This window comes from Brachionichthys hirsutus, chromosome 17, assembly GCF_040956055.1.
Source record: "Brachionichthys hirsutus isolate HB-005 chromosome 17, CSIRO-AGI_Bhir_v1, whole genome shotgun sequence".
NCBI classification, from domain to species: domain Eukaryota; kingdom Metazoa; phylum Chordata; class Actinopteri; order Lophiiformes; family Brachionichthyidae; genus Brachionichthys; species Brachionichthys hirsutus.
Genome location: NC_090913.1, coordinates 6,759,409 through 6,989,536, shown reverse-complemented (window position 1 = coordinate 6,989,536; position 230,128 = coordinate 6,759,409). Strand labels below are relative to the sequence as shown.

At 41.0% G+C, this 230,128-nt stretch overlaps 10 protein-coding genes across 12 annotated transcripts; 8 read left to right on the top strand and 2 right to left on the bottom strand.

The window, feature by feature from the left end:
- The first annotated feature begins 25,657 nt into the window (after positions 1–25,657).
- On the top strand, positions 25,658–76,765 carry LOC137906601 (alpha-1,6-mannosylglycoprotein 6-beta-N-acetylglucosaminyltransferase B-like). The gene is made up of 19 exons (XM_068750890.1): positions 25,658–25,695; positions 29,855–29,967; positions 43,506–43,653; positions 49,323–49,432; positions 51,337–51,342; positions 51,935–52,002; positions 52,167–52,346; positions 53,625–53,789; positions 60,551–60,720; positions 64,600–64,731; positions 67,600–67,733; positions 69,270–69,400; positions 69,809–69,814; positions 71,313–71,468; positions 71,671–71,817; positions 72,108–72,224; positions 74,092–74,166; positions 75,769–76,052; positions 76,567–76,765. Exons 1-19 carry the CDS (start codon positions 25,658–25,660, stop codon positions 76,763–76,765), a joined length of 2,379 nt encoding a protein of 792 aa, XP_068606991.1.
- Positions 76,766–91,429: 14,664 nt separating this feature from the next.
- Positions 91,430–96,221, bottom strand: LOC137906409 (ATP-dependent RNA helicase DDX39A). The gene is made up of 10 exons (XM_068750670.1): positions 96,161–96,221; positions 94,731–94,938; positions 94,495–94,622; positions 93,878–94,154; positions 93,680–93,798; positions 93,426–93,557; positions 93,201–93,310; positions 92,516–92,660; positions 92,080–92,227; positions 91,430–91,667 (listed from the first exon to the last, which is right to left on the bottom strand). The coding sequence occupies exons 2-10, from the start codon at positions 94,936–94,938 to the stop codon at positions 91,651–91,653; spliced, it is 1,284 nt and encodes a 427-aa protein (XP_068606771.1). The 5' UTR covers positions 96,161–96,221; the 3' UTR covers positions 91,430–91,650.
- Positions 96,222–96,846: 625 nt separating this feature from the next.
- Positions 96,847–104,774, top strand: cfap52 (cilia and flagella associated protein 52). Its single transcript, XM_068751388.1, has 14 exons — positions 96,847–96,907; positions 97,061–97,260; positions 97,349–97,485; positions 97,815–97,943; positions 98,104–98,203; positions 98,399–98,515; positions 98,854–98,954; positions 99,121–99,291; positions 99,397–99,545; positions 99,778–99,923; positions 101,242–101,393; positions 101,995–102,097; positions 104,342–104,453; positions 104,593–104,774. The coding sequence occupies exons 1-14, from the start codon at positions 96,847–96,849 to the stop codon at positions 104,772–104,774; spliced, it is 1,860 nt and encodes a 619-aa protein (XP_068607489.1).
- Positions 104,775–106,247: 1,473 nt separating this feature from the next.
- usp43a (ubiquitin specific peptidase 43a) lies at positions 106,248–138,159 on the top strand. The gene is made up of 16 exons (XM_068750835.1): positions 106,248–106,838; positions 112,191–112,340; positions 121,837–121,934; positions 125,209–125,301; positions 126,566–126,701; positions 127,462–127,609; positions 130,684–130,846; positions 131,491–131,602; positions 132,816–132,919; positions 133,293–133,370; positions 133,565–133,694; positions 134,364–134,483; positions 134,981–135,230; positions 135,775–135,933; positions 136,233–136,394; positions 136,678–138,159. Exons 1-16 carry the CDS (start codon positions 106,248–106,250, stop codon positions 137,808–137,810), a joined length of 3,627 nt encoding a protein of 1,208 aa, XP_068606936.1. The 3' UTR covers positions 137,811–138,159.
- Positions 138,160–142,331: 4,172 nt separating this feature from the next.
- Positions 142,332–144,628, bottom strand: mchr1a (melanin-concentrating hormone receptor 1a). Its single transcript, XM_068751379.1, has 2 exons — positions 144,574–144,628; positions 142,332–143,350 (listed from the first exon to the last, which is right to left on the bottom strand). Exons 1-2 carry the CDS (start codon positions 144,626–144,628, stop codon positions 142,332–142,334), a joined length of 1,074 nt encoding a protein of 357 aa, XP_068607480.1.
- A 4,126-nt stretch (positions 144,629–148,754) lies between these two features.
- Positions 148,755–158,903, top strand: gga3a (golgi associated, gamma adaptin ear containing, ARF binding protein 3a). Its single transcript, XM_068750874.1, is given in 16 exon segments — positions 148,755–148,791; positions 149,946–150,030; positions 150,201–150,276; positions 150,380–150,478; positions 150,592–150,715; positions 150,879–150,982; positions 152,387–152,467; positions 152,782–152,919; positions 154,091–154,172; positions 154,427–154,552; positions 155,353–155,499; positions 155,590–156,142; positions 156,647–156,846; positions 157,294–157,463; positions 157,668–157,778; positions 157,994–158,903. Coding segments are annotated over 16 exon segments (2,232 nt in total). The 3' UTR covers positions 158,093–158,903.
- A 994-nt stretch (positions 158,904–159,897) lies between these two features.
- Positions 159,898–163,181, top strand: sumo2a (small ubiquitin like modifier 2a). The gene is made up of 4 exons (XM_068750675.1): positions 159,898–160,021; positions 161,546–161,677; positions 161,890–161,961; positions 163,116–163,181. The coding sequence occupies exons 1-4, from the start codon at positions 160,001–160,003 to the stop codon at positions 163,179–163,181; spliced, it is 291 nt and encodes a 96-aa protein (XP_068606776.1). The 5' UTR covers positions 159,898–160,000.
- A 1,179-nt stretch (positions 163,182–164,360) lies between these two features.
- Positions 164,361–169,376, top strand: jpt1a (Jupiter microtubule associated homolog 1a). The gene is made up of 5 exons (XM_068751252.1): positions 164,361–164,509; positions 165,580–165,722; positions 167,323–167,420; positions 167,635–167,665; positions 168,113–169,376. Exons 1-5 carry the CDS (start codon positions 164,454–164,456, stop codon positions 168,244–168,246), a joined length of 462 nt encoding a protein of 153 aa, XP_068607353.1. The 5' UTR covers positions 164,361–164,453; the 3' UTR covers positions 168,247–169,376.
- Positions 169,377–170,041: 665 nt separating this feature from the next.
- Positions 170,042–177,898, top strand: zgc:174863 (uncharacterized protein LOC100136852 homolog). Of its 2 annotated transcripts, none has more exons than XM_068751095.1 (8): positions 170,042–170,167; positions 171,292–171,359; positions 171,471–171,815; positions 172,173–172,484; positions 173,444–173,563; positions 175,151–175,192; positions 175,327–175,358; positions 175,506–177,898. In XM_068751095.1, the coding sequence occupies exons 2-8, from the start codon at positions 171,296–171,298 to the stop codon at positions 175,524–175,526; spliced, it is 936 nt and encodes a 311-aa protein (XP_068607196.1). In that variant the 5' UTR covers positions 170,042–170,167; positions 171,292–171,295; the 3' UTR covers positions 175,527–177,898. The 2 variants fall into 2 exon arrangements, with proteins under 2 accessions (XP_068607196.1, XP_068607195.1); XM_068751094.1 differs by having other exon boundaries at positions 170,061–170,163.
- Positions 177,899–191,555: 13,657 nt separating this feature from the next.
- Positions 191,556–222,182, top strand: septin9b (septin 9b). 2 transcript variants are annotated; one of them, XM_068751386.1, is made up of 11 exons: positions 191,556–191,610; positions 197,203–197,886; positions 212,723–212,908; positions 213,760–213,888; positions 214,046–214,127; positions 214,466–214,603; positions 216,865–216,982; positions 218,595–218,690; positions 218,793–218,889; positions 219,627–219,678; positions 220,384–222,182. In XM_068751386.1, exons 1-11 carry the CDS (start codon positions 191,556–191,558, stop codon positions 220,598–220,600), a joined length of 1,854 nt encoding a protein of 617 aa, XP_068607487.1. In that variant the 3' UTR covers positions 220,601–222,182. The 2 variants fall into 2 exon arrangements, with proteins under 2 accessions (XP_068607487.1, XP_068607488.1); XM_068751387.1 differs by lacking the exons at positions 191,556–191,610; positions 197,203–197,886 and adding an exon at positions 205,619–205,655.
- The last annotated feature ends 7,946 nt before the right edge of the window (positions 222,183–230,128 follow it).

Sequence of the window (230,128 nt, the reverse complement as noted above, 5' to 3'; positions counted from 1 at the left end):
TTTTGGTGAGCGAGCTTCCCCTCTCTCTCCTGCAGCAGCAACCAATCAGCAGAAGGCAGCCCGCTGAAGCATATCATCCAGCCAACCAATGATGACAGTGCATCTAAATCAGTGTACGGGAAGAAAGGAGGCAATATCTGAAAGTGACTAAAAAACAAGCAGAGCGTGGAGAATGTTTGTTTGTTTTTGATAAGGGACCTGATTATAATGTCAGACGGTCACAGAGTCCCTTGGAGGGAGCAAATCATGAGCCCTTCAAAATAGTGAAGTCTATTAGTATTTTGCGCGAGTTTGTGTAAGCGATGCACGATTCATCTTTTTATTCCATCATTTGTTAATATTAATGTAGCAACTAGTTTTTTAGCCAGCATGACTTCTGTTGAAAGGTCACTCTATTGTTTATCCATGACATGCAAGAGGAAACAAAAAATAAATGAAAGCTTAAACCACATGGTGTTTTCTTTGTGCAAGTTGTTAGAAAGAAAGCATAGAAAGCCTTTATTGTCATTGCATAGTGGCTACACAATGAGATTAGGAGCGCTGCTCTGTCTGGTGCCTAATAACAACATAATAATAATAATTGTTGCGAAGTCAGCTTGTATATCAGTCAGTCATCTAGAGGAAAATACGTAAGAATCTAATTAGATGTGATAGACTGCCTGTAACTATTTGAGAATGAGTTACTTCTAGACGAATAAGCCTGACTCGTGATCTTCCTGAGACAAGTCTTGCCTGATAGACTGCGCCTTTCCCTGCCTTTCCGATAAGCCACAGGGAATGCTGTAACCCCATGCACCCATGCACCGTGTCCCCAGAGGGGCTGTTCAAAGTGAGGGCGATGGAGCAACACTAAATAAGATGGAACGATTAGCTGCTGGCTTCCCGGTTCCGACACACAGCGTGAGGATCACTAATGATTGCAGACGGTGAGGAATTTAAATTCCTCATGGTTTCTGAGCTGAACTGAACTCGGTTAAATGAAAAGTTGGTACACAAAATCATGCCATATTTAAATAAACTCAGAAAATAAAATAAGACAAACAAAAGTTACAGCTAACACTTTATGGCAACATCTTGTTGAAGTAGCAGGCTCTTGGTTCTCTAAGGCCTCATGAAAATCAATGATCTCTATTAAGCTGGTTTAAACAGTTATGAATAGTTGTGATCCAGACTATTTTCTGGCTGTGTTTTTTAGTTGATATATATATATATATTTTTTATTTTGGACTTGACCTTGTTTCAGCTCTTGTTTTGACCCTGTATGAACTATGTTACAAATACTGAAAGCATTTCTATTTAAGGAACACGCCTGAATAAAAAGATTACAATAAAAGAAAATCATATATCACACCTTTAGTTTACTGTTGATTAAAGAATAAAATAAGAAACCTTTCATACACTAATCCTAGATGTGTGTTTCAAGCTAAGGTAATTCGCTTTCTGTATATCTGAAATAGAAGTCCCTGTGGCTGTGAGCCCCTTGTGTTTTCTTGAGATGACCTTTCCGCTGTGTATTGATGAAACGGAGCCTGCGTCATGGCCTCTGGACCTGAATGTCTGCATCTTCACGCTTACAGGGAAACATGTGCGCTGCATAGGCATCTTGTCAAGATGGTGCCACAGTATGATTGATGTTCAAATCTGACAGATGCCAAATATAAATGTCCCCCTATGTGTGAATGATCAACCTTTACTCCTGCTGGAGGAGTCTTTACATTTTATTCTTTTCCCATTGTCTTTTAAAACCTGAAAAAGATTTAGAATTAATTTTGGACATATGCATGTATGATAGATAATACATACATATCAGTATATATTTATGTTCCAATGGGAAGATGTATTCACAAGGACTCGAGAAATATATGTTTATTTTATTTTGTAATGAAAATGTGACACTCTCAGACCTCAGTTGTATATACGTGTATATATATATATATATATATATTTGAATTTTTCTTTTTTACTTTGACCTGTATTTGACTCCCATTAGCTACATAGTCAACATGCTAAACAGCTTAATTGTCAGCATCTCCCACGTCAGGATCAGTGGCCTTACCTGGGCGGAGTGAACTGGACTGGTCCACTCCACTCCGCCCAGGTGTGCCCTAGGTCTACCCTGCTGCCCCTGCTCCATCTCATTCCCGTAGTGGGATTTGAAACCAAGGCCTGTTTTGAACAATTCAACAATGCTACCTACCAACTATGCCACCGTGTTTGTGAGGAACCCCCCCCCAACTGTAGCAAAAACAAAAAAAGTTTGATCCTCAAGCATGTGCACTAAACAATATAACTACTGTGTTTTTGGACATAATGTGAAATTTGTAATGTGAAGGAAAATAATGTATTATAAATTCAGTGCAATACCGCCGCCTCCCCGACCTCATGTGCAATTACTAAATGCAAAGTATTGTATCGTGTTGTTTTTTTCTACTACTATTTGTATTTTATATATATTGTACCTAAGCACCAAACGGAGCAGCACTCCTAATCCACTATGTATATGTTGTATATCCACTATGCAATGACAATAAAGGCTTTCTATTCTATTCTAGTCTATTCAGCCTCAGCTGCCCTGTTTCACATTGCGAACATTCAAACGTATGCTTAACTTGTTTTCTCTCCAGCGTGCATCGGTCGTGTTTTTGGACATAACAATCTTTGCTTCAATGGGCATTTGTTGCATTTTTCTTTATAACCAAAAGGAGTTACTGAATTAACTGTCTGTGCATTTTGATAACATGCAGGGATAATTCAGGTTATGGTATTCATGCTTGTCCTTAAAAAATGTGCATAAGAATGCAGTGTTTGCTTAATCAGGTGACTGAGGGCTAATTAAAGTGTCACTGATGAGAAATATTTGTTTACTGAGCTAAGTGTTTTAATACTTCACCGGGTAAATGTATATGCATTCTTGATGGATCCCGACGAGCATGTTCCTGACTAAGCTGTGTACACCCCACTTAAGTGTGAAAATAGGATTATATATTGTGAGAAATACGCCTTTAATCTTGTTCATGCATATGAAATTAATTGGTCCTTTTTTACCCAAAGAATTCTTCATTACTTAGTCCCTTTGTACTTTTAACATTTGGAGTCAGACTCCAAACTATTTGTTGCGTTTAAAAGGTGGACACACCACACTTGAGTAGGCAGCTCAGAACCACGGCTCACATCCAAATGTGTGGATGAAAGTTTCCCGCCGTCTGTGCACATTAAAATGACCACGGATCCTAAATATCCTCAACCATCAGTAGCTTGAAGATGAGAAGGTTGGATTTACAGACAAAGAGTTGCTCCACATGTCATAACATTTAAGAGGATTTCAGTAGATCCACGTGTCACAGCCTGGATTCCAGTTGTCTTCTTCTGTTTTCTTTAGTTTGCAACGGTCTGTGAGATTTCCTGCAGAATCTCTTTGCACTGTCAATCACACAACAGCTCTTTCCCATTTTAAAGGGATCTCATGCTGAACGCTGCCACTCAGTATAGGCGCTATATGCCACTGTGCCTGTAACTACACTGGGGGAAGAGCATTTGGATTGCAGGAGGCTCAGATTTTTACTTTCTGGGTGCAAGTCTACATGCATGTGTTCACGTGTGAGTCAGCCGTGGTCAGATGGCTTGTCAGTCTGTATTTGGGCTGTACTGGTTATTTTTGGTGTGACAGCTGTGTGATTGGTCACGCCACATCCTATTGGATTTATCACGGCGGCTGTTCCAGGACAAAGTTCAACACGATTAAATTGAAAATGTGTTAGGAAACTGAAAAATGGGAAATTATATAATGCATCATTTAAATCCCACAGGTTCACATCACTCACAAGAAGGGCCGCAGGGATTTAAACAGGCGGGGGGGGGGGGGGGGATTTTTATACCATATACCAGATAAGTGTCCAGACAGAGACCTTATTATGCTCTAATCTGACACAAAATTTCACTTGCCAGGTGTAAAAGATTTACGTGTTCAGTAGTGGGTATCTGGACTCCTAGACCTGAGTACATACATCAAAAAATATCAGAAGTACTACAGCATGATGTGCTTATTTAAGGAAATGGCTGCACGTTATATGCATCCATCCATCAATCTATTTTCTTAGCAGCTGTAGATGAGACGATTATCGCTCAGCTTTTCTGGTCACGGGTCTGCTGGACTCTATGGACAACTCACATGAGTCAAGGTTTTTGTTTCATAAATAATTATTTTGAAACTAAAACATTTCACAATAACAAGTGCTTCCCCTGTTCTCTGTGTACGAGGCGTCAGCTCTGCTCATAACAACTCAGTGGAAGCAAGAATACTGCAGATGACAACCAACTTGCACCAAAAGGACGTCCTGTTGCTTGCAGGCTTGTATTTCATTCTCCACATAATTCAGAAAGTTTGTTTTTCCTGCATCTGTCTTACCGTCTTTAATTTAACCTTAATTGCTATGCTGCCTGCAACCTCGACTCAACATGCGGAACTGCTCATGCATATGTCCAAGGTATAAAAATTAAAAGTGATTAATAAGCATTACCCAGCATAATAAAAGCCATGACCAGCTCCTTTTAATTGTAAAAGAACTTGTCTCCTCTCATTATGTGTTTGCGTATCATGTCCCCTGCTGTGCATGAGTACACAATTGTGTGTGTTTGTGAGTGTGTCTGCTGGAAAGTCCTTTTCAAAAGCAGGTCTGTGTTATAGTGAGAGTTCCCCAGCCATGAATCACTGACCTCCATGCTCTAATTGCTGTGTGGGGTGAGACAACAAGGTGAGAGGTTTAATCACTAACTAGGTCCTCCGTGTATTGCTCTGACTGGCCACAATGTTCCGAAATATAGTCGCCCTTTCAAGAAGACCTGATTGCATGAATTGGATTTCCCGACATATGTGTGGGGAAAGTCCATTTTTATTGAATTAAAATGCCTCTGTTGTTTAGCAACGCTAATCACTGCATTGTGGATGGTAACTGTTCTTAAGAGCATGTTCGCCTGGATGTTGGGGGGACAAAGCTAAAAAAAATAAATCAAAAACAGATGTAAAAGAACAGCTCATGTAAAGTAGCGAGCAGCACAAACTGATTAGCGGAACACGCTGCTTTGGGTTTTTATTGGAATCTGATATCTTGTTTTTTATTATTTTATTTCAACCATACCTTGGTTTGAAACGCTTCGCTAGAGCCTGTCCAGCTGACAGAGGAGACAGAATTCAACCTGGACAGATCACTACTCCATCACAGGCACCAGCATCTATAAGGAAAAACACTATTCACATTCATCTATGGAGTCACCAGTCGACAGTGCATGTTGTTGTACTTTGGGAGGAAACCGGAGAGTCTGGAGGGAATCCCAGCAGACATAAGGAGAACGTTCAAAGTCCACATAAAAAAGTCCTCGGTTGGATTTGATCAAAGAACCATGTTGTTGTAAAGCAGCAGCTACAAACTTCTACCAAGGCTAATAAATGAGCCAAAGATCCATCCATGCCTTTGTTTCTGCCTTCTCAGAAAGCAGGCTGAGTGTGTTAGACAAGTACTGTATGTGCATTTGTATCTGGATTGTCTCAGACGTAATCTTTTTTTTATTTTATATTAGTCCCTTTACATGTTGTTAACAAGCGAGCTGTCATTGGCAGTAGAGGGAGACGGCCTCCTGGGCATACATGCGCAAAAGAGTCATCTAACTTGTGACTCATCATCTTCTCATTTGCTCTCACTGTAAACAGAAAACGGGCAGCATCTGATAATTTGTTTTTTTTCTGATTCCATACTACTGCACATAAATCACATCCATATCCATCAAACCAAAAACCACATTTAGCTGCTTTAACTATGCATTTTGGAATATGAAAACGATTCACCTCTCATCCAAGAGGTTTCTTCAGTTCTAAATGACTGGTAGAGAGTCCAGTTGTTGGAGCAGAATACGGGAGGCGGCGCCTATATGTTATGCATATCAATGTGTGGACTCATAATTTCATGATGTGAACTGGTACTCATAATGTCGGGACGTCATTACATTTTGGAGGGGAGAGTGTGAGGATTGTGATTTTTGTGAAGCAAGACACCCCCACACTCTTACATATTATTATTGTTACTGGTTTAGGATAAAATGTTGTACTTGAGATATCGACACGCTATATGTTTGCCACGTTTGGACCGAGAAGCACCGCTAACGGGTTTGGAGTCCCGGGTCACGTGTATACTAATTTGTAAAGGGTTTGGTAAAACCCTACAAGTGTTACCAAGGTAACAGAGTCATCAGCAGGAGCTGTGATAATAAAATACAGCAGAGTCACGTGCATCCACATCGTTTAAGGCTTTCTTTTTTAGCTTTGTGTCGGGCAGATGATAAACAGAAAGGGAATGGTTTAAATAAATAAAGTAAAAGGGCTTTTACTTTATTTATTGTATGTGTGTTTCACCATGCATGTGTGTGAGATCATGATGACTATACTTCTGAGCTCTTGATCCATCTGAAAAGCTCTGCAGGGATGCCTGCGAACAGAAGTGACCTGATTGATAATGTCACAGAAACGTCTCTTTGGAGATCCAAGCTTCTCAAACGTCGCCTCGTTTGCCCTGTTCTTTTCAACCAGGCATTTCTCCTGGGTTTGCTGTGCTTGTGCTATTCAGAAGGATTATACGGTCTTCAGAACTTTTTACTCTCAAGGCTTGTTTCTGTAGCAATGATTTTAACTGCAACTCCATCTGACTCCAGGAATTATTCAGCTTCCTTTACTATTTCATAACAATTCATACAAAGAAATCAACAGAATTCATAGAATACAAGGCTACAGACGAGGCAACTTAATTTTCAGTTACGCTATCACACCTACAGGCATTCCATAATATGATTCAAGTTACCATGACAACCTACCACTGGAACTGGCAATCTTCAACTCCCATCTTCAGGTCCACTGCTAATACTTCTAAGTGGCTTCCTCATTTTTAGTGCAGCATAACTGAGAGCACTTTGAAGCTAATGAAGCTTGAGGCTTTATTCAAATACGCAAATGAGAATGCTCAGAGAGCGCAAACCTCTGCCAAATAGAGAATATGTGGAATTATTTGGGGAGGAGGATAAGGTGAGAGCGGCGAGGCCAGCCATGATGGACGGCTTAGAGACAGCGGCTCTGAGGAAAAGACAGGAGGCAGAGCTAGAAGTGGCGGAGATGAAGATGCTCATGAACAATTAATTTTCTGTCCCCGACTCTTGAACATTTTATAAACGATAACTTGCACTGTTCTCTTTGCATTGCGTGATTACACTAGTTTTACTGCTGCTAATATACATCTGTGTATCCACTCCTGGTGCTGCTGTTTTGTGATGTGTCTGTACTTGTATGTTTTTTGTATTTTTTCATTACTGTTACATGTAGCACGACTTCACCGAGAAACATTCCTAGTCTGTGAACCCTCATTGACAATGGCAATAAACACCTTCTGATTCTGATTCTGATTCTGATGCTGAGTAGTAGTAGATTTGAGAGGAGGATCATTTAAAAAAAATGCCCGGATCCTTATCCTGATCCAGATCATCACCAAAATGTATTCAACTAAAATGTGCTGGGGTCCATCTTCGGTCCAAATTTCATGTAAATCCGTCCAATGTATTTTATTTAGCCCTTCAAAAAAACAGACGAACAAAACAAACCAATCACATTCCTCCATTGCAGAGATGATAAATAAATACAGATGTTGCAGCCACTCGAGGTCGTGGCTTTCCTAACACAGAGTTGCCAGTGAACGCTCATCCATTACCCTCTCAGACTGCCAGTGTGTATCTGTAATTAATAGTGGCCATAAATTGTGCACATTGTTTGTGAAAATATTTAATCGTTATGTTCATTTCATGGACTTTGGACACACGTTTTCATAGTATATACTGCAATGCTACAACACGTTGCCAAAACCGTACTAAGATGCAAATTCTGTTATGAATTCTGAGCTAAAAGCAGTTTGGCTGCCTTCGTCCTGTTGAGACTGTGACTCATGAAGTGTCACAGGACGTGTACGTGATCCAAAAGCATCACTCTGCTCCGTGACCTAATTTGTTCCATGTAGAGAATTATCTGTAAAAAACAACAACAACAACAACATAGAAAGGATATTGCGTTACTCTATGGATAAATAATTCTCTGGCCACGTCGATATCCAATCAAAGATATGGTATCAAAAATAACACCTGATTGTCACAAATGAATATAATTGTATGGATTTGTTTGTATATATGTGTAGCTACTTTCTCTTTGTGTGATAGCTTTTACAAAACAAGATAAATGTGAAGTCTATTATTTGTGTATTGCACTGTGTGAACACACTTTGTCTAAAAATAGGACACATGGATGAAATCAGTCAGTTTGCTGATAATGAAACGACTTCACATATACAAATTTCCCTCTGCTAACGCAATGTCAACAGAAACGCTAAGTCTAATGTCGGTGATAGATATGTGTGTGGCTGATTGTTCGCTTTAACGGGTGTCTGTCTTTCCCGCATGCTTTGCTTGTGCCGTGTGTGTTTGTGTTTGCACTGCTGTCTTTGCTGTTTTGCATCAAATGGTTTCTGTTGACTTTTCCAGGACACCAAATGTGTTTTTATATCCAAAGACGGCTTTTCTATGTATGTGGTGTGTGATTCAATAAGAACCCACAATATTAACTGTTGACCATCCAATAAACACATTAGTTGATGTTATTACAGATAAACTTTTGGAAACATTTGCATTTTAGAAGGGATTCAACAATTCAAAAGCAAACGTTTATAAAATGTTCTTGGTATCTTTATACACCAACCATGAAAATTAAAAGTGAATCGGAGTTGCTTTTAAGCTGATTTTTGAATCCATAAATGGGGTTTTCAATGTTAAAGTTTAATATTTTTTCCTGACCTCTTTCTTTGACTTGTATTGAATGCATATATTACGAGATATAATTTGTAAAAAATTAAGTCTCCATTATAAGTAAATGGGAAAATACAGATTGCGACAGTATTCACAGTCAGTATCCGATCTGGATGAAATTTAGAGGTAAGATAGAGGTCCCCACGCTCCCCACCCCAGAGCAGGGTTTGCATGCATGGAGGTAAGGTTAGCCAAATGTTACATAAATTGTGGCTTGCATAACTACCGAGTTCTTCACTGCATTATCCTCAACACAGCCATTGGCTATAATCTTACATATTTACGTGTAAACGTACATCAATATGTATTGTCCCTGTTTTAAATAAACTCAAACTCGATGGTGATGTAGCTCCTCTACATATGAGAACAAATAGAGCACAGATACTTCCATGCATTTTCCATGTCGGCACTGATCAATTCATATTATGGCAGTGAAGAATAAGACAATTAGACAGCAAACACGCTGATAGTACTGAACAAATACACAGTGGAAAAAGGGAAGGCAGTGATGTACTCAGCGACTGAGGACAAATTAATGACCTTTTCAGCCTTTGGCTTTTTTTTTTCTCATGTTCTTTCTTGTTCTTGAATTATTTCTCTACTGCCTCCAATTCTGATGTTACTGCTCCATTTAATCAATTTGGTTTGTATTTGTTTTAGAAAATATTCCTAAATGAACACAGAGTGCAGCCTGAGGGTTCCATTGCTATCTGTCTTTAACATGGAGCATAAGTCGCTGCTTCAGGCAGTCTTTACTGCCACATTAAACCTACTGATGGTTTGCAGGCTGTCAGGACTGATCTGTCTAATCTGACATGCATTTGCATGCGTGCAGATTGAACCTTTGTGTGTGAAAATATCTTGATATTGATGTGGATAACATCGGCTTCCTGGTACATAGCTGTGTTTTTCATTTTATTGTAGTCACACTACAACCTAATAATTATACTCCATTATCAAATCGGCTTCACTGCATCACTTGGATTTTGTAAGGATTATGTAAATTAAAGTTACATTCAACTCAATCTCAGTGACGCCTCTCTTGTGAGGCTTTCTGCAAGGCAGTGTTAAAAAAAAAGTATTTTGTTGCAGGTCTAAATGAAGAATTTATGAAGTTAAGGAATTTAAAAATAATCAAACCGGGGACACCAATGATAAGTAGCACAAAGGATGTGTGAGATTGTATTGCCCCCAATGGTGGGATATAAATGAAAGAATATTAGACAGAGTCAACAAGAATACAAGTAGAGGTAAATACAAATTGTGCCACAGCTGTTTCAAATAGCACTAATTGTTGTGTATGTCAGTCTTGGGGCAAATGTTGGTGTCATGTCAGGCATGAACTGCTTTGCATAATTCACCTCTTCGTTGATAGAATCTTTTCTTTCCATTACTCCATCTGCCTGTCTTTCCTCCTGTCAGTCCTATTTACCCATCCAGTCTTGTGGCTTGTCAGTCTGTTTCTAATCTTGTCTCTTTCAATTTGTCCTCACCCCCCCCCCCCCCCCCCCCCCCATCCCTTGGCTGTTGTGTGCGATATAACCCTGGGTGGCTACTCACCTGACCAGTGGCCACGAGACTGTCAAGGGAAACAATGTAAACCTCTCTTGGGTGAGATAATGCAGCTTCCAGGGATAATTGGCCAGATACACACACACAAAAACAAGGGCACACATTCAAATGAGTCCCAGTTACCATGGGAACTTAACCTGTCCTGAAGCCCCTGTAAACACTCATCTTAGAGAACACCCCCTACTATGTACTTTGGACAGATGAGGCGCTTGCAGGAGAAGCAAACTTCATGCATTTAGGTGATTTGACAAGACAGCATGTCTGTTTACAGGATCAAGGTCTTTATTATCCTTTAATAACAGAGAATAAATCATGTGAATCAGTGGCTACAACAAATATTGTGTCCTATGATTAAGTGAAAAGAACAACCAACTTTTGTGTATTATTTACCCTAGCTTTATTGCAACACATTGTACTGTGTTCACACAAACGTTCATTATCCAGCAAAATACTGGTTATGCAGTACACCTATGGCTACGCTGCATGTTTTTGGTGGTGGGAGGAAGCCGGAGAACCCGGAGAGAACCCACGCAGACACGGGGAGAACACGCAAGCTCCTCACAGAAAGGCCGCAAGTCGGATTTGGACCTGTGACCTTCTTGCAGCAGCGCCAACAACACACCACCATGCTGCCTGAGAAGATGAGTACATGATGATACTGTATTACATGTGTACCTTCTTACCCCTGGTGGTCAGAAGTACATACTGCAAGTACAGAGAGCGGCAATGATAAACAACACTATAGTATAGATGAACATATTATTCAGTTGGAATATTTTGACCATGAGGTGAAATAAAACTGACTGGACACTAATCTCAGGTATCAAGCAGTAGCAACTGTCTATCTTAAAATTAGATTTATTTTATTTTATTTCCCACAACATCATGGTTTTCATTTTCGTGTTGGCTCAGAGAAAAGCCAAAATTATTTTCACTAAACAATCTATAAGACCACAATGCCAACTGCCTTGAAACAGCATCCTGTTCAATAACAGCATCCCTGTGACTTTAAATGAAGAAAGGCTTCTTAAACTTCATCAATGGTGCAGTTATCAGGATTTTACTGTAATAAATGTTTTTTTTAACCTTTGAATTGTAAACGTCATCTAATGTCATGTATCCAACAAGAAAGCGACGTTAGTATTGACAAAATGAAACCATGCTTACAAGCAAACATTTTACTTTGTATTATATATAAAATCATCTAATGTCTAATGTTTGTGTTAGTGTGTGTGTTTTTGGAAATGGCTATTTCTGGATGCTTCCCTGTCTGCTAGACAAGGTGACCTTAGATCTGTTTACCAAGATGGCTCAGAGGCATCTTGCTGAAAGTTCTACCTGACCCAGCGGGGTACCAGTGTGGCAACAGCTTCATCAGAGCTGCTTGATGTCACATCTAAAGCGGTTTCACTGAAGCATTAAAAAGGTAGAGTTTTGGCGTCAGAGCTTGGTTTATTTTCCAGGTTCGAGATAAACCTGCAAAGACTTGCAGATAGTAAAGGTTATTAGGGTCAGTTTTTCATTTACATTTATCCTTAATCACACAAATCTCACTTGAGATGATTTCCAGAAATCAACTAAATTTTGAAAGCAATGTGCCACTGGTAATACATTTAAAATCGTGGCAGTCAGAACACAAATGAATATTTATATTTATTTGACAGGAAAATTTGTTTCCAAGAGACTGTCCCTTTACCGCAGGCAGTTTTCATTGAAACTGATTTCCTTTTAATTGTTTGTAGATCTCACAATGTTCTGGGTCTTACAAATAGTCTCAAACCTTTACAACCACATATACCATTATAGGAAAGTGAATTTTATTGTAAGGAAGCCAACCCCTTAAATTCACCCTTTTTCCTATCAGCTGTCACAACTAGTCCACCAGAGGGTAGCATCCACCTGCAGAATACAGACACAACACAACAAGTCCCTGAGGCCGGCCAGCTGGTGTTTAGTACCACAAAGGATTATTTTTGTTTGAGAGGGAATTCTCTCTTTTCTTGAAAACGTAACTGCACATCACTAAAATATAATCTCCACATATGAGGTTTTTAGTCCAAGGCTGAATCAAACAAGGAGCCAAAACATGATTCATTGCAATTATTTAATGAAACCAATATGACATACACTCACCAATGACTGTCTACCAAAGCGGTAACAAACCTCATATATAGAGCGCCGTGCACTGGCTGTCAGCTACTCGCCAGTAATGTTCAAATTCATTTCAGTTAGGAGTTAAAGGAAGTAATAATAAATGTCTGAAACAGGAAGCCTGTTTTATTCTGACCTGCCTATGCATGATGTTGATCTTTCTTAAGTGCCTGTACTGTTCAGTGCTAATGAATGATTCACACATGCCTTATCACACACCTTGGATTATATGTATTTTTTCCACATTCTTTTTAATATCTAAAATCTTATTTTAAAATGTTTGCTTTATTTACTCTTGTAGTTTGCACTGCCTGGGGGGCAGTGCAATAACAAAAAAAGACTAGTTCTATTCTATTCCTATTTTATTCCATTTACATTGGCAAAATAATTATCTTAATGTAACAACAAGCAAAAATTGAAAGCCAATAAAATGTCTTGACAAGTCCCTGTGAACCAACTCCATTTCTGGCCAGGTGTGTACCCCTGACCTGGAATTCATTTTTCCGAGTCAAAGCGCTCCCAACGTATTTACCGGATCTGGTGATGATCAAAGAGCAGTTGTAGGGTCCGTCTGAACCTTTCAGATTCAAGTAGCTACGGACAGTCAGCCATCCATGTCTGTCCACATGTTTAGTCGTGCTAATGTAGCGTTGAAACGTTGCTGTGAGATTGTGGGAGCCGTAAAACCAGTGGACGTCTCCATCTGGGTAGACTCGGTTGAAGGTGCACATGTGACCATCACTTGTCTGGAGCCCCTCAGCGAACCCACAACAATCTGAGGGGAAGACCATAAAAAGCCTTGAAAATAGTTTCAATGATTTGCCAGACATTTGCTGTTTTCTTTTACTATTTGAGCCCATAAAAATACCAAACTTCACTGTTTTCAATCATCAAATTTATAATATAATATAAGTCTACTATCATAATAAATGTTTACACAGCGTAAACACTTTATTCAGTAGCGTGTGAATATTAATTTTACCTGCATTTTGTATAGTGTGGGGTAGTTTGATCAAATTAAATCCATCATACTTACATACTGATGGAACATATATTTGAATGCGAAACAATGATAGTTAAAGTAACCCTAAATTAAAGTTTCAAAATAGGCCTGGATGTAATGGAGTGTGAACTATTAATTGGAGTATATGTATAAAGTTGACAAGCAGAGTAGAAATACTTGAGATTATACAGCTCTATGTGACTGTTTCTTCACCACATTGTCAAATACAGACACTCTGTTTGATGGCTCAGACCAAAATGATCAGTCTTTTAGTGCTTTTACATGTGTGTACATTTACAGGTGTTACTCATTACATATCTGAAGGAAATTATATGGATTCTGATCTTCTATATTCTATGAACACTGAAATTTTATACAACCAACTGTGATAAAATATACTTCTATTTGATTGCCCAACAAATAAACATAAAATAAATACATTTTGTTCAACAAGGTTCTTGGACCAACTTCTCACATTAGATATTAAAAGACAGGTCATAAAGTAAGTTATTGTGCTTCCTCCTCCTCGCTCACCGTCCTTCTGCAAAATATATGGAGATAGGGTTATTTTTCTCCTCCTCATGCACCGGTCAAGGCAGACGGTTGCCCTCCAGCCTCTTACTGCAGTGAGGTTACCGCCTGTGAAAGTGCAGCTTTTCCTCAGCATTTTCACCAAGCGCTTGGCCATGGGGAACGACGGCTCGTTTTGAATTCAGAAATATGCAAATTGAGTCGTAAAAAGTCGTGAGATAAGTTTTGCAGTGAAGTACTGCAAAACTGATTTAACAGGCTAAGCAAGGCATACTATTTAAAGTGTTTAAAGTTAAATTCAACTTGTTTGACGGAACATTTTTGTGAGTAGTAATGGGTGTAACCATACATACAACACATCTTTTAATGTATTGTACATTCTTGAAATATATTGTAAAGAGTTGGACTCTGACCTTGTAATTCCACTGCAGTATATTTATGACCAGCTCCTTGTTTGGATTGCAGTTTGCACAAGTAGTTTGCGATGTCCAGTGGCTGCACTTTACGAAAGATGAGAGACAACTGGCCATGTTCATACTCACAATGGAAATCACTGAGAACATGTTTGCCATATTTGATTTGGCCTTGGTCACTCTCCACAGAGCATAAACGTGTTTTATTTATGGACCACTCCATAAGTTTGACTGAAATCCCATTTTGAGATGACAACACCTCACAGTTTAGGGTAACACGTTTGCCGCACTCTGCTGCAATCCTGGGACTCGTGCTTATTCTGGCCAACTCTGTGAACAAACGTACAAAATGTTCAAAATTGAAAATCACACATCTTCCATATAAATAATTGTTTGGAAATAGCTTCACATACCTTGCGTTGTAAGAAGGAACGAAGTCAGAAGCCATATAAATACATGCAATTCTCTAAACACCATTGTCAAGTCTGCATTACACTGTAACATAGAGGAGAGTCAAATCAAAGCTATTATCAATACATACAGGCAGAAACCTTAATCTTGATATTGCATCTTATGTTATTTGAGTGGAACTGACCTCAGGAGGGTCGGAGATTCTCCTCAGCTCTTCCGGGTCTCTGATTCTGAAGACGCTTTTTATGTCAAGCTATTGCCAGTGAAGACGTTAATGATTGCATTCGAAAGTGGAACTCCCAGGGTGGCTGCAGGCTTATCATGATGGCGTGGGCGTGTGCTGGAAACTGAACAAGTGGACGGGAAAGTTTGTTTGTGTGAGTGAGTGAGAGAGAGAGAGAGAGAGAGAGAGAGAGTGTTGAGGGCCCATTCATAAAACACTGAAAGCATATTTAGAGATTTGTATCTGTCTTTGATGTGTTCGCTTCACAGCATTCTACATTGAAAAAGGCTTTTTTCTCATGTGTTCATTATGTATATTCAATGTTGTTTAATATAATATATAATAATTTATATTTCCGAGCAATAAGTAATGGAACTTGCAGCAGTTCCTAATATATTCTAACCTAGATTTTTATTGAATGGCTTAAATTCCTTGACGTTTGTCTGATGGCGCATCAACAAGGCTTTTTGGGAGGTTTTAACAGCTCAACTCTTCAAGTTTATTGGCCCCCCGTTCTCATTGTCGACGACTAACTGCACATATATTCACAACACTTTATGCGTATGGACACATACAGCTTCATGCTGTCAGTGATTCCATGTCAGATCTTTGCACATATGATACAGAAATATACGAATCTCTTACCATTTCTTACCCCCCCCCCCCCACCCACCCACTCTGTGTCCTCTATTTGTGCCCTTCACCTGACATCTCCACCACACACAGTCAGGAATCACATTCGTGAGCAGACGTGGAATCTTTGCTACCCACATAAACACACATCCTGACTAACCTGACAGTTCAAATGGGTTTAAAGGATGTGATTTTTCGGCTGAGCTGAAATTAGGATCCAGTAAAATTTTAAGTCTGGTTTAGATGATATTTTGAGAAATTAGTTTGTACTTAATTTTTATGAAATACCACCACCGGGTTTCACGCGTGGCAATTAAATTGGGGCAATGAAAAAAAATCTTTTGTCACTTTGGGCAGTCACAGCCCCCCCCTCCCTGGGTTTTCTTTATATTCTTTTCATTACATTTAGATTTAAAATGTAGTTTTCATGACAGTCATTTCAGTGCCATAGAAAGACATGATAGTATCATAAATAATTCATTATGCCCCAGAATTTATAAATAATCATTTCAATGAATAGGAACAAAAATAAAAGCAGACTACTGGAAGACCAGGGGGAGAATGTAGACAGGAGGGTTTAACGTGGCTAATTGTTGATCATCTTGAGAGCATTGAACTGTTTTTGACACATTTTAACAAGCAAATCAACATTATATTAGGTCTCAGTGGGAAGATGCAAAAAGTCAGGAGCTCAATTATATATATCCATCTTTAAAGCCTTAATGAAAGTTATTTAAATGAAAGGTGATCTCTCATTAGCATGTTTGAAGGGTATCGTCATTCGCATTAGAAATGGCCCGTCATGTTAATGATGAACACAAAGCTACACTATACTGGAGCAGAAATCACCCTGAGAAAAAGCTGCAGCTTCCATATGAAGATTGAGACATTAGGGGGCTTTGTGCTTTGCCATTTGTGGCCTCATGACACATCAGCTTCAGCTCAATCCACACGCTTTTACAGACTTCAAAGGGATCCAATTGAATAATCTTGATTGCGGCGCAGCTTCCTGCTGCAGCTGGCAGGAACAGGATTTGGAAGGATTTAAGGCTAAAGTGAAAACCGTCTTAAACAACCAGGACTGTATTCTGAATCTTTACTTAAGAATACAGCCTCATCTTCCTTCCTCAAAGTGAGACATGTTCCTTTCTCGCTGAAATGGAAGTGAGTGAAATCAGAAATTCTTCTTAAGCATTTCATGAAAGAAAAAAATGAATGCCACAAAATGTATAATGAGGCCACGACTCGAAACTGCATGGGAACTTGAAAGTGCAGAAAAGATGATTGGAAATCCCCCTCTGAGCCACACTCACTAGGCCCTTTGTCTCAGACATAGAATCCATTATTGAAACTTTATCAAAGTTTGTGGATTTTTTTTCCTGAAAGATCTGCTTATATAATAGCTTCTTTTATGAAAGGCATGACTATGCTCGTCGATCTTGATAACTGCTTTAGACGCCTCGAATCAGGGGCCCCCAAACCTTTTACATTTGCAAGCTACTTTTAAAACGACCCAGCCAAGACAATCCACCTGCTTTCTTTTTTTTATATTCTTTTGTTATAGTGTCCTGTCGTCACTGTATGCCTGAGATTTAATGGGCTTCTGTCAACAATATTGTACCACAGTTTGTCTTACTGTGTGTTTATGAGGAGAGTTATACTAATGCAGCTTCGTTTACTTGCAGCAGCAATTGTAAGGAGCTGCTGATGCAGCCTTTTGCTGGTGTGTCTTCTATTTATTATGATGGAGGCAAAATAAACATGACCAAAAGTAGGTTATGGTGCAGCACTTTTATTTTGTTGTCAGCTTTGCCTGATTTTTTTTTTTTTTGCAGTTCTGATTTAGACTGCTTGCAATTTTTTTTTTTATAGGTGCATTCTCATTAGTTTATGATTGACAGCTCAGTGCTCCCCATGTTATTTAGTGTCATATACCCTAAGCCTTTAAATTTGTGTCGGGCAGGACGATACAAATTATCTTTCTAAATTATAGAGGTGAGAATACAAATTAAATGAGTACAATAATAATCAAAACATTAATTGAATAAATAGCAAATAAACATTTGGACATTTAGAAACACTAAAATTGGATCCACAGTATTAAGCCAGTCGAAAAGGGTGGCATTTGGGTGGGTGGAGCCTAAACGGAGAGCTGGTATGTTAGACCTGAAAACAATATGATTTAAAGTGACTTCCCTTCATTTCTTCTTTTTTACTTACACATTTTGTTTGATGATCTCAGCAGAAGTCAGATTCTATACTGTATACTGGCATTTTCTGTAGTTTATGTACAGACTGGAAATCATGGGAGGCTCTTTTCTGCAGGTCATCTACCATTCTTTGTTATGTATTATCCAGTTACCTTCTGGCTAAAGGCTCCCAGAGGCTTCCTGGCAATAATGAATGGATTTCACTGCTAGTGCGGGTTTCTGCCATCAATCCGTTCTGCAATACCGCAATATACTGCAATATACTCTCTCTCTCTCTTTCACTTAAGATAATGTGTACACCTAGTATTTCTAGGGATTTCAGCAACCATAATTATAGTTACTATTATAAAATATGTGCATTAGTGCTGCCCTGCCAAAAGATTCCAGAATTTTCCATTTGCCACCCACAATAATTTGCCTGTAGAGAGATTTTTCAGAACTGTAGTTAATAAAGCAACATTTAACCAGGCGAAGTTGCAATTGTTGGCTGCTCAGGGGAGCTTTTTCACATAACTTCATGTATTTCTCGTTGTAAGACGTCACTCAGCTTGTTCGAGTTTGCATTCATGTGCACACCGATCGCTTCATACGCCATCCATGACTGGAAGCCAGAAAATCAAGTTGTTTATTTGAGCAGTTTTACTGTGATGTGTCATGCTCATGCATCTGGTTGATCAATAATGCAATTCGTAACCAGTGGCTACAGCAAGCTTGAGTCATTAAATTCTCTATTATCTGACCGCACGTCTCATTATACTGTAATCTGCCTTCATTATGGCCTCAGGCTGAAAGGCATAGAGGGGACACAGATAATACACACACACAAACATAAACTAAAGTCTGATAAGTATGCATAAACATGCTCGTCATTGCATTATACTCAGGTGAGGACACAAACAGGTACCTTCCTGCGGTGACCATCTTCACTCTCTTTGCCCAGTCAATCAGAAAACCATTAGTGGATATTAGTCCCAAGGGCAAGTCGCTCACATTCTGGACATCTATGGGAGCATTTTCTAGCGAGGTGGATCTCCTTCTTTCTCCACTGTGATCGCCGTGCAGCCCAAGGGAAATAAAGACAGCCACAGCCAAATCAAATCCGCAGCACGGTGGAGGAGATGATGGTATAGGTCAGCATGTTAGTGGCCTTTTTACACTCCTTCTGTGGTGCTTCTTGAACCAGTCTGGGGGTACTTTGGTGGTTTAATATTGCCAAGGTGACAGACCTGATTTCCACTGTGTCTAACTAGCAGATATTGCCCTCAACGATTCTCAACGAAATAAAATGTATATTTACAATCTGACTATATTTAGAGTACACTTTTATCAAACTACTAGACTAAATAACACCAAAAAAATACTATTTCACATCCATTGCTTTGAAACTCGGTTCTTCTTCCTCCTCCTCCTCCTCTTTTGGCTTGTCCCATCTGGAATTGCCACAGAAAGTCAACTTTGTAGTCGATTGCATGCTTAATTCTGGTGAAGTTTTACACCGGAGGCCATTCCTGCTGCAACCCAACTCTGTTACGTTACACAATTTCATTATGATATACCGGTAATACTTTGATCTTCACTCGTTCAGGTAATTAAGGGAAATCTGACCTGACCTGTGAGAAATAAATCAGGGTTGTGTTGTTCATTATGGTTGTTGCTCTGTCTTATTATATGACAGCTATTAGGCTGGTGGCATTTGCTAATGGTGTCAGCGGACTTCACTCAGCTTTCCAGCGTGCGTCGATCGATGAGCTGTCCTTTCTGCGGAGAGGAGCCTTAAATTGTTTGGAACAACAGAGCCATTAAATACGAGCAGTTAATGGGTGTTTAAGTAGCACACGGTCACAGCAGCATCACAGAAGTGTGCAGTTTGTATTTTTTTGTTTACTCTTCCCCTCTCATAAGTGGAAGAAGGTGATAAAATATAATGAGTATAGTGGTGGTGGGGGGGTTAGGACTTAGGACACCGCCCATGTAGAGGAGGTCTAGACTGAACTCTTATATTGTTAACAGAGACCCAACAATTTTGCTCAATATTTTTTTTCATATTTTCAGTTCAGGAAAATAATATAACTTTCCTGTTGACTCACACTAAACTCGCTCTGTTTTCCAGCCTGCACGGCAACCTCTCCATCACAAATTGAGTGTGGCCTTTTGTGCACAGCCACTATCTGGGTTTATGAATATGAATTTACCTGCCAAATATGAGAATAAAACTGGACAATGTTGTTTAAACTATTGAGCGAAACAAACAAACAAACAAACAAACACACACAGACTTTGTTCTTTTTTAGTGGATTGCTCCGATGCCAGCAGCTGCGACCTCCCCACTCATGATTCATCATTTTAATCACTCTGGCTCTCCATCCTCTCACCGACCATGGCAGGGTTGGACACATCACTGCCTTCTCGAAACACTCGCGCCATTTGTCCTATTTAAGACCGTCTCTACCCTTGTTGACAATTAGATATTGGAGGTCCAGTTGTGTTAATGGGCCTGTGTCAGGGGCCAATGAAGGTGAGAACCCAAATGCACTACAGGAAAAGGGAAATCCAGAAACGGAGCTTTAATGTTTAATATCAGGCAGTCAGGCCAAATCAGCAGACAAATTAGAATCGGAGCAGGAAACAGGACATTTCCAATGCATCAGGCTGAGATCACAAAATGAGTAGTCAGAATAATCAGGCAGACAAATCCGAAGAGGCAGGCAAAATCCAAAAGCGAGCAGGGCAGGTAGGCATGAATCAATAACAAGAATGGAGCGCTGGAAAGAATGAACAAGTCACAAACAATCTGGCAGGAAGGTGTAGCAGCAGCAGAGAATATGGAGAGTGGGAGCGGATGAGGGACGAGTTGCAGGTGAGCCTAGGAGCAAAGGTGATGGGAATGAACTGATTGCAGGAGGAGGATCTGAGAAGACAGGGGAGGTTAATGCATGGAGAAATGCAGGTCCTCCTCAAGCTGTGACAGCCTGAGGGAATGTGGTTATCTCCAGTTCGCCTGTGATGGTGGTTTCCATGCAATCCTTTCACCCCATAGATCCTAGTTGATCTGCGAGGAAAATGTTGCAAGTACTAGTGTAATATTTATCTCTTTCAATTATTTGTATTTATCTGAAAACAAGCCAGTTTTTTTTGTTATGTCTTTTAATCAACTGCCTTTTTATCCACCTCTGTGGAATTATGTGGAAATACGAACATGATATCTTTAGTTCAACAGCAACTTTTATGAAGCTCCATCAATTTTGCAAATTGCAATTCATAGATGAAAGCCACTGCAATTAATCAGCCGTATTTCCAAGCACATCAGTGGAAAGAGAAATGCAGTTACATGGCAAAGTGCTTTTGGGAACTGGAGTGAATTTGTTCTCATTTCTTTGAGAATCGGAAATGGTTGTCAAAACCTAGGATCTAGGATAGTGTCTGACAGTACAGTAGCTGTGGTGCTACTATTTATTGAACGCTGTTAGATACTTGAGGGAAAGAGATTGCACAGATGGCTATGACTCACTTTCAGTGTGCATAAGACCACCAACATGCACTGTGTCTGGTAGGCAGGATGATTGGCTGGTTAACAAAGCCATCCTGGGACTCAGCTCTCACACAGAGATAAGAGGTTCATCTGAAGTCAGTCCCTAAAGGATGTGACTTTCTATTCACTCCCACTCCTGACGTTTCAAGTTTACTTTCCTCACTTCATGTGTTGCCTCAATGAATTTTACAATACTCTAGATGTCTCCTGTCTTTCCCATCAAAAGATGGGCAGCACATTAAACGCAGACATGATGGTGGTCTTTACATGCCGCAGGATGTTGTGTGTGAGAAGAAAAAAAGCAAAAGCTAATAGAATTCAGCTGCCAAAATGAGAAAGCCAAGTAATCACTGTGTTTAGCTACAACTAATGCAAAATATCACATATCAAACATATTTGCTGTTGTAATTAGTTGTGTATAAACATAATTTATAGGGAAGCCAGGCGATTCAGCCACATCGGCTGAAACAGGAAGGATATTTCCATCATGAGACTCAAGTTCACGCTCACACAGTTTTGCTCCATCCCACCCAAAAGGTGATTTTATATTTGGTAATAACAAGCAATCCAACAAGCTTTGATGCAGCAGCTGTTCACACACACAAACTGTACAAGCTTCCACAACGGCAGTTCCTTTTCGTCTCCAGACTCCGCTGTCGAGCTCCAGTAGGAGGCATAATGAGGTGAAGAGAGCAACCAATTCAACACAAAACACCTGAAATAATCATTTCTCTCTCCTCAGCCCCATTTCTACACACCGAATCTCTCTCTTTCTTGTTGAAGTACCCAAACCCTGCTGCTCCAATTACATACCTCAGGATCTCCCCAAGAGGAGCTGGGATACATTGTTGGAGAGAGGGACACCCGGAATACCCAACATAGCCTGTTGCCATCATTACCCTGCCAAAGATATGTGAAATAGAATGGAAGGATGGACAGATGGTTGATTATTTTGTGTGGGACCTTTCTTTTATGTGTTTAATATAGTTGTTATTTTTATTTTCATTTCACTTATTTATTTTTAAGCCAGACCCAAAAACATTCCATTGCATTGGTGTTCTAAATGTGGTTTGGGATCCAATATTATCCAAATAGTTTCTTACTGATTTTTTTGGTGCCATTAGTATTGGTATCTTTTCATCCCTCTGTCTGGGTTAAGAAATAATATTGTTTCCCTCTATGGCAGTTTCACCTCACTGCCAGAGGAAATTAAATTAGACCAACTGCATAGCATTTATATGCAATTTGTCAGTGTGATCAGAGTTGGGAGTTTGCTCATAGCCTGTTGCATTTATGTTAGCTCCTGTAGTGACACCTTACATTCATAATGACCACATAATGACTCACTTTTTTGTTTTAGCTGACTCTTCATACACTTAGCTTAGAAAAGAGTAAGTGGTTTTCACTTTTGCCGGCCCCAGAAAAATCAATTGAAGCTTCTGTTCTGGTAAATATCCAGCTGCTAAAGAAAATCATAAACCTTATTGAGGCATTGTTTATTACATTAAAATATAATTTTTCAGATAAATAGTTATTAAGCAGAATCATTTTCTATCTTACAATTTACTGGTAATGAAAACATCTCTCAGTGTAATTTATCATCATGCAATATGATGAAGGCGTTACTATTTTTCTGCAAGAAGCATTTAAGATAGTTTTTTTTTCTTTAAATAATGTGGTAATTAGGAAATGGACTAATTTAGATGAATGGAGGACGCATTTATTCCATTTATAAGATTGTTGAGTGATGATGAATTCCATTTTCACCCTTCCGATTGTTAAGATCTTTTCCTTTCTAAAATACAATCTTTATTTTATTATCCATTCATCCATCCATCCAGAATTGCTAACATAATTTAAGATATGAAATCAAACATGCTTGAAACCATCCTACATGTTTGTGCACTGACATTTACAGGCAAAATATATTCCTTAACCCTCAGTCACCACAGGATTATCAGTGCCAATCATGTCAGTTCATGTTTTCTCCGGCTGTGTTTGGTCTGCAAAGCAGTCTTGAAAATCAGCTGTCGGCTATGTAGCCAGCCTGCAGCAATAAATCCCTCTGATTTTACATGTATATGCATGTATCCAACCAAAATGCAATTAAATAGAAATGAATAGAAACAGAACTGTTTTCATGCAACAATGAATTAATACTACACAAGTATAATATTGCCACAGTTAAATTAGTTCACATCTATCTTCAGGTATTACTTTTCCATGTCTGAATCAGTTTTAGTTTGCGTACACCCATGGCCAGCTAACTACTCACATGTCATGTCAGTTATTGGGGGTCGCTGTCATTATTCCTCCTTGCTAAGAAACCTTGTTGGAGCAGACATCTGATAACAACTTAGTGTGGAGATAAAAGAGGTTCTTGTGAAACAGTAAAACAAATGTCCCTGTCTGGACCACTTTGTCCCTGAGGTCTGACACTTCAGGCATTAACTATAAAAAAAATGTACATTGTGAAAAGCAAATCGCATTCAATAAAAGCTGTCCATGTCTCGGTGTCTTGTTGTGGGTCTCTTTCCGACTGTTTGCCTTCATGGTTTCAGACCTTATGGTTCCTTTTGTCTTCACTAGTGCTGTTGCATTTGTTCCCTGCTCATTGCATGCATGGAGTCATCTTCAGGTGTCTGATAGATATCCCCCCTCCTGCATTCATTTTCTGCTCAAACACTCCACTGATCGCACGGACTTCATCACACTGAACCCTCACAATTTATTAAATAATGGCTCCAGGCTGATTGGCACAAGAAACAAATAAGCAAAACAAATAAAAACAAACAAAAACAAATGATAGAAAGACAGACATACATTTCTCCTGCAGCAGTGTAACGAAGCTTGCCGCTAGGTGCCGCTGTTCCGCCCTGATAACATTCGCTGTCCGTGGTGCTGAAATCTTTAACCGCACCAAGCAACGCTCCATGCATTTGCCCTTGTAGTTTTTTCTTTTCAATAAGTCATTCACATTTGTTTGCACATTTTAATGTGCCAAAGCAAAAAGGAAAAACAAAACTACTTAGACAGGAAGTCTGAATGAGCCAAGAATCAGCTCCTTAAGAAAAGATATCTAGATTTAAAAGCAGGCTGAAGCCCGGTAAGATAGATTCTTGAGTGCTGTTGCAAAGTGTGTCTTTTCACTGCTTAATAATCGTGCATGATGACATACACGGGGAATGTGGTTCAGAGGATCATCCCAGTCAGCTGCAAATGGATCAGCGTCAAGTCAACCTGAAGAAGCTACCTCAAAGGAAATGATGACGGTAGCATTCCAAAATAAAAGCACGCGTTTGTTTAAGGCAAGTGGGTAATTATCACACTGACACGGAGGGTTTCTTGAATATTTTCATGACAATCAGTAATTAATGCATCACCCACCAGCATTGATTGCAGCAGTAATCCCCATGGACGGCTGCGACCTCCAGTCAAACCTCCCCTGAGTTGCTTCTGAGTCTATGGAGGACGTCCACGGTGCCGCGCTCTCTCGCTCAACCAACCCAAAAGGATTTCACTGGGGTTTAGGTCCATGGGTTCATCGCTGATCTGCCTCGAGCAGCTGAGATCCCAAATGACACCTCATTATCGCAGATGTAATGGTGGATTGGTTCTGAAAAAAAAATAAAAAAGGACGTTATACCCTGGATTACACAAACATATGGCTGAAAGAACACCGGATATGGAAGACGTCACTGAAACGAACTTGCCTCCTGAGACGCGAACGAGGACGAGGCTGAACGGAGGACTTGTCGCAGTCGTCCCCAAAGCCAGCCCCGTCGTTTCCTTTACGCACCGCAGGTTCCACGGGACACACTCCCGCGCGTATTCCCGGTAAAGACCTCGGATCGCACTGAACCTCGCCTCGCCTCCGTTGCCCACTTGAAGACGGAATGAGACTCTGGATGTTATTTTCCGACGCGGACATCGAAAGTTGCTGAATGAAACTTTGTGCGTTTTCTCCCACGGAGCGCCCGCGGGCGCCGCGTTCTCTCCGACCACACAGCCGGACCGCCGCTGTGGACGCGACCCAGATAATGTTCCAGGTCGAGGGGTTAGGAAAATGATCCCTGCGGCAGCACCGACGGTAGAACAATGATCAGAAGATGCCTTGTGACGTTCAAGCCGTTCCGGTGAGAGAGAGGAGCCGGCTCTGGTTGTTTGTTTGTTTGTGTTTGTTCTTTTGTTTGCGGTGCTTGTTCGTTCTGTGCGCGCTCAGGGATGGGCTTTGTGTTCGCATCACCAAGGGCGCGTCGCTGAACTCACCTGAACACACCGGGTTGTGTCTCTCCAGGCTGTTTTAAAAGCTATTCCATCCAGCTGAGCGCTCTCCTCTTCACGCACGGATTGCGCAGTGGCGCTGGGAATATCGAGTCATTAAAGTTGAGGCATGCTGTACTATTCTATTATTTAATCTGTCCTGATGTGACTTTAATTCCCATCTCTCTTAACTCTTAGACTTCATTGGTCAACAATTTGCCCCCCTCCATCTCCCCACTCCCCAGTACACCCTAACAGTCCAAGTGGAATTTCGCACTGGTGCAGCAAACAGCAATCGGAGTGGGTCCCTCTGATTCACAAGCCATCTAGTGCAGTATAGCAAGCATCGCGTTCCCATGCCGTGACGCAGAATTGGATTTGGATGCCCCCACCATCATTACTATTCCCTATTGTCAATGTGTGGCCATTTGTTCTTTCTCACAAGCTACCTCAGTATTCCATGTTCTTTCTGCAATTTGTGTTTCTCAGCATTTTTTTTGGAATTATTAAAATTATTCTAATGATTATTTCAAAAACCTAAGAGGCCAACGGAGAGCGATAAGATGCTTTCAAGTTCACCTCTGTGTCTGGAAACGCCTTTTGATGATGAGCATCTTTTCACATGTGATTTATATTTGACATGAAAATAGCCAGGGCCTTGGATGTTCGTATGAAAATTGGATTATTTTAATTTATTTGTCTCTGCTGTTATCCGTCTTTGACAGTCCCAGTAGACAGATTATCAGGTAATAAAGATTAATAATTACCTTGTCATTGTTTGGGAACAGGAAATAAATTGACACATCTGATCTACGAACAAAGGTTGCAGTAGAAAAGTGTCAATAACGTAAATGCAGTCATCTGATGTGTGGGAAGGCCACAAGATCAACTTCCACAATTTAGCCTCGTTCAGGCGCCCGTAAAAGCCTCTTGAAAAACATCGCTGCTAACGTCTGCACCTCAGCTCCACCATGCTCGGCTTCCCTTGTTTCAAAATCATCTACCGAGAGGAAAAATCTGATAAGGCTATGTGTGCGAGGAAGCCAATTAGGTGATAGCAGGATCTCTCAGTCTGATCCAATTATAGGGAGCAAAGCATTTACTTTAAGCCTCATAATTAAAGACTCCTCAGGCAGGACAGGGGCCTAATCCTCTCATATCACCCACCTAAGACCAGTTTAGAAAACAGCTAAATGATAAGAGAGACAACGATCGCCCTCGGAAGCAGCAGGCTGCTCTGATCACCCTTGTGCTTTGAATATTGTTCTTTTGCCCTCATTTCTGTTTCCATCAGTCTTTTTTTTTTTTGCTCATGAATATTTCTGTACAGTCACCTGTGCTGCACATCTGCATAAACACACGCCAGTTTATTATTCCTTAAATCACAAAAAATGAAAATGTAGAAATGATAAGTAAATTCTAGAGGCATCCAATGTTTCCTCGTGTCATCTGTAGAACCGCTGTATTCTTTCAAACATCTCTGTGGACCTGTAGAGTTTTCGGTAATAACACAATACACAGAAGGTGAGGTCTGCCTTTCACGTATTTAGTTTCTATTTTTTTGTTTTGGTGCCCGTGCAATAGGAGGACATCCGTCATCTTGGGGTCACGGCATCATAATTATGACAACTATTCCTTTGATTAAAATAATTGCAAAGGAGTTGATTTATATCAGATTACAGCTCTGTGGTCCTCTGACAATGATTGAGCTATTCTAATTAATCCTGCAATATGCCTGGAACAGATGGGGGCAATATTTTATTATTTCATAATATTATAGTACTCTGCGGGGCAGAACGATCTTGTGTCAGGAACTTAAATAGTTGAACTTTAATGGAAAAGCGGCGTGATTATAATCCCAGAATGTTTTCAGTTTGATGTAAAGAAGAAGCAGCAAAAGAGTATTCTTTACATCCTTGATAATCACAGTGATTGTCTTTAATCCTAATAATCTGTTTCCAACCCTGGCAAATGAAGTTGACAATCAGAAGTTGAATTTCATTGCTTATTTATTAAGTTATTGATGAATGTGGCCCATATTAAGATATTATTCAGAATGACAATCCATTAGACCCATGAAGCTCAAAATGAAACATCACCACTTAAATTACAATGTGTGGAAAAACAAGGATCAATCGCCAATTTATTACGGTGCGTGTGATGATGCCAAATAATATTAGGTGACATAGTACATCTGATGCAACCCAGTAGAAACGAGCCTCGATGATGATGGTGATTGCTCGCTGTGAATATTCTCTTGTGTTGTCAAAGAGCCATGTCCCTTTGTCCGTCCTTGAAGGCAGGCCATTATGACTCAGGACGAGACGCATGGCTCTGCCTTGGAATATAGTCACTGTGGGAGCTTGCCAAACCGCCAGACTCTATACTTAACAGATTATTCATCATCATCTTGATCCCAGTAGATCAATCAGATCACTTTAGCAAATGCTCTTATAAGTGGCCATTCCTCCTGGCTGTGGATACGAACCCATTTCTTTTTTTTACAGCCTCATCAATATTAAGGAGTTGTGTTCAGAACTTTGCGTGACCTGAGCTGCTTGGGAAATGCTGTTAGATTTCACATCGGGCCATGCATTCAAGCAACAGCGCGCCCCTGGCTTTGAAGAGAAAGGAGTATTTATGAATAATTCATTCATTTGTTATGTTAAGATTTAGTTTTCCACCCACTGGCGCAGAAGAGTAACCTGTGCAAGGTTAGCCATAAATTCTGAAGTTATGTGATAGTTATATCATAAAATTCCACCAAAAAATTACATGCTACTGTAAGATGCTACTCTAAGATGGTATTGCTTTTTGTATTTGTATTTTATGTGCCCTAGATATATTTTTGCATTTTTACAATGCATTGGACATCAAAACAAATACATGAAGAGGACATTTGGGAAATGGCGTCTGCTGTTAAATACTATATGCAGTATTTGTAGTGGGCTGTTGGCCGTTCATATTCTCATAACTTTGATGTTCTACTTGCTGATTCTATAAAATCTGCCAAGAAAGTCCTGTTATTTTGGATTTGCTGAAGAGCAGCACACACTTTGGGAAGGACTTATTCATAAGGAAGTCTGAGTGATATTTTGTCCAGCGGATGAGAATCACAGACAGCTTTGCTTCCCTCGTTCCACAAAGAGCGCTGGCAACATAAGATAACATTTGATCCTTATGCTCTGAAGACAGTAGCTTAAATGGGGGCAGGATTTACAGATACGAAAGACCAGATTTTCAACTATTTTAAGTCAAAGAACTAATTCTCTCATGGCTATCTGTCAAGAGTGAAACCATGGGCAGAAACTAATTTCACTTTCCCTTCTGAGGTATGCTAGCATTTCAAAAATGAAATGACAACGGGGTATAGCCGAGGTTTGTCTTCCAAAGCTCAGAGCTACGAGGCGGAACATCGCGCTGGATTTCAAAATATAATCACAAATTGAAATAATTAATTCAGACTTTTTGTAGTCTCTCAGAACAATGCTCACTCACTCAACCATAAATCACTTGTGGATTGAAGGAGTCGGGAGCTAAAATGATGTCCTCTTGGCCTCTTGACTTGACAGTCTCCTTAAACATCATACTTTGTCAAATCGAAGATCCTGGATTTTTATCGCCACGTTGAATATCATAGCAGAGATCTGTGTGAAATCACTTTCTGTGTCCGGACGCTTAAGTTGGTATTTGAGCTACTTTGCCTTCTGAAGGGGCGACCTGCTATGTAGTGACTTCATTATGTATTTCTTCTGCTCTTTATTTTCTTAGATTCGCATGACAACTGATTTTTTTTCTCATAATCGATCATTCTGTTTTCCATCACTGTCAGCTGGTTTGCACATCTAACTTCTTGTTTTTTAACACTCTCTCCATCCACCTCATTTCCTGCCTCAAACTATCTCGCCATCTATCATTTTATCAACTTAATCTTTGCATTTCCAAATTAGTCCCCTCATAATTTCTATTAAGCTCCTCTTCCCGAGTGAATCTGTCTTAACTTCACTTTCATCTCTTGCTCTTGTCTTGCAGGATATTTGTGGTGGGAATAGGCTTTTTCAGCCTTTGCTTTCTGATGACTTCTCTGGGGGGGCAGTTCTCAGCCAAGAGACTAGGAGACTCCCCCTTCACCATCCGCACAGAAGGTAATGACGTGTGCTCTGAGCATCTGTGAGGATGCATGTTGTGTGTGTTTGTGTGCAGACAGTTCCCTTTACTGAGTTGAAATGCTGTGATGTCACTTCAATTTGATGTGCTATAACTCTCCACGGTCCTGCTGGCCCTTCACTGCCATGCGCCGCTTTGTCAAAGAGCCTCCACCCGTCACTGGGAACATAAAACGGCCTGCAATTTCTGGATGAGGTAGAGAAATCATGAAGCCATATAAACTCCTTTTCAGAACCAGTATGACCAGTGACTTTTAGAAACAGATAAAATGCATTTTCTGTATGTTCAGTCATATAATCAGAAAAGAAGCAGCATGTTTGTAAAAGAGGATTTATATAGTGGATAGGGTGTGAGGTAGCAAGATTAGCAACTACCTGGAGAGGTATTGGCTTGAATGAAATAGATCTATGTGTTTCAGTTCACTGTTAATACACGTGGGTACATTATATCCAGCCATCATTATAGATTTGCATAAATGTTAATCACGCAGCTGACAGTACTTTACAGCGGTGCACAATTGACAGTTGAATGTTGGTGGACTGATGGCTAATATCAGTCCTGCATTATCTTGCACGATCTTTAATGACTAATAGTTCAGCCTGAAATGCTTTTTAGAGCTCCCTTAAACCCCACCAGGATGCTCTCTAGGTCTCCTTACCATGTAAAAGTCCATTAAAGCAAGCGTATTGTACATTTATGTATTTGTATGTTATAACCACAAGTGGATTTTATGGTACAATGATGCACTGGATTTGAATTTGACAAGACTCAATGGCTTAGTTGAGCACAGGAGAACATTAGGACAAATTGTCTTTCATAAAGACCACAGCTAACGGTTCCAGTACCCACTTCCACACTGTTGGGTGGACTTTCAGGATTGAAAAGGTAAAAGGTGATCGGTGATGGAGGCATCATTGAACAATGATGGGGAGATACACATGTTGAGCTTCATCACACACCATGGGCCACATTCATCCAAGCTACACCTCACCACTGCAATATCATTAACACTTTACCCGACTGAGTCTATCACATGGCCCAGAGCAAAGGCTAGTGGTGAGGTGGAGGCGTTGGTGATGCACCATTGCAATCTCCTGCTGTATGACGTGCAGGGATTGAAAGGTCAGAGGTCATTTGTGGAGGCTGGACACTTTTCACTTCTGCTAGTGTGCCACCTCCACATGTGTAAAATGTGTGTAAACCATGTACCAACATGCGAGAGCAACAGAAAAAAAATTAAAATGCTACTTTTAGCGCATGTCAGTTGGGTGTTGATGAGCATTTAGCACATCCTGTGATCTGTGTGAGAGATTAACCAATAGGGCATAGAAACGGGGATCATGTGGGACGACTGTATTTATATTTTGAGATTACTCCTTATATTAGGATTAGTGTATACAGTTTTATTTGGTATACTTAAAAAAAAATCAAATACTAATGCGCTGCTCCCTGGGAAGACATCTGGAGGAAACTCATTAAAAAGTGTCTCGTGTCCAACCATGCTTCCCCATTGGAGTTTACTTTGGTGTGTGTCTACCCTTGTGCACATTAACAATTTTGTGCTCGTCTATGCACAAAAGATGTCCGTATCTCCCTCATGTACTGCATGCACCTGGATGCGTTTGTTAACGTGCATGTTCCACTGTTTCTCCATATTTTCCCCCTTTATGCGTGTCTCTGAGGACGAACAGCTAAAAATGTTTTGGCTGCTCTCTCCCTTTGTGTGTGTGTGAGTGTGTATGCGTGAGCTTATGTGTGTTTGTGATGAGCTGGCAGGAAATCGGCTGTTAAATGGACCGACAGGAGCAATGTGGGACAAGATTGTGACTAGAGAGACTGAGAGACCGATCCATCTGCTCTCTGCAAATCAGCCTTGCAAAAAAAACAACAACAACTGGCCCTTTCATTAAGCCTCCATTCACCACCTGCAGAGCAGCAGCAGCGCGCACACACACACACACACACACACATTCAATTTGTCTTGGAGACATGTTTCTTTGATAATAAACATCTTTTTGATAATTTGATAGAGGCAAAGGAAAATAATTATCCTGTCTCAAAGATAACCTCTAAATGGAGATTTGTTTCATTTGTGGTAAATAAAATAAAAAATCAAATAAATCAGATTAATCAGATCAATTTTCCTTAACAATGTTGACTAAATGAAATACTTTGGAGACTTTCTTCCCAAAACTGCAATATAAGCACAAAGAGACAACCAACTTAATCCCTTAACAATATTGTCTTTAATATCATCCGCATTAGTTCATCTTTATCCTGTGCTGACTATAGTCCATTTCCGTCCTCAGAATCTCCAGATCACCGTTTACTTGCCGTTGTCTAGCATGCTTTCGTACCGAAATGAGGAAGCCTGATTCAGCTGCTGTCAATTTTTTACACCAATGTAATCTTGCTTCTTTCACACAGTAATAGCTAAATTTGTGTGGGGCTTTGTCACCTTAGTGTGTGTCGCACCGATAGCAATTGTTTGGGTATTAGATGAATTTCATCGCCACCTCTCACTATGGATTATCAGCTCCCACCGGAGGCTCAGAAATCCCCATCTCTCCGAGAGCCGTGATTCACAGAGCGGCAGAGGCGAAATTGTGGAAATCCAAAAGCAGAGGAGGAAGAAGGAGGTGGAGGTGGTAAAATAGTGTGCTGAATGTGACTTCTAGAAAATTATTTTCTAGACTTGGGTGGAAAAAAAAGGGATAAAAATGCACATTTGCAGAATCCCCTCTCTCAATCCATTTCAACCTGAGGGAGATCTTGATCCGAGGCTCTCTCCCTCTCTCTGGAGCTTGTTTACATTATCAAGCGAATGGAACTGTAGCAATAAATGAAAGTACAGTAAATGCAGTGATTAATCTCATTTTAGAATAACATTCATGTTGTTGGACATTAGTAATTAGCCAAGAAGATGTTGAGTCAGTCGTTACCGCATTAAATCGGTGTTCTACCTGAGCTGAAGTTACACTTTTAATTTTGCATTGTGCTTTTTGTCACCAACACCTATCAATACAATACAATACAATACTCTACACGTCTTCTCAGCTGCTTTGGCCCTTGATCACCCACAATTACCTCTTTTATGCAGCAGTATGACCCACATTAATATCTGTCCTTTCGACCTTCCTTTCCCCTCTTCAAACTTCTGGCCATTCACTGTTATTCCTTCCTAAACCCAATCCCAACATAATACATATTAATGAGGAAGCAATCCAATTTGCAAGTAGAGAGAGCCATTGTTCTGAACTAAGTGCTATTACCCAGTCGCAAATGAGAATTTCCTCCACAGCACATTATATTATCCTTATGTCTCTGGGAAGGTTGCTCTGCAGCAATATGCTGTCTCAATTACGCCATCTTTGCCTACAGCTTGCTAGCTCATTATTTTCCCTGCCATAAACTGGTTATTTTCTCAATCCCTGATAGTGTCAGGTTCAGCTTCCTCTCTACAAATGTACGATAACGTCGTTTAGGAAACCGTGGCCTCTTTTTCCCGATATTTTTAGACAGACTACTGGTGCTATTATGTCTGCATTAACAAAACTACAGCTGTATTTAAAATGGTTTCTTTACTGGTTTCTGCTGATAATGTCATAAAAGCACACCAAGAATGGTTCGATTATTTCTTGAAGCCGTCTCTTTCCCCACCTTCTCCTCTTCCTGCTTCTCATTTCCCCCCTCAGAGATAAATATATTAAGTGCCTGGTAGGAGACTGAATAATCACAGGGTAGCTACAGATTTTTCCTCTGACTTTCAGCTTACTTCTGTTTATTCCTCCGCCTCCTTTTTCCCCCCCCACGCTCACATGCACCACTCGTGTTGAATGCAGTTCAACAGCTCTTCCACTCCACTTCTGCCTTTGTCTGAAAAGCGACAGTAATGATCGCTGCAGTGCAGAATAATTAATTTATTCATTAAGTGAATAGTGGACAAGTGATGAAACGATGAGGAAATGAAGGCTTCTGAACCGTCTTCAAAGTGACACATCCGGCTCCAAATAATGACAGATGGTGTGTCAACTTTTGAGACACTTTTCCAAGTTTTTGTTTTTTGGTTTGGAAGTCAGTGATGCAGCTTTTGAGTTTTTTGTCATTAAAAAAAAAGTTATAAAACAGACCTTTAAAGATGGATATACCGATTCTCACAAGCCCTGCACTACTGGCAGCACTGTAGGAGTTTAACATGGACAAATTGTCACTCAGCCAAATTAGTATTGCTATGTTTGTTAGAATGCCTGCTGGACATTGTTGTGCATTAAAGGTACGTCTTATCTAACAGCAGTTGATGTTGAAGTCTTCAAAATTAGACTGCCTCATTGCAAAAACACCCCAAATTAAGCAATAAGGAAACAGTAGCTTCTCAGCAATAAATATATTTCGGAAAAAGAAGGCATTTTTTGGCACGGCCCAAGGCAGGTAAGAACCCAAACGCACAATAGTAGCAGTGAAATCCAGAAACTGAGCTATATTGTATATCCCTACGCACGGGAGAGCAATTTGGAATGCTTAAATGTAGGAAACATCTCTACCAATCTGGCAAGGGTGTGGCGTCTGAGCTGAGTATATGTAGAGCCGGGGCTGATGAGAGATTAGCTGCAGGTGAGCATGGGAGCACAGGTGACCGGAATGAGCTGATTGCAGGAGGAGGCTCTGGAAGACGGGAGAAGTTAGCGCATAGAAAAGTACAGGCCCGCCTCAAGCTGTGACAGATTTATAGCATAATTATTTACAAAATATTTATTAACATCTGACAATTGATTTATGATATATAGTTGAACTCTAATGAAACGTTAAACAATGTTTTACTGACATAAAAGCCACCAAGAACACTGCTTGGATGCCTCAATGCATCTTCATGTTATGGTTGGAAGACGTAAACGGCGCCTTATCGACTGCTGTATAATTACATTGTGCAAAAATGCGGCATGCTGCTTTCAAGAGAAAAATTAAACGACCCATGCTAGAAATCACTCAGTAGAAGAACTAGGCTGAGACATGCGTAAGCTACCATAAAGCTACCAATACTGTTTGGCAACACATGGCAAAGTAAATCCCTTAAATTATGTGAATCTGAAGTGCTTTGTTGGCTATGGTGCTTAGGTAGCAGTGTAACGTTGATGAACGCACTGGTGCTTTTTCAGGAAATGCTGCAAGCAGGAAGTGACACATCTCTTAGGGCAGCCGAGATTCCATATAGACAACAATTAGATATTGCTCCAGAGTTTTCTGATCTAATTCATCATTTCACAATTCATTTGTGTTTGATTTGCTTTCTTTTGTGCATCTCTCATTTCCTTTTGGTCTATATGCTTCCCTTTTTTATCTCCCCTTGATTTTTTATTTCATCTTTTGATGTGTTTGTTGTATGACATTTATTAGTCCATATATAAAAGTTTTCAGCGGTGGAAGATGATAGTTTTCACCGTAGATTTTAAGTCAGAATAGCTAGCTGCAAATCTTAGACCCTTCTCTTTATTCTAAGGCACTATCGTCACAATGCATTTTTGAACTAGATGCCTATGAAACAAATTGAATGACAAACATCAGTGAATTTAAAGCAGCCTCATGCAAGGATGGTTATACTTCTTGTCTCTGTGGTCCCCCCCTTATAAGATGGAGACAGAAAGCAGCTCCTCTTGGGTAATGCCAGAAAAGGAGAGAAGTGATTTATATCCATTAGAAAAAAAAGGAGGAAAGAGAAATACATGGGAGCTGTAGGAACAGGTAGACGGAACCTAACACTTATCTTGATGTATGTGAATGTGAGACAGACAGCGAGTCCTTGTTTTCGGCTGCTGGGGAGATGAGGTGTCTCTGCTGGGCTGTAGGGCTGAGATAAACGTCGAGGAGAGTGATTGCTGAACATTTAAGAGAAGAGGCCAAATCTTGAGGGCAGATGAGATGTTGTCAGTGTATAACCGGGGTGCACATAGGCTTGAAGCTAAACGAAGATTCATGTGGGCTGAAAGACAAATCTATGAACACTATGTTTATGCACTCGTCACGTAGTCAGTTGAAATTCTATTCAATCTTTCTGGAAGAACCACACACACACACACACACACGTGCAAGCACAGCCCTTACTAGCATGAGTCCACACATTTTTGCTTCTAACATTAACGTCACGATGATGTCTGCTGCTGGTTTTGTCGATGTTTCAAACCACAGGCTGCACGTGTCAAATATTTGTAAGATATTGGTGTGGTACAAATGGCATTTCTATGGGAGCCGGGAACAAAAGGAAAGAATAACACATTGTACAGCATGCTCATCCTATATGTATTATAGTATATATGGGCTATACAATGTGCATAAAGAAAAGCATTTAACATTTTGCTAAGGCACATACAATATACTTTAAGTAAGCATTTCAATGCTTTACCGAGCTGTAACAATGGTTTACTGATGTTTTCTTCTGTCCAACATCTTACTGAACTGATCCGGCCGTGTGTCTGTGCTGTTCCGCCAGAGTCTGGGCTCTTCCTCTCACTGGGAACGTTTAAATGGCTTTACCTGTCAGCTCAGATGATAGCGCCCATCCATTTCCCACTAAATAAAAGACATGTCAAAACCCAACAGAAAGAAAAGACAATTTCTTCTAGGTTGTTTCTGTCATGTAACATTCAGCAGATTTGCCTGCTGAGAAATGGCGAGTGTTTGAATGGGAACAGCTTTAGTCAAGCCCAGTTTTCCCTGTCAGAAACACTCACATTACAATCGTTGTGTGTTGATGTTTCTATAATGACGGTGTGAGTTCAAATTCAAGTCCACATTCATTTGCAGTCACAGAGGCAGAACATGAAATATTTAGAAAGATGTACTGATAATAAGTGCAGCTTTTAACTTGTATGTACTTTTGTGAGAATGCATCTCAACAAGCTGCATTACCTCCTAAATTTCAATTGATTTAATTTTACAAGTCTTTAATTATAATGAAATCGCAGATTCTCATTGTTTACTCTGATCTGCTCTGTTCTCCACTTGTAGATAAAAAAGATCATTGAAATTAAGCCAATGTCCAATCATCGCACCAACCAGGGTGCTTCCACTTTCTCCCAATCGTCTTTCATCGTGCGTTTTTTTTAAATGACTTGTTATGAAAGAACAACATATAATTAAGTTAATTGTGATTTTTATTCTCATCTGTCTTGCTTTCAAATATTACACAGTACTTAAGCTGAGTTTCTCCAATTAAAAGCTTGTTCCAGGCCTGTGCTTTATCTCAAATAGTTTTACCACTGTCGTTTTCTCGTGAGTGCACAGTCAATACTGCAACTCCCTAATGGATAAGAAGGAAGTGAGATGACTCACTCATTAAGTGCTTCCATCATCAACTGAAGAAATAACAATTTGTTAAGTTCTTTTTTTACCACATGCCCAATCTTGTAAGTGAAGTGCTGGGCCGGAATGGCATTAAACTAACCCTGGGCAAGTGGGTAACCCTTCATGTTGAGTTCTGACATAACAGCCTTTGTTACTGATATAAAACTATGTCTGGAGTTTAACACAGGACCCCGACGGTGTTGTCACACAATCTGCATCAAAAAAGCTGACGAAGCTGCTCCGCTTCTTGGACTTGGGAAGCTACAGTGCTTATTTAGTGACATACTAATACTGTGGTGGTGTGCTGCAGCTTAGCCTGAGAATGAATGATGAAACAAGACACACGTTTATATTTACATTTTAAGATGACAAATGACATGGCATCCATATGTTAGAGAAGCATAAAAGCACATACAAGCCTGTTAAATATGCCATATTATGGACATCATATTAACCGTTCACTGTCACAATCAAAGCGAGAGCATAAACACACTTTTCATTGTCTAGTCTTGCTCATCAATATTTCACAACAACATCATCCTCAGCACAGGGGTATGAATGAATAATTAATTAGCCAATCCTGTGGGATTTAATGAGTGTTGTATCATCGTGCATGCGTATTTGTCTGTTGTTCACACCATCACCAAATAATCACACACAGAAAAGGTCGTGTCATATATGTTTTGCATCTAAATTACACGCACGCACACACACACACACATCATGTTCCATCATGTTTGCACATATTGACGTGGTTATGTTAAAATGAGTCCATGCAGCGCCGCCCAAGCTGTGAAAGTCGGCAGACATGTTTTCTGACTGACAGCAACTACAGCAGGTATTAGAAATGCTAATCAGGGTCACGGCTTGCGTCAGTCAAGCCTGCCAGGATGGTGAATGAGAGTGTCCGTCTTGCACGTTCTCACGTATATTGTATGCACGTGTGTCTGTTAGCTATCATATTATGTTAAAGGCTAGTCATCAGTCGGAAATTCAGCCTTTCAGGTCAGCAGATAAACATTGTGTTGATCATTTTTTAATTCCCATGAGAATAATTCTGATCTGATGAAGGAAGTCATTATATTGTTTTTAAAAATGTGGGTTGTTTTTCTCTTCAAATATATGTAATATTAATTGTGTTGGTTTGTCTCAGCCGCTTTGTGTTAGGGTCTGCTCGATTTTCTTTGCTAGATAAACTATCAAGATGACAGAGAGGGATGAATATTCAAGAGAGACGATGAATAAAAGAGAAAACAAAGAATATTGCTGATGCCCATGGGGGGAAAGATCATGTCCACTGTTGATACAAGATGTAGAATCTAGGAAAGGTTGGGGAGGAGGACGAGGGTTTAAATATCGAGAGACGAGGTACTGGATTACAACCACGTATTACAATCACATCGAGTCATTCTTCATCCTTTCCTTCACCACTTTGGAGGAACTCTCAAAGGAGAAGTGACGGAAACTGTCAGCATTAATAGGCATCATGTTGCTCTCTGTTGTTCCTCATGTCTTTTAATATCCTCTCATAATTCCCATATGCCTTTATAAAATCCAGTTTGCCGTGACATGTGCAGATAAATAGTGAGAGTATGCCAAACTAGATGAACAATAAATACTTTCAAGCCGAATCAAGAGGAAACATCAAGATTGGGCTATTGTATTCTAATGGTTTGCCCATTGATTTTGGATTGCATGTGGCCTTCATTATTATTATTATTATTAACAGAATAATGTAATATGCAGCAAATCCAGGAAGCACTGCCCATTTATGGATTCACAAATCTGTTAAAACCACACATCAATGCTGATTCACTGTTACGTTTCATGGTTGTGTGTAAAGATACCAAGAACAATCACCGTCAGGATGGCGTAAATCTAATTAGGGGAATGAGCTGCTCGGCAGAGGTCTGCGCTCTCTGAGTGCTTTTCTAGTTTTTATTATCATCATAATTAAACCGTCTGTAATTTTCTGGAATTAAATATGGGTATAGAAAGGAGGGAATGTGCTGAAGATTGGAGTGGTAGCAGGGCTTTAAGCACCAGTTTGTCTGTTCTGTCTGACTGCTGACAAAAGTGCCTTGTCAGTATGAAGAACTGGGTAAGAGAAGGGCATGTGGAGGATGACAAGACAAAAGCACAAAGAGGGCAAGTAAGAAGAAGGAAAGGCTGGCGATGAAGTGGAGCAGAATTAAGGATGAAGCGGGTGCTGTGATGAAGGACTATGAGTCCATAGACATGCATCATTTATAAGTGAATATGTGTGTGCATTAGTTGGAGGTCATGATGTATGTTTGCTTATTGTAAAGCCTCCAAGTCGCTCTTCATGAGGAGCTGAGACCGACTGCTGTGATGATGTGTTGAGACAAATCCTGCAGCGGACACTGAATTATGAGGCACAGCAGGGATGACACCATGTTAGCACCCTGGTTATTTTAGGAGGATGCATTTTCTGAATCACAGCTGGAAGTCATGCATTCAAATTAATCTCACTGTGATGGAATATTTAAAGCCAAACATTTATATTCCCATAATTATTAAGCCACGGTTTCGATTTTGCATTTAAAATGTTCTCTTTTTTTGGTTTGGAGGTGGATTGTTATGCAGTTGCCATTCTCTCTTTTTGTGTCTTTGTACTCCTGTGGCAAAATGATATCAGTCTCTAGTTAATTTAGCTGTGTCAACTCCTATGCAGCAGGTTCCTCTGTCAGCATTCATCAAACCACAAATGGATTTCTCTCATGCATATTCAATCAATGCTGCCCCCCTGCCAATCAAAATATGATCCCGGTCTGACACACATAATACTTCATGCACACAAATGTGTATTGAGTACTTCTGTGTTTATGTGCACTCACATACTCGTAAGTTGTTTAATACGTGCTGCTAACACGCACACACACACACACACACACACACATGATTGGCAGGTTCATCATAGGAAGGATAGAAACAGTTGCCTCACAACTCCACCACATTTCAAATGATTTAGCATTTGCTTCAAGACAGTTTCATTATCAAAGAGAGAGTTCAGATCTGCTTGATAAGAGGAGACGGGGACACATTTTCAAAGTGCCGTAACTCTGCTGCAGGTGAACAATTCTTTCAGCCGACTTGCCCCAGATCGGATGTCATTATTTTTAAAAAGCTATTTTTATGGGATAATACACTTTGTATTTCTAGATCACCATTTGTCAACTTTTAGCACATTTGTGTTTTATTATACAACATCTAAACATCCCTATAACATACTGAATTTCAGCTCTCATGCTGCTTATGGGAGGATGTTATATCACCATTGTAATATTTACAATATTAGTCTATCTATTTCAATTATTCCTGCAAAAACAGAGCAAAATTGCAGCCATTTAACTTTCTTCGTCTCTTGTAGGACCTCTGTCATTTTTACAAAAGGTAAACAAATGCTCAGATGGAGTGGTAGATCACCTTGGGCTGCAGTCGCATGCTTGGATTCCTGCTGTTTTTTTTTTTTTTAGCAATTTTGTTCAGTTACAATGGAGGACTCCATTATCTATTTAACCTTCCACACATGACATCCCTTTGTCACAGACACACTGTACATATATGCAATCCAAAGACACCTCTGCCTGCCCGTTCCCCCTTTTAATGTGGCACCATACTGTGCTGGGATATGGAAATTGTTTTTTTGGTGAGGCAGTCAACACAGATAGCCTGTGTGAAATATGTATTTTTTTTATTTAGCCACATGAAATGAATTTGTGAAGAGAAGTCATGGCTCTTTAATATTGTGCGACCCTTTCTGCCATTTCCGTCACTGTGGATTGGCGCAGGCGGTCACGCTGTGACTATTTCACGGTCAGATAGACTGAATGATTTCGTAAAGATGCATCTCACTAGCAGCTGGATATACAGACAGTTATGTTAATTGCTCCAACTTGCAAAATTCTCCTCCTCAGATGTTGAAATTATATGAGAGAAAAGAAATGCTGTGTAGGCCACAGCATTTCTTTTCTCTCAATTTTCTGTTTAGCGACACTAACAAGGATTCTGTTTACGCTTCATGCATTTCAGTCCCCAGGAGAAATATGATAAATATTCAGCCCAACACGGTGGCTAAAGCAGGACACCGGGAGTGTTCGTGTTTATATGTTTCACCCAGTGAGTGAAGCCAGACAAGCCATGAAATAATATGCCGACTGCTTGGCCCTATTCGCTCACTGCTATGTCTCTTGTTGAATCCTAAGCCTGCATTTACCATCCACAAACAGGTAGGCACTCAGGTAGGCAATAACAAAAAAATTTGATCCTCAAGCTTCCAGGAAGCATGTGTGGGACCAGGCTATTCAGCATTTGATTATGAAGGACTGCCAAGCCCTCAGAGTTTTGCCAACCATGAAGGTTCATATAGAGAATGTCTGGGGAAGTACAGTAGTTGATAAATCCCCTCCCTGCCTCCAGGACAACGACACAAGCATCCTCACAGTCACAACGCCTTCATCTTGATTTTCACATGGAGTGGCGGGCCCAACATGTTAAGACATTATTGTCATTGGTTATGACAAGTTTATATTTATTGATTGTGTATAAAGATATCAAATATATTGCAACTTTAATTAAGCTATGAAATGATACAATATAACATTCCTTAAATTATATTATTGTAGCCTATACTAGATTGTTAAGCCAGTATTGTGCGACTCTGTACTGACATATTAAGTAAGCCGTGAGTATTTTGGTTTTACTGAGGTGCATGTGCGCTGCAACAAAGATGAGGTTTTCAAAGGCAGACCTCATTTATAAATGCTGGTCATTTTCCAGCCATGGGAGTGCTGCCTCGCTGACTGCATTTTGACACGGACATTCATCAAGAAACACTGACTCACAGGGAACCATTGCCCCCCTCCCCCGACTCAAAATGAGAGTCCATAAATGTGATCTAGGAAACATATGAAAGGTCAACTTGTGAACAGTTTTCTTTTTATCTATCACATATAGTTTCTTATTTGGCATATGCAAAGGGATTCGTCCATGTTAAATGGTAATTTGAAGCGTCAAGTTTATCCTGCCATCAGAAAACAAACACACTCGGACACGGTGATCCATCAGAACCAAAGGATTAAGTGTGAGATGAATATGTCTATTGCTGAGAGAATAGAGCTCTAAACTGCTGACAGAGATTGCGGTAGACAGTGACCTTGCACCAGTGCTGTTAGGTGCTATTGCCCATTGGTGAAAATTGCCTGTCAAGCAGATGGCTTGTAGTTTGATAGAATGGCCAGACACGACAGCCCAGGTGTTTGTGTTGGTAAATACGGTCCTGTGACAGGAAGCGGGAAGAATACACATTCTAAGGGACTATGGTGTCCATTGCTGTTGCCAAGGCAGTTTATTGCATCACGTGGGGTTACTGAAGAGTCCACGATTCAAAGGATGACTGTTGATTAATAACAATTAAAATATTCATTCATTCTCCTAACGACTTTGTCCGTTACTTAATTTCAATTTCAATTACTATATATCTTAGTGACACATGATTAAATATGTCTTTAAGAGATAAAGTTGCAACAGTCAGTCCATTAGTATAAACTAGGTATTGCTATTCAGCATTTTCAGATGTGACCATGTCTTCTTCTCACTCCCATCTACAGGTGTTTAAACAAACAAAAAAAAAAATCATGAGTTGACAAAGAAGTCTTGAAGAGCACAGACTAATTCTCTATAGACATTACTGTATATGAAAGCGCTCAGTGGCATTCATCATGAAAAAGCATTATGAGATGAATTCACAGACACTCTGTCCCACTAATTATCTAAATGGGGTTCTTATTATCCAGTGAGATTATTATCTCCCTGTCCATCTATGAAGCTACCATTATAGCATTGTCTTTCCACCTTTGATTGCCAGTATATGTATTCCTTTCTCCGTTGAAACAACTGCTTGTATGTGTAGCAGAAAGAGGGTAGATTGTGAATGTATCCTCATGGGACGAAGACAAAATGGAATTTTGCTTTCTATATACTTTACAATGAAGTGCATAGACTCAGTTGTCCAAAACAATAGCACAGCCAAATGTATCTACAGTCTGTTGAGCCGGAATAGCTCCAGGCTTCGTGATTAACGTGCATGCTGCTCCACAAGTTTACGTGTTCCACTTTCCAGCTATACTCATTCCCCATGGCCTGTCTCGTCTCCATTCAGTGCTGGGCGTCGAGTCTCGTGGCGTACTGAGGAAGATCAGTGACATGCTGGAGGTGATTCTGAAGAGAATGGACAGCCTGTCCAAACTAGACAACACATCCAACTCAGAGGCTCGGCGCCTGGATGAGCTCAGCTCCGCTATCAACAGGTATCTTATGTTTTAATTTTTTTCTAGATTTGCATTCTGGTTTCCAACAATTTGATAAATTTATCACCACTCCCTAGATTTATGAAAAGAAATGTGCAAACAAAAAAAAGATCTGCAACCAAAAATAATGATGTTGATAGATAATAATGGTCTTGTTTGCAAATATTCTTTTAAATTGCAAATCCATTTTTTGTTTGATTGCATATAAAACCAAATTTATCTCCATATAGATGTGGCCTTACCATGAGGTCAAGTGTACAAAAACATCAAACTATACATCTTGTTTGCTGAAAATAATGCAACCATATATTTACTATTAGTTTTGGGTATATTTGCAGTCTGACTCTGCATGGTCAAGTTTAAAAAGGTTCAATTAAATGCAAAACAGTAGAGCTAGCATTTGTCAGGTGGAAAGAGTTAGCAGCATGTGAGTAATTAGCATGAGCCCATGGGATAGCTGATTAGCTGATTGCCTGATGCTGGTTCTCCCATTTAATTGTGAAGCACTAGAGATGAAAGCTTTGCTGCTTTGTTGGCTGTACTGTCTCATAGCCTCATTTTGATCAACATGCCTTGCTTTTTCTTTTCTTTTTTTAATTTGTAATAGAAAAAAACAAAAAAAACTTCCTTTATTCATATAATGGACCGTGAATGGAACCAAAACTTTCTCTTGTAAAATTGGGAATTGAGCCCTAAGAGAACTGTGTGGAAACAACTGCTATTAACAAGTTTATGTTGATTTATACATTCTGTGAACAAAACTTTGTGCCATTCCCAGTGTAACATTCTACATTCCCTGTTCCTGTTCATGACACTTCAATCCTTCTTGTCAAGAAAGGCGGTAAAATACTTTCAGGTTTTCTGTCAGTATACCGCTCTGACTGAAACAGCATGGCTAATCCACTCATTATTTAAGCTCCGAAGTCCACTCCTTCTGAAATTATCTGAGAAATGTGACTTGTATAGAATCTTTGCTGCAGTCTTCTTCTCCATCCACCATAATAAAGTGTTCCCCTTTAGAAATGGAAAAGTGATTTCTCTTCTGTTGCCACAGCTTCTAACATTAAATGCTATAATTGGATAATCTAATGTAAGCTGTGTTCACTGTACACTGTGCAACACTTCTAATTACAACAGCCGCTGACTTCTATGTTATCTTCTCTTGACTCACTCGCATCCTTGCTCTCATTTTTCAATCTTATGATTGCTTGGAAATTGGTGCAATTATCCCAAAATCACTGCTGCAAACAGACCAGTTTCGTACGACCTTACTGCAACTGCTTTTAGCAAACTGTTCTTCTCTTTGCCCCATCAGCACCATTTTTCTCTTCTCTCTAAAATCCTCCCGTCTGAGGCTTTCATTTTCAAGTGGTCTAACTAAACGCAGCCGGAGTGATGTGATGCACGCTGACAGAAAACCCCTCACGTCCACAAAATGTTAAATATCTGAGATAAGTGCTCAAATTCTCATCTGAGCAGATAGGATGGAGCAATTAATATGTTTTGACGTTGGTGTTTACAGCAATTAATATCTCATAATGGGCCATTTAATGTGTGTGTGTGTGTGTGTGTGTGTGGGGGGGGGGGGGGGGGGTAGATTAAATATGTTTAATCTACAGTTTTCCCCAAAATGCCTCACTACATTCACACAGGCAATGTGGGTGAAGTGTCTTGCCAAATGTAATTTCTGTAATTTCTCTCAGGTTGGATGAATATGTCGAGCCGCGTTTCTACCATGGGAGACGGAAAAGCTCAAAATTGTGGCTTTATATTCCCTGAATAATGCCTCTACTTTTCTTTTGTTGCCTTCTCCCTTTGTTATCATTATTTCCTACTGCTCTCTGTTTACCTTTTACTCTCAAATGTACAGTAGGCTATACACAGCATAATATAATGTAGTGCGTGAGAAAGATTGCAAGGTGTGAATGACATGGTAAAGTGGGATTTCTGCCAGCAGGGAGAGGACCAAATGGGAACTGAGGGCTTCATGAAAACATAACCCAAATCCAGCCCCGGCAGAAACACAAGAAAACACACACGCACACACACTCGCGTGCACACACGTACTGACGTCTCATCTCCATGTGAGATTCATTGATGCTGACACACTCCCATGTTGCAGTGAATGGGACTTGATGTCTGAGGCCCCAGCCTGCAATTCACCCAAGGGGGAGCCACTCGTTAGAGAAAAAAGAAGAAGAGGGAAAATAACAAGGGAGCAAGACAGGAAATAGCAAGAGAAAATGAGAGAGGGAGACGGAGAGGAACAGAATGTGCAGTTGATTCACTCTGTTTTACGGTGCAACGGATGAGCGGGGAGATTGGTAAGTCTCCCCCGAGGCATGTGCCCTCTGACGATCACCGCTGTAAGCTTCACCTATTTCTCCTTCCTTAAGCCCCGTCTAAGCTCCGTCAGTTACAACCTTTATCCCAGGAGACGTTCCTTTCCACAGTGCTCAAGCCAAAGTCAAACTGCACATCACTGTGAGAAACAAACAAAGCTGATCAATTGTAATTTTACCAGCATATGTGAAACAGTTAGTGTGTGTGTGTGTGTGTGCTGTCACGCATGTAGGATGGCATTTGTAATGAGGCGGTGGAGTAAATGCAGTTAAGTGTTAACATGCAGTTAACATGAGTCCACTGGTACTGTTGGTCTGTTTGTTGTGGCTGTTTAAGCTATTTTTTTGATCCATTTTCTGCCTGCTTTTATATCTAAAAAAATAAAAATAAATCACAACCACCCCCCTGTATATTTCTCTGCCTGTCTAATTTTTTTCCCTTGCCCTGTTTGGATCTGAAATTAGGCACTATAAAGTCATATCCTTCACTACCGTGTGCACATTTACTTTAGTAGTACAAACAAGAGGAATGAAATTATAATTAACTTTGTCATAAGCTTTAATTTATATTACTATTTAAGGATGTGTTCATGCCAATGGGGTTTGGAAAGTGTTTTTACACTGGAGATTTTACTTTTAGCATGTGATAAAAATGCCATCTGTCGTAGTAAATGTTAATCTGCGAAAAGAAATAAAACCATTCTCAAGTCATTTTTCTAGCAAATCTGTGGTGCATGAAAGATGTCCCCTCATAGCAGAAGTCAAAAGGTGCAACTAGGTCTTTTTACAATGTGAGATAATAGGAGGCCCCTTCGTGAACATAGTAGAGATTAGCCCTCACCTCTGGATATAGGCTTTGAATAAAGGCAAAATGAAAGAGGAAATTGATTCAAGTCCCCAAAATTGAGTGGATCACAAATCCAGAAAGAATTCAGTACTCAGAAAGAAGTACCGGTACACCACCAGCAGTCCTATTCCATAAACATGAGCTCGCTTTCTGAAGCTCCTCATCACCTCAGTGGCTAATTACCCCTCTAGTCTTCTTCCCTGCTAGTTCATTTAAATACAGATAAATACGTAGATATATGCACAGTTAATGGTTTGAAACAATGGGACAAGTAAGCATACATTAAAAAGCAAATGGATGCACACCAATCAGTGTTTTTGCTATATTCATTGATTCTGCAGCAGTCACTCACTGCACAATGTGCTGAGCGTGAACACGCGTTTATACATGGCATTACATCGATTCTAGAGCATGCCATCATAGACTTGGCTGACAGTCTGGCCTGGATAAGTCTGTATGCTACTGAATCAGCTGCAGAGGTTTCCAAATCAGCCTTCCCTAATAATGCCTCGTGGCGCAGGTCCGGTGCTCGCCCGAAAGCATAAACTCAAGACAGGACTTGAGTCAATCCCTGACATCAAGCAAGAAATGAAATAGGGACAGCGGCAATGCTTAATCCACCATTTGAAGTCACAGTTCAAAATAGATGAGATCAACTAACTGTGAACGGAAGTCTGACCGTGTTGAATCGCTCAAGATAATCCCACCGCTGGCATTAAGGCTGACCAAAATTCTAAAAGTAGCACCCAAAACCACTGGCAGACAGAGGATCAGACGGGATATTAACATTACATGCAATAACCTTGGGGGCCAATATAACTATTGATAACTCCGCTACAGATGAGTCAGACAGCTTTCTGTACTCACCATGTACTGAAAGCTACTGTAAAACACTATTGGCTGATTACAGTTATAGGATGACTGGACTAAACAAAAACCTGCACTGCTTTGCTTTCTAAGTCAGGAATGTATTCTAAATTTGTAGAACATTAATTTGTAGGCGCGACCAGGAACAGCTGGTCACTCAGTGTCAATCCCAGGTTGCATTCCAAGCGGGAGATGCCAGAAAGTCCTCAATGTTATTGGGGAGGTCATGCAAAGGAGATTCAAAAAATATTTGAAAGCTATTATTAGTCGTGCATGTTTTAGGAAATCTAGCGTTTTGATATTTCCTTTTACTTTGCCCTTAAAATAAACATGCATCAGTGAATTATGGCTTCTCTTTTTTTGAGAAAATATTCAAAAGATGGCGGGGGGGGGGGGGGGGGTCAATTTTCAACACTTCGTTGCATTCACACACACATATTCAGACATTATCAGTTATTGTGATCATTGGCTCTGATGTGCTATTGTGCTGCAATGAAGTCTCTGGCTTTAACGAGGGTTAATGCCTCATTGAAAAAGCAGGGAGAGGCACAGTCACACACTCAAACCACATGCAAAGCACACAAACACAAAACACAGAAAGCACACTGAAATCAAGTCATGCAAATGGATTTAAATAGACATAATCGGCACAGCAATATGAGTACACATGGTTATGCATGCTTGGCTTTGAGCATTGTGCAGTCATGTACAGTCAGATGCTTTTGTAAATATCCAGAACTAAGATGTGCACACAAAAGGATACACACACATTCTTACAGCAAAGAGCACACACACATTTGCACATCCTATTGGGGGAATGGGAAACCGCTCACCCTACAGAGGAAGTGGTATTAACAGCACAGGTCTTTTTCTATTTCACGCTCCAACCGAGTGTCTGACAATTTTCATTTCCCACTAACACTTCTACATCTGTTGATGTAAAATGGGAAGGAGGGGAAGCAGAGTAAATGGTTGATCACACAGTGTTGCTCAAATCATGTTGCCAGCACAACCAATGCTTGCTATGCTGGTGCACCTGGTGTGCAGTTCTCTCTTTGCTGCAGCAGTTTTAAATGCAAAGAAAAAAAACAACGTTATAGAATTATAGAATTCTCAACTTTTCACCGCAAGATACAGTTGCACGTTTTTGTTTTTTCTTTCATTAATTAACTTACTCACTTATTAATTAATTTACTTCAGACAGCTCCACCACATAGGTACGGCACCTTTTTTTTTTTATGCATTTGAAGTGACATGAGCTTTTGAGAATTGTCACTATGTGATTGGAGTCCAAATCAGGGAGTGTCAAGCAAGAATGAACTACAATAGATTGTAATAACTGAAGAGGGGAGAAACAAGCCTAGTACTGAAGTGAAAGAAGAATATTTTGCAGCAGGAAGACTGATGCCACCATGAGAGGTCGATTAGGTGATGAGAAATAGGTATTTCTATTTATAGCAGATTTGCGTGCCATGTCAGTTTAGATGCTCCTTTTGATGCAGAGCTTTTGTATAAATTAATTTTGCATTTCTGTGACAGCTGTGTGAAAATACTTCTCATTTCCTTGTGCCTTTATCTCTTTATCACTCAGCAATCTTGACTCATTTGTACAGGTTTCAACCAGCCGGCCTGGTGGAGAAGATCCAAGCTATAGCTCAGAATGTCTCCAACATGGCCATCAGGGTGGAGCAGATACTGCAGAGCAGTATGGCACAAGGAAGAGGTATTATAATATCATCATCATCATGTGTGTGAATTTCTTAATTTAATATACAGAATGCATAGATAGGTTAAAGTTTAGAAAGCACACAGAAAGCACACAGAAAAACATCTGTCCTATTTCTGGAGGCTGTCATCATTCAAGCCTTGTGTCACAGATGTTGCTTGGAGCCTATCTTTGCTGACTATGGGCGAGAGGCAGCGTACACCCCAGACGCGTCGCCAGCGTGTCACTGGGCATCATCGTAGATCTCGGTGTTTAATAAAGTCAAGCGTATTCTACAAGTCCCATCAAATAGAAATAAAATGTTAGATTGAGTGTAATTTTTCATGAATGCTGAACTGAAGCACAGCTGGACCTGTTCATATAGCTGTCTGTGTTGCTGTTCATGCGGAACAGACACAGACACACAGTCAGACTTGTTAAAATGGCAAAATCACAAGGGCTTAGATTATAAAACATATTTAAACGACAGCTTCGTGTGATTCCAATAATGTAAAAAAAAAAAAAAAAAATTTGAAGTCAACAAAGTCACAAACAGGATGAAGCTTACTGATGTTAATTTAAGAATGGAAGATAATACAGTTGTGAATGCTCCAGTCCACTGGGAACTCGTGTGGTCACCTCAATTTGTAGCATCATTGCTTTGCTGACTTCATCCAACCCTGTTGTTTTCTGCTGAATGATAGCCTGACAAACACACACACACTTTTCCTCTTTGGGGTAATTGCCCAATTATTTACAAAGGAATAAATAGGCATTACATTCCCTCCTGTTTTTTTTTCTCAGTGCATTACAGGACAGCACATGCAAAAATCTCAGTTGAATTGAAACCCAGTCAGCAGTTATTATCATCCAGCTCAGCGGCAGTTTATTTATCTCACGGTCAGACATGTGCCAGAGAGAGAGAGAGAGAATGCAGACGTGATAAGTCTTTCCTTCCCCTCAAGTACTGAGGTGGCTTTTATGATTTCTCTTGAAGGGACAAGGCTCAAGTTTTGATCTAGTTAGTCTGCAGTTGTTACTAGAGTGGTCACTGTTGTAATCATATTTGTAAGTGGGTGGGTGTCTCACCGTGTGTGTTATTTCAGTCAGTGGAAAGAAGCCAAAGGGAAAACACAGGTTGAAAAAATGTCTCTTTCAGCAGGCAAATGGAAACTCAAATTGCATTTGAGTTCTTGCTCTTATTTTTTTCCTTTCACTGTATCCATCACCCTCCCTTCTCTTCTTCACATCAGCAGCAGAGATGCAGTTAACTAAGTCAGTGGAAGCCTGAATGATTGGTGCTACTGCTAGTGTAACCCTGTAACGGTTGGCAGCTGTGTTGTGAAACCCGGTGTTTGATGCATTGCACACTGCAGCACAGCAGATAAAGTTGCGCTGCAAGTAAAGGGATGTCACAAGGATGTGTGGGCATTGACAGTACATACACTGAGTTTGTTGGAAATTGTGATGTTAGAAATCATGGCGGTAGTCCCTGTTGCTGCATAGCTTTTATAGTAATACCGTAATTTAGAGACTACAGACATGTCTGCATGAAATCACTTTGATTAAAGAAAACACAAATGAAAATTATAATCATTTAACATGCTGCTCTGGGTATTGCTAAAATAACCAAATGTGTTGTCCTATATTCTCAGTCATCCAGGTCATGCTACTCATTGAAAGATGAATCTGAAGTAGCTTAACTTCTGTTTTAAGTTTGAAGACATTTGGCCTCTCATTAAAGAGGCTTCTTCAGTTCCAGGTGACTAGTGGGGAGTACAGATGAACTTGAATTTAACTTGATCCGAGTGAGAATTGTGTTGGAATTTCCTGAGGACTGGGGGACTGTGGGTGAGTGGTGGTGTGGAGCCCTGCCCATGTTTAGAGCTGCTTGATCCATTCATTTTCTTTCACTTATCCAGGTCAAGGTTACAGGGGAGACAGTTCCCATGTCAGCCAAGAGATTAAACCCTCATGTGTGTCCTGGGTCTACCCCAGAGTCTCTTCCCAGTGGGACATGCCCAGAATACCTCCCCAAATAGGCATCTGGGGATCATCCTAACCAAATTGCTCCTTTGCTGAATAGTTCTGATGTTAAGGAGCAGCGGCTCCACTCTTTGCCACTTGTCTGTAGGATGTAAACTTTGTGCATGAGTTGTGGCCTGAATAACTGGCTCCGCTTTATTGTGTCATGTGTTTCTGGGTCAGCTGTTTGGTTCCTCAAATAGAGCCTACAGATCGGTGCCCCTTTTTTATGCATCAAACTGCATCTTCTGCATAGCTAAGCTTGCTTTTTTGTGTGAATAGTTATCTTCACTGGAGGTGAATTATTCTGAGACATACAGCAGCTCACATTAATATATTTATTTTTTCACATAAATATTTCATATTTCACTCAAAAGAGGCATATTTCAACTTAAATTATTGTTGATGTTGTTTGCCTTTTCCTGGTAAATGTCCAGCCGATTAAAATATATCATTATATACAATTTGTTCAAACTTTTATTCCAGCAATAAGAGATGGGACGTCAAACCAGTGTGAAGTACCCAGAGATCCCCGCTTCTCAGAGTGTCCAGGGAAGGTAGATGTGCGTGTCTCAATCTGTTGTTTTTAATGTAAGGTTATAGGAAGAATTTGGTTGTTTGGCGTTTACTTTCCATATTGTTTTCCTATATTTAATTTGCATTTGAACAATTTTTCTATGTTGATGTGAATGCAACGTTTCTCCTAATGTTTTTGTAAACCATTCAGTGGATGCGTGCGCGATGGACATCAGACCCTTGCTATGCCTTCTATGGTGTAGATGGTTCAGACTGCTCTTTCCTCATCTACCTGAGTGAGGTGGAGTGGTTTTGCCCCCCACTGGCATGGAGAAACCAAAGCAGTCGCCCAACTCAGCCTGCATTACGAGAAAAGGCCCCTACGAGACAGGTTAGCTACTCCACGCGAATATGGACAGTTACAATAGACGTGTCCAGATACACTCAGAAACACATGCACAGTGGATGAAGGCCATTGTTTGATTCAGACCATATACAAGGCCTCATAGCTTTCATTTTATCCCAAGTAAATTGTCCAAATATATTTGGATCACTAGGAGATTTTGCACATTTTTGTTTCATAAAAAATCATTTAAAAACTGTGTCAAAAGCACAGACTAGTTTAAACACTTTTGTATGTGTGAGAAGTTACAGTTTGTGGAACTATTGTCTACATAAGTCAGTCTGAGTATACAAATCAATTTACTGTATCTATTTCAACCATTCCAGCCTGGAAGAAGAACTGTAACACAGCTGAATGTGGATGTATAAAAAAGCTGCATCCTTTTATAGTCATACTACATTTCTTCAGGGTGAGGGTGGTCAGAATTTATCTTTACACTGTTGTATAGCTGCAGCTTATTGCAATGTTTGGTACAGAATGCTTGTTATAGTAACTGTTGTTAGGAAAAATGTTATGTTTCCATATAATCTGTTTTGAGGAGAGCTGTGGATGCGTTCCAGTTGTAGTTTCTTGCTAAGACTACTACGTCGTTTGTTTGGAAAGCAATTATGGGTGTTTAAATTAGTTTTTAAAGTCAATTGTTTGCATTCATCGCTTTGTGTGTGCAGTTTCGCTTTTTCACACTTTATTCGTGATGGTTGTGAAATTTTCAGGTAAGTATATAAGTGTGAAATGTGAATGCGAAGGTAAAATGAGCGCTAATATTGGCACCCATACTCATCATGCAAGTAACTGAACTAAGGGCATTTCAGTTCCCTTGTATCCTGAGGAAAGAGTGACTCATTGCCGGTCTTGATTGGTCAGAGCTTTAGTCAGAGATTAAATTTCAGTTCTTGCCTTTTGAGAGGGGAAATAAAACCAGCCTACAAACAGTCAAACAAAAGCACACTCACAGTTCTTAATACTTTTCTAAAATATACGTATATGAGCAAACAACAAGGTAATTATTGTATCATCTCGCAAAATGCTTACATTATTCTTTCCTACTCGATCACGGCTCAATGAGGTTTTCTCATTCATTGTAAACCAAGCTGTTTGATGTAAAGGGGCATGTTTACATTCTAGGCTGCTGGATGCATTTGATGAGCCATGAGAAGACCTATGTTGTCAAAAGCAAAATGAGAAATTACTGTTGCTGTTTCAGTTTATGTTCCACTCTTAATAATTTATTCTATTCCTTTACTGTAATACCCCTAAACCTCCCAGGCTGCCTTCCGTACAGATCTCTCTGTGCTTCTGGACCAGATTGGTGCGGGAAAGGAGTCCCTCAGCTTCATGAAGCGCCGAATCCGCCGCCTCGCACAGCAGTGGGCAACGGCCGCCAACCGCCTGGATGCCAAACTGGAGCAAAGATGGAGGGACCAAAAGAAAGTAAGAGAAAAAGGATGTTAAGAAAGCATTGTGTGGTTGAGCTGTCCATTCTTTTGAGTCACCGGAATAAATTGTTTAAGAGTGAATGCTAATAGATCAGGAGGCTACGTCGAAGATTGCAACTTAAATGGAACCATACATTTTTTTTCTCCAGTAAATTTCTATTCAACAATGTACTGGAGAGGTCAAAACGGAGGTCACAGTCACACAGCCGAACTGGACACACACAGATCACACTATCATCAGTATGACTTGAGTACGAACACGAGTCAGAGAGAGCTACACTATTATTCTACAGTCAAGTGGAGGATCCAAGATTAGACAAAACTCTTTGAATTCATAGACAGCACGGTTTGTTCACGTGAAAGTCTTGTTCAGAAGGTGTTACTGTATGATTTATGTACCATTCAAAAATCTTTTGAACTCCATAAGTGCTAATTTTTCTGTGGTATAACAGTGCTCGTTTTGGTGGGCACTGGGGGGGGGTGCCAGTGTGGACTACTGCACTGTGGTCTGCTCTGGCTACCTTCTGATTGAGTCATGCGTGCCGGGGTCTTTGAGTGAGAGAAAGGAAGAAAGAGATGCATGGATGAGTAAGGGAGAAAGAAGGTAAGAAATACTTTGGATGAATGAATTGGATTAAGATGAAATGTCAAGGCATGTGCCAAAGGTTGAAAAATGAGATGAGACAGATGAGATGAAGGAGGAAGTCACAGAAGAATATGAATTAAGAAAGGATTGATTGGGGTTGAGAGAGGAATTTAAGGGCGACTGCTGAGATGACCATGACGATGAAGAGGCAATGGGATAAGTCATTGCGACATGGAGACAGAGAACACTGTTTGATTTTAATTAACTCTGACTTAAATTCTGCAGTGTGAAGTGAGTTGACGAGAGCTTTGCATTTGCCTGAACTTTGTATTTGACAAAATCCCTTGTTTCCATTTGCAATTTCAGTATTCTGCCTGAGTGTGCAGTCTTGGGTTACTGTTGATTCAGTTCTGTTTCCCTATTGGGCTTTTTCTTTGATTGTAAGCATTGTGGATGTTTACTCAGAAAAAGAATAAATTAGCATAGCAGATGGGGAAATATAGAAAGACTGGGTGGAAAGGAAAAGAAAAATAAAGGGGAAAAAAGCTAGTTTAATTTTAACCGTCGCTGGCAGACCGGGAAATGGAACAGGAAGGTGTGTGTGTGTGTGTAACAGTGACAAAACTATAAAACACAATTCTAACATTGTTTTGTTTAAATTCTCAGCATGAGTGATCTACAGTAAAAATATTTAGAGATAAAACTTTGAGAGTTTCTGTATGTGTTTGTGCAGCGCCAGGTTAAAGTGAGCCTTTCGATATTCTAATATTTTTTTGTAGTCTGCCAATTTTCTCACTGCATTTAGAAAACAGTCCACCTTTCACTCCACTTCCATTTCAAAGTAGACGTTCAATAAAATGTACCTTTTTTTTCCTTGCTTTTGTCAATATTATTCTAAATAATAATAATGCATTCGATTTATATAGCGCTTTTTTTTGTAGAAACTCAAAGTGCTTTTATATTATGCATTATTCATTCACTCCATACTTGTTGGTGGTAATCAAAAGCTTAACAATTTCAGCCGTTTTAACATGGCCAACTGAATATTTTGTATATAACAGCAATAAAAAGAAAGAAACAAGATGGAACAATATGAAACATGGCTCCACAGACACTGACCTTATCCTTTAAACCTGCTGCAGTGAATTCACTGCCTGCCTGAAGTTAGTTGAGGTATCTCAGCTGCTGACTTCATGTACGTCTGTACCTAAGTGGTGTGTTTTATGCATGCACATCTGTGTTTGTCAGCGTATTTTCCTTCTGCTTAACTTTAACTTTGACTAAGATTAAAGAGGAGGAGGGTGCAGCCGAGGTAAATATAACAACAGGAGAAGGAGAAAGGACATGAGAGGAAGTAAAGAAGAAAATGAAGTCTGCAGCGGCATCAATAGGGCATGATGGAGAAGGTGAAAATAAGGGTAGGGTGCTGGTGGATAGGCAGTGCCAGCTTGCGTGGCCACTCCATTGGAGTGCTGCAACCTTCAAAACAGCCGCACTGCATTAGTGAACATGATCACACACTCGCTCTAATGCTGAAACAAGCGTTAGCATTCTCCTGTCGTTGGGCTGTTAGTGATAAGTAGAGCAGAACAGAGCAATGAAGTGGTGTCACGCACTTAAGAAGCACTTCTACAACTTCTCTGCTATATCAAGGACTTTCCAAGGATGTTGCTTAGACACACGCACATGGAAGCCCCGATGGATTTCTTTTCCGCAGCTAATTCCACTTATATAACCGTGAAATACCGCATTCAGAGCAGGGACGGTGCGGTGAACAACCGTGATCTGGTAGGTGGCCACGTGAGCACCCCCTCCCCCCCCCCCCCCCCCAGCAGACAATGCACTGTAAATGTGAGCGAGGGATTTGATCACAGATGAGTTGCTATCGTGACTCCGGCTGTCTCAGTGGGTCTGGAGCAATTTTGCTTTTGATCCCCATGAGATGTTAACCGTACAGAGTAGCTCCAGATCCTTCTGTGGTTCCCCCCAGTGTGACGCCAACGAGAGAGCATCGTCACTGAACGCACACAGAAATCCACACACACTGCATTCATTGATGTCTGCCAGTATGAAACAAATATGCGCAAACAAACAAAGCACAAACACACAAAGAAATTCTGAGTGCAGCATAAATCCATTGTGTAAAGAGCTCTGCTCATTCGTATGGTATATTCCTGGGGGGAGGAAAGGAAGCACAGCTTCAGCCATAGATGCCCCCCCCCCCCCCCCCCCCCCCCGTTCAGCAGCAAATATCTATGGCTGAGTTGGTGGGGCTCAGTGACAACCTCCCACCCTAGTTCCTCTCTCCCGTCTGTTCAATCTAGTAATTCTTATTCTGTGATATAAAATCTCCTTCTCCAGTCATACTGGCATGTTCCATCGAACTCCAGCATAATTATGTTGCTGTATACACTAAATGAAATCTCTTTTATTGTCTGGTTTTGTAAAGCACCCTCCCACCCTTCTTTTGAAGTTATGTTTGTATCTGTGCCATTTCTTTAAGGACTGCACTCCACAGTGCCACAGTGTGATATATCTTGTATTTGTTTTTCCAGGTGGTGTGTTTGTTTTTTTCTCCACTTCTCCGAGGTTGCCAATATTTGTGTGATTCACTCTCACCAGCAACACAACTGCCACGGAGCCAAAAGAATGGATCGTTTTTCTGCCATGAATTCTCAGTCTTCCCATCTGCCACCCAAACTATTATTACATTTTACTTGTCTTTTTTTCACGAAGCAGAAGTTAATATAGCAAGCTTATTAAATCAGGGGATTATTTTACACGCCAGCCGGAGTATTATTGTAGCTTAACTCTGCTGAATACAGGCCATTGTCCAGTGTTCCTATTTTGGGCAACAGGGGGGGATCACATTTGTGCTGGATATATATTCTTGTAATAAATGACAAACTTCCAAAGCAGTAGCTTAAATGCTACTCTTTAGATACTTTCACCATGAAAACATACATCTAGAATTTGGATCCAATCTTAACTTTTGCTGTGGATAAGTTAGAGTTAGTGATACAGCAGAGTCAGCATATTTTGTTCTGCTGGAAGATGCTCCACTGAGACCTTTTTCGAGTTAAACTTTGCCCTGAGAGATCTCCCAATGTTAGAGAATATATATATATATACATATTATGGCATGCCGTTCAGGAACTTATTATATATATATATCAAAAGTGCTGGAATATATGGACCGAACTATGAAAAGTCTGAGAATATGGACCGAACTCTGGAATATATATACGAAAAGTCTGAGAATATGGACCGAACTCTGGAATATATATACGAAAAGTCTGAGAATATGGACCGAACTATGAAAAGTCTGAGAATATGGACCGAACTCTGGAATATATATTTTGATATATATATTCAGACATTTTCATAAATATATTCAGACATTTTCATAAATATATTCAGACATTTTCATATATATATTCAGACATTTTCATAAATATATTCAGACATTTTCATAAATATATTCAGACATTTTCATATATATATTCAGACATTTTCATAAATATATTCAGACATTTTCATATATATATTCAGACATTTTCATATATATATTCAGACATTTTCATAAATATATTCAGACATTTTCATATATATATTCAGACATTTTCATAAATATATTCAGACTTTTTTCGGTGCACGGGAATATATATTTGAAAGCCGCGGTGTAGCGGTTAGGGCTCCGCACTCACACCCCTGTTGCCCCTGTTCGATTCCCGGTCGGGCAAACTAGTTTATGACTTTCAACGGAAACAAATCCACGGGCGCTTTTTTGAAATCCTCCACTTCGACAGGATATTTGTACTGTAAGACATGCTGCTGTCTGACTGTACGTGTACTCTAACATTCTATCTAATAAATACATTCTATCTAATAAATATATTCATCATCATCACGGCGCAGCTGCGATCTTGCGTCATCACTGAGCGAGTCAGCTCGAAATCTAGTGCCGGCAATTCTCAATGAGGAGATAATGAACGCCCTGAAACAGATCTGCGAGGGCTTTTTTGAAATGCTCCTCTTAGATATGATGTTTGATTGTACTTGTACTGTAATACATGCTATAAGTGTCCGTGATGGGGTCGAGGCTGCCTGCCCCGGAACATGCATAGCGCCGTTCTGGCTTTATACGGCACTTGACGGGTCGCGTGATGGGGTCGAGGCTGCCTGCCCCGGAACATGCATATCGCCGTGCATAAAGCCGTTCTGGCTTTATACGGCGGAACATGCATAGCGCCGTATAAAGCCAGAACGGCGCTATGCATGTTCCGGGGCAGGCAGCCTCGACCCCGTCACGTGACCTGTCAAGTGCCGTATCAGGTCAGAACAGTTTGGCCAGCGAGGGGGCGTGACGATCAGCTGTCGGCACGCCAGCCATCACGTGACTTGTCGCGCGTCAGACGGACACCCACAGCATGCATCACACTACAAATACAGTCAAACATCCTGTCTAAGAGGAGCGTTTCAAAAAAGCCCTTGCGGGTTTGTTTCAGGGCGTTCATTATCTCCGCATTGAGGATTGCCGGCACTAGATTTCGAGCTGACTACATTTATGACACAAGATCGATCTAGCTGCCCGACCGGGAACCGAACGGGCGCGACTGGGGTGTGAGCGCGGAACCCCAACCACTACACCGCGGCTTTCAAATATATGTTCCCGTGCACCGAAAAAAGTCTGAATATATTTATGAAAATGTCTGAATATATATATGAAAATGTCTGAATATATATATGAAAATGTCTGAATATATTTATGAAAATGTCTGAATATATTTATGAAAATGTCTGAATATATTTATGAAAATGTCTGAATATATTTATGAAAATGTCTGAATATATATATGAAAATGTCTGAATATATTTATGAAAATGTCTGAATATATATATCAAAATATATATTCCAGAGTTCGGTCCATATTCTCAGACTTTTCATAGTTCGGTCCATATTCTCAGACTTTTCGTATATATATTCCAGAGTTCGGTCCATATTCTCAGACTTTTCATAGTTCGGTCCATATTCTCAGACTTTTCGTATATATATTCCAGAGTTCGGTCCATATTCTCAGACTTTTCATAGTTCGGTCCATATATTCCAGCACTTTTGATATATATATATAATAAGTTCCTGAACGGCATGCCATAACATATATATATATACATATATATATCCATCCAGTGGAGCTACTCCATGGATGAATGGTGAATTGAACCTGTCTAGGATGAACACCCCCAACCTTACTCTGGACAAGCAGTCAAATAAATGAATAAATAATGTACTAAATGTTGTGATTTGTATTTTGCTGTAGCATTTTGTCGTGTAGTTTTCCTATTTGTCTTTGTGATTTGCATTTCATGGCAACGGGCTGTGTCTAATCCACTATGAAATGCAATGTGTTGCTCATTTCTCGGTGGATTGCACTGATAATTTTGTGTCTAAGTGGACATTGATGATAAAACTGGACCCCGTTAGTTCAAAGTTATGTATTAGTGCATCTTTTAAATCTGCTAACTCTTATGTGTCATGGGGGCGTTGTCTTTGTGTGCCTAGGACATGGTTCTTATCAAAGAAGTTGGACAGAAAAGTATAAGATGATGGATTTTTACAATTTGCTTACCATTCAACGGATCACAAGGGAGTCATTCTTTGGGGATTTCAGCGAATTAGTTTTTTGTTGGCCATAATTTTCGGCTCAAATTCTTCTGATTCTAATCCTCAAACTCATTTAAAAAAATGTTGTGCCGTTGAAGCTTAACTTTCAATGCGCTTAACTAAGCACAGTATGAACACATTCATAATTAATATAATGAAAGTCCGATTAAATTAAATGTGTTTTGTAATATACACAAATTACTGTATCGTCTGTCATGTTGTCTGTATAGTTCATCATTTTAAGACATATACACTTTATAATGGTATATTTATTTCCCACACATACATTTTTAGTTTACATAAAATAGCTAACACTCTGCAAATGTGACATTAGCAGACTTAACATACAAACGTAGTCCTTTTTGACTTCTACACAAAGCGGTTGAGGTATTCTGACTGCTCAGGTTTTTTCTCATATTGGAATTAAATGGAGCCAAAATGGAGCTTTAATGTTTAGCTTCACTTCAGCGCTTCATTTGAACTTTGTGTCCTTGTTCTACTTCAGATCCTGGTCCATGTGGGTTTCCTGACAGAAGAGTCTGGAGATGTTTTCAGTCCCAAAGTGCTGAAAGGGGGTCCTCTGGGCGAGATGGTCCAATGGGCTGACATCCTTACTGCCCTCCATGTTTTGGGACATAACCTTAAAATATCCATGTCTGTCAAGGAGCTACAGGGGTGAGTTGCTGTCCTGAGAAGCAGACGATGTCGGTGCTGTCTGACATTTTCATTTCCTTTTAACAGCCAATGTTAAGTGAAGCTCATTGTCCACAGCGCTGACATCAGGCTCCCGAGCTGAGAGTCTATATTTCCGTGCGTGCGTGTGTGTGTGTGTGTGTGGTGTGGTTCAGTGTGTCATAGAAATCCTCCTGATCCTTCTAAAGCCAGTGCTGACTTATGACATAATTGTTTCTTTTTCTGCTTAGTACTTTTCAATGCTCACTTTTCAGTTTTCTGAGCCCCTTGCTCAGCTAAACTGCAGGTCAGGCCAGCTACACAGAATCTTTTTTACAAAGGACTACATATTTGCTTGAGTGGACTGTCAAGGCGTCAGCGGACTCGCTGTGTTTCCAGCAAGGACACTGAGATTTTGACAGCTGCTGCCTCTGGCTGGTTAGCTCTGCCTCCCCAGCTGGCTCTCCCTGCTACACCAAACAGTGGTCAGTGTGTCATGCTGTCAAAATGTCTGTTGCTCCTCACCTCCTGCTTCACTCGCTGCACCGGCGCCGTCAGCTGACTGCTGCATTTATGAAATCTGCAGGGAAGGAACCACTGAATATGGGCTTGTGGTTGCAATTTCAAATTGATAGTCAAAGAGTTCAAGGAGCCCGAGCTGAAAACCACACAACAAGAATTGCTCTTTCCTGTCAGTTCTATTGAAAATGTGTATTTTGAGGGACACAAAAGTCACTTCCACACAGTGACAGCTATGACAACAAGCTGGTGACATTTATCATCCCATGTTACACTGCTGCCTCCATATTACACAATTATACAAATTCAATTAAATTCCCAATTCATCTAGAAACTATTTATGAAGCCCTTTGATTTATTTGTTGTATTGATCTCATATTGATGTGCACACCAGCTTCCTGTCTGTGAAGGTCTTGCTGTTTATTAATTCCCTACGTCAGCACACTTGTGTGTTTCTGCTGACTGATACAGCTGTAGAGCCATCACACACACACACACACACACACAGAGCGCAAGAGAGAGAGCGAGAGAGAGAGAGATGGGCAGATGAATGTAAATCTACCCCAGTGGGAGAGATCCCCTGGGTTTATTCTGTCCAGTCTCAGCGATATCTACTTCATGGCCACGGCTGAATAAATCACACAGGTTGTCAAGCTGCCTTATGATGAATTGCTAATTTTGATCAGTAGAATTATGACTAGTTGTAAAATTGAGAAGACTAATTGCATTGCAGATGGGTGACGTGTGTGTGAAGCCTTGATTGGGCCAATAGTCTTGTCTTCCGCTATCAAATGATCACTGCTATGACACGTCTACAGAGTGTAGATCAACACAATGGTGTCTCCAAAGACCCCGCTGTACTCTTTAACACTATTTTTCTCACAGATCATAGAAGAGCCATTTAATTAACCCCCACCCAGCCTTAGGCGGTCATTTTGTAGACATAGTACCTCTGCAGGTATTGGGAGAAAGTGGGGAAAAAAAGTAGAGCCATTTTATGCTTAAAAATGACTTTAGAGCTGGCGGGTACTTCTATAAGGCTGGGTTCTGTTGTCAGTCTTGGAATAGATGGCAGGATGGATTTTCCGAGTATCACAGCCGTCCCTCTGTACTACGTTTTAAACATTGATCTGCCCCACAGCTTTTTCTTTTTTTGGCATACCAAGATGAAGAATGATCTCGTTCACCTTGTCCGTGTGAAATGAGTTTGTCACGGAAAATTGGTTTTAGTTTTGGCTTGCTTGCAGGAACAGTAGTAATCTTTTTTCCAACAGGTTTGGAATCTTGACACGGTTCCCTGGAGGAAAGCGGTGTGAGAAAATAGCACATCAAATTTGCAGATAGTTTGCTGCGGTATGTCCAATTATTTTGATCATATTCCCTCAGTCCCCACAGTGGCATGTTGAATTTTGCTACCGTAAAAGACAAACTATGAAAGTCAACAGGTGAATAGACCAGGCAGATGGGCAGAAACCCAAAGAGATAGTCAGAGACCCAGATTAAGAACAATCTGGACTTGAAGGCTAACTGTAAGAAATAGACAACCAGGCAGACGTACACAAATATGTACCAAGATTCTGTTTAGGTGAGTCAGAACACATAATTGGAAACTTTTCTCCACCAGTGCTCGAGCAAAGCTGTCCGCCAGAATCCATCCACCTCCACAGCTCTCAAATAATCTGTGCAGCATTGGTTTTAGCTGAATTCACTCTGACTTTAAAATTTATAACTATACTGTATATGCTATCGCTATGTTAATTGCCTTCTGGCCTGCAGATTATAATGGTGCAGTGCTGATTCCCTGTCGTATAATTTATATTCTCTAACGTTATTGTGACAGACTTAGAGATGTACTGTGTCTCAAGACTGTCACCGTGTGAGCGAAAGGACTCGGGTGTACAATGTGTTTGGAGTAGCTCGGAGTCAAGGACGGAATACAGGAGAGCTAAATGCTTAGTTGGCATCTTTCTGGTTGGGCTCAGAGTTCACATAATTTGAATAGGCAAATAATGCGCGTGTGTGTGTGTGTGTGTTTGTGCTGATCATCTCTTTGTGTTTGTGTTTGACTGTCCTTCATTTCTGCACAAAGCTGAAATTCTTCTCGTACTATTTATTTTGAGCCGAGTATGCATTCTAGCCAGTGTAGGCGGTGTGACGCGATGGTAATGAAGCTGATTTTGATTATTGGTGACAATAAACTTGGCAGGGAACCTGAGATGTATTAGTGTGAGACGGCAAAAAGGCAGGGCACCGCCTGCTCTTTATTACAGTCCAGGATCCAGATCATTTGGAGCCGGTGCTGTCAGTGTGAAGGTGGGAGGTCCGCATGCACAAACAAATACACGGATTTGATATATTATTACCTCTGCCAAGGAGGTTATGAATAACTACTGAACTAATGATGTCAATGTGAATTTAATTGCTAAAGGTATGTTTTATGGTCATTGAATCTAAAAATGTAAATACAATTAAAATAAGACTATAATTGGTGTGAATCCAATTACGAAGGGAATGCGCTGCTTGGCTGAGGATTGCATTCTCTAGTTTTTTTTTTTAATTATTCTATCCTTCCTTTAGCCAGGAAAGTCCCATTGAGTCCTAAAGAGCTCTTCTTCCAACCAGTCTGCACCCTTTGCAGAACTGTCCAAGCATGAAATGTTCTTGGGTTTGAACCACTTTCGCTCGTGTGAAGCAAAAGAGAAAGAAGGAGCTAGTTTTCTGACATGTTAGAAGCTGAAATTTGTAAATATTCATTCATTCAGTTTCTACCGCTTTGCGGGTCACGGGAGTTGCTGGAGCCTATCCCAGCTTGCTATGGGCGAGAGGCAGGGCACACCCCGGATGCATCGCCATCGCATTGCGGGGAACATTAGAACAACAAGCTGAAAAAAAATGACCAAGAACGCTGCAGAACGCTTTCTTTCTAATGACAAGTTCAGCTTCGTAGGAGAGGCCTCGCTTTTCACAAATAAAATAAGATGGTTAAACATGAGACCCTTTAGCCTTAACCAGTTCAACTGAGCTACATGTGTTCTCATGAATCCTGTGTGCGAGTACCACAACAGCGTGTACGGAAAGAACTAACGCTGGTTTGCATCATAAGCCCATTGCTATAAATCTAGTGCCTTGGCCCAGAAATGTCTTGCATAAGCCGATAGATTAATGCAGAAAGAGCTACCCACGGAGGTTATGTAATGTCTGATATATTTGGATTGGTCTTCAGATTCTCACATTTGTTTTTCCTGAAGATTTTGGTCCCTGTAGATCAGCAGGCTGCAGTGCAGCCTCTACTCTCTGATGTGTCCCCATGCTTGCCTGAACATTGTGGACTTGTTGATATTGATGTGATTGTGTGTGTTGCAGGTTCCTCGGTGTCCCCCCAGGCAGAGGCAGTTGCCCACTGACTGGACCGCTGCCTTTTGACCTCATCTACACCGACTACCATGGACTACAGCAGATGAAGCAACACATGGGGCTCTCACTCAAGAAACACAAGTTAGTGGATTTATTTTCTGTTTATGTGTGTGGTTAAATTTTCTCAATGGGTGCCAGGGAGAGGCCAAGTTTTATTATTATTTTATTGTCTGTGCAAATGGATTAACAGTTGCTGATAATGAAGGGGACCCTGTCAATATGTCAAGCATATTGTGAGACATTCAGAAAACCCTTCCATTCGTGCATGTACACACACGAAACATCAGTTCATGTTTTGCACCAATTTACAATCCAACCACGCACCTTCTATTTGCTGTTTTATAACACTGGGAGGCTGAATGTCAACAGGAAGGTGGTGATTAAACACCTAAAAAAGACGAGACAGAGAAGAAAATGACAGAAGATGTCTGCCTGGTGAGAAAGATGAAACATTCGTGAGATGCTGAAAGAAATAGCCTTTTTTTTTTAACGTGGTTTCAAAAGTATGCCTAATGGCTTTTGGCACTGCTACAAAGATGGAACAACTTGGAAAGTAGGCCACGACAGCCCCGAGACCTCGGCAACAAAACAGTAAAGAAATACACAAAACTATCATTTTAACGTGCCACAGCCTAGTTGAAAAAAAGAGAAAGAAAAATGAGCTGCAGAACCCCGCAGAGCACAAAAAGACACACCCTTGTTATCTTTAGAGTTCTGCCTCAGAAATTCAGTAAAGGAAAAGTCCATCTTGAGCCACTTAAAAACAGCTTGCAGCCACCCCCCCTCCGACACTATAATATTTCCTTGTCCAATAAACTGCCATCTTTGTCTACCCCCCTGCATGTGACATATTTTTTCCCCCTTGTTGTTCTTCCCAAAGGGAAGAGGCAAACAATGACAAATAGAAGGAGACGGCAAAATACAAGGTTAAATGAAAGTGAACGGGAGCGAGAAAACCCCATTAAAAGGTTTGGGTTGATGTTGGTAACAAAATAGATACGAGAGAACAGAAAGAGAGATAGTACAACATCAAAAGAGATAAGAGAGAACAGAAAGAGAGATAGCACAAAATCAAAAAAGTAGAAGGTGTCTTGAGTCTGCCTGACACCGCATAAACCACTCCATGTATTTTAAAAATCCAATTATGAGAGAGAGAAGTGCCTTACATGTGAGCTGGGGGGCTATCTTACCCACACACAACCTGTTTTGCTGTCTCTCCTTTTTGCTTACACAAAATCCCGCAATTCCACCAAGACAGGGTGCCACTCTGCCAGCAGTCTGCACCTAATTGCTTGCTGAGGTCGGCAGTTCTTTTCTCCGTCATTACATCGCCGAGTCGTGATTTCTGCCTTCCCTAACAGAATGTGACTCTTATTCTTTGTGAGCGAGGGGCTTTTGTTTGCTCCCCAGAAGCTTGCTGTGAGGAAGTTATCAGAATGCGTTCCGACACAGGCAGAACAAGCGACATCTCTACTTACCTCAGAGGGTGCATGTGAAAACGCATGTTGAGTATATTTACGTCTTTGTAGAATTTAGAGCTAAGGTAAACATATATTAACAAGCTTATTTGTTATAGCATTATATTTATAATATAAAACATCAATTTCTATTGATCCACCTGAAATCTGATTCTTCTTTTCTTTTTTTTTTTTTACAATTTCCATTCACCGGTAATTTCCTGCCATAACACTTCATCAATTTAAAACAGCAACAACTACACTTCCCCCAGTGGTTTAGGGCAGTTCAATTACACACTTATCCACCTCTCACACTCCCTTTCTCTCTCTCTCGCTCTACCTCTTGCACTTCTTCAGGCTTTAGACCGGTCTATAGCCATGCACTGAAAAGCATCATTAATCAAGTGCTCTTTGCTCTGGGCCCCTTTTATCGACACCTGCATTCATTTATTATGCCTGGACAACACAGTGCTGTCCTGTCGTGTGTGACGTTCTATGTTTCCATCCTCTGCTAGTGTGTGCATGTGCACAACTGTTATAGATGCGGATGCCAGATCGTCTTAAAGCACACTCAGTCAGGTGATAATAGTGGCATATTGATTTATGCTGCTTGTGTAATTTACTGCTCTGCAGACTGGGAAAGAGATGTAGAGAAATGCTTGCATAAAACAAACTAACAAAACAAACCTGCACTAAAAGTAGCAGTAGTATCCTGCAGCCTGGTGAACCTTTGATGATGCATCACAACAACAACAAACTAGGTTAATTTCAGAGGTGTGATGGCATCTACTTACACAAGATCATTAGCCACAGACATTCTATAGGTAGACCCCACACAAGCTCTCAAATTCACCATATTCATGGCAAAGCCTCCTTTTAGTCCTCCTCAGTTGTTAAATCGCTCATACAACCTATGAGTTTGCCCTAAGTTGCCAAATATAAAAACAACTGGACTACAGTTGCGACATCCAGGAATAACTCAATAACCTGGCCTCTAGAATAAAAAATGATTTGGACTCCTTAGTGGTTATTAGATCCTCTGTCTTATTGGCAGAAAGATGTGAAAAGAAATGTCAGGGGTATTATTACAGCAATCATAAACACACACACACACTCTCTTATCTGCCAGGAAGTGGACTCTGCCATCTATAGGTCTTTTTAATCCCCTGGATTTCTCTGTGAGTGTGTGTGTGTGTGTGTGTGTGTGCAATTGTGTCTGTGTGAGCTACTAAGCATTCACCTGGAATCTCAGTGCACTATTACAACTCCAACCTCCAACCTTTTCCTCATACCTGTCAGGCTTCCCACACGTCGTTTGCTGCTCTTATTTATTTATTTTTTTGCTTCTACTCTGCTTCCTACACTGTAAAAATGTGTTATAAGAGGAATCAAGAGATTGTCTAATTATCTTTAGCTAGGCCTCATGAAATGTGTCTTTTGCTTAAAAAAATTGCCACGAGCAAACTTTAATTTTTTTTGTTTATCTCTACAGATGTCATATCCGGGTGATCGACACCTTTGGGACGGAGCCAGCTTACAATCATGAGGAGTATGCAATGCTGCACGGCTACCGGACAAACTGGGGCTACTGGAACCTCAATGCTCGACAGTACATGACCATGTTCCGTAAGAACAAACTATATATCTTTGTTTTCCCTAGAAAGTCTTTGTTTCATTTGTTTTCCTTCCTCTGTAAGACACTACTTTACTCCTAGGTAAAAACACATTTGTCAAATCTGATATTTTTCTCTTTTTAATAAGCAATAATGTCACACAATACTGCTCTCAGCATTGCTTGAGTGAATAGTGATTTCTACTGTTAGAAACAGGCGGTCTAAAAGCCTTTGACAGTCTTTGATGGAACACCGTTGATCACAGATTTTCTGTCAACCGATCTGACCTTGACATTTGCCCATATATTCTCTGTAAGGTTAAGATCTTGTTACCAAACAGATTAAAACATCACCAACAGAGATGATATTTTTCTTGATTTCATCTCTTTTATTTCTCCTGGTTTGCTGCAGCATTATCTTGTTGAGAAATGGCCTCTTGTCTTTCATTTCCACCACACAATCTAATCAGGCTCAGTAGAAATCCTTTTTGTAATATCTTTTGGCACACCTTCACATTGTCTTTTCACATCACACCAACTTACAAACACCAGATGAAACAAAACAACCTCCACAGCATAACTCCTTCTACTCCACATTTATCAGCAGGGAAGAAACATTCTGGGTTGAATTTTTCACCTGACCTTCAATGGACAACCTCATAATTCCAAAGTGTTTTGTGATTTTTGCATTAACAGGTTGAAATTAAATTGAAAATTAAATTTGGGTTTCAGTAAATCTAGCTAAGAGTCATTCCCCAACAAAGAGAAATTAGATGTTACTGTGGGGTTACAGAAAATACGAAATCTTAATTTTAATTTTCAAAAAAATAAATACATTTAAAACATGTAATTGTGCAAAATGTGAAACTGTGCACAGTAATCATGATTGTTTAATAATCTAATCTTAATTTATACATCACGTGATATCCAATAAACTATTTTACTGCAGGCAAATGTGTTTTTTATAGCTTCAAATGTCAAAACATGAAAATTAAACTAAACTGCCACAAACACACACACACCATTCATCATTTTGACAGTCATTCTAAAAATGACAAAAACTCAAATTCCATGTTTTCATTATGTTTGACAGGTCTGGCTGCTTGTTCACTTTAATTCAGATTAAATTGTCTAATGATGCTATTTTCAGCATCACCACAGCTTCCAATATTTTTCCTTCACTTCTATTTTTTTCTTCTGTTTCATATTGCACATCCTCTCTCATGTGCTGTTACAATTGTTACAGAGAAACAAAACTGTTAAGAACCAGGTCCATATAGCAGAATTTGAATCTAGACACTGCCCAGCTGTAATACAGTCCATCTCACAGTGCCAATGGCAGCTGGCTTTATGGCAATCATTATTCATAATACCCAGAGATCCAATCATCACTTTGACTAAGACCAGGAACTAAAGCAAATGAGAATATATTGCTTCTTTCTGTCTGTCTCTTTCTCACAGTGAAACTTTCTTTATCTTTTTACTCTTCACCATCTCCTTGTTGCCATCTCCCTTCTCCTCATTTCTCATCTACAAACACACACATGCAGCGCACACACCAGACAACTCATTCATGGGCTTTGTTTCGGAGGAACTGAATGAGACAGAGAAGAGGAGCATCCAACAGAATAAAGTCAACAACATGGCCGTAGTGTACGGGAAAGAGGCCAGCATGTGGAAGGTACTATGTAGTATATATACAGCAAATACACACACATTCTTGCATGTGTGCAAGAGCATGCACGCAATGCATGGGTGCACGTGTTTTACTGCATGCATTCACATGAAAAGGATCTCACGAACAAACAAACATATAAACGCGATTGTAGCCCAGCTTCATGTGGTTCTCTATGCTTAAAATGTGCAGCTTGGGTGATCTGTTATATTCCTCTGACAAGTTTGTCTGCAGTACACAGAGGAGTACAGTGATACCACATTACTTTCACGAGAAGGTTTCTTTTTATTTTCAGTAAATTGATCATTTACCTTGTGTTTACTGTTGTTATCTAGACTGTCTATTACATTTCACACTTGATTTTATTCTGATTTTTATTCTTTCTCCTTCTACGTGTGGCTGGATGCTCATTAGCTTCAGGTAAGAGTCTGTTAATTTTGCCTCTTGTTCCTGCTATATCCATCTGACAACTCACTTTTTATATAGTATACAAAATATGCAAATAGCTACTTCCACCTGTCATCATGTTGAAGGAATGCACATGGCATCTACACAAACACACCGATTGTCATGAATGAATTTGCTGAGAAGCAACTGGTCACATGCCTTGGGTTTTATCCATAATTGTGACATAATTTTCTTTTTATCATCCTGTGTGGAAGGGTCAGGCAGCCATTCATTTGAGGGATGGGACATTTTTTGTTACAAGTGACAGTCTATTTTCGTATATTTGAAAGCTCTGCTAATGCATTGAATGCAACACTAATAATAATGTTTGTCCCCTCTAGTAGCCCTCACCTCATTTATAATACAAAAAGAAACCTGCTTTTGTCATCCTCTGTCTGTAAAAAACAACCAGCTTTGTGTAAATTCTACAGCACTGTGTTTGCAGACAGATTTTCCTACAGCAAAGACGCTGAAGCTTTCTCAGCATCCTACTCTTCACACATGCAAGATACACAACTGATCACCATGTGGGTGTCAGAAAAAAACATTTCTTAAAGAAACATTAAAAAAAAAAGCAAGTGAGGGATTGAGAACTACTCTGTGGGTCATACTTTTCATGAGCCCCCTAGTCCAATGTTGCGAGTGATAGCCTGGACTAACTGTAAGTAATAAGTAAATGAGAGCAGTGAGAGATATGCTAAAGTGGGTTACAGAATTGTCCACGCATCTTCTAAATCATGATGTCTGGCTGCACTTAGCGCTTCAATTAATCTCCTAATTGGTTGAGAAAATCCTTGCAGAGGAAGCTATCGATCGCTACAGCCTCCAATTAGGGCTGCAGGGGGTCACTCCACAGTACAGGGATATACAGTAAGCTGCTTAACACCAGAAGGCTGGTCAATATTTTGGCCCAGGGCTGCAAATGGTTCAGTTGTTGAGGATGTTTTCTTCTTTTACACTGGAGTTTAATGGCAATAACCCCAGCAATGGTAGAGGAGATGGACACACATCGATGAACAAGTGCAAGCGATGCTTTTGTCACACTTCTCACGCGCACACAAGCTCTACTACTTTCATTTTGCAAGGGAGTTAAACATCTACTGAAAGAGCTCAATGGCATTTTCGGTTTTGTTAATAAATCTGCTATCATATCTTGTAAAATATGGGTGACTCAGGTGCTCGGCGGAGTTCTGCGCTCTTTGAGTGCTTTTCTAGTTTCAAGATGTATCCACTACAGGGCAGTTTCTGATTTTGAGAGAAAGCTGCAGGCAGTACGGTACATTACACTGTGTGTACATGCAGACAGCTTATGGCTGACAGCTACAGACAGCGGACTGTTCTCACGAAGAGCAAAGACAAAAACAAGCACAACATACCGTACTTTAATCATGTTGTTTTCTGTGCAGTATGCAAACACACTGTTTATGCCATCAATCTCACCAACCCCCCCCCCCCCCCCCCCCCCCAGCAGGGCAAGGAGGGTTTCCTGCAGATTCTGCACACATACATGGAGGTCCACGGCACAGTGTATTATGAGACTCAGAGACCTCCTGAGGTCCCACCCTTTGTGAAGAACCACGGCTTGCTGCCCCAGCACGAGCTGCAGCAACTTTTGCGCAAGGCCAAGGTAAGACAGCAAAAAATTAATTCATACACTCTTTCTTTATCTGCTGGATTCTCACAGCGGGTGTCATTTTTGTGTGTGCACACTACAGCTTTGATTCTGTATCTCTCTTCACATGTGATCTACTTCCCCAGAAACACATCAAAAAAATATGATGACGTAAATTACCATAACTTCAAACTGACAGTCCCGGTTGTTTTCCTAGCTCTTCATTGGCTTTGGCTTCCCCTATGAAGGCCCAGCACCTCTAGAGGCCATAGCCAATGGCTGCATCTTTCTGCAGCCAAAGTTCAGCCCACCTCACAGCTCGCTTAATCATGAGTTCTTCAGAGGCAAACCCACATCGAGAGAAGTAAGCTTGTTGTTGTTTGTTACTCCACAAAATGCCACAAAGAGTTGATCTCCTAACTCCAGGTATCACACTAGAGACAATGTCCAGGTTGGGGTTTTTTTACCATCAAGTATTTTTATTTTTCAACAATTCAAATAATAATTGATCAAATACATGTAGTACAGTCAACAAAAAAAGAACAAAATATAATGCATCTTTATCCTTATTGTGACCCCCCCCAAAGAAAATCACTATTTTTAATATTCTGTACTGCCCTCATACTATACGTGTTTATAACATGTTTTCTGTAGGTGTCCTCCCAGCACCCGTATGCAGATCAGTACATCGGCAGACCTTACGTCATGACCGTGGACTACAACAACTCCCTGGAGTTTGACTCAGCCATCAGGGAAATCATGAGTACCAAGGTATGGCCCGTGTAACTCACCAGGCTTTGAGTAACTGCACTTATAATTTTCTCTGCTGCCTTTTCTACAAATCCAGCGTCTGCAGTCAAATCAGTCATCAGGGATGATATTTTATTTTCATACTGTTAGCTGGTTGAACCCCCATCAGTTTCCTAATGTAAATAATGTCTGGCAGGAAATAAGATCATCACTAATTTAAAAAAAACAGTTACAACAGAGCTCTGATAATGAATCACTTCCAATCAATGAAGATGAATAGATGCTCTTTTTTCTATTGTTTGTTTTGCCCATCAAGGAGTTATAATGAAATATCAATAAAGCTGTTGTTAGTGAGCTGTGTTTCTAAACTTTGATGCAACAGCTTTACCGAGACTGTAGTGCAAGAGTAGACGCTGTCCAAGTCTGACGCTGTAGAGGACTGAACTATTCCGAGTGGGAAATATGGACTGAGGATATACAGTATATATATATGTATACAGTATATTCTCAGTATACCAACCATCAAGAGCAGGAGAAAGGTTAATCAAAGAACATGAATATCAGGAAGACAGCCGCCTGCTCATTCAAGCATGTTAAAGTTTTCAGTTTGTATCAGATTGGACATTTGTGTGCATTAAGATAAGAGGAGGTGTGACATCTGTCTCTGTGTGTGTCTGCGGTCTGCAACTTCCCTCTGTTATCAGACAAGTTCGTTTAGCAGCATTGGCTGACTGCTGTCTCTGTCTGCACAGCCTAACCACAGAGAGAGCTGATGGACTCCTTCGCCCTTCACTGGAGCCACAACACACACACGCACACACACACACACACACACACACACACACACGGTGAGATGGGCACAGTCAGATAACATTCTTCTCTTGCATCGAGCCAAACATACAAATATTAGCACAATCGAAGAGACGCTGTAACTGCAGAGATCAGAAATATCAGCATGCAGAGCCTTTGCTGCTTATTAAAGCACATTAACTTCTGTGTGTGTGTGTGTGTGTGTGCGTGCAATTAGTCAAGCACGACAAAGCAATCTGGCTTCCTAACTACTCTCTCTCTCTCTCTCTCTCTTTCTTTCTTATGATCTTTGACCACTTTTCTCTGTACGAATACCTGTTGGAGAATCTTCCTGAGACTACTGTTGCCAAGCCACATTGTGAAACAGTCTGATATTAAAAAAAATATTTTTCAAAATATACTAGTTTGTGTTTTGGCTAAAACGTTGTCAACTGTATTTATTTGCCACTTTGACAAAGTAAAGCTAAATGAGTCACGGGAACTACACAGAGGAGATTATTTTTGCATGAAGCCTGACTGTCCTCGTGTTTGCTTTTTTGTCACAGCTTACAAAGTTGATTAACATAAGGCCTTGATCAGATTTACAGCATGCATAAGTTCTTAAATTGCATCATCCCTGCATACTTGCTTCTCAGTGGTTTTCACTTGAAATGGGCCAAGTCTGATTTCACACATGGTTGAGCATTATACTGCTTCAATTTCAGGTTGGAAATGCAATTTAGTGTATCTGGCATAATTTACAAAGGCAGGCAGAGTGTAAAGACAAGACTTCAGTCTCTGTGAAGTCCAGCCTTAGTGTCTGCTACACTTCTTTGACTCTGTATTTTAAGTCAACAGTGAAGCTTTATTCAATATTTTAAATTTCATTGCAATTAAAGACATTCTACTAATCATGTTTTATTGTCAGTTTTCTAATGTGTATTTAAGCTGTTGGTATTAGGTATTGGTATTTCTAGGAAATAGATTATTTATTGGTATAAACTGATATAAACAATAAAGTGACAGCCCAAAAATGTGCAATTTAATATGCAAAAGAATCTGGAAATGGATTGGTACTCTCTGTATTTCCATGTTTCAGGTGGAGCCATATCTGCCTTATGAGTACACCTGTGAAGGGATGCTGGAGAGAGTCCATTCCTACATTCAGCATCAGGTGAGATCCACATGGAAACAGGGGAACACAAAGCACTGAACAAATAACAGACAGTCGCTCTTTGAGTCACTTATTCATCCTCCTATTTCTTAACCCTTTTCACCAATCCCACATAGTGTGTTCAACATGCAGACTGTCATGTGTTTGCATGTGTGTGTGTGTGTGTGTGTGTGTGTGTGCCTCTCTCTCTCTACAGTATGTACTCATAGGATTAATCATCCTAACTCTCAACACAAATGACTAATCAACCCTCGGGCCATACTTAATCTAATTAGGATGGATGAGATGAGGAAGAGCAGATGTGCGGGTTTGATGATGGTCGAGGACTGGGATGAAGGAAATATTTATCTTTTTTGAATCCCACAGAGGATGTCAGGCTGCAGAGCAGGGCTTCACAATATGGCAACGACCACCTCAGTTGTGTTTATTCGGACAGAAACTGTGATTATAATAACAGGTTATCTTAAATAGCTGCATTAATATGTATTACCTCAGTTTGAAGATCCAACCAGCTGTGTTTTAATCTGATTAGATAAGGAGATCTGGGGCAACCTGCAGAACATAAGATGTTAGTAATGCTCAAATGTGTATTTAACGAACACTCCCCATGGGAACATTAAAACAGTTTCTAGTTAATATGGCGGTTCCTTCTGGTTGATACTGGATTTAAGATCTAAATGTTTCATTAATAAGCAACTCGGAGATGTAGTAAAATGAGCCGAATACAGATGTGATTAAAAAAATATTGCCATGCTCACACAAGTATAGATCATTTATATATTCAGACACACGTGATGCAAACACTTATGTTATGTTCTTGGACTGCTGTGCTTGTTTCAAAGTGTTAGTCACCTTGTTTTTGAAGGGCCCTGAAGTCAGCAATCACCTGCCTGCACCTTGCATCTGATAAGTGTGACAGACAGAGAAAAAGGGAAGTTCTGAGCCAATTATCTTAGATCCTGTGCGAATTACTCTTTCTATATTCTCTCTCAAGAACAGTTATGTTATCATGCCAGAGGCTCTGAGAGGACAAGGGCACTGTCCATGCGAGCTCTGCTTTGTGAATTATATAGCTGGCATTAACCCACCAATTAAATATGACACATGGTAGAGCCTAAGAAATTAAAAGTGTCGCTAGTCTCCTTTATCTGCCCATTAATCACATCTGATATGACGAACCTCATCCATCTGAAAATATATTGTGATTTCTTCAGATTTTGCACAGGTTAACCCCAGCTATTAGCCTCACATGGCTTTACCAGGTGCCCCCGGAGGGGGGGGGGGGGCTTCCAAAGTGAGTTATTTAGTACCAAATTCCCTTTTATGTTCCTATCTCTAAGCCACAGCGCAGCAAGGAGACACTATTCAAAGGAAATAAAAGGTAAAACTTTGAATAGGTTTACATTTGCATCAGGAGCTCTCTTGCACAGAAGGAACACAAGGAATGATGACAGCCATGTACGCGTGGTGTCGAAAGTGTTGCGTGAAGACCGACTTGAAAGAATGTGACCATGCTCTGTGTTACGTCTACCAATCATAAGACCCATTCTGCAATGACAATACGATTGCACAAACTAGTGCACCTCTATCTCTCATCCCCAGGACTTCTGTGCTCCAGAGTCTCCCTTCATCCCAGCCAACTTCTCCAGACAGAGGTCTGACGGTGGCAGCTGGGTCACGAGTCCTTTGTTTGTGCCACTTCCCAATTCTACAGCTCTTGGTTGGGCAACCAATGTGACTGCTCCTTCTGCCTGGCCTCCTCTCAGCTCCCTCAGGCTGCTGGTATCCCTAGAGGGCCAGTCCTGTGTAGAGGCATGCCATTCGGCTGGTTTCATCTGTGAGCCAGCTCACTTTCGCTTCATCAACACCAAGGAGGCCCTGCATGGGTAAGCTACCCTCAAGTTATGTCTGTCAGTTGCATGGGGACTACCTATACAAAGAAAGTTTGTTATTTGTTAGTAGTACCTCAGTAATCGCTGAGGATATTAAAACTTTGTGTCTGGCAGCCAAACCCTGGGGGGGGGGGGGGGGTCCTCTCTTCTCAGATGAACCATTTGTCATCAGTCTAAAGTCTAAATAGCAAAAAGAAAAAAAAAAACAAGATTTCAGTTTACAGCATTGGGCTCCTTTGTTAGTGCTCATTTCATATTTGCAGCTTTTTTAAATTCTAGTCATTTCTTAATTTATTTTGAATGATTATCATCTACTCTATAGTGTGAAGAGAAAAAAAAGCTAAATTATCCTGTCTCTAATTCACATTAATTTTGAGGTTTAATAATTTTATTTCCATGCTCCTTCTCTAAAATAATTAACATTCAAGAACATTTTGCCTGTGATTAAACCCAGTAATCTGTGATTTTAGGCAGTGGGTTTATCTCCACTTGTTTACTCGCCCCTCAGGTTGAAGGTACAGTGTGAAGTGGTGGACTCAGAGATCAATCACATCCTTCCAGCCTTCTCTGTGTTGCGGAGGGAGTGTGGACTCCAGAGGGAACCTCTTCTCTTCAGCTGTGCAGGTCACTCCCTCAAATACAGGCGTATTTGCCCCTGCAGAGACTTTCTCCACGGCCAGGTGGCACTGTGCAAATACTGTCTATAGTGGTGGGACATGTGAAGGACAGGAAAACTAACCCTAGGACGGGGGGGGGGGGGGGGCAGCAAAGAGCGGTATTTATTGAATGATAAAGGCCGTGGGGTTGAAAGAAGGTCATTTACTTATAACTGCTATTATAGCGTAACCGACTGGTGATGAAAAGCAGCAACGTTCTAGAGCAGACCTGCAATGATGTCAGTACAATCAGGGGAAAATGCCTTTGTCACCCACAAACTTTTGAACTAACCCTTTAATTTCAAGATTTCAGTTTTGACAAGATGTCGGCTGGTGGTTTTTTTAAGGTGTGTTTTTTTCTGGTATGGTGTCTCAAACATAGTGTGTGTAAGTTGGACAGAATACACTTGAAGAAGCATGTTAGTGCAAAGAAATGCAGTGTAGGACTTCTCCGTCATTCCATGAGAGCGACTTCAAATATCTCGACTTGGAGAAGGCGACCTCGGTTCAATATCCAATCTCCTCTCTGCTCTTGGACAAAGGTTGACGGACAACCGAGTTATATATTTCTCTTCCTTCCTCCAATGATGAGCAGAGTCCTTTATCAGGCTGAACCCCACGTCTGAGGCAGCATCGGTCAATGCAATCACCTCCAGCTGCAGAGATAAGGGGAAGAGGAGCACAGAGGCAAAGATAAAGGTTACAATATTATTTTTAAATAAACACTAAGAACGCTGACCTGGATGTTTTAGTACTCTGGGTTTTATGGTGGAAACACAAACCATAAAAATAAAAATATATAATTAATGAGTGTGTTGAGTTGCTTTTTGTGTTGCATGTTTTCATCACATTATATCTTTTTATTTTGCAGCTTTTTTTCTCCCCTTTCTCCTTTTATCCTCCCACAATCACATTCATCTTGACCCATCTGTAGACGGCAGCATTCTTTTTTTCACAGGGTGCGGGCAGGCAGCCCTGGCGAAGCTGTCGATAAGTGAGGTAACATGTTTAAAAAAACGAGGAAAAACTGCATTTCAGGTGCTGAGAATTTCAGTTTTAAATTGATATATTTCACAGTTCTGTTTTTCGTTTTGTTTTTTTGTTTATTTAAAATGTAAAACAAGCAGAAATTTCCACTAATATACTGTTATGACTTTCCTATGAATACAACTGCAGCTAAGTGCAAATAATTCCCATCGGTGACTCTACAGGTTGTGCAGAGGCCAAGTAGGACAATCAGGAAATCATCAAGAGGTTTATGCCTCATTTGCTTGTTGGTCTGGTTCATATGCAAACCAACCAGAAGTCTATTCATTCCTACCTTAGTGTCACTAACTTCATATGAATATTCCTGAGTTTTCTTAAAACACATTTGGACCTGCCGAGTCTGTCCGGCCTCTTACCCTGCGGATCCAACTCACCACCAGGTGGTTCCTCTATGCCATATTTTCACACTGTCCTTGAGATAGGTGGGTCTGCAGTGACAAATCTTTGATCTTTCTTAACACATGTTTACCGTATGCACCACAATCCTCCACTTTGTATTCTCCTGTGTGAACTCAACTTTTTATTGCTACGAAAAAGGTCATTTTTAGCTATTTCTGACCATTGTATTGTAAAATCTCCGCATGAGTCTGTTTGACTGTCAGAATACAAAAGTAGAATACAGAAGAACGCATTGCAAATTTGAATGTCAAAGTAGATTGATCACATTCTAGTTGTCCTGCACCAGCCTAGAGAAAAAAATGTAGCTCCATTTACCAGCTCACTGTGTTTTCAATTTAACCCCTGAGGAATTTCAGATTGCAATTAAAACCTTTCATCTCTGTGATCCTTCCTTCTTGAGTGAACCGTTTATAATGATCACAAGATGCACTTGGCTTCTGTGGAGAAAATGGTGGACCGCATGCATCATAGAACGGCTTTCATATCAATTCTGCAAACATAAAATGTGGTTATGTCATATCAATTATTCATATAATCTCAAAGCATAAAACCAACCGGATTTAGAAAACCTTTTTCAAGAAATCAAAATTTTGGAAATTGTCAAAAGACAAACTTCATTAGATAATTGTTGCTACTCAAAGATGGTATCCTATCTTTGCCTAAGGACTGGAAGAAGAGGAAAATAGCATTCCTAGTTCATCCCCCCTCCACACCCGAAGCTCGAATCTTGTATCTTCTTTTTAAAATCTGTACAACAGAACAAAGGCTTAAAGAGACTAATTGTGGCAAAATAGCGCAGCAGTTTTGTTTTTTTTCTACATGATCTTGCAAAGAACGTAGATAAGCATATTCTCCAAATTAATTCTGAGAAAGAAGAATCGTGGCTATTATTAAATGATTAATTTTAATATTACCCATGCAACTGCCTGTTTTTTAACTGCCCTGCACGAACCATTGACTGTATCACAGTACTTCCTACTTGGCAGACACAAATTACGATGCTATATGACCATAAAATAAAGAGACAAGGTTTATGATCTCGGTTTTGGTATGAAATTGAACCATAGTTTTATTACAACTGTCAGATATTAATTTGAGCCTATAAACTCAGAGTCTCACTGAAATACTTTATCTGCTCTCTGTGTGACTTTCAAACTTGACACGAGGCTGCCTTAGGTGGATGATGGAATTTTTCTAATAGCTGCCTGTCCTGCTTTTGTACGTGCCCCATCAGAGTGAAGACAATAGGCCTCATATCATGAGTCTTACCATTCACCAGAATGCCTTCAGGCTACTGTTCCAGCAGAGCTCCCCAAGTTCCGTTTACCTGAAGGCTCCATCTAGGCAGAAATATGTGAACCAAACACTCTAAGCGAAAGAAGCAAATTGTACAACATGTCATGAATAGCTCTTAATGGCAGTGATATGATTTAGAAAAAAAACATTTTGCATTCCTTTGCATATTTTTTTCTGCCATCCAAACTTCAAAACCAAAAGAATATCAAGCGGCAGCCATCAGTTGTTTCATTCACATTCATTATGAATAAGTGGAAAGAAATAGTTTGCATGCCAAAGAAATAGCGGGAACCTTTCAAAGACAGAATGAAGTAACGGTGACACCTAATCAAGCCCCCTTCAATGACAAATTCCTCATCTCCCTTTAGTTGCATTTGCTCTTCAGTTCAACTTTGCTATGAGTGAAGAAGTGTTTAATCCAAAAACATACCGGTACCTGAAAATGATGTGTGTGCATGTCTGTGTGAGCGACTACAATAAAGCATGGCTCAGTTATTACATTATTTACCTCCACCTTACAAGTTACGCTGTTACCAATGTCTGTCTGTCTGTTGGTTTGAGAGCAGGAATTTGCAAAAACTATTGCACGGCGCTCTATAAAACTTGGGGTGAAGATTGGCCTTGATCCAGAATAAACCACATAAAATTTTGGTTTGTGTCCAGATGGAGTTATTCTAGTTCTAAGAGATCTCAGAAGTTCGCTTTGCCAAACAAACATTTGACACAACAATTTTGGGCCAACATACTGTTGTTTGTACATCAAGAATCTGTTTTGCAGCAAATCCCACAGACTCCAATTAACTTCCCGGGTTTCAACATCAGCTCACATCTCTATTCCTGTTCAGCCCCAGATAACACACTTTTGTGTACTTGCATATATTTGTCTGGGATTCCCTTTTCATATACAGTACATGCATAATTAAGTGTGTATGCATGCGTGCGTGTTAAACACTTGCTGTATGCATTTGTATTGATTTCACTTTTCACATGCAAACTCCACACAAAAAGGAATCGAGCCCGGATCCTTCTTGCTGTGAGGCAACAGCACTAACCACTGCACCGCTGTATTTCATTTTTGGACCAGAAACTCAGCGACTGCACTATCTGACTTTGCAGAGTTTGGCACTAGCACAGGTTTTTTTTTGGAGAAGTGAACTTGAGGAATAACACTAATCCAATCCACTCCAACTTTATTTGTAAAGCACTTTAAAACAACAAAGTCAACCAAAGTGCTGAACACAGCAGTGAAATTAAAATCAATTAATCAGAAAACAATACAATAAATAATAAAAACAATAAAAGCACAATGAATATACAGAAACATTGAAAAGTCTAGCTTCTCGTGCTGTGTTAAAAGTCTGGGAGAAAATGTGTGTTTTAAGTGTGGATTCAAAAAGAGGGAGTAATTCTCCCTCTTTTTGGGGTAAAGGCAGTGCATTCCACAGTTTTGAATTGGCAACAGCGAAAGAACGGTCCCCTCTCATTTTCTTCCTTGTTTTAGGAATAACCAAGAGGTTGGACGCTCCCTCGCTCATTGGATTGGGCAGAATGCACCTCAAATTGGATTGGGCAGGAAAAGATAAGAAATTAAAATTGTGGGAAAGGAAAAAGGTAGGAGGGGGGGCATGATGGGAGGAGGGGGAGAAGATAGAAAGAAAGTGAGAAGTGAACGCTGGAGCTGGGAGATATCAGAGGTCGATGGTGTCCTCGGCAATAATTCATAGGTAATTGGCGGACTCCTCCTGAGTGCTATTGTGAGCCGGAGTGAATAAAGTTGTGTGTAAATAAAAGAGCCACTCAATAAGAGCAGAAAATCAATCAGATGCCCCAGAGGATTGGAAAGACTCTTCCTCTGCACCTTTCTTTATTTCTTTCACAGTTAGAAAACAAGATAGACTGTGTAACTAAGCCACGCAGATATCACACCCAGAGAGCCGTTTGTGTGCACGCTTATTTGCATTCATTTCCTCCCTCTTCGTTCTCTTGCCGTCCTCACAAAAACTCTTAAATGTTATTTCATCACGCTTCTTTCTCAACTCTTTCTTCGAGACTCCTTTTTCTGGAATCATCCCCTCTCTCTTAACATCCCTCCATTCTCCTCCCTACCGGCATCTTTTCAATTCTGGCACTGGTGAGCTGCTAAGGCTGATGCGGACCTGTCAAAGGGCTGAAGCAATGACTTTAGAAAAGAGAGTGGGCAGACTTTGACATGTGAGTACATTTGGACACACCGGATGCATTGACCGTTTTGGCACACGTGGTATTTCTCAACACTCAGCACAGGTCACAATCCATCCTGCTACGTTTGTGGATGAAAAGAGAGAAAGAGAGAGCGATTGAGGATGATGAAAGATGGTGGAATTACTCTTTGCCCAGTTCAGGGTGTTCAACAGAAGGGCTGATGAGAGGAAGACATTCTTTATCGAAAGATGAGCATCAGCTCGCGTTCAATTCTTCCTGTCTGGCGTCTCGACCTTGGATGATGATCACTTCACTCACTGGAGTGCCAGATGGCCACGCAGGAAACAAAGACGCCAGGTAAGAAATATAAGCATAAGGTAGCAATCGCCTACAAGGAATGATCAAGTGAACGGAAGTGTTCAGTTAAAGCACCAGTAAGCAGTAATGATATGTGATTCCAGTATGCCATCCAACGCTGCAGCATTTCCTTCATCAGTACAAACAGTATATTCTCTATAACTGCACGTTAGACATGCCGGTTGATTCTTTGTCAGATCATTTCTCCCAACATACAATAAATATCTCATCATTAACATACACTGATATACAACACTCTCTCTCACACACACACATATATATATACTTATATTATATATATACTTGATTGTTTAACATAAGATAACTTTCACTGTCAGAATCCTCAATCCCCCCCCCCCCCCCCCCCTGGAGCTCAGTCCTGCAACACTATTAAGAGGAAAGTTGAAGACCTTAGATTAATACTAGGAAAACATTAGAATAATCTGCCTCTAACAGACACAGTCAAGCACCTGAGACTATTCACACACACTCGCACATTATTCCTCACACTCACCGGGCTTTGTTACTGTCCCTGGAGGTTTCTGACAAAGACAGACTTAGAGAATATTCACATATCTGCAGGACTGATTTCACACAAGAAGCACTGAACTCTAGATTCCCTTCGTGTGTACTATGACTGGTTCATTGTTGTCAGGCGTTCCTGCAATCCCAACATGTACGTTTTCCCTATTCAAACTGCTAACTGGCTTTACACACTGAAATGCTTTTCTCTATTTGTTGTCTCACTCCCAATGGACAGAAATGCGGGTTTTTTTTCCTCTTAATATTTTATACTGAGTCTGTAGTTTTACTTAACCCTCATATCATCCTCAAATATGACGAACACATTTTATCCTCGGGGTCAACCTGACTAAACTAATGACATCAGAAGTCTCTGGCACAATATTGGTTTAAAATGCTAAATCCAGAAGACACCCTCTTGCGCTCTCCACCCTCCAGGATATTTAAACCTCTCCTCTTTGCAGGCAGGATAATTTATGATGATGGATGCCACTACGCTGATATATTTTTTCATATCCAATTCCAAAATAGCCCCAACAGACAAAATGTGATAGAATAACATGGGTATATTGATGGCGAACTTCTCAGGCAGCAGAGTCAGTGTAGCTTTCACTTTGCAACGCAGGAATAAAGTGCAATTTGATGAGAACCATGCGACTCCTGTGCACTTCAGGGAAACTATCACACCGCGGCATGGAGCAGCTCATAAAAACATTCAATTTCCGGGGTAGCTGCACCTTGCTGCAATCACAAGATTGCTTTAACTGAGAGGTTTTTGCACACAGGATATGGCTCTTAAATGAAAAAGCAGCATCTCAGAGATTTCACGCCTTGTTATGAAACGAGAACTATTGTTCTCGTTCTCGTTATTTGGTTGTTAATACCGTAAATATAAAGAACTGTTGAGGGATGTGAAACAAGGGAAACACTAGGACTTAAGATGAGTTACACTCTGAATAGGTAAACCCATACTGAATATGTAATATGAAACATTCTGCTCAAAATACACCCACAGTGATTCTAAAGAAAAGAAAAGAAAATTATTTGCTCTTGGTAGCTCATGTTCCAGTAAATTAAGGGGATAATTGTAATATATCTTGTATATAATCATGCAAAATGTTTAATTGTGTTGCATCACCGTGTGTTATGACAACAAAGTGCTACTCTATTTCTATTTTTTTTTAAAAAGAATAGGAAATGTCTGATTAATGTAGATTAGGGATTTCACATCTTGAGGCAGGCCTGTGCTTTTCCATACTTTAACTTCTCCTGTCTTCCAGAGTCTCCTCCTGCAATGAGCTCATTCCGGTCACCTGTGCTCCCAGGCTCACCTGCAGTTAATCTGTCGTCAACCCGGACACAACATATTCTCAGCTCAGACTCTGCCTTTGCAAAATTGTTGCGTTTCACTCAATCACTTCTGTCGCCATTCTTGTGTGGAAAGTAAGAATTCTGGGTGGGGGTACTATCTGTGTCTTTTGGTGCTGCTTGGGGCGATTTATATTGCATTTCAGAGCAGATGCCCTTTAATCACAGTGACCAACAACTTTCAAAGTAATTATCACATTATCACCTGCTGACATAAACAGTTATTTTTATTCATACACATGTCGATCTTGAGTGAACCACACGTAGGCCTGTGCCATCACCAGAGACATACGCACATTGATTAAGAGAAGTCATTCACGCTTTACAACAATTCCTGCTTCAGCTCACTCATTGGAATTTTATTAATAAGCAGAGGTATTTCTGTGGGGGCGTGGAAGCGCAATTTAATACGGCAAACTGATGGGGCGACAGCTCTATATGAGTTCCATTGTCACTCAGATGGCGTGATGACTGCAGTTGCTATGCCTCAGTGGGAATTTTCCTTTAATTAGAGTAGCAGCACATTGGCACAGCAGGTAGGATCACAAATGTGTGTGTGTGTGTGGGTGGGGGGGTGCATGTGCGCATACACACGTAGGAAAATTGAAGTTTTTAGGAAGAATTAAATGAAAGAAAAAAAATGGGCAAATAACTCAAAGAAGAAGAGAATGCTTGTCTGCCAGTCTCTGTTGGCGCGTTGACGCGAGGGCTGCTGCTGCCCTAGAGTCTGATACACATCAGACCCAGGCAATCACACGCTGACACGCCTCTGCCTAGTGACTGCCTGAATCCTAATGAGCTCCATGCGTGTGCGTGTGCTCAAACACACTCTCTCTCACCCACACACACAACACATTAAAGTGGTGCCTCATGATATCAGTTCTGATGCCTCCGAATGCAACTCAAATCATATGGTTCACTGCTACTTTACGACAGACGAGCTGCACAGCATCCTTAACTGGGTGGTCGTGTTTGAGATTTTGTCATTCTTGAGTCCTTACTCTACTATACATTGTGTTTTCTTTTGAAATGGAGCGCCGGACGATTATCAGCAAGGGTGCATCAGGTATTTAAAGGGTACATCAGTCATAAAACGTTCTTGATTTGTGGATTGTCTGCAGTTTCTGCAAAAAAGAAACGCTTTAATTCAAACAGAGTCAAGTGTAATAACTTGACATTTGTTGTGGGACAAAAATAGCTTTTTCTTCTGAGAGTGGAACTCCTGAGCTGACTGAACAGCAGTTTGAATTTTGATAAGGGTGAAACTATCCAAGTAACTGTCAAGCGTAACAGTGGGATCTCCAATTCCATTGTTCAGGGATGGGTCAGTTTTACATTAAGGCAGAAGCTAATGTTCAGCATGTTGTCCCTAATAGTCAAACAGAAAATATCTGTGCTGCTCTGATATGAGAACATCTATTTAAAAATGCCTTTGATGCGAGAGAGCGAATATTCAATAGTCCACATTTCATAATTTTGTTCAAATTAAATTCTGTGGGGGTGGTATTTATTTTTATTGACTAACACCTCTTCTGTATGATAATTATTGATTTATATTATTGCTGTTAAATTAAAAGTTGTTTGCAAACGTGTTAATCTTTACATTTTCTGTATGTGCATAAGCAAAGAAGATGGATGAATCCACAAATAAACACATGAACTTTCCCCAGGCCGAAAGAGCTATTAGACTTCCATTACTGGTCGCTCCCGAAATGTCAAGACACCGTTACGCGGGGCTCTATTGTAAATTTTCCTCAGCTCCCCTTTGGTATTGCCTTTATTTGTGCCTGGGATTCCAGCGGGCCCAAGTGTTATGGAAATGTTCATTTAGATACGCTGGCAGTGCAGCTTGATAGACAGGACCCGGAACAATAGGGTCACTGGTCCTATCATTATTGGCAGTAGGGCAAGTACACAAAAGAGCCATAATGAGCAGAGATAGCATTGTGATGGGAGTCTACAGATGAGAGAGGCTGAAGGCATTTTATGTTGCTGTGTGTAGGTGTCTGGGTGCACTTGAGGGAGGAGGATTCTTGTCTACCAGTTTGACTGTGTGGGTGTCTGTGTGTGTCAGAGTCAAAGCCAGGGAGAGACAAAAGGTATCTGCCAATCAATCTCTATTGTGACATACAATCCACTGCCAGCACAGTGTCTGTGTGTGTGTGTGGGTGTGTGCGCGCTTTACAGAAATACACAATGTTTCAGGCTGATCAATAGCCTATTCAAGGATAATGAAACACGAGTCAATATCACCACCCACATTCCAGCTCGAAAACCAATGACAGCCCCTTTCTTTCTCTCTCTCTCCTCTCATTTCCACTTTTTTCCAAGAAGGAAGATGTGACTACACAAAACTAACGAACTGCGGATTTATCCACAATAGTTGTAAAGTTGAAGAATTATTGCGGAGGGTTCAATAAAAATACTGCATCTATTCAGATGTAATTAGTTTTGCATCAGAAAGATGGTAAATTTAATGTTAGAAAATTAAAGGCTGCCACTACTTGAACTGTGGCCCCTATTAATTGGTCATTATGTTTGAAACCCCAATGGTGCAAAAAAAAAAAAAAGTTTTTAGGGCCCATTTCTTATAAGTCACATGCATTCTCTGCAGTTGTGAGCTCAGCCTTTTCTGTGGCACTGAATCGGCTGGAGGTTTGCCCTTTATGAGCTTAAATATGTCATATTTCTTTCCTCCAAATGACACAGCTAACCTTAAAAACTGCAGGCAGAGTTGGTATTTCAAAACAGCAGCACTTGGAGCAATGGTCTTGTGTTTCATGAATAACTAGCTCCAACAGGACATGTTTTTTTCCCTCCTCTGTAAGAACACTATTCATACTTACTTTTTTCTTTTTTGCAGGGCCGGTATACATTTCTCTCCAAATTAGATTAAGCAATGGTGCTTTTGTTGTCTTGGCAACCACTGAGCGAGGAGTGAAATAATATTCACCTCTATGATGTAATCCACCGTAATACAGCAGCACAACAAATAAATACGTACATAAAATAGCTATGGAGTTGTATTTTCAGTGTTATTGGGAGTTGTAATAACCAATGAGCATGTGAGCGCATGTGCAAGGTTAAACTCCTGGGCAGGGTCAGGGTTCAAAGTCAAATAAAACAGGGCCTGTTGATGTGACTTCCTTGTTTGGCTGACAGGAGCTATCATTTAGGGAGTTAACCGAAACATTATCTAAATACGACTGTCTTGGGCAGTCATTAGCTGTGTCTTCTGGGGATGTCTCACTCTATCCAAAATGACTCTGCTCTGCACCCAGATATTAAATTCAGGCAGCTCCATTTTTTGGATGGCAGGTGGATGAAACAACTGATATTGCTTGCTGAGCCACGCTCTCTCTCTCTCTCTCACTGTTGGCTATGTTGTTAGTGCAGGTGAAGTTCGGGAGTGCTTAATTGGTTTTTCAGATTTCTCTGAGGAGCGAGATGCTCAGGCTGTTTTTATATTTATTTAATTAAAATGTGCGGGGCTACAATTTTAGGGATAAACTTTTGGCACAGGCTTGTGATGTGGCTGCTGCTGTCATGCTTCAGCCCTCAAAGGTCTGCAGGCCAAAGGAAAGGCAGTTGCTCCCAGTGTAATGTGTGTGCATTGCTAGGCACAGACTTAATCTGGTGCTGTCACAAGGTACTAAATGCTTGTTTTTTTTTATAACTCTCTCATTGTTTGAACACTGTGGCAAACATCTATGACGGCCTCCTGCAGGCTTTTATTAACATCCTTACGTACAAGACAATAGATGACACATTGGATTGCTTTTGAGAATACTAGAGAATATTGAGTTTGTGTTCAAGTTGTGCACAAATGAAAATGTTTATGCAAATCAAATCAAATCTGACCCATGAGATGAGCCTGTGAGCCGTTGGAAGCCACCTCTCCCCCATTCCAGGATTGATGAAGAAAATTGTACATGGCAGTCACCGCTGGTTGCTAGTGTCCTGTTATTAGGTTTCATCTTTCATAGTCCAGCACAATTTAAATTTCTCTGATTTTCTCTTCTTTTATCCTATTATTTGTATGTTCGTATTTTATCGCATCATTATCCTCCCTTTGTTTTATGTTTTCTTTCTGGGATTCTTTCCCGTACATCACCTGTCTCTTCCTTATTTTCTCTCCCTTGTCATAATTCTTTTTATGGAATACACACAGACACTGTCCCCCATCTTCTTCAGCACGTCTCCTGCATGCTCACCTCCAGCCGAGGTCGCCTTGGAGACATTGATGGATCACCTGGCTAAAAATATTACGAGCTTCAGTTCTCCCATTCTTTGGCCTTTGTGTGACCTGCAATGTGTGGGAATCAGCTCTGGTTACGTTAATTATTTCTCAGTGCAATCAGAGCAGGAGTGTTAAAGGAGTGTTTGTGCTAAAACTGTTCGGCACCTACAGAGGTGAAAAGCACAATTGTGTGTCAAGGCAGTTAGTAATTGTTCAACATTTGAAGTGGTCTCTTCAATACCCTCAGCAGTTTGAGCAGCAGTCGAGCCCTGTAATCAGACTCCATGGACATTAACGAACCGCAATTCTCAGCACTCCACTGCAATTTGGGTCAAAATTGCACTCCTTCTCGAAGGCAAATTATTACCTCCGCCGAGGCGAGGCGGCGGTTATGTAATCGCCGGCGTTTGTGATGGTCACTGAGGAACACTGGGATCGCCACCAGCCTAAAGGCGTGTGTGCAGATGGGTGAAGGGAGGTACGCTATTTAAGCCAGGTGAGTCCACATGGAGAGATAACAGTGGTAATTGCAGCCCAAGCTCAAGCGAGAGGTGAGGTAACCTGCGATCTACCTGCGCCTGAAATCCAGTCCAGTGGACGTAATGGTGCCAGCTGGCATTTGAGAGAGTGAAAGAGGTGCTTTGTAAAAAAAAAAAAAAAACCTCTTCCAGACACACTTATCTTCTTTCTGCTCTGTCCTGCGGGCTGTTGGGAGCTGCTTTGATGCAGCAGATACGGAGGAACGGCTGCCCGATGCTGTACATTAACTCCCGCCAGAGTTGAAGTAAAGCACAGAGAAGGAGTGTTAGGCAATAAAATACTACCTGCTAGGATCCTCCCTTCCATCCATTCGGATCATATTCCACTACATTGATTTTTAATAATATCTTTGAACCCTACGTTTATGGGCCAATAAAGAATCAAACAAGGATCAATTTAAGGTTAACGCAATGTTAATGTTTTTCTTACAGTTTCATGAACAATATTTGGACACATTTTACCCCTAATTGCATAAATTCTCTAAATTACATTTTGGTTTCTAATATGGTCATATATCCTCCTGAGACCCAGCCAGCTAGCATGTCCTTTGAGATGGACATTTGTCCATTACAGAGGATGCACGACAGGATATAACCGTATAAAACCATCAGAAAGCTTTCAGAGGAAAGCATCCGGTCTGAATCTCTGTCCTTCACACAGTGTTTTGCCTGTGAAGGTTATGCAGTCAGTTATCCGATGGCTGGGTCAACCCATACTTGCATGTATGAAGAATGGCCCGGTGACAGGGTGCCACAGAAGACATCGTCAAATTCAGTTGCAAATAAAGGGATGGATCAAATCATTTCTGTCCATTCACCTCAGACATGTGCGCCATCTCAATGGCTGTAATGTGCACATGTGTCTTCCTGGAATCTGTATTAGGGCTTTATTTCACACATAAAAGGACTGCTGGGCCTTAATGGATGTGTTTGCTGAAGTGTTTGCTCTTCTGGTTTCCATTAAGCTACCTAAAATATGCAGAACAAACAAACAGCTGCAAGACGCTGCAGGTAGCAGGTGCAAACACTACATTACTTCTAACGTAGCTTCTAATGCAGCTACTGTGGAACAACCAATATGCCCACATGGGGAAACAAATTACCAAGCAAATGACTAAAGGTCAATCACCATCTATCAAGGCAGTGCAGCTGCTCTGACCGGGGAAAGCTTTTTCCTTACCTGCCAGATGTGATCTGTGAGCCTGATGGAGTGTGGGGTGGACATCGGTCAGCCTCATCAGGAGACAAATAGGTGATGAGAGTTCTGTTTAAAACTAGGCTCCAAAGAGTCAAAGAGGTATATCAAAGACAAAGGCTACATTTATATAGACATTTATGAATTATGGTTTTCAGGCATGCTGGGGGGTAAATCTGCTGTTATAGCCTCTGTTGAGTCCTTTAATTTGGACAAGGTGGGTGTTTAAGCGCCTTGTACCACCATGGCCTCTCATTGATCTGTGCTTATGGCCAATGTTGACCAAATATCTTCATGACTGAGCAATGAATCAACCATTCCTTGTCCAGTATTTATTAACTTTTTTTTTCCTTATTGTATTTGGCTCCATCTTGTGGAAAGTTCAGGATCAATCACAGCTTACAACATAAGCCCTTTCGTATTAAGCTTTTCCTTCCAAGTCCAGTTGATTTTATTCAACAGAGATGACATGGAGGACTAAGAATCTTCAGTTCACAACAGTTCAGTGCTTCTGGAACCACTGCTTGCTTGCTTTATTTGTTTTTCTCAGATCATGACTTTTCTCCAGAAGTTTAATTTTATGCTCTCTAGGTTTACATTGGAATTATGTTAATGTAACACACCTTTCTTTACATGATGTCTTCATATGTTGTCACGTATTCATACTTTTAAAACTCTTAGTATCATGTAGTTTAGTTGGTTTTTAACCTGCTAAGGAGGTTGTTTTTGAACTTGTTTGTCTGTTTGCAGGATTATGGAAAAACTGCAGAATGGACCTTGATGAAAGAAAATCTGAAGATCACTCTTGGTCTAATTTGGATCCCATCAAATTTTGATTGTGATCCAGATACCCATCTGCATGTTCCAATTTACTTGACTACAGTAGATTATGATTTTTTTAGGGAATGGTTCATCAGTCCATGTGAGCTGACTTATAATTGTCTGCCATGATCAAATAATGCAATAGTAATAAAATAAAATGATCCCCGCTTTTATACAGTAGACTATTTTCCTTCATATATATATATATATAAACTGTCTGACTCCTCCACACAAGGGTAGCCCTAAATTTATCCCAGAGGGTTATTTCCCTCATTTAACATCAGTGGAGAAATTGAAAACAGGCAGTCACGGGACTTTCAGAACTTTCTCTCAACTGTGAGCACCAGAGGATTAAAATAGATGGGCCATGACTTTATCATCTTAGTGACACTATTAGAGCTATGACTGACAGCTTGCGGTGCTTTTTAAAAATTGAGTCATGACTCCAGTCCATATTCTCCTCAGTGAAACAGTAAAAAAAAAACACCCAGGTAGCACAAAGACAGTTGTTGAACTCCCTGGATAGATACATAATTTCTATACAACTAAATGGATTTGATGAAAATGTACATCTCTGTGCGTACATGCACACAAATTTTTAGGAGAGAATTATGGGACTATTAGGCAGAAATCAACTCAAGTGGAAAAAAAAGGATTGTGGAGAGCACGAGAGGTCAATCTAGTCACATATGTAAAATTAACATTCTATATACTTAATGTATAATAAAATCAAACAGCAACAATTAAGGTATAAAAACTTTTATTCCACCAACCAAGACAATATATTCATAGTTTTAACAAGGAAAACACTAAACACTCTGCAAAGATGGGACTAAAAAAAAGTTTTACCATTATGAATTAGCAAACATTTAACAAAGACTTTAAAATAAAAATTGAGGGAAAGGTTTGATCCTCGACCATAATGGAGCAACAAAAAGGGTTGCGCGTCACGTGGGAAGATGTTTCGGGCTCATCTGGACTGCTCAACTGAGAAAAAGAAAAGAACAGATGACATGATATACAGGGGTTCAGTTTTTATAAAGCATAGCAATGATTTGTCAAGCCAGACTTGATTCTCAACAAACTGAAATCTACACCAATATAATGAAGTGGGACTAGTATGTTGACTAGTTTCTTTTGAATACTACTTCTGTAATCTAATGCTAGATTTGTTTTGTGTCCCAACTGAGCTGGTTTTGCCTGATTCACTCATCTTCAATGTTTCTATAAAAGGCATTAGAGTAAAAGGCCATAAACACACCCTCTACATTCAGAGTGGCGATCATGTGAACGTGTTTTAAAAAATGGGTAATACGATTGCTTGCTATTAGTGTCCATACATTATATAAAATGTGTTAATGCAAGTGTGAGACAGCCATCGAGTAAAATCAGAACTTACTGTAGGAGGAGATGTCGATCTCCTCCGGCAGCTCTGCGACGTTAACCTCAAAGCGGTCTTGGACTTCATTCAGGATCTTGGCATCACTCTCATCTGACACAAAGGTGATGGCGAGGCCTTTGGTCCCAAACCTGCCAGCACGGGCCACCTAGAGGAACAGAAAATCAGGTCGAGGGTCAAATAAATCATTTCCTATAATAAAGACGAGGGCTTACAGTAAATGTCTATTCTGACTTTACGATTAGTTATTAGGATTGTAAATTATAAATCTGACATTAAAGCACCAAGTTGACAAGCCCACCTGTGTTACAGACGTAATTCATTAATAAATGTACATTTGTAAGTAGTGAAAGTGGCACGATGTGCTTTGCTTTGTCAAAGAAAAGTCCAAACATCTAATGCAAACAGGGAAATATCAAATTAAAATTGAACTGACTCGGTGAAGGTATGTGTCAGAATCCTCTGGCATGTCATAGTTGAAGACAATGTTGACGCGCTCAATGTCCATCCCTCGTCCAAACAGGTTGGTTGCAACCAGGATTCGCGCCTGGAAATCTTTAAACTGCTGGTACCGGGATAACCTGTTGAGCAATAACAACAAATAAAATGGGTTAGTATTTGTAAACACCTGCTACAAAGTACCGACTTTCCCACGCAAACCAGGCCGTGAAGTCCTCACTGCTCATTTATAATCGATGATGTCCAAGAACACAAATGCCCTCGCTACTGGGAAAAACTCTGTGATGGTGTGGATAGACAATAACCACCATCAAGATGAGCAAAACATTTAGTTCAAATTATAATAAAGATTATAATAATAATTATAATCTTTATAATTAATTAATATAATAATCAACTGCATTAAACTAATTATAGGATAATAACTTCGACAAAGCTTGTGTAAAATCTTGCTGAATTTGGCGGTTTTTGTGGGCGTGGATAAACCCTTAACAGTAATATACGTACAAATCGACAGGTAAGGTTAACCCTACCTTTGGCAGGTGCATAAAAACTTAAGCTTGTCTGTTTTATTTTTAATGATAACCTTATAAAAAATTAAGATATATTCAGTTTCAAAGTGCGAACAAAATAAGTCACAGCACAAAACGAGGAGGGCCTACCTTTCCTCCTGTGCCATGCCCCTGTGGATGGCGATGGCAGGGAAGTTCTGCTCCACCAGCAGCTGGGACAAAGCCACACAACGGTGCATGCTCTTAACAAAGATCACCACCTGAACAGGAAGTAAAATGATTATTTATTTATGCTGAAATGACAGAAATCAATGAAATAGACAGGCTAAAATTCACCTGAACATCTTCAAACAGAGGAATAAAGCCCATCTTTACCTGGTTGAACTCCAGCACATCGAGCAGGTCAAAGAGTTTTCTGTTCTTCTCGCTGTCCTTCAGCTTGCAGTAATACTGCTGCAAGCCATGGAGTGTCAGCTTGGTCTCATCGTCCACAAACACTTCCATGGGCTACACAGCAAGAGAGGAGTCAAAGATTACACTCATATTAGACACAATTTCAGATCACACCACAAGAAGAAAATAGGAAAAAGAAAATCACGTGTTGCAAATCCTGACGCATCTCTACTCACATCCTGCATGAACTTGCGGCAGACAGGGCGGATGTCCTTGCTCAGTGTTGCGCTGAACATCATAACCTGTTTCTCATGGGGTGTCAGCCTGAAGATTTCCTGTACGTCGCGCCTCATGTCTGTCAGAAAGCAATAAATACCGTCGTCACAACACGCGTGTTTCCTCCGCTCCTAAATATTTCCATTTCTTTGACTCACCAAGCTGCTCCAGCATCTTGTCGCACTCGTCGAGCACAAAGTGTTTGATGTTCTTCAGGTTGAGGGTCTTGTTGTGGATGAGTGCCAAGGTGCGTCCAGGAGTTCCTACAACAATGTGAGGGCAGTTCTTCTTCAGGACTTCCTCGTCCTTCTGGATGGCCAGACCGCCGAAGAACACGGACACCTTGACACTGGGCATGTACTTTGAGAAGCGCTCGTACTCTTTGCTGATCTGGAAGGCCAACTCTCGTGTGTGGCACATAACAAGGACAGACACCTGTGACACGTGGAGATAGAAATTTAGGGACATTGCTCAAGTCGTTGGGAAGGGAATTGTATTGTTGTAGTAATTCTTCTAAACCAGAGTTCAGTTTAGATGTTCATTTTTTTTGTCGTTGTCTTGTTTCATTGTTTAGGAATGTTCCGGTCAGGATTGGCTTTTATCAAATCAGTTAAAATTTGGAATACCTAAAACACCACAGACAAAAAAAATACCATTATAAAATCACTTCAAATACCTACGGTAAACATAAATAATGGGCACAAAACAGCCTGGTGTGGCTCTTAAATGTTAAGAAAATTATTTTGTCTGACATAACGTGCAATGACCAACTCACCTGGCCGTCCACAGGTTCAATCTGCTGCAGGGTGGCCAGAACAAACACTGCCGTTTTTCCCATACCAGACTTGGCCTGACAAAGGATGTCCATGCCGAGGATAGCTTGAGGAATGCACTCATGTTGCACTGAAAATGAAAAAACAAAAATTGTAAAAAATATTCAAAATCACCTTTTTATAAAATCAGAATGTGACATCAATGCAACGGCGACGGACACACGGAGCTGCTCTTCACCTTCTGAAGGATGCTCAAAGCCACAGTCGACAATGGCGCGGAGCAGCTCGGGCTTGAGGAGAAAGTCTCTGAATCCGGAGCTGTGGATGGATACGTAGGACCCCTTCACCTCCTTTTTGTTTGCTGGGGTGCCACTCTCCGGGGCCCCCTGGGGCTCCTCATCTTCCTCATAATCCAGAAGTTCATTATCAACATCGGTCTCAGCCATCTGTCGGAAAATGATTCAAATTTAGATCCCTAATCTTCTCCACGGCAAATAACAGACTTACGGTTCTCTTCAATAGAGACACGTTATGCATTCAAGTTGAACTGGGAGGCCGCCCCCCAGAGGTCGGACTTCCCGGAGTGGAAGCGCCAGTTATATTTGATTATAGTTTTAATTTGATTAACTCTTAGCTAGTTTGCGGCTGGTTAAATCAGACTCGCAACCATGAAGCTGACGTATGGACAAAGTATTACCCTGTTGGATGTTTGTACTGCAGTACTCAGAAAATGCATACCAAACATTTTCTCGGAGGCTTAAATCTTGATTCCCCCGGATTTATTCACTGAAACTTGCGCGGCTCGGATGTGACGTTATTCTCAGCACCGGCCGAGATAAACGGAACGCGCCACAAGGCCAGATGGTTAAAGATCGGCAAAACTCGAACTGCCATTTTGTCGATATTGGTATATTTCTGTCGTCCGTGATATAAATGCGTATAATCCGAATATTGAATTAAATGTTTAATAATTAGAATAACAAATATTCAAACGAGTTTGATGCTACCATCCGAAATAAAAACATTTATGTCCAGAACGGAACCAGCCGCTCTCCAAGTTATTGCAAATGGTAGCCATGTTAGCAGCCATGTTAAAGGCTCATTAGGCTAGCGCGTCTGTAGGCCGCAGTCGCGGTTCTCGTTAAAATTAGCGAGGAGGGGAAAACACGCGTTAAGATTATTCCAAAGTTTTGAACAGTCAATACGAAAACATTAATTTACCGATAACAGTGACGCCGACTGAAAAACAATCAACCAGGATGACATGGCATGGACAACGCACCCATAAAAACATGTCCTCCATTCAAACGGGCTAGTTAGCAAGCTAGCAGCTAATAGTTGGATGAAACTCGCCCTTTACTTCCGATAAACATTACAGCTTCGCCACAATCGTATAGAATGTCACGCAGTTTGATATACGGATATTTAAAGTCGAGAAATGTCCTGAAATTACAGAAATGCTCCTTATAATTATGTAGCTAAAAGTATCATTGAATCGCTAGCTCAAAGCTAATCTATTGTTAATGTGCATGGCACGTCCGCTGCAATAGCAAATCCCAAAGCGTCAATTTAGCTAGACCGACAGAATCTCAAACGATATCTACATTAATTTTAAATATATATTTTCACAATTTGGCATGAAAGGGTACAAATGCACTATATAAATACCTTAATGAAAAATTCGGTGTCCCGCCGGCGTCAATGAGCGTGTCGCGACGGTGTTCTTCTTCTTGGAGGTTGACCGGGAGTGTGCGAGTGCGTGCTTTTTTGCATTACTGCCTCCTGGTGGTCGTTGACTCAAGGGTCTGAGCTGCCAATTCGAAATCCGATTGGTCCATGAAGTGTTCCTGTATTTATTTTTTTGGCTTGTTTGTTTGTTTTTTGTTTGTTTGTAAACGTTTGACGTCACGTATATGTGTGAGCGAGAGTGAGAACGAGAAGGGGTCCGTATATCTTTTGATAATTATATTTTCATTTTAAAAACTAATTTTAGAACAACAAAATACGAGCAAGTATAGTTTAATTTATTTTATTTTATTAAATACCGTACAACCAACAATTCAAAACAATGCATTTTAGCAGAAGAAATACAGTGTGTCCCGCAGCTTTGATAGTGACTACTAAGAAAAGAAAACCCAAATTTCCAAACAAACCTGAAGGCAACAAAATCATTTCAGCGACCAATGACCATCAAAGCCGGAATGTTGCTAGGTTACGATAGTTTGGTTTTAGTCCACAGTGACTTTCAAGGCTGTTTGAGAAATTAAATGTCTGGCTGGCTTGTATGTCCAAAACGTTTAGTAAAAGGTTACTTTTAGTTTTTCAGAAGACAAATAGTAGATTTCTTTTTAACCATGTCTCTTGATTCCACTGAAATACCTCAGCTCGAAGTGGAGGCTGTTATTGGGTTCAGCGGTAAGTTTTTCTGCTTCATTTACATCTAGTATGTTCATTTATGCTCATATCACACATGGAGTGTAATTACAAGAGGTTTGGAATAATACATCTTTGTTGTATTTAAGGTTACGGGTCAATGTGAACATATTGGTTTATTCCTTTCTTCATCAGGACAGGTGTCTTCCGGCCTGTGGGTCCATCCAGACACAGAGTGCCTGATCTACCCTCTGGGACATACAGTCATCCTGAAGTCAATCAACGATGGCAAGCAGGGGTTCCTGCATGGACACACAAACAACGTGTCCTGCATTTCAGTGTCCAAAAGTGGATCATATATTGCCTCTGGACAGGTTGACTTTTTGGGATTTGAGGTAGTTTTACGTAAAAAATTAAAGAAAAAAATGTGTAATATATATTTTACTTATTGCACCATGAATAAATATATCCGTATTTTCTCAGGCTCAGGTAATTATCTGGAATTACGCACAGCGAACAATGTATGCCCAGCTGCTGCTTCATAAGGAAAAGGTAGCGGCTCTTGCCTTCTCGCCAAATGAAAAATACCTTGCGTCCCTTGGGGGTCAGCACGATGGCCGGTAAGCTTCTAGTGTAGCCGGTGAAGTAGAACGAAGATCTGGTCACGCATGAATAACCAGACTGTCATTTAGAAATCAAGAAAGCATACCTGATCATTTGAAAAAACAAAATAGTGAGGGAAACAATGTGATTTATTCTCATTTTAAAAAGATACTTCCCTCTGTGCCTTATCAGAGTTAGCAACATTTAAGGAATATAATAGTTTCCTATCATAAAAAAAAAAAGAAATTGTCACATTGTAGTTTTTTTTTTCCTTTTCTGTTAAGATAATTCGGCTTCACATCGTCTTTATTGTTGACTGCGGGAGTGTGTTTTGTGTGTCTTTTAGGATAGCGGTGTGGAACATTGAGACCAAACGGGCCATCTGCGAGAGCCCAGCTTCAGCTCACAGCGCCGGCCAATGCCTCACTGTGCAGTACTCAAACAAAAATGACAATATCTTCGTTTCCGCTGGGAAGTGAGTGAATTATGTCCGAGAAAATTTAAGCCTATTGCGACAACAACAAATTGTTCTTTAATTCTTAAACAGCGTGCTCACCTTCAAAATGTCTTGCTTTTGCATTCCTTATGAGTTCTCTGAGAGCATTTTGCAATAATTACTTTTTATTTTTTGGCAGTGAAACGTTGGTCGTCTGGAGGCTGGACCTCCTGACAGGGAGGATTGAGCCTAAGAAGTGCCAGATAGGCAAGCTGAGGAGGACCGTGAAATGTGTTGAGGTATGGTATACCACTTTGAGATTTATCTGAGTCTTTTAAACTTATTATGTAAATTGTAAAGCACCACTAAATGATTGCTGGTGCATGTGTGGAGATAAACAAGTAGTCTTCTCCACAAAATATGCTACGAAACACGATTATTTGACTTTAAATCTTCTTCAAACATCATGTTTGTGTCGTTATAACGTCACACAGATCGATCGGGATGATCAGTTCATTTTCTGCGGCACAACCAGCGGAGACATCCTTAAAATCAACCTGGAATCTGGGATTCTCAGTGCCTGTGGTCCAGTTAAAACAAAATTCAGCCTGGTAAGTCATTAAGACTCCTAATCTGTCCCTGTGAAATTCTATGAAGCTGTCGCCCACTCAGTGAACAGGCTCATGTCATGTATGTATTTTTTTTTTTTATGTGTCTGGAACATTGAATACTTCTCTTGTCATTCATGAAATCAGAGTCTTGCAGCTTCATCTATATTGCATCAGAGGTTTTAGTTGATTCCTCCATGAAGTACGTCAGGGACTAAACTTTAGATATACGGATCAGCAAGCATCAAGGAGCTAATATTTTTCAAATATGTTCCTTGGGCAAGAGCTTTTTATTATTTTAAACCTAATAATCTAATAATGCCCGTGTCCTTTCTGTGCAGGGTGCAAATGCCTTGAAAATACTGAGGTCTGGGAAACTGCTTGTTGGCTCAGGATGTGGCACATTAAAACTGTGCTCCCAAACTAATTTCAAGACCCTCAAGTGAGTGCTACAAATGTATTGATCAAATCACCCCCCCCCCCCCCCCCCCCCAAAAAAAAATCTTTTTTAGATTTGGTGATAATTAATGTTATCTAACTTTCACAGCATGTTGAAATAAATATGTACGGTGTTGCTCATTAATATTCTCCCCTTTCTTCTACACTAGGCAAGTTTCCCTGGAGAAGGGAGTGACCTCCATCGCTCTAATAGGAGAAGGTCATCAGTTCTTTGTTGGGACGGAGGCGGCTCAGATGTATCGCTTCAGCTTTGATGACTTCATAGCTGATCTCATTTCCACCAGCCACACCGGTGCTGTCAATGACGTAGATATAGCTTTGTGAGTGACAGACAAAGAGTTGAGGGATCTTTCGTAACAGGCAGTTACGTATGGCCACATTACATAGCTGAAATCTGTATTGCTATTTTCTTGTTTTTCTGACAGCGGATCATCTGAAATATTTGCAACCTGCTCTGGGGCGGACATCAGGGTGTGGTGCATAGACAGGCACAAAGAGCTGCTGCGCATCACCATACCCAACGTGACCTGCAACTGCCTGCACATCATGGCTGATGGACATGGCATCCTCAGCGGTGGGAAATAGAGATAATAAATACAAATGCAAAAAACAACAACACACTTATTACTGCAAATCATTATGTTCTGCTTCGCTGTTAGACATTAGTCACTCGAAATTGTGGATGAATGCTCCACAGTTATACTCATTTTGTCTTTAGTAACTTACTTCTTCATCAATCAGTCCATTTCACATACTGAATTAAAGTAATCCTTGTGTAACTGACTTGAAAGATTTCTGTCTTCTAGCATGGAGTGATAAAAAGATTCGCATGTTTGCGCCAGAAAGCGGCCGGCCCATGCTCATCATTGAAGATGCACACAGAATGAGTGTGACAGCCATCGCTGGCACCAGGAGCTGCAAAAGGATGGTCAGTGGATCGGGAGAGGGGCAGGTGAGTTTAAGAGAGAGATAAAACATAATTGTTAAAAAAAAAAAAAAAGGAACCTCATTTGAAGTTCAGAATCATAAACAAATATAAAATAAAGTGACAACATGAAATTATTCACAAACTCCTTGATAATGTCTTGGGCTTTAAAATATGTCGAAGGGTTTAAATACCGACTGAGATGCAAACAGATACATTTGCACTGAATGCACATAATTTATACGTGGCCTCCTGTGAAAGTTTTGTCAGGAAATATTATCTTTGTCAGGTCATTATTCTTGTAGTACCCATTTTGGCCACAAGAGGCTGAACTGGACCAAGTTCTAAGCAGATATTCTTTGTTCCACGTGAGTTAGTTAGTTAGTTGTTATAATTAATTTATCTTGAAAAGAAAATACAAATAAAAAAACTTATGATGTAGAAATCTCAAACTCCTGAAAGGCCAAGTGGATCAAATATGATTAAAGGGTTAAGTATACTTTCTAGTCAATGACTTTATAAACCATCATGGTACCATTAAACAGCCACCAAATAACTGAACACGCTGATGAACACCAACAAAGCTGGGACTGCCTCATGACCTACAAAGCCTGCCTTCTGGAGCAGATGTTCCATTTACGATGTGAAGATGGAGACACGCTGGTCTGGAAGAGAGGAAGATCCATCTTTATAACTGAAGCAGGAAGTAAAGGAAACAATGTTGCAGGAGAATCATGGAGCCCTTTGAACCGTTTGATCTTCACTACTGGAAACAAAGTAACTAAATGAACTGAGTTACTCTACATTATAGATACTTTCATAGGGTAGAGTAGTAGGACACACACACACTGTTAAACCAGCTTCAGGTTAAATTGACCCCAGAGGAACGCCAATATGTGCAACATGTGTTCAGCACATTGAAACGAGAAAAGGACTCGGAAAGCGCAGACTTCCACCAAGCACCCCAGTCTCCCCATATTGTGACTTACACCTAAAATAATGGCCCTACATTTATTTTATCTGTATTTTTACATTTTGTAACCATGAAATTATAACTTTAGCAATTGAATTCACATTATCATTATTAGTTTAGAGAGCTGTTTGTGCATTTCTCTGCAGTTCATTCTCTGTCCAGTGGAAAAAGATGTAAGGATGAAAATGTGTACTGGTGCACTGTATTACAAGTGCAGCCTCAACAGTCGTTTCCTTCTTAGAAATTCTTTTGAACTTTTGAGAAGAAATGTTCAATTTGTAGAGAAAATTGAAACATAAAAATGACTTTATTACATTTAGGACAATGAGATTGCCCCTCAGGTGTGAGTTGGTTTTAATTCGCCTGTTGCAGGTGCATTTTTGGGAGCTGAAACCTGGTGGCCATCGACTACTGAAGGCCACTCGTGGCCACGCAGCCACTATCACCTGTATTAAAATCAAGAGTGATGACAAAGACTGTGTTTCTGCCTCCTCTGATGGGACCTGCATCATCTGGGACTTAAAGTGAGTATTTTGCCTAGGACATGCATTTAGTATGCGTACTCTCTGAAGCTTTATTCTCATAGAAAAGGCATACATTGCTCTTCTGGGATTTTCTTTTTGTTTTGAGCAACGATAAGTAATGTAGTGTAAATGCAGGTGATACGCACAGCCTCAAAGCAGAGAGGGATGCATTCCTAGAGACAAAGAAATGATGGAGTTCATCGCTGTCCTGTTGGTGCAGTAGGAAATCAAATGAGTTAATTATTCTGTGATTAGATTAGAAAGCTTTAAGCACTCTGATGTGTCATGGTGCTCATGTTTTCACTGTCTCTCCTCTTCTACGTCTCTACATTAAAGAATTCCAGTCTGTGTTCATCAAGAACTGCATGGATTTCCTGTTTTGAATTGTGAACAAGCTGATGCATGAAAAGAACATTAGTCAGAAGGGTGCCTTTAATGAACTGAGCTCAATACAACATCCAGCCATGCAGACAATATATATATATATATATATATATATTGTTGCGCTGGGGTGTGAGCATCGAGCATGCTTTAGTTATATGTTCATGCAAAGTGTCACATTAAAATCTTCTTCTCTGCTTTTTATGCTTTCCTGCTATAGACACTTTGTGAGTCTTCAAACTCTGAATGCCAACACACAAGTTCGCACAGTTTGCTACCACCCAGAGGAATACCACATCGTCACCGGTGGTAATGACAGGAAGGTGTGTTATGGACCATTTATATTTTTATCTCACTAATCATTGCAGAGGAATTCATTTTGAAATGTTTTCAGGTTTGCGTTTTTGAACTTAAGGTTTGCTTGACCTGTATTCCAATGGGTATATCCCATTACTGTGTGACTCATACATGTTTGACCTTCTCATTAATATCGGTGTATGAATTGACAGCAAGAGGAGGTAAAACGCCGCGGTCATGCCTCACAGAAAAAAAAAACAAGAATTCTTACAATCCCTCAGGGTGCAAAGAAACTGCGACTCAGCAATCCTAATCTAGATGTCTCATCATGCTGTTCATGTTACTAGAATATTCAAGTGTACATGAGAGGAAAGCCTGGTTCTGTGGCAAGTCCAGTCAAATCATACACAATCACACACACACACACCATTGAATGTACATAGATTTGTTTGAAAGCCCGTTGTCTGCTTTGATTTTTGAGCAGACAATATGTGATGTCGCGCTCTGATCACCAGGCTGTGATTTTGTGAGTGATTTTTTTTTTTTTAATGAACTCTGCATCACAAGGCCACAAGTTCAGAGATGGGTAATCGTTTCCTTAATTGTGCATGCCATCCACACCCTTTTTACTCGACCACACAAGCTGCTGTCTCCTCCCGAATACTGAGAGGCAGGGACAAGTTGTGCTGATTAGCAGAGAGAGGGAGGGAGCGTGAGATGAGGTAGATGAGGGGAGTGCTGTGGCATCCGTGCCTTCCTGCGGATCTGCATGCCATCCAACCCTAAGCGTCAGCCAGATCCACCATCTGCTCTTCCCAGGACACAGGCACTCTGTTAGAGAGAACAAATACCAACACACTCCGCTCTCTCTCGCTCTCTCTCTCTTTTTCAACCCTTCATCACATCCCAGCATGACTGTGAGTAAATTCACACAAAGGTAGCCAGTGAAATTAGAGTATGAGTAACTTGACAGAGAAAGGTCAAGAGACACTGGAGTGGAGGATCAGGCAGGAATTTTGTATCAATAAGAAGTGGGTGATGTATTATGCTTTTTTCTTTAAAAACTAAAACACTTTTTACCTGAACTTGCAAACAGAGATACGGAGAGAGACACTGAACCTTCGATGGGAATTTATAGAGAATGGCCCAGGCCCCAGAAGATGGCTATACTGATCAAATCAACCTGGCCTATCACTGACAGTCTCTAACCTAACATGCAATCAAGTTGGCCATATAAATAACAAGAAAGGACAATCATGCTCTTTGATTCTGCGATATTTCTACCATTTGCACTATAAATAACTGCAGCTCACAATGGCCTTTTGTGAGACTTGAAGCTTTGACAGCTGCAAAGCTCCAGGGATCTCATTTAGATCAGCAAACACAGTTTCAATAGATTTGTATTTCTGAGCCAGTAGTAGGGTATTTGTTAAGTACAAGTCTCAGGTACTTTTAACTTTCGAGTATTTCCATTTTATGATGTAATTTTATGCTTCTAGCGAACTACTTCTGAATATCTGAAATATATTGTGCATATTAATTGACATGAAATGTTCACATCGTCCCTTCCGGTTCGCTGTAAACTGTTGTGATTTTTTGTGACCGGAACGATTAAGTCTGTCTGTTGGGTTTGGTGTCCAGCGGGAGTCAAAAGCAAGCACAAAGTGGGTGAGTTGCAGTACAAGGTTTATTGTACAGAATGGAGCTGATGGGGGCAGAGACTATAGGCAGATGGTGGAGTGTGGCGGTGAGTTAGTGGACCATCGTGGCGTGTGCATCAACCTGGCACCAATGATCTTTGCACAGGAAACGCATGTTTGAGAAAGCACAAGGAAAAACATCACAGGGAGATGAAATCTGGGCTCAGATCAAAAGATTTTACTCTGTTACTGCAGGCAGAACATGAGAGATCTGCAACGGGTCTATTCTTCTACTGAGGCTGATGGGGGTTGTAGTCTGGTGTGACACAAGGAGAGACACAAGGGAGAAACGGAGGCTACAAGGCTAAATCCATGACAGTTTCTTTATGGGTTCAGAAAATGGCATTTTTCTGCTTGCAAATTAACACTTCAACACATTTACTCTAAATTGTTTTGCAATGAAGCAGAAGCTTATGAAAAGATAAACGTTTTAGAAATCTGTGGTTTTCATGGGACGGTAATGTTACAAGCGAGAAGGTCTTATAGAGTTTGATGTGTTGCTGGGATAACTGTATGCTTCATGTATAAAATCTGCAACTCCCGTTTCTATGTGCTTCCGTCTCGCTGCAGATCACATACTGGGGGGCGTACGACGGCTCTACCATCAGAAAGCTGGAGGGCTCACAGACTGGGTCCATCAATTGCGTGTACATCGCTCAGGATGGCAAACACTTTGTGACAGGTAAATGAGCGTTTACACGTCTGTTACATGTCACGTTGTTGCTGCGCTCCTTTAACTGATATCAATGCAATTATGTGTGGGTCCACACAGCCCACGCTCCCATTTACTGTCAAGGCTATTGACATATTTTTCGTGACAGGGGGAGAAGACAAGCTGGTGAAGGTGTGGGACTACAATGAAGGTGTGGTGACCCATTTAGGAATGCCTCAAAGTGGAAGTATCACTAGCATCAAGCTCTGCGCCAACAACAGGACCCTGATCAGCGCCGGTGCAGACGGAGCCATTTACCGATGGAAGTTCCCGCACCCTTCTTCGTCTTAATGTGGCACGAGGAGCATGCAAGGCAGGAGATACGATCTGCTCAGACTAGTATTTGTCAAGATGAAACGGTCTCCTGGATTTTATTTTAGCAGATTAACCAAATGATCTAATTAGACTACAGCAAGACATGTGCGGTGCATGCCTATTATGCATAAAACTATAGGTTAACCATGTTGCTAACGTGTGTAATACTGAAATAAATGTATTCACAAATATTCCTATATTTCTGCATTTATACATTTGCCAGTATAGTTTCCGTTTCAGCAGCAGCACGTTCTATAGCACAGCAGATATTCCAGAAAAAGAAACTGTTTTGAGGAATGTCTGTGCCTCAGCAGACCTCTATGACAAACACAGCATTATTCTTTTGTGTGGAGACAGGCTCCGGGGCTATTTATAGGCTGCTCTTCATGTATAAATGCTGGTGTGTTGTACAAAAATATATTTTAACAGCAAGATGAAGCAAAAGTCGACTCTCAGTAGTTAATATTATGGATCCATCTTAGCACTAGAAAGTAGAGGTTCTTAGTCACACTTGTGGTCAGTCAGACAGCAGGAATAGAAATGCACTGCAGACAGCAGCATTATCATGTTACCTTGAGAGAAGGACCATGAGATTTTATAAATATGAACATACGGAGATCATGCATTTATAAATCAAGTATATCATCAAGTTAGAAACTATATTTTATTAGTCTTTCTGCTTCCTCTAGTCAACAATAAACAACAATACAGTTGTCATTTGTTCACAGCGAGTCAAAAAGTATAAAATGAGAAAATCCAAACCTAATTTAGGTAGTCAATGCTTTTAAACTTCTACATGCACTTTAAATTATTTGATTATATGTTTTAGTCCCTATTATTATTGTTTTTAGTTAAAATCACCTGAAAACAAGACAAAAATAATAATAATACAGGTTATATTCTCTTTTCCTTTTAGGGAAAAAGCCGGTCTTGTTCCATGTATTTTGAACTTGTGTTTTTATTTCTTCGATCCAGTGTCATCATTGAAATGTAGGAAAATTATTTATTGCTCACTTTATCAACCTTTCTATTGTGAAAGAAAAATAAAGTTATCTAATCCTGAGGGGCGGGCATCAGACCCGATCACCCAAAGAGCTGTTGGTTTCAGGCCGTGGGTTGTGGGTTGTGGAATGTTTAGGGGGGGGGGGGGGAGAGAGATGCGCAGACACCCAGCGGAAGGCCAGCGCTGAGCGCATCGATGAGGAAGGTAGAGCGCTCCGAGTTTGGAGCTCCACAAAAGGCGCGCACTGAGAATCGCTAGGATGTCAAAGAATGTCGCCAGAAATGTGCCTTTTACTGTCACCGGGCCGGCGCGTCCTCAGCGGTGAGTGGAAGGAAGGAGGAGAAACGGGAGGAGGAGGAGGAGGAGGAGGAAGAGGCGAGACAGCCTGGCAGACAGGTGCGACTCCACAGCCCGTTTCATTCTCACTCTGTCTTGGCAATAGAGCCATGGATACCCGCAAGGGACCCAAGGTAAGAGCCATGAAACCCAAAACGGCGACGCGGAAGGAGAAGAAATACAAAACCTCCAGGTTCATGGGGAGAAAATCGCTGCGCTCTTTCGGGAATTTCATGGGAAGGATCCTGAAAACTTTGGGCACTTTGGCGCACTTTCGCGACGCGGATCCGCCGGTCGCCGAGGACGACGACGGCGGCTTCGGGCCGGACGACAGCTCTCAGGTCTCCAGGGACGCGGCCGTGGTGAAGAAGAGCTCCTCGGCGTCCTCCTGTCACGGCTCCGTGAAAGAGAGGCTGTCGTGGTGCTACGGCGACAAGACGCCCGGCGCGCTGGGGCTGAAGAACCACGGCAACACCTGCTTCATGAACGCCGTGGTGCAGTGCCTCAGCAACACGGAGCTGCTGGCCGAGTACCTCGGGCTGGAGCAGTACAAGCCGGACGTGTGTCTCGGGAGAGCCGGCCGGGAGCTGAGGGGCGAGGGGAGCCGGGAACCCCGGGGGGAGGTGACGGAGCAGCTCGCGTCGCTGGTCCGTGCGCTCTGGACGCTGGAGTACACGCCGCAGCTGTCTGTGGGGTTCAAGGTGAGGACAGCGGGGGGGGTGCAAAAGTGGTCGTCTGTTGTTTTTGTTTACAAGCATGCCCCCCCCCCCCCAGGAGCCGATTGTTAAATATTAGACTTTTGTTTTTCATATAAATACTTTTTCTCCCCCTCCTTCCTGATACAAGTATTTCTCTACTTTCCACTATGCAGCTGTACACAGCTGCTTCTTCATGAATCTATATCTATATGCTGTAGTTCATTTGCAGATTCTTGTTATTAATGCAACAAAAAGAAAAATACATAAACATTTTATGCATGATTCTTTTAATTCATTGATTTCTGGGATTTGACTTAAACAGAGTTACCGACCATAAACATCCAAACAGGAAAAACAGATATTTGAATGAACGCATCAGGTGATCGCTTGATGGAATATGATTGGACCTTTAGCCTGAATGAATGAAGGAACACAGTTCGGGCGTTGCTGTTTCAGAAGCCAAACATAACCCCACCTTTGCACTGAGCCTTAGGTTTGAACATTTCCTTTTTTTTTATTGAGCTCTGAAGTAGTTTTGTGGTTACTGATTATATGCTGGCTTTAGCGTCTCCACTTGAATTACCTGCTTCAACGATTCAGTGCTTCATGTGGTTCTTCTGCATTCCCTGATTGTCTTGCTGGGTGTGTGGGAGTCAAAGCATTCCTTATCTTACGCAAACTGTTATGTTCCTGCAATCGCAGTCCAGAGAACAAATTGCAAAGGGTATTACATCATCAAGTAACAACATTACAACAAAAATGCTTCTGTCTGAGGCCACTGACCTCTGGATGTTGTGAGCCGGGACTCCAAGAATGGCAGACTCTTCCTCTGAGCTCACCGCATCAGCCTGTGGGGAAATTATAGAGGAACAAGGGTATGCAACATGCAAACAAACAAAATCACAAAACACCAGAGGCATGTTTGTTCTAATAGAAAGGTATACATATTCACGATGATGTCAATGGTTGAATCACCAAGAACTGAGGCATAGCAATAAATGAATAACTCTCCTATAATAGAGGGAGTGCTGTGTGTTCCGTAGCTGTAGGAAAAACGTAGTGATTAAAATAGAACGGCAGCTAAATGTTTTGATCTACAAAATAGGAGGAGCTCAGCACCTGCATGTTTGAGATTTGAAATTCTTTAAACTGCATAAAAGCAATTATTATGTTTAGTAACGAGACTATTTTAGATTTTGTATCTGGTTGTACTGTACACCTAAACAGGAATGTTTCTTTTCTCTATCCATATATTAGAATGATGTACGGTGTGACTCCAGGGCGTATTTCCTCACTCAACCCATTTATGAACTTATAGACAAACCTTACCACTCTGTTGTCTCTTACTCTGCAAAGTGATCAAATCACACAGCGTATGAGTCGGGTTAAGTCTTGATCATTCAGCCACTTCAAGGGAGAGGTTAAAATAGAGTGTGAGATCATGATGGTACTTTAAAACCAGTTACTGAAAGGAAATACTAAATATCAAGCCTTGAACTCAATGTGCCCCTATGCACTTAAAAAGAAATAGTCACGCACTCCTCGCTTTGCTCTTCTACCTTTCATCAGGACTGCAGTGGGAGAAACTGAAACAAGGAGCAGTTTGTACCGACGTTGTTAGATAGTGCCCTCTGTCACAAGTGAAATGGCATGAAAAGGGACCAGGTTAAAAAGTACTTAAAAATGTCACATTCACAAAATCTTTAGAGTCAAAGATCATTTTATTCTGTCCAGCAGTTTATAAGGATAGGGGGGTCGGCTGCATGTCCCGCCATGATCAGATGCATGGATGGACAAGAGTAACCCTGCATGTCCCCCTTTGGTAGGGGCGTAAATATGTGTCCTTCATTCCCCTTGTCTCGCATCAACACAGTGATTCGTGTCTTATTTTCTCATCCCCGGAGGAAGAAGATGGGGGGAGGGGGGGGGTTACTGCAGGAAATGCATTCTGCCCAGACAAGTGCGATGCCTCCCTGCTGTGAAGTTTGCATTGATGTTTGCTCAGAAGGAAAGAGAGAGAGAGAGGAGGATAGAGAGGGGGGGGGGGGGTTGCGAGTAAACAAAATGATCGTCTACTTCTGTGACCTTCATATGACCACCCCCCCCCCCCCCCCACTGGGCTGGAATCGGAGGAAGGGGCCAACCATCCTGAAAAATGACATTTATTTATATTGCCCAGCCCTATTCTTTGTCCCAGAATCATCATATGTCTCAGAGCAAAAGCTGTCCCCTTCAAGTTTCCCTTGATGTCTTGAGTCAGCTCTTTTTTCCTATTGCTTTCCACACCGGCTCAGTAACTAATTTTATAAATCGGTGAGGAGCGGCGATTCCTCTCTTTTCCTGGGCTCTGCAGGAGCAGCAGCAGTGTGACGCGAGTTTCAGCTGAGCTTATAGGATGAAGCCGGGTGCTTCAGGAAGCCTGGCTTGTTCTGCAAGCGAAGGGCAGGGTGTGAGTGTGACCAAAAAGTCAAATGGTCTGTTTTGTCTCTTCTCCAAGTCGGCGGAGACTCTCATCCTGAATTTCAAGGCTCGATATGGAGAAATGTAAAGTGTTTGATTGCATCAATTTTTGAATGAAGCAGGGGGGGGGGGGGGGGGGAGGGGGCTTTTACCAGTTATAGAATAAAAACTTTATTTGTCATGTATATGTTAATAAACAAGGCACACCCACACAATGAAAAAAAAAATGCTGAGAGTGTGAGGGGTGGCGCCGTGGTCGGCGCATCCGGAGTAGTTGAGGATGAGGGGGTCGGTGCTCAAGGGCACCGCGGCATTGCCCTGGAGGTAGACTTTCCCCTCTCCAGCCACCAGTCCACACTCCATATTTTTCATCTGGGCTTTTTATCTTTTGATCACAGGATGAAAATAATCAGTGTTGGTTTTTATATTTGGGCACAGACATGCAGAATAATCAATGTCTCAGGGGGTGGGGGATGTAATAATGCTTCAAACACTTCACTTCACTCTAATAAAACACAAAGCCGGTGCATTTGTAAGCAATGTTAGCGAACCACCATATGCTGTCTGGAAGCGACAAGCGTTCCTGTGACTCAGTGAGCTGCGCTCCGTTACATCGACACTGTCGCGTCTGAGGCAATCAAGAAACATAAGAACAAGTGTGTTTGTACTGAATCTGCAGAAAGCACTGCAATATGAAACAATTTTATTACATCTGACAACATCTGTGTGCCAAACCTCAATGAAAGGATGCAAGAAGTTCCTGGAATAAATCAATCTTTTTGATTCAACAATGTCACACTGTGCAACTGTGATACGGCACCACAGGAGAAGCGGATCGGCTCACTGAGTCTCACTGGCCGCTGAGCGGCGACCAAGCAAAAGCCAGCAAGACAGATATGTAGCCTGCTCCTGGCCTTGTCACCCCCGTCTTCTGGATGTGCAGGGAGATGATGCTCTGCTCCATTAGAGCCTCATGCATCAGTGCCAAATGGCTGATGAATGCTGCAGATGTGACCAAAAGATCTGAGAAAACACATCAAATGCCTGAAGGCTGAGGACTTTCAATGTTTGACAGCTTGAGAGCAAAGTCCCCGCAGCTGCCAACATCATGCAGGCTGTGGATTCAAAAGGTGGATTGGCCATTCACTGAACAGAAGGTCAGTGGTTTGATCCCCCCGACAATTGTCTCGCTACAGTGCTCACATTGTGCTGGGAAAGGGGCATGGTTTACCCACTTCAGCAGAAAGTCAGCGTTGTCACTTGTGGTGGAATCTGTTAATGGAGACTAGTTATATAGGGAATCTTTCTTAAAGGAAATGGAAGGTAAAGAAAAGAGGACGATCGGGGTGGTGTGTGTGCTGGAGAGGAAAGATGTGAGAGTGGAATAAGTGAAGGCTGGAAGTAATGACTGCCCTGCATCCAGTCTGTTGTGACAGCAGAGGTCAGCTGACAACGCTGAGCTGCTGAAAAATAAAAGTGTGAATGAAGAGGCACGTTTTTGATGGGTTTTATTCAGCACAATTCCACATACTTCTACTACTACTGTACTTTCGGCTTGTCCTGTGAGGGGTCGCCACAGCAAATCAACTTTCTCCACTTCACCCACGTCCATGTATCTTCTCCTGGGTCGTCCTCTAGCCCTGTTCCCTGGCAGTTCCATCCTCAGCATCCTTCTACCGATATAGTCCCCGTCTCTCCTCTGGACATGTCCAAATCGTCAAAGTCTCTCTGACCTTATCTCCAAAACGTTTAACCTTCACTGTCCCTCTTATTGTCTAATTTCTAATCCCATCCATCCTGGTCACTCCCAAGGAGAACCTCAGCATCTTCATCTCCACCACTTCTAGCTCCGCTTCCTGTCTTTTCCTCAGAGACACTGTCTCTAAGCCGTCCATCATGGCTGGTCTCACCACTGTCTTGTAGACCTTCCCCTTCTTTCTTCATTACATTGATTTGCATGTTCAATTTTTAGCAAATCTTTACATTGAATACCATTCCTGACGCAACCCTCTGCATTTATCCGGGCTTGGGACTGGCTCAAGGGAGAAACTGGCAATGCCACACTAGCTGCTGCTAACCACACTACCCGTACTACCCACTTCAAAAGTTCCCCTTAAGGTTAATGTCGGTCATAATTTGTCATTGACGTTCTCTGTCACTGAGGAATCCACTCGGGCCTGTTCAGCAAGACGGATTGCAATGAGATGAGGGGAGGTGGTGTTAGAGAGAGAGAGAGAGAGAGAGAGAGCTTCCTTGATGCATGTTGAGAGTATATTGATGCTCTGCAATCATTTTGATCCGCCATTGTTTACATAGGGGGAAGATGGTTGTAGGGAGGACAAAGGTTAATGATACTAGGTGACCTACTTTTGTATAAAGATAGCCGGCCGGGTATGGGAGCAGGTGACAAAGGTCATGACCCCTGATGGGGAAACTACACAGATATCTTATGTCTGTCTTTTCTCAATCGCTAACATATTTTATTCTTTCTGCATCTCATATTTTCTCTTCTTTTATTTACATAAAAACAGATAAAAAGAAAGTGGTTGTTCCATTAATCAGATTGGACTTACTATGAAGCATCTTCAGCTTTTTCCCCTTTACACCATGACACGTTCGTCCCAAATGCCAATGTCCAAAGAAAAGTGTGAAAAGCTCTCTTACATGAATTTATCATAATAGCACGGATGTTCTTAAATTATCGTCTACATTAAATGATAAAATCATCCCTGCTTTTTTTTTTTTTTTTTACATCCGAGTGCATCACGCTGAACCAAGTTTCACTTCTAAATGATGAATTCAATGTTCTGTGTGATTATTGTGACTTGATCAGAAAGGATGTTGGCATAATTGGTCCCACAAAGTGACCAATTATGATGTCTTCTCTTTCCCCAGAGTGCAGTGGCAAAATATGCCTCTCAGTTTCGGGGAAACGCTCAACATGATGCCCTCGAGTTCCTTCTGTGGCTTTTGGACAGAGTGCATGAAGATTCTAGTTTCAGCCAGAACCCCAGCAGTAGCAGCAAGACCAAAACCAACAGCAAGGTGAGTCCAGAGACTCTTGAACCTCCTCCAGCTAGTCTTTGTTGCTGCTGAGGATCAAAGAGTGCATTGAATGCAAGTACTCAAGTAAGTATGCAAGTGTGTGTTGATGTGGACAGCCCTCCTTCATTCCATTATAAGCCAATAAGGATATGGGAAAGGTCTCGGAATATGTTTGATATCCATCTTGGTTGAATCTTCGCCATTTAGTTTCTTCTTCCGATTCAGTTCGGTGCCTTTTCCCAGGCAGCCATGTTCAGAACTCTGCTGCTTCCCATCAAGCTCCATCTGGCACATTCATGTTACACTAAACCCATCAAATTTGATGTTGTCTTTGTTGTGTGCCAGTATGATACGGCCTCAGGTCCACAGTCTAACAGTGGGAGCCTTTTTAATCAGTGCACGTGTGATACAGCTGCATGATATGCTTCAGAGTAGGACACTGTTTTTGACAGATATCCAGATGTTGCCTGTGAGATTTCCGACTCTGATGTGTTGCTCAACTGCATTTAAAAAACACACGTTCAAAAACAAACCTGGGGCCTTACGCATAACTCCGAATATTTTGATTTCGATTCAAATCTGATTTTAGTCCATTCTATTTGATTTGATTTGATTTGATTAAGGGGCTGCTGTCTTCAGACTTTTGCTCCTGTGTATAAGGCGTGACAATACATTGGCTTTAACCCACAGAAATAACATACGAAATTCGACTGGCTGATGGAAAAAAAAATCTGCATCACATTTACTTTAATAGGTTTTAATGCATCAATGAATGAATTGGCTATTTTGAAAATAAATGTAAGATTCACTTGCCCTTTTAAAGAAGAACAAATGCAGAGCAGGAGGAGTTCCCTGTTGTGTTCTCGGCGGGAGATCAGCTTCACTCCTGCCCAGTTTATCCTTTTCCAAGAAAGCTGCATCGGTGCAGGAGCTGTTTTCTTCCCCATAGCTTAAAGTGTTTCAGGGCGCAGTTTGTCTTTGCAAGATTTCTTTGCTATTGCTATAGATTGCTGCTCTACCTAAACTAGTCCGTTGGTGAATATCGGGATCTTTCACAACACACTTCCTTTCATCTCAACATGCTTTAGTTGACGCTGCTTATCTTTCCTGACCATGTATCACACAATCACAGTCTTGTATGTACAGTATATAATGACTGGGTACTGCATTGCCCACAACTGAGTGCCACCTTTTTTCCCCATCAAGCATTTAGAAAGTTCACAAAGTGTAAACCCAAAAGTTTGACTTTTAATTTCAAGGTCACTCGGGCAGACTTTGTCTTTGCACGACTCTGTGGTTGTCCTTTTTGAAAACTAAATGCAACATCACATCGCTGCTTGTTGAACACCTTATGTCAACATAAGTGGAGAATCAGTAACACCGTTGGAGCAAGTTCTGTAACCTTGAAAGAGATTCCAAGAGGGAGTGAAGGGCAACATCATTATGTCTGAGTTTATTGCATTCCATCATGACTGGAGTTAAATATTAGCATGTGACATTTGGCTGGTTGAACTTTTTAATGATTCTGCAGTTCTGCGTAACTGAAATGACAATAATCCTATTAGATGCCGACTAGCGGGGCCTGCTGTAGCCGACACGCCTCTGATTTTCTTCTTCTTTGAGTGAGCTGCAAGTTATCGCTTGCTGCTTTTTGAATCTTGTGATTTGGAGCACACACATAATACGTCATCAAAGCATCGCAGCTCTATCCGGCAGGTCCGCCCTCATGTGTTGTCATCTGTTGCTTCACTTGCTATTCTTTTTATACTTAATAATGGAGCCAAAGTGTGCCGCATGTGTTTTTAGGGTGTTTATTTTGATGGACTTTTTTTTCCACTTTTTTTCTGAGATTGCAAAACAAGAATGTTGTAGGAACTTCTTTCACAGCCAGTCTTGTCAGCGATAACGTCACGCTCATGAGGACAATCTTCATCATGAAAGTAAGTCTGATGACAAGAACTGTGAAGGTGGAGGAGTACGCCTACCTAAAAACTTTGGAAACTAGAAAACAGGATCAAGTTTTCGATAACTGTCAACAATGAGTGAATAATAGCCTTCAGTTCATCCCTGATTCACACAAAGAATCAGTGTGGTAGCAGCTTACTTAGCAATTAGCATGTCTAACACTTACCCCTTCAGTCAGTGCATTATAAGCCTCTTGTCACATTGACAGCTCGTTGTTGCAAGATCTTTTATTTATTTTTTAACGTCATCATTATTCCCCTCCTGAGTTATTTTCTGGGGATCTGTTGAAATTCTGAAGAAAAAAAGCGTAATGAGTGCTCATCAAAGACGTGCATGTTCACGGCCGGCCGGTCTGCTCAAGGCTCTCCATTTATTATCAGGAAAACAACTAGTGTTGTTTGCATGCGTTGTTTTCTGATTATTTCCCCTTTTTTTTTTAACCCTCTGAGGTATTTTCGGGTCGTGAACATAATTGGGCCTTTCGTATTGATTTCGTGTGTGAGTTTCTGCACTATACCGTTTACTTGCTCAAGCTGTAGATGTTCATATTTGGTGCCTGCCAGGTGTAAATGCAAATATGTGTTTGGATTCCCAGTAGCTGGACTCATGGTTTGACTTTTGAGGGTTTGAAGTAAGAGGTGCAAACTCAGAAGTTAAGCGCAGCCTAACACAAATAGCCACAAAAATTAAGCTTCTCTTACACAATGGCATGCAAAACCTAAAATGCATATGCAAGCTTTAATTTGTTGTCTGTTAACATTGAGTAATCAAGTTGGTCATTGTATGAGCAAATGCAAATTTTGATTAGCTGTGTAATTAGCCATGCATTTAGCCATGCATTTAGTGATTAAACTGTGAATAGAATTTATACACTGTTTTGCAGGAGATCCACCGAGCACTTTCAAATCTAAATTAAGAGTTTTTGAGGCTGATTCCACAACATGCACTTGTTTTTTATAGTTTGTTTTAAACATACTATATATATTTATATGTGTAACTGTGTAACCTTGAAATGTGTGTTTTTTTGTATCTGCTGCTGCCTATCATGGCCAGGACCCATTTGAAAGGGTAATTTTCCTGGTTAAAAAAAGGTTAAATAAATAAAAAAATAAAAAATACAAGTGCTCTGGGGTGTTCCAAAATCCTCTGTTGTAAAGCACTGAACATTAGACAGTACTTACTTTACAAAGAAGCAGAGTTGTGATATGATGTAACATCTTGAAGGGCACGGCCTGCTGTGGGAGCAATACGACCAGTTCTCCAGCGTAACCTGAGCAACATTACATAACACAACGCGATGACCGGGAACACACTCAAAGGCAGCTCAGTAATGTTCATTCTGACAATGGGACCTTGCTAAACTGGCTTGGTTTCCTTCTCGCCTCACAGACACAATACCAGCAGCCTTACTTGCAAATGCCAGATCGAGCGCTAACGACAGCCGCAGCTTTGCCCTCAGCAAACACCACTTTCCTCTTTCTGTTGGTCAAATTATCGTAGCTTTAAAGAATTTATCAAATGTACTGCTTCTGCACTGAAAGGTTAGATTTATGGCATTTCTGCCCACTCACTTGCTGTCAGTATGCTTAACTATCCTGATGAGAACAATTCCTCAGTGTCTTCGTATGATCATGGGAGCATACAATTAGAGCTGCACGATATGGCCTAAAACCAATTTCGCAATATTTTGGGGTTTTATCGTGACACACGATATATATCGCGATATTCTGATGACACGAGTGTAACGATTGAAGCAGAATCTTCTGTTGGATTGGAGATTTGAATGCAAAAAAAAAAAAAGGGGGGCGGGGAATCAAGTTATGTTCAGTGAACCTTTTATTTCAAACCGGGCTTTTAAAAAATAAAAAATCAATAAATAATGGCATGGTAGCATTTGCTTTGGTGTATTTTCTGGTTTCTTTGATGTTTTATGTGGTGGAGGAGGACATTCTACGTTTTGAAGTGGATGGCATTTCAGGTGGTGAAACAAATTTGTGGTACTGCTACCTTTGACTACTGATTAGAGGTATATTTTGCAGATAACCGTACTTTATTCCTCTCTCTCTCGCTTAACACAAAAACATGCATGTGTGCAGGAAAGAATTCCAGTTGAGCTGGGGGAGTGTGCTGATTGGTTGCCGTGAGAGGTGCAGCAGGAGAGAGAGAGGGAGCGACAATCCAAAGAGAATTACATACTCGTGCGTTAAAACATTTCCGTTAACAAATTCCAAGAAAGTGAGAAAATTGCTGCAGATTGAAACTAAACATGTTTATGCAGCTGCCTTTGATTTATTATGAACTCCTAAATTTTACAGATTGAAAATGTGTGCTCCGTTTTCAATCCATTCAACAAATTTCTGTCAATCTATTCAAAGCTCCTTAATGCAGGTTAGAGGAATCTCAGCCTCCTTATCCTTACACATAGGTTGATTCTTAATGATCTGTAACCCAAACCTTAAATCCACTATACCGTAGTTAAGCTAATACACAAACAACACACACACAAAAATAGGAAAATAAAAAAATATATATAATGAAATTAAGGATTCGTTGTATGAATTGTGTTGATTGTCAATGGGAGCTAAAAACCTGGACAGACCTGTTTGACCTCACAGTCAGAAGGAGCAGAAGGATTTGAAAACACGGACGCCCCTCCACACACACACACACACACACACACAGACACCCACCAGCCCTAGAAGAGGGCTGCTGTGACTGAAATGCCATTCTGCAGGCGGTTATGAAAATTTAAATATGTCCCCTCAGGGGGGCAAAACAGTTTCACACAGAGGAGATTGAGAAGTGGCAGCAACAATTAGTCCAACTATTGATTTGTGCTTATGGCAGCAGGCACATCACAATGATCACATTCTGCCCGCTACTCTTCCTCCCGGAGTTCTGTGTTCTGTCTTCAGTTGATGAACATAAGTACAGCCTCCACCACTGTCCATTTCAGTTGAATGTACTTAACTTAGTATTTTATAATTTATGTGCTCCTGTGCCTATAGGATGAAAGCAGACTTACTTCATCTGGAGTCGGTCTGTGGGAAACTGAGTATCGTCTTAAATATAAAGGATAAAATACTTAATTTGTCTCTGCTTTGTCTTATTCCCTGTTTGCCACTGAATCGACACAGTAACTAAAAGATGGTTCTCCTGAAGATGATTGAAAAATATGAAATGAGTTATTCAGCTCTTCAGGTATGGATGTCACCCTGAAGTAGGTCTGACATGCAGGAAGGGACATGCTCTAAATATTTCTCACTCAGTTATTGTCTCTTTTCTGTGTGATCAGTGTTGAGAAAGGGAAGTAAACAGAGTCTGTCCCGCAGGTTCATTGTTCAGTGGAACCACCACACCCTTTATAAACTTGTCTTCCTTATATGGTGTCTTCCTGGCACCTGCGGTGCATTGGAACATGCCTGCAAGCTGCAATGCCGTCTGACCTGTTCCTCTCACCTGTGCTCATTGTACTCAGTGGCCTTAGCTGAAAGAAAGAAAAAAAAATATTGACATCATTGATGCCATTTAGTCTGATGTTGAAACATAAATGAAAAATAATTTCTAGGAAGACAATTTGATTTGTGTCTTTGATTCATCAGTTTGTCATTTGCAGTGGCGAGTTGTGCTCTGTGTGTTTTCCATTGGTTTTAGTGAAACTTTTACATTAATAAACCAGTGTGGCACACTCCCTTGTAAGCCCTTAGAAGCCCTACAGGCTAATAGGTTGTCCCCTGTCATCCCGATAGGCAAGTCCTATGATTAATCTGTGAGTCAATATTTGTTTGCTAATAGTGCTTTACCAGTTTGCAGGTGAGAAAAAGGAAGAGACAGAGAGAGGCTCGAGCCTCGTCTGCCAAGAGAGAACGAGATCAGTCAGCGAAGGGAGATCGTTTTATCAAGCAGAGTTTATGGACAGGAAACGATGGCTGGAGAAGTGCAGATGAAAGTGCAGGAGGACAGGTGAAGAAGGTGGACGGGGGGGAGACCCACAAAAAAAAAGGTGGTGGTTTCCAGTCTTACCTCCCACACTGCCTTTTTACCATAAGCCAATATTGAAAAGGCTGAATTAGCGTGACCGGTACGGGGCTGAAAGAATAAACATGAGTCAGCTGATTTACTGCATGAGCAGCGATTCATTCACCCCGCTCTGGAATGTCTCTTTGTCAGAGTCTCACTCTCCCGATCTCTCTGTCTCTAATGCCAATGTCTGTCTTCTGCTGTCAAATTGGAACCAAAATGTAGAGAGCCACTTTTCTAGAGGGTTTGTTTTTCATTCATTCATAAATAAGAGTTTGTTTTAAATGGCTTCTAAAAGTGTCGCTATGACAGAAAACTGATCTAAACTGATCTAAACTGATGTTTAGATCAGTTGGGGTTAGGTGCGGTTAGGTGCTTGGCTTCCCCCCCCTTACGTGATCAGAAAACTACGAAAAAAAGTCTTAAATTGTTACAATTATAACTTTTTCAATTCTACCACAATCCATACACCGGGTCACAGAGAGACAGCGCACAACAACATCTAATCAATGCCTACTAAACACACAGAACACAGGATGGTAGCACCACCCCCAGGCAGCGATGGAGAACAGCACCCAGCAATCACACAAACAAAAACGTTCAACTGCAGGTTGTGACTCGGGGCCACAACTCATGTCTCCTGAAGCAGCAAACGGCTGCATCAACTGGCTATTTTCAGATCCACTGTGTCACTGCTTCACTCCTGCTGCTTAGTAAGAGCATTCCTAATCAGTGAAACGCCATTAACAGTTTTTCCACTGCTGACTTGCACAGACATGGATTCAGACAAATCCACTTACAACAGCAGATAAGACACTAAAGTCAAGTTGACTTTGTTGCTCGGACACCAGCTGCTGTGGCTTTGCTGGGGCCTGCACTGCAACAGGTGAAGTTCACCACCAAGCGATGAAGAGTCACTTTACTGTAGGGTATTACACGGGTCCCCCCCCCCCCCCCCCCCCCACCTTTAAATTGCCCATATTGTTTTTTGTATATTCATTATCCTTGTGTTGAAGTGGTTACATCCATGTATAGAAAGCGAATGGCTCGTTAATATGCATGTAGCAGGAAAGTTAAGCAAACATGTCTTCTTGTAAAGCAATAAGGTTATTTTATAAAGCTTCACCTTTTTATTTTTTACCCTCCTTTTTTTTACCCTTTACTCCCCCCCCCCTCAGTGGAGTTTTGGGCCTTAGAAACAAAAATACCTTTTGCAATACCATTATGAAAACATTATCTTGTAGAGGAAACATGGCAGTATCTGAAATTTAAATTCCACCCATTCCACTTCGCATCATGCTCTGCTGCTTTCCTTTGCTTTGTTTCAGCGCCACTAATAAAAAGGCCTTTAATTGCAGACCCTGGCAAGATGGATGGAAGAAAAAATATCAATGAATATATGGAAATGTGTGCGTGTCTGTGCTGACGTTTGTGAGCTGTATTTGATTGAAGGGATGGCTCGCAATACGTTTTGAGATGCTAAATAATTTAGCATCTTTCCCATGCTGGGCACCATTCATTTATTATTTAATTGTTTATCTTCTGGATAATTGAAAATATATTTTTCCTCCCAAACTTCAGTTAACGTCTCTTCATATATTAACGCAATTGAATATTACAGCTATACTTATTATTATTGCCTCTGAAGAAAATGCTGAAAAGTTCCTCTTAATCAATAATGGGAATGCAAATAGAACAACGTCATAAAGTGAAACGTCCTCCCTGTTGCCGTGCTTTGGTTGTATTTTGATAATTATTTTCTTTGTGAAAAGCGAGGCCTCTCCTACGAAGCTGAACTTGTCATTCGAAAGCGTGCTCATGTAATGAATCGGAATCTGCAGCGTTCTTGGTCATTTTTCCGCTTGTTGTTCTAATGTTCCCCCCGCAATGCGCTGGCGATGCATCCGGGGTGTGCCCCGCCTCTCGCCCATAGCAAGCTTGGGATAGGCTCCAGCAACTCCCGTGACAAAGAGGAAAACCAGGGAACCAGCAGCGCTCTGATAAGGACACGTGTGAAGATATCTTGAGGGAAGCGGCGTATCCGACGGAGGCACAGCACCAAAGAGATTTGCAATGGCTGCACTTGAGAAATGTCTGATCCCACTCGATACCCGGCCCAAGCTGAGGTGAGGGTTCTGACGAAAGAAGTCTGGGATCAGACGGAAGACAGATCCTTGCCGTATATCTTTTTTTTGTTACTCTGGATAGCAGCTAACATACACATCGGTTGCTGCCGTATTTGTGTTAGTCAGCAGCATCGCAATGGATGGCTCGTCTACTGACTTTGCCCTCCAGCTCCTGCTACGTGTACTATCATTTATCACTTTTCAACATCTCTGCTGCCTCGGCTCCTTTGCAGCTGCAGCATGTCTTCACAGAGGCATTTTAATCTCGTGTCACACCGTGTTGCTCGTGAGCCCTGATGAAAGAAAGATATCCCGCTCAATGGGTTTATCACAAGTGCCTCATCTTTTAGAATTATTTCCAGTAGGCCTGAATCTTGACGACTTTATTGTCTTTTTTTTTTTTTGTTGTTGAGATGAGAGCGTTGCGGTTGCTTCACCAAATCCTGCAGTGGTGCAGGTTTTAGTAGAGACAGGTTGAACGAGTGGGACAGCAACAACGTCAAAAAGATGTCCAGGTGGTTGGGAGGTGCGCCCCTGCCAGGATCCCAAGATCACAGAGACAATTTAATATTGTTTTTAGCTTGTCTGCGTGCATGTACTGTACTGGCCACACAAACACACACTGCCACCAGGTGAGCTCCCTCAGATCGAGTGAAATGGGCCTGATTGGTTTAGAAGAGATTTAGTTGCGCAGTATTACATCGATGCCTTGAAACGTTTTGCATTCTTGCATCCTATGAAATTTCTAGTCCACGCAGCGAGTGAACTGTACAGTGATTGAAGATCCAACAGGATATGACCTCTAAATGAACAATGCTGAGGTTGTGTCTGTGCATCCTCGAAGCTGATATGTGCACACTTGTGTTTATGCCAGCTTGCATGTTTGCGTGTGTGTGTGTGTCTACTGCTCCTGTGATGCGACGATGCTGTGCCCTGCTGATGGTGGTGGTATCTGACCCTCTGACCTCTAGTTGCTCAGTGCAGGAGACAACACAAGAGGATAGGAGGACACTGCGTTCCTTTCAAAGCGACCTGAGCTCTTTGTTCACCCTGTAACAACCTGACAACCTTGCTAGCGCGGGAGACTGGCTTTACTTACAAAGCAGAAATACAGTTCATTTTAGAGCAGCTGCTGGAATCAGGCCTGGTGAAGCCCATTAGAACTGATTCAGTTCTTATGCTTGAATACATACATGTGTGTTCAAATCCCACAATCCTTTGCTAAATGTCTTCCAGGTTTTTGGCTTGTAGAGCTGCTCTATGTGTTGTAATCATCATTTTTGACTGTTTTTTTTTTTTTTTTCTCCTTGAATTGATTTTTCAAACTTCAGGTAAATATAATCTCAAATGATTATTTATCATTTATCTTCTGTCTGTGTCTGCAGGAAGCCAGTTCATTGGAGGATCCCTCCGGTTCAGTCAGAACAGAGCAGCCTGGAGATCGACATAGTTTTGTTCAGGACCATTTCCAGGCTCAGTACAGGTGAGGAGCAAAGACATGGGCAGCATGCTTGGTCTTGGTCGTGGCTAACTATCATCAGTTTGCCTTGTTAATAATAATAATAATAATAATGTGCTTTTCAAGGCACCCAAAGATGCTCTGTAGTATTAATACTCATCTACAATCAATCAAACTCAAAGCACGCTTTTCATGCTTTGTGAAACACTTGATTTCAATTAAAATGATTGCATGTTAGTCAAACTCACTATTACGGTAATAAATCAAGCACACGTTAAGTTATCCAGGTAAGCACTTAACATGTTCTGTTCCATATTTGACAGCTTGGATGAGCTGTTTCTGCTGGAGCTTAGAAATATCTCAACAACAATATTGCAAAAATTAATTATTCCTATTTTTTTTAGTACAAATTCTTTTGGAAATCAGCAAAATAAAAATAAAAAAAAGGTCAATTTTGATTTATGCAATCAGTAAATAACAAAGACGACCTGTTCTCTAGTATTTGTTTTATGAAGCTATCTTCAGTGTGAAAATGCTCTACATCCAGACAACCTTTCTTTCCACGCCTCTTAATTCATAAAATCGTTGGGCCTCTACATGCAGACAAAGAGCAATCGGTCCCGCTAAACTTTGCATTTCTTATTTGTATTTTTCTTTCTGATTGTCTCCCTGCCTATCTTATCTGTGACCTTCCCTACGCATTCTGTCTTCATCACTTGACTGGTTTATCTTTCTTTCCTCATCTTCCTTCCGGATTCTTTTATACCTCACAGAGATGTTCCTCAGAGGCGTTCGGCAGTGTTTTCTGATCTGAATAAATGTTTACGATTACTGCCAGAGCTGTCTTGTGAATTGGGATGCCAAAATGAGAGTTCTTGCTCAAGTGTCTCTGTTGTGCTGCATCATTTAAGTTGGTCTATGTCAAAGCCGCCCTCCAGTCTCCATCCTGTGTTTGTCGCGCTCTGTTTTCGTCATCTAATTTTAATGGTCTGGGATGTGTGCGGAAAGCCCCAGCCTCTGTCTCCCTCTGAACGTCATAGCGGCTTTTATTTGGGTGCAGATTAGATGTGAATATTAAACAGCTTGTAAAATAAATGTTGTTAGATAGAACCTGCCTTTCTTTGAGCTATTGAACCAAATTAAACTCAAAAGCGCGAATACAAGGAAATTGTATTGTTTTTCTCAGCCTCCTAAACAGCTGACACGATAACCACAGTTAGTTTTCCACGAAGGAAATATATATCTGATGTCAAGAAGTGTTTATGCCTAATTCTTTGAAGACGTGAACCTTCATCAAAGAAATTACGACATTATCCACAATCTGGATCCGATCCGGACAACATCGTAAGCATCGGTCAATAATCAACCGAGATATTGAGGAACGCATTTTGAAGCTCCATTGACTGCAATGTTACCGAAAATTTCAAAAATAAGGATCTCTTGTAGCTCATCACCAAAATTGAATAACCTGTTTGTGGTAACATTCCTGACATTTCCTTTCCAGTCTTTTTGTTTAGTTCTGACCAAACTAAACCACCACATTCTGTTCTGCAACACATCCGCCCACAAACGCACAACACAGCAGCAGCTGTTCTTATTTATCAGCGAGAAAGCCTTGCTGCTCGGCACGCCTCCATTCTGCTCTGTGATACTAAAATTATCACCGCCAGCAGCATCCCTAAACATGATGCACATCATGATGCCTGATTCCAGCATTGTTTGTACTGTGATTCTAAATGATTTGATAGTAACTAATAATCCAACAATGAGGTGAGTTAACTGTAATTTTTGGTTCTTGCATTCACAGGCAAACTACATATTGCAATGGTGAGGCAACACTTTTTCTCCAGTTTGCCAATAGCCCTGATTTAATCATTTCCTGGTTGTCTTATGTTGCATTGTTACCCTGAGTAACGGGACAAAGCTTTTTGTCCAACAGAAACCAAACTGAAATGCTTTCGTTGAAGAATCCTGCAGTCCGCAAACCCTTAGGCTGAAAATGTAATAAGTACCCAGAAACTGTGATGGCCTTTAATGATTTATTTCCCTCTCATAGAGAACAAGGAGTTTCATGTTAGGTCACTAATTGTATTGAGTAGACCTTGAACTATTTCACTAGAAGCCAGATATCTTATCAAAATATATAAATGTTCTTTCATTATACTTTATTTATTACCTTATACGTTTATCGATGAGAAGAGGTCAGATGTTTTTCTTTTTTAGTTTTTCATGGAAGCCTTTTGTCAGTGCGACTCTGAAGGTTGGTCATTTTCTCCATCCTCTACTCCGTACTCGCCACAGGAGCGGAGTCCTGTGATGGAGTACAGATGCATTTTTAGTCCAGTGTTTGGGGGGGCTATGTCATCTTCAGTCGGTTAGTATGCAGAAAGCCGCGTGTCGCTGGCTTTGCACTTATCTCTATACACGAGAGTACAAGTCAGGAAGTGAACTCTGCTCGAGGGGCTGCCAATCAGTGAATTCTGATGTCATACTCTCCATCAGTCTGCCAGCGCCATCAGCGTCCCAACAAGCTGAGCGTATTAGTGCAAGTCAGTGCAGAATTTTGGGTGTTAAGGCCTCTCGAATGTAATTTCAATCAAGGAGTTGTTTGCATTTAAATATTGGTGAGTTTTTTTTTTTTCTTATCCCAGACTAGTATGATTTGGTGCAGAATTCTTGATTGATCCTGTCTGTGTCTTTTTATGGTTGACTTGTTTCTGGCAGCAAGCCTGTGCTACTGCCTACCCTCAGTTCATTTTTAATTTGTCCACCTATATGAGCCCAGAGCGTTATTGTCTCATTCTTCCTCTCTCCTTGCACTCTACCCCAATTTCCCCTCCATCTAACAATCTTCTGTTCTTTACTTTTCTTTCTTGCTTCTTTATCTCTGTAATGATCCCCTAATCAAGTTCCACATGTTCTTTTGGATACAGCATTTTTCATCTTGTGCATTATCTCTCCTCCCTCCCTCGCCTTTTTTTTTTTTTGCCAAAAACATTTGAACTGCCTCCTACCTGCAGTTCTGCAGCATATCTAGTCCAGATGGCCCATTTCAGTGCTTAACATTCATCAGTGTCCATGTGGCGTATACAAAAAAAGCCCATCAGTAAGCATTTGGCTCATCAATATCAGTGGATCATGAATCCAACACACTCATTATGTCGCATAAACTCAGAAATGGTTTCTTCTGCATTAGTTGAGGCCGTTGTGATTGTTGTTTTTTATTTGTTTTGAAAAAAGCAAGGTGAAATTGGACGAAGGATGTTAAGCAAAGTCTTTTCCCTTTCTCTGTTTCCAGGTCCTGCCTGACGTGCCCTCATTGCCTCAAGCAGAGCAACACCTTTGACCCATTTTTATGCATCTCCCTGCCTATCCCCCTTCGACAAACCAGGTGACGTATAATGCAAACCAGACATTTTTACAATTAAAAGTGTATTCTTTAAAACCGTGGTCGCTGAATCCTTAATGCGGTCAAATATCATTTGATTATGGACGATAGCATTTAGGACTCTGCAAGATATTAAAGTAAAATCTTATGCTGAAATACGCAGAACATTTCTTGTAGGTGATGATATCAATAATACAGATACGATCACTGAGACCAGTAGAGAGACACAGAAGAGTAACAGCAGGATTTATTACCTCCAGAAATATGTAGAAAACACAGTTGTTGAAACAGGCACACTTGACACTTCATTCCGTCATCAACAAATCCCCCTATCTTCAAGCGTGCAGATGCTGGTGCTTTGCATCCTCTTCTCATGCCTCACTGCAGCCAGCTTAACAGCAGGTGTTTCACCGACAGTGTGTGTGGTCAGTCTGCAATCTGAGCCCTGTGAAGAAGTAAATCCATCCATTCAGGTTCAGTGTGGGCTCATTGCTGCACCTTAGACACACACACACACACACACACACGCACACACACACACACCGGCACAAAGGTGGCTTGTTGTGGCAGAATCCAAGCAAAATGCCTGAAAATTCTGAGGCTCTCAAAATCCAAACAGCATCTGGGAGGCAGCGCTGCTTCCAGGTTACAGTGCTGCAGATGCCAGTATGGGCATGCCAGAATAATTACAATTATTATTAGGCCATCTACATGCAGTGAAGACTTTTCTTCTTTAACTTATTAACTACTCTTAGTTACTAATAGGGGTTTAGTGTTGAAAGCAAGCAGCAGCTTTCACTGTTCAACTAGAATGAATAGGTTTCAAGTGCCTTCCCAGATCGTCGGCCGCCACGACTCACTTGAAGAATTGAAGCTGAGATAGATTTTACTCAAATATTTCAGCTAATGACTTTATTTCCATTCCTGTTGTTTTTCCTGAATTTTGTACAATTGTGTTATTTACTCTTTGCTTTTGGTTGCTATGTGTGTCTTTAAACCTTATGTACACAAGTCTGATATGCGTGTGTGTGTGTGTGTGTGTGCATGTGTCTGCATATAAATATATAAATAGCCCAGTGTGCCAGGTTTTGTCTGAAATGGAACATGCAGAATCAGAATTGCAAATCAAGTTGATTCTTCTCTCTAGCTGGCATATCAGCTATCTTCCATTTGGGGTCCCGCATCGCCTCTCTTACATACACACACACGCGCACACACACACTTCCTCATTCTCCACCCTGCTCATTTTGTTCTGCTTTCCCTACAGGTCGATGTGTGTGACGCTGGTATTCAGTAGGAAGGGTCAGAGGTACTTGCGGGTGGGGCTCGCTGTGCCTGTCTTTGGCTCCATGTCCTGCCTGAGAGCCATGGTGGGAGAGGAGGGCAATATCTCCCCTGACCAGGTGCACACAAACACACAGGAACAAAGTCAAAGGATGTTACCGTCCAGAAATAGTCTTGCCACCTGACACAACATATCTTTTGAACTCATGCAAAGAGATGAAGATATAGACACTTGTAACAGCAGGAAAAACGCAGGTGAACTTCATAACAAAGACATTAGTTGTCTTGTATTTATTTCATTTCCAGTGCTGTCGATTGATAAAAAACAAAATCTCCATATTTGCAGCGATACACATGAGTTGATTTGCAGCATTTCAACATAAGGTTGTAATGCAGAAATTGATGAGTCATGGAAACATTGACTTACGTGCTATATTTATTTCACCACGCTGCGTAACAGTGCAGGATTCTGACTGGCTTGCAGTCCTGTCATAATCAGCTTAAACTATTGGGAATGTGTAAGTTTGTACATAAGAGTATTTACAAAACCTGGCAGAAATGCCAACTTTTTTTTTTACAATTGAGTGTTTTTGCATTTCATTCTTTTTGTGTTGTGTTAAATGAAACCTGGGTTCAAACAATACATCTCATAGAATTCTTTATTTTAACAGGGCTCCACTCGAATGCATGAACATGGCTGAAATATCAGCAAGGACACGACTACATGAAACATTTGCGTTACCGTGGTGTCCGCGTTTCACCTGCTCTTCAGCAGACGATGCATTCTGCTGGACTTTACGTGACATGTCAACGGTAGGAAATGGCGCCACTCCGTGTCCTCCGCTGATGCGTTCGTGTCTCCTTTGTGTCTCTCTACAGGTAATTCTAGCAGAGTTGTACTCCACCGGTTTTCAGCGGTCCTTTTCAGACGACGACGACCTGACGGCAATCGCTGATAGCGATGTTGTCTATGCTTTTCAGGCTCCTCCCCTCTACAACCACGGAGGCAACACTGCATCACGCTCAGGTATTCACCTATTCTCGCCACACGCTCCGTAGTTCTTATTACTTATGATGAGCAGTTTTCCACCACCATTTTATAACCTCAGTTTTCACTGGCAGACATTTGTTTCACGTGTTTATATTTTCGATGTGCTTCCTCTTCTTCTTAATGCATGATTTTGAACAAATCTAATTTAATGCCATACACCTGCGGGTCACAGGTCTGCTGGAGCCTATCCCAGCTTGCCATGGGCCAAACGTGGGTTACGCCTCTAGTATAAACCCACACAGACATGGGGGGGGGGGGCGTGCAAACTCTGCACAGACAGGAATCGAACCTGTTTGCAACACTTTGTAGTATTTATGAAACGATCTACCAATGTGGTCCTTCAAACAGTAGCTGGATCAGGCGAGATAAACGTCTTCTGTTGTGTAGTTATAATCTTAATGGAGTTTTGATAGAAGTTACGTCGGAGCCGGATTGCATCTTGAACAGGAGAGCCTTGTGTGGACTGATGGTTGGAGACGACTGAGAATTAGCATTAAATGGATACTCAAAGAAGATTAATGTGGATTAGTGGGACAGCCTGGTTGATTGCATTTTAGATTGATCAGCTATTTGATTGTTTTTTGTACGATTGTTTGATTTTTATTCATATTAACTGGCCATGTTCCTAAAGTCTCTCGATTCGCGACTGACTTCCTGGTTTGGCTGTAATAGACTGGATTAAACCGTTCACACACTCAAACCTGGCTGAAATCCCAGCTTGTTAATGCTACCAAACTCGAGCAACGAGTTGAACATCTTTCCTCTCTATTATTAGAGCCACTCTCTCACTCTGTATCACTTTCTTTCGTGACTCACATTTATTCGCAGCTGACTTCTCCTTCCATCCCTTGAGTTCTCCCTCCACTCCGATCGCCTTCATCTTTCACTCATCGCTCTGTGTTCTTTGCATCCCAGCAATACCTTCCTCCATCTGTGGCTCCGTCTGGAACAGGAAGAGGAAGTGAGAATGAAAGTCTGGCAGGAGACTCTCCTGGTACACTCGGTACAAAATCACATTACTCACCGATCCGGATGGGGGGGGGGGGGGGGGGACTTGCTTCATTCAAATAGTAATGTAGTCAAATGTTGCAATTACTTGAAACACTGAGAACATTTCAGAATTTATTGGATCAATTCCAATCAATAATGTGAAAGATTATGTGAGGATAAACTGAGGGCTAATATTGAGGAATGCTCGAATCCTGTCAGCTGGAACAAACTTGGCTTGACATTTAAGCCTCGGAAGTGAAAAAGGGTGTGCTTTAAAGAGGGGAGCGATGACTGAGTGGGAGAGTGGCAGAGATACAGGAGATGAATTTATCATTTAAAGGACGGGCGATGTCTCTAAACGTCACCTTGGGTGAACCTGATGGCTGAGAAAGAGGAAGTTTAGACGAAGCCTTTACATCCAAAGCTTGCCTTAACCTTCTCTACGCTAATTATTTTCTTCAGATAATATTGTTTTAATAAAATGCTGCATTTACTTATTCGGGAACAAATCATGTCCTTTTCTGTCCTAGACACGGAAATAAATGCTTTCACACAAACATCTGTGTGTCTTGGTGTGTGTGTGTGTTTCTGCATTTGTTCACTTTTGTGATGGCATTACACCTGCTTTCCTGGGTGTTTGTTTGTGTGTGTGTGTGTGTGTGTGTTTGATGTTGACAGGTGCCAGTGATTAATAACATGGTAGGATGTGAACAAGTATATTTGAATGAAATCCTCTGATCATGTGATGATGATGATGAATATATTTATTAGATAGAATGTTAGAGTACAAGTACAGTCACACAGTAGCATGTATTACAGTACAAATAACGTCAAACATCCGGTCTAAGAGGAGCATTTCAAAAAAGCCCTTGCGGGCTTGTTTCCGTTGAAAGTCCTTCGTACATAAATCATCCGCAATTAACAATACAAATAAAAATAAAACCAATATTAAATTACGCAATTGATGCAACGTAACATTAGAAAAACAAAAATAAATGTTTTTACACCGCCAGTGCAAACTAACAATTAATCTAAAATAAATTACCCCACTGATGCAAAATGACAATAAATAACTTACATAAATTACAATAAATTACTAAAGCAATTAATACGTGCAACGTAGGTGCATAGGTGCATGTCATAGTTTCTGTTTCCCGGGAGATGTGAGGCTCTCCCTTCCGTGTACCCTCAGCTACTGCGCTGCCCACTGTAAATCATAGCGTGTGCTCGATTGCGCAATTCTCTTAACATCTCCTCAGGGTTGTAAAAATTAAGGTCAAAATCAGTTCAAATAGATTTATCTTTCACCAGTTGTTGTCATTGTGCATTAGATGGTTGGTCTTTCAGTAGCAGTTTGCTATTTGGGTACCGAGAGCTGCTTTGTTTCCGGCTCACAGCTTCATAGAGTTAGTTTTTCACAGTCTTTTTTTCACAGGCCTTTGGCATTACAGGTGGAATTGAACCTTGGATCTTCTTGCAGTGAGGCAACAGCGCCACCTGCTGCGCCACCGTGCTGCTCCATTAGTCTTAATGTCAAACTTGATTTAAGCCAGAAATAGGAGGAACTAATTGAAATTTATCGAGTGACATTTGCTTGTGTTAAAGGGAGCTTGCCGCAGTTTTGCTTAACATATTCCAGATTTATAAAAGTATATATTTCCACTTAACAATGATAATGAACTGTATCAAGGGATGCGAAAGGAAAGCTTTTTCTTCACATTTTTACCGCTATCATGAAAAATATCAATCATAGCAGCAGAGAGGGGTGGTGGAGACATGGCACTCTCAAAAAATGTAGGTTCAATCGATGGATTCCATGCATCTGTGAAAGATAAGAAGAACAAAAAATTGTACCTTGATTGGCCATAATGATACAAAATGGAGTACACCCCTCACGAGAAGTAATTTGATAAGCCTTCTAGCAAACTATTGTTGCCCCAAAGCAATTTGCCCCCATTGTTCAGTAGTCTGGTTCCAGTGCACCAGTAGGAACGTCCGTTTGTTTCACAGGTTCTCCACCGGTCCTCTTTAACAGCGCTCTAATTCGATCCTCTGCTCAGGGTATCACCACAGCCTCCCCTCCTCCTTGCACAACTCTACACCCGGTCCTGATGGTCAAAGGTTACCTCCGTCTGGCACCTCCTCTGAATACAGCCAAGGCAACTCCACCACGATTCTCCTCCTCATCTGTAACACTGCAGGCTCCGGCCAGCAGGCTGTCAGGTAAGAAGCGGCCTGATTGATTTTCAATTTGTTGGTTGCTTTAGTTTGTACCGAGCTGCACCATTGAACAATGGTGAGCGTTTATTATCATGGCAAACATGCACACACACACGCTCATATGTTGAGACTTATCACAAAAACTTCCTTTCATTGCAAATTTTAATACAGAAAAAAAGGTTTTCTCAAATTCTGCCAACAAAAAAATAAATAATTGGTGCATTTTGGAATAATTTGATGATTAGAGTGTAGAATATTCAAGATTGGCAGATTTGGCATTGGCCCTATTATTGTAACATTGTAACTATTAATGTGATGTAAATTTAAACAAATACAGTCTTCAACTTAATAGTTAAGGTACTGATACATTGGTGGCATATTGACTTCATTTGATGAGCCTCATAATGTCAGTACAGGGAATTATCCACTGACGGTAAAACCTTGAAGTACCCATCATCCGGCAGCTTGTCAGATATGATGATGACAGAATGAGTGGCTGACACTTTCTCTGCTTTCAATAGAGTCAACCTTCAAGGACGATAATATGTATGTTTTGAAAGGTAGCCAAGTTGATCTTATTCTTTCCCTCTTCTCTTCTCTTCTGTTCTCTTCTCTTCTCTTCTCTTCTCTTCTCCTCTCCTCCAAAGGTTTGCACCTCCATTTCTCATGCATGAGGACAGGAGCGTCTCGTGGGACCAGTTGCAACAGAGCATCTTCAGCAAGCTCTATTATTTGATGCAGAATGGATCTCAGACTCAGGTAATTCCGCCATATTGATGGTTGGTCTGTTCACACTCATCTCTTTTGTAAGACGAAGACATAAGGTAAACAGGTTGTTTTGGAAGAATCGCCGATGCTTGCTTTTCTTAATTGTGATGGTGGTTTAAACTCATTGCTATGCTGATTCTACATTATGCATATTAGTTTGCACGTTCTCCCTGTGTCTTCGTGGGTTCTCTCCGGGATCTACGGCTACCCTCTTGACTGGAACTAAGAGTGCGAGTACTTGGCTCTCATTCGTTTGGTCACCTCTGCCTCTTCATTATGAGGTGTTTGGTGCCACCCAGAGGTTTATTTACAGAGATGAAACTAGAATAGAATAGAAAGCTTTTATTGTCTTTGTATAGTGGATATACAAAGAGATTAGGAGATTACTATTTCACGGTTTGACAGAAGGAAACACAACAATAGATGTCAGAATTCTCAATGTCGACAAGCCGTGGCAATTTAGTAAAACTGCTGTTGTTTTTTGAATAGTTCAGACATTTACACTGGCATTTAAAGGGATTACAATTCTGAAAATGATTAAATGTTTAATTTTTTTTTAAACATGTCTCAAGTGTTTTCCAAAAAGCAGAAAAGGTATTGTATAATGTTTGATGATTTTATAGCAGTTTTCAATTGCCTGTTCATTTTGGCCATGAAGGTGAAGAGAGGGTGCAAAATGCATAAATAGAGTATAAAAGCCATGTAAGAGTTAATGATTTGAAATATTTTAATACAAATTAAACGTTTTGTCAAAATCCATGCCGCAAGCTGTAACACAGCCGAAAACGTTCAGCAAAACAAGCAAAGAAAATATTAAAGAAAGAATTACGGTACTAACAACAGCATAAGAATTTAATTGTTGATTACCTTGAAGGTGAAGAGTGATGAGGAAACATGCACTGGCTTCTGTTTTGCTTTGATTGTTTTAAACATACCACCATCAAAGTACCTCCTGATTGATTTATTAGATGCCAAGTCATACCTGACTGCAAACCCCAGCCCGGCTAGCTGCTTGACTTGACATAACACCTTTTTCAAACATCGATTGCCTGGTTTTCTCTGCTTTTAGAAGAATCATTCCGCCGCTGAATTTGAAACTCATCATTATACTAGAGGGACACACACACACAGTATTAAAGTCATAGCCCTCTTGAATCTTCTTCGCAAGAGGCTAATGTTCTAATGTTTATCTCTGTCCTTGCAGAATATTGGCATGCTGTTTAAGATCAGAGTGGTGGGGGTATCAGCAACCTACAGCTACCTGACCCCACAAGACATCAGGCCACTGTACCATCCTGCTGTCGAAAGGTTGGGCAGCAAGATTTCAAATTCCACTAGCAAAATAAGGCGCTGCTGTACTGAACACCTATATAGACTCACACAATGTCAGCATTATTCACTCACAGAACCTTTTGCAGTCAAAAACATCTCTTTAAGATCTACAGTCAGTCCTTGTTAATACAGCTGTACAATGGCTATACTGTAATACAGGAGATATACACACGCAAGACAGAAATACTGCTAAGGGCATGTGTCCTTGCAGGTAGAATGGAAAAAAAAATAACACAAAACATAAAAGAAAAAACTGAGTTGGAGCAACAAAACAATTATTTTTTTTCACACCCAAATGTCCACCCTGCCTCTGGTGGCTGATTACTGTTCTTATCCTGCTTTACTGTAGAGTTCTGAAGACGTGTGGCCCCGGCGGACCTGTTCATGTGAAGCTTGTCATCGAGTGGGATCACAAGACTAAAGAGTGGTTAGTACACCCATGTGCAACGATATTTCGTACAATTTTTCCAATTCCTCAAGACCGAGAACACACAGTGATTCAGTTGATGTGTGTCCCAAAATAAAATAAATGCACACCCCCTGTTCCAAATTGAATTTTTGTTGTTGTTGTTGAATACAAGCGATAAACTCAGGGTCATTTGTGCGTGCGCCCCCCCCCAGTGTCTTTGGAAGCATCCAGGAGGAGGTAGTGAAAGATGCGGAGAGTGTGAGGAACCAACAGCAGCAGCATCTGCAGCAGCACAGCTGCACCCTGGATGAGTGCTTCCAGCTGTATACCAAGGAGGAACAGGTGAGACTGGCTGCACAAAACGCATCCACAAAGTCAACAGAAGTTGTTGTTGTTGTTGTTGTTATCATCTTCATCATATGTGGGCCTTATTTTTTGGTTTGTTTTTGGGCTTTGATTTTTGTAAGCGGTGTGAAATATACGTTATTATTGATAGAAAACACAGAGAGGGGTGTGTAGATTTTTTTTTTTTAAAGAACTCAATCATGTTAGATTTTTCATGTTATTTATACTCGGTCTAAAAATACAACCATATACGTAAATACATAGACAAAAAGATATAATTATTTCTTATAAGCTATAAAATCCGTTTTCTTTTGGGGACCGGCAATGTTGTTTACGTCGCAAGGCATTCTGGGTGTGACGTCAAATGGTTGCACCACCAAGCTCGATGAAAATCGATGGGAGGACTATAGATTTGGTTGTTGTGCTTGGTGTCTCTGTGGCAGCTGCGTAAAAGTATATATTTAGTTAGAGAAATTAATAAGAAAAAAGACCCAATCATTATTTATTAAAAATAATTATATCGGGTGGGTTTGGGTCATACGAAAAGAGTACAAGTATTAATTAATAACGAGAAAAGAAAGTGGTAGCAAGCATGCAGGAATAATCCTAACATTCAGATCTGATTTGTGTAATCATTAATCTGAGGGATTCACTGACTGATTCCAGCTTGCCCCAGATGATGCCTGGAAGTGTCCACACTGTAAGCAGCTTCAGCAGGGCATGGTAAAGATGAGCCTGTGGACGCTGCCTGACATACTGATCCTGCATCTCAAGCGCTTCCGTCAGGTAGGTGAGCTGCACGGTTTCCTCTGGTGAAGTAAATTTGAAACTTTTATGCTTGTAATTAAGTTCCATTAATTCCTATGGTGTCAAAGGAAAGACACAGGCAGAAAATTGAATAGAATAGGAGGAGGCAACATCTGAGGGCATTTGGTAAACTGGAAGACCTTTCATGATGTGTAGAGACCGGTTGTCAGCCGGGAGTTGGATGTGATGGGTCCCTTCTGTGAGTCCTTCGGGATTAGGGTGTGTGTGTGTAAATACAAGAGACAGAATTTAGTTCAACTGTTATCAAATCAGTACACAAAATCTATGCTTCTACCTCCCTGCACTGCTATATGCAGTTTCCCTTATTACAATAGTAATTAACTGTTTAATTATTTTAGTTTTCCATTTATTTCTGTTAGATGCACTTTTTGTTCTTTTTTTTAACACAAAATATGGGTGTTATTTTTCATGCGTTATATTTGTGCTGCATAAATGAATCACAAATGTTGAAACAGGTTGGTGAGCGGAGGAACAAGCTTTCCACGCTGGTGCGTTTTCCCATGACTGGTTTGGACATGGCCCCCCATGTAGTAAAGAGGACTCAGAGCATGAAGAGCCTAAACTCGGGGGCTTCGCCGCCGTCTTGGAATCAGCATTCAGGCAAACCACAGCAACCCTCTGACATCATCCCTCCCCACGACTATCGGTACGAACTCTACGCTGTGTGTAACCATCATGGAGGGATGCACGGTGGCCATTATACTGGTAAGGAATTGGGTGGGCAAGTATTTTATTTATTACGTGATAACTATAAGTCTGTGAATAGTTATGGTTTTTTTTTTATTATTGGGATATTAATAAAAGTATTCTGAATGAATTATCTAGTTAACCAGAACCAGTCCGGAACCAGAGTTGAAGGAGAAAAATAATAATTAAGAAACATTAAAATGTAAGGCAGACCTTTCTTTAAATAACTAATAAAGGTGGCAAACTAAAAACTGTGCTCAGAGGTCCTATCAAAATTGTGTTTGGAAGTCCCTTATCTAATATTATTCCGCTTGAGCGATGCACGTTCCAAAGGAACTCTGCATTATAGATCACTGAAGAACAGCTCTGGGAGTTTTTAGTATTAATTGCTTCAACTTGTCAGCATTTAAAACATCATTGCATTCACTCATAAAGTCTTCAGAGTTATGACTCTTTTTTTTAATTTATTTTTAAATACTTTTGATCCACCTTATTAAGTTTAGCAATACTTGATGTTTAGGTGTTCATTATTAATTATTCTCATTGTCATTATCTATCGCAGCTTACTGTCGGAACTCGGTGGATGGTCTGTGGTATAGCTATGATGACAGCAGTGTTGACTTTGTGCCAGAGGAAGAAGTCTGTACCAGAGGAGCCTACATCCTGTTCTACCAGAGATGCAACATCATCCCTCCATGGTCACCCAGTTGCTCCAACAGAGGTGACACCGGCAAACAGAAAAACATCTACAATTTCATGGATTAAAGATAAATTTAACATGCCTGAACAGGAATATATGCATTTTTTAAAATAAATGTAAATGTCTTAAGTAAATATTTTGGTAGCTTGAGGGTAGATCCATAAAGTTGTTCACACCAAAAGAAGCCCAAACTAAGCTACCCTATAAACACATATTTACAGATTTTTCTCAATCTGATTTGGGGTATACCTGTTGAGAAGTACTCGTTTGTTCACATGGCTGGCCCAGTTATCTCGCTTTCCTTTTTTTGTTTCTCACAGGATCGACAAGTTCGTCGATGTCAGACCACTGGCTAGTCCGGTTAACAGAGGACAGTAAAAGAGGCAGTCTGGTCTCTCGATCCTCCACCACCTGCCCGTCTTCCATACCTGACTCACCTGAGTCTCCAGTCTTCCTTGGTGATCCTGCTAAAGAGGAAAGAAGTAAGGCGACACACCTAAAATTTGTTCTAATCAGTTTAGCAAGTGGGCAGCACGGTGGTGCAGTTTGCATGCGTGTCTGCGTGGGTTTTCTCCGGGTTCTCCGGTTTCCTCCCACCACCAAAAATATGCAAATGAGGTGAATTGGTTACCCTAAATTACCCATAGGTGTGACTGTGTGTGTGTGTGTGTGAATGATTGTCTGTGTAGCATATTAGTCTGTTCTTATTTTGGTCTTGCCTCTAATTGTAAAAACAACATCTTTCCTCTCAAACTTAAACTCTAGGGGATCCGCAAAGTGGGCATTTTGTCAGAGATCGTCAGGGACGCAGCGCGAGCATGAGAGCCCCCAGCAAGACCAAAGAAACCCTGAACAAAGTGCTTCCTCTGCGCTGGTCTTTGGGCTCAAGGGAAAGGCAGAAACCAGATCCAGCACCTCCACTTGTCCGAGATCCTGCCCCTGCTGAGTTGGTACAGTACTTGGAATCTGGCCGACGGCCACGATGCACAAAGGATTCAATAGTAACTTTAATGAATGAACAACAAAGCACGCAAGAGGGCAAAGAGGCTCGCACTGCAGGCAACGTTCGATCTTCTGATGGTGGGAGTGTGACCTGTATGAATAGGACGGGAGATGAGTCTCCACAGGTCCCAGAGGGTCAGGCTAGGCCATCAGAAAAAACATCCAGCTTGAGACGCAGCAAGGGAAGCCAGACAAGAGTTGAGGGCACTGTGAATATTGGCAGTAGCTCCAGGAGTAATAACTTCACTAGGAGAAAAGATGAGAGAAAGCAGAGTTCCTCCAAAGTTTCCCAAGATACGGAGACCAAAAGGAGTTCCAGTGCTGGAGTCCAGCCAAGCTATAGCAATCCCAACCTTCATAATGGGTCCCTGAGAAGACAAAAAGGAGATAGAGCTGACGGGGAGCACCAGACCACGAAAGGGGATGTTTCCAAGAGCAACGAAGGACTGCTCTCCTTCTTCAAAGGTAATTTCCTTAAGAAGGACAAGGACTCAAGGAAGTCAAAAGAGGGTGACTCAGGGAAAGAATCAGCCGAGGAAGGAGGCAGGAGGACCAGCTCTCGGCTCTCGCTGTCAAATAGGACTTCAGGGAGAAGAACTGGGGTGGAAAGTGAGAAGTCTAATGGCTTTGGCCATCTGGATGACAAGATGGCAAATGGGAAGGTGGGGCAAACCATGGCGAACATGAAGCGCTCCCAGAGCTCCTCCAGCATTCCCACCAAAACAGAGCAGAGGATGCACAGGACAGCATCTTTGCATCGTAAAGAAATGCCCACAGCCCCCACACCATCACGTAGCCTGACATCAGACAAACCGTCTTCTGGAGCCCTGCAGAGGACTCGTTACAGCACAGCTTCTTTGGGACGCAAAAGGACAGTCCCAGAATCAAGCTTCTAACGTGGAAATGTCCAACACACCTGCACCGACACACAAAGCCTTGTATCTGTCGTGACACGAGTGACCCAAATCTCTGAGGCCCTGTTTTGACTTGATATTAACCTGCAGTGAATATACCGGATACAACGATGACGTGTCAAGATGTCATCGTTCATAGTCCATAGTCTGAGGTCGCTCTGGCTGCAGAGGACTGAGGTCTAGCAGCGCTGTGTACACGAATGTGTCTTTGGCCACACTGCAGTACTACAAAGCAATAACGAGAAGCCAAAACATCTGGAAAGTGGATTTTCCTACACATGAACATCACTGTCTGATATCTTTTTCAGTTTAATATATTTGAGCTCTCTTTCCTGCCAAGTTGTTGAAAAGTAAAAGACTCTGTGAGATGGATTTGACAAATTCCTCATCGTATTGTGCCTTCTTGGAAACGCAGCATTAAATACAGTTCATCAAGTCGTGTCTGTCATTCAGCGGCTCCTCGGCCACTCCGAATCTGAAGTGCGCCTTACTTGTCAGCATTTGGCAGCTGTTTGAACGCACTGTTTCAGCTGATTTTACTGTTTGCACTAACTTTATTTAAGAGTCAAATCTGTCAGGTTTTGACGTCCCGTTACAAGGATGTTCTTCTGCCAGTTTTTTCTTTCTTTCTGTAAAACAATGCTGTGTCCATTTTATCCCGGGAGATGTTGGTATTTATTTTCATATTGCGCAGTGAAGTGAGCAACAAACGCTCGTGACTTTTGACGGCACGCATTCCCATGCCGGCGGCGACGTTCTTGTGCCAAGGCCGTGGGCGTTGTGTGAGCAGTGTGCGTGTGCCATATTGTCACTTTCTTTTCATTTCTATGTTGTGTTGACCCATTAATTCAAGCAATGCCATTTATTATTGTTATAATAATACCGGTAATAATAATGCGTTGGTTTTATATGGCGCTTTTCTGGGTACTGAAAGAAGCTTTACATTATTCATTATTCATTCACTCCATACTTGGTGGTGGTAAGCTTTCCACAGCTGCCCCGGGGCAGACTGACAGGAGCGAGGCTGCCCATTGGCGCCATCGGCCCTCCTGACCACCACCAACATTCACTCGCTCTCTACATTCACACACGCAATGTGGGTAAAGTGTCTTGCCCAAGGACACGACGACAGTGTACACACGTGCCGGAGCCGGGAATCGATCCCCAACCTCTCGATCATAGGGCGACACGCTCGACCACCTGCGACCCAGTCGTTATTATTGAGAGGCAGACATGGAAAAAATCTGAAGAGAATTCCTTTGCTCTGTGTTTGCAACAGCAATGCAGGATCACTTTTACAGCTATCTGCTTGTGTCACCCAAGATGTGTGTGTTTAAACTCTCTGAATCAAGGTAACAGGTATTGATGCACAGTTGTTGTATTTTTTTTGTCTCAGAAGATGAAGTGACTCGTGTTTGGACCATGCACTTTAGAGAATTTGAGTATATTGAGCTGTTTTATTTCTGGAATATAATGTAATGGGTGAAATGTGTGACCTGTTAATCAAACGTTAGAAGGAGTCTATTTTTTATTTGGTTCACTAGGAATTAAACAAGTGCCTGAATATTCAGTTTGGAGCAGTGCGTTTACATTTTGAGCACTGGAAGCAGAAAAAAAAAAGTTTCATAGCATATGTCTTTTATTAAGTGTTGGAGTTGAAATGTCATCACTCAATTGTGAATTATTTTGGTTATTTGCTTGCAATCCAGACGCACTGATTGTTTTCACCTATAAAAATGAAATGCATCCTTTTGATTGATGTTGTTATTTTGGGGATTTATCCTTTAAATAACATGATTTACAGTGTTTAAACGAGATGGCTTCAAGCCGCCATTGAGCTGTCTGCAGTTCTAGGTGAACCTTCTCTCTGCTCCTCACCCGCTGATAATACATTATCCACTCTGTTTTCTGTAACCACATATTCCTGACAGGGTCACAAATATTAAAGTTTGCTCTTTAGTTGTAAAAAGGCAGCTCTGTCACAAGTAGACTATTCCACGTCAGCAGGATTCTTATGAACCCTACCCCTGTAATTGCTAGCTAGGTTAAATTATTGCAATGCACTCTTTCCTTGTCCTGGACCTCTCAGAATATGATGCATAAGAAAGAGCCTGCAAGAAGCGGATGAATGGTGAAGTTTCATTGTGTCCCCTGTTTCTGTCACACTGGGTTGGTGTTCAAAACTAACTTCTTTAACATTGTTTTATTGCAGGTATAGAAACACTGGATTTGTTTTAATGAATACACAATAAATCTAACACAAAAAAAGAAGAATATTGGATAAAACAAGGTAAATTGATTTTTTTTTTTTTACATCATACAGCAAACGCAGTCACAAATCAAACAAGTTGCGAGCAAGTAATGCAATTTTACCATATATTTTTTCGCAGTGCACGTTCTGAATGTTGATTTGTTAAGTGGCCTGTGCTCACAAGCAGAGTAAACAACAACTTATTGTTTTGTTTTGCTCCATAACAAGAAAAAAACATACAGATAAACTGATTACACCAGCATGAAAATTATTGGCATTGGCCATTGCTTGTTTCTGCACATTAAACACGATTGTATCTCTATGTACACAATCCATCCATCCATAATCTATATTTACATAAGCAACTTCTTCTAAAAAAAGAGTTTAATAACTTGGCATTGTTCTGACAACATGCAAGATTAAATTCAGTCAATAATCAACCGAGATATTGAGGAACACATTTTCAAGCTCCATTGACTGCAATGTTAACGAAGATTTCAAAGTGATCATTAATCCAAGATCTCTTCTAGATCATCACCAAAATGTAATAATCTGTTTCTGGTGACATTCCCAACATCTCCTGAAAATGATATATGGTCCCGAAAAAAGGTAATAATTGCAAAAGTTGAGTAACAATCCAACAAATGTAGTTTTGCCAAATGACATTCCAAGACAATCTACAAACATCTTATTTTCCCTTTGACTAACTACACAAAATGTATCAAACTCCATAAACAGATATGAAATATCCCACAAACAGATAACTGAGCAAGACATGCAAGAAAATATATATTATAGACAAATAATTGCTTTGTTAAGCAGAATTAAATTGAGCTTAATGACAAAGCATAATTATGCACATAATATGTGGTTACCCAGATACTGTTACTGTATGAGTAAAGAGACAGTCAACGGATTGAATTCATAACATTACATTACTGCTATTACATTACTAATACCTGAAGAGAACAATTAATAATGTGTTGAACACAGGTAACTCCTATTAATACCAGCCGTGGTGCTATTGAATGCATTCTTGTAAGATGCGTAACAAATACTCACACAGCTGCAGGCTGCAAGCCACTCTTTGATATTACAAGGTACTTTGATATCCATACTATTCATAATGATATCGCAGCCTCTGATGCGTATCTTTTTCAGTATTTCAAAATGTGATGTTAAGCATCGACACAAAAATGTTCAAAGATTTTCTACCTAGAAAAATTATCCGCATTCTGGATGCGCATTGACAGCTGGATGAGGTCATGTCCAGATTGCGAGAGCAATCAACCATGACAAAGTCAAAAATGTGAGTGAGCATAAAAGGATTTGGATCGACTCTATTGCTGGTGTGAACGAAGGTAATGGCAGTTCAGGACTGGCTGAAAATGTATTGTTTCAAAAAAAAAAAAACGGGTGGTTTCCATAGCTTCATGACTCTTCATCATGTGTAGAGAATTGGAGCACAGGGGAGGTGATAAAGATGGACTGTCAAATTGGGTTTGATGATTTTTTCTTTGAATCGCATTTGCACAAAGAAGCTATGGCCTGCACAGTCCTCTAATTGTACTTAAACACGATGCAAAATAGTAGATAAAATTCAGAAATAAACACTCCATTTGAGAAGAAAATAGTGGTGAAATCTGTCTGTGCAGCAAGACAATTTTACTTAAAATTATAAAATACATTGGCAGTAGAAATATGTTGGCTGAAAAAACAGCAGGTACATACAGTATCTTTTGAAAGATGATAAATATGTAATGGTCTTAAGAGGTGAGCGCAGAACTATTGCGTTGTAGAACCAAAGAACATTTCTTGAATTGTTTTTAAATTGGTTTCAGAGGGAGGATTGCAAGGTTGTCAGAGAAAAGACACGATCCTGAAAGAAAACCAAAGTGGTTTTGTAGTTATTGTGTTGATTGCTCCAGTTTCCCCAAACAGTTTCTTTAGAGCTGTCATAAAGTATTACATTAATCAAGGGCAGCAGGGAAAAGCAGCAATTTCTCAGAGAAGCTAACGTGTGCAAATCAGAGATGCTGTGCTTTCCCTGGCAATGACTGATCATAAACATGTTTGTTATTACTAAATGTAATTTCTTTCCAGGTTTATCTGAGAGAAGAAATAAAAAAAAAACAAATTTTTAGATATAAACCCAAATGTCACATATTAATGTTAATAAAAAGAATGTATTCTTTCACAAAAGTTCACATCCGTCGATCTTATCTGTTTTATTCAGTGATTCTAATTTCAATTCATTGTGAGGCCACACTGGATGGTATCTCTCCAGAAGCTGGCTCCTGCTGAGGCCTTTCAGGTACCATCCTCACACTCACACTGGCACCATCGGTGGTAATCGGGTTCACACGGAATTTTCGATTAATTGGGTTAACAGCCCGGAGGAACTGCCTTTTGAAGGTCTCACTGAGAATAATGTACAGGAAAGGGTTAATGCAACTATTAGCATATCCCATGCTAATGGCAATGTTGTAGGCGTAGGAGAAAGCCAGGCTTGGCCTCTGCACACCAAGGTGGACCAGCTGAAGGATGTAAAAAGGGGCCCAACAGATGAAGAAAGCCAGGCAGATAGCCACAGCCATCCGGGTCACCTTTCTGGTGCGGACCCTCAAACTCCGGGGAGGCAGCGGTGCTATGCTGGCTGACATGTGCTTCAGGATCTTGAAGAAAACCAGGCAGATGATGGCCAACGGTATAGCGAATGCCAAGAAAAACTGATATAATGTGAACCAATATGTGCCAGTGACTGGGTCAGGAAGGAGAAGAGCGCACGCTACCAATCCATCTGGGAGAGGCATCAGCCCGGCGTACATCCACACGGGAATGATGGTTAGGAAGGACAGAACCCACACCATGCTGATGACCAGCGCTGCCACAGGAGGTGTCCGGATGTAGTTGAAGCGAATGGGATGGACCGTAGCCAAATAACGGTCAAGGGTCATTGCAGTGAGGATGTAAGTACTGACAATCTGACTATTTGAGTCGAGAGCCGTGATGACAGTGCACATCGCAGCTCCAAAGTGCCAGGTGCCGTTGCCCAGCAGCTGGTGGATTAGGAATGGCATCCAAAGGAGAAACACAAGATCGACAATGGACAAATTTAAGATGAAGATATCTGGAACAGTCTGCTTTCCACAGCACTTGCTCTTCTTCATGATGGTGTAGATGACGATGCAGTTCCCGATAACACCCAGGAAGCAGATGATTCCATAGATGATAGGAAGGATCGTACTGTAATGGAAGGTCCCATCTGCAACTTGAGACAATGCAAAGTGGTTAGATGTAAGAATTTACTCCAGTGTTGTGATGTTCGCACTTCTGCGTCTGTCATCTTTAGCTACTACAGTTCTTTTTCAAAAAATAACAATTTCATAGCCTTATTCATCTCCAAATTAATGTTTCTTATAGACTGTAGAAGGAAGTGTTCTTTTCTGAGTTGAGAAAACTCTCCTTAAGATGAATAAACTATTTAAAGTCTTGGTTGAATTAGATAGAAAATGCATCGTCTCAAACTTGACGGTAACGATGTTTTTCTGAGCTCATGATGTCTTGGAGTTTAAGACACATGGTCGAACGATGAATTGGGGCGCTCGTGTTGTCATATGTTAACATTTCTCTGAGCTCACCACAACATTTAAAGTTGAAAAGAATGACATTATGAGAAGGTGATATTGGAGTCCTGTGCGTGTTAGTCAAAGCCAATTTTGGTAGTTACCAAGCTAACAATGTTAATGCTAATATACATTGTGGTAACTATTTTTACATGAGGCAAAGAAAACTTATCGAATGCAGTGGAATGATCCTATCAGTATTTGAATTGATACATGCAGTTCTCAAATATCCCATTAAAGCCTGAACCATTTTTCCAAATAAAAAGATTTTTAATATTGATTGTACATGTCTGTTTTTGTGTGTGTGTGTGTGTGTGTGTGTGTGTGTGTGTTATATCAAACTGATGATGTAGAAGTCTCAGAATCTTGAAAGGTCAGGTGTATCAAATATGATACACTCAGCTTTAAAGGGATATGCTTCACTCCTGATATTTATTTCACAAATACTGTCTGAATAATTTCCTATGTGTCCTATAGCTTTCTGTCACGTCTACACAAGTGACAAGTATAATGATATGGTGAAATGCATAATGTTTTATGTCCCAGAATGTTGTTGGTACAATTCTCTGCCATGTGTTGTTTTTTTTTTTTTTACCGACTTTGGGCAATTATGTAACAAAAGAATTCTGCAAGCACAAACATCTGTATACGCCTCCCCCTAACCCTCCAAAATGTCTGAACTTAGACTGTCCAGCATGTCCAGTATTATTATTATTATTATTATTATTATCTCATTATTATTTTGTATCCATTTAATGATTTAATCACATTTCACAACCTATTGCACAAAAACAGGCTATATCTTCTGTAAGCTTATAAGCATTTTTTTCACACACTACATTATCAGGGCGCTATTTGCTCAACCTACCTGTTGTTGATTTAGTGAATCCAAGAGAAATATTTGAATCGTTGAAAAAATCCATCGGAAAAATGTAAAGTACATCCAAGTATTAGAAGTATAACGAAGTGTCTGCTCGCAAGTCAAATTGCATTTGAAGCAGTGCCTAACCTAAATTCCTCCTCACTGTTTTCCAGGTGATGCGGTCTGGGAGCAGCGCGCTCAGAGCCAGCAGACGCAGTGAAAGTCGCTCCTGCATGAGACGCAGTGAAAGTCGCTCCTGTCGGAGTCAATGGAGTTGCGACTGCGCTGCAAGTGTCAGTCAAGCCGGTGAAACAGAATTTATAGCATATTGCTGATCATTTATCCAGCTTTTAAGCGTTTTTTCAATTCGTTGATTAGAATTTTCGATGGAGGAATGGAGCGCACCAAATCAGACCGCAGTGACGGAACAGAAAATGATCCATGAAATAAATAACTACAAACATCATGGAGCTTTGATTGATTTCAGAATGTGTTTGATGTAGACTCACTATAAAAAAAACTATTCATGACTGATGTCCTTACAGTATGGAATAACTGCGATCAAATATATTTATATATTTTTTTATCTAATTGCTTTTTTTATGCCTTAAATGAATGCGTTTACGTGTCGTTTCGTGGATGACGTGTGTGTTGATTTTTGAGGAGGAGACATCGCGCAACAGGCGCTTCAGAGAGACAAATGAAAGCCCTACAAATTAATGTCAGACGTCTTTATAATTGACTATGACAAAAACCAGAATTATATTGTGAGTGGGATGTCATAATAATAATAATAATAATAATAATAATAATGCATTGATTTTATATAGCGCTTTTCTGGGTACTCAAAGACGCTTTACATTCTATGTGCATTATTCATTCACTCCATACTTGGTAAGGTGACAGGGGCGAGGCTGCCAATCTCAGCCATCAGTCCTCCTGACCCCACCGACATTCACTCGCTCATGCACCCGCTGTCATAGGCCTGCGCACTCAAAGAGAATACCGATTAGAATTGTGAACAGTTAATAGAGAGGAATACTTTTATGACTAAATGGTGATTCTAAATGATAAGGGATTCGAAGTTTTAAGTGCATCCACTGCTTCTGATATAATGTACAGTTAGATCCATGAATATTTGGACAGAGATAACGTTTTCAAACTTTGGTTGTTGACAGCACCACAATTAATTTTAAATGAAAAAATTATACTATATAATTATATAAAATGATAGTATATTTATACTACAGTAATCCCATAACTGCTATATAAAGCTGAACTGCGTATGTAGTTATCTGTGATTTGGGGTTCCAGCTCAGCTTCTCAGTGTCTCCAGATGGTTGGCTCCTCCGACAGATATCCTCTTGCCTAACCTGACATTAATTTGACATTGGCTTTTATTTTATTGCCATGACAAGCAAGCTGAAGTTGGACATATGTAATGTGTTAGTTACGATGTTCTTGGTCTTCACAGTGTATGTGCAATTGCTGAAGCCAGATGTAATTAAAATTCTAAGGTCTACTGATTTTGAGGATGGAGCCAGCAGGGTTATAGGGGCCAGCAATCAGCCTCTGCCCAGGGGCCCACTTGGCTGGTCTTTGTCTTATTAGCTGAACCCTGCAGAACCAATTTTCCTAACACAGTTTTAAATTATGGTTAAGGCATTTTTGGATTTAGCATTCAATTGTTCTCCCTTTTCCTCAGCATAACATTATGGTAAAAACACATTATAGGCTGCTGGAAGACTTTTTAATATTTCCCTACAGAATTAACTGATAGTAATGTAGAAACATTTGTTTTGTATTTTTAAGTGATTTTTGACGCTTTCAATCTTAAAATGTAATATTTTTTCCTCACCTCATTCTGGATCAGATCCAGGCGAAATTTGCTAAAAATCCTCGGCGGGGGTAATTATAGTATATTTGTTAGCATTACATGAGGTTGAAATGCATTCAAACTACAAAGTGCTTGACACATTTTTTTTTAAACAGGATTCGTGTGAATCCATGATTATCAAAACGTGTTTTTAAATTATAAATCTACTTGAGAATTTTCAGCGATATAGGGTCACCATCAGTTCACGCTGAAATCTATTTCAGCAATCATCATCATAGTAATTACATACAGAATCTCCACCACCACTCGGTATACTGTATTGATTTTTTTTTTGAGTTCTAACCATGCCTGAAGCTGGCAGCTAGCAGTGCATGGAAAGGAACACTGGGAATTCTCTGTTTATATTGATGTTTATATCAAGGAAGGAACGGCATTGAGGAGGGCAAAGAAATAAATAAATAAATTAGAAATAATTTCTAATAAAATTTAGATAAAAGCAACTGACAACTGGATGGACTTGAAGAGAAGATCCATCGGGATTGGAGTCATAGTTAGTCTTTGGTAAGTAACACTGCACTACACACTGAAGAAGTGGAATTTGTGTGTGCGTGTCAAACTGAGGAATTCTAAACAGGACAACAGACAGACCAAAAGTAAAGTCTATATTGTTCATTGTGTGAAATTTTTGGAAAAGCTGTCACACTGGGTTAAAAGGCGGCTTCATAAATACTTTTATCTGCAATTTCATCGGTGCACAAACCTAAACCACTGAAACCACAACACCTCCAATAGGATGATTATATTATTATTCATATAGAGCATTGATCGACTTGATTCATACAAATAAGTCTCTCTCTTGATATTACACGGTGGCGTTCTGCTGTTGTATTTTGTAAATGTACTTTACCGAAGATGATATAAGAGTGCAAAAATATATCACAAGTTCTCAAAAGATTAGATTCTCTTTACTTATGTGCTGTTTTCAGAAAAGAAGTATTAGGATATCCTAAAAGTATGCAATACTACCTACATTTCTGTATTTATTTATTTATTTTTAATTATGTAACTGTTGCATTACTTCCTTTCCACCTCCAAGTAGAAAATCTTATCTCTTTTAGAGCAGGCACTATGTGTGTGGGAGTTTTGAGACTGAGATGAAGCCTTTTAAGTTGTCTGTCTTGGCAAATATCACACTGAGCCAAGAGTATCTGACATTGCAGTCTTGTCTCAAAAACCGATATACAAGACCAACACCCCCAAATACCTGCAACCATTCCTGGTGGACGTCAAGGAGATTCTCTGAGTACTGATACAGAATATACTCATTTTGGTTGGCCCCAGATTTAAAATGGTGTCGATTTCTGCCCATTGTATCCCGGCCATTCAGGAAGAAGTGAAATTAGACATGATTGAGTCTGCATCAATAGTCCACGTGATTATACTTGAGAGCTATGGTATTCTATATACAGCATACTTATCTCTGTGTATTTCAGGACTCCATGATGACAAGATGCTACTGACTACGATGCTTGATACAGAAGGACCACTCTAGTGACAATCAAATCGAGGTATAATTAATTCAGATTAAAGTGCTCTTGGATTCCAAAAATTTGCCTTCAAAATTTGGTGGTACGGTGGTGCAGGGAGTAGCGCTGTTGCCTCACAGCAAAAAGGTTCCGGGTTTGATTCCTTCCCTTGCGGAGTGTGTATATTCTCCCCAAGTCTGCGTGGGTTTTCTCAGCTAGGATAGGCTCCATGACCTGTACTTCAGATAAGTGATTTCAGACAAGACGGTTGCCATTATCTCATCTCTAATGGCTACCTGTGAAATTCAGAATTCAATTCAGGATTCTCTTGTTTGTCTTCAAGTCATTATAGCCTTGCTACACATTTCAAGGCCATCTTGTCTGACAAATGCAAACAGCATGCAAATGAGGTGTGATGTATAACTCAGTGGTGATGTATAACCCTTTATTCCAATGAAATGGAGTGTACAAGCTTTTTTTCCTCCCATTGGACAATGATGCTCCATCAAGCCTTCTTAATTAACATTCATGCAGACATTTCCACTTTGAACAGGATTTGCAGGATAAACTACAAAAACAAACTGCTACACCGAGAAGCTGACGACCATATAATCTAAAAATGTCCAGTATATTGCGCAGGCAGGCAGGCAGGCAGACAGACAGACAGACAAATCAATCAATCAATCAAACGACATGTCATTTGGTCAAAGGCTGAGCCTTTGACCAAATGACATGTCGTTTGATTGTCGTTTGAAGAATTCCCAGCTTTCTCACTGCACCTGAAGGCAGCACTAGTCACGCGCTGTTTGCTTCAGAGCGCCAACATGGCGGGCGATGGGGAGACGCTGGAGTCTTTGCTTAGTAAGTTGATCATTTCTGTCTTTTGCGCGCACATTTCTCCATTGTAGGGCTGCAGACTCGTGAGTTGACTGGCCGCGGTTGTCCAGAACGTTAGTTAGTCCTGCGTGGTATCAGAAAAGCGATGCTGTCATGCTAAGATCGTCTTGTGTTGTGAGAAAGTGTTTGCAGACAGCTCCTCGCAGCTTGATGTTTGTCGCCTGTCAAAAATAACGCTGCTGTTTGTTTTACTGGTGACCCCGCCGGGCTTTGGAGTCCGAGATAAACGCTAAATGATTTATTCTGTGTTACTGGTCACCTCCATTTAACAACAACAACAACAACAGCGCGCACTGTGTTCTTCTGTGAAGACAGCTGTTCCCTAAATAAACTTTATTTACATAACTCACTGTCCAGATCTCACCCATCGACATTACACAAAACATTCACATCTTCAGAGAACAAAATAGAAGGAAATCTAACAGTGAGGAATATAAAATCACTAATACAATTATATAGTTTATTTGCATGGGGATTATTTATTTGTTTCAGAATGTTCTGTGACAGGGACAGCTCATTCTTAAGAGCAGGCCACGATGGGGATGATTTGGGATACCGACATTTGTGTATATAGTAGCTGTTCCAAAGACTTGCGGGCATTTACTCTGAACATATGGCACCAGTGTCTGGATCCCGTTCATTCATTCTCATAATATGTGACAGAAAATGTGACATTCACAGTTACATATGTAAATATGTGACAGGTAACTGGAGCTATATATATATATTTTTTAATGAAATTTAACGATAGGTACACTCATTCATTTTCCAACCGCTTTGGTCCATTATCGGATTCGAACCCACGACCTCCTTGCTGCGAGGCAACGGCACGTACCTCTGCGCCGCCGGGCCGCTGCACAGTCTGTACAAATTATTACAAATCCTCTTGAACGATATGTAAACTCTCTGAGTTGCTGAACCTTTTTTTGTTTTGTTTTGTTCATATATTATTAATGTATTCATTCATTCATTCACTGTATCATACAGTTTGGAAGCCGGTCCCAGAAGAGATGCCGTCACACTGCTTGTGAGCAGTGTGATGCTCACAAGCTTTCCAGGGATAGGACAGACTATTTTTGCTGCACCCATTTACAAGATAATGTCTTCCCTTTTTTTAGACAGAGCCACCAACCCCTCCAACAGCCAGGAAGACTGGGGGCATGTAATGGGATTCTGTAACCAGATCAATAAGGAGCATGAAGGGTACGGTCACATTGTTTCAATGAACCCATTCACGTGTAAGGTCATTAATGTGTACCGTCATTCTGCTAAACGCACACATATTATATATACAGCCTATTGCGGCCTTACACTTGAGTTTGCTTTTGTTGTTGAATCCTTATTGGATCGTGTCTTTCTTTTACAATTTCCAGACCACAAATATCCGTTCGGCTGCTGAGTCACAAGATTCAGTCTCCTCAAGAATGGGAGGTGATCCAAGCGTTAACGGTCTGTACTGTCACCATTTTGCTTCTTTTTTTTTTTTTCAATTATTTTGTTGTCTGTTTTGAGTCAATATTAGAACAATTTTTTCCTTGCTTTCCTTTTGTAGGTTCTCGAGGCTTGTATGAAGAATTGTGGGCAAAGATTTCACAATGAAGTTGGGAAATTTAAGTTTTTAAATGAATTGATTAAGGTGATTTCACCCAAAGTGAGGAACATTTAATATTAACTTCCTTCTAATACTGATGCGTTTACTTTTACAGTGTTTGGTGTCAGTCTAAGCCGTACGCTTCTCTCTCTGTATTTTTTATTTTTTTTTAGTATCTAGGAGAGAAAGTGTCAGAGAGAGTAAAGACAAAGATTATTGAGATGCTGTACAGCTGGACTTTATCTTTTCCCGATGAAGCAAAGATCTCTGAAGCGTACCAGATGCTGAAGTCGCAAGGTGAAAGATGAACAGATAAAAACTGTTATCATTCTGTGAAATAAAATAGTCACAACACTGACATGTAAAGAGCCGGTCGTGATTGTGCTGCGCTTTGAGATATTGGAAGGTAATTTAATCACCATTTTATCAATGTAGGATTATTTTGTTGTTTGTGTTTCAGGTATTGTGTCAGGTGATCCGAAACCCCCTGTTGATGCAACATTAATACCCTCACCATCGCCACGGCCAAAGAATCCTGTGTTTGATGATGAGAAGAAGAGCCAGGTAAAAAAATAGTTTTAAAATCCCAAGTAGTCATTATTATTTTATTGGAATGGGGTAGATGTAGTCAACCTTTAAGATAACATATCTGTTAGGTCCCGCCTTGTACTGTTTAGTGTGAGTGTAATATTTCTGTTTGTGTTTCAGTGTAGGGGTCATTTATTACTCTGCCATGGAGGTTATGTTTTCACAGGCAGCTGTTGGGGGTTGGTTGTCGTTTTTTTTTTCTTCCACTCAGCAGGATTGCATTTAAGGTGACTTCATGGATGTTCATTGATGTGGTTGGAAGTTTTAGGGAAGAATCCACTGCATTTGAAGTGGGTGGCAGCTAAAAAGGCAGATTGCAATACTTCATTCATCTTTAATGTAAAAACTACTGGACTCATTTTAATGGAGTTTTGTGGCAGGATTAGGGCTGTAGCTGGTAAGAACATGATTAAAAATTTGGAGTGGATCCAAATAAAGAGGCGGATTCAGGACCTGACTGCCCCCCAGCCTAGACATTGTTTATTTTGCAATGACAACTTGATGCATTTACTATAAGTTTCTGCAGTTCCCATCAGTGTTTTTTTAATGGGGGGAGGTCTTTGTAAGATTCAACAGCGAGCCTTTCCTCTGTAACCTCAGCATGTTGCTTGAGCTCTTTATGAAAGGAACAGGTTTTGGAAAGAAACATGCATTCGACTCATGTTTTTTTTTCCTTCAAACATGCAAATGTCTGGTAGTTTAATCCCACTGATCCTCTGAGCTGCCTTCAAACACTGGACATCCCTCTAGTCTTCCCCAGTGCAGCTGCTGTACTACACTGATAGCAGGAGCTGAAGGTGTTCTCTAAGGTAGCGCGGTAAAAATTCTGCAGTCGCTGCTGAAGGAGGTGTTACAGATTTAGCTTTCAAAGGAAGAACAGTCTTCCTGCATCAGGATCAGGTGAGTTGTGTTCACTGACCATGTGAGATTCCAGAAATGTGAACTTCTCCACCTCGTCTCCTTTCATGCTCTGCGCCTTGTCCTTTCTTTGTCTTAAATACTTAGAAAGACAGCAAAAAGTAGAATTATAGAAAAACAAAGCTGCTCCTTTCATGTCTCTGTATGCAATTTGTCCTACTTTATGAAAAATGTAAATGCAAGAAGAGAAACAAATAATTATTAACCGGTAAAACCAGTCTCTCTTCTTCAGCATCTCTCTTGGTCTAGCTTCCCACGGAATGCCATACAGCAAACCGAAACAAGTTCAAGATGGTGTTTGCTTGCTTTGTTTTGACTGCAGGCGATTTATGCATGAGGGCTGTTTTTTTTTTTTTTTTTTGGAGATCTAGGATTGCACGGCTTTGCTGTTTGTGTTTTTATAATCTGTCTGACATTATTTTAGACTTTTTCATTACTGATGATTCCCTCATCTGTCTCCAGAGATTAGCTGAACTGCTGAAGAGCAAAAAGCCTGAACATCTCCAAGAGGCCAATCGGCTCATCAAGAATATGGTCAAAGAGGTGTGGCTGCATCCAGATTAAATGTCTTGATATGCCTGTGCTTCAACACATGCTGATTTCTGATTGCTTTTGTCTCGACTGACGGGCAAATTACTGGCAACCTGGTTGTCATCTCAAAATTTGTCATATCAAAAGTTTCCTGGCCATATACACACCAGTCGCAAGCAGGGCTCAGCTGTCCATCATAATGCCACATTTTTTCCTAGCATCAAATAATTAAAAATAATAATAATAAAAAAAAAGAGCCACTTCCACATTGGCCACGTCATAAAAAAACGACTGACGGTATTGATTGGGCCTGCTCTTTGTTTCAGGATGAAGTACGGACACAGAAGTTGATAAAGCAAGAAAGAACACTTGAGGCCGTCAACAATAGTGTTAAAGTCCTAAGTGAGATGCTGGATCACTTCAACCCCAGAAATTCCACCGAGGGAGACAAGGAGCTCATCAGGGTTTGTTTCCCAGTTGATATTTTCAACCCACTTTACTTTTTTTTTTTGGTACTTGCTGAACATTCTGGAAACACTATTGAACTGATACAACCTTAAAGAAAAAACAAATTTCCAGCCCCTTCTGTGAAAAGACTTGTAATAAAAACTGTTTCAGAAAGAAAAAATAAATGTTTATACAATCTTTTTTTTTTAACTAATATTATCCATAAGCAATTCAAAGTGAGTTAGTATTAATATGAACAGACTATTTGCAATGATGGAATCCTTTACATGCCCCAGTTCTGCATGTATTGCCCCCTTTTAACACCAATGACAGCTTGAAGTCTTTTAGTGGCTCTATGATATTGAGGTCGGGGGTCCGAGGTGGCCACTCCAGAACCTTTGCTTTTTTTCTGCTGTAGCCAATGACTGGTTGACTTGACCTTGTGTTCTGGATCATTGTCATGTTGGAACTTCCAAGTACATCCTATGCGCAGCTTCATGCTGCATGCTCCATTCATTTTGCCATCAGCATGTAATTCTTTGCATCCCCAACAATTTTCCTGGCAGTTGTTGCAGAATTTTCTGTTGGTCTACCTGGCTGTGGTTTGATTTCAACAGAATCCCTCGTTTCCCACTTCTTAATTAGTTTGAACACTGCCGATTAGCTTTCTCAATTCCTTGTACCGGTATATCGTTTTGTATCCCTGTTTTATGCAGTTCACCTTTTACCGCAGGTCTTTTGACAATTCTTTTGCTTCCCCTCCCTGAATCCAGAAACATCACTGCAGCAATGGAATGTAAGAATCAAGGGGCATCCTAGAAACGCGGTGACTTTTTATGCAAACAATGATTGCAATAAAACCAATTTCAGGTGACCATGGTTACCTTTAGTAGCCATTCAAACACATGTTTACCAACGTGTGTGTGTTGTCAGGCCAAAATCTCCAGGATAACTTGAGATCATGGTCACTTGGGTTGTTGTCGTCATGATTTAAAAACAGTTATTTTACAATGAAAGGCTTCACCCAACCATGAACCATAAGTGAAAGAAACGTTTATCATTCATATTCTCTAAAGAAATTGCCTGCAAATCACAAATTGTGCCAGGGTATATAAACATATGAGCACAGCTGCATTACGGTTTTAAATTCAATAAGTGTATATTTTTTTCCCTTAATTCTTTCTGCAGGACCTGCATGGAGATTGTGATAAGCTGAGGGAATCGGTATTTCAGATTGCCACTGAGACTGAAGACAATGACTGCAGCTTGGGTGAGAAGTCCTGTAATTTGTCCCTTCATCTTGACTTGTTTTTGCTGTCTTAGTTGATGCAGTAAAAGGATGGGAGGGTGTATGTTCTCACTTAAGACCAACATCCTGTCACACTGCACTGCCCGCGACCATGCATCCACACAGTTTAGCAGACTGTGAGAAATATTTTGAGACTCTGTTTTCTTTTCTTTGTAGTCTTTTCATTGATTTTACAAGTCTCATATATGTCTAAACTTTTACTTTTCACTTATCAGGAGATATCCTGCAGGCCAGCGATGACCTCTCCCTTGTCATTAGTTCCTACAAGAAAATTATGGAAGGACAGACGATCAATGGAGAGACTGAAAACGCACAGCAATCACAGTCATTAGTCAGACAAGGTACAATTTAAGTGGAGTGATTTGTACATTTTTGTGCTGAGAATAATGGCAATTATTAAACCATTTCACAGTGCTGCTTCTTCCACACTTGAAATAAAACGTTCCATTATGTGTGTGTTATAGCTTGTAGCTACACACTGCACACCCACGTAACAAAGCAACTCAGTGTGAGCTGCAAAAGCAAACATTACGCTGCTGTTGTGGAGCGATCCGACCCACAAATGTATGAAGATGTAGGACAACTTGAACAATGTTTGCTGCAATTAGTGTGTGTGAAATCAATAAGCAATGGGGGGGGAGGGGGGGGGGGGCGCATTCATTCTACAGTCACAAAAATATGCAATTTTTTTCATAACTTGAATTGATACCTTTTACTGTTAAGGAATTTCATGCATCAAGTTTGACATTGTGTCGTCTTCAGACTTTTATGTACAACCTCTTTCAAGAAAAGGTTGGGATGCTGAATAAATTGTGAATAAAATGATATGCAATGATTTTCAAATCAATCAGAATTTCAAATGTTGACTATGATCCAATTTAGAAATTCATGCATGCAATATATTTCAAAAACTGCTGCACCGCTTTTCTTTTCTTTATTTTTAACAATGTCCTGTCAGTATTTGGAAACTAAGGAGACCGATTGCTGTAATTTTGGAATTTGAAATATATGCTGCTTCAAAACCTGTAAATAGAATTTCAAACTTTGACTCCTCAGACCACATCATAGTTCCTGCTTCCCCGCCCTAATTTTTGAACATATCTATTCTATCTTGCTGTGTTCTTCCATCTCCACCTGACAGGCACTGGCTGCACAAACCAGTCAGAGATTCTGATTGACCTGATGGACCTGGACAGCCAAACCATTATTCAATCACAGAAGCAGCCTGTCGTTCCCACTGCGCCTTCTGTCTCACAATATTTTCTGGATGAAGAACTGATGTCGTTGGGTAACGTATAATTTAATACAGTTACTTTTTCACGAGGACATTAACTGCTATTTACTTGTAAGTGACATCTTCTGACACATTTCTGTTCAGGCCTCAACGAACCATTTTCTGTTCCAAGTAAATGCACATACGTAAACCTCAACAATCATTTGTATTCAAATTAATTGCAAACATTTATTTTGATGTCCATGTTGTATCTTTATTGATAATAGTGTTTTTATTACAATCTATTGTAGGATTCCAAACACATTTTGGCTCTTCCTAAAACCTCTTTGACTTTGGTTCCTCCATTCTCTACACATTCACGTTTTCCAGATGCCCTCTCTCTGGCTTTAGTTAATTAAGCCAAGCCATTGTCTACACCGACAGCCACCTTAAACATCTCTTCGCCTGCACCTCTAGATTCTACAGAATATATCCCATCAGCATCAGTGACCTTCCCACAGTGTCTCAGTTCCGTACGGACCACCACGCTCCCACCTGCTCAGCCTCGGGCATTGAGCACCGCCTCTTCTGCTCCCTCAGCCGTATTTGTCCCTCCGCCTCTGGTCCTCACTTCTCCTGGGGTGTCCAATGTGTCTTCATCGTCTCTCACTCACAATCTGCAAGATTTCCCCTTGCTTGATTTCGGCAGTCCTAAAAAGTGAGTAATATCTGTGCCACGAAATTACACTGAAAATATGGAGTATTGATTGTGTCTTGTTTTGTTTATTTCATTTGTCACCGTCATGTCTTGGATGCTACATTATTGTTTTAATCTATTAGTTAATGATACATTCTAAAAGAAATACACTGAATGAGCGGGTGTCTAAGCCATGAATACTCATTTTGAAAGGATTCTTCCGCCTTCTAAGATGCATAACAATGATTTCTATGTTCTGCTATTCTATTTATATCCCCACCACTAATTTCCAAGAGGCAAATTGGTCCACAGATTTACTTTGACAGCTTTTAGTACTTTAATTGCATATTAGACTTATCTCAGTTTAATTAAAGTAAGAAAGGTGTCACTAATGATTTTAAAGTCATTTTGATAAATGTCTAGCTGCCACTACTGGAACGTGTCAAGTGATTGACATTTAATTTTGTTTTGGCAACACAAGGCGCCTACCATTTCTGATCTTGCTCCCTTTGCACTGTCTTCTAGTCTTGATATCACATCCACTTCACTGCTCTTTGGTGGAATTCAAGGAGGGTCCACTCCCTCATCTGCCAAATGTCAGGCAGATGACAGCCCTCTGTTACATTCACTGTCTCCCATCTCCCCTCTGAGCAAGGCCAATCCAAACAGGGGACGAGCGGTGTCCCTGACTAATGTCTTTGTTCCTTTGGATGCCATCAAGCCAAGTGAGCTCCACGAAATACAGTAGGCTGTATGTTTAGTTTCTTGTTTTACGAGTAAGAGTTGTGCAAGATTTAGTAAGAAATTGGAACTCCGTTCAAGTACGCACACCCACAAAGTACATGTGAACTTTTCTTGTCAGAAAATAAACCCATTTCCTCCATCGGCCCCGATTGTGGTTGAACGGAACTGAAGTTATTGGTGCCACTCAGTGCCCTTGATGGCAAATTTAATGAAACTGGTATTTTATTTTGACTGTAAACATTTTTAGTTTTTCTGTTTGTTAGTTATTTTGCACAGTATATGGAAAAAAGACAGGGCATGCATGCCATCAGTACACATCACATTTGGACCAGTGAGAGTAAGTACATTTGTCTGTTGTAGACTAACTTCAGCTGTTGATGACCGTACTAGTCACATTTTTCTTCTCCACTTTTTGTGCTGTATTTCAGGTCAAGCATGTCCTGTCACAGCATATGACAAAAACGGGATACGTCTTTTGCTGCACTTTGCCACCGACTGTCCTGCAGGCAGGCCTGATGTACTGGTGATGGTGGCTTCCATGCTTAACACAGCGCCGCTGCCCGTCAGGGACGTCATCCTGCAGGTGGCTGTTCCCAAGGTAAAAGCTTCTGTCATTTCACTTTTACAGCATCAAAAGCTACAGAGAGTGCATCTATATTTAATAAAAAATTCAATGAATCATTTTGGTAGATGTTTAAAATTGCTAAATTAAGTATTGCCTGAAAATGTAAATAGATGTGTCTCTTTTTTTTGATTGTTTTTTTGTTTTTTTGCATGGATGTCTTCTCTGCTAATTCTTCAGATGATGAAAGTGAAACTACAGCCACCCTCGGGGACTGGGTTGGCTCCATTTAATCCAATTCTTCCCCCTCCTTCCATCTCTCAGGTCGTGCTGCTTGCCAATCCTTTTAAGGTATAGCTCAGCTCGTTCTGTTTTCTTGGAGTTCTTCTATAAATTAGTGTTTGATCATATTTTATTTCATACAAATTACCCCAGCTGACATTCTTAACCAGTACTCTTTGAAGATAGAATCATCACATTGACAGTGCATGAGATTATGTATATTCCAGCAAGTTATTTAAAGCCACCGCTCTGAATATACACATGCATATGTTTTTGTTTTGCAGGAAAAGCTTCGGCTGAGATACAAACTGACATTCACACAAGGAGAGCAGTTGCACACAGAAGTGGGGGAAGTGAATGAGTTTCCACCTGCTGGCAGATGAGGGGTGCTGTTGGGCCGCATCCCCTCTATGCTTGTCAGACAAAAACAATACTTCTATAACACTTTCGTTTCTCAGTCCAGCACAGAAGGTAGGAGAAATGGCGGTATTGGGATGTTTTTTTGGGAGAATTTGAAGTGTTTCATATATACTATAATATACGTAAGATGTGTTTTCTTCTTTAGATTGCCCCCTGTAGACTTAGAAGTGCGGCAGATTGGGGATGACTCTTATCATTGCTGAACTTTGTTGCAAAGTTTTATCTGGTTTTTAACCATCACACCACAGTATGTTAATATTTTATTGTCTTTCATCGTTCTGAATTAGACAGTACATGCACTTTTCGATGCCAGATATTCTTCATATGCAGCAAAAACACACGATGAAGAAGATTGTCAATATAAACATGTGACCACGACCTGATTTTCTTACGAGTTGCTGCTACTGCTGTTCATTAATAATATTTTACTCTGAACTTGTCTTCTTCCAATCCAGATACACCATTAACAACTTTATATCAAAAGCAACATTTTATGTAGGGTGGGGCGTGTTGTGACGGGGAACAGATATGAACATTATTTTGTCTATCAGCTCCTGAAGTTGGACAATGTTATGGAACTGGTCGGTTTGGCAACCTGGGTCAATTAAGACTTCGGCATTTCCTATATCAAACTAATGAACTATTTATTTGGGGGGTTTCATGGGAAGATTGATATTTATATAAGATATTCTCTGCATCGGTCTTTTAAAGTTATTTATTTAGTTTAGACTGTTGAGGCAACTTGTCATTGCAAATTTCTGAAAACGTTCTGTGCAAGAAAAAAAATATTGATTTGTAATAAAATCTTTGCTTGTGTCATTTTTCAGCTTCTTAAGAAAAATATCAATGCGCTGCAACAGTGATGAAGATATTTTCATTTAATCGTAATCATACAATTTAATTAAATCAGCAATACCACAATTGCCAGCATTTGTTACAAGGATTAACACCCTGCATTAATCGAGTAAAATAAATCCAGAAGTACTAATGAGGCAGACTGGCTGTCAGTACATTGTGTCATATGAGGCTGTTATTGCTGAGGACCAAAGTAGCCGGTTACATATTTACTGATCAATAGATAGAGGTCCATTACGATGGATTTTGTGTCATTTCTAGATTTTATCATTTTATCCCAGGGACAGGGGTCTATCTGACTCCAGGGATATCTGCCTTAAGAAAATGATTGACAGAAAATTATTGACCAAGTTTTTGTGTCAGGGAATTTGTTAATTTGTTGAAAGCATAAATACCTCCTTGATAATGAAACCATAACCTGTTCTCCAGCCCCATCATCAGGCCAAACTTTAGAATTTGTTAATTTTTAGAATTGATTTATCTTGAAAATGAATAAGGAAATATTTTAAAACTTATGATGGAGAAGTCTCAAAATCCTGGAAGGCCAAATATATAAAATATGGCCGACTTTATTGTCACTGACTTTATAAACTGTCGTGGTACCATCCACCAAAATAACTGAACACACTGACGAACACCTACTTAGTAAAGGAAACATTGTTGCAGGACAATCATGGAACCCTTTGATCTTCACTACGGAGGAAACAAAGTAACTAAATGAACTTTAATTATAGATACATTCACAGGTGTGAGTAGTATAGACGCACACACACACACACACGTTTTGCGCAGTTCAAACGGCTTAGGGTTAAATTGACCCCCAGATGAACATCTCAAATTCATGCCTTTATTGTCCTCTTTGAAAAATACGTCATAATTAAAACGTGCGTCTCCGTGCAGTCAGGCGTGGACTAAGACTGGTGTCCGATGGAATGACGTCATAGGTAGAACAGAGGACCTTATCTGACGCAGCCCGTGAGCATTGCAGCGAGCGGCGCGGAGCAACAGCAGCGACCATGGCAGACGAGAAGCCCAAGGTGAGGAGCTGCGTGTTCGTCGCTGTGTTTACAACAGAGTCGTGGGATCCATGTTCGGATGACACCGGTAAAAAAAAGAAAGCAAGCCACCCGCGAAGCCCATCTGCAGCGCAAACCAAAACTACCGCGCTGGCTTTAAAAGATAACTGCCTGTAATTCAAGAGCAATGTAGCGATGGAAAGCGAAGGCTCGACGGACAAATAGTTATTTCCTAAATCCTCCTCCCCTCTGCCGCTGCCCTCATCATTCAACCCGCTCCCTCTGAGTGCCGCTGCTCCTCCATCAGGGCGACAAAAACAGAACTGTTACAGTTAAATGCTATTTTATTTATTTATATTGCATTTATTCCGTGTTAAATTGTTGATGTTGCCATACTATCTCGTCGTTCCTAGAACAATGACAATAAAGGTATTTTGACTTTGAAGCGTTTCAATGGCAACCGTTATTTGATCTCATTTAACTATTTGCTTTTCGTCCTTACCGGCATTACGTCATTTTATTTTCTCAAACTCTTCCCGTAACGTAAATAGAAAGCGCAACAATTAGGCCAAGGAAAGACGCGAAGGACAATTTAAAACATTTCAAAGAAGCTCGATATAAAGCAAGTGCGACTTTTTTTTTTTTTTTTTTGTAGTGAAACTACAAAGTACTGAAGATGAACTACGTCTTCAATACCTCATCTCGCGTGTGACGTCGTTTCATGCAGTACAGATAAACAATCTGGCTCGTCTTATTCCTGCATTGATGGTGTTTAGGGGGGCTGCAGCAACCTCTGCAACTTGACATATAAACTGCGATGCAGATACGCAGCAGAGAGAGGGCGCTCCTGCACCAGATATTTGGATAGTATGATGGGAATATGCAGGTTCTAAAGTGGCTACGTCACGTTACTATGACAGCAGAGATGGCATAATTTCGTTGTATATCCAACATGCAATGACAATAAAGGCTTTCTATTCTATTTCTAAGGCTTAAAGTGGACATGGTGCAGTGTTAATCCGCAGTGTTAATCCGCAGTGTAATCACACTTCCCGGGGTTCTGCTGCGGATTTTTCACAAAGCAGGAACGCTCCCACATGTTTATTTTGAAAAGAAAATACTGGAAATTAATATAAATAAATACTAAACTTCCTGTATATCATTCTGTCCATTTATAAATGGATTGTGAATCAGTTTCACCTGCTTCTGTGCAAACGAATGTGGCAACAGTTGCAAAGCAGTGGGAAAAGCCAGTTGCATGAGAGAGAGAGAGAGAGTTGAACAGGGCAGGAATCTGCAGCAAGGAGGGAACAGGAACTACTCGGGTCCTACAGACGGACCTCGGACAGGCTACTCGTGTGCATTATTCTGATCAAACTGTCAGAAACGGACTCCATGAGTCAAAAATAATGATCATTAGCAATCTAAACACCGTGTCTGACCCCCACAGCATTGGTCTGTTCACATGTATTAGACATGCAGGTTGTGTTATTATGTTTTAAAGTAATTTAACTTTCTACAAATGTTTGTTTTTTTGCTTTTCAGGAGGGAGTGAAGACGGAGAACAATGAGCACATCAACCTGAAGGTTACAGGGCAGGATGGCTCAGTAGTGCAGTTCAAGATCAAACGGCATACTCCTCTAAACAAACTCATGAAAGCTTATTGCGAACGGCAGGTGAGATCGCAACATAATTTATGTAATGCACATTTAATCTTATTGCAAGGCTGCTACATTCAATAGGTGTAACATAAATTAAATAATGATGTCAGAGAGAGATGGGAAGGCAAATCTGGGACATTCTTTGTCTGCACCATATCTGATCGCCGTGGTTCCTTATAGTTTCTATTTTTAATGCTTTGAACATATTTTTCATATGTTCCACACAGGGACTGACATTAAGTCAAATCCGATTTAGATTTGACGGGCAGCCTGTCAATGAAACAGACACTCCTTCCCAGGTAAGATTACGCCCTCTTGTTCAGTCGAAACTACAGCTTTGCAGAATCTCTTCGTTATTGTGAAATTGAGAAAGAAACACAGCCTCATAAAAAATTATATTTGGAACATTGTTGATGACTTGGCCTTGCCATATTCATTACTATGCAAAATACAATAAACATTTTTTTTCAGTGATAGTTGTGATTTAGAAAAAGGTTCTAATCTAATTTTACCGCCGGCTGCTCCTTCTGATATCTTAGTGACAGTTTCCTGACTCTACGGATGATTTAACATAATAAAAACTATAAAATGGGCACCTTACCACAGAGGATAGGGAGGTGGGTTGAACGGTAACCTTAGCTCATGATGAGGTGGGTCTTGGTGTTTCACACGCAGTGACAAGCGGAACGGGCACCACAACATTTTTTCATGATCAAAATATCCATATCATAATTAAGAATGAGATTAAGTGTTTCACAGTTGCGGTGTCTCATTTCTTTTTCATGTAAAGTCATTGTAGGAGTAGTGCAATAGTACTGCAGTTTTACACAGACATGCTCCACAGATGCAGTTCAATTCAATTGCATGCCAGATCATAACAGAAGGTTCTCTCAAGGCACTTTACAGGTGTAGCAGGGAAAGACAGAACCCAACTTGACCCACAAGAGCAAGCACTTCGGCGACGGAATCAAGGCACAACTTCCTTTTATCAGGCAGAAACCTTGGACAGACCCTAAGGCTCATAGTGGACGGCCATCTGTCTGGACCGTTTGAGTTAAGAAGGAGAGAGAGATTTTTAACGTATAGGCTGCTGAGCAAACCACTGACTAAAGAGGTGCTATATAAAACTCTAAATGCTAATGCTATTGATAGGGACATCAGAGTTGACAGCTGCAGGTCCGGGTTCTGCAGCGCCACGGACAGAAGGACCTGCAGACTGAGGGACAGAAAGAGGGACAAACAGAGGGAGAGAAAGCACAAGGCTACAGGGAAGAGAGAGAGATTCCTGACATATATTTATAACATGAATAACCAGATAGACCTGTACAGGTTTGTTGAAGACCTTTTTAATTATTATTTTTACAATTATGCCTGTTGTATTTGAAATTCACTGATGCAACCATTGACAATGATTTCTTACGCTTAACAGAATTTTCTTTGACTTTCCTTGCAGCTAGAAATGGAGGATGAAGATACAATTGATGTGTTCCAACAGCAAACTGGAGGCTCCTCTCTTTGAAGACAGTTTCCTAAAAACATAAATGTTTACCCTTGTCCTTCCTGTCCAGTTTTCAAACATTAATACCAATGTTATTTCCCTTTAAATGGGTCAAAAGGCTCAAAGTGAGCAGCACAGTTCATGTACCGAGATATAATCGCACTGTTATGCCTACGTTCCATATCAGACCTCCGCCGTGTCGACAACGTGTTAGCTGCTTTCTGAAGAAATTTAAAGCTTGTAATTATATTTTTCCTGGTAGTTTTGGAATAAAACCCCTTAGTCCTTTCTGTTTTTATACTTCTGTTGTTGAAGTTTCAATTTAGATGGATGTTTATTGTATGTTAAGGCTGAATTTTGAAATTGCATCTATTGTAATGAAAATGTATTAATGAAATAAATGTAGACTTTTTTAAACATATTGCCCTGTTTTTGTTTTCTTGTCTTTTCTGACTTCATAGCATTATTTAACCCCAACTCAACCTTCCTAACCTAAATGAAGGAAAAATACATTTGCGAAACTCCTGTGATCTGCAGAGCAGAAAAGGAGTAGAAAATGAATGAATGAATTTGCACAAATCAAATCAATTAGAATTCTGTTTTCACAGACTGAACAATGAATAGACTACAGATCCTGGGTCAACAGGGTACATTAATATGGACATTTAATACTTGTAACTTCTGCTGTATATTTGTGTTAGTGATATCATATACCGTTAGATTTCCCTCATTTTGAGTCTCTTTATGTATAAAATGTGAGTTTGTAATCAGTCTTGTTATGTTAATAAAGCCTTTAAAAAAAATGCCCTCGCTGGCCTTTCCAGGATCCAATCACAGATGGACCTGTTCATTTGTGGGCGGTACTTCCGTATCACCTTCATAAACATGAATCAGAGAGGCACTATTAAAGCGCGCTGGTTTCAAAATAAAATTTCAAATATCTGGAATTCGTGGAAGCACTGGGTTGTATAGAATTAGCCTTTGCTCTGTCGTGTAGGCCAAACTAAAATAAATAAATAAATGTAATTCGATTAAATAATGCAAAAAGCAGACGTGAACTTCATAGTCATCGCATACGCTGTCAAATGAACGCATGTTATTTTGAAATAAAAGCGGAAGCTCTACAGTCCCTGATTCGTTTGACAGAGGTCCAGTCAGACCGGAGGCAGGTTCATGATTAGGTACCACTGGCGAGGAAAGACAATGATGAGGCGGTGAAGTATTGCTAATTAAAGTGTAACACGCATTTATCCTATCAAATCAAAACATATTCCACGACGGTTCGTATAAGGAATGACGACCACCACCATTTATCAGGGGATGGAGCCCGGCTCGAAAAGCAGTTCCAGGTAAAAGGCGTTTTCTGTAGCGTCGTGCAACCCGCTAGCCACCACGCACGAAGCCACGCAAATTCAGCATCCTCCGATGTTATCATCCTCGCACAGAAATCAACCTCATTTTTTTTTTTTACTTGATTCGTGCCTAAAATGTTTTAGGCATCCTCTTCGAAATGATTGCAACTCGGCACAGGAGGGCGATGATGGACTGCTACTCGGCACCACACCTTTCTGTTGTGTCTGCTGGAGTGAACCGTCTCTCTCTCTCTTTATTTAACGTTAGAGCACCTTCCCTTTCTTGTAAGAGGGTGTACATATATGCGTTCCTCATTACTTCTTTGTTGATTATGTCACAACAATAGCTTTATATGAGCTGTCATTCCAGATGGGTGGGGCCCTGGTGGATTTCAAATCATTAATCGAGCTGACCTGAGAGATATGATGAGACATCCTGGACTCTGCCCAGTTTAAGGCCTCGTGGAAAGCCACAGCTTTGTCACTGCTCGCTCCGCCTGACCCACATCGAGAACTAGACCTAATAAACACATCCACATCTGCTTATGTTCTAGGTATATAAATAGCAGAATAATACAGGTTTAAAATGTTTTAATAGAATAATGGTTTTAGTTTTTAAGATGTCACATGGCTTTAATTGTAGGTTATTATTGTGGCAATCGGATTAGGAATATGTTTTTATCTAGCTTCTTGCAGAAAAAAAAAGATATATAAGAGTGTAGATAGTGCGATAACTAACCAAAGGTGTATTTATACTCTGAATTGGTAGTTTACTAGGCACAACTAGTTATCAGATTGCAGTCAACAGAAATAAATCTTCAGACGATCCACCAATATGTTAGAGGCCTTCACGTCATCACCCTCTTTTCATGTCGGAAAAAGTTTTTGATGGACTTTGTGCGTAACGGTGGTTCTTAGGCCAAGGACTAAATACATAAATTTGTCATAATTGATCTGTGACATAGGTATTTTATTTATAGACACTTTTTAGAATGGAGAGAGAATATTACAGAATAAAAGACCAACATGATCTTGATCTAAGTCATGGTGTTGACCTCTCATCACAGGGTTTTGCGTCCACCTGGAGGCGGCTCCAACATTTCTCTTGGTGCCGATGAAGAAAAGCTTCCAGTCCGGAAAAACAAGATGGCCTCCAGTGTTTTTGCTGAGCCAGAGGACCCTTACGCTAATCGAAGGAACAACCCACCAGGTAAATCCGCCTCAGCTCAACATTTGTTGTTTTAGTGTTAAATCTTAAGGCTCCATCCATGGACATCGGAGATATAAGATTTTCCCTGCCAAAGGTTACTGAAAACATTAAATGGGTGGGAATAAGATTAAGATCACAATATTTGTCTCTCAAAGAAGATTTGTTTTTGTCCGAGGGGTTTATACCTCCATGAATCTAATAGGCCCAGCTGGGCTGGTGAGGGAGTGTGGTCTGTCGGAGGATCTGTCTAAATCAGCATGAATTGTTCACCATCCCATTCCCATTGGAAGTGTAGCTGCTTGCTAGTTCTGGGATTATGGCATAGTCTGGGGGGGGGGGCATATTTCCATTTCTGAGCAGCCTTACGTATTCTGAAAAGAATAATGGCTTGTCTTGATGTGTGACAATAAGCCTGAAAAGAGATTGACAAATTACAATTGAAGACATCCTAAAGTTCAAAGGGTGAAAGCCTTGATAAGCAGCACATGACTCCTCATTGCCTCCGCAGGGTTATGTGATCGCCGGCGTTTGCCTGTCCGTCCATCTGTTAGCAAAGTAACGCATGAAATGTTGGGAATGTTACCAGGAACAGATTATTGATGGGCAGTTCGGATCCAGAATGGAGTCGGTAAAAAATATTTTATTTTAACATTGAAAAACCTAATTTACGGATTCAAACATCTGTTAAAAATCAACTCTTTTTACTTTTTACTTTTCATGGTTGTGTGTAAAGATACCAAGAACAATTTAGAACCTTTTGGTGATGATCCAGATCACCGTGTGGATGTTGTAAATGAGGGGAAGGAGTTGCTCAGCCGAGGTCTGTGCTCTCTGAGTGATTTTCTAGTTCCTCGAGTTTATCATAAATTCACATCCTTGTGAATAGTCATGTGACAATGGCATTTACTATTAAAGTGAAAGTTCCAACATCGGAAATGTTCCCAACGCACAATGGAAAGCTAGTCGGAGGTGCGTGGGAGTAGTTTGTTGACACAGAAGATTCCAGCTCATAGTTGATGACTGGGCTAGGCCATTGTCTCTGTCAGGCCCCGCGCTTTCATTTCCCCTTCCTGCTCCAATGCGCTGACTATAAGACATGATCCTAATGTGGATTAATAACATGATTATTCAACACTTGGTCTTGCATTTCTTAGCTGAAAATTGAATGTCCTTTATATTTGCTTTGTGAAGTTTGGAACTACTTTCAACATCTGAACTTGTATGAATGTAAATCCTGCGTATATTTCTGTTCTGTGATAATATTTCTATTGTAAATAGATTTATCACATGTTAACTTTCGTAGCTGACTGATATCCCGATGTGGTTTGCATTTTGTTCCGCAGTCTATAATCCACATATACTCTTGTTTAATGGTGATATTTTGAGATGCAGCTTCACCTCCCTCCAGTGAGGCTTTCAAAGAGTCCGTCTTTTAGATATGCCAGTATCTAAAAGACTGATGTCTGACCTCACAGAGAGTTGTTCTGCTACTTTGATCCAGGCTGATATTTGTCTACAAGAGGATGGATGGGTGGCCATGATATTTTTCTCTTTATATAAATCAATATATAAATCAATATTTCTTTCTTTTATTGTCCAGGAGGGAAACCCACAGGAGTGTTGTGTGGTGAGCCGTCAGCCCCACTGAGGAGAGGAGGGGTCCCCACCACCAACCACTCTGCAGAGGCCCCAACCACAGTAAGATCAGGCCTCAGCTATGAGTTGTGATGCGTAGAAATCACAAACCCTAAATAGCCCAATCATTTCAATGATTGTTTCTTTCCCTCTTCCCTTGATATCTTTCAAACGTAGCCTGTTTCGGTAATAGAATTGAACTTAGTGTGTTATAATTTCGTTTTTTATCTTCAGCATAATGAAATAAACTTATTTTCCTTCTTTCATCTGTTCTTAGGACAGTGAAAATTCTGTGCACAATATTGTTGGTAAGTACCTATTTTCTCCTCACCTATTGCATCTCCCTTTAGGTTAGTGAATCATAAACACAGGCGTCTCGAATGCGACTCAGGCCACTTGGATATGTTTGACTAAATCTGCTAGGTATCCGATCTTTTGCCATGTGACTTAAGTCTGGACGGCCAGGTCGCATTTATCCGACCTCATTGACACACGACATGCGTCGCTATCGTGCGACTCCGTTGCCACTGCCTGACAAAACGCCGTGGCTAAAAACCTGTCCTTTTTAATCTTCTTCTTAGAAATATTAAGCTGTAAATGTGCTGGCTCCGGTTGACAGCAGTTTTAAAATGAGCCACATACGCTCCACTGTTAACATACATACTTACCTCCACAAAAAAAAAAATCCTGAATTGAGCATTAAGCCCTGCAGTGTGAACGCAGCCTAACAGACGCATCTCTCTGCCTGTGCTCAGAAAGCAGTGTTGTTGAGCCTGATGCGGTTCCAGCGCAGCAGGAGGAGGCCTCTACAGCCGAGGAGTCTGCTGTAGGGCTACCGTCGGGCCGCAGGAATCCGCCAGGGGGCAAGTCCAGCCTCATCCTGGGCTGATTCCCAGCCAGCTGCCCCCTCCTGACATCCATTCATCTCTGAACTTTTTCTTTATCCAAAACAAGGAACCCCACTCCATTTGTCTGTACTGCAGGAATCTTACCTGGCGTCCGACAGACAGCAGTCTCCTCCATGTCCTGAAGTGCATTGTTTTGATACCTCTTTTTTGAACTGTTTTGTACTTTTCTTTTCGGTTTGTTTCTTTTACAGAAGCACTTTATGTATTTCTAATTACATAGTTCAAAGTCTGCCTTTGTCTCTGTGATGCATTAGACATGCAAGAAAGGGTACAAGGTTGTGCATTTATAACAACCAATGGTGAGTGTCCCCCCAATTTATAGCAACAGCACAGGCTGAAGGTGATTTAAAACCCATTTCTAGAGCACAGGTGAAGAGAAATCTTCTTGCCTCTGGTTCATTGCATGCACGTCTGCTCTGTAACCTATGGATGTGTCACGAAACATAGCTGTGAAGATTTTTTATTATTTAATTGTCAGTGTTTATTTATTTTTTTAGTGGAGTAATTGTTATATTGTTGCATGACGTTTCAATATTTCTACAGATTTTATTATTATTGTCCACATACCACAGACATTACTGTCACTGTAACCCCAGCACTGGTTTTGAGTGACTTGTGTTTTTTATAGGTAAAATTTACTCTGAAATAAAGTGTGCCTGTTTGTGCGTTAGGCTGTAACATCAAACAAGGTTGGGTTTCTGTGATTGCATCACAGCAGTATATCATCGGTATTTAGTTTTCCCATAACAAGTAAATGGAATGTTCTTGGTTCTGGTAAAACCCATCCTTGCTTTGACAAGTGACCTTATGTCAGCTCAACCTCTTTTTCTGTGCTTTACTCCCGTCTGCGTCTGTTCATTAGCTGGCTCACTGCGAATTTCACGTTACATTCTAAGGACATTACTTCAAAGCCTTTCTTGCTTCTGTCTTGTCATGTCTTGCGTGCGACTGCTGTGCTCACCAGTTGTCATGCACGAAGACTTCCATTTCAGGTACGAAAAAAGTCATTCTTGTGGTGTCAATCTTGACATGATGGAAAACATGTCTCCATGTTCGAATCCTGTACCAATTCCTGTTGCTCGATGTAATGTCACTGCGGAAATCTCATTTGAAGAAGTGGAAATAAAGATTAAAAATCCATTTTGACCTTTGCTGATTTGTGTTTAGGCTGTAAGTTGACTTGCAGTGGTATTATTATAATTATTATTAGTGTTGTTATCCAGGTAAAGAGAAACAGACATGAAATTATTGACATGCACCGACCGACAGATGGATGGACAGATAGAGAAAACTTTGGAATGTCAAAATATGACACCGTTGAAGCCAAATATTAGCATTAGATGACGTCATAAGTACAAAAATAGAGTGAGGGTTTTATCATTGCTTGTTTATCTTCTAAAATATTTTATTGTCTAATTGATTACAGTAGGATTTAAAATGTCAAGATTAATTTTCAATTAGAAACTCATTGTTTTGGGGTTTTTTTTTAAACTCCAAACAAGAAAGTTGGCATTCGATAAAATAATATATTTTCCCACTGCAGGTGCAAAGTTGAACATTTCAAATGCACGTGGCGCAATTGCAAAAGTTGTGATAAATTAATGCTGTAAGAGGAGTCAAGCGGGCAGTTTGCAATACGAACCACGTCAGCCCTGATTTCATAATGATTAACTATTTTTTGCGTCGCGACGCTTGCTCATACTGAAAGCGAAAGCAGGAAGGAACCGGAGGGAACCGGACTCCGTGTCAGTGCTGTGCTGCCCATTAGTAGGACGTAAGACAGCCCATTCCGTTGTAGAGCAGCGTGCGCTGCGTCGAACAGCCGGCGAGGTTTCTTATTTTAGGGTATTTCGTGAAATACTGCATCCATCGATGTGGGGAGGCAACATTGGCTGCAAGTAGGTAAATCCGTACATGTTCCTAATTAATTTCCTAATTAATTGTCAGCGTTACATAAACGCCACAAACTTTCTTTCAGCTCGAGGAAGAGAAAGTGTTCTGGTAACAAATAGTTCCGTTTGTGGCAACAGGATGTGATTGAGGCGCAGAAACTTTCCCTCAGTTTATTCTTTGTTTTTGTTTTTTACTTGTCATTGTTGAGATTTCAACAGCAACAACAACACCTTAAAGAAAACATCATTAGTGTTTACTTACAGCTGTGTTGCGCAAAATGCGTTTCTGCCGCGACGCGTAAAAAGCCAGTGCGTAATTTGGTCACGACGTTAATTAAGGGAAGTTTGTCTAACAATTTGCTGTTGCATTTTCCTGCTTGATGCAAAGATGAGTCGATTATCGCGTGTGTCCTTGATTTGATACGTCATTAGAGACATAAATCGGGCTGTTGTCCATGTTTTTGCTGTGTTGAGCATGTCTTCGTACATTATTTGATTTTTTTGGGGGCTTTTAATATGGAATTCTTTACAAATAATTCCATTCAAGTTATCAGATGAAAGCTCCTTTTAATGTTAAATATTAAGAACAACTTTTTATAATAGTACGACGAATTGTGCAAACCTCCAGCAAGGCTGCTCTGTTTAACCATTATGTCATTGAACATGATAGTTTAGCCCTAATTATATGATTTGTTTGTCATGAAACTCTACCCTTAGATTAAGGAATCCTAATTATATTATAATTAGTTTGTATTCAAGTGAAGTTTCACTCGTGGTAGTTTTCTTTGGAATCGAGCCCCAAAACGGCCATTTTGACTTGATATTGGACACATCAGTGGATATGAAACCTCCTGAGACATGATGAGAGAGAGCATGTGTTCTCCTCATAGCCATGTGCCATGTGAAGAGAACGTTTTGCACTTCCTGTAAAACGTACGACTTTTTTGCCAAGTCGTACTTTGAGCACAAAAATGCCCAAAGTGCTTGTGATACATTTGCACACATTTTTAACAGTTTGGTACCCTCAGGTTTTAATTTACCAAAGTAAATCTTCCATTTCTTAAAGTGCATGTATGTGTCCTTACATGTTTACTCATCCCCACATTGATTGTTTACTTCCTGCTATTATTTCAGGAACATGGCCTTCACTTGGATCCTTTTCATCTCCACTGTCATCTCTCACATCTGCAAAGGAAATGCAGGTAAATTCAACTATAATCTGAGATTATGAATGAAATGATGCTTTCCTCTGGTGTAACTACTTATCCATTTAAAACAAACAAACAAACAAACAAAACATCATTATTTTACAGCTTTTTCATATGTGGAATGCAAAACTGAAAACGTGGGACAGTACGGCCAGGAATCCCTGCTGGAGTGTATCGTCAAAACCAGAAGAACAACAGACCTAAAAATGCGGACGGTCGCTTGGAAGAAAGACGGCCTTCTCGAGCCCTTGCTGGTCTTTCACAGAGGGCGCATTACAAAGGCACTGCCGGGCTATTCCTTTGCAGATCCGTCCTGGACTGACACAAACAGGAATGTGTCCTTGCTTATCTCTAACACGGCAGTACAACACCAGGGAGGTTATTCATGTGACGTGACGACGAACATTGGTGGAGAGGAAGAACCCAGCCGCACCAGCCTTGATGTTAGCGGTGAGAGAGACAAATACTTAACTCCTCTCAAAAGCTAAACGTAAAGCTAAACTCTCCTCTCTACATGGTCAGAGTGAAATGAACTCGGTGAAGGATTTGATGGAATGGAGATTGGCTTCGGGTCAGGGGACTTTCCCTGACCTCTTGAATATTTTGAACACAGCTGTCGTCTCTGTTGGGTTCGCGTTCTGTTTCACTGAGACCAGCAATCAACATTTTCATTTTCTCTAATTCATTATTTGTGTTGGTGACTAATATCAAGTAGATAATTTTGTCACCATCTATTGCTTGATGTTGTAGTGAAGTTCTGAACAATAATAAAGTGATAATGTGATTTCTTTTGTTTAAATCTTTCAGCTAAATACACTGTGCCCACTATAATCTCCCACCCTGAGACCATTGCTCAAAATACTGACGGTACCCTGGTGTGTACGTCTGATGGTGGCTACCCAACGGGTGAACTTCGCTGGTTTGACGAAAAGGATGAGTGGATAAAAAGAGAAACGAAAGTGACGGAGACAAAAAGTGGTCTGTTTAATCTTTCGAGCACGCTGACGTCGAAGCAAGGATTCAAGTCGTCCAAATATTCCTGCGCAGTATTTAACGCGAGTGGAGGTCTACAAGACAAGGTCCAACTTAATTTACCAAACCTAAATGGACGCCCTGAAGGTAAATGGAATTGCAGCCTCTTTGGCTTTGCTCTGCTGCACACAATGAAAAATCACACATTAATATCCACCACTAGGCCCATGCTCGTATGGCATTTGAAGTCAAACGGACAGGGCTGTCATGCATGTCGGAGAGGCTAGCAAAAGTCAAAGGAAACTCACAAATCAGACCTAAATAACCAGAACTCAAAATGTATGCATCGAGTGTATTTTCTTAGGTGCACTACGGTGACAAAATGACAAAATATACAGGTAAACACAATGTAAAAAAAAAAAAGAACCTAAAATAACTGATTAAATGTTCTGGGTCTCTTAATATTATATTTAAATGCACCATAGAAACGTGGAATTGTTCGGTCCTGCATTGATGTATTATTTTAACAGTAGCAACTGGCTGTTTGTAGAACCTCATGAGGCAAATACCAAATGCTTTAAAAGGACATTGCCACCAATAAAGTATTTTATTTGATCGCAGTAGCCATTTATCTCACTCAGTGTAAACAGCGGTTGGGACATGTCCTTGTAGACGTAGTTTTTTTTCCCTATCGCTGAGGAGGTGCTTTATCAAGATACTCATATTCCCAGTCTTTCATTTTAATTTAATACCAAATTAGAGTAGCGTAGGCACACTTCTGATTCATTAGGTGGCATCTCAGCACACCGAACTGTCACAGACATACTTAATTTAATTTTTTTTTTATTGCAGTAAAAGCAGTATTGCAGTTGTACTTAAATAAGTGTTCAGGGAATAATGAATAACAAAAAGTGTGTACTCCATGTAGAATTATTTCAAATAATTGTGCCATAAGTATTTGGATTTACACAGGGGAGACTGTTACTTGTGTCTTAATCTAAAAAGTGCATGTATACTTAATTTGAACAAAAATGTACACCTTTGCAATTTTTTTGGGGTCAGGACTTTGAGCTCTAACATTTATTATTTGAATGTGATTTGCCCAGAGCAGGGGACAGGCGAGAGGTCGGATTCTGTCTCCAGAGTCGTCGCTCCGATGGTGGTGATTGGCTCGCTGATCGTAGGACTGCTGATGTTGCTGGTGTATTACAGAAGGCGATCACTTCGTGAGTTCAACATTCAACATTTGTTCAAGGAGAACCAATCAGTTTTCTTTTGAGAATTCAAATTTAACTACTTTATCTTGTACATAATTGATCTAATGGATGAATGTGCAATAATGGAACATGATGATGATAATGTGAACAAAGTGTTGAAAAGATCGGTACAAGTCTGTCTTTAACTCTTTCAGTGCCAGCCATTTTCAGCTCAGCTATATGCTGAGTGCCCCAGTTTTCACCCATGTTGCCTGATATTCTAATCCCCAGAGAATATTCTTTACTATGAATAAGCAAGCACTGAACATATCAAACGAAAGTTCAAAGTCTCTTCTTTCACCAGGAAAGAAAAAGTGTGTTCCTACCATTTTCTGTTCCGGAGTTATTGGCCGTTGAAGAGAGGCATATTTCAATGTCAGAGTTATTGGCACTGAAAGAGTTAAATAAATGCCAGGCGCTCATATGGAGGCACTCAACTCATCTTTGAAACTATTTCGAAATTGTGAACCCTTTTAAATTGTAATAAACAGAAGTGAGTAGTGCCTTGTTGTACAGTATTGCTGACAGAGTATGCAATAATAGCAGAACCCCCTTTATCTGGCGCTGAAATTAATTTCTGCTTCTAATTTCAATTCAATAACGACGTCCTAAATATTGTGTGGAATTTCTTCAGGGGTTTTCCGAGGATGGTGAGGCCTTTTAAAGGAAATGATTGCACAATAGAAAAAGACTGAAACACTAAATGGGTGCAGGTGGAAAAACCTGAAGTATAGATGGCAAGTGGCCATGTCGTTCACGATGGGGAAAGTACACTGTAACTTATTGTTGTCGCCACAGTTGGGAGAAAACGTTTCTCTTGTGAAATAGTGTTCTCAATTGTCTCACGTTGATTGGTGCAGAAGGAACATGCAGGTAACAGTACATGTGTGCATATTGTCAACCCCTTTTCATAAATTATCGTCCTGCACGGCGGTGCATTTCAGCACCCCTCATGGATAAACTGCGCATATCCATCTTGAAACTCTTAGGCATTTGTTAAAAAGTGAACCAATAAGGTTCCTTTTGAACATTCGCCCACTTATAAAAAAAAAAAAGGGACACAAAAGATCGACAGACGCTGCTTCCTTGAATCTGCTATTTACAGCTTCTTCTTGATAACTACTTGAACGGCATTGTACATCTTGTACCTACTGAACATATAAATAATGAATCTAATATTTTCCCTGATAAGCATTGTGGAGGAATGCAGCCCGGGTCAGGCCAGCTATATTTTTTCCGGGAGAATGGTTGCACTCACCGCAGCTTCCCATCGCATTCCATGCCTGTTTTGGCACGTTCTCCTGATGCCCTTGTTGGAACCAGAGATGATGACAGATCAAAAACACTTTCTAACCCGTGACTGACTGGTAGAGTAATGTGGCATGTACTACATGAAGTGAAAGCTTTGTACGTTTCCCTGGCTTGTGGAAAACTGAGCTCCTTTACAATTGAGCAGTTTGTAAACCCTGAGTCATGCTTTGTTCACTTATCGCTGGCATGCTTGTGCCATTAACCTCTACAGTATAGTAAAGTCATCAAATCTTTGATTTGTTCCAGGTCGCCGCCGTGGAGCCCATCATGAAGTAGCTGTTGAAGAAAGTATGTGTAAAAAAACAACAACACAAATTTATATATTATTTTTAACAACCAATATGAATATTTATTGCTGTTTTTAAATAACACCTTTTCAAGTAAGACATTCTAATCAGACTTTTTTTTTTTTTCCTCTGCAGCTGACCATCACGATGAAGATCGTGTGGCTGAGGTAATTAGAAGCGTGCAAGCAAACAATTGAGAATGTTTAAAAAAAAAAAAAAAACCAGATGGGAGAGTCTGAAGCTCAGACAGTCTTCTGTTACAGCAGGGCCACTTCTTTCTGCTCTGAAGTGTTTTTGTCCGTCTCTTTCTGCAGGAGGCTGAACAAATCGCATGAATGTGGAAACCTGCTGGCCGCCACTTCCTTGTTTGCCGCATTCACCGCTGTCCTTGCACTTCTACAGAGCTCTGTATATGTCAGCAGGAATGATTTATATTGCTGGGATTAATCAAAGGAACGTTAAGAGATTAATTCAAGTACATGCTGTCGAAATGAAATTAAAAAAAAATATTTCTAAACGCCTGTTAAACACTTAAAGGCAGGGAATTGTTTCAGTGACCTTGTAAGCTGTGACCTTGACACGACAGCAACCACAACAGAATTAATTGTCATAATTAATCAGGCGTTTGAAATCTCTTGTACGTCGTGTCTATTGCAGAAAAAACGCTTCCTGTAACTGATCAGCTGCCGTAGCCTGACACAGCTCAGCAGGAACATCAAGGGTGTTTCTTTGTGCTTGTGTGTTTTCCAGATAAATCTGATTGACAGCACAGTGATTTTACAGTTTTGCTAAGATTTAAAGTTTTGGGAGGGTGTTACAAGCGGCGCTATCAAGGCCCATAAAAAAAAAAAAGCAAGGTATTAGCAAATACCCTGCATGCAGCCATCCAGAAAGAGTTGTGGGGTTAAAGAAACATTCCTACTTGTTATAGGAATTCTGTGGTTTCAAATATGTATATAGAAGATTTAGTGCCGCTTTAGAACAGCAGATTTACTAGCTTTCAGGAAGCAATCCTCAAAAATGAGTTTGTTAAAGTGGAGGGAGTTCCAGGTGTTTATGTGGGACTGACTCAAAATGAGGGCCGGATAATATATTAAAATTATATTGATGGGTAGATATTGTCTTGGCATTTGATGCATAATGATTGTAATTTTTTATTTCCAAGGCCCCATGTAATATTTGTCTTTATGAACATTGTATTCATGATTAATACTTTAACATTTGGTTTTGTTACTTTTTTATATTTTTTTTGTTTTGTTTTGTTAAAACACAAATAGCATGCTCTACAATACTATTGTGAAAATAATATTGGGATATTTAAAATACAGGATATGACCACTCTAATGTTTTTAGGCTCTCTAGTAGTTGTAGAACAGTGAAACTGTGTGTCCTAAAGTTCAGTTTAAGAGCCTCACTGTCTCAGGAACTTAAAGTAGCAAATTTCATGCCCTATTTCCTACCTCCAATAAACGCCCCTGGTGTGCTGGACACACTTCCACATGTCACATGAAATTTGCTTGCTATTGAGAATTAACAAAACATGTTTGAGTTCCTGTGAATGTCTTCGGTGAGACTGTTGATGTTGCCTTTGACAGTGCAACGATTTAATCCACACTATCTTGGTGACGAGTTCAGGAAAGCGGTTGCTCAAGCGTTCAAGCGTTTGAGGTGCAGATTTTTTTTTTTTTTTTTACCTCAAACCTGTTTGGTTACCAAACAGTTCACTGTACAAGGAAATACCCTTCTGGTGTTCACGTAAAAGCAGTCTCAATAAAAAACCCACACAGTTAGGTGTGCTCACCAGGCACACCTTGTTACTGACGCAAATGTGGAGGATTAATCTTGATTCTAAAACAGTCACGTTAATGGTTAACATTTTAGATACAGACAAAAAGCCAGCTTGGAATTTCAAAGTCTATTCCTGAAATTTAAGAATGGCTTTTGTCTGTAAACAAAACTCAATAAAGGTGCACATTAATATCTTTTGTATATACTTTTATTGTCGATATTTTCATTCGTCTTTAATTGTTCTTACAGAATTTACTGCTGATTATCATTCTTGTTATCCTTCTTTATTTAATCAAATGAATTTTCAAACCGATCTGTCTGGCTCCCCCTCCCCTTCACTGCTGACTGGGAGAATGTCGCTAATTGTTCATGGGAGTTGGTGACACACGAGTCTGGACGTGTTTAAAATATAATTTTCCTGTTTGTTCAGTCTTTTGAACACAGATAGAATAAGTTTTTTAAAGGAAATTTTTGGCCCATCTTTGCTTGCTGCGCTCTCCTAATTATTATTGGATTCGGTTTCTAGTTGCTCCTCTCTCACTTTCGGTTCTTCAGATGACTCAATGCTTTCTAATGGTTTTATTTTAACTGATCTCTTCTAATAAGAGCTCATTTTATTCATTCATCATTTTCATCCTGCTGACAGAATGAAGACAGATTTGTATCATCGGCATTCTCCTCTTGCCCGCCTGTCTTAATCTATATTTTAATTTAGGATCCTCTGTGTCTTATTTGAGTTAATAATAATAATAATTATTATTATTAGGCACTGTGTGTGTGTGTGTTGTACCTCCTTGCTCCAGCTTCATCAAGCGCTATACAGCCTGTTAATCATCTGATTGTTTGACTTTTCAAGTATTATGAAGCATATTGATTTTAGATTGACGCATAAAAATGCTTGCACACAATTAACACGTTCTCAACCATGTATTCATTCACTGATCGAGGTCTCTGCCTTCTTGTTACTACTTTAGATCTGACTACATTAAAGGCCGTGCAGCCAGCTGGTGCTGGCCCTTGTCCTCAAGAGGGCAGCATTGGACTGAACTTTTCTTCTGTAGCAGAGCGCAATAGTCAGGCGTGAGTTTAAGGGAGTTTCCAGAAGGAACTGGTTTGGATTCATGTTTGAGTTACCAATTTTATTTCCGCTAGAAATAGATTCGGATGTTTATAAAGAAGATTAAGGTTGTTTGGTGAGAATATGCACTAAAGCAGCATTATGTTTTGATTAGTTCATCAGTATAAGAATATTTAAACCTACTTGGTTTGTGCTATGATGAAACGAAGAGTGATGATAAACATTTCACAACATTTAAAAAGAGAGAGCATGTCAGTTGGAGCATTTGGTGAATCAGTTAATCGATTGAACGAGGCATCTCATTTTATCTTTCATATTAGACACACGATGAATAATAAATTACTAGAATGTATTGGAGTACGTTATTAAACTCATAACAGCACATCTGAATTAATGAGCTTCCTCGTCCAAGAAAGATTTACTGGTGCATTGATTGTTTCTTCCAAAACGGAATAAATCATAACTATTTACTTTGAAGGCAGCTCTTATTAATTCCCCTAACTGAATAGTAATTACAAATGTTAATTGTTGTTAAATATATAGCTATTTCGTTAAGTGAGGCGACAAACATCGGATAAATTGTGACCTATCTCTGACCTGGATGTGTTCGTCCGTGCGTAAAGGCGCACCCTCACTCCGTCTCTTTAACTATCTGGTCGTGCGCTTTGGAGAACTCCACTGGAGTGCACGTCGACGAGCTCAGCGGAGCACACGGCAGTTTTGCGTCTGCGCAGCCTGCAGTCACGGGGTCAAAACGCACTCGGGTCTTGTTCCACAAGAACAAGGGCGGCCAAACTGAGACGGCAAAGTCGACTCCGTTTTTTTTTTTTGGACGACGGGATCGCTTCTTCTGACGACTGAGAGAAATTCCCCAGAAGCATGAAGAAGACTCCCAATCCAGGTACAGATAATGTGACTGAAGTATTTTAATATTGTGTCAGCACACTTATTCCTTTTTAATTTATTAAGCCAAATATCACGTGATCTCAACTGTAGAAAATAATCAAAGGTGAATTATGCATTAAGTGTAACCTATTTTTGGCATAGGCTAAGTTTATTTATTTTTATTTTATAAAATAAATAAATGCATGTCACTGTAATATTACACAGGCTGCACATCACCCCATTATTTATCATCTATGTACACACTGGTGCTGCTTGCTGCTCCAATTTGCCAAAATCTTTCACTCATTTTTTGACTCTCTGTTTATTTTGGCCACTTTGCTTTGAGGCTGAGTGTCGAGCACCCAGGGGATCACCTCAGGGTCCCTTGGCCATTAACGTCTGATGTGCATCATCATCTCCCCTCATCTCACCGTCTGTTTGAATGCGCTCGCCTCCCCAGGCTCTGCTCTCTTCATGTGCTTTGAATTTTTATCTGTTTGACATTATAAGATATTTTAGACTTTTGTTGTAGTTGTTGTTGTTGTTGTTGTTGTTCATGCTTCTTCAGTGTGCATACATTGCACAGTTTGGCATGGGCTTGAGTGTGTATGTATTTGTGTTTGTTATAAAAAGCATCTCTTTGTTGAAGCCCCATCTGTGCGTTGTGCTTCTCTCAACATTTGGGAACAAAGGATGGTTTCTGGGGAGAAACATACGTTCTCTAAATCGACACAGACACAGAGCACAAGTTGGAAATAGATTAAAATAAAACAGTCATGTCATACATGAAATGAATTTAATGACATTATTTTCTTTCTTTGTGTGTGTGTGTGTGTGTGTTTTTCTTTTTTCATATTCCAGGTCAGTGGTTGTGCAAGTTTTGCATGTAGGTCCAAACTGGAAACTGGAATGTTTTGGCTTTTAAGTAACAAATAAATAAAAAATCATCTCTGTCACAAAAATCATCAAAGCATTGGCCATGTGCATAGCAACTGTCACAAACACAGCAGCAGCCTGGAGCCTTGAGGAATGTGCGCTTGACCTGTAAAAGAGTAGAAATGTGGGGAAAGGCTTTACTTAGAGGTGAGGAGCAGGTCTGTTTAAAGAGCCTTATCACGACATGTCACCATCTCTCTCTGGAGATCCTCACCGCTGCACCTGCACTGATACCCTTCTACCAAAATACATCCTCGGACCACTCGCTGTTGCTTTTAGGCAGTGGTGGAGTGGTCGCTCAGTAGGTGGTCGGACTGATGTGGTGGCCAGTGGTGGACATCATCAATCCTTTTTTAATGAGTGATTGTAAGAGTTTTCGGCCATAAAGCTGCTTATTCTGAGGGAGGAGATACTCTTCCACCTTTTATTGAACATTAATAGGATTTTTTTTTTTTTTACAAGCCATAAGGCCAAGCAGAAAACAATGTCCTCCCCAACCCAAAGCTTGTGGAAGCTCCAGCAGTTTCTCCAGCGGCATTTTGACCTTAAGGCGTCACGGTTTCTGTCAGGTTGCAGCATTTCATGGCTGAACGGACGAATCTGAACTGAAGAATCCAATTAGCAGCTCCAATATGCCCTTAATATGGAACCTTTTTAGGCACCTTTTACATACAATATCTGGCGACTTATACAAAGCAAAGTGGTGCCAATGGAGAGGTAAACAGATGTTTGTTTTGTAATGAAGATCAGTAATCATCACAGTGGTCAGAACAGGCAAGGATTCATTATGAATCTCAGAGTTTATGCTGCCAACAACATTCCTGATCAGCCCTGCTATGTCTATTCGTCTGTAAGATATTAAACTGAACTCAGTAAAAGTGCACCAAAACTGGAGCGAATGCAATGTCAAACTTCTGTTTCTACAAATATCTAAGTTCTCATGCATTACTTTTTCCTGTCAGTCGTGCTTAATTTAATGCTGGGAGAACTGTGTCTTCCCTAAGATTGCTGACAAAACTATGTCGGCTCCCATTTCATAAGACCTGGTGGGACTCGGGTCCTGCTGGGACGAGTGAACTGGACGCACCAGTGTTGTTCCTTTGTGAGTGATGTGACTCCAAATGAGTGCGAATACCAAGTGAAGTAAATGCACCATTTCTTTCTTCTCCCCCGAGTTTTCCTTCTATCTTCCTACGCATGAGAGATCCCGGTCAGCTGTGCTACTCTCATGGTTCAGGGTCATTTATGAAACAGACCTGCACTTGGTTAGACTCCTTTGAAGTGAACATTCGCTCGCGGCTGGTTTCTGTGGATTTTTTTTTATTTTTTACTTTGTCTGTAATAGAAGGTTAGATAAAAACCCAAGGACGTGTTCCTGATCTTGATGTAGCCTCCTGCATCGTCACATTTTTATGTAGTCCAGCATTCATTAGTAGTTTGGTGTCCATTTAGAGGGGCCATTACAATGAAATAGGATAAAGTGCAGTTCATTAAATAGCACCATTTTGTATATTTTGGATTTAATGAAATTAGATTCTCCTCCATCTCCACTCCTCTATTAATCAATCAAGAAAATGTTTGTGCCTCTTTCACCCAGTAATTTAATTTCTTCATGGTAGATTTATCAATTAGTCTACTATAAAGAAAACAATGAAAATGTCCATCACTAATAAGCAGAGCACAGAGTAATTTTTCTTTCAGTATTGCTGAAAAGCGTGATTTATAATTGAGATAGTGATTCAAATAAATTGGTTTCCTTGGTGTGTAACTCATGTAGTCATAAGAGTAGAAAAACAAACCTAAAGGCACTCCTGTTTGTTCGTCAGGGTGTAAAAAAAAAAAAACACGGAGAAGAAACTGGCCTCAGATCAGCGTATTCAGTACTCTGCAAATCAGTGCACCTGTGGAAGACTAAAATATTGTTAGATCAAATTGGTTACAAAACATGCCATGACACATTAATCTACAGCATCCATCATATCATCCGTCCTCCCACTAAACCACACCAGCAGATCCCGTAGAGATCCGGCAGATGAGGGGAGTCAATGCTACTCTTTATTTCACTTCCACAAAGGCTCTTCAGTGACAGCCGAGACACATACTGGCCCGCTCCGCTGCCACATTCACTCCTAGTCCCTGTGATAATAAAGCTGTCTTTATTACTTTGCTATTCGTCGGTAAGCGTCTATCTAATTCACTGCCTAGGACTCAGTGAATGAAAGAACCGAGCTTTTTCCTCCCACCGTACCGATTAGCACCGCTTTTTGTTTTTCTGTCTCTCGTGGTTTTCTCTTAAAGTTGATTTCTCTCCACGTCTGTAATTCCTATCTGGATTATATGCTGGGCTCTGAGATACTGACCCGTGCTTTAACAATCACCACTGCCTCACATGCAGACAACAAATGCAAGTATGACATCATCTCCCACCCTGTCAGAGTTTGACTATAAATAGAGATGATAACAACCCCCCCCCCCCCCCCTGTGAACAACATACGGCTGAAAACGGGCCATGTCACTGCTGCTTATCGTGATGAGCAGTCGGCCAGTCGTGAATGATTTTGCGGCATGTTCATTAAAGACGCACCTGATGTTATAAGCAGATGCCATCAGCATCGCAGCAGCGGATCACAAGGAGTGCATCACTCCTGACGCGTTATATTTGATGCACATTATTGCCTTTCATACATTAAACAGGTCATAACTTCACAGGATATTTCATAATTAATGATTTGCATTCAGTCCTCTTGCATTTATTTGGGATGTGCTGCATCGACAGACTCCATATGACCAAGGAGCACTCTGGAGCTCATGTGCTGTAATCTGCATGCATGTGTCTGTGCACATGCGTGCATATGTGGGTGTGTGTGTGTGTGTGGAGAACGCGTAGACTGTGTCTGAGCTGTGGATTTAGACATCAGGAGCACGGCATGCTGATTATAGAGGTCTAAAGCCACAGGGAACCGCAGGAACTTTCCTTGTTCTCCCTTCTTTTCTCTCAAGCATTATCCTTCCATCAGCTCAGCCTGATTGGCAGAGATGGAGGTGAAATCAGCAGCAGGCCTTGGGCTGACGTGTCCAGACTGAAGCGCATGACAATCAGCTAAATCACGTCTCTGCTGTTTCCATCCCTTTCTTTGTCTAAACGTACCTTTGGCCAGTTAATTAATACGCAGTCAGAAAGGATGACGTGTGATAATGCTCCTTGCTCTTTGGTATTTTACACACTATAATTGTTCCCATCTCAGTCATTTCATATGGATTCCTGAGACCAACACACTGGCTGGTTTTATTCTTGCTTCGCCCACAGTAGTTGCAGAAAGGATGAGCGATGTCTGTACCTTCCACACAGTTTCCCCAACCTGTGCAATTACTACTTAACAGACCACGTTGCTCCCTCAAGGGAAGCGGAACTTCGAGGACATCCCGTTTTATGTTGCCTGCAGAATGTGAAATACCTACTATTTCCTTAATGACGTACAACAGCAATTAGAAAATGGAAAGGTGAAATATTTCTGCAGCACGTGGTAGGGAGGCTCTGTGCTCAGAGTTTTCCTCACGTTTGCATGAGAACATGCGGGCTCTGGTTTAAACTTTGGTACGTGCAAAATGATTGATGTGACGAGTTGTGTCGTCCGTGTGCACGCCCCAGGTTGGATGTGTAAACTGGAGCAGCAGCAGCAAGGACACGAATTAGGATGACAGCTCCTCTCCCTCTCTGCACTTGTGTGTGTGCGTGTGTGTGTGTGTGTGTGAGGTAAAGCAGTAATGAAATGACAAACAAAGAAATGTAAGTTACATACACATAGTTAAATGCGTACCTGTCCAGTGAATCATTGAAAACGCACTCCTTAATAAACCAGCTGTTAATATTTGCATAAAAATAGTATATGGAAAATAAAACATTCAAGAATCCTTTTTATTTTATTTTTTCTGTTTTCTCATCTGTTAAATATTAAAATTTGCAATGTCTGCAATGTCTGGATGGAACGCAGGCTTGTTAGCCACCATTCACAGCACTGTGACCCTGGAGCTGCGCTTAAAGGATTTAGCCTTCAATCCTTTTAACTTTTACAACTGTGCTTTAACTTTTGCTAAATTAAACAGGCCAATTAAACAAGGTTCTTTGGAACATGTAATACATTCATCAAAAAGGCATTTCGGATACGTCCCTCTCACTTGTTCCTCGTTCAGCTCCTTTTCCTCATCTCCCGCTACTCTTTCCCTCTCGTCTTCTTCCCCCCCCTCCCTTACATCTTTCACCACTTCCCCTGCTTGCTCCTCCTCCTCCTCTGCTTTTATCTTCTCCCCACTCTTCTCTCTCTTTCATTGTGCATCGCTGCCCTGCAGGCATCCCTTTAGTCTTGGCTGGCATGCTGGTGAGTTTTTTTGCTCCACTGTTATATAACTAAATTTAGTCTATCTGAGTCACGCGTTCAGCCATAGGTCGAGCTCTGAAGCGACGGCATAAATGAATGTGCACCCAAAGGCTCAGCATCCACCCTTGCTCGATGTGTGATGCATAGTTGCCTATGGTTTGTTTATTATATTGGTGTGTGCAAGTTTGTCCCGCATGAGGAAACGAGGACACGTGCCCATCTGTGCCTCATGAGCTTCCGCCTTGTCGGACACAAATATAGGTTGCATGTTTGTATATGTGCATCAGAGAAAGTGAGAAGATGTGTGTGTGTGTGTGTGTGTGTGTGTGTGTGTGTATTTGGTAGGGCAGAGCTCGCCTGCACATAGAGATGGTGAATTTAGGAGCTTGTTAGAGAGGTGAGATGCCGAACAGTGCAGCTGAAAGAGTAGTGGACAGTTGTTCAAAGCAATCTAAGCCTATGCTGCAACATTGTAGTTAAATCTTAACACCCATCCAGCCAGCTAGCCATGCAAACATATATAATTACACCATGATGGTGGTTTGCTTTTATATCTTTTAAGATGGATTTTTATGCCGCTTCCCCGCGATGAGCCGGCATCTTATCCAGGGTGTACCCCGCCTTTGACCCGCAGTCAGCTGGGATGGGCTCCATGCAGCAGACCCGTGACCCGCAAGGTAGATAAGCGGCTGAAGACGAGATGATTGAGGTCGTCTCATCTACAAGAAAATGGATGGATGGGTTTATGTCGCTCTATTTATCTTGTCTGTGTGGGTCCTCAGTCATCCAGGTCATGGTAAATCACGAATAGCAAAAAAAGAAGAATCAACTGTGCTTGTTCAAGTTGGATTAAAGATGTTTCACCTCTCATCCAAGAGGCTTCTTCAGTTCAGAACTGAACTCCATCTTCTTACATCTCTTTCGTACCATTATTGTCCCTTTATTTGGATTTATGCAACAATTTGAGGATTTTTTCCCTGACATAGTCCCCATCTTCCCTCCAGTCCATTCTACCAAGTTACATGAAACCCCATCAAGTATAGTTTTTGTTCCATCCTTCAAGCAGACAGGCCAATGCCAACAAAAGCACCTTCGTTTTGAGAATGTGGTAATAACATTGAATTAAATATTGTTTTATTCTGTAGAATTAATCGGAGGGCCTTACCCTCTCTCGATTATCCCTAATCTGTCTCTTTGGCTCTGCTTCTTCTCACTTATCCTCTGTGGATGTTAGAAAAGGCCCCCAGGACTGCAGGGGGAGTATTAGCTTTGCTCGTCTGTGTGTGAGAGAAGTGGCCTACATAATTAAGGATGCTCCAGCATCTAGCTTTTGTGCTACATGGATGAGGTCTGAAATCTTCAGGGAATAAGAGAAAGAGATGAGAAGAAGTAAAAAATAATGAAAAATGTCCGCTTGTATGTAAATGGACTAAAGGCCTGCTTCCCTTCTGTGTAGGACAGAACAAGAGCCACAGAAAGCAGCATCGAGCGCGGGCCCCATATGACCAGCACATGGCTGTGGATGTCTGCTCCACTCACTCATTATCCTGACAGACTGAAGACATTAAAAGTTGGAGGCAGTAAGAGCAAGGAAGATAAAGGGAGGAAAAGGAGGGAGGAGAGCGAGAGAGAGCGAGGCTTGAATGAGAGTCCAGAGAAAGGGGAAGTCTTCATGAAGAAAAAAGGAAGAGAAGAAGGGAGAGGAGGAAAATAGCAGAGGTTACATGCGACTCTTAGAAGTCGCTGTTGCGTTATGGAGCGAGACAGGATCGCCGGTAAGTTGTGACTTTTTCCAAACTTCCTTTGAAACTTCGACACTAAGCTGACTGTCCTCTGGAGGGACTTTTCTAGCTCTTTTCTTTGTTCATGGAAGCAGCTTCACAGCAGCGATAAGACTTAACTGGAAGAACCCGCGTGTGCTGCTGGAGCTGGAGCAGACCTCTGTCTGCCTGTCTGTCTGCCTGCCTGTCTGTCTGTCCACTCAACCTCTGATTCATTTCTATTATATGGTGTCTGAGCAGCAAGCTGACTTTTTCCTGTCTCCTTCTCGTTGCTTGGGCGGCCGTACTATGCTCACTTTGCAGCATGCACACACACTGTTTCTGAATAGCTACCATATGCAGACCTGAAGAGAGTAAATCTTATTTGATCGGCTGTCAAGGAAGATTTCCCACATTCAAGAAAACATAATCTTCCAGCGCAAACTGGCAGCTGTGCTGTGATTGGCATCCTTGGGATGGATGCCATTTTACTGCTGACCTACATATAGGACGAGGACCCAACAATAGAGGCACAGTTAAATCTATGTGCCACCATCACGTGATTGGAGTTTGATTCTGACTGACACAGATGGTTTATTTTAAGTTACTAGGGAGGGGAAACAGAACTCCGACATCAGCTAATATAATTTACTTTTTGACAGAAGGCAGACTCTATTGAGGAATCTTTAGTGTGGAAAAGATTAGACTTTTTGCATTTATGGTTTAACCACTGTCCTGCCCAGTAACTCATGGTTTGAATCTGTCTCACCAGAGAGTCTTATTATTTCCCTTATTTTGTTCCTCTTTATATTTTTACCTCGGCCGAGGAGGTTATGTTTTTGCTGCCGTTGGTTGGATTGTCTGTTTGACTGTAAGCAAGATAACTCAAAAGGTTCTGGACAAACCTTGATGACATGGCGATGATCCAGAAGAGATCCCGGATTCTGGATCATTTGGAAATCTTCGTAAACATTGCAGTCATTGGAACTTCAAAGTGTATTCCTCAATATTTCAGTTGATTATTGATCAATGTTTATGAAATTTGACACACTTTCATCTGGATCAGATCCAGAATGAGGTCAGGAATACATCACTACATTTTAACACTGAAAACCCCATTTACAGATTCAAAAATCAGTAAAAAAAAAAATCAACTCTGATTCACGTTTACTTTTCATGGTTGGCGTAGAAGGATGTACCGAGAGTTTTAGGATAGTCGCAATGCAGTGATTAAAGCTGGGCAACAAGCTGCATTACACTCTTCAAAAAACTAGCTTTTAATTCAACCATGAATCAGCTGGCTGAACCATTATTAAGCATATATATACACCGTGCACTTATTTTTTATTACCACTTGGAGGCAGTATTGTAATGTAATTTCCCCCCCAGCTTTGTAAACTGTTCAGAGTGGTGATGATTGATTGATAAAACATTTTTAAAGTGGAAGAATTTCACAAAGACTGGGAATAAACCATCTCTTGGGGATTTGTGCTATGTGAACGATGTTTTTCACAAATAACACTCAATCGATTATCTCAATTCAGGAATTCCTGCAAAAGCCAAGCTCCTTCCGAGTTTACAACCTGTGCTATGTGCTGTGCCCCCACCCGCCACCAGTCCCTGCAATTTTCAAGCATCTCTGACTCAAATGGATGTGACTAATTTCCTCTCTCCAATCTTCTGCATGGTTGAAATAACTTGGAGCGTTACATTTCTGTGGGACTGTCCCGTATGGACACCATATTGACTTGCTGCAATGGGTAATTGATGACATGCTGCTGTTTAAGCACAACGAAGGAAACGACAGGGGGGAATGTACGGATTCAGTGCTGGAAATGAGAGGAAGCGTCTACTAGCCGTGCTGCTTGATGTTCTGCCAGTTAAACAGGAAGACAGTGAGGGTCCTGTTCGCCGGGATGATGCGAGCTTTAGGATTTATGTGGATTTGAGAGTTGGGGATTAAAACCCAAGATGGTTCCATCCATCGTTGACTTTGTAATTATTTACTTTCATGACCAATTGTTACACTCTCTTCAGTAAATAAGCAAATTACATCCTGTTTATATTTGTTTACACAAAGGCGGTAAGGTAAAGACCCATATTTGGTTTTGGTTATTGTGGATTGTTGTATAAAAGACAATATTCATATTATACAAAAGGCACCACAAAATCTGCTGTATTTAGATGTGTTATTCTTTGTGTCTTGTCTCATATTGCAGTACATCAGTACGTCTTCACATTGAAATACACACGTAGAAAATGCCCAACACGTGAACTCCGAGTTAACGGAACTCACCATGTTTCATAATATGAGTGTTCAGGATATCCTTTATGAGTGAACGCCCCGCAGGTCTTGCCCCCCTCCACCCCCTCTCAGCATCGCCTCATATTGTTGCTCAGATTATTATTTAGTAATGATAAGTGAGGGAGCCATGAAAATAACCAGCACAGGATGTTCAGGAAACTGACTGGGAAGCCCTACCCTCAGTAATCCTAAGGGAGGATCTTTGACAGGTGACATTTTTCAATGTAATGGAAACCCAGGCCGCGTCGAGGGTAAAATAACAGCGGGAGATCAAATCCACTGCAAACAATTAAGCCTTGTTTACAGGTGGCTGTTCTTGTGATCATCAAGGTGAAAAGAAGATATCAGCCAGTGTTGGTCAATTGTGAGAATCCTTGTTTTATGCAATTTTGAATTTTGTATTTTTTTTAAGTAGCTATGTAGCATCTTTTGTCACTGAAAAGGGCTTCAGTGAGATGTTTCATTACATGGATATTCCTAATTTAAGTTTGTCAAATGATAAAAAGCAAGTTCACTGTGTGAACCTCCACCACATGCAGGCTCATATGATACATTATTATTATTTTGCACACACACAAAAAAAGTAGGTTAAAAACAACTGTTCTGTATCGATAAATGTATTGATAAAGAAGCTCTATCTTCAGTCAGAGAATGAGCTCTATTCTTCAGCCCTGCTTTTGTTATGAACCTTCATGGGATACTTGAATTCCGGGGTTTTATCTTTTGCATCCATTTCTCTATTATTCCCTGCTAAAAAATATATTTGGTTCCAGTAGAACGATTCCCTCCACAATGAATGAATATCCATGTAGTGAAACATCTGCCGGAATATTGTGGTCACAATTGTTCAAATGCAATTGCAGTGCTATTTTAAGAATTTTGTCAATCCTTCTGGTAGGTCAAAATGTACGACTATTGAAAGGTGTCATTTGGATAAAGTCTGAAACCATTAACTCATGTGGGCAAATGGGGGTAATGCTTAAAAGGTTTTGTGCAGCTTCCTGCCGATAAATATTTGTGGGTTGTGCTCAAATTCTATTTGTTATAGTCTGATGAAAAAACCCCCCCAAAAAACAAGAATGAACACCAAATCAATATAAAAAAGAAAAGGGTTTTACTTACTGGTGACATTTTACACATTGTTTGCTTTGTTCCAAGGACCACAAGTAAATTCCTTCATGGTCGGATTTTATACAGCAAAAACAAAAACAACATTCTAACTATTTAGGCCTCAGTTCTACTGTGAATTTGGTGCCTTTTTAAGCTGCAAAGTGAAAAGCAAAGCTATTAATTTGGCACAAATCTTGGAATCTGACTGACTGATGAAAACATTAAATCATTTGTGAGTAGATTCCACAATTATGCCAACAATTCTTCATAATACCAGGTTATAAAAATAAGAACAGCTCTCAGCACCGTAGGAAAATAAATGATTTGGTGCCATAGATTTAACCCGCAATGTGCAAAGGTCTGTTTGCAGTCGTGTCCAGCTCACGTAATGTAAATCACATTCTCTCTTTCACACACACACACACACACACAGATGTATCCAGATGTTGTTATGGAGGTTTCCCTCCTTCTGTCACTCGGATTTGCCTTGCAGCCGGTCTAGAGTCTGTATCCATCTTTAGATAAGTACACACTGGTAGGGAGATGTGCGTTCTTAACACACACCATGTGTTTTGGTTTAATTGCAGCACCGTGGAGACGTGTGGCATATGGTTTACAGCAACCAACTTGGGACTGCATGGGCACTGAGGGGCCACACACTGTTAAATGTGGTGCACTACACACCCACACACACACACACACACGTAAATAAATATATATGTTTAATTCCTATGTACAGTATAATGAAAGTATAATAACTCAAATGCTCACACTGCTGAGGTGCCTTATGTACATACATGACCCTTCATGTGGGCCAACAACAGTAGAAGCTGCATGTCTGTCTTTATATGTGCACTTCCATGATGCACTCAATGCTTGGCTGCACAACAGATGACGACAAGCAACTGGGGGGGGGGGGGGGGGGACAAATATTCCACCCACTTAAGTTCTGTGATTGATGGATTTAGGCTGCAGTAAATCCTGTGAACACACCGCATGCGTGTGTGTGTGTGTGCGTGTGTGTGTGTGTGTGTGTGTGTGTGTGTGTCATACTCTGTTCTTTGTCCTCAGACACCTTTTTCATGAGTGACTCAACATAACCAGCCTGCACTATAAACACACAATGTAATTCTGTGCTGCCGTCAGCCTCCCAGGTGTTATAGGGTTAAAGGCTGCCGGCTGGACTTGGCATCGTACTCGTAGCCCTGAGAGTGAAGCTGCTCATATAGCAGCCTGTGGATGTGCAACACACAGCGCATTCTCTTCAGTGTGGGCGAAACATTGATTTATTGTTTCTGATGACAGTATCTCCTCTGGAATCGGCCGAATTACTGCGGCCCTCGTTTTAGTTGGACTAGCTTCTTAATTTTCAGTTTTGACCTGAAGTATTAGTGTGGAAAAGGTTAAAGTGACCCAGAATCATAGTTTTATGACTTTTATCACTCGCAGGCACATCTGGTTGTGAAAATCCTCTCCACTCATGTCTAATCAGATCTTACTGTAATAGAATCACTATTATCCTGCTTCTGTCTCAGATGAATGCATCACATCCCACAGGGACACGGTGGATGTGCGAAGCCAACTGGCATTCAACTCTTTCCATGATCAACTTTTCAACTCCAAAGAACAGCTTTAAATCTGTAACCACACTTGCTACATCAAAAGCAGAACGTGTGAACTTCCTTGTGTCACATAGGGCATGTTGGCGCATGAATCCCTCCTGTGTTTCCCGAGGGGTGTCATCGTAGTTCCTCGAATGTCACCTCCCCTTCAAGGGAAGAATTGCTGTCACTGTTTGAGTGCTTGCACATACACGTGTGAGTGTGTGTGGGGGCGCGGAATGGGAGACACACAGCGCTCACACACATGGGACATGAGGGAGAAGCAGGAGTGTGTTTCCAGAAGGGGAGGAGAAGGGAGGAGATTTGTCTTGTCGTTCTCTCGCTCTCTCTCTCTTTCTCTCTGACATGCAGCAATACAGAGAAGTTAGTGTGAACACAGAAGTTGCTGCTTGAAGAGTTGAAGACACGTTACTCATATTTTGGACATTGTTGAGAATAAGGAGGGAGCGTGTTGATAGTTGCTGAAAACAGAAGAAGAAAAAACCTGAATTTGCCTGCAAAAAAATGTCTGATTCTGGAATCAATCCGCACTTGGAGGGAATCATTTCTGATTTTGAAGGTTTGTTTTCTGTATACTGCTTTTTATTTCGCTTACAGTGTTTTTGTTGGCATTTTATGATGACGCTCTCGGTGAACGGAAGCGGATATTTGTTGTGAGACTTTATTCTCAGCATTGTTTGTGTGAGTCTGCTTTTTAAAGTAGGTTGGTGAGCATATGCTAGTCAAGTTTCTATAGGCTATATATATATATATATATAGTCTGTTATTGATTATAATAGACATAAAGACAGCGCCGTGAAACCTTTAGGTGAAGCCACTGAGACGGAGACAGTGGAAACCTCAGCACTAAGGGCTTACATCTGTCGACATTCATATCTATGTCTCTCCTTTGTTCACTAAGCTGGCAGTGATTCCCTTTGTCCTCTGCTTCCCGCATCATTCTGTGTTTCTTCCTTCCACACTTCTTTCCTGTTCCTTCTCTGGACAGATTGGGCCCCTCCAGCTGCCCTTTGGCCTGATGCATGCTGTGGAGATGCTGAGAAGAAGAGTAGTCAGAAAGAGAATAGCATTTCACCTTAACTCTCAACCTATTCATTGTGATCACTGCACTCTTTGTTTACTCTGAAATCAGCCAACTCCATTGTTACTTATCACTGGAGTAGCACGTACGATGTGATGTCACCGTGATGATGTCACTGTACTCTGCAGCTTCCTTGTGCCGAGTTAGGTTATATCACCTCCTTCCTTTGGAAACCTGCTCCTAGCATTTGGAATCCTGTGTTTTATCATCAGTAATTTATGAGCTGTCAAGAAAACATTATTTTAATATTACAAATCCATTTGAACGATGGAAATTCTGCATTATATCTGCTATATATTGGCAGCAGTTGCCATGCCCTTAAATATTTTAATCTCCAGTTTCTATTGTGCATAGTAGTGGAATAACCTGGGTTGGCAATGATTGGGTATTTATATTTTTTTAATTTAGCCTCATTTTTCATCCTGATTTTAGCAAATTTTGAAAAAAGCTCGAAATTACAATGAAGAACGTGAAATGATCCTTAGTCCACATGCCAGTAGTTTAGAGTTTTTAAATGTAAAACACTTTGATCAAAAAAAGATTCTTGCTTTTTCTTTTTTGCCTGTGATATTTGTAAAGTGATTAAGATATTCTAAGATAATCAGATTTAGATAACTAAGCAAAGCTTCAGTACCCATTAAAGTATTTCCATGTGTTCAAGATAGATTATCTATCCACATGTCCTCAAATATCAATTGTCAGATTTCAATGGAATGTCATTCAAGCTTATCGGGACCCTAAATGTTTTTGTTTTTTGAGGCACATTTAAATTAGATCTGTTTCCAGTCTTTCCATCTGGGAGAAACAGCTGTAGAGAAGAGCACAGCAAATACTTGGCTGAGTAAAGCCCTATATTTTAAGAGCGCTTTATGTTTTCCAGTGCATTGCACTGGGCTGTATCTCACTATGAGGGTGAAATAGAGGGAAAGTCAACGTAATTGGTTGAACATACTTAAAATGTAATGTGGGAGTGTTATGGAAAATGGATGATCGAAACCACCATAACAACTACACACTGAAACAATATCAGGCCTACGATCTTCTAAAAGGTAGAAAATATCTCTGCCAAATCTAAACATATGAGTCACAAGAAGAAGAAAAAATTGTTTAGGTTAAGCCCAGATTTGTACACTGTTCTCAGACGTTGTGCAGTCCAACGTGGGCTCATGCTTTGTTTGCCAACCCAAACTGAGCTTCAAGGTACTTTGTACTGATTATCTTCCTAGAGCTGCCACGCTGTGGCTTGTGGACAGGGAGAGGAAATTAAGGCTGGAATGGAGAGGGTGCATGTGTGTGGTACAATTTTGTAAAATCTGACAGCAAGGCCAGTGTGTCATTAATGGTTTGAGTCGGTAATTTGTGTAAATGCATCACTTTCTCAACAGCTCTCAATCCCAAGGTTTGTAATATTAAACCGAGATAAACAGAATCAGCTTGAAAGACACACAAGATGTAGTAGTCCAATTACACAGAAATCTGATTTGTGGATGAACGCTATTATTATTATTATTTTGCATAAGCCTTTCTGTCTTCCCTTTGACACCATGTCACACACGCAGACACACACATACACACACACAAGCGGCACCATTCTCTACCTAGTAATTTGCTCTCAGATTCAGTTCCTGCCTTACTCACCTTCTTGAATAGCATTTCTTTCCCCTACTTAAGCATGTTTGTTTCTTTTGTGTTGGGATGTGTGAGTCATACACTAAAACATGGTTGGCATGATTATTATTTTTTATTATTATTCTGATTTGAGGTCACTCACAGTTCTCTAACATGTTTCATATTTTCTGCATCAGTCCGTAACGGTGCGTTCTCCTCCCCCCCCCACACACTCTTTTTTTAATCAGAACTTCACTGAAACACTTTGTCAAAAGGTGTTTAGTGGAATGCAGCCACTGCTTTATGCCATCAGCGTTCACTGATGTCAACCAATCTGCTAATGAAATGGATAGTTAAGCAGTGCTTGATCAAAGGAACAGAACGAGGCTTTACCTGTCAAAGGTTGAGGCCTCAAGAGCCTGAAGCAAAGTGCCAGCAATTCAACAGCTGCCTGTGTGTGTCTGCTCTCTTAAGATCTCTAATCAGGGGTGAGACTGGTTCTATGTAGGAATTGGATCCTCCTTTTAAACATCTGGTAAATACGATCGATGTTACCGAAACAAATGAAAGATTTTGACCCGAAATCTGTACGAATGTACATCTTCTATATTCCCTCTTTGCCAAACATTCCCAGCACTTCCAGAATTCCATTGTGCTGTTTGCAGGGTGTTGGCCGGACCGGGAGGGAACCACACAGTAAATCTGCTTCACTGCGCCTGGTCGACACCAGTAAACCAAACTCCACCACTGGACGGTCGGAGGGAATGCGTGCTTGACAGTGACTCATTAAAGGCTTCGTATAACTCAAATAGCATTGGTTGAAAATCAATTGATATTTGACCTTCTATTGTCAAATGGGATACTCCCTGGTTTGACCACATCCAGCTAGCATTACATGATGCATTGAGAGTTCAAGGTTGTGTATGGTATATCCTCTAGTAATAATGGGTTAGTGTTTTTAGTTTACTGCGTGCCGTGCTCTCTCTTAAACAGTTGCAGATTTATCTGCTCAGTTAATCTATTTATGTATATATAAATCAAGTAGAGCTCTCGACAAGAACCTATTCAATTGACGAATATACACTCTGAACCTTTAATCACTTTAACAAAAATAAATAAATAAATTGTGATTCCACTGGTTATACAACGAAACTCACAGGTGGTGGTTATTTTTCACATTCCCACAGTGTGAAACATAGCGTCAACAAGCTTTAACTAACTGTACTAGGATTGGGCTGAGAGCCTTTTTTACAGCCAGTCCCACCTAATATCAGCGATAGTGAACATAATAAAATACAACTTTATCTTGACTTGTTTTAACCTCTTCTCCAGCCTCCCAGCCTGAAACATGTCCACTCTCCCTTTCCTCCTTTCCCGCTTGTCTCTCGGTTTTCCTCCCTCCTACTCTCACCTATCTCCTGTTAGTGCATCTGGGCTGAGAAAATAGTTGAGAGAGCGGCGATGACACTGATGATAAAGAGGCAGCACAGCCTAACACCTGGGCTGCATTAGCACAAATGACCATGAACCTAAAGTGAGGACACAGCTGCCTCCCTTTGCTTTTTGTCCTGCACTTAGATGTTTCTGCTGCATTATCTTTCATAAGACACGCGGAGATACTGGACTCTGGCAGTGATAGGTAGCGGTGAGACTTGGAAAGACAAGACTCCAGGGCTGATGTTAATGAGGTTCTTCTAAGGTAGGATGAATCTCTCGGTTCCAGCTCATGGTTTTGGAATGTTGTCTTAATGGGAATGGTGCTCCTTCATTCCGTGAGTCCTGAACAAATGTTCTTCCTCAGGCTCTGTGATCCAATTCTCTGAGTAGAATAATGCAAAGACGACCCTGGATGGAAGTAGAACCTCGATGGCATGGCCCTTTTATCATAAGATGGAGAGAGCCTATGGGAAGTCCTTAAGACCAAAATGAAACAGAACAGGAGATGAGTGTTCATGAGTGAGCGACCCCCCCCCCCCCGAATGACTTTTTCCTTTCTCTGTATTCCCATGCAACATTAAAGCGCAGGCAGATTCAAAATCACTTCTGCTCTTAAATCATACACCCTTGGCTGCACAGCTTCTAAATACAAATAAATAGCTTGAGAGGAAAGCACTCAAGTCCTCGACTGTAATCCTCAGCCTGAGGGCATATAATCACAGAGCAGTCAAGAACAGACGTACCAATCTAAGATCACTTAACAGGTCACTGGCAAAGAGTCTCCGTTCTGCTCGCTTTTCTTCAACATAACTCATGAATGTGGATCCGGATGCGCGCCCCCCCCCGCTCAACTTTGCTTCTCATAATTACATTGCTTGCAAAATGTACCTCAAAGTCTACAGCAAGCGCCAATTGATGCTAGCGCGTGCACACGCTTTGCTGAAGTGTTGGGGCTCTCAGAGGAGGTGAAAATGAGTGCTTTAAATGCAGTCTTAAAACAAGCTTTGCAGCCTTTTGGGTGACTTAATAAATCTGCAGACCGATTCTGGCAGAACAATTCATTCTCTGGCCAGAGCTTAGAGTAGCCACAACGTTGGACTCCCTCTTAGTAATCATAAAAAAAAATAAGGCAGCGTAAAGCAGGGGTAAGACGGGGACAGCCCACTGGTGGCCAACGGGCATTATGGGTTTAAAGAAACTGTAAGTGTATCATGTATTTTTTTTTTCGACACACACAGGTAAAGGCGCTTACATGGAGTAAGGTGTTAAGGAGATGTGTAGCACAAGTCATGATAAACTCTAAGACATGAGCCAGATGTAAATTACCCATTTACTCCCACAGGAGCGAAAGAACATCTGTATTGTCTCGGCCTAACACTGACTGTGATGAGCTCCACCCACCCTGTGGGTTTTGTTCTTTAAAAATAAACATTTATACACACACTTGTAAGACATGCTTATTCCTTTTCTAAGTACTTTAAACACAACACGCAGAAAAGTGCAGATGCAGACGCACCACAGACCACAAATGGGTGAATTTATCAACACTGTAGGGACATGATAGGATTTAGGGGATGTTCTTCAGGGTGTGTGTGTGTGTGAGAGAGAAGTGTCTGGCATGGCACATCAAATCCAATTTAAATCGACTTTAATTGTGCACTCTTCCCAGGGGGTGAATCCAACACTCGCGGTCTTCCTCTTGGACAGTGCAGCTAATTTTGTTTTGCATCACGCAGTAACTGAGAACAAGGATGTGGTTCCGTCTCACTAAGACACAGTGAAGGAATCGTTTTCAGATTGTATGCATTGTGAGACATGTTGCATCTTTTCAAAGGGCTCAAAGAAAAAAGAGGCTTGAAAGAACTGCAGCGTGTCAAACAGAATTTTAAACAACATGCCACTGCTGATGAGGAGTACCATAAGCCTTTGTGCGCGCTGTTCTGTGTGTTATCCTCCGTATAACCTCATCTTAAAAAAAGATTATATTGACCCTCACTAACTGCTGTGTTTGTCCCTCACATGCAGCTCTGAAGAGGTCCTTTGAAGTGGAGGATGTTGACACCTCGTCTCACTCCTCCCCTGGCTCACGCCGGACGACCAGCTCCCCTCACCGTAACGCCATGTCTCCCACCAGCATCTACTACCGTGACCTGGGCACCGCTGCCCAGGCCACCAACAACAGTAACCTCGGCTATACCCAACCCCGCTCCATCATGGGCGGGGGAGGCTCCAAGACCCCGGAGCCCGTGTCACGCCGCTCTGAACTCTCTATTGATATTTCCTCATCCAGCAAGCAGGCAGAGCACGTCACCAGCCCTCCTTCTGCACGATTTGCTACCAATAGTGCGCTGAAACGCCCAGAGGTCCTGGGCCACTCCAGGACCCCTGAGATGACCCACAAGAGGGAGGTCACTTTTGCTAAAACACCTACTGATTCCCCAGCATTGCGTCGTAATGAGGGCAACAACAACAACAACAACGGCATCAGCCGGACCCCTGAGCAGAATCAGACTCGCAAGTTTGAGCCTCCCAACCCCGGAGACGTCCGTAAACCTGACATCAGCATCACCAAAGCTCCCCCAGAAAGCAACGGGCACCACTCAGCAGTGCACCACCCACACCACGCCAATCCTCACCACAGCACCATCATCACCACCTTCCGCTGCGCCTCGCCGAGTCACGCTGGACGGAAATCTCCAAACCCTGACAGTAAGTCTGTTGAAACTTAACTTAGTTATGGTGCAACAATTGATTGCTTTAAATTGTGGTTATGCTGATCAGTCATCAATGATGGTTACAGTACAGAGGCTACGGTTATATTCTGAACACTACCGTACCTTCAAATAGTGAAACGCAAGATGTTGCATTTGTCATCTGATTAAGGCTGGTTTTACACCCAATATACTTTAAGTAAAGTGGAACAAAGATGCTAATTCTGTTAGCATTCATTCAGTATTTATTTAGAATAATGGCCCCGTTGATTGACTTGTTTTCAGCTGGAACTCATGTGATTTTATTTTTAACTACAAAAGTGAATAGTGAATCGGAGTTCATGTGTATTTTTAACTGATTTTTGAATCTATAAATGGGTTTTTTCAATGTAAATTTCATATCTTTTTCTTGACCTCATTCTGAATCAGATCCAGAAGACATTTTGCATGATAGTTCCTATCAGACCCCTTTATGACTGTGATTTTTGTTGAGTGAATTGAATGCATATGCATATGTGCATACTCTCAAAATTGTATGGGATCTAAGTTAGACAAAGACCCATCTTCACCTTTTTTTCATCAAGATCCATCACGCAGTTTTTCTTTTCTGCTAACAAACAGAGAAGCACTCCTCGCTGTAAGTTTACATTCAAATCCCACTGTATTCAGACTGACTCATTTAGACGTTTTCCCATTTTTTTCATATTGTCCTGCTCCTGCTGCACTTACACAAGCAACAGATCTCTCGCTGAGAAAAAAGTCAGTAAAAGGAGCAGTTTGTTTGATCGGTGTCTGCAAGTCTGTCAGTAATATCAGTTACCATGTCCTTGGAGGCCTGTCTGTCAGTGGGAATAGCAGACTGGATGTCTGTATTTGTGGTTGTTCATGTCTGTTCTTAATACAGCATTGGAGCCATGGCGGTTTTTGTTATGTGATGAAAGCCCGACCATGGCAACTCTACAACAGCATGGTTGTTAAATCTTAATTAGTGCTGCAATTGCAGTAAAACTGCATGCAACAGAGACACATTTCAGACGGCAGGATAACCGCTCTCTCTGATGATGCTTGTACAGTAGTGTGATACACGAACATGCAGAACTTTGACATTTGTGTATATTTATTTATAATTTCATGTATAATGTGAAATATTACAATATTAAATGTAGTCGCATAGAGAAAATGAAATGGCTACTATGTTGCTGTGAGTTTTATTTTGTTGAAATGGATAAATCCGTGCCCAGATATCACTAATAATCATTTTCCTGATTGCTTTACAGACACGTGTTGATGCGATCTGATGATGTGTGTGCGTTTTTGTTCACTCAGGTCATGCATGTCATGTATTGAATTTTACATTATGCTTTCTTCAAACTGAAATGGGTTCAGGTTGAATGTATGTTCTTTGGAGGATGCTCTGCAGATAGATTTCCCACAGTATATTCCCCGTCTCAGCGTCTCTCTGTGTGCGGGAGCCTCAGAGTATGCTGCTGTACCCATAACTACTTCACATGGCTATAAATTTCTGGTCTGCGTGTGTGCTGAACCCTTACATGGTTAGATTATGGGGGTTGTGACCCCTTGTTTGTCCACAGAGAGGGATCCATAGGAGCCGAAATGATGGGTGACCTGCCTGGGGGGCCTGGGCCTCTGACTGGACCCACCATGCTCTGATCTAACATATTATCAAGAGAGCTGGAAAATACTTTACGACAAGCCTCTAGCTGTGCAGCCACGGATTTTACCGCATCACGGACCTGCTACCTGCAGGTTCCTGTTATGTCACGGCAGGAAGTTTTTCTACCGGTAGAGAGAAACTTGTGTAGCTAAAATATTATTGCTCCTATTGTTGGTGTTTTGTTTTATTTATTTTTAAAGATAATTACACAAACATACAATCCAAAATAGCAAACAGATGCTGCAGGACAGCGTCCCTCTTTTCTGTCTCAAACAGCTCTGTCAGAAAAGCCTCTGAAAACAAAAACGAAACTAAGTTTATTGCGTGTATGCCCGCAATAAATGTGCATGCATGTGCACACACATCTTGTGCACATTTTCGTACTGTGACGTCACAGTAAGTTAGATTTCTTCCAGAAGCGTTTTCTGTACAGAACTATGCAAACTACGAAGGATAAACTGGATGGTTTATTTAGCTGTTTTTGGGTTGATAATGACCCAAACCCTCCATAATAGTCGTGTAGGAACATGGGAGAAGTGAGTTTTTCCATAATACATCCCCTTTAAATATTTTCCATATGACAGTCAGCTGTTTTCCTGACCATTCAGTTTTTCCAAGAGGAAATTACATCGCACATCATCTGTGAGCACGCACACAAAAACACAGAATCCTGCGCTTCCTTCCGTGTTCCGTCGGTGTGATTGTTCACCCTGCTGTGTGACCTCACTGTGGTCCGCTTCCTCTCTCCGGACTCATGTGATCTAAGTCAGTCGGCTTCCTAGCAAATGTTTCAGCACTCTTTGATCCAAGAGTCATTTAAAGATACACTACGACTACGGTGTTTATGCTGTGGACACACTCTTACTGTAACTTGACCTGCAATTGTTGGAACATCACTGATACGTGCTTTTTGTGACTTGACAACCCAAATCTGCAGGGTTCAGAGGAAAAGTTGAGTCCGTTTCATCCGTGATGATCCACCCTTGAATCCGAGTCTTCTTTAACACAAGCCTCACCAGTGCGGCCAGTTGCACAGTAATCTATCAAATATAGTTTACAGTTTATAACGATAAAAGAAAAACCCCTTTCCTGCCACCTTTGAAGCAACAAAAGAAATTTCCAAATCTGCTGCTTCATCAGGATCCATTTAAGATTTACAACTAAAGACAGAAGACTCATTTTGATCAGTATCTGGGCCTTTGCTGTGTCTTATCTTCACCGTGATACTTACATTATACTTAATATTATTATTTTTTTTAAATGGCTTTTGCTATTTTTGTGCTGCTAAAACAAGTCACCAGGGGGCAGTGTGAGACAGGTGTAATCTGTGACAATGGGTTGAAAGCTGTATTTCATCCTTAGTAAAACCAGTCCACATATCAAACAAAGTATTACCTTTACTACTGTCATCCATTCTGACAGAGGACAGAACTTGTTCCTTTCTTAAGTAAGCTACATCAAACAGCTTCCTTGGCAGGAGTTTGGACGGCAGTGGTGTATTATTGCGGAAATGACTCCATCACACTTATGTCAGGCTTCTTACGGTCATATTTTATGAAAGTTTTTACGACTGCAATGTATCCCCAGGATAGACACGCATTTTAAAACAATGTTTTACAACTCTTTTAAGGCGCATCATACAATGGGTGGGAGAAGGGTGAAGATGAGTGGACTGGGAAAGAACCAGCCCCTCTCTACTAAACAAAGATAAATAGACATAAATACACAAATTCACACGCAAACACCCACACGGGCTCACACAAACAACCCAGATAAGACTTTTAAAGGAAGTTGAAGTTGACATTGAGCATCTGGGGGGTGGGGGGGGGGGTGGGGGGGGGGTCAAGGGTTAAAGAAGTTTCCCACCACTGCATGAAGACATTTGTCGTACTCAGGCATCTTGCCTGATCCCACCACTGCAATAGTCAGCCCTCGCCTTTCACTCTTCTCTGCACATTCACACGTTGCCTGTTCAAGTAAATACATACAGAACGACTTCCTCTCGTATCACTGGGGATTTGGCTTTTGGCAGAGTGATCACACTTTGTCTTCAGCTGAACCGCCATGACACTGGAGACCCATCGCCACCGCACTCAAACGCACATTCTTTATCGTGCGTTTCGATGGCAATGAGGAAAAAGACAACTAGCAGGATATGTGCCATCAGAATGTGATGGAGCAAACAGAGATACGTTTTAGTCTTATCTTTATTTGCTGGCCGTCTTCAGGTGAATCCTCCCTCAAGTTTATCCAGATAGGAGACTCCGTTGGGGTTCCTGTTTCAAAGGATCCGATGGTGCCAGCACGATCGATGAATGTTGCTTTCAGCGCTGTCAATCTGACAGAATGAATGATTACACACCTTCTTTAACGGATCATTTAACAGAATTTCTCTTTTGAAGCTGATGTGCGGGCCTTGGTGACGTTGCAGCTTTGGCGGACTGTCTTTGTCAGGTCGATCATCTGCAAACTGTTTTCTATTGAAAACAGAATGGTTTACGTTGAAGACTGAAGGTTCACATGAGGTCAGATTCTTCTTCACATTCTGTACTAATTATGTTTGGATCACTTGCTGCCTGATGGAGGACACTGGGAAAAATATTGTTTTGATTGTGTGTGTGTGTGTGTGTGTGTGTGTGCGCAGACAGATGGCCATTTTTGCTGCAGTCTTGCCATCTGCTGAAATGAGTCAACGAACGATGAGGGTGAACAGAGATTGTTGTGACAGTGTGTGTGTGTGTGTGTGTGTGTGTGTGTGTGTGTGTGTGTGAATGTGTGTGCTCGACAATTGATTACATTGTTTAGTCTGTCCCACTCTCCAATTATACAGCAGCTTTGGGCAATTTTGTATCAGGTTAAAGTGTGTCTGTTAAGCGGTCAGGATTTATTCTGACAACAGATTGAGCCACTAATCTAGCAGTGATGCCATATAATCAATATCAATACAGCAGAAAGAAAGAACGAATCTTTAAAACTCCATCTGCATCGCTCCAGAGATTGGTGATTGTTTGGGGGGGGGGTGTTGTTTTTAACCGACTGTAGATCTTATTCTAATAATAATTATTGCCTCTTTTACATTTAGATACCCCCACCATTATATATTAAAGAGCACTTTACTAAATCATCCAAGTGTGGCTTCTATAGAAGTTTGCGACAAATTGGTCCCTCAGTTTACAAAGTACATGGTGATAAAAAAAAAAAAAAAGGCTTCTGCAGTAATTGGCTCGAAACTAGCTCTGGTCCAAAGCAGCAATCGTATGAAAACATTAAGGTTTATAGTGTTCATTTGGGGATCTGGACGAGATGAGTGCAGCTCTTTGTCTTTCAGATTCCTCAAACAACAATATTATCTGTAGAGAAAGTGTTTTGAGATGCTGCAAACAAACATCAGCATGATCCAGTTGGTTCTAAAAACATAATTTGCCTCTGTTTCTGCAGATTAAAGGTTTCTGTTACAGATTATTAGCACCATAACTGTGCTACATGTTTCTCGAAGACTGCAATGACTTTACTATGAGTTCAATCAGACCCCCCCCCCCCCCCTTTTTGGGGGGGGGGGGGGGGGGGGGGGTTGCGTCATCCCTGTCCTTTGGCCCGACCGATCCAGCAAGGGGCCAGAGGATTCCCAGAAGGCTGATCCCTTGGGGTTTGCAGTGTTTATTGTTCATTAGGGAAGGCTTTGACTCCAGAACATCAGAAAGAGTGTTTGCTTGAACAGTGTGGGTGCACCCTAAGGATAGAATTAAACGGCATCGGCTCCATAAACCAAATGATGTGCTGGGAAATAGTCAAAGCCGTCTCTGCATCATAGGAGTTTTTATTTTATTTTATATATATATACAAACTGGAAGTGAGAAAAGGAAGACAGAAAAGGCTGCCAGGAGAGATGACGTGCTCTTGCAGTGAGATGTTCGACGTCCACGAGATGGATAGCCTTTGTGAGTATCTGCTTGGTTGCCATTCATGTCGGTGGGAGAGCCTGGCTGTTGTCGACTCTGTAGAGGCAAGAGGGACAACTGGTTTCCATTAAGTAATCAAGCTGAGGCATGATGAACCAGCCCAATGTGCTAATTACTTACTAGAAACATGTTTTTCGTGTACAGTATGGTCAGGTCTTCCTCTTAAAAGTCTTGTTTTGTTCTCTTGAGCTGAAGAACCAAGTTGTCGCCGGAGCATTGCTGTGTTGCTTGATGTCAAAGGAGCAGAGCTGGCAGCAGTAATGGCTGCACATTCTGTTGCTGTCCTCGATGCAGAGCTGAGTAATCCAGTTTGGAAAGTGTTTCTGCCTTAAAACCGAAAGGCAGCATAAATAAAACACTTTCCCATAAACAAATCATCGAACCACAAACTCCAACCTATTGGAATCTTTGGGTAAAATGTGGTCTGGGAAATAAACCTGGAGAAGTATTTACTGCCCGTGTAAAAAAAAAAAAAAAAAAGCCCTCAGCATATACACAGATTATCCCAGCTGTGCTGCAAATGTATATTATACATACTCTACTGAGTGCTGAAATGAACTATCCCTTTTTATCACACACATGTTGTCTCCATTTACGCCACAAGGGAGTAGAGCAACCACAGCGGAAGAAAAGAGACAACAGGAAGTCTCCAACAGACCCGAGCTATCTTCCCAGTATATTATCCAGGAAAGCCAGATGTTCCTCTTCTCTCCGCCGCTCTCGCTTGGTCTTCCTTACGGTGCCACAGAGTCGCTTGGTCTGCTGAGCAGACTCCTTAAATGAGCTCCAAATGTTATCGGCCCTGATTTGGTTGGCCTCCGGCAACCAGACCTGACCTCTGGTCCAATCACAGAGCTCCAGTCAACACTGGATGTTAGTTACAGCTTATACCTCATATGTGGTGAGGAAAAATAGGTATTTATTTATTTAAGCATTGAGTTGGGTTCATTTTCTTTTCATGACTTGCATAAGGAATCACTGTGAATTAATATTGAAATTATTTTCCATAAATCCTTTCCCAAAGTTTGTTTAAGGCTCTTAGAACATCTAATGAAATAACACTGCTCAGATACAGCAGAACTCCCCTTTCATTTTCGGTTCCCATGAGAAGACGCGTTGGCTTCAGCCACTGATGAGTCATGGGTTTTTGCTCACAACAATGTTTATTGAGCGATGTAGATGGAAAATGGTTTCTTCAATCTTAAGAAATATGAAGTGGGAATATGCCAGGATGTCCTACAATGAAAGGTTAGTCCCACTTGCATGCAGTTATGCAGTTTATTTTTCCCGATCAGCATACAGACTGAAAGCCTGACAGTTTTTTTCCCCCACAATAGAGGTGACAGATTTATGATATGAAAGAAAATAGCCTATAAAGAGAAAATCCATCGCTGACTTGATGTAATTTTTCCAAACGAATCTATCAATAATCTACAGAGCAGTGATCAGTGTGATAGTTGAATGGAAACTAATAACAATAATGAACATGTTTCATTAATGTGCAGCACATATTCTCTCACAGTGAAATGAATCTCCGGCCAGCTGTTGAGGTTCATCTCCAGCTTTGACAGGAAGGAAGTGATTTCTGCTGAATGTTAAAAAAAAAAAAAAGAAAAAACCTTTCTCAGTCTGTATGCTGATGGGGAAAGAAATAAATACGTCTAGATCCATGTAAACAAATTAATAAGACCCTCATTCCTTCATGTCAGACAGGGCCAAATTTAATATTCTTATACGTATATTTGTTTGACAGTGAGTCTGTGTGCGCGCACGCACACACACGTGTTTGACAGAGGATAAGAATGTATGAGCTCTGGAGGACTGAAGAAGGGAGTAGGCCAAATGTTTTTAACAAACACACACACACACACACACACACACAGGTTCCCATCCAGTGGATCTCACACACTTTGACATGGCCCTGCACCGTCTCCACAATGTTCTCCATTCACTTTCGGTGAATGAGGGGTGTGACTGCCCAAATGCTTTCTCAGCCACTGGGGATGGTGGTCACATGACCGGGCTGTGGGCGTGGCCCCACGAGCAACAGCACATCTCCACCAGCTGGAGCTGTGATTGAGAGAGGAAGAGAGTGGGAGAGGAAGAGAGGAGAGCAGGAGAGGAAAGGGCTGGGTGAGTTGTTGGTTTCTATGTTTGATGGTTGCTTTTCTGTCTTGAGAGGAGAGCCATAAAGAGCAGCTATATGAAGAGAAAGGCGATGAATGGGGGGGGGGGGGTAAAGGGTGGAGAGCGGGAGGGAGAGTGGGTTGCTGGCTCCGTTTGCCAGGTGTCTTCAGTGGGCCGCGTGGGGAAGGAATTTACGAGGGTCTGTTTCTATCGGGAGAGCTGTGGAAAACAATCTATTTAGCCTTGCCTGTACTTTTTATTTTATCTCTTTGTTTCCCATTGTTCAGCCATCAGAGTTTGGAGGGTAAGCACTTCCACCTCCCCTTCTCCTCCCCTCCCCTTTTCTTTCTCCCTCTCCCTCTCATTGTGTCCTCGGCTCTGCAGCATGCATGGACAATCAATCCACCACAAAGAGACAGAGTCTTGACCAATCGGGGTAGCTCTTATTACTCGGAGCAATCTCGGGTTTCAGGGTTCAGTGCTCTCTGGGCCTGCTTCCCCCTTCAGCTTCACCTCCCTTTCCATCAGGCAGCGTCTCCAGCCCTTTGATGCAGTGCGGTGGATTAGCGAGCCGCCGATGGAGCCAAGCTGTTTTGAAATGATTTAATATTGACGATCTCTTGGGCATGTTCTCCAGAGCATTTGTTTCCAAGTTCAGGGAGAGTTGGAGAGTCAAAGAGGGCTTTTTTCTTCTTCTCCATTTTCTGCTTTTCTTTACTGGAGGGAATTGTACAAACTTCCAATCTCCAAACTTGCCTCTGCTGGGAAGAAAATGAAGTTGTGGTTAGTCACTTTGATGTAATTCTGTGCCCTGGAGACAAGCAAACCATTTGAAATGCCAGTTATCGTCTCAGCGTGTCACATGTTTTGCAGAACAGTTGCTCTGTTTGATGTTTCACCCAGATGTAAGTGTTGGTTTCAGTAAGGCGGCACCCTTGACTGAATACACTTGTATTCTTCAGTCAGTCAAACAGTGTTGGGGTTCTAACAGGATGCGTGAATTAAAAGTTGCTTTTGAGTAGTGTTCGCACTGCTAGTCAGGCACCAGCGTCGTCGTGCAGGAACGCTGCAATTTCCAAATGTTCATATCTGATATACTTAAAAAAGAAAATAAATAATTAATAATAATACAATCAATGGCCATAGAGACACTCAAGCATTGTTTGCCTGTTGCTAATCACCTAGCACGCATGAAGCCGGTAACAAGTAATTCAGTCAGCCACAGATAGACCGCAACATTAAAAAATCCTAGTCCGTCGCGTCCTGGAATGTCGCAGATGTCGTTTACGCGAAAAGTGAAACACCAAAGATAGCTTGCTGTGCTGTAGATGCCAAACTTTTAAGCCCGATTCTCCAAAGGGAACTCCAACCCTGTTTCCGCTGCATCAACCTGTTGTTCCCATCATGCCGGGACACTTGCGTGCTCTTCGTGCTCATGATTTCACCAAAGGATTTTGCCCAGATGGCAGCGGAGCAGCTAAATGGGAGCAGCATGAAAATGTCTTCCAGTAATAATCAACCAGACTGTTTGTCCTGTCTCACATTCCACTGCATGTTCATCGTTGCCTAGATAATTGTTGTCATGTGCATTCTAATAAAGTCAAAATGTTCCCGTTCCACCAACAAGTGAAGACTCCTAGTGGGATGTGTTGCTCTCTCTGCGTGTTGACGTACAGAATGGTGAGCCAGCAGTCTGTTTGCATGCGAACTGAGGCAATCCGCATAAAACACTTTGCTTTCTGGGCATCTCAGTGGTGTGACCCGTAGAAAGAAAACACCCTCTTCATGCTGCGCAGCTCTGAAGGGCACAGCGCTTCTAATTTCCTCTCATTAGGTACTGCAGCCCAGCATCCAGTGCTCAAACATGTTCGCCAGCCTGCTGCCTTCCCGCTTCCTTCCCGCTTCCTACTTGGCGGTTGTGAACCACCTTGCTCCCCACTTTGTTTCTCGGAACTGTTCGGACTGAGGTCAGTGAGCCTCTAATATACGGAGAGCTGCCCAGAACAGGCTTTTATAATCGTACTCACCACCACAATGACACTCCATCTCTTTTGATTTGGTCTTGTTGAGGGGTTTTGGCTCTTTTTCTTTTTTTTTTTTTTTTTAGCAGCATCAGCTCTTCCAGGCATTCCCATGTGTTGGGCTTTATTTTAGCAGTGAAGTACAGATGTGAGTTTTGGTCAGATGTAGCCATCATCTATGCGCTGGACTTTACATGCCGCTCGATTGTCGTTTTAGCGGCACATCAGTATTTTTAGTTGTGTTTGATGTGGAGATAAAGCTGAGGGATTGATTGAGAGGGATTTCCTCTTGCATGCAGATGACCGGTGAGAACCTCCGACCCTTCCAGCTCCCTTGTGTCGACGCCGCCCTGTCACTGCAACACAGCAGCCTGGTATCTGTCTCAAACTGAACGGAGTGTCACATTAAACTACTGGCCTGCACTCAAAATTGGAAGTGAAGTCAGCAGACCAGGCAAAAAAAATCACAAACGCTGTCACTGAGACCTAATAGATAAATCAAAAACAGACTTCAGATGGCAGGCTGTAGAAGTATAAAACGCTAAATGGAAACTTGACAGAGAGACTTGGAATTTTTTAGCAAGGTCACAAAATCACAGCGGTTGACCTATCCTGTCCTTGTCAGTTCACGCTTGTGGCTGCTGTTCCTGTGGTTGGCTCATCTTGTCTTTTTATTTTGACTGTAGTTCCAAATGTTGGTTTAAAACTTCTACGTGTGGTTGAGATGATGCCACGATCAAGAGATAGGATTCATCACACTATATCGACCGATTGAATTTTTGGTCACACCACCCCAAGCCCTCCAGCATCGCGGTGTAGTCTGCATCAAAGGCATTTCCTGGGACAATTTAAGATAATTTAATCCCCCCTTTATAACAGTAGTTTGCTCACATTGTGCCTTTTCTTTCACATCCTTTCTCTCTGCAGGGTGCTGCAGGTTTACGCCTATATTTATATGCACCGTGGATTTAAACCATCTATATACTCTGCATGACACAGATCGTGTCACCATGGTGGGGGTATGCTACTATTGTTCCACTAAACGTATTGGTGTAATTTTTCATTTCGAGGAGGCAGTCAGCACAACACTGGTGTTTTTAAACAGGTGCTAAAACGAGTGAGGACACGTTAATGTGCCTTTGTCCCTTTATTCTCATTTGTAACTTTCATTCTTCTCATGAGAACATTAATAAAACTACATCAAATTTTCAGATTGTATGAAATTGCACACATGTTAATCCGGTGTGCACATATGGCACAGTTATGACTTTCATTTAACTCTTGCGCTTCCTTCTTCTCTCTGGACCCTCAATCCCATCTTTTTATCCAGCCGGCAGCAGACACAAAACTTAATGATCTCCTCCTCTTCACATGGAGCCAACGAAGAGCCAATGGAAATGTCATCTGCCGTTAAATATGAGGTGGAGAGAAAGAACGGTAGTTTAGAAACACACTTGCACACTTGGGGAAGGGAAGTGTGCAACATAAGTACAACAGAACAGAAGTTCAGGGATTTCATCTCAAAGCTTTCAAAGCTGCAGACAGCATTTAAGAGTCTGTGAGTGCAATTACAGACCGATATTATTGCAAGAGAAAGATGTGAGAATGATAAATAGTCCATTCTGCTTAAGAATTATAATTTAAATTTCTCGTTCCAACTTTCATCAAGAAGTTAGAATTTATAACGACCGACCATTATCACACGTCTTGAGCTAGCGTTCAGGGGAGTCTTGTCTTTGGCATGGGACTAATGTGTTATTAAAGCCTGGATGTCATGTAAATGTCAGATTTCTTCAAGGCTATGTTCCTCCTCTCCATTAGTTAATAGTCTTTTTTAAATTATTATTATTTTGGTTGTGTTTTGCAACTGTATACTGTGTGAGGGCAGAGGGTGTTTCCAGTTCATAGCAGAAATGGAACAACACATCAGCATAAGATTAAAAATGAAGGAAACATTGGTGCAATAAATCACTTGAGTTCAGAGCTGAAGGGAAACTGCGGCCAAAGATAAAAAATTCCACTCACAGGCCAGTTCCTCATGTCGAGCATCAGTCATGAGCCACAGCATTTTAACAGTCGGGCTCATCTTCACCAATAACGTGCTGCGCTTGCCATGAATCATTGCACTGATTTCTGTTTGTCTCTTTGTGCAGGACATTTACTATACAGGCCTCAAATTAAACAGTAACGGGAGATAACTAAATTTCAATGTGATTCAATGCTGGACTCAAATGTGGTGAAGTGATGCTTGTGGATCAAAGAAAGGGAAAAGGTTTTGGCTTTTTAGGGTTTTTTTCAAGAAGACAATGGCGACTTTGTGCTTTGCATTTCAAGTTTCAGTCAGTGGATATTAAATGTTGGATTGCATGTGATGTGCCTGATGGCTGTCTGAGAGGGTTGAGTTGCGTCCAAGGCTTTTAAAAAGCAAATAGAAACATATAACTGATGGAAGGGGAAAGCTTCGTCTTAGATTTCCAGACCACGTTAAGGAGGGAACGAAGTTTTTATGCCACTATAAGAATACTGGTTGGAATTTCTCAGATGAATATTTACATGCTACATATATATATATATATATTTCAAGCTTGCCACCCTTGATAGATAAATTTCATATTCAAGATTAACGGAGAAACGTATTGCTGGTGTAAATGCTGCGGTATTGGTCTTCAGCGACAAACAGGAAGCCCGAAGAACACCCTGCATGTAGATAAGACTCAAAAGAAACGCCCTTTTCTAGTAATATATATGAGCAAAATTCAAGTTGTGAAACACGGGATTATTTAACTGAGACAACACAAACAATGTGTAAAGGACGAATAAACATCGCTTCATCTTCAGAAGCGTAAGGAAGCATGGACCATCAGACATTTGAAGGCAAACGACTGCACCCATCTCTTTGATTGGATATATCCGGTCATGCAATAAGCCCTTTTCTGTTCATCAAACACATCTCTTTAATCAGCTGCTCGTAAAGCGATGCTTTACATGTCTCCAAAACCAAGCAAGTCCCCCGACTCCTGAATTTGTGGTGGGAACTGAGAACCGATCAAATGGAGTTGTCAGACTGGCTGTAGCTTTTTTAATGCTTCAATTTCTGATTCATTATTCTCATTTGGGAAACATTTAATGTTTGCGGCCAGTTGGGTCGTGAGCTGAGTCACTCTGTATGTTTCTGTCAATTGTAGTGAGCTTACGCATCCAGAGATGGTTATTAAAACGTGGATCCGAGTCATGAAGAGATGATTTAGAAGCTGCTGTGGCTAGAAATGACAGAGCACTCAATCTGTCACAAAAAAATGTTGAAATTTCACTGACGCCCTGCTCATTCTTTGCCCCAAGAATGAAATGGGGGGGGGGGGGGGGGGGGGAGCTTTAGGACACGTTGCTGATGCATGCAGCTGAACTGCGTCTGCGTTGAGTAAATATCGAAGCAAGAGGCTGGTTGTCTGCTTGGGTCACGTATTCAGCTCCCCTCCGGTCCGGCTGCTTCCATTGCTTGTGACCTATTTGCTAGGTCTTGTAACTACGTGTTTGTCTCTGCTGGAGTGCGACAGTTTGTTCAGCGAGCAGATGGCTCAGGGCTGGCATAGTCACGGAGCCCAGGAGGCCGTTTGGCTGCAGAGCCGTGTGTCGTTAAAGCTAATCTGCATTCTGTCACTCAGGAGGCTACTGATGCAATCGGGCTCTGTGTAACCGAGCTGAATAGAGGCCCTGTCCGAGTGACGCATGTCAGACTGCATAAATCAGTCAAAAACCATAACTCTCATTTAATTATTTCAACTCATTTCTGTGTCGATTTCTCGTGGACAGTGATTTGGGACTGAATCCCAAATCTGTTAAATTACACTGCTTTTTTGTTGCTGATCAAATGAACGTTGTAGCATAAAGCAAATCACCCCTTTAAGTTGCTGACTGATGAGGCACAAGGGAAATAGTTTTTTTTTTCTTCTGTCGTGATGCTCTGGACTCGCACTTTAAGTTAAAGATGAAAAGAGAAACTCTCGCAGCTGCTACTCTGCATTAAGGCTGGAGAGTCGGTGTCGGCTTGCCTATGGCCTCGTGTACGTTTGTGTGGTCTTCTATATTGACTGCAACGTAGACGATACCGCAGGTTTCTGTCGAAGCACAGGAAATGTCTCCTCCTCCATCGAGAAGTGAGTCTCTGCAGCTGCAAGCGTGCACAAGCACATTTGGCAGGCTGGGTCTTTGCAAGCTTGCTACAGTAGTGCCTTGGCACCCAGTCTTTGTCTTCTGCTGATCCTCCTCAAAGTGAGGTAAGCTGTGATTCGTAGTCTCCAGCACTTACTACCAAAACTGTCTGTATTTATGTCCTAGTTATTTCATGATTATGAAATTCACCGTGACCTGCACTTTCGTTTCGTAGCGGTCACCACTTCCTTGTCGTTTAATTCTGAAGGGCTGTGCTGCTAAATCCAGGATGTTGCCAGTTGCTATTTGTGAAACCTTATGTAGCCCGTGTGGTCTGTAAGTCTGTCAATTTCTTCAAAATCTCGGTCTTTGTTTTTATTTTCTATTGTGCATGTTGTATTCATGGAATTACTTCCAGAGACTTTAATTTTGGTAGCGGCAGTGTGAGGATAGTTGAAGGGAGGTAAGCTGCAAGTGTTGGAAAAAAAGTTCTATTTACGTTGGAAATATGGTGTTAACTTGTTGTAGAACCATTTTTCTACATTTTGCTACTGGTTTCACAGTCTTTTCTTCTTCTTTTTTTTTAATGAGAGTGTGCACATGTGTCTACATCTTGGGTTTTTGACAGATGGTGTAAATGGAATTTATTACCTTTTCTGTGCTGTCTGTATTAAAAACCGGTTCTCAAAAAAATTTGTAATGAATTCAAAATCTGGCATATCCTGTTCCACACTTGGAACAGTATATATTCACTCTGAACATAATTATCTGTGGTGATACATTGGTCACATTGTGTTACCACAGCTGATGCATGAAATACTGAACTGCTTAAAGGTCAGGCTGTGTGTTTGTAGGATGAAGCTGAAATTAAAACTCAAATCTCTTCTCACTTGCATCTCCCAGGGTCAGAGGTCAACCTGAGCCACAGCACCATGTCGGATTCCGCCAAGCTCTCCCACCCCAACCCGCAGGGCAAGGGGGAGAAGACCCACGGCAGCGACTTCAGCTACGTGGGCATCGATGCCATCCTGGAGCAGATGAGGAGGAAGGCCATGAAGCAGGGCTTTGAATTTAACATCATGGTTGTGGGTGAGTCTGAACCGGATGTCAGATATTTGGTGTTGCTAGTGATGGTTTCATATAAAAACTAGAAAAGCACTTGGACCGCAAACCTCTGCCAAGCAGCTCATTCCCCTCGTAATTGGATTTTAGACCGTCCACATGGTGATCTGGATCCTGATCAAAAGGTTCTAAATTGTTCTTGGTATATTTATAACACCAACCATGAAAAGCAGAGCAAGAGGGACAATAGAGATAAAAATAAAAATAAAACGTCAAACGAGATTAGAATGAAAACATCCTTTGGCTAACAGAGTTGACACTCGGATGAGTAGAGAGGATGTGAAAGGTTACAGCAGCTGTTGTCTTGGCCTTGTGCATTGTGGTCTCTTCTGTGAGAAGCATAATTTGCCTAATCCCTGCCCTGAGTCGGCTGACCTTTTGATTTCATCCTTGCATTGCATCGAGGATGTCCGTCCGTCCGTCCGTGTGTGTGTGAGCGAGAGAGAGGATGTGGGTGAATGCATATAATTGAATGTAGAGAATGTCACAGAGACTGTGGAAAAGGCTGCTCTGGGTGTCACTGAGGGCCCGGCTGCCTGGCAACGCTCCACATGCCACAGCGTATGCCCACAGGGGCTGTTCTAACAGAGGGAGGTAGACGGATACAAATTAAACGGGCCCTTGAGTTAGTGTGTGTGTGTGCGTGTGTGTGTGCCCTTTGTTTTTAAAAAGAAAAAATAAAGAATTTAATTTCTTTTACATTTCTCAACATTTGAATGAGGCTCTTGTCCTCAGTGGGTTTTCACTTATGACCGGTCTTTGTTTAAAACCAGGATGTGAATGTTTCTTATTTGTCTTTTTTGCGTTTTTCTATTTAGGACAAAGTGGCCTTGGGAAGTCCACCCTGATGAACACCCTGTTCAAATCCAAGGTGAGCCGGAAGTCGGTGCAGCCCGACCCGGAGGAGAGGATCCCCAAAACCATCGACATCAAGTCCGTCAGCCACGGTTGTACAAAGTTCATATTTCGTGGCATGCTTCTGAAGTAGTTCTAGTATTCTCATCCATGTATTTCCTGGTGTTCTATCATATTACATTAAAAATAATTCACTCATGAGTCTTTGTGCGAAAGTGCAAAGGAAATGACCAGCACTTCTTTGTCCAGATATCGAGGAGAAGGGAGTGAGGATGAAGCTGACGGTAATCGACACTCCGGGCTTTGGGGATCAAATCAACAATGAAAACTGGTGAGTCTGGGATACTTTACCTGAAGGTTTACATTTAAAGTGACAAAATCACACAAATTAATGAGCACATTAACAAATGCAACATTTCAAGTGTGTGTAAATGACGATCAGTCTGCTGTTGTGATATGCTATAATTATCGATAACTAATCGAGTACAACTTGAGGCTCATTCTTTACCGAGTACAGCACTGTCCATCCCAATCACCATTTTTGCACAGGCTGTGCAATTAGATTTTAATGCTTCAGTGAAATAACTATAATTATTGTAAGCACCGAGATTCAAATTGTGGGTAAATGTGGTTCAGCTTTTCATTTCTCCACACGGTTTCCTTTGTCAGCTGGCAGCCCATTATGAAGTTCATCAATGACCAGTATGAAGTCTACCTACAGGAGGAAATCCACATCAACAGGAAGAAAAGGATCCCCGACTCCAGGGTCCACTGCTGCATATACTTCATACCACCCACAGGCCACTGGTAAGATCCCTCCCCCCGCCCCAGAGTAACGTGTCCTCCTTCCCCAGTTTTCTCCCACAGCTGAGCTGAATCAGGCCTTCTGGGAATCGCTCCTTACCCCCATTCTGTCCACAGCTCTTTAATTGCCTGCCTCGCTCTCTCTCGTCACCACATGTGGATTTCATTCTCTCCTCATGGATACTCAAGTATCACTTGAGGTTTCAGACGTCACAAAGAAACCAAGTCCTACAGTTCTCATCGTTAAAAGAGGCTGATAGATGCAAGACAATATCACGCCTGCATTCCCAAGACGTAATGAGATTTATTCTCTTCTTCTCCTTTTGAATCTAATTTAATTAATTAATTTGCACCAACTGTAAACACACACACACACTCCTTTGCTCGACATTCCACAGTGATGCCTCCATCCACTGATGCTTAGTATTCTGGCACACCAGTAACTCAACAGTTGTCCACTTGAATTCTCTCTGTGTGTGTTTGTTTGTGCGTGTGTGTGTGTACCACTGTTGACAGACCCTTTCATTATCTGCTGCTGCATCAGAGGTGAGTGTGTGTGTGTGTTTCTCTGATCACGCGGGCTCAGTTGGGCGTTGGGCATGCTCACACATGTGTAGCTGCGCTGATGTGGGTGCCCCGGCTGTGTTTTGTGTGTCGTCTTGTTTACAGCCGCACAGTTCAGCCAGAACTTCACCCAAACTGGTCCCTCTTGCCTCCCCATGTTCCTTCCCTCTCTCTCAGCGACTACACCCTGAAGCATTTTCTCCAATCAAATCTTCTTTTTGTGTATCCACCCAGGCGCACGCATAAACATCCAAGGCACTTTCGTGAAACGGGTTCATGAATACGTGAAAATGTGCACTCGTGGCGACGGCGGAAGCGCACACATCTGTCAGGAAATGGTGTCTTCCTCAGGGCCGACAGAGTCGGAGGCAGGAGGAGGCAGGAGGAGGCATCTGTTTGGGCAACTGCTGTGACCTGGCATAGAGATGATGCATAGATACATGTGTGTACTGTATGTTCAAATATGGGGACATCATATGGAGTTTTACAACATGAAGTTTACACATACCGGTACTTAAATGTTTGCCAGACAGAACTGCTGTCCTGTCCTGGTTCACGAGGGTAAAGTGTTCTTTTTGTGGCCACACTAATGCCACAAATGACAGGCAAGAAAATGACCAGACTCCCACGCCAGGCCTTTTAATATGCGCATCTACCGTCCATACAGCATGTGTTTGTGTGCAAAGGTACATCTGAGCCAGCACGGATGCTCATTCATGCATGGGATGTCACTCGAATACTATTTTTTGCATTCTTGCATCTACACATAAACATTTTATGTAGTTATATAATTTCTAATCAATAAATATCAACACAGAGGCATTATCAATTTACCATGCGTATGACTCATTTCAATTGTCTTCCCCAATATGAAAAAGCATGGCGCTCTGTCTCCGGCTGACTGTGTCGGCTCTCTTTACCCCCCCCCCGTGCAGCTGCTTTCTCCTTTTGGTCTGTAACTCGTGCTCCCCTGTTATTACATGACATCCTATGTTCACAGTGACATGCCTGTCAGCCGTTACGTAGAGCCAACCAGGCCTCCCTTCGTCTGCCTGTGGCTCTTTGAAGCAGGCTGCGCTGGCTTCACAGGGGGCAATTAGAGGGCAGAGCCTACAGCATGATGGCCGGACATCAGAGGGAAGCGGAAAACGTATAACAAAAGAGCAGAGTTAATTGAGAACAGCACCGGCCGGTGGTTGACAAATCCCTTATATTTTATGGAAATGATACAAGTGGAGAATGGATACTGGATTATTAAGCGGAGTATTACCAGCAAACGGCAAACAAGAAAATGCTGCATTACATTAACCTTCACTGTGAATCTGCAGCTTCTACAAGTCACTGAACTCACACTTCGGGGAACACAACAGGAAAACGATTTCAGAGGCAAAGAACTAAAAAAAAAATCATTTTGAAACTCTGAGCATGACTGTCCTCTAGTGGTTTGTCTGATTATTGCGGAATTTACATGTTTTAGTTTACTGTGGAGGACTTCTCCTACCGTCTCATGATTGTCACGTCATTTAGAGATCAAATGTGATTTGGAGCTTGTTACTTTAATGATGATGTGCCCCTTTCATTATTCCTTGCAGGCTCAGCCACAGCTCGAGACTTTTGGACTATTTGGAGAGCATCCAAACAACAAACGCATAGTTGATTTCATACATTCTACTTAATTGTTCATGTCTTTTGTCTTCCAGTCTGAGGCCTCTGGATGTGGAGTTCATGAGACGCCTCAGTAACGTGGTCAACATCGTTCCTGTCATCGCAAAGGCTGACACGCTGACCCTGGAGGAGAGGGACTACTTCAAGCAGACGGTGAGAGTTTTTGTTCATCTGTGGGTGTGCAGAGTTGATTGGCTGACTGAAACACTTTTTCAAATCTTGTGAAAATATTTTGCATGTGAGCTGTTCGTATTTCTGAAGTTTTTGCCTTCTTTTGTCTGTTAGCAAAATAACTGCTTTTCTAGTAATGCATGTGATCACATTTGTTTCCAGCCACGCCTCTGAAAGCGTTTAGTGGGTCTTTTTATTACTCCCTTTTTGAACAGCCACATCAGTAGGTCAAACAGTCAATATAGTACGATCTTTGCAAACAGGCGTTCTATCCAGGGAAATACTTGGATCTGGAAAGTAGTGTTTCGGTAAACAATGGCTACTTGTCATGTAATAACATTTTGCACAGACATCTAGACCCTGTGTGTTTCACATTTATGGTTCTTTATGAAAAGCTTTGCCATGCAATTTGGTCCAGATATTCACGATGGCCAATGAGATGACCACTAATGATTCCCTGATGTTTCAGCGATGGCCCAGCAGTTTTTCTTTTTCTTTTTTTCTTTCTTGAAAGCTGCTCTGTAGGCTTCAGTTCTGTTGTTGCATTGGTGCTATTTGGCATGTTAAATTGAACTAAGATAGGGTTTAAATCCTACCATGAGCTGAAATGATAATCTCCCTGAAAGCACTGCTCTGTCCAGACAGAGCAGCTCGTATGCCACCTTGTCAATGCATCCTTAATGGTATAATACGAAATCCCAGAGCTGCACTAAAGTCACTAAATGCACACGTATGACAAGATGTGTACGCTTCCCTCTAAAATGTAGAGTTTAGACTCTCGCTTCAGAGTACAGCCTGTCCTCACATTAATTTTGGAGGCGCCTGATGTTTGGCTTGGCTACCGTTTACCTCCCTCTGATTACTTCTGATGCCATCCACAGTGAAAATAATGCAGGGACTGGACAGAGCAGTGGCAGAAAATGGAAGCTGCAGGGCTTCTGGCTGCATATTTTGGTTGGCTGCACATTGCTCTGCATGACCCTAAATAAAAGTTTCTCATGCCAAATTTTTTTTTTCTCCCAATTTTTCCTGCAGCAACTTCACATAAAAAAGAGGCACATTTTCTATTATGTTCAGCTGTGAACACGTTCCTAGTCCTCTGACCCATGGCTGAAGTAGCTTTTAGTAGGATTTCACTTTGTATTGGGGTCCCATAATGTTAGTCTTTAGAAGCACAAATGATGAATAAATACATGATTGATCAAGGGCAAAGTGGAAATTGTCATTGTAGGAGTGAATAGTCATTTATTTTTCATGGAAGCGTTCTCTGACTTCAGTCATGATGTAGACGGAGAATGTGGCAGCCATGTTCAACTCAAGGGTAGTAAAAACATTTCTGTTCTACATCAAAGATTCTTCTTTTGATGGATGAATAAATTGTGTGGATGTGATTTGTTTATTTGTTTATTTTATTGCTTTATTTATTTATTGTATTTTATTTATGTTTTTCCTCCATCTCTTGTTTCCCATTCAGCTAAATTAGCTATTGTGGCGATGTTTACGATGTATATATTTTCTATTATATATCGTTTGTGTATTTATACAACAGGGTGTATATTTTGAATGGTCTGTCTTGTGCTGATTTTTTGCGCAGATTAGGGAAGAGCTGCGAGCCAATGGAATAGATGTCTACCCTCAGAAAGAGTTTGATGAAGATGCAGAGGACAGGCTGATCAATGACAAAATCAGGGTGAGTTCACAGTCTTGGATTAGATTTCATCAGCGATGGTATAGAAGGGTCATCTTGCCATGAATTTCAGCATTTGTGTGATACCGTGTGTGCACTCAACAGGAGATGATCCCTTTTGCTGTTGTGGGCAGTGACCAGGAGTACCAGGTGAACGGCAAGAGGATTCTGGGAAGGAAAACCAAGTGGGGCACCATAGAGGGTAATGCACGAGTCCAAAGTTACGCATAACGTATAAAGAGGAACTGAACAAATCAGCCTTGGATAGTCAGTCAAAACTAAAATCCAATTAGGAGGGGGACATTTATTTTTATTATGCTATGAATAATGAAGGATTCCTAGTTGTCCTACTTGAATCTCAGGACTTGTGCTTCATGGCCGTGAGCCCTTTAGGTGACTCGACTCACTCGGCAGGAATCATGAAGTGAACTCCAAGAACGGAAGGGGGGGAGCTTGAAATAAAACCCAACTGTTTACTTTCAGGGGGGAGGAGGAAGTACACAAGGCACGCATTTAAGTGTCTATAAATTGGACAGTGGGTTGATGACAATGATCAATGCTCACTGACAAAGCCGTTAATCCACTCTCCTTTCTCGGATAATTTAATTACCTGCCCCTGGATTTCAAGGCTTTACATAAATGGTGCACGCCTTTCTTTTATCATTTATATTCAAAGACATGTTATTCATACCGGAAGCACCAGTAGCTAAAGAGATTTATAAAACATCTCACTTACTGTTCTCTCTAATATAGACAGTTGAGATGTATTAAATTATGACTCTGGGGGGGGGGATGACCTTCTCTTGAGAGCAACACTGCCATCTTGTGGTGCGTTGAGGAATGACAGCAAAGGGGGAATCAGATCTCTGTTGCTGCATACAAAAAGGATCATTCGTGTGTCATGCAATTCAGCTCGTGTTTCTTCATTTTTCTCTGCAGTGGAGAATATTGCGCATTGTGAGTTTGCTTACCTGAGAGACCTTCTCATCAGGTGAGCTTCCGTCACACTCTAGAGTTGAATAACCACGCCCCCACCTGATCTGGTCGATAGGCACTTTTTTCCTATTGAATATTCGCATGTAAGTTACTTATTAGTAAAGGGGCCTCTATCCACACTTGACATAGAGAAAAGATTTATTGTTTAATCAATTGTATTGATGTTTCGTTGACATTATAGACCAATTATAGTGTCTGTTCAGCATACCTTGCTTTAGCTATTCTAATACAGAAATTAATTATCCTAGACTATACTAAAATCTAACTGCCTTTTGATTTGTTCTTTAGCAGTAAGTTACACATTGTCTGGGATACATTTGGTTTTAATTAGCTTTCCTAAATGCTTGAAGAGCCTATATGATCAAATGTAATTGCATACGAGGCACACTAAGGAAGATTCAAGATTCTTCATTGTCATTATGCTAACAGAATAAAATCGTGTGAAGGCCCACGGCTTAAGGCACACATAGGTACATAAACGAAAAACAAAATCTCTCTTAAAACAACGATATATATACACAGAGATTGAGACAGAGAATCAAGCAAATAGTGCAAAATAGCAACAGCAACACAGTGGGACAGGCACAGGGCGTCCATTCCACTTGTCATGACTGCTTGCAGATCAGGTGTACAATTTTATAATAAGCAGTAAACGCATTAAATATAGAGGCAATACTGACTGGTGTTATCCTTCTTTTAGGACACACATGCAGAACATCAAGGATATCACAGGCAACATCCACTACGAGACGTATCGTGTCCGCCGCCTAAATGAATCCAATGCCCACTTCAACCCGCACTCGTCTGATCATCCTGCTATTCAGCCAAAGGCCAACGGTCAGCCTGAGGAGAAGCCCAGCGCCCCACAGGCCAACGGAGTGACTGCTCAGCACCAAGCCCAGTCCCACGAGATGTAGGGAGTCCTGCGACCCGACCCCAACTCACGATCTCAAAACACCGCCAGGCACAAAACATACGCTCTTCCATGTATTCTGTTTACAAGAACAAGCACACAATCGCCCATCCATGCTGTGAAGTACCTTTCCGTTACCGAGAAGGATTTTTTAATTTACTTTTTTATCCCAACATTTTCCTTTGATAGGCTGTTCAATTTATTTCCCATCATTACAACTCCTGACAAAATAATATTTTTATTGCCGATCCGCAAACCTCACCGTTTTATACAACCTACATGCAGTTCATGGATGAAAGTCCATCTCATTCAGTATTTACTGTCAGGACTAACAGTGGCATTAAAAATAAGCCATGCATGTAACATGAGTAAATGTCAGTAAAACGTTGTGCAAGCTCCTGTCAGAATCATCTGGTGTGATGGAGGAAAAGTGTGTGTTGTGTACAGAAAACCTTTAAGCCTGTTGATGTGAAAAGAAATCCAGAATACAAGTTGAGCATGTGAGGAAATGCTACGATAGGTCTAACCTAGGAGTAAATGTCGGTACCACTCACCAAGCCTCCTTTGTTCAGTGGTGTGTATGGTATTAGGGATATTTAGACTAGGTGTATAGTGTTGAGGAGGAAGATATTTTTGACAACGCCACACTGCAAAATAAAAGGAGAGCAGCTTTCTGAAGAAAGGAGTCCTTTTGTAATTTTTCCGCTGTGTTGTGATGTTTCTAAAATGCCTTTTGGCCAATCCACCCCATGTCTTTCATATAATGCCAGCAATAATAGAGCCATACCTTGCATTTTACGTCGCTCATTTATCGTAAGTTTATTACTGTTCAAGATCTAATAGTATTGTATGAGATGGGGGGATGTGCAACTGTAATCCCTTGCAGCTGTTTTGTCCAGTTATTGTTTGTTTCTTTACTGTAAGATTAAGTAGATTTTTTTCTGTTCTAATGAGAAGCACATACAGTATATAGAGGTGATTTATGAGTAGGTATTTATGTGTATGGTAAGTGTAATCACATTCATTCCAGTTTTTGGCCTCCAGCACATCCATCACTGAACCAGTGAGGATGTTGCAGCTTGAGACAGCTCCTTGTGTGTTTGTTGCAAACATTGTTTTGTAGTTTTTTGCACGCTGTTGGCTAGGCTGCGCTATGACTAGCAATAAAGCGCTTTACCTCCCGGTAAAGGACAAAAGGTGTTTATATTTTAACTGTGATTACAAATGATCCTGCCAATAGTGTTTGGCTAGTGAGGGTTTATGCCAAAAATAAAACACAAAACAATAAATCCAAAAATACTTGTTTATTCTTAATAACTCAAGCAATATTTCATAGAGGGCTATAACTTCAAATTGAAAGAATTATAAAAATAGTGTTTGTTAAATTGCAGCAATAATTTCATATATGCCAGCATGCAAAGAGATATCAACACCTATTTACAAAAAAGAGAGCTGTTGTCTTTTATCCAGACAGTTACACTTTGTTTACTGTTGTATAGTTCTTGTGTGATTTGTCATGCCATTATAGATTGAGGTTTTATCTTCATGTTATCTCAAAATAAAGATTGATATTTTTATTGTTGAAAGTTGACTGTTATTAAAAAGGTCAAAGGGAATTTCAAACCCAACGAATTAAGGATTTGTTTTAATGTTGCTTATTTTACAGCTGAACCCTGTAAAAAATGTCAGCATTACATCAGTTCTCTATTCATTTCTAAAATGCCAGTTATTTAGTTAGCTCACAATGTTTTCAGTGGATCCTGTTTTCAGATATGGCCTGATTTCAACTCAAATTTGATTGATGGAGCACGATCTTTCCATTCAATCTTTTGTACTCTGGAAGTACGATCCTTCGAGATTAAGCATTTACTGCTTCCTGTAGTAAATGTTTGATTTTTTTTGTTCAAAATCTTGAAGGTTTTAAACCATTTTAAAACGAGAGATGGCCGTTATTTGCTTTTTGTTGGCGTGAAACCACACAAATGAATGCTTTCTGTGGAAAATAAGAAATAAATACTGGCCAGTTTTCTTTAATAAACACAAAATATTAGTTGCAACAGCTAATGAGACCTGGGACAAGAATTACAGAAGGCAAAGCAGCATATCTCTAGGTGTGTGCACGTCGTGCATGAAAACATGCAGCACATTCACTAAACAGCCTCAGCTGAGAGACGACCCGTGAATTTGCACCTTTGCAGTGTTCTCGCACCATGTGCTGGTTTTTACACAGCGTCTCATTCACGCCTTCTGTCACACTTTCCCATCTTCTCCGCTGATTGTAATGTGTCGGCGGTGTCGTTTGTTGAAGCTCATTGTCACCTTTTCGCACGCCGGCGCTCCTGCTGTGACTTTTCCTGCCATTTGTGTCGGGGATAAAATGGCAAATGTGACAATGAGAGATGAAAGTTGCACTCACCTCACGCTGACTCCATCATCCGAGCAGTTTCCCCGACAGCCAGCCGAAAGCATGAAGGTGAATGATAATGACAGCGATGAGTCTGCTCTGACGGCGTCTGATCCTCTGACGTGTTTTTAGTTCATTTTATTAATCGTTTCAATGGAAATTCACATAGTAGTGCTGTCATTTAGACATACAGTGATTTAAAAAAATAAAATAATCAAATTCTGTTGGTTAGGGCACTGCAGAGGTCGTCCCCCCCCCCCAAACTATATGCATTGTGTGGATTGTTGAAGGGGCCCAATAGCAGTAGGGTGTAAATGACATCTCGTGTGTGTGTCCGTGCATTGATTAGGATATATGACAATGAAAGCGTTCTTTCTTTCTTTGCAGCACCTTTCACCAGCCTCTGTCTCCTTCAGGGCTACCCAGACATCCACAGAACAAGAACAAACTCTTATAAACATGCCAATTCCTCAACCTTCACAAGTGAGAACCAATATTTACAGACGATTGCCACCATTACTCATCTTACACACCCCCTGCCTTGGCTAGCAGTGCCTTAGAAGTGCGGTAATTTGTTGGCAAATAATTTTCACTCATTAAATGCTTTGCATGCTGATGCTTGATTCATCCTGATCTCCCTCGAATAATCAGCACCTATAAAATTGCCAACTTGTGAACATGAAAGAAATATGTCTACACACAGATCACTAGTGTCTCTAATTACCCCTGAGTCCTGCCAACGCTCAACACTCTGATGGGCACAAAGCACGGTGTCCCTGTTCGTTGTTGATGTTATACAGTATGTTAATGTCCCACATCCATCTGTTCATTTGCTTACTTTGGATTTTGCTTGTTTCTCGACTTGCTCTCCTGTCCCTCCTCCACCGCCACTCCCCTTCTTCTTTTCCTCCTCATTGTCTGACAGCAGCCATGCTGTCACGGCAGGGTGACGGAAGGGGTCCCGCCCCTTCCTGTCTGTATGCTAATTTGCCTTGTTTTGATTAAAAGACAGCTGCATATTTCATTTGAGTCCTTAGTAGTGGTGGAAAAGGAGAAGGCATGTCCCTCCAGGGAGCTGAAGGCTACTTAGTTGTTGTGGGAGCTGCTGAGGGGAACAAATGCCGAAGACAAAAGGGCTTCCCAGGGACTGCTTTTGTGTTTAATGGGGCTGACTGACTGGCCCATCAGTTAAAGCTCACACTGCAGAGTGTGAGTCAATGTGCATTGCATGATAACCAGTGAAATATTGACTCCTATCAGCATTCAAGGTGCTTTCAAATGCAAAGCAGTTGCATTGGTCCTCACCACAGGTGACAGAGAACCTCCTGTAGCTGAGTAATAAAATGACTAATGGTTCCTGGTGTGCCGTGTTTTACCCTATGGCAGATAGGCCCGTCCCCTGAGGCTTCCCTCATACGTTAAGTAGTTTATCTTAAAGCTTTCACAACAGCGATGTGAGTCTTTTTGGTTTGTTTTAGTATGAATGTGTTAACAGTAAAAGGTTATCCGCTTTTTTTTAAATATATTTTTCCCATGTACTACTTTTTCTTCTTGTTGCTTTAGGCTGGTAGTCACCCAGCCAGAGGTGGACAAGAGTGATGTATAGGTGGGTGGGCACATTATGAGGTCAGAAGATTGGGGGGGGGGGGGGGGGGGGGTGTCCTGGCAATAAGCCAACTTCAGTGAATATCAAAGAGGTGGGGATGATAGAGTGATGGAAACAATAAAGTAGAAGAGCAAGTGGCTCTGCCTTTCTTGACAGCGCTCATTGTATTTATGCAGGGGTGGAAGCGAAGGGAGAAAACATTAAATGGGATTGAGCAGTAAGATGTGGGCAGGTGCAGGGAGTGCTGTACTGTGTGCCCCCCCCCCCCCCCCCACCCCCACCCCCACCCCACGCACACACACACACACACACACACACACACACTGCAAAGCCAAGGACATATACCTTAGACTAGAGGAACTGATTGAATGCTGTGCCAATAAAAGGAAGCAGTTTCATGCACCATTGACCAAGTTGGCGCATCCTCATGCTACGAAACCCCCTTTTGCTCCTCGGTGGGCTCTACTGCACTGAGGAAGAATTAAACGGCAACCTCCAACAGGACTGTTTCCACCTTCTGTTCCTCTAATGATTTGTGGCACATATCTATCAGATGCATTGCACGTCAATGCACGAAGAAAATGAGTTTGGCTGTTTGTTTGGTCAGAATTAAAAGGATCAAATTTGAAGTCGCAATAGGTGGCAATAGGGACATGCTGGAGGTAGAGCAGCATGTCCCAGAGCAGCCTGATGGAATGCTTGTCCTGAACTTATTATCTCTCACAATTACATTCAGTCTGGAAGGTTGTGTGCCCCTCGGCCAAATACAGTGCATTATTATTATCTGGAGTAAAGCCATGAAAAGATTCGACTGAAGGACGTTCATTCATGTTCTACGGAATCAGCAGTGTTTTCTTCAGAGAGCGAAGTGAGATGTACATCAGTGGATTTATCCAGAATAATAATAATAAAACATCGTGTGAGTGCAATGTAGCATTTTTCTTCTGCTGGTTTTAAACAAAATAAATTCTCCAATCCCGTGATTGACATAGAACTCTGAAATTATGTTATTCACCACATGTTTTATTTAGCCAAATTACAAAATGCAGGAGGATAAAGAAATCGTGTGACAGAAGAATGCTGAGCGTTTACGTCTGTGCTGCTGATGCTGCGCCGCTGCCACCTGCTGATTGTCCATGGCAGTAGCATCTAAATATCAACGTGTTCAAACCTGCTGCTTTCCTTCTGCTGGTGCCTGACATTAATGCATACACTGATCCATGAGCCCCTCGGAGCCCTCAACCTCTCGTCCTCAGCCAGATGCTCGCTCGTGTTACCAATTCACCGTTTTCTCAAGGAAAATATAAGTTAAGCTCATCTTATTTACATTTATATGATCAGATTTTCTTCCTGATGGTGGGTATGCAAATTTGCCCTTTTCTCGCCTCTGAGTTTGTGGATTTGTTGCAAGAGATGGAAAAAATAATAATAACATTGCCCTCCAGGAGTAAAGAGACCCAAGATAGACTTTCTGGACCTCATGAATTTTGTAATGATCTATTTTATTTACCAAACCCGTACCAAGACTTACATTTTGAGCGAGTGATATACAACGTGAGATTGAGTTACACCCAGAATGTCTATCTATATACTTTGCATTTTCTTCTCGTCTATGCTCCTGCAGTGCTCAGAGTATCGTTTTTCATTTTCTCCATCTGATGGCCTGGAAATCCCTCTATCAGAGTGTGTATTGTGAGATGCAGGGATGTCTTTTTGTAGGGCGCGCTCAGACACTGGTCACATCTTAAATCCTCCGGACGATGGAGCAGAGCAGGAATTGAAGGCTGGCGGGATGAATGCAATCAGCTTGTGTTTATTTCTTTTTTAAAGCCCTGTGTGTGTCTGTCTGTGTGTGTGTGTGTGTGTGGAAGGGACAGAAAATGTGTTTTATCCAAGTGACACTCCTGGCTGAGCATTGCTCTGCTTCTGTGTGCGTGTTGGGGTGGACACTGGTGAACAAATTGCACTTGAGCAAATTACTTTCTGCCAGCATATTGCTAGCGCCCGTCTTTATTCCTCAGGATGGGCCGGCACGTCTCAGATGATTACAGCCCCCACTTCAAGCTAACGCTGCCGGACTGCCCTGCTCAAGCTGTAGCCTTGCTGTATAATGCACTCCTCTATACCACGTTAGAGCCTGCTTGATGAAATGCTGATGTGGAATATTTAAGTGGCACTCCAAGCGAAACCTAATAATATAATCAGGTAATAAGAAATTAATTTTCTCCCTGGCTGCACTTTGACTGGGGCGTTGATACCAGGAAGGGGGAAAGAAATCAGGAGGCAAAAATGTTGTCGAGCGAATCTGTTTTTGTAGTCTCTGTCTCTCTCTCTCTCTCTCTCTCTCTTTGCTTCTTGCTTTCTGTGCATCAATATTTCTCATGACACACTCTGGTGATTTGATTGCTGCCCCCCCCCCCCCTATTCACCTAGTCACATGCGCCACGCTCCTGTAAATATACAAATTTGGAGAGACCCACACAACCCGGGCCTTCCTCTCTACACCCCAACAAATAAAGCAAGATCAAAGACACATCTGCAACTTTAAGCACACACACACACACACACATACACACATGCACACGGAATGTAATTCAGTTTGTTTGGTGCTGTCTTCTCACACTTGGGCTCTTTCCATCGCTTTCTGTCTCTCGATTTGCATCTTCCGTCTTTGTCTCCCAGTCTGCATTGCCTGTCCTCATGTAGTCGATTAGGAGTCGGGAGACTATTGGTGTCAGTGCTTTGGTGTTTTTTTGTTCACCCCTCTTGCCCCCACTGGTCCCGATGGGGAGACATCAATAACGCCACTGCTCAAACAGCATACACTTGCGCTCTGTGTACACACACATACACATACACACACACACACATGTCAATTTCAGAGTTACCCCAGCTTTGCCTGCTCCTGCTTGGCATAACCATCCATCTCTCTAAACATTCATTCCTTCCTCCCCCTCATTCCACCACCCATCCTGCCGCTGCTCTCTCCTCCTCCTCCCTCCTCCATCAACCCCCCTCCCCTCCTCAACCCCTGCCATCGCCTCCCTACCTGGGAGCATTTGTCATCCCGTCGCTCTGTGAGCTGCGGCCAATGTGATGAAAAAAAAGAAAGACAGGAGGCAAAAAAAAAGAAACTCAGCGGCAATATGCAAAAATGCAAAAAGAGGTAGATGCGGGTTGCCCTGGTAACAGCGCCGAGGTTATTTCCAAGCGCTGATGGAAATCAATGTCATGTGCCAGGCAGGCAGGCACCTCCATCCCTTGAAAATTAGAAAAAGGATGGTGGGGGTGAGGGGGAGGAGGGAGGTCTCGAAGGACAAAGAAAAATGCAGAGAAACAGAAATGAGGTTTTTTGTCCTCTGAACATTTAGAGCTCCTGACTTTAGTTCAAAGGAGCTGGGCATGTGCAACCATTGCTCTGGGTCGTTTCTGCTTTCTTCTGCATTTTGCTTGTTCCCTTTTGGTTTTGCAATAAATTAAACCCTGTTTTCTGAACGCTAAAAATCCTCCAGCAGCCTTTTCTCATTTGTTCATGTACAAAGAGGAAAAACAAAGTCTGGCTCTAAGGGCACAAAAAAAAAGGGGGGGGGGGTTGTACAGGAAGACCTGTTGTCTTTCATGTTTGTCTTAGCCCAACAAAGGACTAATTTGTCTGTAATACCAACCAGCAGATTCACACACAGCAATGTCATTTGGGAAAAGGTTTTCCAATATGCTAACAGGGTTCGCTGTGACAGGCAGGTCTAATCCAGAGGAAGCGGCTTCACTGATTTTTGAAGTGAATTTAAAAATGATGATTCAGTGAGATTTTCATATTGGACTTGTATCTCTGATTGCATGTACGCGTTAAAGCCTTTGTTAAAACAAAGTTGTACTCTCATGTAATGATAATAATTATATATATAAAAAAATTGAATTGTCATCTCACCTGCATGGACGGTGTCTCCTTCAAGCTCGGGTCCTCTACCAGAGGCCTGTGAGTTTGAAGGTTCTGTATTCTGATACTGATTACAATGTCTTCTTATTTTTTAGACCAGCTGTTCTTATCTTCATTTAACCAACCATCAGTTATTTCGTTATTAAAAACATCCCTAATATGAATACCTTTCCAGAGAGTGCATATGGCATGACAAGCTCTAAAATCTTATTAGCCGTGGTTACTTTGTCCATTCAGAATTAAGGTAACAAAGTTTTGATGTCTAATAAAATGCTTTCATGGATTGTCAGAAGCCAATTTTAGTCATTGTTGATGAGGATGCAAAATGATGCAGGTCTGCATTAAGATGCCAGCCGTGGGTTGCAGTTTCTTCAGTGAGATTATGACAGTCCCGATTTGTACTGCATTTAAACATGGGGGGCGCTCTTGATGACGCTCTTTGCCTTGAGTTATGTTTCATGTTGGGAATCCTTAACCTGAAAGAATAAAGGCGGCTGGACTAGTATTCTTTGTGGTTGTAAAGAGCCAGACGTGTTCTTTATAAACTTGCATTTGGGCTTCGTGCTTTCATTTTATGCGTCCTGTGGCAGCATTGTAATGCTTTTCTTTCACTAGATCTACTACCACAAGTCATCTCTGGCATTTATTTTGTATTACTGTGTCTGCCTGCTGCTGAAACCAGGCCCATGCATCCCAAGCCAATCGACTCTCCTCTTAATTTGCATGCCTAACTTGACTTTCATACTCCAGTTGACACATTTGCAACCATCCAGTTTTCTCATTACTGACTGTTCCCCATTACAGCATTGTTTGCTGTGTCAGCACGTCTTGCACTGAACTGTTCTCATCTGGAGCACATCCACTGGCTCGCATGCCAGCGCACATTCTTGCAAACATACAAGCCTGTGGGCATATATGCGTGATCTTCCTGAATGCGAACCATTTTATTGAGCAATCACGTAAACATAACCGTTAAAATGTAAAATAACCGTTAAAATGTAAATCCAAAAATGCCGATTGTTGAGATCGATTTGCACTAACTGTTTGAAACGTTTCACAACGTCACATTTGGTTTTAATTGTTTCCTTTTCTCGCAAGCATCTTAAGTGAATTGCTGTTATATGAGTGTGTCAGTAAACCTCTGGAATAAGTGATTGTTCCTTTCGGAACCGAAGGTTCAACCCTTAATATATCACAACTACAACATTCTTCACTTTTAAAGTTAACGTTAGGGCACATGAGCAATAAAGCTGATTGGATTACATTATCTCAAATATCTACACGCATAAACACAGTTGGGATTTCCCCAGCCAGCATGCTTTTCTATGTGTATAGTGGGATGCTAATATGGGGTAGTAATTTGTCATTTAAGGTTTAATTTCTGTTGGCGCATTTGCCCCTGAGGCTTAAATAAAGACCCCTGATCTTGCAGCCATTTTTGCTCCTGTCTCTGCCTGCTCTTTTATTTTTCTTGCTCCCTCCCAGCATTATGGAGCACAACAGAAAATAAACACCTATTAGCGTTCAAAGATGAACTGCTTTGCTCACTTTCAACATTGCTGCAGGCTATCAGGCGCTCTTGTCT

Excerpts from the sequence above, each read along its gene's own strand:
- usp43a (XM_068750835.1), top strand. The coding sequence starts at position 106,248 with ATGGATACCCGCAAGGGACCCAAGGTAAGAGCCATGAAACCCAAAACG. Across the intron at positions 127,610-130,683 it reads CAACACTGCATCACGCTCAG|GGTATCACCACAGCCTCCCC; the intron begins GTATTCACCTAT and ends TCCTCTGCTCAG. Across the intron at positions 132,920-133,292 it reads TACCATCCTGCTGTCGAAAG|AGTTCTGAAGACGTGTGGCC; the intron begins GTTGGGCAGCAA and ends GCTTTACTGTAG.
- jpt1a (XM_068751252.1), top strand. The coding sequence starts at position 164,454 with ATGACGACCACCACCATTTATCAGGGGATGGAGCCCGGCTCGAAAAGC. Across the intron at positions 167,421-167,634 it reads CTGCAGAGGCCCCAACCACA|GACAGTGAAAATTCTGTGCA; the intron begins GTAAGATCAGGC and ends ATCTGTTCTTAG. Across the intron at positions 167,666-168,112 it reads TTCTGTGCACAATATTGTTG|AAAGCAGTGTTGTTGAGCCT; the intron begins GTAAGTACCTAT and ends GCCTGTGCTCAG.
- LOC137906409 (XM_068750670.1), bottom strand. The coding sequence starts at position 94,938 with ATGGCTGAGACCGATGTTGATAATGAACTTCTGGATTATGAGGAAGAT. Across the intron at positions 93,311-93,425 it reads ATGTGCTGGAGTTCAACCAG|GTGGTGATCTTTGTTAAGAG; the intron begins GTAAAGATGGGC and ends CTTCCTGTTCAG. Across the intron at positions 92,228-92,515 it reads CTGACACATACCTTCACCGA|GTGGCCCGTGCTGGCAGGTT; the intron begins GTCAGTTCAATT and ends CTGTTCCTCTAG.
- mchr1a (XM_068751379.1), bottom strand. The coding sequence starts at position 144,628 with ATGGATTTTTTCAACGATTCAAATATTTCTCTTGGATTCACTAAATCA. Across the intron at positions 143,351-144,573 it reads ATTCACTAAATCAACAACAG|TTGCAGATGGGACCTTCCAT; the intron begins GTAGGTTGAGCA and ends CATTGTCTCAAG.
- sumo2a (XM_068750675.1), top strand. The coding sequence starts at position 160,001 with ATGGCAGACGAGAAGCCCAAG. Across the intron at positions 160,022-161,545 it reads TGGCAGACGAGAAGCCCAAG|GAGGGAGTGAAGACGGAGAA; the intron begins GTGAGGAGCTGC and ends TTTGCTTTTCAG. Across the intron at positions 161,962-163,115 it reads AAACAGACACTCCTTCCCAG|CTAGAAATGGAGGATGAAGA; the intron begins GTAAGATTACGC and ends CTTTCCTTGCAG.
- cfap52 (XM_068751388.1), top strand. The coding sequence starts at position 96,847 with ATGTCTCTTGATTCCACTGAAATACCTCAGCTCGAAGTGGAGGCTGTT. Across the intron at positions 98,204-98,398 it reads GGACCGTGAAATGTGTTGAG|ATCGATCGGGATGATCAGTT; the intron begins GTATGGTATACC and ends AACGTCACACAG. Across the intron at positions 98,955-99,120 it reads ACTAATTTCAAGACCCTCAA|GCAAGTTTCCCTGGAGAAGG; the intron begins GTGAGTGCTACA and ends CTTCTACACTAG.
- septin9b (XM_068751386.1), top strand. The coding sequence starts at position 191,556 with ATGTCTGATTCTGGAATCAATCCGCACTTGGAGGGAATCATTTCTGAT. Across the intron at positions 212,909-213,759 it reads ATTTAACATCATGGTTGTGG|GACAAAGTGGCCTTGGGAAG; the intron begins GTGAGTCTGAAC and ends TTTTCTATTTAG. Across the intron at positions 219,679-220,383 it reads CTGAGAGACCTTCTCATCAG|GACACACATGCAGAACATCA; the intron begins GTGAGCTTCCGT and ends TCCTTCTTTTAG.
- LOC137906601 (XM_068750890.1), top strand. The coding sequence starts at position 25,658 with ATGATCAGAAGATGCCTTGTGACGTTCAAGCCGTTCCG. Across the intron at positions 64,732-67,599 it reads CTCTCACTCAAGAAACACAA|ATGTCATATCCGGGTGATCG; the intron begins GTTAGTGGATTT and ends TTATCTCTACAG. Across the intron at positions 72,225-74,091 it reads GGGAAATCATGAGTACCAAG|GTGGAGCCATATCTGCCTTA; the intron begins GTATGGCCCGTG and ends TCCATGTTTCAG.
- zgc:174863 (XM_068751094.1), top strand. The coding sequence starts at position 170,138 with ATGTGGGGAGGCAACATTGGCTGCAA. Across the intron at positions 171,360-171,470 it reads CATCTGCAAAGGAAATGCAG|CTTTTTCATATGTGGAATGC; the intron begins GTAAATTCAACT and ends ATTATTTTACAG. Across the intron at positions 172,485-173,443 it reads CCTAAATGGACGCCCTGAAG|AGCAGGGGACAGGCGAGAGG; the intron begins GTAAATGGAATT and ends TGATTTGCCCAG.